The following is a 236,102-nucleotide window of genomic DNA, read 5'->3' as shown; positions in this document are numbered from 1 at the left end:
CTTTATGTTTACAACATTGATTAAATTGATGTTGACCTCAGGAGCGAATTTTTGCTGGTTTGATGTCATTGAACCCTATGTTCTATTGTGACACTGTTGCTGAATTTTCTTGGTTGATCTTACTGTGCCTATCCAATAAGCTTTGTGGTAGTTAATTACCTATTGCCTGACCAGTTTAAAAAATTGTCAATACAATTTGTCCATTTAAATTGTACAACAGGTATTGTGAGAGCTATTATCAAAAGGTGGTCATTTAACTACCTGTAGATTTACCTGGTTTGTTTTTGACAGAGCTAATTTAAATGAATTTAAATGAATGATACATGTAGCTAGCTTGCTTTCCTCATGTTTAATGCCCTGAATGAACTATTCTATTTAGGTATGGGATATTTTACATTAAATACACAATTTGTTCTTTCTAATAAAGATATTTATTGTAAATTTATTCATTTTGCTTACAATCACAAATAAATCATTGCTGGTAAATCCCACTTTCATAATGAAGAATAAAGCATTGAAATTTCTATTCACTAAGCCATTTGTACTTTTTTTGATATATTGAAAATAATTTTTTAACAGTAATTCCAATTGAAGTAGATCCTGAATATTGAATGAAACTTAGCATCACTACTATTCCATTTCAGGAATCTTAATATAACATGACAATATATCCCATTAGAAAACACTACGCCTCACATAATTCATCTTGTAGAATTATTCACAAATAGATGGGCTATCCAAAAAAATCCATTTCACAAACACTTTAATTCCATTTAAGAATCAAAAACTTAAAATACATCCCACATTAAAAACACCATGAAGCAAACATATATCTCCTTTTTTATAAACTAAATTCACTGATTAAAATTTCCATCTCGACTATTTAGAGACACAAAAAGAAATGGCTTAAAATGTCCCATATCTAAATAGAATAGTCTATTCAGGACATTGGTCATGATGCATGAGGAAAGCAAGCTAGCTATCAGTCATTTAAATTTTACCTTTTAGGAATAGTGAAGATTTTTTTACTGGGTAGTTAAATGACCACCTGTTGATGAGCTCTCACAATACCTATCATACAATTTAAATGGACAAATTGTGTTGACAATTTTTTATTCTGGTCAGGCAATAGGTATTTAAATACCTCAAAGGTGATGGGATAATGACAGTAAAATGAAAACATCATCAACACCTGAGGTTCATATCTTAAATTTTCCAGTTTTAATCATGTTGACAGTGTTGTATTTACTATTATGACTAGGTCAGTTTATTTAAGGACTTATGAATTGTCTTAAGCTCATGCTTTTCCCAGCTGTACATGCTTGAATTATGAATTTGTTTATAGAAATATGATAAATATAGCAATAAGAAAAAGTGGATTGTTTTGTTATGTTTATTTCTATGGTAAATGAGGGAGGTAGACATAGGTTAAGGGAAATAAGTCTTAAAAATCATCAGTACGTTTGTGTCTACCATTTTCATTAATATATTTTAAGCTTCTGGGTTACATAGATTATTTCCAATCTGTTTCGGGTAATTGTTTAAAATTCATTGATGAAGCTTGACTTTTTCAAATGCATAACTGATTAAGAGTTATCTCCTCATGAACAAACCTCAGCCCCCTTAAAGAAAAGACTATTAAAAGTATATTGTTATTAACATTTATAGCATAAACCATCCATGTGTTTTTCTATAATAGTATCATTGTTGAAAGAGCATTCAAACAAACTTTTTACATCAAAATTATTGAGCAGGTTATTTGGCTGTATATGAAAAAATAAATAAAGCTGTTATACTTTTAATAGCAATTTCTTCTGCAATCTTTAAATGCAATTCATCATTTGCATGAAAATGAACATATGCTTTTTGGATTATATGCTGTTACAATAAGTTATAAAATGAACTTTCAAATGATGACAGTTGTACCAAGCTAAAACACTTGAATTCTATTAATATTTTTTTTGCAAACTTTAGTCTTTAGCTTTAAATCAGAAGGGAGATAACTCTCAGTTATAAAATCCAAAGGGAGATAACTCTCAACATCTTATTTAATATTATATTTGTACAAACTCTATGATCAGGAGAGAAAAGTTGATGAAAATTTCCAGATGAAATTAATTTATTTTAAGAATTGTAAATATTGTTGAATTGTAAATAAATTCAAACCATTGTTTCATTCATAACCATTCTTCATAATTTATAATCATTCCAGCATTTTATATCTATATAATAATGTTCATTCCTACCAAAATAAACTACCATGCTAAGAAACAATTACATATTACAAAGTTTTAGGTGAGGTGTAGAGGGAATATATTTTCCCTTTGATTGGGGGAAAATGTTTTGCATATAAAAAATGTCAAGAAAGAAATTTTTTATCATCATCACTCGCCCTTATTTTTATCAGGGTGCACTTTGATTAAAAAAGTATATTTTTTTTTGCATAAAATTGTCAAAATTTACATGAAAGTTAACTTTCTGAGTTAAACAATAGATGGGTTAACATCAAGCTTCGTGATAATTTTCAAAATTCTCCTTCATAGCAACTTTGAATGGTGCACCACAGAGCCAAAATATAAATCACCCTATACCTGGAAGAAAAAAAAAGCGTGACCACACAAAGCAGCATTAAAATTTTGACTCCTTAGAATTAAGTTGTGTTTAAAAATGTTGATTTTAAATCAAACACACATATAAGGTTTTCATTGCATAAAAAAAAGATTTGGTATATAAATATTTTTTATGACCTATAAAAATCTCTGGAGTACATATCAGATTTTTTGCATTTTCTAAATGATTTTTTTCATAGGCATCAGGCATTTATGTACATATCTTTTGATGATCAGATGATCAATGTAACTTTCAAATTGTATTTTCACCTTGGAAATATTTAAAAAAAAAGTACAGGTGCAACTTTAACATATGAGGAAAATTTACTTTTTATTTCTCTTGATCTTTTGATAATGTCGTCTTTACCCTCTTATAAAAAGTTATTTGTATAGCTGGCTTGTAATTTTGGTTGTCAGGTTAATCTGTTAATTTGAATTAAAATTATGGTAAAGAAATGAACACATTGCAGGACGAACAAAATTACCTGACTCAAGGTATCAATGTAGATTTCTGTTGATTTACATGTACATGTATTACTAAAACAATAATTGTTTTGTCCATTGAAGTTGTGTCAGCAAAATTACCTGACTCAAGGTATCAATGTAGATTTCTGTTGATTTACATGTACATGTATTACTAAAACAATAATTGTTTTGTCCATTGAAGTTGTGTCAACTTTACACGTTCATGAGTCAGACTTTTTTTACAGAAGCCATGTATACTGTTGTAGTACAATAATTATGAATTACATGGATTATTATGTAATACATGCATTTCCGTTCAAGTGCATTTTGTTTTTTGCATTTTTTACATGTGACAATTTGTCATTTTTGAATTGTATATTTTGACGACATGAGTGATGCATTATATCATAGAACGTTTTAAGATATTTTTCATTATACATACAATTCTTTCAATACAAGAATTGTATTGTTTTGAAATGTCAATATGTACATTTTTTTACCCAGCCCAGCTGACTGATGATGTGACAATATACCCATTGTACAACAGTGTCTCATTTTTGTTCCCATTCTCGGCAAGAATTGTGGTGTACTCAGAATGACGTGTATTTAGATCTCAAATATCTGTGTTTTTTTAAACTATCATATTCTTATTCCAAGTTTGGCTAAGTTTTGACTGTGGCACATTACAATTTTACAATTAGCAAAAAAATGAGACTTGCAGACAGTCAATTTTGTTCATATGTTTTATCTCAGGTCATACTTTCTACTTCACACAGGGAGTGTATTTGATTTTTAAGAGATCTAGATTGAATATATCAAATTGATGTGGTTTGTTTAATTTTTTCAATATCTGTATGGAGCATAAGTATATGCATGCATTTTACAAATGGATAATTGGTACTACTGAAAAGTACATCATATGTGGAATACACATTGAGTTATCTCCCATATCTCAGTATTTTTATTGAAATTTGAATTAAAACTCCAGTAACCTATGATTAATTATGTTGATGCATTAAAAAAACAAAAATCCTATTGTTCCATTCCTTGGAAAGATATATAAACAACATTCTACATCTATAGATATCTTTTATCAAGCAGTGTGTTTTGATTTTTTTTTCTAGTTTGTGTTCAGCATACATTTTCCTTTCAAGATATAAAATGAGTTAAGAAGTATATGCTGGTTGTTAAGCAACTAATTTTAAATCAATCAACTTATTAAAACAGTTTTTAGTTTTTTAAAACATTGAATTGTTGCAGGACTGTAGGGAGCAACTATTTCATTTTTATGCAGTTGGGTGAGAAATTGGTTTTACAAGAACACATTTTTTTTTCACAAAATTTACAAAACTTTTTTATTCTTCTTCTTTATTTTTTTTTTGTTGTTGCTACAAGCACATCCATTTTTTTTTATATATTGATAGATTTGTTTGTGATCATGGAATTGTTTTAAATGTCTGCCTTTCCTTATAATTGCAATCGTTGCTCCCTTTATACAATGTTATTAACTCCCTTGCTGAAATAATTTCTGACTGTTCTGTTGTCAAGACTATTAACCAATGGGACATAATATTGTGCATGTACTTTTTTTTATTGATGATAGTTATAAAGCTGAAGACAAAAATTCAGTTTTTCCTTGCACAATTAATAAAAATATTTTATGTACCCTGAAGTTTTTCTTACATTTATTTGACCAAAAGACATAAAAGAGGGGCAACAGATACCAGAGGAACAGTTAAACTCATAAATCGAAAATAAACTGACACAACATAGAAAACTAAAAACTGAGCAACACAAACCTCACTAAAAACTGGGAATGATCTCAGGTGCTCCAGAAGGGTAAGCAGATCCTGCTCCACAATTCTCATCTGTGTGAAGGTACCAAGTTAACTGTTAGTTACCTTTAGCTCATCAGTATATGATTAAATGTCATACTGTAAATTAATTAATTTTCATGGGTAGTATAAAAAAAAAAGATGTGGTATGATTGCCAATAAGACAACTATCCACAAAAGACCAAAATGACACAGACATTAACATTTATAGGTCACCGTACAGCCTTCAGCAATGAGCAAAGCCCATACCGCATAGTCAGCTATAAGTGGATTGTAAAACTTTTGTATATTTGTTGATACTTTAGTTTTGCCAAAGGTTTGCATATAAGCCAATAGAAATTTTTACCAATAAAATCCACCTTAGATTAATATCAAATAAATAATGAATCCACAATAACAACTGTCTTTAGTGAATTGAACATTTTTTGGGATCGTATAATGGTATGATGTCGTCTGCGTTGTCGTCACACGACACATTTGGTTTCCGGACAATAACTTTAGTTTAAGTGGATGGATCTCTGTAAATTTTTTTACAAAGGTTCAATACCACAAAAGAAAGGTTGGAATCGAATTTAGGGATGATGGTACCAACCATTGAGGAAATAGGGGCCCAAAAGTTGCCAAAAACAAGCATTTTTCTAGTTTCAGGATAATAACTTGTGTATAAGTAATTTGATTGCTCTGCAATCATACCACATGTTAAATACCAAAGGTATAATGGTTGGGATTCATTTTGGGGTTATGGTGCCAACAGTTTAGAAATTAAGGGCCAAAAAGGGGCCAAAACAAGCATTTATGTTATTTCTGGACCATTACTTGTGTGTGAGGGTATGGATCTCTCTTGACATTGTACCACAAGGTTTCATATCACAAAGGGAAGTCTGGGATTGTGTTTGGGGGTAATTGCAAAAGGGGGCCAAAAAAAATGGCCATAAACAAGCATTTTTCTAGTTTCCAGACAATAACTTGTGTTTAAGTGAATGGATCTCTCTGAAATTGTACTACAATGTTCCATACTACTAAAGCTTCAATTGAGTTTAGGGTAATTGCTCCAAGGAGGGATTCAAAAGATTGGGGGATTTTTTTCTGATTTTTTTAAGGGGTTCATATTTTTTTTTCAAAATTTTTCAAATTTTGAAAGTTTCAAGAAGAAAGAAGATACCTTCAATTGCAGTGCGCAATAGATTCGTAAGATCTTTTACCATAAACCTATATTGTGTCAAAAGTTTGATCACAATCCAAATTCAGACAGTATCAAGCTTGAATATTGTGTCCAAATTTGCCCCAACTGTTCAGGGTTCGACCTCTGTGGTTGTATCAGGCTGCGTTTAGCGTAGCAATTTATTTTTTTATAGTTTCTGAAAAATTATTCACACATTTCAGTCATCCTGATGATTTTAATCTTATTATATTGTGGACTATTGTATAGACACCTGAAAAATTCAGGTGTCTATATAATATAAGATTGAAGAATATGAATGTGCCTTTGATGGTATATCACAACAGCCCAAATCACCCTCAGTCGTGTCATTGTGGTACTGATTGATCAGCTGTGTGGAAGGTTATGGGATTAATAGCCGTCCAGAATCAAACCAGACTGTTGATCTAGGACAGATCAGTACAACTTCATACTATATAATAATAACCCTTCTTGAATATGCATCGAACTATATATTTTCTGTGATAGCTTTGAGATCATTGTTTAAATTCATCATTTGTCTGTCACAGTGATATCATGAATAATGCACCAACTTTTTATCTTGCTTGCAAAATTGTTGGGACAGGGAATACAATCCTGCAGGGGTGCCTGTGTAATCTTGTTTTAAGCATTACACTTTGAACAAAAGACAGGATACCTGGATGCATCATACCTTGTATTCAGATGCCTTGTTATGAAATTTCTGTCTGGCATATTGCAATTGTCCTTGAACTCAATTTCATGGTTCTGTTTGGTATAAGGGTACCTTGCTAGGTCTCCATGTCTTTCAGACAGGAATTAACTGAACAGTGATCATTGAGAAGTTACTTGTCTCAGATACTATAATGAGAACTATAGGTCAACATACAGCCTTCAACAATGAACCAAGTCCATACCATAGTCCACTACTTAAAGGCCCCAAATGACAAATGTAAAACGAGAAAACGGTCTAACTTATACAAAATATAAATGAACAAAAAACAAATATGTAACACAGCAACTAACATAAACCACTATATTACTCCTTGTTGGACAGTTTTCACTTCCTCAACCTCATTTCATGGACCAGGGAACAAGGTTAAGTTTTAACTCCATATTTCACATACTATAAGTAATAGGTCTCTTGTATTTGGTCCATGGAATGATTGGAAGGTGAACATGTCCAACTGACAGGTGTCATCTGACCTCGACTTATTTTCATGGTTCATTGGTCAATGTTTTTTTAGTTGTGGTTTGTAAGTCTTTTACAATAAACAACAGGGCTACTATATCTGGTGTATAGAACAATTATAAGGTGAACATGTCAGCCTAGCAGGTTTCATCTGACCTTGACCTCACTTTTATAGTTCGTTGGACATCAAGTTTTTTGTATTTTAGTCCATTTCTCATAATTTATGTTATATTTTATAAATGTAACAACTGTAAGGTTTACATGTCTGATAGGGTTCATATGACCTTGACCTTGACCTCATGTTCAAGTTTTTGTAGTTTTGTCAGTTTATCAGTTACTATAAGCAATGGGTCTATATTTTATGTATGGAATTACTGTAAGGTGTATGTTTGTCTGGCGAGATTCATATGACCTTGAATTCATATTTATGGTTCATTGGTCAATGTTTAAGTTTTGTTATTTGATCTTTTTCTCTGGTACAATTGGGGGGAGAGGAACACTATTTTTGGTGTATGGAATTACTGTAACATGATCATGTACATGTATGTCTGTCTGGCATGGTTCAAATGATTATGACCTCATTTTCTTAGAACATTGATAATGTTAAGTTATTGTGATACTTGTTAAATTCTTCGACTCTTTCAATGATGAATAAAACAGGCAAGCATATATATGCACTCTCAATATTTTGATGGTTTGTTCTTATGTTGTGCTGTAACATCACTGTCCTAGGTAAGAGGAAAGTTGGGCTGCCACAAACATGTTTAACCATACCACATTCTGTGTTTACTTGTCCTAAGATAGGATCATGTAATTCAGTGGTTGTTGTTTGTTTTTGTATATATCTTGAACTTAAATCAGGTCGAAATTTTTTTGGCCTGAATTGATTACATTTTGTCATTTTGAGGACCGTTATAGCTTGCTATGCTATATGTTTTTCAATCATTGTTGAAAGCCGTACAGTGACATGTGGTTGGTAACTTCCAAGTAATTTGATCTCTGGTATACTGGAGGGCAAAACTTGTCGCATTGGCAATAATCATACCACATCTTCTGATTTTAATATATATGATGCAATTTAGAGCTTATGAACAGTAGAATTTTTTGGAAAATAAAATATCAACCTACACAATCTTTTTGTTTTTTATTATTTAATGCATAACTTTCCACACAGGGATATTTCTTGCCTTCTTATGGCAAAGCTGAAAAAAAAATTAGGTAAAAAAAATGATACATGTGTTTCTGCTAAAATAATTTATTTTGCAAACATTTTTTGCTGGTTACTTCTAGGAAATCAGTCAGACTTTAACAAAATGGCATAAAAAGTGTTAAGCAGTAAAAATTAGGATAGGTAGGGTTAGCATAAACAAATATATTATTTTTTTTTTTTGGCATTATGAAGTTAATTCTTGTAAAGTATTTTAGTATATTGAAAACTTGTCTAATGTAAATAACTTATTACAAGGACTTATTAAATCTTGATCCAACCATTTTTTGTTGTGGTGTACAAATCAATATATAACAAAAATGCACATGTACCAGAAAAAATAGCCCTTTGTAAAGGCTTGATTGAAAACAATAATTTACAAAATAATACTTGAAAATAATATGTCTTTTACATGATGAGTTGCTTTTGTTAAGAAATTTGGGTAAAAAAACACTGGAAATTTCACAAAAAATAAACTTCTAACACTTGAACAAAAGCTATTTGTTGTGGGCATGACTTAAACATTTGAAAATTCAAAAAAAATATCAATACATCATTTACGTTGTACTTGAACAAAAGTTATAGCCTAATTTTTTAGCAGGCATGAAAAAACAAAGAAAAAACTTTACAAAATAAGTAAATACAACAAAAATATACAGCATATACTTGACAAAAACCTTTTTGTTGTAGGTATGGCCAAGACAATGAAACTCACAAAAATTTGAGAATTCAACAAAAGTATACTAAACTTGCTCAACATGCTTCTGACCTGTTTAAAAAAACAACAACAACATGTAATAACGTATATATGGGTTCGCCTCACTCTTTCATTTTATATACCAATGGAATTTGTTGAAATGTAAATTAATACGTTTTCAAGTTATATCCCTCAACCTACTATCACAACTCCTAAGATATTTCGATATACATTACAGGAATAATTAAAGATGAATTCATTTAGTTATTGACAATCATACATGTACATGTATATAGACTTTAGTAATCTGTAATCATCATTGTGATTTTTACCTTTGATTCACTAACCTAAAAGTCAATACCTTCTTGTTCTTTGCAAGGGTAATTTTCCAGCTATGTTGTAACTTTTACCTTTCACCTAGTAGCCTCAAAACCCATAAAGGTCTTTGTTGTTTTACCCATGGGCCAGGAATTATCAAAATATGTTTTTTGAAGATATTGTTTTTGAAAAGTTTTGTTTAGAAATGAAAATAATGACATCCTAATTAAATTAGTTCATCATGTTATAAGGAAAGTTCAGTTATGTTGCAATTCAACATTTCAACTAAAGTTTATGGATTTCTTATAAAAAGTTTTTTTTCGCATGTAAGAAGATTTTAAGATAAATCTATTGGAATAATTATTCCTTGGCACATATTCAAATCTACTGACTGTAAATCCCCAATGTCACAAACACATTAACAATCACCAATGTCACAAACACATTAACAATCACAAATGTCACAAACACATTAACAATCACCAATGTCACAAACACATTAACAATCACCAATGTCACAAACACATTAACAATCACCAATGTCACACACATGTTAACAATCACCAATGTCACAAACATGTTTATGATCACCAATGTCACAAACACATTAACAATCACCAATGTCACAAACATATTAACAATCACCAATGTCACAAACACATTAACAATCACCAATGTCACAAACATTAATAATCACCAATGTCACAAACACATCAACAATCACCAATGTCACAAACACATTAACCATTACCAATGTCACAAACACATCAACAATCACCAATGTAGCAAACACATTAACAATCACCAATGTCACAAACACATTAACAATCAGCAATGTCACAAACATGTTAACAATCGCCAATGTCACAAACACATCAACAATCAACAATGTCACAAACACATCAACAATCCAATGTCTCCAACACATTTAAAATCACCAATGTCACAAACATGTCACACATACATTAACCATCACCAATGTCACCTGGTAAGAGAGATTTTTAACTTAGTTACAGTTAACACCTTATGTATCTTCAGTGCCAAATAGCCTGTAATAAATGTGTATTTACACTACATCTACATGTAATGATGTACCTGTTTTTAATATTTGGTCAAAAACAAATGCAGGGTCATGCTAGTTACTAATATTTTTAAAAAGTAAAGTTATACATGTGTATACATATATATATTTCACAAATAAAATGACATTTAAAAGAAAAATTTTATACATATATATTTCACAAATAAAATGACATTTAAAAGGACAATTAAATACATATATATTTCACAAATAAAATGACATTTAAAAGAAAAATTAAATACATATATATTTCACAAATAAAATGACATTTAAAAGAAAAATTATATTCAAATATATTTCACAAATAAAATGAAATGTATGGTTCTCATTTCATACACATGTGTAGTTTGTTACGACAAAATAAGACAGATCAATTGAAGAAAATGGAAGCAGTTTTTCATGTGGTCATTTCAAATTTTTATGAAAATATGGCAAATTAGACAAGGACAACTGATGGAAATGTCATTCCAAATGAGGGTTTGGATGGCTGTTAAATGATTAAAGAATAATGCCCTTAAAAATGAATATTAGAGAAAACAGGGGTAAATTTTTGGAGGATATTTAATAGAGAAAATTTTCTTACAAAACCTTATACTGCTAGATGATTCCTTAGCTGCATAAGTACTGCAACATTTGTCTCAGAAATACGAAAACTAATTTCATGTTTTCTCAGTTATTTTTTCGTGACAATTAACAATGTACATTTTTTCTTTCTTGCATTCTTTTGCCTTTCTTATTCATTTTTAATTTTTAAGTACCATTACTGACATATACGTGTTTTCTTATATCAACTGAAGCTACAGATATGTTTATAATTTTATCAAAACAAAAGAAACTTATTTCTTTATTCCATATGCTCCAAGGAAAAACAAATGTACCAAAAACATATGGTGTATCAAACATATAACCTTCCTTATACATGTAGAAAGAAAATATGTTTAAGTGCTAAACCTTTTCCTTTTTCTAGATTTCTTATGATGTATATACCCGGTAAAGACACTAAAAATAAAAATAATGTAAAAACATTCTGTTTGGAAATACTTTAAAAACAAATATGAAACAAATTCAATGGTAATTGTACTTTTTGCATCCCCATGCACTTTCTACGCCTTTTAACTACGTTTCATTACTACAGCCGAAAATTACTTCTAATTTCACATCTAAAACGCTGAGAGAAAAAAAGACCAATATGCCTTCTTGGTCCACTACCTTGCAAGCGATATGCTAATCTCCATAGGTTAACCATCCCAAGGTCATCATGATTAAGATAATCCTTCAGGATGAAGTTTCTTGTACATGTAGTTTTACCATCAACTTTTATCTCATTTGTCCAATCTGGTATATCAGTCAAAGACAATTTAATATTCCAATCTCTTTTAACTGTACTGGTGTTTCCTTCACTAAACATCCCTTCCCAATAATATGTATATGGTTGGATGATGAATTGTTGGTTCTTGTGTCTCTTATTTCTTAAATCCATCAATTCAAAGTCACTACTGTAATCCTTGTAGCCGCAAAATTCACAAATTGGATTTTCTTTTCCATATGTACATTTATCACACTTTGGGCAGTGCCAAGTTCTCCAAGGTTCACAACTCTTGCACACGTCACAGTGCCATGTACAGCTATCTTGTTCTGGTCCAGATCTACAAAAGGAATAAAATATTTCTTTCCATCCATTTAAATCATCCTTTTCAGCTGATAAAAATTCAGCTACAGTCATATCGTCAAAATCATATTTGTCTGGATACATCAAATTCAGGCTCTCCATTTCATGAGCGTAATCTCCTGCGCGTAATTTTTTGGTCAAATGTTGTTCAAGTTCACGAACATTTATACAAACATGGTTTAGGTAATCCTTAAAACAAACATCATCAAGATCAAGATCATCCAGACCATTGTACACTTTTCCGCTGGGTATCTTTAAGGGAATGACTTTCATCGTCTTCTTTAAATCATCACAGATTTTCTTTGATATTATGTTGTGTTTTTTTAGAACATTTAGTATCTTATTCCTACGTGTAAAATTGACCTCAATGTTTCGGTCTTCTGTCTTCTTTTTAGCATTTGAAAAAGAATAGTCTTTCCCAGTTTGATTGTCACTGACATCCTGCAGGAGCTCAGACATGGTATTTTTCTTAGGATTCATACAAATCTTTTGATCAAGTCTACATGCCTTTATCTGTGCCAAGATGTCCGACATCTCTGAGAAGTCTCCTCCAAAAGCTAATAAATACTCTCTTGAACAATCAGTAAAGGATTGTCCCTCAAATGGCAAAAATGGCTGTCTTTCTGTCCAATTGTTCCTATCCTTGGTACTGACATGAATGAACCTCTGATAAAACTTGACCGAGGGAACCAGTTTTGAAAATATCAAAACCTCATTTGAACTTTGATTGACAACAAACAATTCTTCCAAATTTTCAAGCGGAATATCCATCCTTAGCTGTCTGCAGCATTCATATTTTTCTACTTCTTTGGCAATTGCTTCACAAACTTCTGGCGAGGAAATTTCTTTAAAAATTTCATCTCTTATTTTATCAGGGTACGATGGTTCATAGTCAATCATTAAAAAGGACAATGATTTATCAATAGGATTTACTCTTAGCTGAATCTGACCGCACCACAATGGCAAGATATCTGTTTTACCATCGGACAGCAGATGTAGTATACTGTGAGGAAAACTGTTGTCAAGTATAGTGTTAACAATCTGCTCCTCATTCTGATCACTGAAAGCCTCTTCATCATCAAAATCGTCCATATCGGAATCGTAGTTATCATGATCATTAGTTTCAAAATCTCCATGTTGATCATCGTTATGTTTTCTTATCTTTGATGATTTTTCTTTCTTACTCTCATTACAGAAGTCAGGTTTCAATTCAGTGGTGGTATCTTTTTCGTTTGTGCCAAGTTTTCTTTTCTTTGTTACTTTTATAATTTCTCCACCAGGTACCAGTTTAGTATACAATACAACTGGTGGTTCATCTTTTTCTTTCAGAGGTTCCATTTTAAGTTTTTTTCTTATCTTCTCAAGTAATTTGTTGGCTTGTTGTTTTGAGAATTCAGATGGGAATTCTGACAAATCTATTGAAGGAAATTCCACTGATCCCTCTTGGCACTTTTTATGAAGCTTTTTCATGTTTTGTACAACTCCTTTGAAACTGTTCTCTTTTTCATATGGTCTTGGAAGTGAAAAACAAAATGTGTCAAAGATTGGTCCAAATTCACTGCAGGCATTCATGATTTTCTTAACTAATTCATACTTTTCATAAAGTGATCCAGGCAAAAGTTTATAAATTTCAAGGGGTCCTTTTTTTTTGTCGGAATATACACACCCAAATATTGTGTCTAATTTCATCTGATTAGCAGATTCTTCTTCCTTTTTATCTCTAGATGACAAATCATCCTGCTCCATGCTCTGATCACTACTGTTATTAAAATCTGTTTCAGAATTTTCAGAATCTTGGATACTATCTTCCACTTCAGACGAATCCATAGAGTTTTCTGAACCTTCACTGGCCATGGTATTCAACTCTGAAATATTCAAAGAATTAATTATTGTCTGTTATAACAAGTAACTGGAAGGCAGACTATTGTTCAATTCAATATGGCTACTAGCATGTGCCCATTACAAAAAAGACTGTTCAGGTTTGTGAAAATTACTCATAAAGTTTTACTCTTCATTCAACAATTTAGCGGACAGTCACACTTTGGTTGTGTAGAGTAAGTCTATCATAAAATATTTTTCAAGGAAGTGCAGAAAGTAAAAGTCATTTCCACTGCTGTACCTAGGACCTTCCAGCACATATATATTGATGGCTATGGTCTTTTCAGAATGTATTTTAATATCATGAACTAGGACCAAACATTTTTATTATAATGTATATGAACTCAACTGAACCCAACAACACAGATCAAATGAGTAATAAGGGTATTTAAGCATATACAAACTCATTCAACCTATAAAGAAGTAGGTTATAAACACTTATGACAATATGAGAGGCACACTTGCAGTTCTGCTATGGGGATTTTAAAAAGTTGGCAGGAATATGAATACAGAAAAATAAAATTAACCACAGGATTCTTATACATTGTATAAATTTGTTTCAGATGAGAAACAATATTTCTCTACTCAAAAATATATGTTAAATCTAATTTTGTGATAATGAAATTTAAAGCAATAATTTTGTGGCAAAATGCTGCTGAAACTCCTTGAAACATTGAAACATTTATAAAAAGTTGATAGCAGGGATTGAATTATCTCCCTTTGTACATCCATTTGTATATTCCAAAAATGATGTTAAGACCCTCATGGGTAGTCAAGGTCATTAAAAACTATCTCTTTGAAATAAATGTTTTTTACATGCTCTATATACAATGAAATTATGCTTAAATATCTTAATAACATTTTTATTATTATAGTTTTTTAACATGAAACAATTTCAGAAGGATAACCTTTTGATCAATCTGGATAATGACAAATAAGAACATACAATTAATATCTGAAATTTGTCATTTTGTGGTCAATATACAAGTTTTTTTCTGTGTGTGGTAAAGTGTGGTTCAATCTTTTTTTATAGATTAAAAGTGGGGAATCAATATTTTTCGCACATGGAAATGAGTAGTTTGCATACTTCAAAATACCATATATATGTCAAGAAGAACTGATAATTACAACAGTCAAATAATGAAATTATATTTTTGCCGAATAAATTTTACCACCATTCATATCATGACAATTAAGTAAGACATTACATGACTTAGATGATGTAGGAAGCTGCCATTTTGTGTCATTTTGTACGATATAAAATGCATACATAAAATTAGTTTTCTCATTTGAATTGTTTTAGTGTTATTTCCGGGGCTTTTATAGCTGACTTCCCTGTATGGGCTTTGCTCATTGTTGAAGGACGTGCAGTGACCTAAAGTTGTCAATTTCTGTGTCATTTTGGTCATTAGTGGAGAGTTGTCTTATTGGAAATCATACCACATCTTCTTTTTTATATTGGTGCTGCATAACACTAATAAAACAGTTGTTATTTCATTCACATTTTGTTATAATCAGCTTAATAGTTCGAGCATGTTGGGAGAAATTAATTATAAATTAAAATTTACAGCGATTTGTGAAATTTTTGAAAAAAAATCTAATCATGGCCACGGCAAGCCGCATCATGAAAGAAAATACTGTAGAGCAATAAATTCTCCAATTATTGATAAAATATTCATCTAATCTGCAAACAAACAGTTGAATTTTGATACAAAAGTCTTAACAGATGATTCTGAGGTGACGAACACTACAAATGTGCCGTTTTGTTTTCATTAAAAGATCCTTTTGGGTCTTACTTAGGAACATGTTTTTCTTAAATAGCCCAAAATAGGAAATTAGAAAAGACTATTTTATATTTGCAATATTTCCATGAAATGACATGGTTAACTGTTTTGCATGTTTAAATTTTGGCATATTAATGTTTAATCATTTGTTAATAGAGGGTGGATTACATTTTAAACTTTTGTTTACAGGGGGTGGATCAAATAAAAATAGTGAAATATTATATGCTTGATTTCAAAAATTTATGACCGTAAGAACTAATATAAATGAAACTTGCTTGTTCAGCCATTTTTATTTAATGTCAAAAATACGCATCACTAGAATAGTTGTTAAGAAATACTCTAAGGGGTTACAAGAAGTATATTATACCCATATCGTCTGCCTGTCTGACATCGGATCTTCAAGACATGTGACTATCATGTTTTTTTTTGTCATTTTTATCACAAACCAGCCAGTTAAAGTTATCATGGTTCTTAATATTCATTTAAATTTCAATATTTTATTGACAATTCTTTTTATTCATCCTTGATAAATGAAGATGAAAACAGTCTTAACTTTTAATATTTAACCATAAATTTTGAAAAATGCATTTTATCTAAAAAAATAAATAATGTATTTTGTACAAACTAAGTGCTAATCTGAAATTAATCAAAATCTAACAATTTCATCACATGAAACACCAACCAAAAACTATTGACTTTTAAGTTCTGAAAAGTTTTAAATAAATTTTTTTATGATTCAAGCAATCACCGTACCAGAACCACGACTTAAGAAAATACTAATTTCCAGATTTTAGTCATCACCTAGCCGTGTACTGATTTTTATTTCATATAAAAAATATGACACCGGTTTTTTTTTTACATACAAAAATCACACAAAGCAGGAACATATATATTGACGGGACTTGACACTAACTAATTGTAGTCGATTTTATCGTCGGGTCATAGGTAATAAAGATTCGATACGGAAACAGACATGTGTAAAATACATTTTCGCTATTATCCTGATAATTTCTGATAATATCAATAAAATGTCATTCAAACTAATTTTATAGTGATGCAAGAGTATAAATCTTGTATTATGTCACTTAAAATTGTTAAAGTTGCATTCATTTCATCAAAGAATGATACAGAATGTAAAAAGGATTATATGGATAATAAAAAAATGGCGGCAATTGCCACGATGATTCTCAAATTTCCAAACAATAATAAATCACTTTACATCAAATAAATCGAACTTATTTTGGTAATTTTATATGACAAAATATATTTACTTTATGATAAAACTTGTATTTATTTATGATTAGAGTTATGTGGTTAATTTGTTGAGCAGTTCTGATATTTTTTCAGTCAGACCTACCAAAATCTATAAATCTCAGAAGTCTTGGGGAGTACGAGATTTCATCAATTTTATACCGAAAAGCCTATCAGATTCATCTCCCCTTAGATATACTGTTCCCAGCACAAAGTAATAGAAAACAGTAAAAAATTGCAGTAAGCCTTGACAAAAAAAAAGTAGATACTGTACCTAAAATCAATCTACAGGACATGCTTTTAAATTTGAGTAAACTCCTGAATAAAAAATCAACAGTGAAAACAGTAAGCAGTAAAAATTGTTATTTGTACGAAAACACATCACACAATGATATATATATGTAAATGAAATCACAATCATAGTGTATATCCTCTTTATCTTTTACTTGATTGCCAGATTGGTGTGCTTGAATTGAGACTTGTAACACCGACCATAACATATTAAATGTATTTGAGACGGTAGCTGACTGAGCACAGGCACTCATCTCAGAAAAAAAATCCTATATACATTTTTATAACACAAGGGTCTGTACTCTAAATTTATCTTCGCTCCTACTTTTGTTGAGATTTACGAAATAACAAGTTTTAGGGTGGTTGACAGCCGAGAAATCGACATATAACGGAATTAAGTCACCGCCTGACATTTTTCTATATTGCGAGTTAAGTACCTGTGTTATATAAACAGGCGCATAGCTCCCTATACGCTAACACACAGTTGCATGCACATCGATTCGGAATGCAAAAAAAAAATGGCAAAATCAAAATTTATAAATTGAATGTTAAAGGAAACACCTATGTTGTCACTTTTTGAATAGATGAAATGTCATTAAATAACGGCATATGGTTTCAAAATAAAAGTTTTATTGGAGATGATGGCAAAATCGGACAGTAACTTGTATCTTTTACAAGATATGAATTTGTAATACTCAGTCTAAGACATTTAGTTTTGGAGCACATTTTACAGTGCACGGTTCACACAGGCACTTGTCTCAAAAACAAATCCTATATACCTTAAGGCACTTGTCTCAAAAACAAATCCTATATACCTTAAGGCACTTGTCTCAAAAACAAATCCTATATACCTTAATATAACACAAGGTACTTAACTAATTTTTTGAATAATGACACCCAGTCCCAAATTCCCGCTATTTTTTTTATTTCTCTGTTGTCAAACCTACTTAAACTTAATATGCCGTAAATCTAAATTGATTTATCTACACAATGGTATATGACACGACTATCATTGTTGTCGGGATCATTAGTAGCAGGCCTCAGAAGTCGGTCAACGGGACGTTTTTTGCATTCGTCTCAATTTTTGGCAACACCCAGCCCGCAGTCATTGAATTATTATAAAAAATTATTAAAATAAAAACTGTCAGCTTCCCTCTGACTATGAATTATTACCTTTATTGTAAATTCTTTACAGATTATGTGAAACAAACCCAAATAAGTTTGTTATGAAACACACGTGTACACAACGACACTAATGTAGAGTTATAAATTGACCAAAATTTCCCACAATTATTTTTAGCCAGACGATTGACCAATGAGAAACCTGTATAAAATTACATGCGAACTGGGTGTTGCCAAAAATTGAGACGAATGCAAAAAAACATCCCATTGACCGACTTCTGAGGCCTGCTACTAATGATCCCGACAACAATGATAGTCGTGTCATATACCATTGTGTAGATAAATCAATTTAGATTTACGGCATATAAGTTTAAGTAGGTTTGACAACCATGAAATAAAAAAAATAAAGGGAATTTGGGACTGGGTGTCATAATCAAAAATTTAGTTAAGTAATTGTACCTTGTGTTATATTAAGGTATATAAGAATAATTTTTTTTGAGACAAGTGCCTGTGACGGTTCATCAGTTTGGAATGAAATGAACCAATCGACATTAGATTTATCAGAACCCTTCGATAACATTGAAAATATGCCGAGGCGATGTGGTCCCCAGACTACCAGAGCCAAGCACTCTGCAAACACACCAAAACAGTATTGGAAAGTCTCATTATAATTTTTTGCATTCATAAACCATATGATAAGGGAACTGGAGAGTGGAGTCGCGTCTAGTACCAGTATTAGAAAGTCGCTTCTTTGTGCTGTATCTGCTTCATCGTGTTTTAGGAAATATAACAGACGAACAAATCTCATTATTGTCTGAGACATACGAAACTGACCTGGCATGTAATTTTGACGAATTTAATTGGTCACTCGATGCCGAACATGTAAGCTGGTTTATAACATCTTGCGAGTGCTACCATGGAGAACGATCAGTGTAATTCGTATGTTGAAAACAAAAGTACGATAAAAAATGAACAACGACATGCAGTTACTGCATATTCATCTGTATTTCAGTGTGAATATTGACAAAGTAATAGAGAAGTTTGTTTCTGCCTAGACCCGAAGCGCATATTTTTGACGATTTTGAGTAAATTCGGTATCACAAATGTGTGTTGTTTATGTATTACTCTATTCAGAAAATTTATTAATACTAATAGTTTTACAATCATAATTTTTTATAAGTCCTGACAAGGATAATTTGTATAGTCTCACTATACAAATCCTTGGTTGCTTGCACATTATTTCTTTCTAGCTACGCCCCTGATAAAGGTATATAGGGGGAAATTCTGAGACGAGTGCCTGTGCAGCTGAGGCTGAGAAAAGGACTAGTCTACTGACTTTTTCAACTTTGTTGACAAGAATGGCAATAGTTATGAAGTTCGTGAGCTTGTAGTGTAACACAATTGTTAACCTACTTTATGGTAAAAATCAATCTTCACATTCTTGCGAGAATTCTGAATTAAAGAATTAACGAGGGAAAGTTTCCCGCCATCTGTCATTTAACTCTAAATATAAAACAGTATCGGATATAATCAAGCATAAAATCCGGTTTTTATACATATATTTGATGTAACTCTGAGCTGGGACTTTTAATACTTATATTAAAGTACTACAGCAGTCCAAGCAGTCGGACAGTGTAGTATTCAGGTGATGAAGAAGAGTTGACGCATCCATTTGATAGAAAAAAATGTGGTGTTTCGTTTTGTATGCGTTTGTCAAAGCCATGAAAACTTGGATGATACATGTTTGCCCCATTATCCTAAGTTTATTTTTCCTAGTCTGAAAATCAAATGATTTACATACTCTTGTTGTGTGATTTTTATCAAGACAAGTATGATTGATAATTTATCGCCACTGCAACTCTTGTAGACTTCTTTTCAAAAAAGGAAAAAAAATAAACTGGCTGATAACTATCCTGATCTATCCTCTGAGACTACTATATTCAGTGTTATAATAGTCTCAGATATCCTTAATTATCAGATTGGCAGGAATGGAGACCGTGAAGATTATACATTTTTACCTTAAAGTTGACAAAATCTATGTACGTTTCAATAGTGTATCGTCTGATTGAGAATTTCACATTACAAAAAAACTTAACTTGACTATGTTTTCAAGTAGCCTCACTGAACCATGAAAATGGTGTCAAGGGACATGTGACTGACGGAAACTTGGTAACATGGTGAGGCATTTTTATACAAAGTATGAAGCATCAAGGCCTTCCACCTTCTAAAATATAAAGCTTTTAAGAAGTTAATTAACGCCGCCGCCACACTATCCTTATGTCGAGCCTTTTGCAACAAAAGTTGCAGGTTCGACAAAAACTATATGTACTTTGATATTGGTCTATATCGGGGGAGTCTTCCTTTTCCCTTCTAGGTGAAATTTGACAACTATAGACTACACCACGTTTGGTGAACAGAATGATGTTCGTTAGGTTCAAAATATAGCTTTACGAAACACCCCTCCCCCATAATTTCAGTATGTCGATAGTTCTGCTTACTTAAACTTTGAACTGCTAACTCATTAATGCATTGTCAGACAAATTCCGGTCAAAGTTACAAAAATGGTTCATAAGATAAATGTTTTAAAATTCCAAATTCTATATAACATAAGGGAATGGGGTCGATCCTTGTGGAACTGAAGTGTTTGCAGGAACACAGAGAATAGTGTTTGCAGATGTTTGTCGCTAGCTGCAAAATTATGGCAAAAATGGCAGCCTTTTGCTGCAGGCTTGCGGCAAATTTGCAGAAACATAAATGTTTGCTGTAAGATTGCAAAAAAGTTTAACATGATAAAGAATGTTTGCAGAAACATAAATGTTTGCTGTAAGATTGCAAAAAAGTTTAACATGATAAAGAATGTTTGCCGCAAGATTGCAGACAATTCTATATGTTTGCAAGAACATTGCAAGAATTATACAATATTGACCTGGCATGCCTAGTTGGCACTTCCTGGAAGAAAACAATTTGAAATTTGAAAGTTTAGAAAATGCATTTCACATACTAGTATAAGAGATCAAGGAGGCATTTTGGTTCAGTATAGGATATTCAGTATTTCCTTAAATCTCATAAGTTTACAAGAACTCTTTCAATGACTGTTTGTATACAGGCAGGAATTGACTTTTTAAAAATGTTGCTGTGTAACTTGAAAGAAATAAATTGTTCAACTTACTGCAAGTTTGCCGTAGGTTTGCATCAAACAATTCCCGCAATCTTGCATCAAACAATTGCAGCAAGCTTGCGGCAAATCTAATTTGCATAATGATGTTTGCAGCCAGCTTGCCGCAACCTTCGTTTGCATGGTAATCTTGCGGCAAACATTTGCCGCAGGGCTTATTTTTCGGTAAGGGGTATGATTGTCAATCAGACTAACTATCCACCAGAGTCCAATCATTAGCGTGAATTTAAGCAATTCTATGTAGCATCAAAGACATATATTACTCTGGCCCAGTACAGACTTCCACAATATGCAACACCCCTCAATAGCTGTTGTAACCCTTAACATTTCGACACATCAAAATGTATTGGGCATTAGCAAACTGGGTTTGAGTAAAGATATTGCCACTTATGGCTTTAATTACTGTCCAGAAACACAAAATGTTTTACGTCTATACAACCATGTTATGTAACAAGCAGAGTTCGACTTTTTACAAATCTTGCTGGCAGGGTTCATTTGAACTTAACCCAATTTTGTAGGATCATTGATAATGGATAATGTTAAGTTTATGTGATATTTGTAGTAATACCTTCGTCATGTTCATTTTCAATTTTTCAGTATAAATTCAATAATGATAAGTAAAATAGGCGAGACATTTCAGCCTGTATAGTCTTGACAGCAGAACTGGATGTGAACTAACTAGACATCATTGAGATGGATGACGTGTGGTAAAAAAATGTAGTTGTCTCATGATGTTGTCAACTGAGACCGGAGTTTTTGGCCTTGACCTTGACCTAGGAAAGTATACAATATACATTATGACACATTCTCTGGTGCTGGTTGATATACATGTCAAGTATAAACTTTATGAAATTAAAATGGTTCTCAAGATATAGAGCTTACACGATCTTTACCAAAGGATATATTGTTATCAACTGAAACCAAAGTTTTTGACATTGACCTTTGACCTAGTAAGTTGTACATACATTATGACACATCATCTGGTGTTGGTTAATATACATGTCAAGTATTAAATTTAAAATCATAATGGTACTCAAGATATAGAGCGGACACTATTTTTACCTTAAGACATGGAGTTGTCAACAGAAACCAGTTTTTAACCTTAACCTTTGATCTAGGAAGTTGTGCATATATTTTGATATACTCTCTGGTGTTGCTTAATGTACATGACAACTATAATCTTTGAATGCATAACGGGTCTCAAGATATAGAGCGGATAAGTTCTTTACCAAAGGACGTAGGTTTGTCAACTGAAACCAATTTTGTTTTACCTTGACCTTTGACCTAGGAAGTTGTACATACTGTATGACTATCTGGTGTTGGTTAATATACATGTCAAGTATAAACGTTAAAATCATACTGGTTCATGACTATACGACTTTGGGTTGTCAACAGAAACCAGTTTTGACCTTGAACTTTGACCTTGGAAGTTGTACATACAAATTGACGCACCTTCTGGTGTTGGTTAATGTATATAGCAAGTATAATCTTTGAAATCATAAGGGGTCTCAAGATATACAGTGGACATTATGTTTACCAAAGGACATATAATTGTCAACTGAAACCAATTTTTGACCTTGACCTTACACCTAGGAAGTTGTACAAAGATTATGACATACCATCTAGTGTTGGTTAATATACATGTCAAGTATAGGCTTTGAAATCATAATGGTTCTCAAGATATACAGCGGACTTGATCTTTTACCATAGGACATAGGATTGTTAACTGTAAGTTTTTGACCTTGACCTTTCGTCTTGGAAGTTACACATATATTTTGACACACTATCTGGTGTTGATTAATGTTCATGTCAAGTATTAGCTTTGAAATCATAATGGCTCTCAAGATATAGAGCGAATTCGATCTTTACCATAGCCGATTGGGTTGTCAACTGGAACTAGTTTTTGACCAGGGAAGTTGTACAAACATTTTGACACACCCTCTGGTGTTGGTTAATGTATGTATGAAATCATAACGGTTCTCGAGATATAGAGCAGAGATATAGAGCAGACATGATCGTAACCATAGCCGATTGGGTTGTCAACTGGAACTAGTTTTTGACCAGGGAAGTTGTACAAACATTTTGACACACCCTGGCCTCTGGTGTTGGTTAATGTATGTATGAAATCATAACGGTTCTCGAGATATAGAGCAGACATGATCGTAACCATAGAAGATTAGGTTGTCAACATAAACTAGATTCATCGACCTTGACGATAATGACCTTTGACCTAGAAAGCTGTACAATCATTACAACACACCCTTTGGTGTTGTTTATTATACATGTCAAATAAAAAGTATGAAATTATAACGGTTCATAGGTGATTATGGATTTTAAATAGATTAGATTGTTAGATTTCCTGCTTGAATGGTTTTACATTAGTAATTTTTTAGGCCCTTTATAGCTGGCTGTTTAGTGTGAGACTAGGCTCCATGTTGAAGGCTTTATGTAAACCTATAATAGTTTACTTTTACAAATTGTGACTTGGATGGAGAGTTGTCTCATTGACACTCATCCACATCTTTTTATGTCTGTGTGTTTCAAAGAAGTACATGTACATGGTTGTCTAATCCACACAAAAAGGCTTAAATCGTCTAATCTCTAGACAAAGGATGTGAATTCATATTTATTCACAGAGACTATTAAAGATTTTTCATCATTTCTTGTATTGGTCATAAAGAATTTGCATCAATAGGACATCATATCCTGATTGCACTATTATATTTCCTTGTTCAGTGGACTGTAAAATCTGGGCCAATTCCTGGGCCTAATTTTAAGCAGATTTTAAACTGTTTAAATTATAATGAACATGTGAACTAAATGTCAAGTTTTTTTCACAGCTTCACTGTTCTTTCATGAAAATAAAATCAAATCTTGCATTTAATTTTTATTTCAAACAAAAAAGGACAAAAAAGAAAAGATGTATGTACAATTTGCCTGATAAATGAAAGTGAAGTTTTTTTTATGTAAATAAATTAGCCATGTCAAATGTAAAGCTTAAAATGTTCACAACAGAAATGTATAATAAACATTCCATGTACATACAAGTTATTTGTATATTATCAAGAAATTTTCACCTTAAATCAAAACTTATAACTCATATATATTATCATATTTCAATAACATTGGAAGAAACTAAAACAGGTTTTATTTGTCTTTGGTAAGTAAATCTATTTTTAATGAAATTGTTAACCAATTAAGGTTTCTTCTTGTGCAAACTTTTGAAATATCATTTACAATTGTGGGTTACCCGGTAAGTCCTCTCATTAACAAGGTAGTAAAACCACTTGGCAAATCATTTATCATGCTGGACCATTTGCAGAACACTGTTTGTGTATTCCTTGTACAAATCATTAATTTAAGGGGAAGTAACCCACTATAACTGTATTGAAATTTTGAAAAAATCTTTTTTGCCAAGCTTTATATAAAAAAAAAATAATTACCATTTTACTTAAGCATTAAAATTTTCTTCTTCAACTTTATATATATACTACCTATTTGTCAAAGTTCAATGTCAAAATAATAAACTAAATTTTTCAAGGAAAACACCACATGTACAAACTGTACAATTAGAACCAAATCAAAACGGAAAAACATGTATGATTTAGATAACTGAAGCACTAGCTGTACTTATAACAGAAAGCTACATAATTTCTTGAACATTATTTAGATATTGACTACATTTACAAAAAATTAAGAGTTTTCACTCAGACACTAGCTGTAACCTGATTCTCAATTTTCTAGGAAAATTTCAAACCTAAATCTACATCATCAATAATGCTATTTTTACAAACTAGCACAAACATAAAAATGAACACTCTATTTTTCTCATAACTTTTTGTAGATGATCCACATCATTGCAACAAAACTCCAGCTTGGAAATAAAATAATTTGATGTAAATTCACACTACACAATATTTACAATTTTTAAACCAAATCCTAGCACTAATATTAATTATTCACGAATCAACATGCTCTTACAGTAAAGAATATATATATATATAGAAGTAAGCAAATTGATATACAAAACACTTTTTTGTGGTAGCAAAGAATGATAAATAACAAAAAATCTATAGAACACAAATAAAAAATTTCTAAGAAAATGTAACAAATATCCAATTTCCCAAAAGAATGTACATTTCCAGTAGCTCCTATTCAAATGTTTTCTCTCTATACAGATACATAACATTTATTAATGTAACACAATCAGAGGAATATTTTCTGCAATTTGATATCTAAAATACTCAGTGAAGAAACGACCAATGTGCCTCCTTGGACCACTACCAGACAACCCTATAGCCAATGCCCAAAGGTTAACTATTCCAAGGTCATCCCTGTTTATATAATCTTTTAGCTTGAAGTCTCCTGAACTTTCATCATCAACTTTCACCTCTTTTGTCCAATCCGGGACATCATCTATGGACAACTTTAAATTCCAGTGGTCTTTTATTTTATTACAAGTATACATTCCTTCATATGCTTCTATTTTTTCTGTGTGATATGAATCAGGCTGAAGAATAAATTTTCCAGAACTTTTATAGCCACAATATTCACATATGGAATTTGATATGCCATATGCACATTTGTTGCAGTTGGAACAATGCCAAGATCTCCAATCCTGGCACTGCTTGCATACCTTACAGTGCCATGTGCAGTCGCATTGTTCTGGTTCAGACCTGCAAAAGGAATAAAAAAGAGTCCTATAGCTTTTATCCTCTTTTTCTGCATTAAGGAATTCAGCAACTGTTATATCATCAAAGTTGTATCTTTCTGGATATTTCAACATCAAGCTCTCCATTTCATGGCCATATTCTCCAGCTTCTAATTTTTTTGTCAAGTGCTTCTCCAATTTGCTGACATCTTCACATCCAAAATTGACATAATCCTTCAAACATGGGTCAAGATCTAGCTTGTCAAGAAAGTTGTTTATCTTCTTATTTTGTGGCTTTTTTTGTTTCAAATCCACATTCTGTTTAATTTTTTCACCCTGATCTTCATTGATAATTTTGTACTTAATCAACATGTCCAATATATTGTTCCTGTGCCTTATATTAACATCTATATTTTGATGCTCAGTCTCCTCCTCTCTAGAGTGAGTGTTAATTGCACTGGAATTTTCTGGATCACCATTTTCATTTAATTTTTCTATTAGATCCACCATAGTAATTTTTCCCTTTGGTTCAGTACATATTTTTTGTTCTGGTCTACATGCAATTATCTGTGCCATGATGTCTGACATCTCTGAAACTTCTCCACCAAAAATGAGCATATACTTTCTTGAACAATCGGAAAACGAATGACCTTCAAAAGGTAAAAATGGCTGCCTTTCACTCCAATTATTTCGATCCCTGCAACTGACACTGATATATCTCTGATAAAATTTTGCAGGAGGAGTCAATTTTGAAAATATGAGGAACTCCCTATCATTTGGCTGAACTACAAACAATTCTTCCAAGCTTTTTAGTGGAACATCCATCCTTAACAGTCTGCAACATTCAAACTTCTCAAGTTCCTTAGCAATGTTTCTACGGACAACTGGTGCTGACATTCCATTTAATATCGCTCCTCTTATATCATCTGGATACAATGGTACATAATCATACATCAAAAATGACAATATTTTATTGACAGGATTGACAAGAACCTGTATCTGACCACACCAAGATGGTATAATATCTGTTTTTCCATCCGACAGCAAATAAATTATATTATGTGGGAAGCTATTTGCAAGAATCTTATTTATTTTTTTATCCTCTGTAAGTTCATCAAACTCCTCTTCAGCTCCATAATAATCCCAGTCTGAATCATTGTGCTCCTCCTGGTTTTCGTCTATGCTTTCCTCATTCTGATCATGTTCTGCATCTGGATCATCTGGTGTCTGCTTATCTTGATCCTTAGAACTGGTGGCCTTTTGACTGGCATTATCTTCCTTGGAACTAGTATTATTTTTGGAACTGGTTTCTTTTTTACTAGTTTTTGATGCTTTGGATGTAGCTTTTTCTTTAGAACTGGTGTCCTTTAGATCATCATTTTCAGAATAGGAACCAGCATTTGTTTTAGAACCATTTACCTTCTTTTCTTGATCCTGAGAATTTGCGGCCTTTAGACTGGTATTGTCTTCCTTGCAACTAGTATTATTTTTGGAACTGGTTTCTTTTTTACTTGTATTTGATGCATTGGAGGAAGCTTTTTCTTTAAAACTTGTGTCCTGATCATCATTTTTAGTACCATTGACCCCCTTATCTGGGATTTGTTCAGCCTTCTTTGTTTGTTCACGAAGAGCTTTATCTTGTTTGGGTTGTTCAACTGGTTCTCTTTCAAGTTTCTTCTTTAACTTCTGCAATAATTTTTCCGCCATTTGTTTGGATGACTCCGAAGGAAAATCTAAAGAATTCATACAAGTTGTTGTAACAGACCCATCTTGACACTTCTTTAGAAGCTCTTTCATGCTGTGAACAGCTCTTTTGAAATCGTTCTCCATATTATCTGGCCTTGGCAGGGAAAAACAAAAAGTATCAAAGGTTGGTCCAAACTCACAAGCATTCATGATTTTCTTGATGAATTTAAACTTGTCATAAAGTCCAGGATTAGCAAAAAGGTCTGTGTAAATGTCATTTAAACATGTTTTATCTTTCAATAACCTAGAATAAAGATACCAGAACAATCTGTCCAGTTTAATCTGACTTGTGCGTTCACCTTCCTCAATGTCTTCTTCCTCAGATGAATCATCGTCACTCAAGCTGGGAAAGTCAGACCATGGACTGCTAGAGTCAGAGTCTAGTAACTTATCATTTTTACTACGTTTAGGACTTTTGGAGTCACTTGACCCTTCAGCTGTATCCATAGGTGTTTCAGAACCGGCACTATTGTTTGATCCTGAAAAAGGTAAAAATTCAAGATTTATGAATAAAGAGGAAATTTTAATGTAAAACGGTGTGGAATTATTTTTTTTTCGATTTTGATTCAGTTGTAAACTAGTTATCCTATGTCCAGAAAAAAAAATCTTCTTTATGCATTTATAATTTTTACACATTTGACCATAATTAAACCTTATCATTATTATATTTGTTCCAACTGGAACAGATATTATGGTAATGTTTATAATAAAGGTTCGTAGGAGACCTCTATTCTGGGGTAAATTTACATTGACAATATCAGATCTTATTTTGATATGTAACCTAGTGTAAATCAATTTTTTTTTTTTTTTTGCTGTTGTTCATGTTTTTATATGTGATTATTCATTAGATTTTTTTTTATGAAGGAAGCACTTTGGCTAAATATACCGTAAATGAACCAAAATGTACTTTTTTGGTTTCTACCTTTTTTATCTTTAATTTATTACCTTTTTCTTCTAAGCCTGGATCCATTTTACTTCGGTATATAAGAAGCTTTTCTGGACTGAAAATAGAAAAATATTAGTTTATAATAAGTCTGACCTGAACTTATCAAGTCATCTTTTGGTTTGCTGGTGAAACACAGAAAAACACTCAGGCCTGTAGCCAGGAATTTCCAATTTGGGGTTTTGATGGACTCACAAACTTGACTTTCACAGTCACAATTCGAACAGAACATTGACTTTAACAGTGATTATTTGTTTTCAAGGCGGGGGGTGTCCAAACCCCCTGAACCCACCTGGCTAGGGGTATGACACTTCAAATGACACAAATACAGCCCGAAATCTGTATATAGAGATTGTAAAATAGCAGCTGCTCGAAACAATAGGAAGAATACAAAAAATCTTCATTTTGTAACTTGCAGCTGATATTTTACAATATCATTTTGCAGACAATCTGATAATCAGTACCTAATAAATGTTTCAAAGGAGATTACATTTTTTTTTTATAGTACAACTTTACTCAGGTTGGGAACAAAATAAGGGTTAACCCCTCAAAGTAATGAGCACCCCTTTTAAATATTGTACATTTGAAAAACCACTTCAAAAAGTACAAAAGGGAACATATTTATAATATTTGAAGAAACTTTTCCCAAAGAACTATACGTCTACCTGGTATCATATGGTCAAAACATTTCCAAGAATTTTGTAATATTCATTGACTTGCATCTTCTCCAATATTAAAAGAAAGTGAGAAAAGTTGTTTGAAATTATAAAGAATTTTCCCCTTTTAAGTCAAAAGCAAAGCTAATATAACTAGAGGCTCTCAGGAGCCTGTGTTGCTCACCTAACTCTACTTGAATTTTTGAAAAAAGATAAAAATCATAACAGGTACTTAAATAATGATTGAGACCAAATTTGGTTAAATATTGCATTCTATTCTGTGGTTCTCTAAAAGAAGATTTTCCTATGCTAAACTTTAGTTCCCCCCTGGCGGCCATCTTAGATAATGAATCGGCTGCAAAGTAACAACACTTGGTCAGAACCTCTAAAGGAACATTCATGCTATGTTTGGTTTCATTCCATTGAGTGTTTCTCTAAAAGATGACATTTGTATGTATTTCCCCTAGGGTCTTATGTAAAACTTAGTCATCCATTGGCATGATTGGCGGCCATCTTAGATGTCAGATGGATCGGCTTCAAAGTAACAACACATGGTCAGCACCTCATAAGGAACATTCCTGTTTGGTTTCATTCCATTCAGTTGTTCTCTATAAAAAGACATTTATATGTATATCCCATAGGGTTCTATGTTAAACTAAGTCCCCTGCTGGCAGCCACGGCCATCTTTGATGATGGATCAGCTTTAAAGTAACAACACTTAGCCAGCACCTCATAAGGAACATTCATGCCATGTTTGGTTTCATTCCAATCAGTGGTTCTATAGAAGTTTAAAATGTAAAAAGCTAATGACGACAACAGGGGACGGACGCTAAAAAATACTCACTTGGCCCAATAGGGCCAGGTGAGCCTAAAAAAAGATGTGGTGTGATTGCCAATGAGACAACTCTTCACAAGATAACATATGACACAGAAATTAACAAGTATAGGGCACTATTAGGCCTTCAACAATGAGCAAAGCCCATGTGGCATAGTCAGCTATAAAAGGCCCCGGCCGAAATCACAAATGTGAAACAATTCAAACAAGACACTAACTGTCTTATTTACGTACGCGTACCCGGAATAACATATGAACAAAAAACTTATATGTAACTCATCAACAAACAATAAGTTTTTCTGTTTTATTTTCTACAACAGCAAAGTGACCCCTTGATTGACTGACAGTCCCTCATTTAAGGAGTACCCCTTAGAGGTGCAATTAGAGGAGGACAGGGTTTTTTTAAACAGGGAATCACAGAAGGCAAGCATGACTGGAGTGGGCCGCCACATGTAAAAATTTCTTGATCAGCCACTGTCCCTCACCTGGAGAGGGGGTCCCAACCTGTTAATTGTTTTGTTTAATATCAAATTGTATTTATAACAGACTATTATTTGAACTTGGAATTATTTTTAATTATGGAATTTGCTTGTTTTCTTGTTATTAAAATTTAAAAAAAATTCCATGTTTATTCTGTGCTGTGCACAACACTTTCTATTACAAAGTAAATAGTATATTTTCAATAGAATGTACTGTGCCGCGCACAACACTATCTAACCAAAATACATTTAATGGAAAGTGTTATTAACCGCTCAAAAGATTATAATACCAAATAAACTTAGAATTTACTAAAAATTTTAGACACAAGAAATTATGGAAATTCCATAATTAAAAATAATTCCAAGTTCAAATAATAGCCTGTTTTATCTCCATATAAATTTTTCTACTGTCACAAGTCTGTATATATGCATTTATACATGTACATGTAAGCACTAATTGATGTCCATGTTTGTAATCATAGCGCCTCTCAATTGGTTTAATGAAGAAAAAAAAACATGTATAGAACTGTAACAATTCTATTTGACCAACAAAGACTAAATTTGTCAATTATAGGCAATAAAAGTGATTCACTTGAATTGCTAGAAATTGGCTTAAAAAATAAGGCAGTTTTCTTCTTTGAATTCACTTGTCATTTGGGGCCTTTTAAAGCTGACTATGCATTATGGGCTTTGCTCATTGTTCAAGGTCGTACAGTGACATATATTTGTTAATTTCTGTGTCATTTTGGTCTCTTGTGGATATACAGTTGTCTCATTGGCAATCATACCACATTTTCTTTTTTCTTTTTATAAATACTGAACAGTTAGAAGCACACCAATTGGGGAAATGCATAATTTGGAAAAATTTTAGTTTATATAGGTGAATATTTTTTTTTTCTTTTTATTTTAAAAGTTCTATGTAAACTTTATGTTGTAAACACAATAAATGCAACTAGATTACATGTATATAAATGTTATATACATGTAATCTAGTTGCATTTATTGCGTTTATTATGCATGTTCTTCATAATTTGCTTTTTTTGTTTCAGAATATTTTAAACTTTTATAAATGTTCATGATCCTAATACAAAGTTTTCATTTCTCATCATGAACACTAAATGATTGTGTCTTATCTGTCTTGATTTTATACCTGCCCTCTCTGAGCTGTTCTCTTTCCTAATCACTAATGATATAATTTTCCCGCTATCTGTCAAAATTCATTGCGAATTACAGATCAATATCGGAGAGAGTTGACTAAAATCCGATTTAGATTTCGAACACCTATTTTTAATAATAAAAAAAAATTCACAGAATTATAGCTGTGTTAATAATTATATATTTCAATTTAATTTGCATATAATACCAAAATGACTTACGGAAATGTCTTTGGCTAATTACTAGCTTAACCGTGAAGTCATATAGATGGTAGGTACACTACCCTTCTTTAAGAGTAGACTAGTCCGACATATAACCATGCAATTTATCTGTCTTTAGGACTAGCATACTCTGATTGGAGGTTAGTATAGTTTTTTGATGTAAAAGGTATCTGAAGTTAAGAGGAAGAGAAAAGATTATTTTTTTGGCGTAAAAGCGGTATCAATGATTTCGTTTTAGTGAAGTACGTCACGTCATGATAGACTGAAAAGTGGGGTTGTGGCAAACTTATGAAAACACCTTAACTTGACACCCTTGATAACTCCTATCTATACGTAAATACCATACGGCTGAAAAATATTCCTGCTGTTTTGCTCAGTATATATACATCATAATGGTTTACCGTCACAGTTGCAGATTTGTGATTACCGAAAAGGGGTTCACTGACTGGGATCAGCAGTTACATATAGGCGGATCTGGAGGGGTGCTGGGGCCCGCCCCCCTTTTGTCGTGGAAAAAATATTGGTTGTTTATATAGGGAATTACTGAAGCATGACTGGAGCGTCACCCCTTTTAGGTCAGTTAGAGCCCTCCCCACCCCTTAGGAAAAGTTCTGGATCCGCCACTGGCACATCATATTACGTGAGCAATTGGTTAAACAAGACTACCCATCTTGTTACTAGTAGAACAGGGCTGCTGTTCAGTGGTGTTAAACTATTCAAACGGGAAAACCAACGGTCTAATCTATATAATAAACGTGCAAACAAATGCAGTGAGTTTAAACGTTTCAATAGGTACCAACCTTCACCCTTACCGAAACAATAGTGTAACATCACAACATAGAAAGACGTACTATAAAATAAATTTGAAGGTTATTACATCCTCTTCTTGGACACCGATTCTAAAAATCTTATTAAAATGCAGATCTCTGGTTTCGTAATCCTAATATGATATTATATATACGAGGACTCTAATTAAGAGATGACTGCATTCTAATCAGACTGGACAATGTGATAGTGTTACTAATGTTTGTGAATGCTCAACTCCAGCCTATCACAGGACAGTGATGTAACTAAACAGTACAACATAAGAACAAACTGTAAATATAAGATGGAAAATTACTGAACATACAGCCCGTAACAGAGAAGTGATCGAATTGATGTTTCTTTACCGTCAAAATTAGCTACGTTATCGACAAACTTAATTGAGTAGTGACCGAACTATTGGTACTTTAACGTTAAAAGATTGACAATGCTGACAAACTTTCATGTGTCCATAATCAAGTTTAATACCGATAATATTGAAAATAATTCTAATAATATGAAACAAAATATGTCCATGCAACATATCGATTGGGCGAAAAGTAGTCATTTCTTCAAAGTCAGAACAGAAAAAAAAGATTTATGGAAGGACATCTTGATAGTATTATTTCCTTTACAATTTTACCCAAAACTAAAAGAAATATACTGGTAAACAATTAAAAAGGTGCTTGATAGGAATGAAGTCCTTTATTTTTTCGGACTACAATGTGTACCGTATGTGTGATGGATTTGAATTCAATCAATAACTTTGAAATGTTTTCTCATATGTATACACAAAAGGGAGGACTGGTATTTGTACTTCTGTTAGAATATGTCTTCGTCCGTTTCACATGCCAAACTTTTTCTAGTACAGTTTAAACGGGAAAATTTTGTTGAGAATTTTTTTTAATATGACAAAATAACGAGCAAAACTATTTCTTGCAATGGCACACACAGAGAATAATTTTTTTAGTAAAAATCAGTAAAAAAAAATTCTCCAAAATATACCATGGCCAGGACCTGACAGTTTTTAGCAGTGTACAAATGAAAATCGTCCGGAAAACTGCGCTTGCTGTCATTTTGAGGGATCATGCAACATTTCACCTATTACCCATAAACAACATAGGTTCTCAATTACTAAAAAAAGTTCTAAAAGATAATTTCAAATCAGAGTAAACATATTAACTTCCTTATATCCAGTCGAATTGTCTATATGTTATGCACAAAGCTGGTTCTTTTAAAACGTTTGTATCAGGGAAAACATTTTTCTTTGACTTTTAAAACATGTAGGGGAAACGGATTTCCTAACCATTCACATATAATATTCCGTATTTCTGATTTTTTGTTCGATAACGTAAATTATACGACTTTTTTATGACTTCGTGAACTTGTGCCATTTATTTTTGCTGGTCTTTAGGAAGACAATTTACAATTGTGCAGTGAACGGAGGCACTTATACATAACCTTATAATTCTGTTTGGAAACAAAAATAAATTCCCAATATATAAATATACATGTATGAATATACATGTATTATATGTCATGTACATGATTGGATTTTGTAGATATAACTACCGCACAGAAAAAGTATCATGGATTTCATATTCAAGGTTTTGAATTCTACCCTTGTTGAAAACCTGTGGAGACCTCTACAGTTCCTTAAAACATCAATTATTTTTTTGTAAATTGAGTGCCGTCTCCCTGAACATGCTAACACTTAAGTCATATCTTTTCATTTTCATATTTTTTTCCCCTGTTTGTTTCTGTTGTCTTGATTGTTGAAACGATTAGTGGTATCTAACAATATTTATGAAAACTTTCTGAGAATTATGAATATTTCTTCTCTGTCAGATATGGATCATTACCAATGATAAAATGAAATGCCGTACATCACATCTTATAGAGGTTTAAATTTCAAATATTCGTCAATAACTTAAAATATAGAGCAATTTTTTCTTCAACATTTCAAATGTTAAAGGGTACATTTGTATTTTTTTACTTCGATTTGAAGGAAATTTATTTCAGTTTAACAGATATGATCCAATGGAAATTTTCACATGGAACCTTCGGTAAATAGGAAAATGAAAAGATACGGGATAATTTACAGAGAGACCACTCTCCATCCATGAGAAAAACAGAGGGAATTTAAAAATATAAAGGTCTCCACAAGGCTTTCAACAAGGATGGAATCTCACTGAGCTTCTGAAAAGCTCTAAATCGCCCCAACATGTACATACGTTTGGTCATCAAGAGATTCTGGTTTCTCTTTTTGTGTGTCATAAACATTCAATTCGGATTTGAATTTAATTTACCGAAACATTTCCGTACATTAAATCTTAGGACGGTCAGAACATTTTAAGGACGCAACAGATCGAAGTACAATTTTAAGTAGTACATAGATGTGCAATAATTCAGCTTCCTGTACATGTTCATGAAGTTCTAAATTTTGAATGTTGATTTTTTTACATTACAAAATCTCAAAATGTCCGTTAACAATGAAAATGTTTGACCATGAAAAATCACATATCTAAGAAAAGCAGTCGTTTAATTGATTATAAGAAAGTTTCAGTATATCATGTCAAATTTCTTTAATTTGAGAGTTTCCCTTTAGTTACAAATGTAGCTCCATGTCTGATGGTGAAATAAAAATGAATGTCTCAGAAAGTGGTGAATTAGTTTCCATAAATAACAGATGAATCGGGCCAAGCTTAGTAACTTACAGTAAACAGACTACTGTAACATTGACGCACTCGTCGAACTGTTTAAAAGATTTGTGTTTATGACCAAACATTTATATACAACTTCATTTATAAATTAATCTGGATTTCATAGCGCGTCGTCACAATAATGAAAGTTATAAAAAAAAAATCTATAACCAGCAGATCTATACTTCTATAAAGAAAGTATTCTTGAACAAAAGGGTTTTTATTATAAAATGGTCCTAACTATAGAATAGATAGTTTACCACAGAAATCTTAAACAGAAGTTTCGACAATTTTAAACAGAAGAGATTTGAAAATAAATTTAACTTTAAATAAACACTGAAATAATTTTAATACCTCGAAGGTGTAAAGAATAAACCAACAATCTCAATTTATAAAAGTGTCTTCATTGCACTAACCGACGAGTTCGTGTTTACAGTAGAAACAGTGGATGTGACTCCAATAAATTCATTATTATCGACTCATTAAGAATTGAACGATGCACAGTTAGTGCGTGAATTTTTCTTGCTACCTGATTGGAAGATATTCCGAGACGTGAATAATCAAAATTTATTGATTGGTTAGGACAATCCAAATCTAGTAAATGTCCGTCAATCCCGTAGAGTATCGGATTTGTCCTCTCTATATTAGCAATTAGATTTTGCCTGGTCATTAATCATGCATATTCATAATATTGGTACACAGGTAAATTTTATCTATAAATAGTCGAATCTTCTGGAGTTTCGTAAACAACAACGTTAAACGATATATACTTCTTCATAACGTGTGACCTCACGTGTGTGGTAAAATTTGTTGATTGATCCAAGTGGCTAAATGAATTAATCTACAAAGCGAGAGCACTTTCCATTTTCATCAGCTAAGAGTCGACTATAGCCCTTTTTAAAAGGCTAATGCTCGTCATTGTAGTCATGAATATTTATCGCTTATTCTAAATTGATAAAGATTTTATCGAGGTCGCACCAACTACAGCTAAGATCGCACGACGAAGCCATTGTTTATGACAGAACACACATTCTAGATTATGTATTTTTGTTTCCGTCAGTTCGAAAGTATTTGATCATTTCAACTCCTTTGTATTTCATAATATGTGTCATGAACAAAGACATATGTTCGATTGAATAATGATTTCCTCGTAACAAATGATAGAAATTTCGGAGATCCCGTATTTGATCCTTTACCGTTAAAATGAAAATGCCAATGACAGAGGTTGATTATAAAAAATGTTTTACTGTGTTAAAAAAACTTCGACTTAAACAATGAAAACTTACACGTTGGACATGAAATATTTTGTCGATGAAGAAAATTAAATGTCACTTCTGAAATAAGTTTGTCGATAACGTAACTTATTCTGACGGTAAAGAAACGCGAATTCGATCACTACTCTGTTACGGGCTGTATGCATAATACCGGCAAGTAGCATATTTAGAAACGCCTAGGAAGAAGACAAAATTAACGGGCTTTACTGAATTCATTGGTTAGTCTAGTGGTGTGTTGTTGCAACTCTATTCCATGCGTGTTAATAACACTCAAGAGTGTTTCGAGAACTAGCAAACAATGTTGAACCCTGACACATTATTTGAGTGTCTGAGGAGCATATAATTAGGTGGTGGTCTTTGGTTGTTGTCTGTCACTCTATGGTTTTCGAGATTGGATATGTCTTGTAGGAGCTATACTAGCCTACTATACAGTTTGGGTTTTGTATCATAGTTGAAGGCCATACTGTGTCCTATTATTGAATACATTTACGTCCCTGTGACTAGATGTCTTGTCAAGCAAGCTTTTACATACCGCATCTTCTTATTTCTATGATTTTTTGGTATGTGTAAGATGGTTAGGTACCAGTCGATTTTGTTTTTTGGAGTAACTACTTTCACAAAATTACAGCTCTTGGACCATAGAAAATACAATAAGTAAACTACTTGTTATGTGCCCTTGTTTTATTTTGACTTTTTCTAATGCATTTGTATTCAATAAAGTCCTAACTCAGTGATCGAACTTATCTTTTTAGTTCCGCGGGGCGAATTACATCTTACGAGAGGCAGGTCCGTTTCTGTCAACCCTTCATATATTCAGCTTATACTATTTTGACTGATCATTCAGAAAATAAAACACAAAACAGTGAAAAATATAGAAAATTTAATGTTATACAAAAACGATTTATCAAACTACAGCTGCTGCTTTGTCCATTTCCTGTCGTTTGTGTGTACAAGAAAAAAATCGGAAAAATTCACGAATGTTTGCTGAAAATGTTTTCTTCTTTCCATCAATGGTGTTATCTATTCTAACAATGTTTTCCTCCTTAATATCCATAGTTTGAGAATCTTTCTCCTTTTGATCTATGACCTTTTCGTCTCCTTTTTTTGCTTTTCTATTCTTCATAGCAATTTCTTTAGTCTCTACATCATCAACAGTGTGAGCCTCTTTCTTCTCATAGTCCTTATTATTCCCTGTAACTTTCTTTGCTTTGCTTTTCTTTATATCGTTTTGTTTTTTCTTTCCATCTAAAGATTGGTCCGGTTTCTTCTTTTCATTCTTTACACATTCTTTATCTCTTTTATTTATTTCTGTAAAGGTAAGTGTTACACTCAAATAAGTTTATGAAGTTTTAAAAATAAAATATAAAAATAAAGCAAGTGTTCTTACGTTCAACGAGACACTAAAATACAAAAAAGACACACGTGCAAAAATGTGTTTTTTATTGCATGCAACATACTTTGTTTCAGTATCAACTATTTGACCATGTTTTACTTTTTATGTTAAATTTGCTGTAATTTAAAGAATGTTTTAAACAAACATTTTCACGGCATGAAAAGCGTCAGCGTCCGAGAAGCAAAGTTTTGAATTAGCGACTGGTTTTTATTATTGAATTAAATGAGTTTTTGTTGTTCTTTTTTTAACATTAATTATGTTTAGTGGGTATTAATTAAAAAGAATTAAATGAGTTTTTGTTGTTCTTTTTTTAACATTAATTATGTTTAGTGGGTATTAATTAAAAAGAATTACAACACATATTCAGTTCATAAGAAGCTTTGATGTTCAGTGTTCCAATTGTAAATCTAACCATTGTTTAAGAAACTTTTAAAGGAAATGAATTTATATATTATTAAATTCATAAATTTTGAGTTTGTACGATATTTTATTCATCATTGGCATGTGTTGGTTAAATTAAGAATAAGACAATATTAAGTAGAAAACCCCTACAAGTGTACGTTTTAATAAAATGAATATGTACCTTTCTCCAACATCTTTAAGGCTTTTTTCTCCACCTTTTCCATTTGCTTCCTCCTCTTTTCTTCCTTCTTGTGTTGTACTCTAACTTCCTTGCTGTACCTTGACATAATGTTGTCAACTGCTTTGAAATACAACTGCACGACTTTTTCTTCTTCTTTGGCTATTTTCATTTTTATTTTCTCCTCTTTCTTTGCTTTGCTTTTTTCCCTTTTTATTTCCCTTTCCCTTTGCTTGAAAATAACTCCATTTAAATCAAAATTCTGGACTGTATCCTTAAAAAAAAATTACCCATCGTTTATGTAGTCCTAGATGTCATCCTTTTCCATAATCATTCGGGGAAATTATCAATAATATCATAAAACATTTAAAAATCCCAGGAATTTCCGCACTATTGTACAGTACAACAGACTACAGCAACCAACATCGCCTCGCTACTACGAACCAATTAACACGAAAAAGTAGTCAAAGAAGAACGAACAAACCGGTTCCATTAGTAATATTTGTTAGAGGCATGTTTTATTTGAACTTTATATAAGAAGTCTATATTTTATTGCTTAGTTATTTTCTGCAGGACATAATCAAAAAAATCTAGCAATCAATCAATCAACCAATCAACCCGATCTTAAATTTTACTGCAAAAAGTCCCTTTCACGTTCAGTGGCAAATAGTTTGTACATATTCAGGACAAAGAAAAACAATAAAAAAGATATCGGTCCACTGACCCATTAATATTTCACAGCCGTATATCATGTAAGATTATTGCTGTCGTCAGCATCTTTCCTATTACTATTTACCTTAAAAACATATCTGGCATCTTTCGTCGTTTTCTCTGTTGGTTCTATAAAATGACAAAAATAAATAAACTTAGTAAACTGAAAAATAAAGATGAAACATCAAATGATTCTTATAATATCCAATGACTTCAAATTAATCGACTTTCACAGTTTATGTTATTTCATGATGTTTAATGAACGACCAAACTCTGTTCTACTATTCAACTCATAGTAAATAACACGAAACAAGGAACTTATAGATATAGCTGAAAGGACTTATCATTTTAACTAAAAGCAAAAACCAAACAGAACTCAAGGAATACGACTCAATTATAGAGAAGATTTAATAAGTATTACATACTTTTGTCTAAGATGTAGGAAATAAAATATATTTAAACTAAACCATATAAAATGTTCAATTATCAAAGTTCAATTCAAGAATAAAGAAGTGTCGTCATTACCTGCTGCTGTCATTGATGCCTTCTCCTGTTCTACTTTGTCTAGTGTCTCCCCTAAGTCTTTCAATATATCATCTACACATTGAGTGTCGTCTGGAACTGTCAATTCATTGTCTTCTGTTTCTGTATTTTCTTCTGCAGTTGTGGTCTGATCTTTTAATTTGTCTAAATTGAGAAACAGACCCTGTGTGATAGCATTGAAGGAACCCATTGGTGGACTTCGGCTATTACCTGCTCTTTGGTAGGGTTGCTGTCTCTTTGAAACATTCCCCATTTCTATTCTCAATTTTATATATCACAATGATCTTCAACATTGGGGAGATAACAGGTATAGTGTGCATGACGAGACAACAAACTAACAATGAACAAAAGTATCTGATAAATTTAAGATACCACTTGTATAGACGCGAGACGATGTTGCCCTTGACATATTGTCACTGAAGGCTTAGAACAGAGAACCAGAATGATATTTTATTTTATCTGAGAAATGACCAATTATTATACAATGAACATCATAGTTTACTCATTTTTTTAATCAATAGACATAGATCATGTACAGACAATTTATACCCAAATAGCAAACCCAGTATATTATACAAAACATAAGGTTATAATTTGTCCATAGGTTAAGAAAATACTAGTAGTAGTCAATAAATGTACAAAAGGATCATAAAAGACGATCTTTATTTTGATTTATAATTCAGAAGTGTCCGCGAAGACAGAGGAGGAAGACTATTTGACGAACATACCTAATTCCTTTAACAATGCAGATTCCCTGCCTTCAGCAGCTCTAATGTCAACCTCCACTACTTCCCATTGTTCAAGAGTGAAATCGAATGATGCAACACTGACGATCGCTTCACACAAGACAGCTGCTGTCTGGTGTACCTTTTCTTCTTGGAACTCCATACTTATCCTGTTGATTGTTGAGATAATAGAGAAAATTTAAAATGCATTGTGAAATTCGTTGTTACACCTCCCCTATATCCCCTTTCAAAACTTCAGTCTGATTGGGCAACTATATATTATATTTGATTGTTCTTGATGACTACTTATTATATTGTATGAATGAAAAGAAAAATCTAAGCTTGCTCTTAAACATTCATTTCACCAATGCATTTACTCTAAGTTTGCTTAATTTCAACTTTTCAAATGGCTTCAAACCCTGAAAATGATTCGAGAATAAACGAAATTTAACATATCTAATTTGCCGAATTCTACCCAGCTAAGATAAAGAGAAGTTAATATTGACCCTGCATGCATTTTATCTCAGATTACTGTATCATAGAGCTCCAATTTTATTGTCAAAAGTACTTTTAGAATTAGCTGTCTAGGCAAACTAAATTAATCACGAAATCTATGGAAGTATAGAGGATGATCAGCAAATTTAACATATATTGATATGTCTTAATACTTGATTAGGAGAAAGAACAACGACCTTCTCATTAACGTAACGAACTCAGTTCAAGACAATGGAAAAGAAGACTTTAACTAGTTGGTGATGAAGGGCTTAAATAAAATTTCCCTTAAAGATGATTTTCCTTTTTTGTCTCATTAGCTTTTTGAAATGGAAAACAGAGTTACTTGCTTATAAAGTACATTAAAAAAAACTCACCACAATTCTCTTTTGTTTTCCACTATCTTCTGAAAAGCTGCACGGGATTAATATTTAAAACTCTAAAAACTTATCCTTGTGCAATCTATTGCCGATACTTCGACAATAACGTTGTCAGCGGAGATGCTTGTTTATGACGTCGATGTGAATGGAATTAGCGCAAGCGCAACATTTTCTCGGGTTCTTTCCATGCTGTGGTAAATGCCATCATCAATTTCGTACATTGTATTTTAATCACATCCCGCCTTATACAGTGACGGAGGACTCTGAGTTCGTCCGTACGTATGTGTGTTCGTCCGTTCGTAGTTTTGATGCGATTTTTTTATCCGCTTCCGCGCTTTAGCTGATGAATGAAAATTTATAAGACTTTGAATTGTTTTACATTGTCTTATCGGGGCCTTTTATAGCTGACTATGCGGTATGGGCTTTGCTCATTTTTGAAGGTCGTATGGTTACCTATAGTTGTTAATATTTGTATCATTTTGGTCTTTTGTGGATAGTTGTCTCATTGGCAATAATACCACATCTTCTTTTTTTTTTTTTTTTTATATATTTAACGAGATTTTACTGAAAATATTAACTTCTATCCCCTTATCACATTTACATTATTTTTTTGCAGATTCTCAACTGTGTAATGCTATTGTGCACTTTCTCATTGTTTTGTGTGTATGTGGGGCGGGGGATAGGATATTTTTCTTTGGGTTCCCCTAGTAAGGTACGGACCACACTTTTGCTTTATTTTTAGTTTACCACTATTTTTATCCATAAATCTTCTTAATAAAATTAAGAATGGAAATGGGGAATATGTCAGAGAGACCCGACCAAACAGCAGATATCAGCTGAAGTTTTGGTTATATTTTCCATATTCTGTGTAGTGTTGCGTGGACTGTGGTTAATTGATCTGTGTAGTGTTGTGTGGACTGTGGTAAGTTGATTTGTGTAGTGTTGTTTGGACTGTGGTAAGTTGGTTTGTGTAGTGATATGTGGACTGTGGTAAATTGATCCGTGTAGTGTTGCATGGACTGTGGTAAATTGATCCGTGTAGTGTTGTGTGGACTGTGGTAAGTTGATATGTGTAGTGTTGTATGGACTGTTTTAAGTTGGTCTGTTTAGTATTGTGTGAACTGTGGTAAGTTGATATTTGCAGTATTGTGTGGACTGTGGTAAGCTGATATGTGTAGTTTTGAGTGTTCTGTGGAAAGTTGATATGTGTAGTGTTGCGTCGACTTTGGTAAGTTTATCTGTGAAGTGTTGTATGGACTGTGGTACGTTGATCTGTGTAGTGTTGTGTGGACTGTGGTAAGTTGATTTGTGTAGTGTTGTGTGGACTATGTTGCATTGGTCTGTTTAGTATTGTGTGGACTGTTGTAAGTTGGTCCCCTGATGGTTTAGTTGACTAGTAAGTTGATCTGTGTAGTGTTGTGTTGACTATGTTAAGTTGGTCTTTTTAGTATTGTGTGGACTGTTGTAAGCTGATCTGTGTAGTTTTGTGTGGACTGTTGTAAGTTGTTCTTGTGTATTGTTTAGTTGACTGTGGTAAGTTAATCCGTGTAGTGTTGTGTGGACTGTGGTAAGTTAATCCGTGTAGTGTTGTGTGGACTGTTGTAAGTTGATCTGTTTAGTATTGTGTGGACTGTTGTAAGTTGAACAGTGTAGTGTTGTGGTGTGGACTGTGGTAAGTTAATCCGTGTAGTGTTGTGCGGACTGTTGATCTTTTTAGTATTGTGTGGATCGACAATTTTTTTTTTTCATTTACCTGTGAAGGATATGAAACAGTTTTTTTCAAAAGTGATGATTTTCGAAAAATTGTTAAATATTTTACAGTGGTATCTTTGGTAACTTTGTTTAAACCTGTTTGTTTAATTTTGACCTTCGTTGTTCATAGTGTGTGGTAGTCTTTGGTTGTTGTCTGCCATATAAGTACGGTGTCTGTCACTCTATGGTTTTCGAGATTGGATATGTCTTGTAGGAGCTACTAGCCTACTGGGTTTTGTATCATAGTTGAAGGCCATACTGTGCCCTATTATTGCATACATTTACGTCACTGTGACTAGATGTCTTGTTAGCAAGCTTAAACATACCGCATCTTCTTATTTCTATGATTTTTAGAATGTGTAAGATGGTTAGGTACCAGCCGATTTCGTGTTTTTGAGTAACTACTTTCACAAAATTACAGCTCTTGGACCATAGAAAGTACAATAGGATAGTACTTTTTATGTGCCTTTGTTTTGTTTGGACTTTTTTTATTCATTTGTATTCAATAAAGCCCTGAATCAGTGATCGAACTTATCTTTTTAGTTCCCGGCGAATTACATCTTACGAGAGGCAGGTCCGTTTGTGTAATCCCTAAATACAGCTTATACTATTTTGACTGATCAAGTTCAGAAAAATAATTACAAAAACAGTGAAAAATATAGAAAATTTAATTTTATACAAAAACGATTTATCAAACTACAGCTTTGTTACAAGAAAAGATCTGGAAAAATGCACGAATGTTTGCTGAAAATGTGTTCTTCTTTCCATCAATGGTTGTATCTATTCTAACAATGTTTTTCTCCTTAATATCCATAGTTTGAGAATCTTTCTCCTTTTGATCTATGACCTTTTCTTCTCTTTTTTTTTCCTTTCTATTCTTCATGGCAATTTCTTTAGTCTCTACATCATCAACAGTGTGAGCCTCTTTCTTCTCATAGTCCTTATTATTCCCTGTAACTTTCTTTGCTATGCTTTTCTTTGTATCGTTGTGCTTTTTATTCAAATCTAAAGATTGAGCCGGTTTCTTCTTTTCATTATTGACACATTCTTTCTCTCTTTTCTTTATTTCTGTAAAGGTAAGTGTTACACTCAAATGAGTTTATAAAGTTTTAAAATTAAAGAAATAAAACAACACTAGTGTTCTTACGTTGAACGAGACATTAAAATACAATTAAGACACACGTGCAAAAATGATTTTTTTATTGCATGCAACATATTTTGTTTCAGTATCAACAATTTGACCATGTTTTACTTTTTATGTTTAATTTGCTGTAATTTAAAGAATGTTTTAAACAAACATTTTCACGGCACGAAAAGCGTCAGCGTCCGAGAAGCAAAGTTTTGAATTAGCAACTGGTTTTTATTATTGAATTAAATGAGTTTTTGTTGTTCTTTTTTTAACATTAATTATATTTAGTGGGTTTTAATAATAAAGAATTACAACACATATTCAGTTCATAAGAAGCTTTGATGTTCAGTGTTCCAATTGTAAATCTAACCATTGTTTAAGAAACTTTTAAAGGAAATAATTTATATATTATTTAATTCATAAATTTTGAGTTTGTACGATATTTTATTCATCATTGGCATGTGTTGGTTAAATTAAGAATAAGACAATATTAAGTAGAAAACCCCTACAAGTGTACGTTTTAATAAAATGAATATGTACCTTTCTCCAACATCTTTAAGGCTTTTTTCTCCACCTTTTCCATTTGCTTCCTCCTCTTTTCTTCCTTCTTGTGTTGTACTCTAACTTCCTTGCTGTACCTTGACATAATGTTGTCAACTGCTTTGAAATACAACTGCACGACTTTTTCTTCTTCTTTGGCTATTTTCATTTTTATTTTCTCCTCTTTCTTTGCTTTGCGTTTTTCCCTCTTTATTTCCCTTTTCCTTTGCTTGCTAATAGCTCCATTTAAATCAAAATTCTGGACTGTATCCTATAAAAAACAATAACCCATCGTGTATGTAGTCTTTGATGTCATAATTTTTTCATAATCATTCGAGGAAATTATCAATAATATCATATCTCATAAAACATTAAAAAAAACCCAGGAATTTCCGAACTATTGTACAGTACAACAGACTACAGCAACCAACATCGCCCCGCTACTACGAACCAATAAACACAAAAAAGTAGTCAAAGAAGAACGAACAAACCGGTTCCATTAGTAATATTTGTAAGAGGCATGTTGTATTTGCACTTTATATAAAAAGTCTATATTTTATTGCTTAGTATTTTTCTGCAGGACATTATCAAAAAAATCTAGCAATCAATCAATCCACCAATCAACCATCTTAAATTGTACAGCAAAAAGTCCCATCCACGTTCAGTGGCAAATAGTTCGTACATATTCAGGACAAAGAAAAGCAATAAAAAAGATATCGGTCCACGAACCCATTAATATTTCACAGCCGTATATCATGTTAGATTATTGCTGTCGTCAGCATCTTTCCTATTACTATTTACCTTAAAAACATATCTGGCATCTTTCGTCGTTTTCTCTGTTGGTTCTATAAAATGACAAAAATAAATAAACTTAGTAAACTGAAAAATAAAGATGAAACATCAAATAATTCTTTTAATATCCAATTACTTCAAATTAATCGACTTTCACAGTTTATGTTATTTACTGATGTTTAATGAACGACCAAACTCTGTACTACTATTCAACTCATAGTAAATAACATGAAACAAGGAACTTATAGGTATAGCTGAAAGGACTTATTAATTTAACTAAAAGCAAAAAACAAACAGAACTCAAGGAATACGACTCAATTATGGAGAAGAGTTAGTAAGTATTACGTACTTGTGTCTAAGATGTAGGAAATAAAATATATTCAAACTAAACCAAATAAAATGTTCAATAAGAAAGGTGAATTCAAGAAGCAGTGACGTCATTACCTGCTGCTATCATTAATGTCTTCTGCTGTTCTACTTCGTCTAGTGTCTCCCCTAAGTCTTTCAATATATCATCTACACATTGAGTGTCGTCTGGAACTGTCAATTCATTGTCTTCTGTTTCTATATTTTCTTCTGCAGTTGTGTTCTGATCTTTTAATTTGTCTAAATTGAGAAACAGACCCTGTGTGATAGCATTGAAGGAACCCATTGGTGGACTTCGGCTATTACCTGCTCTTTGGTAGGGTTGCTGTCTCTTTGACACATTCCCCATTTCCCATTTCTATTCTCAATTTTATATATCACAATGATCTTCAACATTGGGGAGATAACGGGTATATTGTACATGATGAGACAACAAACTAACAATGAACAAAAGTATCTGATAAATTTAAGATACCACTTGTATAGACGCGAGACGATGTTGCCCTTGACATATTGTAAGGCTTAGAACAGAGAACCAGAATGATATTTTATTTTATCTGAGAAATGACCAATTATTATACAATGAACATCATAGTTTACTCAGTTTTGAATCAATAGATACTAGTATATAAATTATCTACAGACAATTTAGTTATTTACCAAAATAGCATCTTTAATGATATATTATACAAAACTATACGGTTTCCATTTATTAAGGTTTAGAAAATACTAGTAGTGGTCAATAAATGTACAAAAGGATCATTAGCGACGATCTTTATTTTGATTTATAATACAGAAGTGTCCGCGAAGACAGAGGAGGAAGACTATTTGACGAACATACCTAATTCCTTTAACAATTCAGATTCCCTGCCTTCAGCAGCTCTAATGTCAACTTCCACTACTTCCCATTGTTCAAGGGTGAAATGGAATGATGCAACACTGACGATCGCTTCACACAAGACAGCTGCTGTCTGATGTACCTTTTCTTCTTGGGACTCCATACTTATCCTGTTGATTGATGAGATAATAGAGAAAATTTAAAATGCATTGTGAAATTCGTTGTTACCCCTCCCCTATATCCCCTTTCAAAACTTCAGTCTGATTGGGCAACTATATATTATATTTGATTGTTCTTGATGACTACTTATTATATTGTATGAATGAAAAGAAAAATCTAAGATAGCTCTTAAACATTCATTTCACCAATGCATTTACTCTAAGTTTGCTTAATTTCAACTTTCAAATGGCTTAAAACCCTGCAAATGATTCTAGAATAAACGAAATTTAACATATCTAATTTGTCGAATTCTACCCAGCTAAGAGAAGTTAATATTGACCCTGCATGCATTTTATCTCAGATTACTGTATCATAGAGCTCCAATTTTAAGGTAAAAGGTACTTTTAGAATTAGATGTCTAGGCAAACTGAATTTATCGCAAAATCTATGGAAGTATAGAGGATAATCAGCAAATTTAACATACACTAATATGTCTTAATACTTTATTAGGAGATAGAACAACGACCTTCTCATTAACGTAACGAACTCAGTTCAAGACAATGGAAAAGAAGACTTACGTTAACTGGTAGGCGATGAAGGCCTTAAATAAAATTTCCCTTAAAGATGATTTTCATTTTTTGTCTGATTAGCTTTTTGAAATGGAAAACATAATTACTTGGTTAAAAAACTCACCACACTTCTCTTTTGATTTCCACTATCTTCTGAAAGGCTGCGAGGGATTAATATTTAAAACTCTGAAAACTTATCCTTGTGTAATCTATTGCCGATACTTCGACAATAACGTTGTCAGCGGAGATGTTTGTTTATGACGTCGATGTGAATGGAAGCGCAACATTTTTTTTCGGATTCCTTCCATGCTGTGGTAAATGTCCCAAGTCATCATCAATTTCGTACATTGTGTTTTAGTCATATTCCGCCTTATACAGTGACAGAGAAGTTCGTCCGTTCGTAGTTTTGATGCGATTTTTTATCCGCTTCCGCGCTTTAAAAGAGGGACGAAAGATACCAAAGGGACAGTCAAACTCATAAATCCCAACTAAACTGACAACGCCATGGCTAAAAATGAAAAAGACAAACAGAAAAACAATAGAACACATGACACAACATAGAAAACTAAAGAACAAACAACACGAACCCCACAAAAACTAGGGGTGATCTAAGGTGCTCCGGAAGGGTAAGCAGATCCTACTCCACATGTGGCACCCGTCGTGCTGCTTTAACTGATGAACGAAAATTTATGAGACTTTGACGAGATATTACTGAAAATATTAACTTCTGCGCCTATTATTTTATTTTTATCATTTGACTATATTTTGGGTTTTACTTTTGGAAGAAGTTATGTTTACACACTGTAGTAAACATTTGTTATCCCCTTATCACATTTACATTATTTTTTTGCAGATTCTCATCTGTGTAATGCTATTGTACACTTTCTCATTGTTTTGTGTGTATGTGGGGCGGGGATAGGATATTTTTCTTTGGGTTCCCCTAGTAAGGTATGGCCCACACTTTTGCTTTATTTTTAGTTTACCACTATTTTTATCCATCTTCTTAATAAAATGAAGAATGGAAATGGGGAATATGCCAGAGAGACAACAACCCGACCAAAAAGCAGACATCAGCTGAATGCCACCGATGGGTCGGAGGCGGTCCTCAGCTGGCACCTAAATTAAACCCCTTATTGCAATTTATGATATCTAACTTTCTCGCAATTTCAATCATATCATAAGAATCTTTGTTTTTCTCTGTAGCCAGTGATGGCTTATGCTAGGGGTGGGATGTCATTTTGCTAGCTCGGCTTGCAGTACTGCTTGTTCTTTCACATATATATAGTGTGGCTCCGTGTTAAAGGCCGTACCTTGACAAATACTGGTTTACTTGTCTCATTGGCGCTCATACTGCATCTTCCTATATCTATGTTGTAATTTAATCTGTTTAGTGTTGTGTGGACTTTTGTAAGTTTATCTGTGTAGTCTTGTATGAACCGTTGTAGGTTGATCTTTGTAGTGTTGTGTGGACTTTTGTAAGTTGGGCTGTTTAGTGTTGTGTCGACTTTTGTAAGTTTATCTGTGTAGTTTTGTGTGGACTGTTGTACGTTGATCTTTATAGTCAGTGTTGTGTGGACTGTTGTAATTTGGGCTGTTTAGTGTTGTGTAGAATTTTGTACATTGGTCTGTGTTCTGTTGTGCGTTGGGTTTTCTTTTCGTCATTGTGCTTTACAAATTTAAGTCAACTCAAATTTTTGTGCATTCTTGTTACCGTTTCTGTTTTGTAAACTTTCTTCTATAAACATCAAAATGATATTCAACAGTGGTATATTCAGGGAGGATAGCAGGCAAACACTCTGCATTTTAATATTGCAAGCGGCATGCAGGAAAACCCCAAACTGCCAAACCTTTTTGTACAGATTATCTTAATATTAAAAGGTTGACATTTGGTCTTCAACAACGAACATTTCCATGCAATATAGTAAGTTATACTTGTATTTGAAACATCACAGAATGATAAAACGGATCACATTCTAAGGAGGAGAACAGAGGCCTAATTCATGCTAAAACATTCAATTCACGAATTACAAACATGGCAAACAGAGACTCTCAGAAATATAGGGTCAATTCGTTTCTGATATTGAAAAGGCAATATTGATTGTATACATTTTCTGGTTTCTGCACAAATATCAGATTCTAGCCCTATGTAAACGTTAGTTTCGGCGAGGAAGCGCAGCGAATGAACTAATTAATTTCGCATTGTTTAGAGCGACTGATAATTTACTATATCTATTTTCAGGAACGATATCAAAAGTATGTAGGATCAAAATCTTAATTCATATAGTTTTTTCAATGACCCCCTACCCCCTCTCTTAACTTAATTTTTGAAACATTGATTGACTAATAAGGATATATATAAAATCGATGTCAATTAAACAAAACTTGCAGCAAGTTTGCCCTCCTTCCAACAAAAAAAAAACAAACATAAAAAACAACCCCAAACTATTTGAATTAATTTTTTTTATCCTTCATTGATTTTTTGATGTCGTCCCTAATACACTGAGAAAAACAGATAATCTGTCACTCGCACTTTTTTGGTCTTCTTTCACGTTTCTATTGTGACAGATATTTGACATACATATTGGATAAATTTTCATGTCCAGTTTTTAGTTCAAGTAAACTTCACGTTGGTCAAACTAACTTTCTTTGGTCAAATAACTTTCTGATAGAACAAATATTACTTAAATCTTTGTTTGAAAGTATAGAATGAACAAAAAAGTCATAAACTTCGGACAATGGTTGACATGGTCAACTTACGTCAATAATTTAACTTTGATAAACTATAGGGCACAAACTAGTACCAAAGTCATTAAGTGATTGCTATATAAGTAGAAATTCTGCTTTGAGACGTCAAAGTTTGAATTTTGAAACTTATAGGTAAGTCATGATTTTAAAAGTATTAAGATTTAAAGTAAAATATTTTAAATAAGTTTAACTAAAATAAAGATAATAAATAGTAATCATAAATGAAGTTTATTCAAAATATTTATTGTTTTCTGTTAGGGAAATAATTGAAAATATTTGTTTTACTTTATTGTTGTTTGTAACTGTTTTGTATTATTTTTGTTTTTATTTATTTTATTAAAAAAGTTTGAATTTTGAAACTTATAGGTGTCAGTCGATCCCGGCCTGCCTCTACATCGGCAACAACGCCCGGCCTGCCTTTACAGCGGCAGCAATGCCGTACACCACCGAAGGCATTGTTCCCAGCTAGTTTCCCCCATCATGGAAAGATTCCAAGACCAACCCTCACAGAGTCATTCGTCTGTTGAGAGTTTGGGTCTTTAAAGAACAACTAACTATGCAGACCAACATACTACATAAAACAACAATACGAATTCCATAAATTATTGTTATAATATTTGGTGGAGGCCCGTTAATAAATGTTGGACGCCAAACATCGACACCTATCATAATAGCATGCCAGAAACTAAGACAGTGTTTCGACAATTCGAACCGGAATATTTACAGTTGAACATTATTTTCGTACCGTTCGGACTATTTAATTATATATATTTCCAGTAAATGATTTATTTGTGAATAATTAGAATACACCATTGAACAACGACATCAGCTGAATATCGAAGAACTGTTACATATTATTATAAGAGAAGAACTTTTATCAACATCAGTGACAATAATATTAAATTTATGTTGTTGTGTATTTTCATTGTAAACATATATTTTCATGAAACTGTGAGTACATCAAAAGCTTATTTCTAAAATCTAAATTTTAATTTAAAATTTTCAGCTATGAAACAAAATGTTCATTTTCATTTCACAAATTGTATTGCGTTTCATGTCTTAAAATTTTAAGAACAACTTTTCTAAAAGACTGTCTAAACAAGTTTTAAAATTATGTTTTTCATAAAGTATTGTAAAATTTTATTCATTTAAATCATCCATTGAATAACATTTTCAGAATGATGTTAATTAGAACTGAATGTTTGTATTTCAAACGCATGTCAAGATTAATATTTGCAATCAGTCGTCTTTAAGATTAGGTTCACTTTATTAAGGGTTACATAACGTAAATATCCTTGTTTGTGAGTTACCTATTAGGAACAAGTTAGTAAAATTCTTGTTGCCGTTTACTGTACATTTTGAATAATATAATACCGGTACAGAGTTATAATAATTCAATATATATTCATATATAGGCACGCATAATGCTCAGGCTAACTGAATAGCAGGGACGCCACAATTAATAGATATAATGGGTTACCTCACAAGAAGGAACGCCATACAAAATATACTCATGGGTCACCTCAGGAGCAGGGACGCCACAATCAATTGACAAAATGGGTTACCTCAAGAGTAGGAACGCCATCAAAATGATAAGACAGTAACTTAGAGACTGATAAAAGCAAAATCAAATTCTGTTTAAGATTATTTAAGTTTTTCATAATTCATATATTTTTGCAACATTTTGTTTAAACACTTTGCATATATTTCTAATTACATTTCATCAACTGTAAAAATTAACGTTCATTTGTAAGCATGTGAGTAACAAACTTTCAAGAACAACGATTTAAAATTAATACTTAATAGTATTTCATCATCATAACATCAATTAAGTTATAAAACAAATAAAGATAAAAACACCAATTAAATAGTATGATTAAGGAATCTAAATAATGAAAAAAAAAGAAAGAAAGAAAAAAAAAAGAAAAATATTAGAATTAAGTTCAAGTTTTTTCCCCCGCTTAAAATCAAAAAGTAAATGATGTATGTTTATGCATCCATTGGTTTTTTTCATCACTCAATTGTTTGTCTTCTATATTGTTTTGAGGTTTAAAAATGGATATTGATTATTTACTTACACTAATAATTAAAAGTTATAAATCCATTTTCAAACTAATATAGTAAACATAAAAATACACAATTTCTTTAAAATTTTCTTTATTATTTATTTTATTTTGGAGTCCAAAATTTCTAAGGAGAGTGATGTATTGTGACAGATATTTGACATACATATTGGATAAATTTTCATGTCCAGTTTTTAGTTCAAGTAAACTTCACGTTGGTCAAACTAACTTTCTTTGGTCAAATAACTTTCTGATAGAACAAATATTACTTAAATCTTTGTTTGAAAGTATAGAATGAACAAAAAAGTCATAAACTTCGGACAATGGTTGACATGGTCAACTTACGTCAATAATTTAACTTTGATAAACTATAGGGCACAAACTAGTACCAAAGTCATTAAGTGATTGCTATATAAGTAGAAATTCTGCTTTGAGACGTCAAAGTTTGAATTTTGAAACTTATAGGTAAGTCATGATTTTAAAAGTATTAAGATTTAAAGTAAAATATTTTAAATAAGTTTAACTAAAATAAAGATAATAAATAGTAATCATAAATGAAGTTTATTCAAAATATTTATTGTTTTCTGTTAGGGAAATAATTGAAAATATTTGTTTTACTTTATTGTTGTTTGTAACTGTTTTGTATTATTTTTGTTTTTATTTATTTTATTAAAAAAGTTTGAATTTTGAAACTTATAGGTGTCAGTCGATCCCGGCCTGCCTCTACATCGGCAACAACGCCCGGCCTGCCTTTACAGCGGCAGCAATGCCGTACACCACCGAAGGCATTGTTCCCAGCTAGTTTCCCCCATCATGGAAAGATTCCAAGACCAACCCTCACAGAGTCATTCGTCTGTTGAGAGTTTGGGTCTTTAAAGAACAACTAACTATGCAGACCAACATACTACATAAAACAACAATACGAATTCCAAATATTATTGTTATAATATTTCTGTATAGTTTTATGCTCGGTTAACCTAGTCCAACCTTTATACTTAATGTATCATTTCGGACTATTCCCTAAATCATTTTATCTGCTTTCTCTTCTCTCATTTCTTTATTTTATTGCGACTTGACATGCATTTTGTGTGGATTTTTTTTATATCTTGTCTTTTGCTTTGAATTGGTTCTGTGCCTTCTTTGTAATTTGATTGGAACTGATATTTTTGAACTGCTAGCGATTTGATCAAACTTACGTTTCCTTTTAGAATCATATTCAAAACAGTGTGGTACTGGCCATTGATTGACGACCTCAATTACCCCATTGACTGGGACAGATTAGGTGAACGTTTGTCGGTAACAACCACTGCTCACTATGTACTTGTTAAAGACGCTGAATCTGTGGGGTCACCAAAGGTTCTCAACACCTAAATAAATCAATTCGAAAAACGAATCCGGAATAATACAATGTGTTGATTTATATCAATAATATAAATCAAAACATAAAGGTTATTCCTGAATAATTTTTCGAATTCTTTTATTATTAGAGGCGTTAAGAACCTTTGGTGACCCCACAGTCTAAATTCTATAATAAGTAAGAAGTGAGCAATGGTCGTTACAGACAAACGTTCACCTAATCTGTCCCAGTCAATGGGATAATTCAGATCGTCAATCAATGGCCAGGACCACACTGTTTTGAATATGATTCTATTTGACATATTAAATTTTTCCATTATTTTTCTTACTCCTTCGAACTTTCCTTTCAAATTCCTCTTTTAAAAAGTCTTATATGTGGAGAATGTGTGACAAAAAAGGAACCAGTCGATGTGAACATGGTTCTCATTGGAATGCAGACTGTCTCTTGAAAAAACGCCTATCAAACATAAAAACAATCTTGATACCAGATTCAGAGTAAGAATGTTTTGTCAATCTTTCATTCAAGATTTTGGTTTATCTAAGTTGATTATTTTGTATGAAGCAAGCCCTGATTTATTCGTTTTGATTAATAAACACGAATGTGTCCACAGTACACGGATGCCCCACTCGCCCTATCATTTTCTATGTTTTCTGGACCGTGAAATTGGAATAAATTCTCTAATTTGGCATTACAATTAGAATGATCTTATCTAAGGGAATATGTATACTAAGTTTTAAGTTGATTGGACTTCAACTTCATCAATAACTACCTTGACCAAAAACTTTAACCTGAAGTGTAACAGACGGACGAACGAACAGACGGACGGACGAACGGACGCACAGACCAGAAAACATGATGCCCCTCTACTATCGAAGGTGGGGCATAAAAAGTATTCTAGTAAAGAACAAAGACGTGAAAGAAAGTCGGAGATCGATACCATGGTTTGTTTAAAAGAAGAAATACGTATTTCATTAGCTTTCAGCAACTGCGAGAACTTTTTGATTGGTGTTAAATTTTTTTTAGTTTTTTGTTAGCTTTTCCAACTGATTTTTACAGTTGTTATTATGTTGCACCACTGTCCAAGGATACAAGCGAGTTGAGCTCTCACAAACATGATTAACTGTCAATAACACTACCACTTAACTTCAATTTATAGTTGAAATTCAGATCTATGTAAGTCGAGTGCCCGAAAATATATCATAAAAGGATAACCAAATCAAAGACCTATATTTTAATTGTATTGACATTAATTATGTGTCTTTACCATGGGCTTATAAGTGGGAGTTGTTATACTAGTATGCCAAAATTATTTTCATTTATTGATTTATTATCTGTTGTGTTAATTTTATAGCTAAGCTTAGTTTACAGTACGGATTTTGCTCATAGTTGAAGGCCGCACATAAATATATATCTGTTTACATGCTCGTCCTTTAGTTTTTTGTGATAGTTGTCTTCAATGACTGGCAATCATACCACATCTCATATTTTTGTGTTAGCATGAATTAAATGTGTATGAATAAAAGGCAACATAAACCAATTGTGTGTTTAAGAGGGGACAATAGGGGGTCTGTTAACATGTTAATTACACCTGGATTTTGGTAAAAGCAGTTAATAAGAAATACAAAAATGCTGATAACAGTTAACACAGTGGGTTTAAAACAGTTAACAGTTTAAATTCATCTCAAATAACAGTTAACAACACCTTGAAAAAGGCCAAAACAGGTTAACATAAAAAGGTATATGCCCCCCCCTCCCCCCTCGTTGAAGGAACCCTTGGATTTTTTTTCCTGCAATACAAACTCGAAAGTAATCCAATTCAACAGCGACACGTTGTTTGCTCAAACAGTTGAGTAAAATAAGAAAGAGAAGTAAATTCTGATTTTTATCATATTTTATTGCAATATACATCCTGCTGCCGCTAACATTTTAGGATTTCCTTCAATCTTTTTCTCATACTTTTGTAGTCGACGACCTTGTCTTTTCCCGCCGCCTCTAGCCTCAGAACCCAACAAAAATGCCATAGGATCGATCAATCCAAACTCATCCTGCATGAAATCGTCCATGCTGAAGGAAGCTTTTTCGGTCGAATGATCGAGAGTAACAGACCAATCAGGAACATCTGTCGTACTCAAGTTGATTTTCCAATCAAATTTTGGCGCCATGGATTCATCCACCGAGCCTGGTTTAATTATATATGTATATCCAGCATATCCACAGTGCTGGCATGCTGGTTGTGCTTTAGAACATTTGTCACATTTTGGGCAGTGCCATTCGTTTTCTTGGTTGCATTTGCCACATACTTTACAATGCCACGTGTCGTTGGGAATAATTTCTGAGCTACAGAAAGAATAATAAAAATTCGAATTTGAATTTGAAGCCAGGTATTCTGCTACGCTCATGTTCTGGGAATCAGGATTGGAATCAGGATTGTAATCCAAAAGTTTGGCATCAGCCATTTTCTCTGAAATATTACATCTCCTTGAGAGTTGATGCTCCAGTTCACTAACATCTAAACATTTATAGTTTAAGTAATCAGTGAAACATGGATGGAATTCCGTACCATCAAAACCATTACATTCGGAACCCAGTCTGGAGTTAATTTCTGTTATTGTTATATTTGTTCTTAGTTCTTCACATTTGTCTTTTGAAAGAAGATGATTTGTTTCCAAAACATCAATGATGTTATTTCGACGATCAACAGACAAATTTGTTGATTTTCTGTGTCTGCCGTTAGTTTCTAAATTTCTATATTTCCCCGAGGTATTTACCGAGATATGATAGAGCAAAAACTCGTTTATATCTTTGTTTAAAATTTTAACGCTTGGAAATGCTACAGTTATCTGTGCTGCTATACTTGAAAGTTCAGAGACTACGCCCCCTAGAACCAAAACGTAATCCTGATAACATCCATGCTCAAAAGGGAGAAAATTGTCTCTTGGTTGCCAATCGTTTCTGTCTATGGCGCTGCTATTTACGAGTCTTTGGCAAAATGTAGCTGGACTTTTAACGTTTATAAGTAGCAAAGCTTCGTTTTCGGAACATTTGAAAAATGTAAGACTTTCAAAAGTTCGGAAGTCTACATCCAATCGCAATTGTCTCGAACATTCGAACTTTTCCATTTCATTGACTATATCTTTACACAATTCATCCGTCAAATCAGGTTTCTGACCGAAAACTGGTCGAATATTGTTTGAAAATGAAGGCTTATAATCGAACATTCGGAGCGACATAATATATGTAACTGGATTAGTAGAAACCTGGAATTGTCCACTCCAGGTCGACACAATGTCTTTGATTCCATCGGAAACCATGAATATAATATTATGGGGGAGATCATTGTCAACTTCCTTCTCCAGAATACTACTTGTGCTTTCTTCTGAAGAATGGTGGGAATCACTGTTACTATTTTCTCCTTCTCGACACAAATCCTTATATCTCTTCCTCATATCTTCGACAACTCCTTCTGCGAAATCTATGGATTCTTTACTTGGAAAGTTCATCGAGGTCGACTCGATTAGACCAAACCTACACTGATCGGCCAAACTAAGTAATCCATTGACCGTCATATTGTATCCGTCAATTGCATCCTTTGACCGAGGCAAAGTAAAGCAGAACGAGTCATACAGAGAGTTGCATTTGAACGCTTTCATGATTTTCATTACAAACGCTTGTCTATCGACCTTTGTCTTGATATGAAGAGGAGATATGCCATTACATTGAACAGACTTATCCGAAACTTCATATTCGCTACCACTACCAGAATAAGAGCTATTACAATAATAATCCTCATCGGAATAATTACTGACATCATCTTCGTCATCACTCAATTTATCTTCGTCTTTGCCTTTTGATTGATTCTGTTCTTTAGTTTTGTCACCTTTCACATTCTTAAAAATGTTTGTTTCTTCTTTGTCGTGGTCATCGTGCATTTTTTCTGGAACCTTTGTATCCTGTACCTTTATTGCAGGAGGATTATTTCTTTTTCCTTTTGGTGTTGCTTTTATTTCTTGGTCTAGGGATGAATCACTTTCACACGAATCACTATCACTTGAATCGGTTAGGCGGGTTTGTTTAGTTGGAACTTGTCTGTTTTCCGAGCCGACAGATTTTTTAGATTGTATGCCTTCAGACAAGCCATCCTGAGAGTTCTGTGAGATAGTGCTGTCAGAAAGTTGACTACTTGCAATACTTGTGTTTGATGGCGAAGAATCACATTCAAAAGTTGTGCTTGATGAGAAATTACTTTCAGTGACTGTGCTTTGTGAAGAACAATCACTTACTGCTGATGTGCTACATGAGCTGGCTGAAGAGAAATCATTTTCAGAATTTTGTGGTGTTTTGCAAGGAGAACACGATCTACTGTCGGATTGGTCTGTGTTTTTGCTACTGACTGTGATTGGTGGGGAACGATTATTTTTTGATGATGCGCTACATATGCCCGTTGATGAAATATCGTTTTCAGAATTATTTGGTGTTCTGCAAGGAGAACACAATCTTTTGTTGGATTGTTTTGTGCTTTTGTAAGTTAGTGTGCTTGGTGAAGAACAGTTACTTTCTCCTGATGTGCTAAATGTGCTAGGTGATGAAAGATCATTTTCAGAATTTGCTGGAGTTTTTGGGAATACAAACGGAGCAGTCGACTGTGAAGAATTCTGTTCGAATGCATCTTCAATCAATTTCTTTTTATCCAATGCTTCACTACTCAAAGAATTATTTGTCTTTGTAGATTCTAAACTTGGTGGATTTGAGTTACCCCGACTCGGTGGATTTGTGGCATCACGGCTTGGTGGATTAGAGTTATCCCCTGCATCCGCATCACAAATTTGCCATGATGATGACTCACTTCCATCTTCTGGCCACGTGAACTTGGAAACAGAAGAGTCATCATGAAAAAGCAAGTCCATGCATTGCTTCTTTGCTGGAGTAGAATCCTCTTGCGAAGCACTCGGTTTTGACTTTCTACCCGCAGACATCTATGTGCGTTGACTGAAAACATAAACAAAAATGACCATTATACCATGTCCTGTGCGGTCTGTGTTTGTTTGATGAGTTTCTGCTTTTAATCGATCACCAGCTAATGAGTTGAGTCTTTTTCAACTGATTTTCATAGTTTGTTCTTGTGTTGTGCTAAGGGAAAGTGTTGAACGCTCACAAACATGTTTTACCCCGTCACATTCTCACGTTTTGTGTCTGTCCCAAGTCAGGAAGGAGCCTGTAGTTCAGTGGTTGTCGTTGGTTCGTGTCTGACATATTTGTTTTTCGTAATTTGTTTTGACATTAATTAGGCCGTTAGTTTTCTCAATTAAATTGTTTCATATTTTTCATGCAGGGCCTTTTAAAGCCGACTAAACGGTTTGGGGTTTTCTTATTGTTGGAGGCCGTACGGTTTCCGGACTCTAACTGCTTTCATCCACTTCATTTGAACTTTGGTGGATAGTTCAAATTGTCTCTTTGGTAATCATACCACATCTCCTTAATTTTATAATATGTGTAGGACATAAGGTTGTTTTTATCTTCTGTATATCGGTAGATATATATACAATTAATGAGGTCACTAATTATGCTAATCGCGAGCGAAGTGGTAACATTGGTGTTATTAAAAAATACTTTCTTTTTACTTTAAGGGTCTTATAAAGAGCTATACAAAATTCATCCTTACTCTTACACTAACATTAACCTAAAACAGGAATGTGTCCAAAGTACACGGACGCCCCACCATTTTCTATGTTCAGTGGACCGTGAAATTTGGTGCCAAAACTCTTGGACTTCAACTTCATCAAAAACTTTTACCAAAAAACTTTTAAACTGTAACTGGACAGACGCGGACAGACGGACAAACGAACGAACGCACAGACAGAAAAGTCATAATGTCCCTAGGTGGGGGCAGAAAAATAACCAAAAACCCTTACTGTAAACTGCCTTACAATAGACCCAGAAATGCAGGTAAAACAATGGGAGAATATTTTGAAGGTAATAAAACGATTATCATATTATATAATAGTTGTTATTGGAAGGCAATAACATATTGATTTGAATTGAATATAACTTTTCATTTGAGTTACAAACCTTAATGGGAGGAGGATTTCTCGACATGTCCTGAATCAGCATGAAATCAGGTAAATATTTGGACTTTAGAATAATCTACGCTACTATGAAAAACATTAATTTTCACCTTTATGTCGTTGATGGTTTATTGCAAAATCTACTTGTATTTTGAAGGACAGAAGAAAAAAATCAAGACCATATCAGAAAGTTCACATTTTCACCGCACCCTCCTAAAATTCTTAAATAAAACAAAAACCACATAAAAGATATTTATATATTAAGTCACCCAGTTCCATGACCAAGAAAGTTTTAATTTATTTAGACTTCTAATTAAAAAGTATTATTCAGATGTTATAACATAAATCTTTGTTCTTTTTGATTTAAGCAAATTCTAATTAAAAATATTCTGGAATTAATATTAATAATTTTAATCTTACCTTCCTACATATTTCTTGAAGTTGTCACCACTACCTTTGTGGTCATCGACGTCTCTTGAATGTTTGAATTTCCCGCCAAAATGAATACACGGAAAATGACGTTTCTACCGTTACAGACTCTATAATTATTGACGCCATTCGAAATGAAAGTAGATTTTTTGGGATTAGAAAATTTACATTTGTTTAGGCAATCGAATCTAAACAGTGCCAGCTACACACAGGAAGGAAATGCAAAGTCAATCTGAGCAAATTTATGATTTGTTTGCTATCATAATGAAATCACTTTAATTATTTATGGCCACACAGCTCATCTGCTTACAGACAAACCCACAACATTTGTCATTTGTGATTCGAGTTGCCAGGTGTTATGATTGTTTACAAATATTGAGTTATTTGATCTGTTAGTTATGTTTTAATCTGTTAATAATTCTTCTCACATCTATTGATGATGGCTATAAGAACTAGAGTTGTCAATTTTCTTCTTATATTTTTATTTTTTGTATATTTGTCGATGCAAGATGTTTTGGCTACAGTCGTTTCTGCCATATTGCAAGTTTGACTATACTTTGTAAAGTGGTTCTGATTATGTTAAATGGGTAATATTCCATTATCAAGCTTTAATAGCAATTTATGCATACAATATATCATATGTAAAGAACAAAATAAATTGGCTATGGTGGAAAGACTTTGAGGGGAATTGGTACTATGAATGAACTGGATGTTTGACAGAGATATATAGAATGCATGGTGGTTATGATAGTCAGAGGGGTTTGTTACTATTTGCCGCGTTGACTATCTATTGGAACCCCACAAAAAATCACAAACCTCTGAGCTTTAGTGCTGTATATATTGTTCAGATGTCTGTGCATAATACATTGTTTGTGTTAACCTATCCATGGCTGACTCTCTTGTCTGTATGTGGTGACATACCAGGTGCACATCTATACCTAAAATATTATGTTGAGATCCCCTGTTCATGGGATACACAGAAAAGCGTGTAAATTAGCAATCTCATAAGCATTACAAAACTGAGAGTAGAATAAGATGCAATGTCTTGTTATTCACACTTTGATGCCATTCTACTCATTTCTATATATATGTGTGTTTTCTTTCAAAATTATTAGATGGCTGAGTTGTTGCTGACTGCATTGTCTCCAAAGGTCAGGAGGTTGATAACAGAGGTTGGGGTTCATAATGAATCAAGCCCTGTTAGTTTCTTGTCTTCATCCAAGATTATATGTTGGGATATGTTAAGACAGGTTTTACCAGGTATTTATCAACTACAATGAATAAAGTTTATTGATGTAGGACATAACTTTTTATGGTGCCTATTTTGTGAATATATTTGAATGAAAAAGGTAAAAAAAATTGCAGGGAACATTTATAAATTCATGTTTAACTTTACTGTCAAAAGCATGCAAATAAATTATTTAAAAAAATACTTTTCATTTTTTCTTTATTATACCTTGATAAATTTATTATACCTTGATAAAAGAGGAGAGAAAGATAAGGCATCCTAAAATGTGTTTATGAGTCTGCTCCTCATTACATTCTAAAGTCAAATCTAGTATCTAATTTCCATGTAGGTACATTGTACCTCTCATATGTTTGTATGCCTAATGTGTTTCAGGTGATGACAGTAGAAAATATTTGAAAAAAAAATAAAAAAAATATTGTATTTTCCTACAGATGAATGTTTAGAAGATACAAACAGCGATGATTATTTTGAAAAGTGTATTTTTGGACTTGGCTTTCTTTTTAAAGAATGTGAACATTGTGTTCAAGAAATGACAGTAGATGACCTTTTGCATCATTTCAGTGACCTTATTTCTTGGACATGTCAAGAACAGGTATTGTAATTTGTGATGAAACAAGTCAGAACTATTGTAAGATCTCTAAAAAGGACCAACAATGTTTATATCCTGTTTCTTTTAGTTTAAAAAAATATATATATATAATTGAATCATAGTTGGTTTTCAGCCTTTCCAACCAAAAAAGAAAATGAAATTTATGCTTTTTAACCACTACCAATTTGTTAAGGATTTGTAAAAACTAATTTGTAAAGTTTCCATATACTGAATAAAACATAAAGATAATATTAAAGTCTCAATATTGGAGCAGAATTTATAAACAAAGAAGACATACCATTACATTAAAAGATATTTTTAGAAAATAGATTTGTATGAAATGAACAATAAAAATGTACCAGTTGTAAGCAGCCAAAGAACAGCAAATTCTCACCTTAAATCATCTATATTATGATCCTGCATATGAGGTTGAACATATATTAAACACCATGATACATGAGAATCTCCTTTGAAATATGGATGTACAAACAAAAAAATAAAAGAATTTATTGCTAAATTTCACACATTGCAAATTGTTGCAAATTTATGCAAAATTATTGCTATTCTGCATTTTTACTCTTTTAACTTGTAGGTCATCAAAGAATGTTTCAGGCTACTTAAGACTGACAAGTTAACAGACAATTATTTAGCTCTTCTACTGGTTACTTCTTGTCTAGAAAGAGCACTTGGAGATGTAAGTACAGTTGTCAACCTTAGAGTATTTATAAACCTACTATAGACCAAATTACAGTCAAACGGAAACCTGTTTTAAGAGACCACTTAAGAGAGGCAACAGTAGGTACAGAAGTCAACCTGTTGTAAGACCTCCCTTTGTGTCCAATGTTTATAAAGAGTGCTTGGAGGTTTAAGCACATCAGTCAACCTGTTTAAAGGCCAACCTACCTGCCCCATGTCTATAAAAAGACGTACAGACATGTATAATCAAGTTTTTTTTGTTCATCAGGGAAAAGAATGAAATGTTCGTCATCTAATTGTATGTCACAAAATATAATTTGTCTTATATTCTGGTTTACCTTTCAAATAGTCAACTTGTGATAAGATCACACTGGCTGCCCCATGTCTAGACAGACCACTTAAAGATGTAAGTGCAGTATTCAACATTACAGAAGACAACTTGTTATAAGATCACCCTATAAGTACCATGTCAGCTCCATGTCTGTAAAGAGCATGTAAACTCTGTAATAGGTGCCTTTTGATTTAATTTTACAGCAGATTCCATTGAGTGTGTAGCCAAAGGTAATATCTTTGGTTAGCTTGCTTGTTAGCTGAACCGTGAAGTCTTTATAAGGTAAGGTATACTACCCTCCTTTCAAAGTAGCATAGTCCAACAAACAGATCGATTGGTTTTCTGTCAGACTAGTCTATTTTTAAAGTAGGGTAATTTACCTAACCTAACAATGACTTCACGGTTCAGCTAACAAGCAAGCTAACCAAAGATATTACCTTTGGCTTCACACTCAATGGAATTTGCTGTAATAGGGTTTTCTCCCTTGGTTTCTAGTGCAAGTATAAATAAATACACAAATCATGTAATAAACATTTAATTACAGGTGTATTTGTTAGAGAATACCATTTGTCCTTCTATGTTAAAAGATATTCTATCATCTTCAACACTAAAGAAAATCTTTGGGCCTACTGTTGTAAGTATTGTTTGTTTTGAGTCTCTTTAGGTTAGAATATAAAAATGATATTGAGAGTTTCCCTTCCTGGAAGATTGTATGCCTCAATTTTATTTATTTTGCAAGACAAAAATTTAACTCTTATGTAAATATTAAAAATAAAATATTCTATATTATGACTGCTTTATCATATTCCATCAGGATTAAGAAGGAATAATACAAAATTTACGATGCAGATTTAACTTCATTTAAATATATAAGCTTTATTGTAATTGGCTTTCAACTCTTATTTAGACAATCATTTTTTTTTCTTTAAAAGTAGCCTCAGTGTAAAAAAATTCAAGGAAAGATGTTTTTATAAAAAAAATATTTAAAAAAACAATTGATTGAAAAAAAATGGTTATGGCAATTTTGTGTTACTTTTTTTCAGGTTCAAGTTTTAAGAGCTGTTATTGGTCCACCTATTTCATTGAATCTAAGGAATGTTATTTGGCATGGATTTCCTACAGAACAGGAAATTTCAAAAAGGCAAGTTGTAACAATACTCACATTTTTTTCTTAAATCAGATTTAAATCTTTTTTTCAGTTAGTAAAACTTAAGTTTATATGGGATGGATAGACATTTTTTATTTAACCTCTCCTCGCCACCCCTCCTCTCCCCTCCCCTCCCCTAAACTTTAATTGATTATTTCAAATAAAGGTTTTCACTATCTGCCTTGAATAACCACCACCCATCAAATTTTAATAAAAGTGTATTTCTATGCCCCCATTTAATAAATTCTGGAAAAAGCCCTTTCTCCTAATTCTTCTCAGTAATGTTTCTTCCAAATGAATACTAGAATGAATGTATGATCAAAAAATATTTAACTAGATAATGGATATACCTGTATGATGATTTCAGCAAATGTTTAAATCTTTATGTAAGTTTTTTTTTATAAAAGGTGCAAATTATTTGATAATTTTATAATTAGAAAAGGTCTGATGTGATTACCACCTGCGCAAAATAATCATTTATGTAAACTTGCATTTATATTTTTTCATTAATTTCCTTGTATATTTGCAATTTACATTTACATTTATTTTTACGCCCCACCTACAATAGTAGAGGGGCATTATGTTTTCTGGTCTATGCGTCCTTCCGTCTTTTTGTCCGTTCATTCGTTCGTCCGTCTGTCTGTTCGTCCAACTTCAGGTTAAAGTTTTTGGTCAAGGTAGTTTTTGATGAAGCGGAAGTCCAATAAACTTCAAACTTAGTACACATGTTCCTTATGATATGATCTTTCTTATTTTAAATCCAAATTAAACTTTTGACCCCATTTTCATGGTCCACTGAACATAGAAATTAAAAGTGCTAGTTTCAGGTTAAAGTTTTTGGTCAAGGTAGTTTTTGATGAACCTGAAGTCCAATCAACTTGAAACTTAGTACACATGTTCCTTATACATGTAATATGATCTTTCTTATTTTAAAACCAAATTAGACTTTTGACCCCATTTTCATGGTCCACTGAACATAGAAATTAAAAGTGTAAGTTTCAGGTTAAAGTTTTTGGTCAAGGTAGTTTTCGATGAAGTTAAAGTCCAATCAACTTGAAACTTAATACACATGTTCCCTTTTGGTTGATCTTTTTACTTTTAAGGCCAAATTAGATCTTTTACCTAATTTCACGGTCCATTGAACATGGAAAATGATAATGCGAGTGGGGCATCCATGTATTTTGGACACATTCTTGTTATTCAATTATTTTATTTATCATTTTTGAAATGGAATGTATAAATCCCCTGAATGGGTCAAACCAAAGACTGGAAAAATATTTTTTGCTGCTTATCAACTAATAAACAGTATTTTAGGAGAAAGAGCAAAGACTGCTGGGCTCAGAATCAGAATAATAATTTCAGAGTGTTACATTGTGAAGAAGCACGTTAAAAATCAAGCTTACCTTGACTTTTTAGCAAAAAAGCAGCGTTTCTATTCTTACCACATTAACATATCCTTGTCCTGAATATGCAAGTAATTTTTTTCTGGATATGAAACAGCCATTCATCATCAGTTGCAAGACAACATAAGGACTTTACCACACCTATTTCTTAATTTAAAGAACATGGACTTATTTTTATTTTTTCAGATACACATGTTTTCTGTTAATAGTTTTACCAAGTCTGGATCAGTATTTACAAGGAGATATTCCTCATAGATCACCAATAATATTTCATCAAGACAGTCAGTATGCAGAGATATTGCCAGGTATTCATTTAAACCAAGACAAGATTCATCTAAACCTTTATATTATCCTCCTCCTATGACCTTTGAATTGAGGTTCAAAGTGTAGAAGTATACTGTATGGGAAAAAAAGAAAGGCACATGCCAAGACAACTTCTAGCTGAACATATTTGACCTCTTTATTATGTTTGACTCTGGATGCTTTTAAATTTTCTTACAGCCGGTTTATAGACCACTTTCAAGTTCATCCGTCACCAGGAAAAACTCGTCAATTATGCGCGCCTTAATTACGTCATTTACCAGATAGAGGGGATTGCCTGTATCCCTGCACTTTTAACATTCATCAAGTTTTTAGTAATCGTCATTGTGCAGGATAAACTAGAAATAATGTTTGTTTTTCGTAAGAACCTAATCACAATTCACTAATGACAGCAGTGCTGATTGTCAATTAGAAGAATTTAATTTGCCGAATAATTTGTACAATATAGCATTATAGTTTTCAAACTACTAGCTCAACATAGGAACGGAAATGACGATACCCCGAAACGCACGGATGATGTTCACTAAAACCAGAGTTCTTGACGGAAATGCATCGAACTCGAAAGTTGTCTATTCTTTTTTATTTCATAATTTCTAAGAGCTTGTTTTAACCAAAGTTGATCAGTTAATATTACCACAGATATATAACTTTTGATTTCTTGTTTTATTGAATCAGATATAAATGACATGACGTCAGAAGAGATGAAGATATTAATGCAAACCAGTAGCTTCATACCTAAATACCAACTAACACTTTGGAACCACTGCATAGACTTGTATAACACTGATAAACCAGGCCTGGCTATGGTTTTGCTGTTACCTTTGTTAGAACATGCCCTTAGATGTCAGTTTTCTATTGTAAACAATTGTCCAGGGAGAACCATTACAGCTGAGGTTAGTATCATTGTTAAATATTTCACTCAGTCTGAGTTTTTTTTGTTTTTTTTATTCATTTATGCCAAAATATTTGAATTTTTAATTTCAAAAACAGAACCATGGAGTCTTTGCTATTTCTTACACATCAAAAAGGATTACAATTTACATTTACATGGAATGATCTAATAAGATTTATGTTATGATTAGGGATCTGACAGAACCTGACAATTTTTTATTTTTGTGTAAAATTAAACAAATATGGGAATTTTGCCCATCGGTATCAGCTTTTTAAACCAGATTATAAATTAAAGGAAATTGATATTTATGTATTGTCTTTATCATTAGTAATCTTTTTTTTAAAAACCCTAATCATTGTTTTATTTTATTATTTGTATTTAATAGATGAAATTTACTTTGCTCTTTCAGGCAACAACATTATATACTACTCTTGATGAGGTAGGCTATCAAACTTATTTAAAGGTTTTGTTTTATTTTCAAATTACATGTTTATTGTGTAATCTTCCCTATCTTAATAGATTATACTGATGGATTTATTATTTACTATCAGATGTCAAATACTGCTGTCCTTTCAACATTAGAAAGTACATGATATGTAAAATGGGGAAAAAAACAAAAAAACATTGAGTTATCTCCCATTGCTTAACAGATTCCACATTACTATTTAGTATCAGATGGTCCGAGTACACAGTTATCGTCCCTTGATTTTCGTTGTCCACGAATATAGTCCCTAGTGTGGACAGTGTGTTACTTGCCAATCTGTTTTATACCCCTTTCAAATTTATTTATTTATGTTTTATACCTCAAATATAAGTAAAGTAGTGATTTGGTCCAGCTGAAAAAGTTTAAAAATAAGTATCCTGGAAGCTGTCAAAAGATTTTAAGATCCCCTGAACATAAAATTGTCCATATTTTGAGTTAGAGCTGATGAAGTTTTCTATAGTTTTGATATAATTTGTCCCAAAAGTAGTACATAACACTGTAAAAATATTATTAAGAAAGCGCAGGTTGGATTTTTTTTCATTTCCATTTATTGTCTAAAAGAAATGCACTACGAAAAACTGTGTACTCGGACCAGATGTGAAATGTTGCAGTTGTTTAGAACAATAGAAAAGTGCATTACAGATAGAATTAAAGAATCTCATATTTGGATATTGTTCATCTTACAACAAATGAAAGTACAAATGAATCCATTACCAATTTTCCAAATTAATGTGTGATGAGCAGTTACTAAGATTTTAAAGGCCCAAATGGATATAAGCTGAAGAGCTCAGATTATTTTCTGGTATTTTATCTTAATTTTGTGGTTTGAAAACAGATTAAACTTTTTTACAGGCAATATTACAGCAAATGTTAAACAAGACTTTTTACATTTTTAATGAATAAATGAATGCTGAATGACTTTTATTTTTATTGATAGATTCTTGATCAATATGTCACAGAAAATGTAGAAAATAAGCTGCCATCTGAGATTGGAGAGTCTATTATGGTTAGTTTATCTAATTCTAAATATCAAACACTGAACTGAACACTGCATTTCTGACTTTACTCTGTACAATTTTCTCCATTCAGTATGAACTAGACATGCGGTATGGGATTTGCTCATTGTTGAAGGCCATATGGTGACCTATAGTTGTTAATGTCTGTGTCATTTTGGTCTTTTGTGGATAGTTGTCTCATTGGCAATCATACCACATCTTCTTTTATATATGGTCTAAAAAAAGCTTTATAAACATATGTTCATTTGTAAACCAAATTTGCCTTCTGAACTGCCTAAAAACATTAAAACACTAAGTGTACAAACATTCTACATACTTAAGATCAACCATGGACAGTGCCCATGAGAAAATACTTTGATATGGGCTTCATAAAATTGAGAATGGCAATGGGGAATGTGTCAACAACCCAGCCTAAAAACAGAAAACAGCCAAAGACCACCAATGGGTCAACCAACATAGCAAGAATATCCTGAACCTGGAAGGGTGCTTTAGCTGGCCTCTAAACAAAAAAGTGTACTAGTTCAGGGATAACGGACATCATACTTAACTCTTGAATATATAAATGAACTAAAATCAGACTAACAAAGGCCAAAGGCTCCTAACTTGGGACAGGTGCAAAAATGTGGTAGGGTTAAACATGTTGTGTGAGATCTCAACCATCCCCCTATACCTCAGTGGAAAATAATTTGCATTGCACAATATGATTATAATAATATGAATCTTGAACAGTGATCTAATTTCTCTCCCTAGCAGCTGTGAGAGAGAAGGAGAGAGAGAAAATTGCAATTAAGGTGGTACCTAACACTACAGGGAGATAACTCTGTAATATCAGCTAAACGTTTTAATTACGTTGCCTTGTGAAGGCAATATAAAGCTTCTCAATGATCAAAATTAGTGTTTGTCAAACTGCTATATAACCAGTGTAATTTTTCTGATAAAACGCTTGGTTCAAATTTTTTGAATTTTTTATATTTTTGTTAAAGGGTCAAAGTAAATACTTTGTCAAAATTTTATGAAAATTAAACGAGCCAAATTAATTTTAGAGAAAGTGTTGGGTACCACCTTAAGAATTCTAAATAGAATCTCTTTTTCGCAAAGGCAACATTGAATGAAATTCATAATACCTATAAAACATTGAATTTCAACTGAATTCCACTTCAAATGCTTTTTGTTTTATTATCAGGAAATATTAATGGATTTGCTAACATATCCAAGTGGACCACGTATACGAGATAGACTAAGTCATGGTGAAGCAGATGTTTTTACTTTTCCCAAGTCACTATGTACTGCTGTTGTCATAGTAACAGTACACATAACATCAAAGTACCAGCCTGCAGATGACTGTTGTAAAAAGGTTAATATATGTTTTGTACCAGTACATCATGGAACCATGTGCTATTTTTTGTATTTTGAAAAAATAATTTAATAGTTCATTTGAGTAACTTTGTATGCAACTTTTTAATCTTTGGTGTTTCCTTATTACAAAATTTGTTACCTCGTGCAGTATAAATTACTAGAAAAAATGACGAATGTTTAAATTATTCGATTTTTCTTCAAATGGATAAAAAGTATTTATATTGTTGACAACTATTAAATACCTCTGCAAAATCACATACACAGAATGTAGGATCTATTGATACATGTGATTTTTGCCTTTTATTATTTTAGCCCTGGCTAAAGAGAATTGCATCTTGGGTAAATCAGTATGAGGCCTTGTTTCACCCAGTATCATTAGTAAAATCAAAGGTAGGAAATTTTTATTTTAAAAAACTATTGTAAGTATGTAAGTTTGCTAGTAATTTTTTGTAAAAATACTTATTCTAAACAAAAGAGGGGAAATAAGGTTTTAAGGACTTCTTACAACCAACATACTAAGATATATTTCATATGTTATTGGTAAACAAACTTTAGTAAAGATAAAAAGGATTTTTTTGGTCTGTGAAATTCTGAAGATTATAAAGAGTTTGTCTAAAAAAATCAGGACCTGTTTTTCTATTTCTTTCACATGTCCTCTCGAAAAAAAAACAACACCATATTATACCTTATGTAATATAACACAAAATACCAAATCGCTTTGTTTCCGCAGGGATTAATCTACTGAAACTTGTTATGTCTTAAATTTATATTAAGTTATCTATAAAATGATGTGTAACATTCCTATTTCTGTTGTCAGAATCATTCTTAGCAGGCATTGTTGAGAATGCTATGTTTATCGATCATTGCATAAAAATATTAAACACATTAGGGATGACATCAAAAATTCAAAGAAGGATAAAAAACTTAATTCAAATAGTTTTGGGGTGGGGGAGGATGGGTGATGGGTCAAAAATGGTGCAAAAGCCAAGAGGGGGTAGGTGGTCAGAGAAAAAACTATATCAATTAAGTTTTTTATCCTACATTGAACTTTTGATGTCGTCTTTTAGTTATTGCTGTATTTGAGCTGCTGAGAGATATATAATATTTAATAAATGTAATATGAGGAATCACTACATACAAATAATACTATATATTCATGATATAAGTATATTATCTGTATGCACTTATTTATTTTTTTTAGATCAAGGAAGTAACAAAGATTGCAGGACAATTTAATAAACATATAGAATATACTTACACCTTAGATCAGAGGTAATGATTGAGAGGGGTCTCAATGGGGGGTTCTGATCTCGGATCCCACTTACTGTATTGTCAGATTCCTGTATCCCGCTTACACTATGTACATAAGCAATTCTCAATTTTTTTATCATTTCCCGGATCCCGCAAGACCTCATTTCCCGTTTTCACGACACAATAATTTGACTTTCACGTGTCACGCTTACAAAAAATCAGCAATCCTGCGTCATGCTTAGACCCCAATGAGACCCACTTGAGAGACAGTGTATCAACTCTTATGGTAACAGGGTTGTTTTAAATAAATGGATCAACTAGGCTTTAAAGAATTTTGACAAGCATTCCAAATTTAGTGTGGGCTGTAGAATACAACAAGTTAAAGAAAGACAGAATGCAAAAACACTAATCCGAAATCTTGAGATTGAGATACACCAACCCTACCACAAAAATGTTCCATGAGCTTGCAGTTGTTTTTTAACGAGTCTTTGTGGTTATTTTATGAAAAATATATAGCTACTAACATAAAATTAACATATTACTGACATCTAGAAAATTAATTTATGATTAATTTAAGCCCCACCGACAGAAAAGGAAGTACACCACTAATTCATGGCCCCTTTGCTTTCTATATTAAATTCCTCTATTTCAAGCAGACCCAGCTTTTTCATTTTAAGTTCAAATAAAGTGACATTCATTGCATGTCAAAGCTACACTTTACAGTGCCTTGTACTGAAAAAATCAACATACCTTTAATGGCATATAAGAAAGAACTGATTCCCATAATTTCGGATATACCTACACATGACAAACAGGCAAAATGTACCTTCTTTTTAAAATTTGGTGCAGTTTTTTAAATATCCAAAATTATGAGTCAAAAAGTGTTCTACAATGATCACCAGTCATTCAGCTCTCATTTGATACCAAAAAAAAACATATATATTCTACATGTTTAGAAAGTTACACTCATGCGTAGGGACTATTTTGTGTTAGATATGTATTACTTTCTGGTATGTGCTTTCTAGCCCGGCCCAAATTAGTGATGTTGCACCTATATTGAGGCAATGACAAGGGATTGGCATATTTGCTTAAGTTCCTAGTCAAATTCCAAAGTATTACTAAATTTAGTTGTCAAAAGATAAAAGTTCTTAAAGTCATATGCCCTTTTTTTTTTAAAATATAGTCAATCAAATATAAAAGTTCAAGTCGTATGCCAAAGTTTCATAAAATTTTGTCGATCAAATATAGAAGTTCTTAAAGTCAGATGCTAATTTTTTGTAAAATTTAATTGATGAAATAAAAGTTCTTAAAAGTTCTTTTTGATCAAATCTGAAAGTTCTGTTAGGGAAGATGTATGTTTCATTTAATATTATGAAAATTTTACAGCATGAAAAACATCCAATTTTCATGGATCTGTTATTTGTTTATCTTCGAATTTTGGATGTTAAAGAATAATTTATAAACCTTTTTTTTTAATTCTTAAATAATGAATGATAAAATACATGTTGTGTTTTATCCTGCAAAACTACCATTGGAGGTTTCTTTGTTATGAATTTGATTATGCAGAAGAACAAAAACCGTAATGGCTAATTAGATGATAGATATAAGTCTTTTTTACTGGGTGTTTGATAATTAATCATAATGTGTACACCATTTCATTTCATTGGGGATATGTTAATTTGATATTAAATTTCTATTATTCAATAATGGCTTTATGTTGTATTGCTGGAGAAATACATTTCAAAGATTTAATAGATATGATAAATGTAATACTCCTGCATTCTAAATTTGCATGAACATTTTACACAGTATTAAGTAATGTTAAAAAAAATTGAACTATTAATATACTCATCAGAACAGCTGTTATTAATGCACTAAAGCAATTAATTTTTAGAAAATTAAAAAAAATTACATTCCTCAAGTTTCTATGGCATCAAAGCTTTTGGGATTTAAAGAATTTACTTTTTGTCTTCTTTTTTTATTTCCATTTCAAACCAGGAAATTGTCTCAACATGTGGGAAACAACTTTATATTTGATTAGAATTATGCATGAAAAGTAGCTTGAAATATTAAAACTGTTAGAGTCCCAAGATTATTTTCCAATGCTGAATTGCAAATTTTTTTTTAAAAAGATGGTCGTTATTTTTTTAACCAAAACAATGACACTGTGAAATCTGAAGTTTTGCTGAAAAAGAATATACGCAAATCATTTTTCAGCAGTACATCAGAATTCACAGTTTATTGATGATGCTGTGGTTGATTGATTGATTGATTGGTGTTCAACACCACTTTCAACACTTTTGTACTATTTCATGGCGATCAATAAAAATATTTGGTGGAGGAAACCAGGGTCCCAAAAGAAAACCGCCAACCTTTTCTATATTGTAATTAAAGTGGGTTTTCGAATTCAATAAATCCTTTTTATTATGCACAGGAAAAACAGACCTAGAAACATAAAGTAAATCTAGAAATTAAAAATTAAAATGTTAAATTTGCACGTAGAATAAACTCAAGAAAAACAAATTATTGAGTTATCATGTCTCTTTGCTTAATAAAAAAGCCAACAGCTTTTATGTCTATCAAGCATCTAGTCTTTCCTGGGCCTTTTATAGCAGACCATGTGGTATGGGCTTTGCTCATTGTTGAAGGCTGTACAGTGACCTATAGTTGTTAATTTCTGTGTTATTTGGTCTCTTGTGGAGTGTTGTCTCATTGGCATCATACCACATCCTCTTTTTATATTCTCTGTCTGAATTATGTGTATAGCCCTCTTAATATGATATATATGATTGTTTAAAAAAAATAGTAACACAAAAGATAATAAATGTGCTGAATAAAACTGCTGATATATGCATCGAGCATAGCTGGATTCCAGCTAGTCAGTTATAACCCTGTCATCTGCTTATACAAATCATCTGGACTTTAAAGGAGGAAAATATTTTATCTTATTCCATTTTGTCCTCTTTTTTTTAATGTTAAGTTTAAAAATCTTAATTTTCAATATATTTTACTAGTGTTACCTTTTAAAAAATATGTAAATACATCAAGGGGGCAATTGTAATAGAGGGTGGTGAGGGGTTATTTTCGTTCAACGTGTTTTGCCATTTTTATTTCACGTGCTGCTGTGAAAAAGGTTCATTATTCACCGTGTTTCGTGAAGAAATCGGTAAAAAGATCAACATGCAAGAAATTTTTAATTGTTTGTTCATCATGAAATGGCATTTTATTTCGCGTTCTTCCATGCAGATACCCCCCTTTACGCCCCTCGTAATAGAAAAATGGAATCCCCTGATATCTGTAAATGTAATGTGTCTCCCTTAATGTAGCATTGTACCATTATATCAACATAAACTGACAATTAAACCAATTTTCAGTAATGATTTTATTGTACTTTGGAATGTTTATGCATAATTTTTAAGGCAACACATCAATATTGAAGTAACATTAAAATGTTTGTTTGCAATGTTTATACTGAAATTGGTTTCCTTTTTTTTATTTTGCTTATCATTTATGAGTTTTTTGTTTTATCACTTTTATTTGGAAAAAAATCTGTTTGCTATAAAATGTTCAATTTAAATGATTTATAGCTTGAAATGACATCAAACACTGCAATGAAATATTCAATTATATTGTTTAAAAGCTTTTATTGACTAAAAAAAAACTTATTTTGCCTGATTGTAAATTTTTTGAATTCAGTCAATCATTTTAAAAGTGAGGAAACATTTACTTTCTACTTTGTTTGAAAATCAATTTTCAGTTTGTAAATTATTATGCTTTGTGAGATTTATCCCCAGTAGAAAGTCTGATCCTTAGTTTGAATTTTTGAATTTCATCTGAAAGCGAAAATAATCTTTAGTTTCATCTTAAACCAATAGCATTTATATCCATATTTATTTCTTTGTAGTATTAGATTTTCTTTTGATATTTTCAGAACCCATTGGAATGACAAGGAAATCATTGATTCTAATTTTCAAGAAAATGATTTAATAACAAAAGAAACGACAGCTATAATCAATCTATTATGTAATAAATGGAATATTAGAAAGACAATTCAGGAAGTCTTGAACAGGTAAAAATATATAATTATGTCGCAGAATGGAAAAACTTGAGTGAAATCTCCACATGAGCGTGAAATAAAATTTGTCATATATTATATAGTATTTCCTTTTCCTGTGATCATTTCTATTTATGTTCTTTGATGTCTCTTTGAGTATTTCCGCTGATGAAGGTTGAAATAGTATGGTTAAAATCTCAACATTAATCAAAGTACAGAAGTACTGAACATCAGATGATGGCAAGTTCTGGCAGAAAGTTACAAGAACTTGCTTCAGAAAAAAATCACATCTCTATACCTGAAAGTTACAAAGATATATTTTTTTCTGAGACAAGTTCGTGCGTGAATGATGAATAAATGATATATCTTTGAGTATTTCCGCTGATGAAGGTTGAAAAAGTATGGTTATGATCTCAACATTAAAAATTAAGTGGAACTCTTCTATACATGTGCATGTCCCGTTTAAAATCTGATTGTCTTTAAAAAGATATTTTTAAGACATTTATTTATATTGGAACTTTACAAGTTTTCTAGGCTCTGGATGATTTAGACCTTGTTGTATTGTATATAATATTGAAGAGCTTGTGTTTCCTATAATGACTTCCTTGATATAGTGTTGCTACTTTGATACAAGGATAACATTAAACTAAGGGTTTTTAATGGTAAAGTTTAAGTCATCGCTTAGAAATGTTAAAGATTGTCATCATGAGTTGGTTAACAGTCATAAAATATTTGTGTGACAGATATGTTCCAGTTGATGTTTCTTATCTCAACTGAGACATAACCAAATAAGACTGAACACCATCTATGTACTTACCATCATCATGAGCAATACAAGGGGTTCCAAATGGGAAGCCTGATTCGTTCACTCTTCCAGAGCTTTTGTGTTTCTTATCTCAACTGAGACATAACAAAATGAGACTGAACACCATCTATGTACTTACCATCATCATGAGCAATACAAGGGTTCCAAATGGGAAGCCTGATTCATTCACTTTTTCAGAGCTTTTGTGTTTGTTATCTCAACTGAGACATAACCAAATGAGACCGAACACCATCTATGTACTTACCACCATCATGAGCAATACAAGGGTTCCAAATGGGAAGCCTGATTCATTCACTCTTTCAGAGCTTTTGTGTTTGTTATCTCAACTGAGACATAACCAAATGAGACCGAACACCATCTATGTACTTACCACCATCATGAGCAATACAAGGGTTCCAAATGGGAAGCCTGATTCATTCACTCTTTCAGAGCTTTTGTGTTTGTTATCTCAACTGAGACATAACCAAATGAGACCGAACACCATCTATGTACTTACCATCATCATGAGCAATACAAGGGGTTCCAAATGGGAAGCCTGATTTGTTCACTCTTCCAGAGCTTTTGAAATCATCACTGGCTTTTTGGTAGGGTTTATGTTGCTAATCTTTAGTTTTTTATGAGCCTTTTACAGACTGTTGTTTGTCTTTTTTTTTTTTTTCATTTTTATGGCCCCGCAACGAAGTTGTCGATTCCATATACTTTTAGTCTTTTACCCTTGTCGTCCTACATTCCGAAATTCTGTAATTCCGTAATTCCGTCATTCTGTCATTCCGCAACAAACCATTATACAGAGTTTTTTTCTAAACGCTTTCAGATATTGGGCTGATTTTTGGTATGTGAGTTAACCATGATGAGTTACAATTCAAGTTTAAGTTTCGTTCCCCTCCACTAATTTTTGCTGAAATTACAGACTTTGAACTTTGAGAAATTGTTGAAAATCACAGTTATACAGACTTTTTTTCTAAACGCCTTCAGATATTGGGCTAATATTTGATATGTGAGTTACCCATGATGAGTTACAGATCAAGTATAAGTCTTGTTCCGCTTCGCTCTTTCTTGCTGAAATTACAGGCTTTGGACTTTGATAAATTATTGAAAATAAAAGTTATACGGATTTTTTTTCTATACCCCTCCAGATTTTGAGGTTATTTTTTAAATGTGAGACTACCATCATGTTTGTGTCCACATGTGTTATTGGAATTGCAGATTTTTCAACTTTTTGGGACAGGGCCATTCGTGTCGCTTTGACACATCTAGTTTGACATGACTCAGAACATCACATGTTGAGTATGAAAACTTTTCAGACCAAAATCAAAAATTTGATTTGTATAAATGTCACATTTGTTGTTATTAATGGATTCTCTATTTTTCTATTTCAGAGTATTTTCACCATTTGCTGATTGCAGTGTATTTATTGGTGAAATGTTAAATATAAAAATACAAACTCTTTTCAGATATAAGGTAAGAAAAATTTTGAAATTTTAAGATATGTCAATTTAGATCTTTACATATTCTAAAGACACTTGATTTTTGACCCAGTTGTTGACTTGGTTTTTTTACTTTCTACCAGGTAAATATATGCAATGTATACTGTTAATAGGCCGAAACATATCTAAAGCAATTAAACAAAATTATGACAATGCATTTTCATTGAAAACAAAATGAATGAATATAAGAACAATTTTTTCCATGAAAGTAATATATTTTTGCCATCCCTTACAGTTTGGGGGAAGCCATCTTTTCTGTTTTTATACCCCCGCTTTGAAAAAAAGGGGGGTATACTGTTTTACCTCTGTCTGTCAGTCCATCAGTCCGTCAGTCCGTCAGTCTGTCAGTCAGTCTGTCCGTCCCATGAATATTTTTCGTCACATTTTTCTCAGGAACTACACTACCAGGATTTCTGAAATTTGGTTTCAGGCTTGATATAAGTCAGCTATACTGTGTGATGCTTTTTCAGATTCATCACTCGACAACTTCCTGTTTACCGAACACTTGTATCATTTTTACACCTGATAGCCAAGTTGAAAATTTTTCGTCACATTTTTATCAGGAACTTTTGGAAGGGGGTTTCATCAGTGAGCAGAAGCTCACAGTTTCACTTGTTTGGTTTGTTTTTGTTTGTTTTTGTATTACAGGTTGATGTTTAACCCACTTCTCTCTTTATTCTTGCTGCATGATTTCATAAAAGAGTTGAACCGTTCTAAACTGTTTTGTAAGCTTGAGTCTTTGGTCAACATCATAAGAAGTAAAATTGCATGAAACTGTAGTTTATTGTTAAAAAAATTTACTATATCCTGAATAGACTCATTTTGACAAGATATAGCTACCATGGTTACATATAGTTTCCTCAAAATTTAACTTGTTCTTATACAAATTACATTATCACTTTTTTCACAGATATTGGTACATGTACTTTGATTTTAGCTACAAACTGTTCATTGTTACAGTAGAAAACAGAAAAAAAAAACATTCATTACATTTAAAAACAAAAGTCATTGTTTTGCAAACATTATTCATTTAATTAGCACAAAAAATGAAGCCAAACCTTGAAATTCTTGTATTAGAAAATGATGTTCTTTTCTTCTTACAGGATTCGGGGTCAGGGAATCAAGATGGTGAAATTATAAATTTATTATTGAGAATTGTAACAGAATGTGAAACTGTGATTACTCAAGTGTTTACAGCACTTCAAACACGTCAGGAACAATTAAAAAATAAAACATTACGTTCACGTCAAAGAAACAATCTACAATCGTTGATTAATTGGTAGGTATCTTATTGTCCATAAGCGCTGAGGCATGACAAATTAGTTTCATAATTTGCATTGCAAATTTCAAGAATTAGATATTTATGCTTTCAATTTCAAATGAATTGTTGTACTCCAATGAATTTCTATTGTTTTATTTTTTTTATTTTAGAAATCAATTAAAAGTAGTGGCCTATAAAACCTTAAAAATTTAAAGTGCTGTTAATTCAGAAAGGATCAAAGAGTATTTGAATAGAAATTTTTCAACCTTACGAAATGAAAATATTTGCTATTGAATTAAAAAATCATCAAGAACTTATTTGAATAGAAAAAAACTTTTAATTTTGCTATGGTAATTTGAACATATTCCATTTTTTTCGATTAACTTTAGAATTTTTTTATTCCTGTTTGATGTTTTTTTTCAGAAAGTCTGGTGACTGAGATATTTAAACTAAAAGATCAGATAATAATATTAAGTGCTTCTATTGTAATTTGTTTAATTTAAAAAATAATTGAAATTCCTAATCTGTTGTTGTTATAACATTTCCTTCCAGTTGTTTTATAATTCACCAGAGTGTACATTTGATTGTATGGTTGACCACATGTGACCTGGTTACAATAGAAACAAAGAAATTGGAAGAAAAAAAACATATAAAGTAAGATATATAGTAACAACTAAAACCAGTGATGAAATAACCGTTTTTCTTCTTTCAACTAGTCAATTTTACTTAGAAATATTGTACTACAAAAATGTACTCCATTACAATATTCTTGAGTACTGTAGATTCATTTATTGTTGTGGCCATTTTCATGGTTTGAGGAAAAATTCTAGTTGCTAGGAGTTTTGATTTCGTAAATTGCCAAAATCTGCATACAAACGGCTTGCCATAAAATGGCATACTTGTATTATTTAAGGACTAACCCCAATAATTCAGACCCTCCCCATAATATATCTAACTGTTTGATAGGGCAACAATTTTAAGTAGGCTAAAAACAAAAATTTTGGATTCTGATCACTTCCTTTTGGTTTAGAGAGCCAATCAGCTAGCAGCTCAATTAACTAGAGATAGGTAACTCCTGCGCTAATTTGGATTGATCGATTGTCAATTTTTCGTTGACTATGCATTTAAATGTTAATGAAGCCATCGTAGATCAGTAGAAGATAACAACTAAATTATTCATAATAATATGCTGGGAATTAGCTGATGCACATAAACTATTGTCATAGTATATAAATTATTAAAATGTGCATACCTAGGAGCCTCTAGTTGGGGAAATCCCATTCAAATCAATTTGGATGGAACACAACAGTTTGGACTTGAGTCTTATTTCGCTATTTATTTAAAGAAATTTGAGTTTTAGGTGTTTTCTGATGTTTTCAATGTCATTCATTCTTTTTAGGCTATACAGAAAGTTCTTAGTGTTTCTAACGTGTAATCAGGTATACACTATACACAGGCACGTCGCTGCCTTAAAGTCAACATGCAGTTGCTTGCACATCGGCATGTTGAAAACAAAATTAGGGCAAAAATAGACTACATGATAATGGAACTGGGGTTTGATATCATCAGAAAATTACTTCTTTGCGCAGTATCTGCTTCCTCATGTTGTAGGAAATATAACCAACAAACAAATAGCGATGTTATTTGAGACATTTGAGACTGTCCCGGCATGTAATTTAGACGAATTCAATCAAGAGGATGCTCGATGGCCAATACACAATACACTCATGTATAACACCTCACAATCAGATGCCAACTTCGCTGTGAGAGATACTCTTTACAGCAAGCCCTAAGCTTATTACTACAAAACACAGATCAAGTTTGAATTTTGGTGGCGTCACTTATACCGTTCTAGAGTTATGCCCTTTTACGAATGGAAAAATTGATGACTTAAGTTTGCCTGAACTCAATGTTATGAAAAATATAAACAATGCTGATTACCACAAAACTCATATCAAGTACAAATTAGGGTAGCATCACTTTTACAGTTCTTGAGTTATGTCCATTTATAATGTTATATGCAATTGGGGGCATCCTGTGTCCCATGGACACTTTCCCCAATTATTATTATCATGGATATTACATTATTTCCTGAATTGAAATTATTAATAACTAGAAAGGCTGTAAACAGAGCTTTAAACATTAGACTAAATGTCAAATATATGGGTTAATGTATTACTTAGTGTAGTGGTGTTCAACATCATTAATATTTTAATTGAATAAGAGCTATTACAGATTTATCATTTATATGGATATTAAATTTATGTGTTGGTGTTTCAAATTGTGACGTGCTGTTGTCATGTATATATTTACCGCTGGTACCTAAAGTCATTATAAGTTCATTGAATATTCACAAAACAAATGATATCTCATTGAAATCAATACAAAAAAGTTTTAATTACAATCCTACTGTATTCTTTCTTATGAATTAATTATCATGGCTTAAGTCATTTGGTTCAGCTAAGTCTGACAAACACTAGATAGTAGTGCGGACTACAAAGGGCAAAAATAAATTCCTCTTATGTAATATAAATTACAGAACTGTAACAGTCTCTGATCATTTACAAAAAAGTTTGCATGCAAGTTTTTTTCATGTCCTTTAACATAACTAGAAAAATTTTGATCAATGACAAATTGTAAAATTGATTAATGCAACTTTAATATTCTCTATCAGAAGAAAAATAATCCTTATTGATATATCAAAATAAATGCAAGTTTTTATTTGATATGTGTGATCTTCATCTTGTAGCAATTTTTTGGCTATAACGAATACATGTACATAAAAATTTTAATATTTCCACCATGTAACCATAATATATTTTTTAATTGCAAGCGTAAGTGATGAAATAGGGAAAATAATCTTCCAAACAAAATATTATTGAATGACTAAAAATTTCCAGTTTCAACCTCACTATTAAGCACATATTTTAGAAATAAGAATCCCATTCATTTTTTCTGCCTCTCATGCTCTACCCCTCTTATGATAGTATTGTTTTCAATCGATGTCTCGGTCCTTCCATTTGTCCATTTTAAGTTAAGGCTTGTCACCACAAAGCAACTCAACTTGATCCTTAGTACACATGTAGATTATATGTTATGGTGATCTTTTCATAATAAGTTTCTCACCATGAAGTAATGTGACATTAATTTGATTCTAATTTTACGAATATAAAAGTATTATTAAAGGAGATGTGGTAAGAATGCAAATAAGACAAATGGAATGAATGTAAGCAATTAAAGACAACCCTACAATCTTCCAACAATGGTAAAAAAAAACCATACTGTATCAATGGCTATGAAAGGTACCAACATGAAAAATATAAAATAATTTGGTTGGTTTATTATAACATGAAACCAAGGTTTTTACGCTGAGGTGGGCATAATATCAAATAGCAACACATTCTTGTATTGTTTTTTTTTTTGTTGTTGTTTTTTTTTTGGGGGGTGGGGGTTGGAAGAGGGAGTATTTAAAACATGCTTAGCTTGAATTGATATGAATAAGTTGTAAGTTCAAAGCTCCATTTAAAATTATGATTACTTATGAATTATTAACTATTTCTGATGTCTGTTCAGTCTTGTATGACAATATGATAATAAAGACGTGAAGGACATGACAAATATTTTTCTGTCACACGATGATTAAATTGGAAATTATAATTAGAAAAAGTAATTGGTTAAATCAGCATAAAGGAAACATTTCTTTATCATTGCTAGGAAATATGTTACAGAACATCAATTTTTGTTCTGGAAATCTTTATAGCATTGCTGACAATTATTAAAAAAAAAAATTTGGAAAAATAACTTGGAAAAAAACACATATTTTGGCGTTAATATTGATTCACTTATAGGGTCTTTGCATCGGAACTAAACATATTTATTCAAAAACCAGTTGTTGGCATGACACGGGTTATGTTCTTCTCATATATGTTATGATGGTATGATACTAAACCCCTAAAGGGAAGGATTGTGCCTGATGTTCATATGATGAAATCATGAGCTGGCATGTCAGTTAACTGCTAGTAGTCTGTTGTTATTTATGTATTATTGTCATTTTGTTTATTTTCTTTGGTTACATCTTCTGACATCAGACTCAGACTTTTCTTGAACTGAATTAATGTGCGTATTGTTATGCGTTTACTTTTCTACATTGGCTAGAGGTAAAGGGGGGAGGGTTGAGATCTCACAAAACCCCGCCGCATTTTTGCGCCTGTCCCAAGTCAGGAGCCTCTGGCCTTTGTTAGTCTTGTATTATTTTAATTTTAGTTTCTTGTGTAAATTCTTGGAAATTAGTATGGCGTTCATTATCACTGAACTAGTATATATTTGTTTAGGGGCCAGTTGAAGGACGCCTCCGGGTGCGGGAATTTCTCGCTACATTGAAGACCTGTTGGTGACCTTCTGCTGTTGTGGTTTTTTTTCTATGGTCGGGTTGTTGTCTCTTTGGCACATTCCCCATTTCCATTCTCAATTTTATTTCAATTTTTCTTTTATATTATAAATAATGGTTTGTGTGATTCTAAATCTAATGTTAGGTTGAAAATTGCATTTGTACAGATTCATTTGTACTAATATATATCATGCCCTATGTTCTGACTGGAGTATGGGCCTCAGCAGCTTAGTGGTCTAAGTAGTTTCAACTACTGTTTCACTAGCTTGTCAACACTGAGATTGTGAGTTTGAGTAGGGCACATGACAGGTGGGTTCAAACTTCAAACCCAATCTTAATTGACTCTGGGGTCTCTGACTTCCTCCACCAATGTAAAATGGCCAACAAGAAATATCCAACAGTGCTGATAGTGATGTTAAACACAAATCAATTGATTAATCAATCTGACTGGAGTGGTAACTTATGGTCACCTGGACTTCTCCAGTCAGCTACAATATATAGTACATTTAGTAAATACATTATTTTGTGATATAATAATATACTTTAGAAGCAGAAATTTTCGTGGAGTATTTAATTTCGGTAATTATTTCATAGAAAGAATATATCCACGAAATTAAAACCCCCACGAAAATTTAGCTTCCTTATAATACCACTTACATTTAAAGAAAACACAAAATTAAATCCCCATGAAATCTTATAGAGAGACAAAACTACGAAATTTGAACCACACGAAAATTATTGTTTCTACAGTATATTCAATTTTTTTTCATTTTTTTTCAGATGTTTAAAGATGGTATTACAATTCACAGAAAATTTACGGACATACACAAACTCTGAAAACAACAAATGGATGGAATGTGTTAACTTGTCTATTAAAACCATGGATAAATTAAAACAATTTATAACTTGATATATAAGAGTATTCCTTTTTATGTGTGCTTATATTATTTAGTGGATCATTTGTACAAAAGTTGGTGATGTCTTGAGTCAGTTTCACAGTTTTCATTGCAATTACACTTGTCAAGATGCATTATTTTGAACAGATATTTCAAGATAAGATAATGCATTTCTTTTTATCCTGATTCATTCCATGATAGAATGTAAACCATGAGAAAACAAAATAATGCCTGTTGACTTTCTTTAATGCCATTACAATGCCATTCATTGCCATTTCAATGGCATTAATCCTTTATATTCATACCCTGTGTAATGTTTCCATTTAAATATAAACTACATGTATATGTTAAAGTCATATTATCATTTTCTGTGGTAGATTTTGATTTCTGTGCACTTTGAAATTGAAAGTTTGAAGCAGTTTTTACTTGCAATAGTAACACAATAGAAGTCAATAGTGGAGTTGGAACTGTTTACTGCTAACGCTTCCAGAACACCTGAGTTCACCCCTGGAGTAAAGTGGAGTATGTGTTACTCAATTTGTAGTTTGGTGGACTAGTTTTTGTCATTAATTGATTTTGGTTTTTGATTGCCCATTGATATATTCCCCATTTTTATAAAATTCAGCTTGCTAAATATTGATAAGGAAACAAATTATCCTTGAATGTCTCTTAAATATCATTAATTATGAGTTGCTTCATTGAGTGTAGTATAGTTTAAGGATTCTCAGTTAGAGCATTTGGAATTTTTCCTGTAAAGCTATCCTGATTATCTTGAAAATACCTACTAGTAGTGTTTTCACTGTTTGATATATATATATACACAACAATGATTAAGACACTATAGTTAAATGCCATTTATTCATAAACAAAGTCTCACATTTACACAATTTTACATTTTTCTTGTCTTTAACTAATACTGTTAGAATACAAGCTTCAGTAAGCCCAAAATATAGACCCAATCTCCCTAAAAAAATCATTTAAAAACATATTTTAAGAAAAGTTGATTGTTTTTCTGTATGAGATACTCTGTATTCCTCATAAAGAAAGTCTAATATTTACAATATGCTTTGTTCTTTTTATCTATTTATAATACTAGTACACAAGCCAATATGAACTTATTATTATTAGCCAGACTGCCTAGTAGCTTTATTGGGAAGGACGTAAAACCCTTATCCAAAATAAGTTGTTAATTACCTGAACAATTAAATTTTGGCAAATTGAATTTTCACATTGAAAAATACAAAAGATATGGAATTCATTCAAAGGGAACTAAAATTTTCTTCTTGAAAAACCAATCATACATGATTGAGGAATTGATTAATTTCACAATAATTAATGCCAACAATTGCTGTTTCACTGCTTGAAGATGCACATTTAAAAGTTAAACACCTGCTGTATGTACGTGTACATCTAAAATATATTCTTGTGAACTCAAAGAAGATTCACTTAGTAGTTGCACACCTGCTAAAACGTATATTTTTGTGAGTATAAAAATCTGTGGACAGATAAAACGGTCTAAAAAATATACACAGTTAGAAGCTGTACATCCAAATAAGAATTAATTAGAATCATTTAGAAGTTGAACAAAGTTACATCAAAATCGAACTATCCTACAATGTGTCGCTCTTATTTTTACATATGTTCACCTCTTTGCGCCCAATAAAATCGGAATTTACATTCTTTACATTCATCAAAATCAGACTGTCATAAACTTTGACACACTTAAAAGTTTTACACATGTTCTAAACATTAATCCATGCAGACTGTCCTTCAATTTGATACTGATACTTTAAAGTTGTACACATGTTCCCAACATTCATCAAGATAAGACTTTAAGACTGTCCTACAATTTGACACAATTAGAAGTGGTACACGTGTTCCCAACATTCATTAAGACAACACTATAGAACTGTCCTACAATTTGATATACTTGGAAGTTGTACACATGTTCCCAACATTCATCAAGATCAGACTCATACAATTCAACACAGTTACAAGTTGTACACATGTTTTTTACATTCATCCAAACAGATTGATCTATAATGTCACACTTCAAAGTTGTACATATTGTCTTCAAATTCAACAAAATCGGACTATCCTAAAATTTGACGCACTAAGAAAAATACATGATCTTCAAAATTCATTAAAATCAAACCGTCCTAAAATTTGACACACTAAAAGTTGTACACATGTTCTTGCCATTCATCTAATCAGACTATCCTTAAATTTAACACACTAAAAGTTGAACACATGTTCTTCAAAATCAGGCTTTTCTAAAATTTGACATATGTACAAGTTGCACACATGTTCTTCATATTCATTAAAAGCTGACTATCCTCAAATTTGACACATGTAGAAGTTGCACACGTTCTTCAACATCAGAATGTCCTAAAATGAGTCTTATGGTACACTTTGAAGTTACACACACGTTTTTTATATTCATGAACATCAGACTCTCCTAAAATGAGTCTTTTGACACTATAGAAGTTGTACACATGTTCTTTACAACATCAAATTCAGACTGTTCTTAATTTTGACACACTTTGAAGTTGTACACATGTTCTTTGTATCATCAAAATCAGACTATCCTAAAATTTGACACACATAGAAGTTGTTCACATGTTCTTTACAACATCAAATTCAGACTGTTCTAAATTTTGACACACTTAAAAGTTGTACACCCGTTCTTTATATTCATCAAACTACACCGTCTTAAAATTTGACACACTAAGAAGTTGTACACCCGTTCTTTATATTCATAAAATCACACTGTCCTAAAATTTGACACACTTAGAAGTTGAACACCTGTCTTATTTTTACTTTCGTTTATAGCATCACCTTGTGGTTTACCCCAGGATTTATTTTTAACATTAGTTTTCACACTACTTGCTTTTTGATACATTGTAGTTTTTGTTTTCTTCAATTCAACTTGAAGTCTGTCAATCTCTCCCTGAAAAAAAAGTTAAAAATTATATACGTTTGTCCTCTCGAGTTATTATCATGTCACCTGAGTTTATGCACATATTTATATGTTGCCGTTGCGGTTAGAAGTAGCCCAGAAAGTATGTGTCTAGTCTTGATACTTTTAAAAGATAAATGTAGTTATTTAAGGCATACAATATGTCTATTAATTGTTATCTGATTAATGTCCAGTGGCAAATATTTCCATGCATATTCAGGCAAAATCCCCAGTGGTATCATCAGCTCAGTAGTCGGTGCTCCGGTACTGACATTATTGATAGCAAATTATCACGTTTACAAATTATGAAATTACAAAAAAAATGATGGTCCCTCAGAAAAGTTTACCTTGATGACATTGGCTTTTCCTTTTGTGTATCTTTTGATCATACACTCATTACGTTGCTAAGCTTTTATCTGACTGAGACAAATAAAATTCTCAGGTTTTCTACACTTAATAGTGCTAAAATAGCGTGATATGTGAATAAAATATTTGGCTTATTACATAAGAATGTGTTTGTATCCGATTCAAAATCAGAAACTTTGTAATCCTGCACGGAATGTTCAAAGCAAAGATTAAAATATCTTTCAGCAATTTGATGTAAAATTTTCATGAAATCAAAATGTTTTCCGTGCTTTACTCGTGTGTTTAAAGACCATCTTGATTTTTAAACTTTGCACATAAAAAGAATTACAAAAGCTGTCATCTGCACAATCATATTTGAAAACGCATATTTATACAAATAATCGACTTTTTCTCAGTACCGTTTTGTTTTAATAAGGGGGCGTAATACTACTAATAACCGTGTCAGAAATTAGCCCCGTATCCCTACTAACCTAATATTGAATATACAAGGTCTCCACGCGGACGCTTTTAACCAATCATATTCCTAGAAATGTATAGGAGGTTAGATAATCTTTAATGTTTACCTCTAATGCATCTTTAGTGAACTTTTCTACTTGTTCCGTTCTTTTAACAAACACATTGGTTATATAGCTAATGATGAGAGATACGTAAGCTAAACCAAATAAAATCCAAGCGAAAGTCACAATTCTGTACACGTCACCAGCTCCTTTGTCACTCAGACGGTTCTCCGATATAGCTGAAAAAGTAATAAGTTAAAAGATAAAACTATGCATTACAAACGTCTCTTCGATACATAGTATAGCTGCAAATGTTCAATAAATAGTTTAAAGATAAAGTTATGCAAGACAATAGATTCTTAGATATAGCTGAAAAGGTTCAAAATTTTAAAGATCGAGTTATGCAAGACCATAGATTCTTCGATATATATAGAGTTCTGAACATTTGCAGTTATATAATATAACTGCAAATGTTCAGATTTCAACAGATAAAATTATACAGGACGATAGATTCTTCACTATAGCTAAACATGATCAAAATTTAAAAGATCGAATAATGCAACCCTAAAGATTTTTCAATATGTCTGCGAAATTTTAATTCAAAAAGATGTTTTTGAAAAGTTGGAACTGTGGTAAATCAAAGGTGGCCGACATTGAAGAAAAATTCGTGTTTCATCAGATAATTTCACGCTTTTACTTTATCGAAAGTGCAATTGTTTTAAAGCAGGCTGTAACATCTCAGTATGTATTGATTATGTTTGAATATTATCTTTCTGAAGTCTAGAATTAAAAATTAATGTGTTTGAATAGCTATTTTAGATTAATGTTCAGATTCAATACCAAGATAGATAGATATATGACATAGATAAGTGACATTACGTAATTATTATATGTCCCAACTGTAAACTGATGAAAACAAAACCAACAAACATTAATTCAAAGGAATTTGAAGCTTGATGACTAGTTTTTACGCTTTACCCTTCCTAATCACCGCAGTCTACCCTCAGTTTTATTTGGATTCGTGTTGCTTAATCATTCTAAATCGCAGTTCATCTTTTCGTATAGTATTTTGTCGACGCGTGTGTCTCATATATAAAATTGAGAATGGAAATGGGGAATGTGCCAAAGAGACAACAACCCGACCATAGAAAAAAACAACAGCAGAAGGTCACCAACAGGTCTTCAATGTAGCGAGAAATTCCCGCACCCGCACCACTCAGCTAGTCTTGTTTTCTTTAAGTTATGTTGCTTTTTGTCATTCTTCGACAATTTTTTTTAACCCCTTACCTTGTCTTTCTTAAAAAATTGACTTTGAGTACAGTGCCGCTGGAGCTGAACTACAAATTTCATGTCAAAAGTGCTAATGGAAGACAATTGGGAACAAAACAGAGAAGTAAGTAACCAGGACAAACTCTCTAAAGCCAACAGTAATAAATGTTCAGAAAACAAACAAACTATAGACCAGTGACGAACACTTTAAATAAAACCACACATAGTCTGAAACACACACCATCGTTACTTCATGGGGGGCAGTGTAAAACCCCTACAAGAAAAGTTATGCTGTGTTAAATATTATAAGCTTCTATCGACATCCTCCTGCATCTGCCTTTTTAACAATGGGTCACAAGTGTATCTGCTATCTTAGAAAGACCTTTCATGTTGTGCCTTGTGGATTTGAGACCCATTCTGGCATTTCAATTACTGTTAACTGGTTCACTGTTAATTACTTGATATATCAAATATTATCTGCAAATCATGACTATAGGGACATAGACAACTCTCATAGAATTATACCACAAGGGAAAGCTTCTTTATAATAGTAGAGGTAAAATTTCCCTCAGATCAAACGAAGGTGGATATTATTGCTAAACTAACACTTAGATTGTGTCAGGATGCCAGTTTAGTGTCTGCTTTGGTTGATCCTAGTTTCTGTGTAACAATTTGTTGGAATGTTGTCTACAGCTCCTTGGAGATTTTGCTTATCCGCCTTTTATGTACCCCTATTTTATCGTATGCTTCAGCTCAAACTATTTTAGATATAATTGCTAAATTAACACTTACCGGCAACGTAATCTCCAAAACCAATGGTTGACAAGGTAACAAAACAGTAGTATAATCCATCTAAATAGTGCCACTTCTCTACTTGTTGAAAAATAAAAGCAGGCACAAGGAAAAGCATAGTCAATCCAAGACATACGATTAGAACCATATTTAATACTTTATTTAAAACAGGTTTTCTAGAACACAATTTTAATCTATTCACTTTTGTAGACAATCTTGTTAATAGTTGGCCCATATAACTTAATACTACCATTGTCAGAGGTATCCCAAACAAGGCATATATAACTAATGCTAAACGTCCTTCTTTCGTCCTTGGTGCCATGTTTCCATAACCTGCAAATATATTTTTTTTAATAACGGACATTTCTAAATACCAAAAGTGGCGAAGCATAATTAACAGCAAATAGTTTAAATAAATCAAATTAAAAAAAAAAAATCCATAAGCAAAAGGCATGGAATATCGTTGCATCACACAAGTCTTCTATTTTTAGATCTTTTCTGAATACACCTCCATTGATACGCGTTTAAAAAAAAACCCCACAGTTTCCTTTATTACAGAGAACCTGGTAGGTAAACAGTATATGTCAGTGCAGTCTGCAGAAGATTTAAGATATCATCTTGGGCAGACTTCATGAAATTTTGGTCTAAAACTGCATAATTCTTTACATCATTTTCTGTAATGAACAGATTATCTCCTTGTTTTGATGAATAAAAATAGAAAACATGATATGGCGTTTTAGTAAATAACTGCACGGACTTGAGAGGAAACAAAAAGATCTCCATTGTCTGCTGTGCTTCGTCTCAAAATTCGTGATGAGTCCTTCATATAGGAAACTAACGTTCATGAACGTCTTACTGCAAGTTCAAAACTTCGTCTTGTACTAGTTTGATCGTTTGTTTTTTACTAGAAATGTCGATCACGCTATACATCTACAGTGATGAAGAAGAAAAAACACAAATGGTATTTTTTGGTGACTGAAATGCTACTGACTACAAATCTCACATTATGAGAAATAGCGTTTAAATGTGTCAACTTAAAATTATCTAGTTTTAAAGGGAAATCACAGACATAATAAGATACAAATAAGAATTACCTTTGAAGAATTAAAAATAACTTACCAATTGTAGACACAACTGTTATAACAAACGAAAAAGAGCCAGAAAAGTCCCATTTTGTAGATATCGTTTCATTTCTTAGAGTTCGTAATGCGAAATCCGAATCAAGCGCTATCTTGGACATAAAATTTTCCATTTCTGTTATATCCACACATGTATTATTACCTGAAAAAGTAATGAGATTTATATTTGCATTTTTTTATATACCAAGATTGTGTAATGTAAATAAACTCATCATAAACTCATCATAGATACCAGGACTAAATTTTGTAGATACGCCAGACGCGCGTTTCGTTTACAAAAGACTCATCAGTGACGCTCGAATCCAAAAAAAAAATAGAAGGCCAAATAAAGTACGAAGTTGAAGAGCATAGAGGACCAAAATTCCTAAATTTTTTGCCAAATCCAGCTAAGGTATTTTATGCCTGAGGTAGAAAAGCAATTTTGGAACGGGACTGTCAGTTGGTATTGCTTCATTCGAACTTATAATAAGACGAATTTTCAGTTTTACTTCCTCATATAATACCTACAAGCTATGAACTAATAAAAAAATTGTAAGGGTTCCGCGGAACCCAGTGTCTCGCCTACTTTTGCTGTAAATTGCAGGATCAACAAAAATGAGGGAAAAAATCAATAAAAATATTCCGCTTGATACCATGTTTGGATTATAGGAAGCTTCTGTCCAAGTTTGGTAAAAAATCCTGGATAGTTTATGAATCTAATAAATGTTTTAAAAACTTTAACTGCAGACTGGATTTAATGTTAACTGGAAGAAAAACTAAGTCCATTTATAAGTAAAATACAGATACACAGGTACAAAATATTAACAAAATTTCCTTCAAGATACTAGCTTTTGATCATAAACAAGCTTCTGTCTTAGTTTAGTACAAATAAAAAATAGTATAAGAAAGTTATCAAAATTTTTAAAAATTTAACCACAGAGTGAATGTGTTGTTTTCTGGCAGAAAAAAAATCCATTTAAAGTAAAATATGGAAACCAAGGATAGTTTAAAAAAGTTATTAAAATTTTAAAAACTACAACCACAGAGTGATGTAATGTTTTCCCGCAGAAAAACTAAGTGAATTTATAAGTAAAATACGGAAAAAATGGAATTTTATTTTCACAAAATTTACTTCTGGATACTATCTTATGATCATAAACAAGCTTCTGTCCAAGTTTGGTAGAAATCCAGTATGGTTTAAGAAAGTTATAAAATTTCAAAAACTTTAACCACAGAGTGAATATTTGTGGACGCCGCCGCCGACGACGACGACGGAATGTAGGATCGCTTAAAGTCTCGCTTTTTCGACCGTAAAGTTGAAGGCTCGACAAAAATGAGTATGATGCGACCTAAATTTCATGGTTTAGCAATCGCTGATTCTTTTAAGAATAACTTCTGATTCTTGCAGCTTATAAAGCAGATCACAATAATTTCACGATGATATAACTATCATTGGTTTCTTCACAATACATGTGAGGACATTAACTATCAAACATGTTAGGACTGACAATTGGCCTATATTATTTATGTATGTGTCTGTCCCAAGTCAGGAGCCTGTAATTCAGTGGTTGTCGTTTGTTTATGTGTTACATATTTGTTTTTCATTAATTTTTTTTATATAAATAAGGCCGTTAGTTTTCTCGTTTGAATTGTTTTACATTGTCATATCGCACCGTGGCCTTTTATAGCTGACTATGCGGTATGGGCGTTGCTCGTTGTTGAAGGCCGTATAGTAGAAGGTGACCTATAGTTGTTCATGTCTGTGTCATTTTGGTCTCTTGTGGACAGTTGTCTCATTGGCAATCATACCACATCTTCTTTTTTTCTATATAAAATATTTTAAGCAATAATATTTAGATAATAACTTTTCAAATAATCAGATAACAAACCATCCATGTATGTTGAAAAAGAATACAAAAGTTGTAATTGAGTACAATCAGTTTAAATTGAATGATTTAATAAATCTTCAGCGTCCAGTGGCAAATATTACAAACAAATTTTGAATAACAACATTTTTATGTCGTGTGATTTTGTGTAGGCTGTTTTTTTTTTTGCAAGACCAACAAGGCTAGCTTCTTCTCTTTTTTTTGGCGGTCTATATTCTTCAAGATAATAACATGGTATGCATGGTATACATTCATCCTATCCCCATCACTATTTGTATTTGCCCTAACTTAAACGACATCTCGCACTCGAGGCGAAAGTTACCGCGATATCATTTAGGCAGGTTTTGATGGATTTATTGTCAGCGTGGGTTGTTTCCTTCTAAAAAGAACTTACAACTATTAGCCTAAAAAACGAAGAAGATTTTCCTTCTTGTAGACTAAAAATACAATTTGTAGCTATTGACGACTAGAATGACATTTTATATGTTCAGCAATCCTGGTAAATCCAGTTCCGAAGCACTTTAATGCTATTCCGAAAATATCATTGACATTTATAACCATGTAAAAATGATTAACAGTCTACAAGCAGTACCAGACTCTTTTGTAAATCTCATTTATCTTGCAAATTTTTGTTTCGAGCTGAACATGTAAGAAAAGTTGATTGAGCTGGTATTCGAGTTTACCAATATGATGAGATATCTCTAAACAGATCACAAACACCCGAAGACAGCTGACCCTAACCACAAGTAGACAGATACAAATATTTATAAAACAAAGTTTTTTAACCATGAAAGGTAAAAAAAAACGTGTAATAGTAATATGTGAACAAAATCTTAATTTCTTAAACACTTTCATGTAGCGCTGAATAACATTTTGAAAATATGGAAATGTGCAAAAAAATCTTCTTTTCAAAATCAAATGTTATATATAGACTCTTCCAACGGGTGGGATGATGAGCTTGTATTTACTGGGGAAAGTTTAAAAGATACAGGTAGATTTAGGGGGGAGGTCATACATGATAAATACATCGACTTTTCGCAAGTATCACTACAAACATTAGCTCGCCAGCATCCCTTTTTCTCCGTTTTCAAAATCCTGGACCAGCACTTAAAGGATCAGGGATTTTAAAAATTTGATCACAAACTCACAACAATTTCAGGTAATAGAGTCGATAATCGAAATACATGTATCTTAATATTTGTCATAATCTTTTCTATGTGGGAAGTGGTATTCCAACTAATCCTGAATATTCGTCCGGTTCAAGTATTATTGTCATGGTTTAAAAGTACAAGTGTACTTGACAGATATAAATTAAAAATGAGTAGATTCAGCAAAAAAAATATTAAAAATGAATAGTCGTGCACATGTTTATTTTCACTTGGATTTAAAGGAGTAATCAGGACCATTTGGTGTTTTATTCAATGTCAGTAAGATTTGAAAATATATGTATAGGTTTCTCTTAAATAAAGACGGATACGTAAATATTGATACTAAGTATTATGACTGTATGAAAGAAAGTGTTTTTCATCTTCTATGGTTTCACGTGCAGGTCTTAAATTATTCAATTATTATCGGTATTCATGATTATTAAGAAATTTATAATTGGCATCAGCTCTTCATGACAATAATTGTTTTTAATGAATGGATAAAAGATTAAGTAAAGTATACGTTTCCCTTACCTAAAAACTTATGAATAGCTGTTCTCAAGTCATGCCGTCTATGAATTTCCGGTTGGCCCTCTATTTTTTGAAACACTGCTGCTCCAATACAAAGGTAAGAAACGGCAACAACTAAAAGTAGGGTTATGCGTTTCCAGCCCGGTCCTTCGTCGTCTAAATTTTGCTCATTTCGCTCATTTCGCTCAGTGTCTGGTATAACCATACTTCAAATTTCGCTCGAAAATCGCAGGAAAATAACAAAAACTTTTAATTTTTCATTTCTGTATACTCACATCATAGATAAAGCACTAAGTACCTTTAAGTACAACATTTGTTTTTACTTTCTATAAAAACAAATATCTATCCTCAAATCTTGAGCGTCGTGTTTTTTAATTATTCAAAAAATCCGTTTATTTCAGTTTTGTCGAATCCGTAATAGAATTTATCACGTTCAAATACTACAATTAAAAGAAAAAGTAAATATTTTGTCAACTTCCCTGCTCTAATGTCATTATCGGATGTTTACTCCGGGACATTAGAGATGCTATAATTATTTTATTATCTATCTCATCACAAACATCATTCGAACTGAGGTGCCGAGGTGACAAACCTTTATTTATTATTTTGTTTTCACAAAATCTTTTTATCCGATCAACAAATACGATGTCACAAAGTTGAATTATAATCCATCATCTCAAATAGTCGCATGCCAAAACTATCTTTTCGGGTAGTCCGGAACAACTAGCATTAAAGTTGACTTTCATTGCATCCACCTTTGAAAAGATGATTTGTCGTTTCTGTAATATAACTCCTCTTCTGAAAATTATGCACGTTTACTGCAAATCCATAAGATAAATGAATTATAGAAATAAAGTTCTCCACTTAAAGTAGGCTAGCTTTCTCATGCCGATAGCTAGGTTAATACAACTGAGAGGAAATTCTCTCCGGATAATAAATATTTACTTTCATCAATATTTCATGCCTAAAACAGAAAATTGAACTAAGTGAAAACGGATAGCTGGAATTAATATAGATGACTATTAAAACGACGATTAGATCATTTGCAGTGCGAGCATTGTTTAAAATAACTTCTGCCATTAAAGGATTTTTTTCTTTAATTGTCACATTTGCACATTACTTAAACAATTAAACCCGAAATGAATAACAATTTGTCAGTATAACCAATTCAAAAACGCAGATTTTCGTCATTGATGATATTGGATGAGAACTATTAGGCACGTTGTTTTTCATCTTAAATGAATAAGGATATGTGAAGGCACATCACGTTCCATTGTTGATATTCATCCAAAACCGGATCCAAGTACACCATATTTTACACGAACTACTGTCTACTATGTAGCATTTCTAGTCTTCATTGTTCGTTGCTAGGACCAAAAGAAAAGACCAGCTGTTATAGAGCGATTTGTAAAGAGTTCATTGTCGCTAGATTAGTGTAATACTGAACTTGCTAACATATTTTAGCACTTAGATAAAACAATTAAAATGGGTCGGACATTACTCACGGATGCTGAAAGTACCACTATTATTAATTTAAAACCTATTTGTTTTATTAGTATGCAAATGAGAAACAAAGCTTTGCCAGCAACAGTTAGGAAGCAACATTTTTTTTAAATGTCTTCATTTACATTTTATTAGGCTGTTATAAGTTCAAGTCACAATTACCATTAGGGGAGAGAGGAGTGGTATTGCAAATCGTCTTTTCGTCGCAAAAACAAATGTGAGTTTAAGTAGATGGCATGCGTCAGTAGTTCACGCCAATTAGGCAATAAACTAACATGATAAACTATACAGAGTGCAAACGCTAAAATGTATCTCCTGCTTAGTTGATTTTGACTTGAAAGTATTACTTCAGCTATCATTAAAACTTGCCGGAGATTGACGTTCAAAGCCATGGTTTTATATGTTACGAAACTTAAGATATTAAAATTCACAAAAAAAAAAAATACACGGGGATTTCAGTCCTTCATAAGCATAGGTCAAGATCAATATGTGGCACCATTTAGGTTTACTTGATATGGAATTTCTATACCCGTCTTTAAGTGGAGTAGTACGTATTTGTTTTACCACCGAGAAGTAATTGGTATAGCGGAGTGGGCAATTTACATGTAGCTATAGACGTTTTTTTTTAATTTTGTTTTTAATTTTGTTTTTATTTTTCAATCTTCACTATTGTATATGTTCATGACGTTTTTTATTGTCTACTTTTTACGGGTGTTCAAAAAATTGATTGCTTTGTCGAGCGCAGCTAGATACGACCGCATAGGTCCAACCATAAACAGTTGGGGCAAAAATGGACACAATATTCGCGCTACATATAGGTCTGAATTAGGATTGTAATTAAATATTTGACACATAATAGGTTTCTGACAGAATAACTGTAGTAAAAGAATTGGTTTTATGATTTGAATTTATATTCATTTCTAATGTGGTTATAAAGGGTCTATAAACCTTGTGTTTAAATTTCATAGATTAGTTAATATTCAGTACTGTCATAAATATGGAACAAAATCTAGAATTGGGGCTATGACCATTTGGGAAATAGATATTCCTTAGCCATGAATCAAATTTACATGACAATTGGTTTAGAGTAGAAAATAGTCCAGTTCTCACCTTTTTATCTAGATTACTTTACTTCTTGTGATGCCTACCTAGGTTTGGTTTTTTAGTCAAGTTTTATGTTCAAGTTCTGACAATGGAACACTATTCTACTGAAGCAGAGATAAGACAGAAATTCTAAATTGATGGTGAGCTTAAAGTCATTTGGCAAACCTCACACAGAGCCAGCTTTCTCATGTTTTTGTTCACAAGATAAACGTTAGCATCAAAATGTGTAATCCTTCAGATGCACATTCTCATGAAGATTATCATTTCAATGCGTTGTGCTTTGAAGATATTATCATCCATTTGACCATTTCTACAAAATTGAAATAAAACCAAAATCAGTATAAATTTATCGTATTTAAATAGATAAGACCATTGGTTTTCCTATTTGAATGGTGTTACACTAGTAATTTTTGAGGCCCTTTATAGCTTGCTGTTCAGTGTAGCCAAGGCTCCATGATGAAGGCCGTACCTTGACCTATAATGGTTTACCTTTATAAATTGTTACTTGGATGGAGAGTTGTCTCATTGGCACTCATACCACATCTTCCTATATCTATCTAAAGGGCAATTAGACATATTAAACTTTGAATAATACAACATGTGACTATCAAAAGACAAACACAACTATCATCTGCTATTTTTTATTTTTCTGTATACATATATGACTAATCCTCTATAAATTGCACTTTTAGTAACATGATACCATTACACAATAAATAAACAAATGGAATGTACAAATAATTAAAACGTCAACAAAACTTAACAATTATCCTTTGTTATACATAGATGATTGATGCTAAGATTTAGAATCTATTTTGAATCTACTGACGAGAAATTACACATCATATTCTATGTATGTCTATTGGCAAATAATCTGAGCAATTCATCATCAGATTGTAATGTTACTTGGTATGTATTCTTTGTCTGTTACATTTTTGGATTAAATGCTTGAACACTGACTTTAAATATCAGTATTATTCGTTGGATACCAATTTTGTTGAATTTGTTGGAACAGATGAATCAACAAATTATAAATTTTCCATTGTCTTGTATATGGACTTTGGCAAAACCATAAAATTAAAGATCTATGAAAATGTAAGTCTTCCTCAATCCACGAAAATTGGTACCCATGAAATCAATAGTATTTTTAAAAGTCTTAAGATTCCTCGTCAAAAAAGTAATAATAGTGATAAGGAGAAAGTTTCCAAACTGGAGAAACAAAACTTATATGAAATGCTGTAAATTGACTCTATTTATACCATCAAACTTAAGGACGTTTCTATTTAAAGGGATTGATATTTGTTTAACTGATGTTCATTAATAATTATCAAATAAAACTTGGAGTCTTAAATTTGTCATTATTATCCAATAAAACTTGAGTCCTAAATTTGTCATTTAGAAATTTTTCATAAATATTTATTTTTGGTGATTAGGTTTCACAGAAAATATAAAATTTCTAACAAAATAATCTATTGCTAGCAAGTCTGGTAGGATCTATCATACTGGCTGTCTATTTCTTTTTTGTTTTCAATGCATTTCAGAAACAGGAGATTAATGTGTTATCCATAGTTTATAAATTATAATCCTTCCCTGCCATTTTAATGTAAATAAAATAAAAGTGCATTAGCAACCTCAGGCCCTACTATAAATTACGAATCTAAAATTTAAAGTCCCACTTTTGATCAACTCTGCTCAAATTAAATTTGTGTGCACTTTAATCAGAAGAAAGCTGCATTTGTGTTCCTAAGGGTAATTAAAGTAGACCAGTGCAGGAAAACAAACTGACTTTAATTAGTTTTTATGCGTCTTTATTTTTAGGATAACTGATCTCCTGGGAAACTATTGTTAATAAACTAACAAGATTATTTAAGATCAAAAGAAAATAATATATTATGGGCAGGTTAGCTTGTCTCCTTCATAGATATGTTATATATTATTTCTTTTGACAAAATTATTTTGTACTATGGAATTCATTATTATTCATTGGATACTAACTTAGGTATGGATGAACATGGTACATATTAAAGATTGCAACAAACTGCAATCTTTCTATAGGATTGAAAGTAGAATTTGTTAAAACCATGAAATCAAGTCAGTATCCACAAGAATACATTTTTTCATTGATCTTCAAAAAATTTGTACCCATGAAAATAACATGCACAGTGTATGCCAGTTGTTGTTCTACAGAAATATATATTCACACTGAAACTAAGTTTCAAAAAAGTATATATAACATGCTTTTTATAATATTTTAACAAATGCATAGCAAAAATTAAAGGAGCCTTTCAGGGGCAGTGTTCCCTTATAGAAGAGGAACTGCTATTACTCAAATTAATGCCTTTGTAATAAGAAGATCAAAGCTAAATACAAGCAGCAAAAAAATACATATCAATAAATCAATAGTACACACATCACTTAAAATATAAATGGTGTATAATGAAAAGTAGAACTAGATATGCAATAAACCTGATAATGCAAGCATCCACAACCTTCAAAATTTTCAGATCTGTTTGAGTTCTCATGATTATAAGAGAAAACTAAATGCCACTATTAAGGCTATAACTTCTGAAACATCTGAGTTGAATGGGAAGAATGTTGATTACTGTGAATTCATGGAAAACTGATTATCGGAGATTTCATGGGTATTGGAGAACCGTAAAATTTAATAAATCAACAAAGTACAAATTTTCTATGGTTTGAATGGAGTTTTTGGCAAAAGTAACGAAATCGCATATCCATCGAAAACACAATTTTTCTCAGTCAAAGATAATTGATATCCACGAACATAAATGCATCCACATTAACTTAAAATGTTGAAAATTTGACAAAATTAAATGAATTTGAAGAAATATTTCAAGGTAGCAAGCAGACTACAGGGAAATACATCATTATACTTTAAAGTTTGTTCTTACTTCTAAATGTTGGGTTTCTTGGCAGGGAAGTCCAAAGCATCATTTTTGAAGTTCTTCATTTCAGCTGACTTGGGTCCATACAACCTCCCAAACCCTTGTAGATTTCGAAAAAGAGCAGGCTAATACCACTACAAGGCAGCACTCGCACCCGCAAAGTGGAAAGGGATTAATATAAGTTGCAAAACTTGTTTCCCAATCCACTATAAAGAAATATGTTTAAACTAAAATGACTGATCTTGTAAAATTTCAAATCAGTTTATCAAAATGAATTATTCTAATATCTAGCAAAAGGAAACCCTTTATTTTTTTCAAACTTTCAATCTTACTCCAGCTGAATTCACCTAAATTACAACTTAATGATTTATACCCTTAAAATCTGTACGAGTTCTATCCACACGTAATATTTTCTGGTACTGCCCAAAAATACTTTTGAGATCATTTCCAATGAAGCATGCATATCGAAATAATTATAAAATATGTCTAGCACTTGCATGATTTAGTCTAAATATGCTATCAGAATGTTACCCCCATCTTGCACTGGAAACCAAATAAAACAATTAAGCACAGCAATAAAATTATGACTTTTCATATTCTGAAATTATGAGTTATATCAGGGTATGAAGGAATTTTGATTTAAACATGATAGATATTTGATAAAGTGAATATAATTTGAATATAAATCTTTCAGAACATGATTATTTCTTCTTTAGAATTATATATTTTACAGATGCGAACAATATCAAGGCCATGAATTTCTTTTATATGACACCAAGGTCAGACTTAGCTTCTTTATATCATATCCTAAGTTGACATTTTTGCCAATATCTGTAAAAACAAAAAACAGTACTCTTCTAGTAAAGATTCATCCCTGACCAGATAGAGCAGTATTTTTATTCTATCAAAAGACATGATCCTGCTAACCAGAATTACACAAATAATTTAACAGGTAGTACTGCAGAGTGGCAAATTTTTGCAAGGGTATATTTTTAGTCATTTTAAATTAAAGGTAAAATTGCAAAATCAATTCTCCTTGGGAATATAATCTTTAAGAACAAATAGGAAAATTAACATATTTTCTCAAGAAGTCGTGAAATTTTAATTCTGTGATTAGAAACCATTTTACACTATAAGTACATTTTAAAGACAATAAAATAATGAAGAAATGATTACAGGGAACCGGAGACATTTGAATTTTGTGACACTACAATGACCATGAATAAATTATTACTACAACAGTATATACATCATTAACATTAAAAGCTAAACTAATACTTTCTATACATGTAAAACAAAGTCAAAACAAGGATATCGAGTTTATTGAGCTCACATAATAAAGGAATGACTGTAATATTTTTTCTGTCTATGAATAATTAACTTAAAAAATGTGGTGCACACTGAATAACGTGCGTAGCAGATTATTTAACAGTGTGCACCACATTTTTTATGTTATTTCAAATAGACAGAAAAAAATATTACTGTCATTTCTTATAATTTAATTCTAAATTCCATTTTAAATCGTAGAAAACCATGAAAAAACGTTGACGACGTCACTGTCACATGACTAAATTATGTCTTTGGGCTGATAACAAAATAACGTCAGCCAATCAGAAGACGTGTTACATCCAAAATTAAATTATATAATTTTAAAATCAATTTTCTGAAAACACAAAGGATATACAGAATTGTTTTACCTTAGCCATGAGAAAAATAATACAGTCATTTTTTTTTTAAAAGAAATTGTTGCAGACCACTGAAGGGAGATAACTATTTATTCCAAAATTTTTGTAATTTACAAATTCATTTAAAATTCTTGGTATTCAACATGTTTTTCATACTTTTAATCATTTTCCTTTACTTCATAGGAAAAAAAGTCAAGACATTTTTTTATAGCATAATTTAAAGATCTTAAATCTATGTAAGTCAAAAACATGATCAGAAAATGATTTTGGGGTAATCTGAATTTTGTGTAAAAAATAATCTTCTTAAAAAGTTTGTGTAAAAAAATATAATTCAGAACTATTACTATCACTTTTAGTGAAATAAACAAAGTTGAAGTTTAACTTTCTTACACTCATTTCATAGAAAAAATTCCAACAAAATCTAGCAATTTTAAACAAAACAACAATAACAATCTTGAATTTTTCTGAAGAAATCAGTTCAATAGATTTTATTTTAAAAATATATCCCCAGAAACCTAAATCTCTATACAAGATGATTTAAGTATTTTATCTATGAAAACAGTATTGGTGGTTAATATGTAATAGTTCCTCTGAGATCAACATCTGAGCAAGAATCCAGGAATGCAGCATTTTTAAATGATTAACCATGAATTGAACTTATTTTTCACAAGAATGGATAAATGAAAACATCATAAATTCCTGTTTCAAACAAACTTTATAGCTAACAAAAAATACTTTTTATTTTTTTAATGAGTTTACTATTTAATATGTTTATTTTGTGTAATTAAAAAAAAGAAGCTTGCACACTATTATTGACAAATAATGATGTCCTACATAAGTAATTATTCATATTTTCTGCATGATAAATTAATTACATAACTTTGTTGTATTACAACTTTTAACAGGTGTAAACAACAAATAACAAAATACACAAATGAACACAAAATACATAATATACACCAGGATATTTTAACAATTTGCACCAATATTTCTCTACCAATTCAAATTCTCCCAAGTACGATAATTAATTGTAAGGTTTAAATTCTCCCAAATTACACATATTAAAAACAAAATGATAATAACAAATGGCTGGAATTGAGTTTACGTCAAAAACATAAAACTACACATGTTTGTTAATAATGATATTGAAATTTAAAAACATTTCTCAGAAATATATATATACATATTGGAATCATATCAATACAATTAATTAGTACAACATTTTTTTCACTAATATATATTCTTAAAATAATTTTTTCAGTTACATTTAAGTGCTCATCTGCTATAAAGATACTTTATTGCCCAATAAATATTTTGGTGAAACATGTGTATAAATAGGAAAAGATTTTTTCTCATAAAAATCATGTAATAATATTTAGAAATTATTGCATGTTTATAATGTGCCAAAATTGTGACAGGATTTAAATCGTTTTACAAAAATAAAAACTCATGATTCAAATTCCCCAAAAATGTTTGTATTCACCATTTCCTGAAATTGCAATAATCTTTAATTGTTACATGCATGTCAAAAATTCAACAATCCCAGTAATTAATGCACACAAAAATTTCTGAATCAATAGTTCTTTTAAACAAGAAGCAAATTTATGTGGATAGTGACAAATTTGGGAAGAAAATTCATAATATTGGCAGTAAAACAAACAAGCACTGTTTATCACAATATAGCTTTCTGTTGACACTTCCGTATCACATATCATTCTGTTTTGAGTGGAAACATTAAAACTTTAGCCTTCATGAACGATAAGTTTGGAAGGTGACTTATAACTCGACCAGCTTCATTACTAAGATCTTCCAGTCTCGTTTTCTTAGTCACTTTCAAATTGGCAAGAATATTCTGTAATGGTTGCATTGCTGGTTTCTGTCCATGTATCAAGTCTGCATCAAAAGCTGGAAAAGAAAAAAAAAAATTATTTATTTCTTCATTATCTGTAGCTATAAACGAGATAAAAGATACCAAAAGGAACAATCAAAATTCAATATTTAACAGTTTTAGTTTTGACATAATGTATATAGCTATGAACATTTGACCATTGTTGAAGACTATGATGCCATCTAGATGTACATGTATTTTAGTTATTTATGTCTTTGGGTTGCTGTATTTATGACATATACCTCATATCTTCCGTTATTCCTGCTTCTAGATCACTCATTAATAATGTAGCATATTAGATTTTTTTTTTACAGAACTTTACTAAAAAGTACAAAAATAACTACATTACAGACAAAAACAAACATTACAATTGTTCTTAGAAGACAACATATATGGAAGGCATTTGACAAAACTGAACAGTGAAATTTTCAAGTGATATGGGTCTACTTTCTGTGGAAGAAACATAAAACCAAAAATAAACTTATTTTAAACATTAATACAAAACTGTGGAAAATACACAAATTCAAATAACTGTTCTTTTACATTAATTTTATCTAAAACTGAACAGATAATTAAACAACATTTGATAAGGACACAACATATAATAGTTACCCCAATCCCATTTGTCTAATACAGATGTAAATACAAATTTAATAATATCCTCTTAGTCTTTGGCATATAAATTTCAGTTCAAGAAACTACAATACTGACATTTTTCAAATACTTTTCATATTTTTTGTATTTCTAAACTATTTCATTATCAACAATGATGTAAATTTATGCAAAAAAGCTTGAAAGTGAAAATAAGAACTGATTGATTTTTCCACACTTTAACTTGTGAAAGTATGTGTAAGGCACAGTAGTAGCACCAAGTAGAAGTTGTCACAATAACGGAAATACATAGAAATTAATGCGATTCTTAAAAACAATTTAAGTGAAGTTTCTCCCTCTTTAGAAATCTATTTTCTCAAATATAATATTTTAAGGTATGGTTTCAAATTTTCATAAAATGTCCTTGCCATTTTCTAAATTCCTCTTTAAATTATTGTTGAAGGTTTTAAATATCATGTTAAAGCATGAACATTTTTATATTGTCTGAAACTTGAAACTGCAGAACAATGATTTAATTAGCTCAACAGAACATCTGTAAATTTATGAAAGGCGATATAAAGTTGTCTTGTTTTAAATATCTTACATACAATGGTGAACAGCAACTGCTTATAATTAAAAAAGCACATACCTTTTTTGGCTGTAAGTTCAGAATCGTCTATATTGAGGAAATCCAGATGCTGATGTTTATTGTTTACTGAAAGGAAAAATCAATACATGTCGACATTTAGAAAACACTGTATCCAAAAACAATAATTGTACAACATTTTTGTATTTGTTCACACTTTGAAAACACCTTATAAGTTATTTGCACTAACTTTGAACAACATGAAGGACACCACATGTGGAGCAACATATGATTCCACTTCTGGAGAACCTGATCTTACCCTGGTTTTTGATGGAGTTGATGTTAATCAGTTTTCAGTTTTATAGGTAACGTGTTTTAAACTGTTGTCTACTCTCAAGTTTTTTTTGTATTTATGCCATGATTTTATTGGTTGATACGGTGCTTTTTGTCCGCAATTCGCTTTTTGTCCGCTTTTGCTTTTTGTCCGATAATTTTGCTTTTTGTCCGAAACTTTTGCTTTTTGTCCGTTGCTTTTTGTCCGATTATTTTGCTTTTTGTCCGAAACTTTTGCTTTTTGTCCGTTGCTTTTTGTCCGTTTTGCCTTTTGTCCGATTATTTTGCTTTTTGTCCGAAACTTTTGCTTTTTGTCCGTTGCTTTTTGTCCGTTTTGCTTTTTGTCCGATAATTTTGCTTTATGTCCGATATAAAATGTGTATATTTTTGGCAGGTTTCATTTTGAACTTCAAAATACCATGTACTTTTAGGAGTTAAATACAGACCATACTCACATTATAAATGATTTGTACATGAAATTTCATGTCTTTTACAATATATCGCATTACCTCTAAAATGGCTCGAAGCACTAATATCCTAGACCCGTAGGTGTTGGTCAACAGAGGGCAAGGGGAATACTCTTGTATATCCCTAAGTCTAAAAAAACAACTATTGAAAGCTGGCTAAACTAAGACATACTCCAGGTAGGCCATTATACCAGAAGAAGAGGTAGTCAAACCCTTATAAATGGCTTATAGCACTTTTTTCCTGGATCTACACGAGTTTATCAGCAACGAATTAAAAGGGGCATGAGTTTCGCCGGTATATCACGAGGTAAAAATAAACCTCATTATTGCCAGCTCTTCAAACTAAGAGATTCTCCACGTTGGCCATTATACCAGAGGTATAGGTAGGCAGTGCCTCTTAAATGGTCCATGGGCCATGGCACTTATGTCCTCGACCCGTACGAGTTGGTCAGAAGAGGGTAAGGGGAATACTCTAGTATATCACACAGTCCACCAAAAATAGTGACGGCTGCCCAAACTAAGACATTTTTAGGTGCGCCCTTATACTAGATGTTGGAGTAGTCAATCTCTTAAAAATGGCTCATAGCACTTATGCTATAGACCCGAACGAGTTTGTCAACAATGAGTTAAAAGGGGGATGAATTAGCCCGGTATATAACGAAGTTGAAATAAACTGTTGCCCGCTGGCTAAACTAAGAAATTATCCACGCGGGCCATGATATGAGAGGTAGAGGAAGGGATTGCCTCTATAAAATGACCATGAGCACGTATGAACTAGACCCGTACGAAATAGTCAGCAAAATGTAAGGTTGGTACCCTAGTATATAATAAAGTCGAACTAAACTATTACTGGATGGCTAAGAGATTCTCCTCGTGGGCCATGATACCAGAGGTAGAGGTTGTCATTGCCTCTAAAATGGCCTAAATCACTTATTCCTTAGAGAAGTACGCGGTATTATCAAAGGGTTTAAAAGGGAGTTGGAACCTCTGTTTACAAAGAAGTCGAAATAAATTATTGCCGGCTTGCTTAAGTACGAGATTCTCCAAGTTGGCCATTAATCCTAGGTTAAATGTGTGCATTGCCTTTTAAATGGCTGATAAAACTAACGCCCTAGACCTGTACGAGTTTGTCAGCAAAAGGTTAAAGGGGGGATGCGATGCCTCTTTTTAAAACGAAAATATAAATTAAGCCGACTGGCCTTACTAAGAGATTCTATACGCGGGGTATTATATCAAAGGATGAGGTAGGCATTACCTCTAACATAGCCATAACACGTATGTCCCAGACCCGTGTAGGTTAATCAGCAAAGGGTAAGGGGGGTACCTAAATATATCACAAAGTCGAAATAAACTATTGCTGGCTGGCTAAAGGAAGAGATTCTCCACATGGGCCATGATACCAGAGGTAGAAGTGGCCATAGCCTCAAAAATGGCCACTTATGCCGTAGACCCGTACCAGTGCTTCAGCAAAGTGTTAAAAGGGGGAGGTGGTATCTATGTTTACAACGAAGTCGAAATGAATTATTGCCGGCTGGCCAAACAAAGAAATTCTCAACATAGGCCATTATAACAAAGGTAGTGGTGGACATTGCATCTAAAATGGCCCATACTTCTTATTCCATTGATCTGTACGAGTTTGTCAGCAAAGGGTAAGGAGGGTACCCTGGTATATAACAAAGTCGAAATAAACTATTGCCGGATGGCCAAAAATAAAAGATGATCCACGTTTATCATGATACCAGAGGTAGAGGTGGGCCTTGCCTTTAAAATGGTTTATAGCACTTATGCCAGCAAAAGGAAAGGAGGGTATTCTAGTATATCGCAAAGTCGTTATGAAATATTACCGGCTGTTCAAACTACGAGATTCACCACATGGGCCATGCTACCAGAGGTATAGGTGGTCATTGCCTTTAAAATAGCCTATAGCACTTATATGGCATATACCCGTACGAGTTTGTCAGTAAAGAGCTAAAATGAGGAGGTGGTACCTCTGTTCACATTAAAGTCAAAATAACTGTAGCCGGTAGGCCAAACTCCGGGATTCTCTACGTGGATCGTTATACCAGAGGTAGAGGTTTATTTCGACTTCGTTGTAAACAAAGGTAACACCTTTTATTTTTAACCCCTTGCAGGCAAAATCGTACAGGTCTTTGGAATTAGTGTTATATGCCATTTTAAAGGCAATTACCATATCTATCTCTGGTAAAATGGCCTACGTGGAGAACCTCTTAGTTTGGCCAGCCGTCAATACTTTATTTCGACTTTGTTGTAAACAGAGGTACCATCTCCCCCTTTATTGTCAAACTCGTACGGGTCTAGGGCATAAGTGCTATAAGAAATTTGTATGGCAATGCCCTCCTCTATCTCTGGTAAAATGGCCTACGTGGAGAATCTTTTAGTTTGGCCAGCCGGCAATTATTAAAGTGTATTTCGACTTCGTTGCAAACAGAGGTACCACCTTACCCTTTTAATTCATTGTTGTCAAACTCGTACGGGTCTTGGGCCTGAGTGATCTGTGCCTTTTTTAAGGCAATGCCTACTTCTACCTCTGGCATCATACCCCACGTGGAGAATCTCTTGGCCAGCCGGCAATTGTTTTTTTCGACTTTTTTATATACCAAGGTACTTCCCTAACCCTTTGCTGACTTACTCGCTGGCTTATCCCTTATTGTAAGTAAGTAAGTTCAATAAATATAAGACTATATGCCAGGTCTTTCTGACAACCAATTGCAAACAAATTGGGGTTTATCTAATGAGGCTTTTCCCAGGATGCAATTGCTCGTAGACTGTATACAGTTGACCAAATAATCCACAAATTCCGCAAAAGGATCTTTTAATTATAGGCCATGTCCATTTAGACATTAAGCAACAAAAGCCCAGCATGACCGATGCATTTGTCTTTAACATCTCCGATATTGATTCCGCGTGGCCTTCCAATTGACATGAGTGTCCATTGGTGTTCATTGTTAAACCTTTGGAGCTATATCAGTTTGTGTGGAAATTAAGAGCACGATGACCTTCCCTTGGTGATAACAACATGACCAACAACCATATCGTGTGTTACCAAAAGCCGTCAGCGATAGTCACACCGACAATTTGCTACCTTCGTGGACAAAAGCCTGGCTTTTCGCTGGATCCTAATTAACATCTAGTGTTGTCACTACCATTTGCTGTAGAGATTTAGTTGCACAACATAACAGAAACATTCTTTGTAAATACTCTATGTTGATATTTTGACATTTGGATGGTTCATATACCAATTGTAGCCGAAAAATGATAATGAAACATTTCTGTTTAATATCGATCTATTGTTGGAATTGTAAATTTTCATATTCAATTTTTGTTTGTTTAAAGATGACCATTTTAAATAAAGATTTTAATTTTTTAAAAAGCAAGTGTTAGACTTGTGCTTTTATTGCCACTCAGTTCATATAACCTGTCATTTTAGTCGAGCCTGTAACTTTTGTTGCAGAAAGCTCGACATATGAATAGTGATCCGGCGGCGGCGGCGTAAGTTAACTTCTGAAAAGCTTAATATTTTAGAAGGTGGAAGAATTGGATGCTTCATACTTTGTATATAGATGCCTCATGTTACGAAGTTTCTGTCAGTCACATATCCAATGTCCTTGACCTCATTTTCATGGTTCAGTGATCACTTGAAAAAAAAGTTCAGAATTTTTGTAATGTTGAATTCTCTCTTATTATAAGTAATAGGATAACTATATTTGGTATGTGCGTACCTTGCAAGGTACTCATGCCCGTCAGACAGTTTTCACTTGACCTCGACTTCATTTCGTGGACCAGTGAACAAAGGTTAGAATAAGTTTTGGTGGTCAAGTCCACATCTCAGATACTATAAGCAACAGGGCTAGTATATTCGGTGTATGGAAGGACTGTAAGGTGTACATGTCCAACTGGCAGGTGTCATCTGACCTTGACCTCATTTTCACGGTTCAGTGGTTATAGTTAAATTTTTCTGTCTTGGTCTGTTTTTCTCATACTTTATGCAATGAGTCTACAATATTTGTTGTATGGAATGATTGTAAGGTGTTCATGTCTAGCGGAAAGATATCATCTGACCTTGACCTCATTTTCATGGTTCAGTGGTCAAAGTTCAGTTTTTGAGTTTTGGTCTTTTTATCTAATATTATATGCCAAAGGTCACTATATTTGGTGCATGAAAATATCTTATGATCTATATATAAGTCTCCCAGGTTTTATTTGACCATGACCTCAATTTCACGGTTCATTGCACAGTGTTAAGTTTTTGTGTTTTGGTCTGTTTTTCTTAAACTATAAGTAATAGGTCAAGTATATTTGTTGTATCGAAGAATTGTTAGCTGTTCATGTCTGCCCGGTATGGTTCGTCTGACCTTTACCTCATTTTCATAATTCATTTGGTCTTTGTTTAGCTATCTTGGTTAATGTTAAGTTTATGTGGCAGTTGTAATAAATCTTTATACTTAGGGCTATCAACATAATATTAATGATGAGTAAAGTAGGCGAGACATTTCAGTGTGTGCACTCTTGTTTAAATATGCTTATTTATCCGAGTCCTGGACTGCATTCCAGTGGCTTTCATTCGTTTACTTTTGTGTAAATTTTATACAGATCAATATTTTTTCAAATGTTTTACCAATATTTTAGCTGCATGTAACATCTTGAACACTCAGAACAGCAAAACAAAATTTAGATTTCAGAAATAAATAGCCTTTAGTCATCGACGAATAGCCGATGATTTCAAGAGTTGTTTCCGTTAAAGGATGATTCCTTTTTTTTTGTGCAATACTTGCTCTTTCGGAGGCTCGAGGGTAATTTCAGCAAAAATTTTATCATTTTTGTTTTCATTACAAATTTAATTATTACACTATTAGTTATAACTTTAAGAATTGGCTCAAAAATCAACCCAAAAAATCGAATGATTTTGGCCTCAGATTTATTTTTCAAATGTTTATATCACTGTAAAGGCTCTAAATTGTCTCCCTTTAGTGCAATAATGACATTTTGTTTTGGCGTTAGAATTAAAATGTCTTTTTCAACTCATCGGTGACCTATAGATATTTTTCAAATATGCTTTACGTAAACTAAACAGTTGTAAAATTAAATCGATTTCTGTAATTTAGTTCTTTTTTTATTTCGATATATATATCTCTCTATTTCTCCTATTAGTTCAACTTAAAAAAAGTACCTTAACAAAAATGGTTGCTTCTTTCGAGGGCAGATTGTGAGCTTAAGTGAACGATAACCCCATGTTTTTATTTGATTTTTCTATTTAGTATATGATAAAAGTTCATCTATAGAAAAAGAAGCAAAATCCTACATGTATATTTAAAAAATAATGGATTAATACCCTCCAGTCCCCTTAATGACAAAAAAAATAAATAGAACATTACGTTTAAGTATCACCTACAGTATTTTACAACCTACATTGGTGATACATTATATGTATTTCTGCCGTTGTTTTATATAAGTTATTGTCCTGACTAAACATCTTTATGCGTTTTTGCGTTTTTGCGTTTCAGTTTTTATTGTGAAATTTCTTCAATCAGCCAAGACAAACTTTAAAGTTCGCCTTAACGATGTTTTCGCGAGAAATCCATGTATTATTATCGAATTACTACATTTAATTATTGTCTAGTGCCCTAAAATGAGATTTTCCGAGACGCTGGGTTTGAAATGGGATACCCTATTTAATTTAAACAATATTTGCAATCTTTTCAAAAAGATGCAGATGGGAATTTTCGTTCCTTATGAAAGTGTTCGCAAGGAGTTAAATTATAAACTCCTTATAGGATTATCAAAAAGCAACTATTAAGGACCCCCTTGGAATAAAGATCTTCCAAGACAACGTGTTCGAGAGTTTGAGTTTAATACATGACTTGTTAAAACTTAATGGACGGAGCAGGATTATCTTACTCTTCCAGTTAACCATACATCATCACAGTTGCATTGGTTCTTGTTGCTCAGATTTTAAATTTCAATGATTTCGTCCGAGACCACAATTGTCGTCCCTTGATTTTCGTTATTAGTCCCTAGTGATAACAGTGGGTTACTTGCCAATAATTTTTATACCCCTTCCAAATTTATTTCTCCTTGTTTAATGCCTCACATTGTAAGTAGGGGGGGGGGGGGGGGGGGTGAAATTACACTGTAAAAAAATTTGGGTCCAGAATTTTACAGGAAAGTAGTGATTTGGTCCAGCTGAAAAAGGTTAAAAATTAGCACTTCGGAAGCTGTCAAAAGATTTCAAGACACCCTAAACACAAAATTGTCCATATTTTGAGTTAGACGCGATGAAGTTTTCTATAATTTTGATATAATTTGTCCCAAAATTAGTACAACACACTGTAAAAGTTTCATTGAGAAAGCGCAGGTGGAATTTTTTTAATTTTCATTTATGTTCTAAAAGAAATGCACTACGAATTAATTGTGTTCTCGGACCATTTGTTTTGTGGACTGTTGTGTATCTTGTTGTTTTTCATTCAGTTGCGACTTTGTTGGTTTGTTTCAACCCTTTTTAGTGTGATTATCCTTTGGTACACTTTGCCTCTCTCTTATATATGATATCGCAATAATTATATATATGTAAGCGTTCATATACATTTATATGGATACAATATTGAATTAAAATAGACATAATAATTAGATGAGTGAAAAAAAGAAAATGAAGTAATAATTGTACGTGTGAGGAGTTGGCATTCTTATAAAAAAGAAGATGTGGTATTATTGCAAATGAGACAACTATCCACAAAAGACCAAAATGACACAGACATTAACAGCATTAGGTCACCGTACGGCCTTCAACAATGAGGAAAGCCCGTACAGCATAGTCAGCTATAAAAGGCCCCGATAAGACAATGTAAAACAATTCAAACGAGAAAACTAACGGCCTTATTTATGTCAAAACAATAAATGAAAAAACAAATATGTAACACATAAACAATTCGCATATAAGTGCAAATGGTGACTATATATTATTAGCGGGAAGAAGAAACTGTGCGTTTAAGCAATAACATGTCGTAAATGTGTGCACTTCCACATGTAGCAAACGCCGACACCATTTAACATAATGATAAAACTATTCAAACGAGAAAACCATTGATTTACAAAACACTATACGACAAACAAATACACATTATTTATGTATGTGCCTGGACCAAGTCAGGAGCCTGTATATTCAGTGGTTGTCGTTTGTTTATGTGTTACATATTTGTTTTTTCATTTATTTTTTTGACATAAATAAGGCCGTTAGTTTTCTCGTTTGAATTGTTTTACATTGTCTTATCGGGGCCTTTTATAGCTGACTATGCTGTACGGGCTTTCCTCATTGTTGAAGGCCGTACGACGACCTAATGCTGTTAATGTCTGTGTCATTTTGGTCTTTTGTGGATAGTTGTCTCATTTGCAATAATACCACATCTTCTTTTTTATAAGAATGCCAACTCCTCACACGTACAATTATTACTTCATTTTCTTTTTTTCACTCATCTAATTATTATATCTATTTTAATTCAATATTGTATCCATATAAATGTATATGAACGCTTACATATATATAATTATTGCGATATCATATATAAGAGAGAGGCAAAGTGTACCAAAGGATAATCACACTAAAAAGGGTTGAAACAAACCAACAAAGTCGCAACTGAATGAAAAACAACAAGATACACAACAGTCCACAAAACAAATGGTCCGAGAACACAATTAATTCGTAGTGCATTTCTTTTAGAACATAAATGAAAATTAAAAAAATTCCACCTGCGCTTTCTCAATGAAACTTTTACAGTGTGTTGTACTAATTTTGGGACAAATTATATCAAAATTATAGAAAACTTCATCGCGTCTAACTCAAAATATGGACAATTTTGTGTTTAAGGTGTCTTGAAATCTTTTGACAGCTTCCAAAGTGCTAATTTTTAACCTTTTTCAGCTGGACCAAATCACTACTTTCCTGTAAAATTCTGGACCCAAATTTTTTTACAGTGTAATTTCACCCCCCCCCCCCCCCCCTACTTACACTGTGAGGCATTAAACAAGGAGAAATAAATTTGGAAGGGGTATAAAAATTATTGGCAAGTAACCCACTGTTATCACTAGGGACTAATAACGAAAATCAAGGGACGACAATTGTGGTCTCGGACGAAATCATTGAAATTTAAAATCTGAGCAACAAGAACCAATGCAACTGTGATGATGTATGGTTAACTGGAAGAGTAAGATAATCCTGCTCCGTCCATTAAGTTTTAAAAAGTCATGTATTAAACTCAAACTCTCGAACACGTTGTCTTGGAAGATCTTTATTCCAAGGGGGTCCTTAATAGTTGCTTTTTGATAATCCTATAAGGAGTTTATAATTTAACTCCTTGCGAACACTTTCATAAGGAACGAAAATTCCCATCTGCATCTTTTTGAAAAGATTGCAAATATTGTTTAAATTAAATAGGGTATCCCATTTCAAACCCAGCGTCTCGGAAAATCTCATTTTAGGGCACTAGACAATGATTAAATGTAGTAATTCGATAATAATACATGGATTTCTCGCGAAAACATCGTTTAGGCGAACTTTAAAGTTTAAAGGTGATACTTGAACGTAATGTTCTATTTATTTTTTTTTTGTCGTTAAGGGAACTGGAGGGTATTAATCCATTATTTTTTAAATATACATGTAGGATTTTGCTTGTTTTTCTATAGATGAACTTTTATCATATACTAAATAGAAAAATCAAATAAAAACATGGGGTTATCGTTCACTTAAGCTCACAATCTGCCCTCGAAAGAAGCAACCATTTTTGTCAAGGTACTTTTTTTTAAGTTGAACTAATAGGAGAAATAGAGAGATATATGTATCGAAATAAAAAAAGAACTAAATTACAGAAATCGATTTAATTTTACAACTGTTTAGTTTACGTAAAGCATATTTGAAAAATATCTATAGGTCACCGATGAGTTGAAAAAGACATTTTAATTCTAACGCCAAAACAAAATGTCATTATTGCACTAAAGGGAGACAATTTGGAGCTTTTACAGTGATATAAACATTTGAAAAATAAATCTGAGGCCAAAATCATTCGATTTTTTGGGTTGATTTTTGAGCCAATTCATAAAGTTATAACTAATAGTGTAATAAATAAAATTTGTAATGAAAACAAAAATGATAAAAATTTTGCTGAAATTACCCTCGAGCCTCCGAAAGAGCAAGTATTGCACAAAAAAAAGGAATCATCCTTTAACGAAAACAACTCTTGAAATCATCGGCTATTCGTCGATGACTAAAGGCTATTTATTTCTGAAATCTAAATTTTGTTTTGCTGTTCTGAGTGTTCAAGATGTTACATGCAGCTAAAATATTGGTAAAACCTTTGAAAAAATACTGATCTGTATAAAATTTACACAAAAGTAAACGAATGAAAGTCACTGGAATGCAGTCCAGGACTCGGATAAATAAGCACATTTAAACAAGAGTGCACACACTGAAATGTCTCGCCTACTTTACTCATCATTAATATTATGTTGATAGCCCTAAGTATAAAGATTTATTACAACTGCCACATAAACTTAACATTAACCAAGATAGCTAAACAAAGACCAAATGAATTATGAAAATGAGGTAAAGGTCAGACGAACCATACCAGGCAGACATGAACAGCTAACAATTCTTCGATACAACAAATATACTTGACCTATTACTTATAGTTTAAGAAAAACAGACCAAAACACAAAAACTTAACACTGTGCAATGAACCGTGAAATTGAGGTCATGGTCAAATAAAACCTGGGAGACTTATATATAGATCATAAGATATTTTCATGCACCAACTATAGTGACCTTTGGCATATAATATTAGATAAAAAGACCAAAACTCAAAAACTGAACTTTGACCACTGAACCATGAAAATGAGGTCAAGGTCAGATGATATCTTCCCGCTAGACATGTACACCTTACAATCATTCCATACAACAAATATTGTAGACTCATTGCATAAAGTATGAGAAAAACAGACCAAGACAGAAAAATTTAACTATAACCACTGAACCGTGAAAATGAGGTCAAGGTCAGATGACACCTACCAGTTGGACATGTACACCTTACAGTCCTTCCATACACCGAATATACTAGCCCTGTTGCTTATAGTATCTGAGATGTGGACTTGACCACCAAAACTTATTCTAACCTTTGTTCACTGATCCACGAAATGAAGTCGAGGTCAAGTGAAAACTGTCTGACGGGCATGAGTACCTTGCAAGGTACGCACATACCAAATATAGTTATCCTATTACTTATAATAAGAGAGAATTCAACATTACAAAAATTCTGAACTTTTTTTTCAAGTGATCACTGAACCATGAAAATGAGGTCAAGGACATTGGACATGTGACTGACAGAAACTTCGTAACATGCGGCATATATATACAGAGTATGAAGCATCCAATTCTTCCACCTTCTAAAATAATAAGCTTTTCAGAAGTTAACTTACGCCGCCGCCGCCGCCGGATCACTATTCATATGTCGAGCTTTCTGCAACAAAAGTTACAGGCTCGACTAAAATGACAGGTTATATGAACTGAGTGGCAATAAAAGCACAAGTCTAACACTTGCTTTTTAAAAAATTAAAATCTTTATTTAAAATGGTCATCTTTAACCAAACAAAAATTGAATATGAAAATTTACAATTCCAACAATAGATCGATATTAAACAGAAATGTTTCATTATCATTTTTCGGCTACAATTGGTATATGAACCATCCAAATGTCAAAATATCAACATAGAGTATTTACAAAGAATGTTTCTGTTATGTTGTGCAACTAAATCTCTACAGCAAATGGTAGTGACAACACTAGATGTTAATTAGGATCCAGCGAAAAGCCAGGCTTTTGTCCACGAAGGTAGCAAATTGTCGGTGTGACTATCGCTGACGGCTTTTGGTAACACACGATATGGTTGTTGGTCATGTTGTTATCACCAAGGGAAGGTCATCGTGCTCTTAATTTCCACACAAACTGATATAGCTCCAAAGGTTTAACAATGAACACCAATGGACACTCATGTCAATTGGAAGGCCACGCGGAATCAATATCGGAGATGTTAAAGACAAATGCATCGGTCATGCCGGGCTTTTGTTGCTTAATGTCTAAATGGACATGGCCTATAATTAAAAGATCCTTTTGCGGAATTTGTGGATTATTTGGTCAACTGTATACAGTCTACGAGCAATTGCATCCTGGGAAAAGCCTCATTAGATAAACCCCAATTTGTTTGTAATTGGTTGTCAGAAAGACCTGGCATATAGTCTTATATTTATTGAACTTACTTACTTACAATAAGGGATAAGCCAGCGAGTAAGTCAGCAAAGGGTTAGGGAAGTACCTTGGTATATAAAAAAGTCGAAATAAACAATTGCCGGCTGGCCAAGAGATTCTCCACGTTGGGTATGATGCCAGAGGTAGAAGTAGGCATTACCTTAAAAAAAGGCACAGATCACTCAGGCCCAAGACCCGTACGAGTTTGACAACAATGAATTAAAAGGGTAAGGTGGTACCTCTGTTTGCAACGAAGTCGAAATACACTTTAATAATTGCCGGCTGGCCAAACTAAAAGATTCTCCACGTAGGCCATTTTACCAGAGATAGAGGAGGGCATTGCCATACAAATTTCTTATAGCACTTATGCCCTAGACCCGTACGAGTTTGACAATAATGAATCAAAAGGGGGAGATGGTACCGCTGTTTACAACAAAGTCGAAATAAAGTATTGCCGGCTGGCCAAACTAAGAAGTTCTCCACGTAGGCCATTTTACCAGAGATAGATATGGTAATTGCCTTTAAAATGGCATATAACACTAATTCCAAAGACCTGTACGATTTTGCCTGCAAGGGGTTAAAAATAAAAGGTGTTACCTTTGTTTACAACGAAGTCGAAATAAACCTCTACCTCTGGTATAATGATCCACGTAGAGAATCCCGGAGTTTGGCCTACCGGCTACAGTTATTTTGACTTTAATGTGAACAGAGGTACCACCTCCTCATTTTAGCTCTTTACTGACAAACTCGTACGGGTATATGCCATATAAGTGCTATAGGCTATTTTAAAGGCAATGACCACCTATACCTCTGGTAGCATGGCCCATGTGGTGAATCTCGTAGTTTGAACAGCCGGCAATATTTCATAACGACTTTGCGATATACTAGAATACCCTCCTTTCCTTTTGCTGGCATAAGTGCTATAAACCATTTTAAAGGCAAGGCCCACCTCTACCTCTGGTATCATGATAAACGTGGATCATCTTTTATTTTTGGCCATCCGGCAATAGTTTATTTCGACTTTGTTATATACCAGGGTACCCTCCTTACCCTTTGCTGACAAACTCGTACAGATCAATGGAATAAGAAGTATGGGCCATTTTAGATGCAATGTCCACCACTACCTTTGTTATAATGGCCTATGTTGAGAATTTCTTTGTTTGGCCAGCCGGCAATAATTCATTTCGACTTCGTTGTAAACATAGATACCACCGCCCCCTTTTAACACTTTGCTGAAGCACTGGTACGGGTCTACGGCATAAGTGGCCATTTTTGAGGCTATGGCCACTTCTACCTCTGGTATTATGGCCCATGTGGAGAATCTCTTCGTTTAGCCAGCCAGCAATAGTTTATTTCGACTTTGTGATATACTTAGGTACCCCCCCTTACCCTTTGCTGATTAACTTACACGGGTCTGGGACATACGTGTTATGGCTATGTTAGAGGTAATGCCTACCTCATCCTCTGATATAATACCCCGCGTATAGAATCTCTTAGTTAGGCCAGTCGTCTTAATTTATATTTTCGTTGTAAAAAGAGGCATCGCATCCCCCCTTTAACCTTTTGCTGACAAACTCGTACAGGTCTAGGGCGTTAGTTTTATCAGCCATTTAAAAGGCAATGCACACATTTAACCTAGGATTAATGGCCAACTTGGAGAATCTCGTACTTAAGCAAGCCGGCAATAATTTATTTCGACTTCTTTGTAAACAGAGGTTCCAACTCCCTTTTAAACCCTTTGATGATACCGCGTACTTCTCTAGGGAATAAGTGATTTAGGCCATTTTAGAGGTAATGACAACCTCTACCTCTGGTATCATGGCCCACGCGGAGAATCTCTTAGCCATCCAGCAATATGTTAGTTCGACTTTATTATATACTAGGGTACCAACCTTACACTTTGCTGACTAACTCGTACGGGTCTAGGTCATACGTGCTGATGGTCATTTTATAGAGGCAATCCCTTCCTCTACCTCTCATATTATGGCCCGCGTGGATAATTTCTTAGTTTAGCCAGCGGGCAACAGTTTATTTCAACTTCGTTATATACCGGGCTAATTCATCCCCCTTTTAACTCATTGTTGACAAACTCGTTCGGGTCTATAGCATAAGTGCTATGAGCCATTTTTAAGAGAATGACTACTCCAACATCTAGTATAAGGGCGCACCTAAAAATTTCTTAGTTTGGGCAGCCGTCACTATTTTTGGTGGACTGTGTGATATACTAGAGTATTCCCCTTACCCTCTTCTGACCAACTCGTACGGGTCGAGGACATAAGTGCCATGGCCCATGGACCATTTAAGAGGCACTGCCTACCTATACCTCTGGTATAATGGCCAACGTGGAGAATCTCAAAGTTTGAAGAGCTGGCAATAATGAGGTTTATTTTTACTTCGTGATATACCGGCGAAACTCATGCCCCTTTTAATTCGTTGCTGATAAACTCGTGTAGATCCAGGACATAAGTGCTATAAGCCATTTATAAGAGTTTGACTACCTCTTCTTCTGGTATAATGGCCTACCTGGAGTATGTCTTAGTTTAGCCAGCTTTCAATAGTTGTTTTTTAGACTTAGGGATATACAAGAGTATTCCCCTTGCCCTCTGTTGACCAACACCTACGGGTCTAGGATATTAGTGCTTCGAGCCATTTTAGAGGTAATGCGATAAAAAACACATGAAATTTCATGTACAAATCATTTATAATGTGAGTATGGTCTGTATTTAACTCCTAAAAGGACATGGTATTTTGAAGTTTAAAATGAAACCTGCCATAAATATACACATTTCATATCGGACATGAAGCAAAATTATCGGACAAAAAGCAACGGACAAAAAGCAAAAGTTTCGGACAAAAAAGCAAAATAATCGGACAAAAGGCAAAACGGACAAAAAGCAACGGACAAAAAGCAAAAGTTTCGGACAAAAAGCAAAATAATCGGACAAAAGGCAAAACGGACAAAAAGCAACGGACAAAAAGCAAAAGTTTCGGACAAAAAGCAAAATTATCGGACAAAAAGCAAAAGCGGACAAAAAGCGAATTGCGGACAAAAAGCACCGTATCAATTGGTCTCTTTGTGACTTCCATGTTTTAATTATCAACCTCTTTTTTTCAAGGTTTGAAGTTTCACAGAATATTCAATTTTGCCTTTGTAAATTAACATAAGCATTAAAAGTACATTTTCCTTTTATACAATAAAATTTGTGCATCATAATCTCTTTGTCCAAATTTGCTAGTAGAAAAATCTTCCTTTCACCTGTGAATTCTCAAGTTACACAACACATGTGCATTCTGTCATTAACAAGTTGTGCATTTATCCTCATAAGTAACCATGACTTTCGTTGTGTGAATGACAAGTCAATAAGTATGATATCCAATCGAAACAAAATAAATTGAGAAGTGTAAGATGAAATTTGACTTTAATCATGTGACCTCTATGTCTTACCTTCTAGAGGATTCGTTAAACCACTAGATGTCCAATCAAACTGAACTGGTGGCAAATCCTGCAAATTTAAAGAAATAATAAATGTTTTGTTTTTTTTCTATGGTCGGGTTGTTGTCTCTTTGGCATATTCCCCATTTCCATTCTCAATTTTATTTTGTTATAAAATATTTGTATGACATTTTATTACTTAGAAATCATTATTTGTATACAATATTGAAAGTAAACAAATTTTTTCCTATATAGCCATATGATGTTTTTCATGCTAAAATATAAATCATAAATACTGTTTGTCTCATAATTATTGATTGAAACTGCAAGTTATTTTTGTATTTAATGAAAAAATATCATTCAATATGCACACGAAATAACTCCAGTAGAATTTTAAAGTTCTTATGTGTTATATATGAAAGAACAAGAATTTTGAATAGTTCAATACTTTTGACCTAAGACATATCCAAAGCACCCTCAAAGCTGCTATAATTGAGTAAAGTACAAAAAGGTTAAGAAAAAAAAACCACCACTCAGCTCCTGAGAAGAGACAGGATTTCCATAAATTGTTAACTTTGAGGGTTTATTGTCATTTTTTTAATCTTTGAACAAGTTCATATTTGTCACTTTTATTTGAGGAGGAAACACATGCTTAGGGTAATAAGCACATAACTGACAAACTCCTTATCACAATACTGAAATACAGGATGCATATGGTCATATTTGTTAACAAACAACTCAAGCAAGAAGGTGACACAATGAAGTGAATTGTACAGTTACTTGTTATATTTCCTTTGAGGAAATTCAACAATTTTTGTACAACAATAATTGTTCTTTTGGTCTCATTAATGACAAGAGGACTGAATATTAACAAATTTATTTTGATCTACTTGATAATTGGAAGCATCCTGGGCTACCTAGAACACTAAGCAGCAAAGGTCTCTAAAAATGTAAAACTATTTTTTTTTAATCCAAGTACCATCTTATGTTTATTTTTTTATAACACTGGCTTTGTTTTGTTGCTGTAACACCTATATATACCCTACATCTTTTTGGCACTACTCATGGCAAGCAAGTTCAACTCTGGTCTCAACAGATTAGGGTTGTTAGTTATCCTGACAAAGGTCACGGTTCTCTATAGCTTATATATATTTCCTCTTCTATTCAAAATGGCCTCATGAATTGATATTCTGTGGATTCATTTATTTTTCGTGGATAGCTGAACACTTGCATATTCGTGGAAATTTGATTTTGTGGTTTTGCCATTGTCTGTAAACAAAATCTATTGAAAAAAGGTTATTTGTTGAACTTTTGAATTCATGGTTCACCTGTACCCATAAAACCATCGAAAATTAGTATCCAACGAATAATAATGAATCCACAGTAACAAAGGATACTGAAATATCATGCATGACCTTAACCTCTACTTGGTCTTTTTATTTTATTTCATTAATTTGAGATGAGTACACTAACCTTAATCTCCACTTCTTTATTTGTGTCCACAAGAGGAACCTCTGGTATTAATGTTGGTGCTCCTTTTGTAGGCTCTAGTAAAGTCATATTGGAAGCATATATTGGTACTGTGGGCTTCTTTTGACCAAATAACTATCAAAGAAAATCTTATATCAGAGGTGTTGACAAATTCAATATCCAAATCAAAGCTAACCATCTTAAACTTTAAATAAGTTATGTATAAAATCTTTACTTCTAAGGAGTTCTAAATAAGGTCTTAATTAGGCCCTAAATCTTTACAATTAAGATTTGTAGTTTCAATTAACAGGTTTTAATATCTTGATTTTCAAAGAATTTAAGAATAGAGCCCCGAATAAGATCCTATAGTGTTGAAACTTAGGTATATAATATATAATATACTGTCAGATAGTTCTACGTTCTAATGAAGACCAATTCAATTCCTGTCAAAATTCTCAAACACAAAGAAAAACAGAAAATATTGCCAGCATTTTGTCATGAGAAATAACATTGAAAAAATATCTGCACAGAAATTGGGTATTGTGGAACCATAATTCTCATCATAAAGGGCAGATCCACCATGAAGAGTTGTCTGAATTTTGACAAAATACATAGAACAACTAAAGAACATTTCAGTATCAAATTCCAAATAAAGACAAAACTGTAGAATTTTGCAGTTAGGACATGCAAATAAAAAGTGACAAATTTTTGTCCCTCAATTTCATCATCAGGTATATCCTGGAACACTGCTTTTTTTACCAACTGTTACACAGACTTTACAGCATAAACCATATATTTATCAACACATTTTCTTTCAACTCTATTATAACTTATGTAAAAGAAACACAACAATTGTCAAATATTGAACTCCAAAGCTGAAATTCAGGTTAATCTGATTTGGGGAAAAGACTGTTCATCCTGGTAATTTTGAATTAAATACTTAGCAATTTTCAAATAGCTCTGGATAAAATTCAAATGTTGAATTCAAAAAATTGTGTTAGCACATGCATTGTTTATGCTGTAATGATTCATGAACATTTTCACTCAGTGAAAACATTCAGAAAGGACAACCAATTCAATCTTTAAATCCATGAAGATGATATTATTTTATAGAAATAAAGAGCAATGGAGAATCTCGACTGAGATTAAAAAATAAAAGAATAAAACTGGTTTTGATAATTTCTTTAATATTAAAGACAAATGCCATTTCAAAAATATAACAACAAAATTAATAAATGCTGTAAATTCAGATTTTTTGTGATTTTTAATTATCATAAAAAAATCGACAGGATAAATATCACATTTTAGAATAAGAATTCCCCATTAAATCTTGTAGCAATATATTAAATTTTTTCCCCATTTATCAACAATTAACAAATGCACCAAATAACATCTGAATTTACAGTTCCTGATTAAATTATTAAGTATTAATTGTTCATATTGAACCATTTTTATTTTTGCTCCAAGTATAAAATCATCTTCATGCATTCAATCAAAAAATATTGTACCACCCTATCTTTTCATCATATAATACAAATCAGATCCGTACAATAAAGGTTTAAGTACATATTAAGTATATTTCATACAGTGAAATTCTTGAATAAATCATTCAAAGTTTTTGAAAGTTGCTACTTTTTTTAACTAAATAAAACAAAATAAGCTACATAACTTCATCAATGAATGAGAATTGTATCACAGAATGCGTTCTCATGCTCACACACTATCAGTAGATTTACGATAGTGTTCTAATGCGCATAATATTATTAGATTTTCTATTGTGTTCTTATGCTTACACTAATAGTGTTCTCCCCAGAAATTTTGTATAGCATAGTGACTATCAGTTGAATCTTTTCTGATGTGTTCTAATGCTCACACTTTCCATAGATTTGCTATTGTGTTCTGAATCACATTATCAGTAGATTTTCTGGAGAGTTCAAGTGCTCACACTATCACTAGCTTTTCTATTATGTTCAAATGCTCACACTCTCATAGATATTCTATGGTGTTCTAATGCTCACATCATCAGTATATTTTCTAATCTGTTCAAATGCTCCCCTTTCAGCATATTTCTGTATTTTTTTCCCTCCTTTTGCTCACAGTTACTAGATTTTCTGATATGTTTTTTCTACTTCTACTTTTATTACATTTCTAATGTTTCTTCTACTCACACTTTTCTGATATGTTCCTACTACTGACACTTTTCTGATATGTTCCTACTACTTGACACTTTTCTGATATGTTTGAACTATTCACACTGTTGCTAAATTTTATCATATGTTCCTGCTACTCACACTTTCCTGATATGTTCTTACTTCAGACTTTTCTGATATGTTCCTACTACTTACACTTTCCTGATATGTTCCTACTTCTCCAACTTTTTGATATGTTCCTACTAATCACACTGATATTAGATTTTATAAAAGATCAGAATACTAACACTACTAAAACAATTTTATGTTGATTTTCATAAGTATTTGAATGCTCACACTTATCAGAAGATTTTCTGTTGTGTTATGCTCAAATTCTATGTCAAATTTTACTAGCTTAAATAAACTCAATTGCAAACTCAAATAGGAGACAGACATGACTATATAAACTATCTAACTTAAAATCAGGTATCAATTTCAACTATTTCACACTGACTAGATATTAAGTATGAGAACACAAATATAGATGAAAATCATGATTGTTAAAAACTTAAGTGTTTAGACATAAATTCTCATGATGTTGACAATATTAACATCATAAATAGATTGAGACTCGAATGGTTGAGCAAAGTTTTTCTCAAATAATGGAAAATAGCCTATAATGAAAATTTAAGTACAAAATGTATATGGAAATATGGGAAAATATTTCTACAATTCCATCATGTCCATAATGGGAGATGCATAGCTTTAATAGGTGTGGAACTTACTGTGAAGTTAAAAGATTCAGGTTTAATACTTAAGCTCAAGAAGATTATACTGTGTTTTGAAAAATTTGCTGAAAAACTACTTAAAAGTTCCTAAATTTGAAAAATATGGAAAAAATCTTCAAATAATTCCATGATAGCAACTACCTAACATCAATGAAAGTTTGTTATCTGTCTTTGAAATATCATGGATCTGGTGAAAAACTGTAGAAAAATTGATTTGGCATTAAAATCCAAATTTGGGAAATTCATTTGTGAAAAGGGGTAATATGCAATTTTGTATAGTAGCGGTAGTGAGTTCAATCTTTAATCAAGTGAGATCAAAATAAATGAATCGGATATATGATTTTGTTAAATTTCCCTTTTTCTTTTAATCGAATAATGATAATTCGTCAAAAGCAATTAGACTTTTATCTGGTTTGAAAGAATCATATTAATAATAAACAAGAATGTGTCCATAGTACACGGATGCCCCACTCGCACTATCAATTTCGATGTTCAGTGGATCGTGAAATTGGGGTCAAAACTTTAATTTGGAATCAAAATTAGAAAAATCATATCATAGGGAACATGTGTACTAAGTTTCAAGTTGATGTAACTTTAACTTCATCAAAAACTACCTTGACCAAAAACTTTAACCTGAACGTCGCACTATCATTTTCTATGTTCAGTGGACCATGGCATTAAAATTAGAAAGATCATATCATGGGGAACATGTGTACTAAGTTTCAAGTTGATTGGACTTCAACTTCTTCAAAAACTACCTTAACCAAAAACTTTAACCTGAAGCGAACGGACGGACGCACAGACGAACGGAGGCACAGACCAGAAAACATAATGCCCCTCTACTATCGTAGGTGGGGCATAAAAAAATGGTGGCCATGGTTGAGGTCTATAAATCTAATTTGGTACTATTTCCATTATTACTAATCCTGAATTCAGCTCATCATAACAAAATGACACAATTTAAAATTTATATGAATTCTTTTGTCCGTTTTATTTTTCAATTAATAGGGGAGGGGTGTGTTTGATTGGCAGTCGTCAATATAATTCAGAGATCTATTTTCTCTTATACTTTGTAGGATTTGTTAAAGTAATAGAACAAAATTTTTAGATGTCGAATTATTCTTGTCTAGTAAAAATCAAATGAAAATGAGAACTCTATTTGAAGGTGCATAGGGCTTTCTCAATACAAATGTTATAAATTACAAATGAATCACAAAATGTGAAAGTAAAGTTTTTTTCATGATTTGGTGAACTTCACCTACAGGTAAATTCTTTTCATTTATGACTATCTTGTTGGTTTGGTAAGGCAAAATTGTAAATGTAATGTTCATAACCAGATGATTGTGACCTTGTCATCAATAGGTTTTCAGATAAGAAAGTAATCTAGTTCATCAGGTACATTGCAATAGCGTATAATTATAAATACTGGCCTTCAGTGCCAACTGGGGCATAACAATAAATCTTTGATTATAATACATCTAAACAGATCTATAACAAAACAAAGAAATTCCATGCATCAAAATAGTTGTCTCATTTTATCTAAAAGAGTAAATTACTAAGTCAAAAGTACATAAACATATTTTCTAAAGAAAAGTTGTTTTATAGTTTGGATATAATAGGAATTTTTAACAAATTCAAAGGAACAAATATACACTTTTATAACAGATGAAAGGGGAATTCTAGTAAAAATAACTGATAGCTACAACAAAAATTTTCTTTTTTTAATCTAGTTTGCGATTTAGATAAAATAATTTCTGATATAGTTAAATATTAAGTTGACTACTAACGTTTGTTTTTCTACAAGATTTCATTTACTTATTCAATCTTGTTAATACTAGATAATATGAGACATCTTATTTTTATAAATAGAATAAATAAATGATCAAGATGCAGACTAATCTATAAATAAACTAAAATTTGCGACACTTGAGCTATAAATAAACTAAAATTTGTGACAATTAATAAATCTAATTTGTGACATTCAATAAAACTATGTATAATATCAAATTAATAAATTATATAACTTCAAACCATAACACCAAGTTTAATAGCCAGGTACCCTAATGTCCACATTTTTATTTACAAAATAGTAAAATAAATAGTTAAATGCACCAAATAATACATATCTACAAAAATATAATATATGAAGCTGTTTGAAAATGGTTTTTAAACAAAACTGGTTGAGTAAGAATTAGTAAATACGTTAAAAACGATGCAAAAGTAAAAACTAAATGATAATAAATATGCTGTTTTGAGCAAAAATGTATAGAACGTTGCAAAAGTTTTATCCAAATGCTAATAAATATGCTACTTAGAGCAAAAATGTATAAAACGTTGCAAAAGTATTATTCAAATGCTAATAAATATGCTGCTTTGAGCAAAAATTTAATAAAGAATGACATATGAAAGCACATTGGCAAAATAATTGAATTAATCACATTACTTTGATCTAGATGGGTTTTTTCAACATAAGTTAATATAAAATGTGAACGACACAAAAAAAAAGCACAAAAGGTGACTAGATAAAACCTAATTAAAATCTGACTCATCGTTAAAATTAAATTTTAATAACTTTCATTGACAGCACAAAACATTCTTCTGAATCAGATTTTAATTAGAAAATTAATAATTATACTTGTATAAAACAAAGCATCTAAAATTGCTTGGGTTTCCTTACTATATTCTTAGTATCAATCTTTAGCGAGACATAAAGATTTTTGTTACAAGAACATTGTGGCCATTTCAGCTGCCCAGAGTTATCCATCTTCTGAATTTTCATCCATAACTGGTTACTATTGTCTCTGTAAAAAAAAAACAATATATATAAAGTGCCTAGAAAATCAACCTAACTATGTTAGAGTAGATCTGATTTGTTACTTCCTCCCAGAGCGGGGCTGGAACCTGTACTTTTTATTTCTAACTGCTACGACAACACCGCCTTGCATTACACAGACACCTTATCCTCTCCTCTAACTATAGCTTTTGTATAATATATATATACAAACTCACAACTGCTTTCACAGTTGGAGGGGGGAGGAAGATCTGATAACAAAACTTCAAGCTTACACTTTCTGTTCTCCATAAACTTACTATTTTTATATGATGAGGATTTTAACGACCTCGACTTCCCACAAGGGTCTTAGTACTCTTACACAATCAGTATAATTTTTATATCATACCAGAATATCTTTATGCAAATCAGAGATTAGAAATAATTTTTAAAGAAGACTCTTGAGATTGGAGGGCTGTTCACTTAGATGTATTGTATAAGTAAAATCATCTTCAACTACTTCCTACTGTATTACTCAAGTACAAGTCAATCCACTTATAAGCCAATTACATAACAATGTGTGTCTTTTATATAGCTTTAGTCTTTAGAATGGAAGGATCTTGCATTGACCTTCATATTACATTTTGTACGAGTTTGAAGAGTTTTAGTAATTTTTTATGTGTATTTAGTGTAAATAAAAGTAGACAGCACACAAAAGGTGTCATTATAGAGGAAAGGGTTAATATAATCACTATGTGATCTAAGCATGTACTTACTCTACAACTACATCTAAATCAGTGGCGCCCTCAGATATAACTGCAGTGGTCTCGAAACATCCAGACAACAAGCTGCCAACATTTTTCTACAAAATACATAAATTTATTAATGGTCAGATCAAAACTTTCACAGTTGCAACATGAACATGAACCTGAATGACAGTTATCCTGTATATTTCCAGTATCAAAGGTTGTGTGGGTTTAATTGCAATTTTCAGGAAGCTATACATTTTTAGTACATGTACATGATACATGTGATATACATCAACCCTTATCATAATCATGGTATAAAAATCAGAAAATTTTCATTATCAGACTGAGATGATGCCAATGAGACCTGAATATGAACCATGCTTAGCACAAACCAATAATATTGTCTTGGGGTCTAACTCAATTCCCATAATGATATAATTTTACCATAATAATATTTGATCATAATCTTTATCATTGAATGTACATTAACATAATAATTAATGGTTTTAATTATTTGAAAAAAAAAACATGCATCTTTATTTGAACAACATGAACAAAGCTTTACATGTTTTCTGTAATTAACCTACAGGGAGAATGAGATATTTCTTAAACTTACACAACATATATATATCACATGTATTTGTACATGAAACATCTTGTCATGTTTACTTTGTCCCATTAATGGGCTTAAGATTATTTTTTTTCACTGGGGATAAATATTTATGTTTTACAAAATGTTACACAGCATTTACAATGTACAAACAACTTTTTTTTATTGATTTTATGTTTGACATGAAAGAGATAACTACTGATATTTTCATGTTTTTCTGAAAAGAAATTTTCACAATATTAAAATTCCCACATTTTTAATATATGTGTATGGTGTAAGACTACTGCACTTGATCATGTTTCTGGACTAGACATACTGTTTCTTTGGTTCTCATAGAAAATTTCCAAATACAATCTACTGATTTATTTTCAATGTTTTGAAACAAAAAACTTGAGTCGATTGACGGAAAGGGAAATTCCAATTCACTTAACAATTGCATTCATGTACACTTTCACATAACACTGTACATTTGTACATGTAAAAATGTAGATGATTTTTAAAAAGCCATTTAAATGATCATGCTAATCTATGAAAAATTAGGGTACTGTATATTTCTTCTACTACAAAATTTAAGTGTGGTAGCAGTATAATGTTATTTTTGTAGTCTGCTTCATGTACTAAAATTGTGGCAAACATCTTTAGCAAAGTTTAATACCTAGATTTGGAAGCTGGCATGATTCAATAGGTGTTTTAGAGGTTTCTGATATGAAATATAACTTAATTGTAGAAAAGGTGATTTTTTTATTGGACACTGATCATGAACACACTCATCAATCATTTTAATTTAAATTTGTCATTCTATAGCAGCAACCTGATTTATTAAAAGTATTTTTTTCAGTGAAATGCAGGTGTCAAATTCACAAGACTTGTAGGGTTATAAATCAAAATGTTATATATCACTCTTAATCACCAGCAATCACCATCTGTGACCGTGATGCACTGAGCATTTGTAATGGTGATTTTTATCATTTTTAGCATAATCTTACATGTAGTCCACATGTACAGCTTTGATAGCCAAAATACAAGAAAAACAGATATTTGAGTAGCTCACACCAAGTTTTAGTGGTCATTGGCAAGTTTGACCCAGCTAATTTTAAACCCTGTAAAGTGTGTCTTGTACATGTACATGTACTTGGTATCAAAATAAAACCATTTTCTTCACTCACCTGTGTAGAGGATCTGGATTCAACAGGTGTGTTCGAAGATTCTGGTGTAGTTGTTTGTTGGAATGTTGCCCAGTCAGATTTGTCATTAGCTTGGAATGAAGATGCTTGCTCCTGTGATCCTGTGGCACTGAAGTCAGTGAACTCATCACCTTTTGTGGCTGAGCTAAAGTCTGCAAACTCATCATCACTGTCAAACTTGTCTTCTGAATTGTTGAACTTTCCAAATTCTGAATCATCATTTTCTATCACTGCAGAACTAAAGTCTGCAAATTCATCATCTTTTGAAGCTGAATTGAAGTCAGCAAATTCATCGTCTTTTGCAGCTGAGCTAAAATCAGCAAATTCATTGTCTTTTGCAGCTGAGCTAAAGTCAGCACATTCATTGTCTTCATTTAAATCTCTTTCTGAGTTTGTTTGTTCAACTTCTTGCTGTTCATTTTCATTTTGTGTTGATGAAAAGTTTGCAAAATTATCTTTTTCAACATTGGCTGTTGTGGAATTTGAAATTTCAACTTGTTCAATTTTGTCAATAGGTTTTAAACCTGAGTTATTGGAACATTCTTCTGCATCTACAGAGCCTGTACTTTGATCTTCAGAGTTCGTAGATTCGTTTTTAACACATGAAGATAAATTTTTGACACCATCATTGTCTGTTCCTACTGGAGCAGAACTAAAATTGGCAAAGTCATCTTCATCTGAAATATTTTTATCTGAATCATTTTTAATCATTTCATTCACTTTTACCTCCATTTGAACAGAATCAATATTTGTTGCAGATACCTCTTTACTTTCATCTGTTTCTACTGGAGCAAAACTAAAATCGGCAAATTTATCTTCATCTGAAATATTTTTATCTGAATCATCTTTTATAATTTCATCCACTTTTTCTCCTGATTGAACAGAACCAAAATTTATTGCAGATACTTCTTTACTTTCTTCGGCAGAAGATGAACTGACATTTTCAATATCTTTGTCACTGTCTCCTTTTGTATCACGGAATTCAGCAAATTCTACTTCATCTTCAAATTCTCGGTCTTTAATGTCGGTGTCTTGATTTTTGTCATTGTTTGTACATGAAATAACTTTTTCATTGTTTTCAGAATCGTTAACCTGAACTGAATTTTCCAATTCTACTTTCACACTTTGCACTAAATTTTCAGAAGAATGATTTTCGCTGCATTCTGCCATACTAAAATCGGCAAACTCTTCATCAGAATTTTCCAAATCATCACAAGTTGTAACTTTTTCATCCTCTAAAATCTCATTTATCTTTTCAGTCTCCCCAGGGGAATTGGTATTAATGTTATCATTTTCAGCAACATTTTCATTTTCTTCGCCTCCACAAACTTCAAACTTATCAAGACAGTTTTCATCCGAAGAATGCACAGAATTTTCAATATTATCTGTCTGATTTTCAACATCATTTTGGTTCACAATTTCCTGACTAGCTGCATACTCAATACTGCATTGTTTTTCTTCATGACTAGAACATAGTTCATCACTAGAAATTGCACCGTCATTGTCCAGCGAACTACACGAATTAGAGAGTACATTCTCTTCATTAATTTCATCTGTTTCTAATTGACAACTACCTATAGATTCTTCAACAACAGTGTCCTTTTTATTTTCATTTTCGGTATCCACATCACAAACCTTTTCAACTTTCTCCGATTCAACATTTTGAGAAACTTGTATCGTCGAAGAAATTTCACCATCATCATTTTGACCAATGTGATTGGAATTTTTCTCGGAATTTGTTTTTAAGACATTGTTTTGTATTGTTGTTTCTTCAGATGGAATGTCTTCTGGTGTGTTTTGGAATGTCTCTTGGTCAGTAGAAATTTCTGAATTATCGCTTTTTGTGTCTTCGGATATAGGAACTGGAGACACGTCAAACAACCCTGAATCTCCTGTTGAATTTCCACTGATTGTGTCTGAAGTTTTACTTTCTGTTAAGTCTGTGTGTTGGTCATTAGACACATCATTTGATATGTTATCATAAGGCAAGGATTTATCTAAATTAAGTGATAATGGACTGGATTTTGTTTTGCAATTTTCAATTTTGTCTGCATTTGTGAAATTATGAGGTATTTTATTTGTAATGTTTGCGTTGACTTCATCTAATGTCGTGGACTTATCCTCATTAATTGAGTTGTTCCATGTATTAGTATTATCAGTACTGACAGAGTTGTTCCAGGTACTAGGAGTCTGATCTGCTCCCATAAACCCTCCAAAATCATCATCATCTCCCCAATCATCAAAACCCCCTGTATCCTCCAAAGGGGGTGGGGAAGATGAAACAATTGGTATTACGTTTGACATGTTTGTTCCATCAATCTTCACAGCTTTAAGTCCTAAAAAATAATGGACATATATATAAATATTTCTCTAATTCTTTGTCAATTTATCCCTTTCTGCACCCATTGTATAAAAAAAAATCAATGTGTGGTTCATTTGATTTCAGTACTTCATTGGTTAAAATCCAATTATGACATCAAATTTTCTTGCTTTCCTCTGAATTTCCTATTGTGACGGCATGAAAAAAGGCGACCATGCCTGATGACGTCACATAGAAAGAACACATCTTTTAGCAGATCATTCGAAAAGAAGGAATAAGTTTGCCTGCATAATGTTAGAAAATCATTAGAGAAACCGATTCCACCACCAAATCTTGTGTAATACGATATTTTAATCCACTCTAGACAGTTAAATTTTTAATATTTAAAACGCTCAGGCAAGCCTCGCGTTTCAAATTTGAAAATTTAACTGTCTCAAGTGGATAAATATCGTATTACACTCGATACACAGTCTGCACGGTTAGCCACTAGTCTGATGCCCCAGACTAGTAAAATTTGGTTAGGACTAGTTAGTTTTTGCAAAACTTTGTTTGGCCCAATAACAAAAATGTCAGATTATTGGTCTTCAGACTAGTAGTTGAAAAAGTTTTTGGTGCAGACTGGATACAGTCGTAGAATCTATATATATGTGTATATTTATTATATATATAACATTATAAAATTTGTATAATATACAGAATGATATTTTACAGATAAGTTTTATTGTGAAGAGTTTTGCAAACAAGCTTAAGTTGAAACATTGACCATGATTGTCACGTTAATATTAAAACTAGCCATGATTTATTTACCAAAACATAGATACATATATTAAAGTAGTTCATGTGGTTTAAAGTGAATAAGTTAGAGGCCTCCAAATATTTAATGAACATTGGTGCCATGACAGTAAATATCATGATACAACCCATCCACAGAAAATTGTTTGGGTTTAATACATGTACAAATGTATATGTACTGTAAATTTAGAAACTATTGTGTGCATTTATTATTTATTATTGCAATTTTTTGTAAGGGAGTGGATTAATATATAGTCATCTGTTTGTTTAATGATTTTAAGACAACTGAAAATAAATCTCAATCTTTGGTTTTTTTTTTCAATTTGAGCACTACTGTCATGAGGGGGTCTCGCTTTTTTTGGGCGGGGGGTTCTGATCCTTGATCCCACTTACTGTTTTGTCAGTTTCCCGAATCCCGATTACACTATCTACGTAAGCAATTCTCATTTTTTGTAATTTCCCATTTATACGACACAATAATTTGAATTTCACGCTAATAAAAAATCCGCATATCTTCGTTATGCTAAGACCCAAATAGCAATGAGACCCACTCAAGACTCTACATTTATGTGATGCCATTAGTCTCCTTTGTCCGACATCACCATGATCACAATGGGTATTAATGAACAGAAGCAAGAAAATTTGATGTCAATTTGTCATGCTCGATTTTGACAGATGAACACCTAAGATCAAATACACGACACATGGATTATAAAAAAATAATCAAATGGAAAAGGAAATTAAAATTAGGTTTAAAAGCATATTAAATTGGGAAATACCCATTCAATAAGGATCTTCTCCAACCCAGGCAAATATATAATTTCCTCGGCATTGTAGGAAATTGTCGATAGGAGCACCTATTACTACTGAGGAAAAGGTTGTTATATTGTATGTTTCGTGTCCCATATTTCAAAGATAAGGTATTTTTGTATGCAAAAGATATTTCCGACACACCTGTGGCATGACATATTTACGTTTTTAGTCTATAAAAAATCAGGTCTTTGGACATTTCATGACACACACTTACAGAAAACTGATGTCAGTGCTTATATCAGATAGTATCTGTCCCAATTTCTGACCCAAAAACACTAAAACAGCTTGAAACAGTTGTGGTTTGTCATCAAAAAAGATATTCTGACACTTTTTATTCCCCCACAATCCATTTATTTGCTTACTTCCGGCAAAACAGAACATCTTATTTCCACAAATAAAGTAAAAAAGGTAATAGACTACAACGCACTCGAAAACAATACTAAACTATCACAATGCAACGAGACAACTATCGTCCACCATAATAATTCATTGAATAACATAAACACGGGGGTAGTTATATAGAGCGGTTTTGAACATTGCAAAACATTACAGATTTAGACATAATGTTGACTGCCAGATAGAATCACAAGAAATATGAGAAAAATCTTCCGATCATCTCCGCATGTACACGAAGAGTCATGTAACAGCACAATAAGGAAAGGATCCTTCTTAGCAAATACTCATTAGGGATTGAATTGCTACCAAATGGCATCTGTCAGTAGTCTTGAATCCTTCAAGGGGGAAAAAAACCCAGAAAATACCCAGATGATTTTTTATTGGTATTATATAGAAGTTAATGATTTGGAGTAAGTTTCGTGGAGCATTTTGAAGACTCAGGAAATATAACGTTGGTTGTACACTTTTGTAATTTGGGTATCCAGTTGAGTGAAGGAATTTCTTCTTTTTTAAGTGTTTTGGGAGTAATATTGAGTTTCTAAGCAAATGTTTTAACACCTTATTGAAATGACCTTAACTGAAACGGTTTAAAGATAATGTCTGATATTTTTCTGAGAAGCTCCTGTATAAAAAGTAAAATCACAAAAATACTGAACTCCGAGGAAAATTCAAAACGGAAAGTCCCTAGTCAAATGGCAAAATCAAAGGATAGAACACACCAAACGAATAGACAACAACTGTCATATTCCTGTCTGACACAAGACGAATGAATAAAAGAACATTCCTACAAGAAGAGTAGCACAGCTTGCTCAGTGGCGGATCCAGGGGGGGGGGGGGGGGGGGGGGGGTTCCGGGGGTGCGCACCCCCCTTTATTTTTGCCGATCAATGCATTTGTATCGGGACATATGTTTTGCACCCCCCCCCCCCCCCCTTTGCCCTGGGTGCCCTGGGTTAGCACCCCCCCCTTTCGAAAATTCCTGCATCCGCCCCTGTTGCTTCCATATAATATATGGAATGCAGATAGTCTAAAATAAGAATCCAATAAATAAAAATGATACATATAGACAAGGATTTGTATAGTACTATACTTACTATACAAATCCTTGATATAGATATAGATAAATGTATGATTTTTAAAATGTAAAAACTGCAATAGTTTTTAGTCAAGTTGAGAGGTTTTGCTACTGCTTCACAATTTCATACGTGAGGAAATGGCTGTAACGAGTCAGTTGTTTTCCACTCGTTTGGTGTGTTTTAGCTTTTGATTTTTCCATTTGATTTTTCCTTAGAGTTCAGTATTTTGACTATTTGACTTTTTTAGATTATTACTACGCTGAAAGAAAGTCATATTTCTTTTACTGATTATTGAATATCGCTTCGTTTCCAATGCTTAACATTTGAACATACAGAAAAGCCCAGTTGAACTAATATAGTTGCTTGGATACATAGATATAGTGGGAAATATATTGATTTTTCTTCTCAAATTTAATACAAGCGCTATTATAGTAACACAAATGAGGAAACAAAGAGGGAAACAAGACAAAAAGACCGGAAAAAATTCCTACAAAACCCTCGTCAAGGAGAGAAAACGCTCGTCATCTCGCCCCGTTCAAGGTTAACATCCAAATTGCTGCTTGCAAAGCAACACTGCCACACCAGCACTTAAAAAATGAAAGATTCATGAAAAATAAGTTCATGAGTAAAATGAAACTTCCTGCTATCAGCTCACCACTAAATGGTAGACTCAGCAACCCAAAGACCACAACACAAAGATCTTATCGGATGCAAACTGTATATTTTATCAACAGAAAGTAAAACTAATCAAGGTGCATTCTATGAAAGAAAGTGTGAAACTTATACAAACGCATGTAATGTTGTCATTTAAGTGTTATATTCAACATTGCCATAAAAGCTCGAGGTTTGGCTAGCCACACAACCAGGTTCAACTCACATTTTTGTTTGAATGTCCTGTACCAAGTCAGGCAAATGGCAGTTGTTATCTTCTAGTTCGTTTCTGTGTCTGTTGCCTTGTCGTTTGGTTTTTTTTATCACTTCAGTGTTCTGTTGTTTCGTTGTTTTTCTTTTATGGTCGATGGGTTTCCCTCGGTTTTGGTTTGTAACCCAGATTTTTTCTCTCTCAATCGATATATGACTTTCGAACTGCGGTAAGCTACTATTGCCTTTATATACAGTTCAAAGTTGTTTAATTTTGAGTTGCAAGTCAAAACATCTCTAAATAGACTTAATTGCGTATCTGTGGTATCAACGTATATTTTAAGCACAATGAGAAACAGGGGGGACACATAGTCATCAAATATACAATGGGAGGACGTTATCTTAATGGCGGAATGTAAAGTTCGTGAGAAGATAGTGTATGAAGTTCGTTCCATACGAACCGAGAAACGAGAGGAACAACATAAGTTACCATTTCACACAAGGAGAGGGACTGCAAGTGTATGCATTTACATTGGAATCTTTTAGTGTCATCATCTGATTAACACATCCCCTAGACTAGATAGCTTCATAGAAGTTGTCATTGCTGATAAAAAAGTTCATATTTAAAAAATATCTACTTGTATCTTGTATTGCATTTGACAAAGAGCAAATTAAACCTATTTATGAGGACTCTTTTGTAATTTGGGGTCCAGTATAATTGAGATAATATAGTTCTTCAGAGATTAAAAACACAGATGGACATATGATTGCTTATGGATTGTTGACTTGTAGAGAAGTGAATATTGGGTTTCAAAGGGAATTATCTAAAATTCCGTGATCAAGCGGTTATTTCATACGAGCAGAATTCTAATATCTTATAAATGATAAAGAGAAAACTTTTCCTCGATATTGCTAATATTCCTTTTTTTATCCTATTTTTTAAAAATTTTTAGAAATTCAAATGTGAAGTCACTTTGTGCGTCGATCTCTTCGGCTAACTCGGCTGTGACTTTTTTTTTTGTGCTGGTTTAAGTTGTTTTGGTCGATTCGTTTTTATAGATTTACTGTTTCAAAAGTATGAATTATTCTAAATACTAATGATGCTCTTATCTCAGGCAGAAAACCTTAGCCGTATTAGGCACAACTGTTCGGAACTTTTGGTCCTCAATGCTCTTCGATTTTGTACTTGTTTTGGCTTTCGAACTTTTTTCATCTGAGAGTCACTGATTGGTCTTGTGTTGACGAAACGCGGGTCTGGCGTATTAAATTATAAACCGGGCACCTTTTGCTAGCTATTATCTGTGTGTTTCTCTGTCTTATATGTTCTCCCATTTATTTGTATTGTAGTCCTGTCATGTAATGTTGTCATTTTAATGTTATATTTAACATTGCCATACAAGCGGGAGGTTTTGTTAGCCACAAAAACCAGGTTCAACACACTATTTTTTTCTTAAAATGTCCTGTTCCAAGTCAGGAAAATGGCCATTGTTATATTATAGTTCGTTTCTGTGTGTGTTACATTTTAGTGTTGTGTTTCTGTTGTGTCGTAGTTCTCCTCTGATATTTGATGTGTTTCCCTCAGTTTTAGATTGTAACCCGGATTTGTTTTTTTCTCAATCGATTTATGAATTTCAAACAGCGGTATACTACTGTTGCCTTTATGTACATTAAGGACAACTCCAAACTACAATGTATGCCACATGTGATGATTTCAACATTCTAATTATAAACTTTCCTTTTCTCAGCAGTAAAATACCAGACTTGAAATTTTATTATTGCCCCAGAAGCGCGTTTCGTCTACAAAAGACTCACCAATGACGGTCGAATAAAAAAAATGTTAAGGATGAAATAAAGTACGAAGTTGAGGATCTAAAATTCCTAACACAAATTGCCAAATACAGCTAAGGTAATCTATTCCTGAGGTCGAAAAAGTTTTTTTAACAGTTAATTTATAATTATGACCATATCAATTATAATCCATGTCAAGACAGAAGTGCTGACTACTTGGCTGGTGATACCCTCAGGGAATAAAAACTCCACCAGCACTGGCATCGACTAAGTTGTTGAAAATAAACTCATCATAGATACCAGGATTGAAATTTTCGTCTACAAAAGACTCTTCAGAAAAAAGGTTAAAGGCCAAATAAAGTAAGAAGTTGAAGAGCATTGCGGTCCAAAAATTAGGATTTTTTCCCAAGTACAGCTAAGGTAATCTATACCTGAAGTAGAAAAGCCTTAGTATTCCAAATATTCAAAGTTTCGTATAAATAATGACCATAAAAAGTTTCTTCTCACTATAGTCTTAGATACCACTAAAACTTGGACTGTAATTTTACCGATTGTAAAATCTTCTTGGTTGTGATTGAATGAGTGATAAATCACATGACGGGTGATGCATGCATGACAGGAGACGATTACCTTGTCGACACACACAATCTCATTCCTTCAGGAGTTAATGCGATTCCCTGTGGGTGTTTGCTGCCTTGATTTTTCTCTTAATTCTTATCCTAGGATAGATTACCTTAGTCGTATTTAGCACAATTTTTTGGAATTTTGGGTCCTCAATGATCTTCAACTTTGTACTTGTTTGGCTTTACAACTATCTTGATCTGAACGGCACTGATGAGCCTTATTTGAACATCGATGAGCTCCTGTCGCATTTATTCATATGCATCAAGCATCAAAATAATAACTTTGCTGTTTAAATCTGAGGTAAAATAAAACAGACAGGGAAATTTAGGTATCGGTTGAGATATGTGAGATAAGACAGAGGCAGTGATTCGTTAAAAAGGGGAAGTTGTCAACTGATAAACTGAAATCGTCCAGGTCATCACATATCTAAGTTTGAAGTAGTTAGTACTTCATCTGTGTCAATTTCAAAAGATCCAGAGATGAAAAAGCCCTTCTGTATTATCATTAATTTCAAGTTCACTGGGCTATTTGAGATATAAGCACTCTCAAGTTTTAAAAGAGAAAATACTTGTAGATAGATTTTGAATTATTTGCCAGTTGGTCTTGATGTTCACAGCGTTCTATTCAAACCCATGCAAATCTTATTTGACTCTTCATCTTAATTAAAACAATATCTCTATATTCAATTTTACAGGGATGTAGATTTTCTTGCTTTCTCTTAGAAGATTTTACCTTTCTGGTATTAGCTTGTTTCAACCTTTTTGTTATGTTGAACACTTCTATATTTAGCGCTGCATTAGTCTTTTTTTACGCTTTTGTGTGAATTTGTGTCTGTGGTGGCCAACAACATTGAACAATTGTGGTTTATAGGTGACCATCAGTTATAAATTAAAGGGTGCATTATCTATCCCAAAGTCGAATTTTCTGATCAGATGCCAGGAATTAAAATTTGTATTTATGTCACAGACGCGCGTTTCGTCTACAAAAGACTCATCAGTGACATTCGATTGAGGACAAAAAATTCCTTATCATTTTGCAAAATACAACTAAGGAAATCTATTCCTGAGGTAGAAAAGTTGGTCACTGTTTAAAATATCAATGCAGTTGATATATTGCATCTTAAGAGACCAGTATATGTAATACAATTCTTACTTTTTCAAACGTTATGGGATAAACTGCTAAGTTAATATCCATACCACTTGCAAGTATTAAGCAGATGGCAATCCTTCATTTACTTTAAATACATACCCAAAGAGTCAAATACAAACCGTTAAACATGTATTCGGTTGTTTTTTTGCTCTTTGGTTGGGTTGTTGTCTCTTTGACATATTAACCATTTCCATTCACAATATTATTTAGCACTGGCTCAATAACAGTAAACAATTGTATCAACAATGTAGACGAAACGTGCGTCTGGTGTACTAAATTATAATCCTGGTACCTTTGATAACTATCAACAGAAAGGAATCGCTGAGAAGTGAAATTTAAGAAACATCAACACTGATAACTACAAGACGGATTTCTACAATTATCTACCAATTCCAAAGATTCTGACAACAGTAATAAAGTAAATGGTTTGGTTATCTTTATGAGATCTGATATAAACAGAGCCTTTTTCAGGCAGAGGATATCTGGTATGTTCTTCTAACCTCGTATTTCTAAAAAAAAAAAACAGTTGGTCAAAATGTAGCTATATTTTTGGTGGGGTTAATGTTGCTTAGTCTTTATTTCCCCATGTTATGTATGTTCTACAGGTTGTCTGTTTGTCTTTTTCCTTTTTTAAGCAATGGCGTTGTCAGTTTATTTTCGATTTAGAAGTTTAAATGTCCCTCTGGTATCTTTTGCCCCTCTTTTACAAGATAATTCTCACATTTGCAAAGTCCTTGTCAACTATTGCACAGTTCTTATACTTAAATCTATGATATTAGTAATAGAGCTAGGCATTGAAACAGGCTTCGCTATCTACTGGATTAACTTCCATATAGACCAATGTATTCTGATCACTGAAACTCCTGTTCTGAAGTTGTTATTAAGTTCTCTTCATTTGTAGATGTAGCAGTTCATTTTCAAGTTTTGCATAGAAGCAGACATGAAGCATGGAAATTGGAAATGCTACTCTGTATCATTCTCATGTTCAGGAAGGTTATAATATCAAATGACAGCTTGTAAACACTATCTTTACAGCCATAATCATTAAACTATTAATGTTTTCTTGCAGTTAACTACTTGCATTAAATTGAAAGTAAAATAAAAAAATAAAACAAGAATGTGTCCAAAGTACACGGATGCCCCACTTGCACTATCCTTTTCCATGTTCCATGGACTGTAAAAATTGGGTAATAATCTAATTTGGCATTAAAATTAGAAAGATTATATTATAGGGAACATATGTAATAAGTTTCAAGTTGATTGGACTTCAATTTCATCAAAAACTACCTTGACCAAAAACTTTAACCTGAAACTCCCACTTTCATTTTCTATGTATAGTGAACCGTGAAATTGTGGTCAAAAGTCTTATTTGGCATTAAAATAATAAAGATCATATCATAAGCAACACGTGTACTAAGTTTCAAGTTGATTGGAATTCAGCTTCATCAAAAACTTCCTTGACCAAAAACTTTAACCTGAAACTCCCCCTTTCATTTTCTATGTTCAGTGGACAGTGAAATTGGGGTCAAAAGTCTAATTTGACTTTAAAATTAGAAAGATCATATCATAAGCAACAAGTGTACTAAGTTTCAAGTTGATTGGACTTCAGCTTCATCAAAAACTACCTTGACCAAAAACTTTAAACTGAAACTTCCCCTTTCATTTTCTATGTTCAGTGGACCGTGAAATTGGGGTCAAAAGTCTAATTTGGCATTAGAATTAGAAAGATCATATCATAAGCAACAAGTGTACTAAGTTTCAAGTTGATTGGACTTCAGCTTCATCAAAAACTACCTTGACCAAAAACTTTAACCTGAACGGACGGACGGACGACCGGAGGCACAGACCAGAAAACATAATGCCCCTCTACTATCGTAGGTGGGGCATAAAAAACAATTTTATGTTACATTGGTTATGATAACAATCCTGTTGGTATTCCCTCTTTCATGTCACTACCCAAATCCAAACCATTGCTTAATTTTAAACTCACCTAGCCCAAAGGGCCAAGTGAGCTTTTCTAATCACTTTGCATCCGTCATCCGTCGTCGTTAACTATTACAAAAATCTTCTCTGAAACTACTTGGCCAAATTAAACCAAACTTGGCCACAATCATCATTGGGGTATCTAGTTTAAAAAATGTGTGGCGTGACCTGGCCAATCAACCAAGATGGCCGCCATGTAAAATGTAGATTTTGGCTTATAACTCTGAAACCAAAGCATTTAGAGCAAATTTTCAAATGAATTGGACAACCGGATGTTGGGTTGCTGCCCCTGAATTGGTAATTTTAAGGAAATTTTGCTGTTTTTGGTTATTACCTTGAATATTATTATAGATAGAGATAAACTGTAAACAGCAATAATGTTCAGCAAAGTAAGATCTACTAATAAGTCAACATGACAAAAATGGTCAGTTGAACCCCGAAGGAGTTATTGGCCTTGAGAGTAATTTTTTACCAATTTTTCGTAAATTTTTGTTATCTTTTACAAAAATCTTCTCCTCTGAAACTGCTAGGCCAAACTTAACCAAACTTAGCCACAATCATTATTAGGGTATCTAGTTTAAAAATGTGTCCGGTGACCCGGCCAACCAACCAACCAAGACGGCCACCATGGATATAAATAGAACATCTGGGTAAAATGTAGATTTTGGCTTATAACTTTGAAACCAAAGCATTTAGAGCAAATCTGACAAGGTGTTAAATTGTTTATCTATCAAGACAATATTTATCTGCCCTGAAACTTCAGATGAATTTGACAACTGGTTGCTGTGTTGCTACCCCCCATTGGTAATTTTAAGGAAATTTTGTTGTTTTTGGTTATTATCTTGAATACTATTATAGATAGAGATAAACTGTAAACTGCAATAATGTTCAGCAAAGTAAGATCTACAAATAGGTCAACATGACCAAAATGGTCAGTTGACCTCTTAAGGACTTATTGCCCTTTATAGTCTAATTTTTAACAATTTTCATTAGTTTTTACAAAATATTTTCCTCTGGAACAAAAGGGCCAAGTTCATTATAGATAGACAAAATTTTAAGTAGCAAGAATGTTCAGTAAAGCAATATCTCCAAACACACAATTTTGTCATGAATCAATCTGATGATCTGTTTTCTTTGTTTGATATGCATATAGACCAAGGTGAGCAACACAGGCTCTTAAGAGCCTCTAGTTTCTGTGCATTAGTAGCATAACAGGTTCTATTAGAAGATCATGAACTTATTACCTTTCAAGACAACTGAGTCACACTCCTTTTTCTGCTGGGGTTTCAAGTATATCAATCTTAATATATACCAATCTTAAGTTTCTGTCATTCCTGGATTTGATAATCTTTCTGTTATTTTTAGGTTGTGTCTTGAGGTTTTCAGTCTTTCCTGTGATTTGCTTTTTCTCTTTTTAAACATCTCCCATCAGTTTTAATGTATAGAAAAAAAATTGAATAATAAATAGTCTCTAAATATAACCCCCTTGTTCCTGTACATCTCCAAAAGTAGTGGTAGCCTAGGGGAATTATGTTTTCCAGACCGTATGTCCCTCAGTCAGTTTATACATGAGGGGGGATAGGACCTTTATCGGGACTCCGGGATTGGGTGTTTTTAAGCTCGGGATTTAGGGATTGACCCTTTCAGGATCCGGGAATGGTTTTTTTCGGATTTCGGGACATCAGGATTTACTTTATTTAAATTTGAGACCTCGGGAATTCGTTTTTTAATTCCAGGATTTCGGGATCAGGACCCCTCCTATCCCCCCTCATACATACCATCACAAGTTAAACTTAAAGTTTAGATATAAGGTAGCTTACAAATGATATTATGATCAAATCAATTTGAAACTAGCCCTTATTTTCATTATGATGGAATTTTTTGTTCCTAAATATGCCAAATAAGGGTTTGCACTCAGATTTTGGGGTTCACAGATATTGATTATATAAATAGTATCTTTGATGATTTTTTTCTCTCTGAAAATCAAAATGTGATGGTGCAATTTTGGCATGGTGTCCAATGGAGTATGAACACATGTTCCATTTATGCATATATTTTTTGGTATAAAAGAGCGGGAATTTCAATAGCAAACGATCTTCACAGTAACCTAAGATCACTCCCAGTTTTTGGTTGTTTAGTTCTTAGTATTCTATGTTGTGTTGTGTGTACTGTTGTGTGTTGTGTTGTGTGTACTGTTGTGTGTACTGTTGTGTGTACTGTTGTTTTTCTGTTGGTCTTTTTTTTACTTTTTTAGCAATGACATAGTCAGTTTATTTTTGACTTATGGGTTTAAATGTCACTTTGGTATCTATTAGCTCTCAGAACTATTTCTTTTTTTTCAATTTTACTTTCATCATGGATTGGGGGCTACTCTAATGTTGTCCATTGTTCACACTTAATGGAAAGGAGTATTTTATAATGAGTAACTTAAGGAGGTAGACCTTGGTTCAGGGAGATAACTCTTTAAATCATCAGTACAATTGTGTCAACCATTTTCAAAAATATATTCTAAGCTTCTAGGTTACATAGATTATTTTCAATCTTTTTCAGGTAAATGCTTAAAATACATTGATGAACTTGACTTTTACAAACGCTTAACTGATTTATTGAGTTATCTACCTGAACCAAGGTCTACCCCTTAAATACAATAAATAACTCAATAAAAATAAGATATTCTACTTTTTATCATCATCATCATCTTCATAAATAATTTGTATCAAAGACATAAAATTTGTTCATTTGCTTAGTGATGTGTATTGGTTGGTTAAATGGCACCATATTAATTTCTGCATTTATATTGAAGTACACACAACAATATATAACAACCATTATCAACATTCTTAACAAGATTTGTAATAATAAAATTTTGTAAGTTCGTATTAGAAACATTACATGATTAGGTTAGGTATATTGCTAACATTTAAGATATTGTCTTCCTATCTGTAATTCTTACAATTCACAAACAAGCCTTGGTTTATTGATATTTTGAAAGTATGAGACTTAACTACAACATCAGTATATTGGATTTCACAATAGCCAACTGAATATACAATCATAAGCTTAGCTTTACAGATATTTGCTTATAAAGTTCATTTATCTGAAATCATTTTTCTTTAAAGTAAGCTTGTATGAAAAACGTACTTTAGTAGTTTTTATAGTTGTCTACGGAAACAGATTAAAAAAAACCATCATACAGACTTTCAAACATTAATCACTTTTCTCTTATCAAACTTTTCTTTAAATTACTCTCCAAAGTTTCATAAGATTCATTTGTAAAAGGAATAAAAATTTAAATAATGAAATAAAATTCGTATTGGCACTGCCTTAACCATTTAATAGTAAAAAAATACAACATACAATAGAGAAATCATATCACAGAAGTTTTGGATCATCCATCAAATATAAGTTACTTCCCTTTTATTGGATTCCTCTTTTTCAAAAAGAATACAACATAATTCCTATGAACGAAATTTTAATGTTTATGATGTTCAATTTCAAATTTTTGTACACCAATTTTACAATGATGCATTTTTCTTTGAATTGTTGTAACCTTTTTAGTTGAAATCTATCAATTTTATTGATAAAAAAGAGGAAGTGCGAAAAAAAACCTCAAACTCAATTCTCAAGTTTATAACATAGAAAAGGCAGATTCTACATTAGCAATTCACCATTTTGGAATCTAATGCATCATGGGTAATATTTTCAAAAACATACACCAAAAACATTGTGATTGGATCTAAACATTGGAAATTCAACCAATGGTGTGAAAATATTTTCATCTTGGGTAAATATAATGAAATGACCCATAGTCCTTTAGATTCTAAAATAACAAATTATATTGGTACACTTTTAAAAAAGAAAACCTTGCTTTTAATGGATGATCCTCATAAAAATAATATCATTCATCATTATCACAAACAATCTTTTGAACACTCTTAACAACAGATAAAAGGTTTTCTATAGAAAAAACTTGGTTTTTAAAGTTTTAATGTATTATAATTATTTTGAATGGACAAATAATTATGTTATCTTTCAACAGTGATTTTTCCTAGGTTCCTAATATACTGTTTTGATAATAATTTTTGGGTTGGTATACCTTGTAGCACTATTTTATTTTTCCTTAAAAAAAGACAACCTCTTTATTCTTCAAAGATAAGTTTAGAAATCAAGAAAACTTTTTCCACCAATATGAAATAAACAGAGTATCCCTGGTATTTGAAATCAATTTCCTGCTTCTTAAGAAATATTACAGCATAATCCATCTTTTTATCCAATATTATTTAAAAACATTGTGGAATAAAACCTCAAACCATTAAAACATGGCCGATAGATTCCATTTAGATTGACTGCTTGTGACCTTTAAAAGGAATCCATTCATAACCTTTGACCTTGAAATGTTACCTCTGACAACACAGAGCATACGACAACACTTTTAATAAGTCTGGGACTTCAGCAGATATATTTGGCAGCATTAAAAGCACTGTTGGAATTCTACAAAAATTTCTAATATCACAAAGCGCTTGTAAATATAATTAACAAAAATCAGAAGAATTCCTCTGCACCACCGAGTTCTTCACAATCAGATTCTACAGATTCATCATCATGTCTTAATTTCCAGGTGTCTTCTTTATTTGCAATAGGTTGGAATCCTGCTAATTCACCCCTTATTCTTTCTATTTCCTGTAAATATTCTTGTTTTTCTCTCCCTGACATTGCAGAATCGGATGGACTCACTTCCCCCGGGAATAAAACTCTATTTAAACCTGAAATCAGAAAAAAATATAATTGTTCTTACTTGATTTTCATGTATCCCTTTAAATACTGCAGATGAAAGGTAAATTTCAAATGTTAATCTCACATTTAAGGATTATATTGCACAAATGCTACCTATATTTTTTTTACATTCACAATATAATGACAGATCTCAAATGTCAGCTGTCTTTACTGCAATACACAATGGCTCTTTTGATACTGTATAATATAGGAGCATAATTCTAGGGTAACAGTATACTACCACTTTTTTAATGTGGGAGTATAAAAATGGTCTTAGGTTTGATATCTTTCATTGATATGGTTGATTTTCTCAATCCTTATTTGAAATCTTACATCGTAAATGGTGTTCAATTTTCCGTAAATTACTAAGAATTCCTGCCAGTTCTTGATTTGCTGATTTCCAAGCTGGCATTTCACTGTTCATGGATTGATCTATGATGTCATCTATCGGTGAAGGAGAATTAACCAATAATCTATCTTCATCTCTGCAACAAAAAACACAAATCATTAAAATTTTCGTCAATATGTGTATAAAAAAAACTCTAGTTTCATTTATTGTTATTAATTTGTTGTCCCGATTGATGTATACATTGTTTCATCTATCATCTTTTATTCATATTTATCACTGAGTCACATATGGTATATAAATGCATAATACATTATCCATATTTGCAATATATGGTGATGGGTGTTAATAGTTATCTCCCTTTGGTCAAGAGCAATTTTGTTAATGATTATCTCCCTTCAATCAAGATCAATCTTTTATAACTGCAGTGATGCATTTATCTTATATGTGCCTACATGTGTGTGTCAGACTTTTTTCACATTAATTAATATACCATATCCCTTCTTTTCCATTTACAACTAAACAACTTCAATGTGTTCTTCAAGCATAACATTTAACTTCACTAGTTGGCTATAGGTGAACCATGATTATTTTAGCTATTGTAATTGAAGAGAAACAACAGGTTTCCAGTCAACCTATTATTACATTCCCATGATTTGGTTACTTAGTTAATAGTATTGTTACTCTTTCAGTATGTTGTAGACCAACATAATTTTAATTTCATGGTCTACCTAGCAAACAAGGAAACTCATTATTTATATATGCGCCTGTCCTAAGTCAGGAGCCTCAGTGGTTGTCGTTTGTTTATGTGTTACATATTTGTTTTTCGTTCATTTTTTACATAAATAAGGCCGTTAGTTTTCTCGTTTGAATTGTTTTACATTGTCTTATTATAGCTGACTATGCGGTATTGGCTTTGCTCATTGTTGAAGGCCGTACAGTGACCTATAGTTGTTAATGTCTGTGTCATTTTGGTCTTTTGTGGATAGTTGTCTCATTGGCAATCATACCACATCTTCTTTTTTATAAACTCTATTTCTATAATGTTTTCCAGTTTGTTTTTTTTTTCGTTTGAATTGTTTTACATTTTGTCTTGGATAGACCTTTCATAGATTATTATACACAATGTGTTTTGCTCTTTGTTGATGGCCGTTCGGTGACCTTTCGTTGCTTGCATCAATGTCATTTGGCCTCTGGTGGGTATTTGTCTCATTTGCACTCATACCACATCTTTTTTTTTTCCTATATCTCAACTGTGACTTCATTATTTTCAAGTACACTTGTTGTAAAGAATCTTTATTAAAAAATAGCAAGGTTTCTTTAAGAAATGATACTTTTCCATAAGTATCCATTGTACAGCAGCTGAGATGATATTTGTGTCTACTAACCTCAATCTATGGACTACATGATTGGTCTTTGACTTGAGTTTATGTGACAGCTGGTATATAGAGGATACTAAAATGTTGTCATATGACTGAAATAGATAAACATAACAAATGAATAATATGTCAACAGATACAATAGCTGTCGGTCAATTTAAATGACAAAAAATGTACATACATGGTATTTATAGTGCACATTTGATAGTGCATGCAACTTTGCATTATTTTTTCCTAATCTACTGTGCCTTATATTAACTATGTGCATTTCTAAAACATGATTACAAAACTTTATACATTTTAAAACTGTTAGCTGCATAATAGATTGAAATGAAGTAAATAATAACCTACAAATCTGATCATTTAATAATTGATAATTATTTTTAGGAATAGGACACATTTTTTACATTCCATTCATTAGGGTAGCTGTCTCACTGATAGATGTATACCTCCCATCTGCTATTTCTCATATGATTAAATGCATTCTCTCAACACCCATACATCTTTCACATTTTTATTTTGTAACATGGATGAAACTAAAGTCCTAAGACACCACAAAATGTAGATAACATGAATAATATAACTGGTAGACTAATTTGCTGTCCTTTCGATTGTATCATACCAACCTTTGGCAGTAAGGGATAGATAGAGGAAGTGTTTTCATAGTTTTTTCTGTTGTTGTCTCAAATACATCATGTTATACCCCGAATCATCTTTTAAATGTGTTTTACAACTGAATCTTTATTCCCTCCCAATGAAAAGTAGAAGCATTTAGCCTATTTTTTCGGTGAAAGTACATTGATAACCAAAATAGAAAGAAATGCTGTAACAATGCCAATGACCTATATCATTAACGAAAACAGTACTTGAACACCTAAAAGGTCAACCTTCGTTACAAAGAAGGCAATGACCTCATTATAATTAAAAAAGATTTTGTAAACAAAGTTATGCATGCGTTCAATATACACCATTCATTCTTATTAATGTTATGTAAATATTATAATCGTCACATATTACTATCAGGTACAAATATAAGTCATGTAAGTATTATTACATGTATATAACTTCAAGGTATAAATTTGTTAGATTTATCAGATAATTTGCCAGAATTTTAATATTAACATAGGTCAATACATTAAAGCATGCAGGCCTCCTTTCACCTTCTCTGGATATAGTATATATTTATTATATAATAAGATAATAAAGACATACATCTTGCCCCAGGCTTCTTGTTTTATATATAATAATTGGCAATCATCAATGATCTTTGATGTAAAAATGATATATGGAAATAGGAAGGTTTACACATTATGTTTAAGTTTTAGATAGAAATTTTGAGTCTTCAACTAAGATTCCTTAAAATAAAATAAGAATATTTTAGATTTCCTTTTGGCTTTTTTTTTTACATACCATGTACCATGCAATAAAAGCAGTTAGCCTTTCATTTTTCTTATATCTCCCGATTAGAAAAAAAATGCTTTAAAATGTAGTTATGTTCTCCTGATTAATTGAAAATGTAACAAAATCTGATTGCTACAAAAAACAAAACAGTAACAGACAAAACATTTAGCATTTAGACAAATCATAGCTGAAGTTCTTCCCACCTTATCCATATTTTCTTGTAAATATTCAAATGTAGTTGAATATCAATAAAGGCTAATTAAAAAAAAGAATACCAGAGTTCTCGAAAAGTGGTGGTCCATTTTTGACCACCAAAATTTTGCAAAGGACTGACACAATTTGGCTATATTGCAATAGAAATAATATTGAGAACTAGGAAACCAGGAAAAAAGATTCTTGAGAATTCTGGAATACTGGATGAAATGTTAACACAGACCCTTCAATGTCAATTTTGATTTCAGTGACCATCTATTTTAAACAGCTTATATTGAAACCCAAAATAAATCTGGTTAATGCAAGAAAATATTGTAAGGTTGTAGAATTCTGTTTAACCATGTCATTTAAATATATTATGCATAAAAATTTAGTGCTAAGATCTGTTACAGAGAATTTTCCGTTAAGTCAAAAAATGTTAACCGCTTTTCTTAGCTCATCAATTAGAAAAGAACATGGCTTTATTTCCTTTAAAAATAAAATTGTAACAGATTTTTTAGTCAGCTTATAAAAGATTACTTCTTTACAAAGTTAATTATATGTTAATTAAGATACATGACATGGTTATTTTTAGCAATGAAACATTATTCATGTAGCCATCAGCAATTATATAGCCGAGCATGCAGTTACTCCCACCACAATGATATCAGCGACACGGAAGCAACAAACCTGTGATAACACGTTATTATGATATTGTCTGATGATATCGGAAAACTCTGTCGTATCTCCCGTGACAGAATGGCGTTTGTTGTAAAGAGAACGAGGTCGTGGTAAAGGAGAAGCAAGTTTAGGAGGTGGCGGAGTGAATGCTGACAAATGTGGTTTACTACCAAGTAAACACCGACTTAAATCCTAAAAATAAGAATTCAGTGGTGCAGAAAATAATACAATGAAACATATATGCATGAAAAAGAAATCTGCAACAAAAATATACACCTATAGCTAGAGCACAAAATTAATACCAAAATAACAATAAACTAAACTGAAAAAAAATGAAAAGTGAAGTGCAAGAAAGCTACCATACATTGTGGACCTTGTACTTGTACTTGAATTTTTGTTAAGACCATATTACATAAGAATTCTTCATTGAACCTTGATCAAGCTTATTTCAGTAAATAGCCCCCTTTTTTACATTCTTGCCATGTACTGTATGTGAAAACAATCATGATTGTTCTGATCAGAATTCTTCATTGAAAGAAAGCTGTAAAAATCTAAACTAAACTAAAAATTTAACATTTAAATTTAAACCCCATGTTTTTCATATCAATACTTATGTTCCAAAATATTAGAAAAAACAGCACAGCTTCAAGAGCTACAAGTCTGCAGCTACCAGTTAACCATGTCAACAGATTGCGTTAGCCTTTTCAGAATAATAAAAAACTTGAAATTTGTTTTCCATTGACTAATTTATCAACCCCAAAAACTAAAAGGACCAAATTATTTAAATAATTTAAAACTTTTTATAAAACTTGAGAAAAACAAAACAAAACTTGGAACCTAATTTCATCTAAAATTTCATGCAATCTTCACTGTATGTTTCCTATTTGTCATGCATTATAAGAATCACAATATGCACAAGAATGTTATATATCATGCATACCTCAGAACATGATGCATCCTGGGACTAAAAAATTATAAGATAAATTATGTAACTTATTATTCTACTTGTCTGGTCTCAATAGACTGAGTCATTGACTAAAGTTCTAATATGTCTGGTATCAATTGTGTTTCAGCTAAACAGATCTGATTTTTGACACCAATAAATTTTCAATTTGCCAAATATTTATCAAATTATAGCCACAATTATTGTAATTACTTATAATGGCTTATAAATTATCTTCCTTGCTTAACTTCCAACATAAACTTCACTGTGGCGTCAAACATATAATATGTGAAACATGAATTTTAACCAATTACCTGTTTCAGTTTTGTATATTTTACTGGTATGATTTTATTTTCATGTGCAAGAATGGAAGCAAAAAAGACAAATGAGATTCTTTCATCACACAGTACATAAAAAACATACTAACGATTATCAAATAAAAAATACTAACCTGACCCGATTTTGCTACGAGACTTAACTCATCATCTTCTGACGAGGTTTTATAGAGGTGACTAGACTGAGATCTTCCTGAATAAGGAATAAATCCTCTATGAGAGGAGGCTATACTACTGTCATCAAACGTGTCAGTTCCTTCCACACTAGAAAGAGAGTCATTTTTGTCTTTACGATTTCGTCCAAGTTCGGAAGAGTTTGTGAAGGATGATGACCGAGTCATCCTTTTCAAAGAAGTTAATGAAGATGATGTATTAGTACTTGTTTTTTCCTTAGATTTAGTTTTAGCTTCAGCAACTGCTCTACGAGGATCATATTCCTTTCTTCGTTTCCATGCTGCTTCTTCGGCAGACCTTGTTGCACTCGCACTTTGTGTTTGAGATTGACTTTTATTCCCTACTCCAGAAACACTTAATCCATATGACTGAGTTGTTTTTAATCTATTTTTGAATGATTTTAAATCTGATTTCCTAACATCTGAAGAAGAATTGTCTAAAGTACTAAGGGATTTATTTAGTTTCAAACTATGTCTACCAGTTTCTGTCCGTGCTAAATTTGAAGTACGAGCATTGTCTTCACCCTTACGTTGAATTTGAGCACCTAAACTAGCATCACTATGATCAGATACTTTCCCAGAACGTCCCTTTGAAACACCAGTTACAGTCAGATCTGTCCTTGACGATGATCCATGCCAGCTTTGACGAGACCCCACAGATTTTGAAAAGCTTAGTGAAGAGTTACTTGATACACCTGTAGGAGTCCTTGAGCCTAAGCCCCTCATACTAGTAGGGGTTTTAGAAGTCCTGGAAGAAGTTGTTGTAGGGGTTCTTGCATTTCTAGATGGTGGTTTTGATACACTTGTAAATGAGCTGTCAGAAATATCAGAACCTGGAGTAGTTGGCACATCACCGTCTGCTCTCTGACGGCGTAATTGGAATGCGCGATTTGGCCTGGTCATAGAAATAGTTCCTTTACCTTTGGAACCTTTCCTATTTATCTCTGTATTGTTTTCCTCAAAGGTAGAAAGATCCAATGATAAATCGGCAGTAGAAGTGTCACTTTCACTTAAAACATCCGAAACAGCAGATTGATCTCCAGTGCTCATAGTCCGTTTTAAATTACTCTCCTTGAACTTTTGAAGTCTTTGGGCAGAACTAGTTGAGTACACTCTTGTAAGTGGTTTCTTATTAGGGGTAGTTTTTGTTTTAGTACTTTTTGCCAAGTTTTCCCTTGGACTTCCATAATCAGACGGCTTGTCAAATTCTTCGTCACCATTTATATAAGCTACCATGCTTTCAGAATCATGATAATCCCCATTCATGTGACTTTTGCCATTTGTTAGACTTTTGCCATTCATGTAAGAAAAATCATGTCCATTTTGTAAGGATTTAGAGGAAGGTTTCATGGATTTCTTATTTCCTACGGCAGCTACAACATCTGCCGTGTCCTGCAATAAAATATCTGTATCAATACTAGCCCCTGATGACCTTGAACTTTGCGGAGTTTTTTCAATATCAGATTCTATCCTTGTAAAGTTACTTTCCGAATCTGTCTCAAATTTTGTTTTAGATACTGTTTCTGTATCTGTGTCATCATATCTATTTACAACTTTGTCAGAAATTGTCACTTTCATTTTCGACTCATTTGGAGTTGACGGACATCGTGGACTATTTGTACATTCACTTAATTTAGAGCTACGTTCACTCATCCTGGAGCTAGTTTCACTTCCTGATGGACTTCCTTTATCATTTGGAAGTCTTGGTAATTTTCTGCCAGTTCCTGGCCTCTTTTTAGATCCAGATGGTGGTTTTCTGGTGCCTTGCATTTCATCTGAAATTAAATAAGTTTAAATAGAAACATTAGGAGGTAGAAAAAATGTTTTGCCTATAAATTTTGTTTTGTCTGACATCTATGCCATTGACTTAATGAAACATCTGCTTGCACAAGTGCACAGTGTTAAAAAGTACATTAATGTATTCATGTATTGACTCAATCTTTCATAGAATACATTCATAGACTTTGGAACTATGATTTTTTTTATACAGACAATTACATGACATATACATGAATATTTATTAGATGTTACAACAAGCAACATTCTTTCAAGATAATTTTATTTTTTGGGGTGTGTTTGAGTTTTTTTTAAATATCTACACACATTTAAATAGGTATTGAAAATAACCAGTTTGTTTTATAGGAAAATTTGTAGACCTGTTTGATAAGTTATACATGCAATGTCAATTGTACATGTCAATTGTATAATGCAACCTGAACTGTTTCTTTTTCTAACAAGTCAAAACATTATATTATTTTCTGTTTTTGAATTTATATCCTTTAACTTAAATTGTTATTACTTAAAAACTTTAATATCATCTAATGATCAAACCAAACACTGTGCCAGGTTTCAAAATCTCCTTAAAATATGCAAGTCAGCATAATATAACTATAAATTTACCTAATTATTTATTTAAACCTTTTAAGATTTTTTAAGTATAATTATCTTTAAATATAGCTTGTCAAATACATGACAGGTTCTTGTTACTGTTGGGCATATTACCCATTTCTGTGAAGCAACAACAAAACCTCTCTGTATCAACCATTGTACACAGGAATGTTTGATGTTTATTAAGACAAATGTAAGATATGTTATAAAGATATTATATTTGTGTTGTGCTAAAAAAAATCTTTCTGAACTGTAGATGGAAGGGTTATATAAATTTTGTACCAGATTTCAGCCAAATTTTCTGTTATGATATGTTTTGAGGTATTTTTGTTTGTTATTTAATAATCAGGATAATTTGATAAAGAAATGTGACTTTTGGTAAAATTATTATAATAAGACAATATAAACTACCCACACTTTTTTTTAGGCCAAAGTTAGATAAATTCTTGTAGTTCAATTTTCCTGTTACAGCAACTTATAGATTTTTTTCAGACAGACAAGCAATTAAGGGGCTGATCCAGCCATACATATATATCCCCATTCAAAAGCATTGATCGTAAAAAAAGGGGGGATTCCAACCATATGTCATCATTTTAAAAGCATTGTTCTTCAATAACAAGGTGTGGGGGGGGGGGGGGGCGATTTTTAATCCCTGGAACCCCACCCACTGGATCTGCTATGACTTAAACAACTAATTTGCAAAAAAGATACTTTATTTAGTGCCAATATAAAATAATTCTTTGTTCATGAGTTTGAATTAAAATTTGAGGAGATCTAATACAGTATGCTTATTTAAGATTTCCAGAAAACCAGAGGTTAGTTTAAGAAATAGTTGTCTTCTAAACGGTTGTGTTTGCAAGTCTCAAAACATTAGTTGGAAATTGGCATGTAGGAAGGTGATAGATGTACAATTCAGGATATGTACCTGTTTTCTACGAAATTAAACTTTAGGGAAATAAAGCTGTGAAAGTTGAAAATTTTGGTTGAATAGATGGTCTGACACTGTCAACCCATTTTTCATGTCAACCCCTTAAGTGTACAACCTTGCACACTGTGTTTAACAAATATGAACACATAAACAGAGATATGGGGTAAATGTTAATGATATGACCTACAACCAACAAACAAGAAATGTAAAGAAAACATTTATGGCAATATTATGTACTATCAAGTAACATATTTACAATTTTTATCTTTATATCAAGAATAAATTAAAACTTAAATAGAAGGTGAAAGATTAAAAAACATGTTTAACAATGGTTGTCTATTTCATAACCTGAGAAACAGAATTTTAAATGAAAATGAAGACACCACTGAATACATGAATATGGGTTATCTTGTAAAACAATCAGTGCTCTTCAACTTCCTACTATGTTTGGCCTTTTTTTTTATTTGAGCGTCACTGATGAGTCTTTGTAGACGAAAAGCATGTCTGGCGTATATATCTGAAATTTTAATCCTGGTATCAATGATGAGTTTATTTTCCTCAAAACTTTGATTAAAATATTTTGGTAAATGGAAAATAGGATAGTTTTTGAGAAGTAAAAAGTTTAAAGAAATACCTATGTTCTACATTATTTAGTCACATGATGGAAAATTTATAAACCTGACATTAAAATATTTCTTTAAGGTTTAGCTATGTTTTCATTTGATATATGGTCTATAGATGAACCACTGCAGGACATTATGTCTTATGTACTTTTGATTGTAAATGCTGAATCATTAACAAGAGAAGACAATTGGCCCCTACTTTGTGAATCGAATTCTTTCAAATGTGTGGGTTTTTTTTTATAATTTCTGGTGCCCCTTACTACTAAATGTGTTTTTACATATATAAGATTTTGGATTTTAGTCAATGAGACAAAGTTACACAAGACATAAAACCAAAAGATATCCTGACTGTGTTTTTATGATGGATTTGTAGCTTATCCTTCGAAATTAAGACTAAGGTATGTAATCTAGCTTTTCAGCTAAACTGTTTTGACAACAATCATTAAAATAACTACAACTGTTTTTGTTTTTCTTAAGAATTTTCATGTATAATTATATGAATAATTATGATCACTGTTTGTTTGTATTTTAGATTTGTATTTGATTCTTTTTAAAAAGATTTTCATTAGATCTTACCAGGATTAGATCGTGGACTAGCCAAATCATTTGATGGTGACTTCGATTTACTGGTCAATGCTTCCAACTGAGACATCCACTTTGAATGCTCCCGGGATTTCATGTCATCCTGAAAAACAAGTAAAAAATGTTATCATCAGTACTCACTTATAGGAAAAATATTATCTTCTTTGGTCCATATATTTATTAAAATTCTTATACCTGTATTGATATACTGTGGATTCATTATTATTTGTTGGATACCAATTTTCATTGTTTTTGTGGTTACAGGTGACTCGCAAATTCAATGTTCAACGAATTACAAATTTCACAATACTTTATCTGCAAAAATTACGGTAACTAAACCACGAAATAAAATATCTACGAAAAATGCAAGTGTTTTTCAATCCATTAAAATTGGTACTCATGAGAATAAAGGAATCCTTAATAGACATAGAAACTATATACTTTGATTCAGCATCTTGAAAGATTTTTACCAAATCCTGAGAAACTTCTCACCTACCATGTCTCTTAATAAGTCTTAGAAAAATTTAAATCCATACACCAGTAGAAAAATGTACCTTTTCATTGAACAAACTAAAAAAACAGCTGTATGACAACTAATAATAAATGTCAACAGAATATCCCATGTTGTTGATATTAGCTTTGGATACCTGTGAAAAGGATCTATCACACAACAGAATTATTGGTATTTCACAAAAATTTAAAACCGTTAACAATGAAACTTATGGATTTATAATGCTTGACTTAATTCTCCCTACATCAATTTCAAATAGAACACTTGAAATTGTAAAGTGTATTTACAATGTGGATTTGTCATAGTCTATAAAAAATATCAAATAAATATGTCACACTACTTAACAATACAAAAATATGCGAGAGTTTTTGTGGACATGACATTTTTTCATATAAAAATCATAACTTTGATAACATCATCTTTTTCATTAACTTATTGCATGTACAGTATACGTATTTAGCAAAATAAAAAGTTCATTTATTAGTTTACCTTTGGTCAGAATTCACAAATATTCAACAATGAATAAATCCAAATAGTATTAATGCTGAAAAACATCTACTTGAACCACTCAAAACTGTTTTATACACTCCTAATTACTAAATGATTCAGTTTTATATAATCCTACTAATTCAAGGAAGTAAAAATAATGTCCTTATGTTTAAAATAATCATCAATTTTGGACGGTGAGTAGCATCTCCAACTAAAATTTACCACACTTAGAACTTGAGCTATTTCCAGTAGTGTAAGGTTCAATATAATGTCATATCTCTTCAAACTTGTCTACATAACATTAAATTTTCCTTTCGTTAAACTGAGTTACATGAATTAGATCAAACTTGACGAAATTAAAGCGTAAATGGACATGATTTTATCGTCCATATAATATTATCCCTCTAATGGTATTTTCCTTGCCACTTAATCTTGCCTCAGAACAAGTTTTAATTCATCACATGTCATTCAACCTTTCTATCCCAGCTGATACTAATTATAAAGATGTATATTACATGGTACAAAAGGTCTTACCATGTGATACATATGAAATATATTCCCTCGTACATTCTAATGTAGAAATGTTGATTTCGAATCATAACACAGCTGATAGGAATTCATTACAAAGTACAAGAAGAAAGAAACATATCAGGTTTATTCCTACGTCTCTACTGAGGTTTATACATCACAGGTTATCAAAGTGACAATGCTTTGGCTCTATTATTTATTGACAAATTGCTGGTGTTTATATCAAGCCTAATCAAAGAATGAGTCAGTAACAACCAAATTCCTCATTCCTGAGACTGATCAAAATAAATGATGATCCTTGAAAGTTGAAACAGATATTCTTTTTCTCAAACCTCACTAAACTGGGGTCACAAGAAGTTTAAATTGACCAACAGCTACACCAACCAGAACAACCATCTGAATATCTTATTTTATATGCAGTTTTCAGTTCCCTTCGTTCATGATCACTTTACAGACAGCTTCAACGATTACAACCATAACCATGCACATGTTAACCCATTTTCTCCTAACAGTAGTTCAATTCTTTTAATGTTTTTAAGGTTACTATAGATAAAGGGTGTTAAAAGTAAAACTTATCTTGTAAAAAGTAAGGTTGATTTCAAATGAAGTCATTTGAATCAAGCTTTGCAACAACTTTAGTAGATCAAACACCCAACAGCAATTAAAATAAGAAATAAAAACTTGAAAATCAGGAAAGAAACTAAATTTTGTAAGGTCAGTCAATACATTGATAGGTTAAGCCGTATTGATTTCGTTACTTTAAATCCCTAACAATTTCTCTTTAATCATAACATTTTTTTTAAAAAGCTCTTGATCCAATAAATACAGAATTTACAATTCACAAAATAATTGGTTAGCACATGACTGATTTATGCCATAATAAACCCAAAGAAAAATACAATCATTAATTCATCATTCAAGGCACTAGGAAAAAGAAATTATTCATAGAGATGTTATGCAACAGCTATTTTATTTTCTTCCACCTATCACCTTTTTTCAACTGAAGTAAAACATGAGTCACATAATCTAAACAAGACCTATCATTTTAACATCCTGGAAATTTTTTAATGAGCCATTCACTTTCTATCTATTAATAATTGTTGCTTGTTTATGATCATGTTTTGGCTAAACTCCCAAGGTAGTATCATTAATAGGTGAAAAATATGTAATCCGACAATTAATGAGTACCAAAACAAATGTATGTTTTTGAATCAAAAGAAGAAATAAAAAGCTTAACATATTTCTAGATTTATAAAAGTACATCCTATATATACTATATACTAAGATGTGGTATGCATGCTCAGTATGAATGTCAATGAGACAACTCTCCAACAGAGACCAAATGACATAGAGGTTTTAACAACCAGGTCTTTATACCACCTTCAACAATGAGCAAATCCCATACAGCATTACATAGAATAATATTCAACCTTTTTCAAATCAAAGTATATCAGGAACTACCAACTATCGATACACTGAGTGACACCTTGAGGTGTGACCCTGAAACCACATCATGTTTTAGAATCCTATTTAAAAGAATTTTTACAAATCTTCATAGGGGGTTTGTATATGATTTGTTGTTAAAAAATCCATTTTTCAAGTGGCAGTGCTCTGCTCATATCCAAATTTTAAATTGTGATAGAACTAAGCAAACTTTTCTAGTTTTCAAGATGCATACATAATGTACCTCTTAAAATTGAACGGATCAACTTGTATTATTGGGTTGCTGTCACAAGGATGTTTACTTCATTTAATCAACAGTCACACATTAACAAAATGAACATTGCTATATAACATTCATATTAAGGACCTTAACCAAACTGTTAAGTGTGTCAAGTAATTTTTAATTTTCCTTCAAAACATAGCTTAAAAGGTATTAATCACAATATAAACTTCTTTTTTCAACTCTTTTTAATTTGTGGTTTATTATTTTTAAAGACTTTATGTCTCCGTGACTGTAAGCAATAACCCAAGGCAAAAAAATATTATATTTCTATAGTGTGTAATACAAGTGTACATTTCAATTTAAATACACCATTGAAATTATAGGCCGAGAACAGATCAATACATGCACCAACCACTATCCATAATTAAAAAACATCAATATTGCAACAAAACTCACCTGAAAATTTCTACCTCCACGGAAAAAAGATTCCAGCACTATATTATTATCCATAGTTAAGCACAAAATAATATTCCCTCTCTCAAGAACTGTACATGTTAAAGGTTTACAGTATGTTTGGTATGTCAATATGGGTTTAAAAGATCACTACTCGTAGTCACGACATGTATAAACTGTTGTCTGTCAAAACTAATCACTCAACCATGATATTAATTAGCGAAATTTACCTGTCAGGTAGATCATATAATTATACATCTATTTATCTAATAATAAAAAACACATCCAGGTGTGCCAAAAATGTGGAAAATACAAATAAATCTGTGTTATTTATTTTACCAGTTTGTTTTTAGCTAGATTAGGATCTTTAGTGGTTGAAAAATGTAAAACGATCAAAGTTTTATGTCCAGGTATTTAATGTTCCCTGCATACCCAATGTACAGGTAAACAATTGATTAATACCTTGATAAATATTAATTATAATCTCATCTGTCAAATTCAAATAAAAAGGTGATTACTTAATTTATGGTAATATTTCATTTGATGGGTTTAGAACTTTTGAAGAGCTTAAAGAAAACAGTTATAGATTTATTAGATTAATCTTTTGAACCAAATATTGAATAATTACATTAGTACATGTAAGAAAGCATATTCAGCATAAACTAACAAATTAAAATTCAACTTTTACCAATAGTACTACATTTATTATTTAGGTTATGTGTGACCTACATTGTTTAACATGAACAGGTATTAATCAATGAGACAGCAATCCAATAACAGAAAGAAATTAGAAAAGACTAAGTCCATATCAATGTTCGGATTATATCATTGGAAAGATATGACACTTACCCAAATACTTATACAAAAATACTCTTAGCAAGAATATGTGTCCACCAGCCATATTCTGCGAATTGTGAGATCTAGGTCAAAACCTTAATTTGGCAACAGTTCACTCCATGATGCAGATGTGTACAAAGTTCCAAGTTGATGCAACCACAAGCATCTTTATCCAAAACTTTAAGGGGGGGTCTCATTGTAAGCTAATATGGTATAAAGGACTGACATATGGACATACACACAGACAGGAAAACATAATGACTATCACAGGTTAGGCAATGGTATTTGTATAGAAATCAATTCGGTTATCTGTGTTTTCTTCTTAACATACAAAGAAAGGTTAAAGTATACTGAAATGTTTACTACTTAAATGCATTTTAAAACAGATTAAACTTAAAACAGATTATATTTTGGGCCAAGGGGACTACAGTTATAGACTAATCTGAAGTTGTTTTTTACGAATGAGTTACAGTTGTTGACCGTAGGTCAGTTGACATAAATGACATAGGAAATTGGACAAAGGAGTAGGTCCGGTAAGGACCGATTTTGGCCCAAAATCTCAGTTTCATCTGACGAAAGATTTTGACCACTTTTTAATTACTTTAGCATCTATTTCATATGATTCAATGAATTTATGTGAAAGATTTTAACTTATTTAGTCATTTAAAACCATCCGATTCAAGCTCAAATATGAACAATCTACCAAATATGCGAAAAAATGTCACTTTTCAAATGGTTTTTGTCAAAAACGAAAGTGGCCGCATCCGTGTTCATCATCAATCTTTATATATGTTATGTATTATCATCAAATACAACTTCCATTTCAATATTTTGGATGAACACGAATGCGGCCACTTTCGTTTTACACGGAAACTGTCTAAAATTTAACTAAAATGCTGGAATTGTGAAGATTTCAGTAATTTATCACGACTTTATGGTGCTAGTACCCAATATATATGCATTATTTTGTCAAAAACAGCCCATGTTTGTGTAGCAGAAGCATTCTTCTATCCAATAAATAACTAAAAGTTTACATTTTAACAATTTTATAAAACTGCTATATTTTGGGGCCAAAAAGGGGTCTTACGGAACCTACTCCTTTTAAAGTCTTCTATCATATACCTTTCCTAAAATTCCAAAACAAACCTATTTTTGAATCATTAAGTAAGAAAAAAACACCAATGTGAACAAAACTTAAGATATGACACCAGAAAACATTAATACCTACATGTCTTCAGGTCCCTGTGATGACTGTAAAATCATCTAAAGTCACAATATTATAGAGGTCAAAGTAAATGTTAAAGTCACAATATTTTACCGGTCAAAGTATATAAAGATTAATGTCACAATATTTTTAAGTTACGACTGATCACAATAATTTACAGGTCAAGGTTTAAAGACTATAAAATAAAAAAATTTGCAGGTCAAGGTAAAGACTAAAGCAGCAATATTTTACAGGTCAAAGTATAGACTAATCAAGTCAAAATATTTTATAGGTCAAGGTGTAATGACTATAAAATCAATTTTTTTACAGGTCAAAGTAAAGACTAAGTCACAATATTTTATAGGTCAAGGTGTAATGACTATAAATCATATTTTTTACAGGTCAAGGTAAAGATTAAATTCACAAGATTTTACAGGTCAAGGTGTAATGACTATAAAGTCAAATTTTTTACAGGGTCATTTAAGGGTCAAGGTTAATGACTAAAGTCACAATATTTTTCAGGTCAAAGTAAAGACTAAAAAGTCACAATATTTTATAGGTCAAAATAAAAACTATATTATTACAATATTTTACAGGTCAGACTCAAAGTTAAGACTAAAGTCACAATAGGTTAAAGGTTATCAATAGAAAGTCTATTTCCCTGTCTGCAGACCTAATATTACAACAATTACCTAGTAATGACAGAGTGATAATAATGAATTAACACTTAAGAGATGACTAATGTCCCCCTGTCATGTAGGTATGTTTTATAGCAATCAATCATTAGTTTGTAGGTCATCCATCATACATATATACATGTATGTAAAAACAAAATTCTGACACCAAATACACATAATAAGTAAATTCCAAATCTGTCCCAGGAAAAATATACAGATTTTGTGTTTACACGTTGTTTTGTCTGCATCTGAAGTTTTTGCAGGCAAACATCTGGCATGAAATATTCAATTCGGTAACATCTGTCATTTATGTTTTTCTATAATTCCACATGCATGCACCGTTACTCATAATATTTTATAACAAATAAGTAATCCATATATAATTTTTTTTTCTAAATTAAATTTTCAACATTGAAGAAAACGCCTCTAAAACGTCAATAGAACTGTGGCTTAACTTTGAATCAAATCAATATCTTTAAATTACAATTCAAATCAATTTCATTTCTGAAAGGGTTATGTAATACTCAATTTCTGAATATTTTCGTTATCAAAATTAAAATTTTACCTTATAAACCGTTGCTGATGCCTTTCCTAACATTGTATTATACTCCCCGAGGAATAATGTTGTTATTCACAGGTGACCTATCTTTACATTAAAAGTTGTTGGTACTCTACTTCCTATAACAAAGTTATTCAAGTGTTTTTCTCATCAAACTCGTTCACAAAAGCATCGAGATAAAATTACAATTGCAAGATATTAACCACTGTATCAAATCCACATGGTGTGCTACTTCTTTGTTATGGAAATACCAAGGTAGATTATAAAATATATATCTAAAACATATCCACGGTAAATCTGGTAAATCGAGTGAGCTGAAGTATAACTAATATGTCTGACTGTCTCTAAATATCTCAACAGTTCCCACACTTAATTCACATTGTGTCCTTGTGTCTCTTACACAAAAGAAATAAAGGAAGTTTCAAACAAATTGAAAATCCAAAGTCTTTAATCTCAAAATAATCTTGCTTAGTACATGAATAACGATTTAAAAACAATTAAATTTCACAACCAAGAGTTATCTTTCTTACTTCATAAATAAAATATAATAAATTCCAATGTATCTTGATACATTAAATACAATTGTTTACCTATTTAATCTTCATTTATTAAAAAGAGAAAGTTTGCCAATAATTCGATACAAACTTGTCAAACCTGACAGAAAAATATGGTGATAATAAAAAATACCAAATATTCCTACAACAGCTGATATTGATCCTATGTAACTCAGGAATGTATATACTATATAGACCAGATATATCTGGTAATGACCAATTTAGTACTACAACTTCCTTCCTCTGAATTAAGCTGCACAGACTCTCTGTCCTCAAAAATATACATTATAAAAATGTACAATTAGTAAAGAAGAGACAGTGTACAAGGTTAGTTCAAACACTTGACACAAATCAAGTTCAAAGGAATGGAACAGCCCTTCATAATAAGTCACAACGAGGCCAAAAATATTGTTTGCTGCTAGCTTAACATTCAGTGGCAAATACTTCAATCATATTCAGAATGGTTTATAGAATAAAATAGCTTTTTGATTATGTTACATGATTTCAATCCCAAACAGATTTCTAGAGATCTGACCTGTAATGTTATTTACTAGCATACTACCGGTATGTTAAAAACATAGTAATTCATGCATTTTGGGAAGCAAAATTGTGCATGACAAGAAGAAACCACACTAGTTTACATCAGCAGAAAGAAACAGTAAAATTTTAGTTAATGGCTCCTGACTGCAAAAATCAAAGGTTTAAATCCCCAGTAAATATCTACCCATAAACATCAGCTTAAGCTGAATACACATCTTTTATATCACCCATATTGTTATAAACTCTTGTGTAGAATTTTATAGACTATAACTATATACCTGTAAGTTGTACCATAATTGTCAGATATTTAAATATAAAAGATGACAAAAGAACAGGACTTCACTTTAATGGCTACATAATAACAGTCCAGAGGGGGAATTGAATGTGATAACAGGATATGATACGTGTTAAGATGGTATGATAATGTCATCAGGTTCCTCGGTTTCAACACAGAAGTCTGCAACAGTAACATCTGTCATGTGCAAAGAAATGTTATTTCAGTGACTAAGCTCATGAGCAAATCAAAAACAAAAGTTACAATAATATGATCCCCCTTTACAACTGAAATTATGCATGTGTCAACCCATTACTTGAAAAAAGCTCAATTTTATTATAAATGTACATTGAATTTTATCCAGTAATGGGCTATAAAAATATAAGGATGTATATCTAAAAAGAAAATTGCCTGGGTGAAAATTGGATAAATATATGGGTAAAACCTTATGAATGCCAACCATTTCATAAAAAAACACAGTGCTTTTATTACCTAACAACTACTTAAACAGCTCTTGATTCTATTCAAATTGAACTGAACACCTAACAAGAAAATAGGTTAACACATGTAGATTTTCAATTGACGTTATATGATTTTCAAACCTGTATTTAAGTAAATATTCACAGTCTCATCCTTTTGATCTTTGGTAGATATTTGTCTTATTATATATAATATGTTTAGTACATGGTATATATATTGTATAAGACTATTCAAACATACTTGACCTAAACTTTTAATGAACTAGCAAATTGTAGTTATAACAACCTAAATCACAGGTCAAGTAGAGTTTGCTTTATTCATCTTTCACAGTAGGCACACAGTCAACCCTGGTATCCACTCACAAGCTTATTCTTTTATTAAAAGTATTGAACATAAATTCTTATATTAATTCATTTTTATGGATTGCTCTTCTACATCTTAAAAAATAAAACAACAGAAACAATATGTTTCTAATCCAAAAGGGATGCAAGGTGAAACAGCAACACCTTTCCCACTATGGACAGGTTGGAAAAGCAAAGTCTACATGATCTGTGACATATTTATATATAAATGCTGTATATGGAGGGATAATGTTTGTAGCCAGGGCTAGTACTTGAGATTACTGAATACAATTTAAATATAGGTATATACAATCAGATTGGTAGTACAATCAAAACTTATGATTACCCCTGAATGATTTACAAAAACTACAGTATAGGAGTCTGAAAGATGGCAGTTTATTAAAGGTGTCAATAGGCTTCAACTAAAAACACTAGAATTTTCCTTCTGCAAAGCAGGATGCAGGATTTTATCGCTGTGTTGAATGCTCATTGGTGACCTTTCGCCTGTTTTCTGCTCTTTGGTCGGGTTGTTGTCTCTTTGACACATTCCCCATTTCCATTCTCAATTTTAAGATGAACCTTAAGTTTTCAACAGCTCTGAATTCATATCCTTCAGGGATCAAGATGAAAAAAAACACAACCAGATGTGCAGTAGCTGTAGATGACTTCTTGAGACAGCAACCAAACACACCCTCAGACATTAAGAGGTCAACATATAGAAAAGTGTCTTTACCAAATGTCAAGTTTTTTTCCCAATCCAAATTCAAATTCAAGGTAAAAAGATTGTAAACATTTTAAACACCTATCTAAAAACTACACATTAAGTTGTTTAGTCTACACACTTTCTATTGAAGAAAAAGTAATTTCGTTATTTGGTTTCACACAAGGAACTACTTATGGAGGTACAAATCTACGAGTTTAATAAATCTAACTTGACAAATAAGTTAGAATTTTATCAAGTTTTATTGATAGTATTGATCAACGTTGTTCAATGAGAACGGTGATACTACAGATTTAAAGGTCTTTAAACATAGGGTTGCTAAGTACCTTTACTTAACCTGACGTTACAGATATTGATAGACTTCTAGGCCAAATATCACATTTTTTTCTCTCACTTATAAGTATAAGTTGACAATAAGGTGTATTTGAAAAGTAAATGTATGCTTGCTTGCTTGCTGCAGTAGGTGTCAGTTTTAATGGTCAGGTAAATACTGCTGGTCTTGTGTCACTTTTAACAAATGCCATTTTTTGCCTAATGACAGTGACTAAGGTTTAATTGTTTCCAGTCAGTGGAATATACCTTCTACTATACTGTGTCCAATAATCTCTTACAAGTTCTAAAACAGGACTTTATTTTGCCTACTTTCTTACCATTGCCAATATATCTCTTTTCATACATTGCAAAAATTCTTTGTCAGTAATAAGCTAACTAAACATCTTTATCAAATCATTATCAAATCAACAAATCATTTGAGTAATTACATGTACATAGTGTACGACACTTTACCCATACCTATATATATATATATATGTATCAGATTCTGATGATTTGTAAACATTAGTCTGACCTTATGTAACCTTTGATTAGCATAATTATTAATCATTATCAAATATATAAAAAGTAAATCTTCACCACAATAAAATGAACTAAAAATCCTTGAAAGCCCTTTCCAAAAATCATATTTGGATGTAAAATCCTGTCCAAACTAAACAAAAGATAAGGGATATTGAAATTTCTAAAAATAACAGAATAAGAAAGGAAAGAATTCTAAAGAAAAACATAAAATACTGGTACCTTCCATGATGTTGGCCTCTTTGCTCGCCTACGAATTCTGATCTTAAATATCAAAAGCTTATTTTTAAGGAACTAATTATATCCAATGGAAGATGTGATAAAGTTACTAAAAATACACATTGAGTCCTATCAAGTTACGGGAGAGATTGTCTGAAATAACATTTTGATCTAGAATAATGACATACTTCTCTCTACTTAATGCATAAGGATATCTTTATGCTAAACTTAAATTGCCAGCTTCATGTAAAGTCCTTGTTGGATTTAAATAAAGACTTAAATGAACTTTTAGAAATGCAGTGCAAAATTTGCCCTCATTTGTTTGTGAAGGATATTACAAACCTGTGACCTTTGAAAAGGTAATTTGTTGTAGAAGTGTGATAGTGCAAATGTGTTTACTTTGTGCAGTTATTTAAAGATTAAGCCACACAAAATTGAATTCTAGATATTCGTTCTTGTATAGAGAAAGGAGGATTTAATCCATCTTTTGTAGATTTTCTCTTTAACTGAAAATTTTATGAAATATTCAAAATTGTAAAATCAAATTTGAAAATAGAGAAAAATATCCTTGTATAGAGCAGGTGAGATGAGAAAAATGGAGTGTGAACTAAATCCATTGTCAAATTATACTAACCCCATCTTCAACGATTTTGAGTTCTGTCAAAATATCACTGCCAACTTCAACATCAAGGCTTTCAGCCACTGGTCCACGTGTCCTAACCTTCTCTAACTCATCAATCTGGTCTTCAATATCTTCTAATTTAACATCACCATTTTCTACAGTATCCTGATTTTTTATACCAGATTCATTACTGGTCTGAGACAGATAATTATCCATAATACCGAATGCTTTGTCAATATCTTCCCGAGCTTTTTCCTCCTCTTCCTTGGGTTTAGCGTCAGCCTCAATAGTATATGTCCCTGATTCACTAACATTGTCTTCCTCAGGTTTTTTAGGGGCTTCAACAGGGATAATTTTAGCAGGAACAGGCTCCTCTTTTTCTGTCGGTATCTTTTTAAGAAGGGGCTGACGTGTGATTTTTTTAGGAGTACTGGTATCCTTAGCATTGTCTTTACCAAATTCATACAGTTTAGCTTCTCTATACAGAGCATGCTCGGTGAATCTATCACTTTTAGGTGATTTTAATGGCGATTTAGTTGTACAAGAAGAAAACATTTTATCTATTAAATATGAAGCACTTTCATTCACCTCAGGTTCAAGTTTAACTTCACTTTCTTTGGTTTTTAATGATTTTCCCCTTGTTAATCCTCCCGACGAAAGCTTTCTTTTCTGATTATTCAGCTCTAAAAAAAGTAAATATCAAAGAATGAAGTTATAATACATGTAGTAAGGCCCCATGATATAATGCATGGCTGAACAATCTAATAAAAAAAGATATCAAATATGATTTTCATAATATACTAAAACTTGACCTAGTTGCCACATTGTGGAACTGTGTTTAATATATTTGTAAGAACACAATGCATCTTTAAATGTTGAGTTATAGCAAAATTTAAGAATATCAAACTAACTTATTCATTTTGTAAATATCTTTGTGTCTTTAAATAAGAAGAAAATTAATGGTTTTATTTTCTACATTTTTCACACCACCAATATTTCTTGTTGTGATATCAGAAAAGTCTTTTGTGAAAATTTGCATTAATAGCATAAATTTTTCATTTTAATGAACACACAATATCGGTTAAAGAATCTAGTCTTGATGGTACATTTTTTTTATAGTCTCAGTAAAATTTGTTCACAACATTTCTAAATTGAGAACAATGACAAGCTTCATAAATGAAATACATTACTACCTATTGTTGAAGACCATGGATTGAACTCTTGACATCTTTTTGGTTGTGTTGTTATGTAAGGTTGCTGTCTCATTAATATAAATCCCACATCTTCATTTATTATCATAAATAAATAGTAAAGTGACAAACAAATAAGAGTTTGATATCTTTTAAAAGAAAACAAAAATAACTAATAAACAGGAACAAAAATATCACCTTTTATAGTATGACTAGTTTTAGATTCCTCCCTATAATCACTAGCACCACTGGAATTCCGTCGCATAGGTTTTTTGGACTTTTCTGAGGACTCCCACAATTCATCTATCTTTTTCTGTCTAGCAGGTGATGATCCTCGTGATGAGCTCTTCCTTGTTGGTGAAGATCCTCTGGATGAACTTTTCTGTGAATAAAATTAGATTTTCTCAATCAAAGGGAAATAACTGAATGTAATTTTTTTAACATTATTTTGAATTGGAGTTTATTTTAAGATTATCCAGGTTAGTTACATCTGTTTGTATATAACTTTGTTGGATGGTGTTTTATATTAAATTTTTATAAACTTTCATACATTTTATAAAGGTGCAGTAATAAAAAGTGTCTTGGTAAAACCAAATAAATGACAACTCCAATCACAGAGAGAGTACTACTAGTATACCTTGTCATTTTTGCAAATATTCATGGTATGTGTTCATTCTCAGAATATTTGTTGGAGACTAGCAATATCTGTTTTTTTTGGAAATAATCATATAAGACCAGTCTCATGACAGTGATGGATAAAACAGATTATATGTTTCATGGATAAAAATATATCATTGATTCTTATAACAACTGACTGTACCTTACCACTTAGCCATCACAACCCTTATGTAAAATAAATGATATGGAAATGTATAAATATGTTTCTCTTATTTCATGCCATTTTCACATTCTCAATCTGTGTGAGAAAAGTATTTGTCATCTCATTCAATTATGACTTCAAATTTTCTAGATTTATTCTAATTTCCTATTGTGTTTTCCTGAAAAAAAGTCAACCGTGTCTGATGATTTCACATATAAAGAACACACTTTTGTGAAAATCTTCAAAAAGGAAGGATAAACTTCATCTAAAATTCATTAGAGAAACAAATTCCACCGCTACATCTCATGTTTTACCATTTTTTCTACATTCTCAACAGTTCAATTCTAAATATCTAAAAAGTTTAACAAGCCTCACAATCTAAATTTAAAATGTTACTGTCTCAAGTGGAGACTTCAACACTTGATTCAGTGGTGGAATCTATATTTCTTGATTTTTTTAAAGCTACATAGATCTGATTAAATATATACCTCTTCTTTAAAAGAGTCCTCTGATGATTTAGAAGCTCTCTTATCAGTTCGACCTCTGAAACTTCTTCGTACTTTGGATGGCATGAAATCTTCTAGTTTACCACTGATATTCATTTTAGGCGATTCTTCGTCAAATTCAACGGTAAAGGCCATACTAATGCTGCCATCTGCAGGTTTGGGAGCACAAGTTGAGACGGAATTTCTTTCGGGAGACTCAGGTGTGTCCATTTCACTGGTTTTTTGAGATATTAAACTGTCTTTTGACAAAATTGATGCTTTGCTATTGTCAATTTCACTAGGAGGACTACTTTCACTTATTCCTACATTGTTCTGAAGACTTAAATTGGATGGTTTTTCTGAATTGGAATCTGGAAATAAACAAAAGATAAAATGAATTACTTCATAAATTGTTATCAAATATATTGTGCTACAACAAGTCAAAATAAATTTCATTGCATAGTATTCATATTTTTTAAATATACTTTATGTTTCTAAATGAAAGTTTTTTTTTATCAGACAACAAGATGTGAAACAGTCTGTGGAAACTTGTTTTACAAAGTTAGATAAACCAGTAATTATACTAGATGTTTTTTGCTTTAGTGTAATTCAGCCTTGAAAAGTTGCTCTCTGTCATATACATTCAACCAGCATTCAATTTCTGGGAGAATATAATCCATATGTTATAACTGAAAACCAGAAAACATGGTTAACCTTCAATCATACAGACAAAACCTTGTTTACTTGTAATTGGCTGTTTGAAAATGACTGATTTAACTTGTCTCCCTATTTTCCCCAATAATCAGAAAAGACTTAATCAATAAGCAAAATTACTTTATCTGCTATATAATGGTCTACATCTTTTTTAGAAACATATCAACCTTATTCTTTCACAAAAATATGAATAGAAAAGGAGATAATCAGTTGTTCAAATAGACCACTTTCGAGTTATGTCCTTCACCAGAAAACTTCGTCAATTTTGTGCCCCTTTGTGATGTCATTTAGAATCCCTGCTCTATTAAAGTTCATCAAGTGTCTTTGTGACCCTCATTATGCAGGATAAACAAGAAATAATATTTGTTCAGTGAGAACTCAATCACAATTCTCTAATGACAGCAGTGCTCAATATCAAGTTTAAAAATTTAATTTGTTGAATCATAAGTGCAATTTAGGAAATTATATTTTTTTAACCACTGGCTCAACATAGATATGGGAGTGAGGATGCCTCTAGATGCATGAATGATGTTCAGTAAAATCAAAGTTTTTGACAGAAATGCAACAAACTTGAAAGTTGATATTGTTTTTTATCTTCACTATTTTAAAAAAGTCATATGATACTTCAAAAAAAAAAAAAAAAAATGAATATGTTTTGAATGCTTGAATGGCTACGTTTTACTATGGACTTTCTCGAAAAAGAAAATCCTCTATCTCATCAAAATTTTCATAATGTACCTATATTGAATTACTGTCTACTACTCTTCCTACAATTTACTAATATCTTTCCTCAAACAGGGACCCTAACTATGAGATCCTCATTACAACTTTGGTCACTGCACAGCAAAAGTGTGATGAAATATCTCAACCTGATACTGGATGAGGGGGGATAGGACCTTTATCGGGACTCCGGGATCGGGTGTTTTTAAGCTCGGGATTTCGGGATTGACCCTTTCGGGACCTCAGGATTTCGTGTTTTTTAGCCCGGGATTTCGGGATATCGTGTTTTTAAGCCCAGGATTTCGGGATCAGGACCCCTCCTAACCCCCTCCTGGATGGACAAAAATACAGACTAATGGACAAGCTAACTAACAGATGCATGAGCAAGAAGGAAAACATATAGCTTCCCTACATGCAGAATTGCTCATTTGGATAGTATTTTTATGGTTTGTTGTTTTGTCTTTTTCAACACTTTTGTTTAGGCCACAATGTTGTCTGTGTTTCTATGAGTAATGTCTTTTATTGCCTTTTTTTTGCTCAGATTTTAATACTTACTCCTGTCATAAGTCTCCTCCTCTCCCCACCAGTCTGGCTGTCCATACAGAGGAGTACACTTCTTAACAGTCTCTAATTCTGTAAAAGACAAAAAATATTATTGTAATACAGTTCTGGCAGTACATAAAGAGCATTACACTTCTATTCAGTCTCTTGTTCTGTAAAAGACAAACATATTATTGAACCACAGTTCTGGCGGTACATTACAGAGAAATACACTTCTTAACAGTCTCTAATTCTGTAAAAGATAAAAATTATATTGAACCACAGTTCTTGCAGTACATACAGAGCATTACACTTCTTTTTAGTCTCAGAAACAAAAAATAATTGGTGTACTACAAGCTTTGTAGTAATTCATACATAGAAACTTTCTACTAACAGGCCATCAATCAATCAATCAAAGTTAGGGAACCATACAAGAATTAGACTTCTTTAGTCACTTATTCAGTACAAAACAAAACAATGTGTAAGTAATTAGTATGCTCAGTCAAGAATTCAACAAAGAGTACATCTGTACTTATAAAAGTCAAAATAAATTCATAATCAATTATTACATGTAATCAATCAGTTTGACTTTGTGATGAATGCGCTAATCCCAATAGATATCTGTATTTCTTAAAACAATGAAAGTAACATCAAACATGTATATATAATATATGTATAAAACTCTGAAACACTTTCCTGTATAATTTCCCCATAAAATATATTGAAATGTTTGTTTACAGGAAACTAAAGAGTACTCAACGGTCATAAACAGGAATTTTCACATTTTTATGTGAACTATGAACTTTGGCAAATGAATTCAGTTACTTGTCATATTTGAGAAAATATTATGAATTGCAAATACACAACAAGATATATACTTGTCCAAAACAGGTTTTTCTTACCCAATTTCATATTCAGACCAGTATCTGAAAGTCATTTCCATATATCTGTTTTGAAATTGAAATAATATCTGCCAGTGTTTATTTTTAAATCCTAAACAACCGTGTTTATTTTGAAATAATAGAGTATAAATGAATCCTATTATTCAAGTTTAAACTTCTAAAATTATCCCATATTATATATAATCTAACAGTTAGTAAGACTTGCTCCAATAACTTTCAACAGAAGTGAAAGGCTGTGAATAATTTTGAACAATAAACTTTGATCTTCATTTCGTCTTGTGTTGTTGTAATCAACACTTCAAAGCAATGAAATATATATCAAAAATACTAATTTAGTATATTCAAACAATTAATTAAGTGCTTGAAAACTACTTACAAAATATCATATTTCATTTATAACATATTAAGTTATTCAGTATATTTATAAGGTGAAAAATTTAATTAACTTATTGAAAATTACATAAATATATACAAGCTTTTTTAATTTACTTATGGAGAAAAGGAGATTTAGACAATATGGCAAAGTTACAGCAACCTAACAATAGAAACAAAAGATATTTAAAAGGTCAACTTACATTATTTTACAAAATGTTAAGCTTTAAATATCCTCAAGTTAAAAAATGTTATGAATAAATTATCAGAAACTTTATAAGAACTAACATTAAAACTAAATTCCAGAAGAGACATAAAAATATAAAATATGATATGACAAATGAAAACTGTCGATAAGGTTCACACCTTTATGACATGACAATGCAGGGGGTTAAGATTGTTGTATTTAGATCTCAAAAACACATTGTGAATGTATTACTTCACTGATTTTCATGAAATATATACTATCTCCAAGAGAAGTTAGTTGAATCTTATGATAATTTCATAATTTTTTTTTACATCTTGGTTTTTGAGACATGTTCTCTTATTTTCTTCAAACCTGGAAATTCCATTTTAGAATTTAAATATTCAAATATTTAATCGAACAAAAATTAAGACACCATGCACCACTTGCAATATTTATATGTGTTTTAATCAGTCTCTTGTAACTCTTTTTAGAGTGGCTTATGTATACGCTGTTGATTATATATTTATATGTTTTAGATGTATGTACATAAGTTGAGTATTTGTCTTGTCTTGTCTTGCAATATCACATATTCATGTTTGATGAGCAGCAACAACTGGGTCAAAGAGGTAATTTGGATTTTATTCTAAAAGTTTTTTGTTTACATCATTTGAACTCTGGCGGGTACTTGTCTAAAAAAGCAGTCATACAACATCTCCTTATTTTTTTTATCAAGTAAGTTTCAAGTTGATGTGACCCCATAGTACATTAAACTGAACTTTACCTAGAAAACAGACTTTTAGACACAGATCAGAAAAAAAGCCCTTTTACTATTGTAGGTAGAGCCAAAGTGGCCAGATTGTTAGTTGAGCTTCTGTATCACTAGCATGTCAAAGCTGAGGTTGTGCATTCAACCCAAATCTTAATTGATTAGGAATGCCAGTTTTTCTACCATAGGTCAATGCTTCTCTCTGGCCATCTAGCTTCCTCCATAAAGAATACTGACCACAACAACATAGCGCATAGTGCTGGTAGTTGTGTTAAGCACCTATCAATCATTCAATCGACTATTGAAGGCAGGGCATAAAAATATCAGTTGTTGAACTCAATTTCTATCAACATCTGATTAAACTGTATTGAATCTGAAGGGAAACCACCTAAAAGAAGATTTTTCACAACAACAACTCTTACTTTAATGCCTATTGATTCTTCAATAAATCAAATTGTACTGATCGGTTGCTAGGAAAACTGAGCTACACATGTATGGTTTAGGTTGTAGCAAAAATATATTTATGCAGGCTTGTTTCTTTTGATTTGGTTCGGTTCAATAGTACTTATCCGTTTCTAGTATTTTCTTTTCCTTTCTTTACTATTTTTGTGGAAATAGATTGGAGATTCAGACTTTAACACTGCATATTCAAGAGTGCATGTCTTTACTCTTTAAGGTGAATCATCATTCATAATTTTCTCCCCAAACCTGTTTATTTACATACACTATTGATTTTTAAGATCACCTTTGAATGATAAAACTAAATATGAATAATATAGGCAATACCATTAGAATTTTGATATTATTGCTGTAACTGTGATTTACTTTCATGTATTATTTCCCCAATGTATTTATTGATTTTTACCGGAAATTGTATTTTACAACAATTTACAAAACTGTGCATGTTTACATTAAATATGTTGACAGTGTCTATTCAATGTAATCCCTTTTGAATGATGACATTCGTCTTACCGAATATTTAGAAAATTATTCTCCAATTCAACCATTATCCAGGACACAAAGTTATCTTCCCGTATGTTTACCATGCCCTTGTCAATAACACTTTTTCCCACAAATGACATTTCCGATACATTATCTAAAACCACCATAACTTACCCTAATGAGTTAAATAATGGGCCATAATAATGCCTAATAGTAGTCCATTTTCTGTCAATAATTGCCCTCCTTATCACACATAATCCATTGTTATATATTTCTGTCCTTGATCACAAATTATAGCAAATGTACAAGTAGTAGGCTTACAATCAAGGTTGAGACCGTATGGACGACCGCCAACTTGTCATAGGAAATACACAATAAGTATAAATAATAAGTCTAGGGCGAAATCTATTATAGATAGCGATTCTATTTAAATATCAATAATTCTTGTCAGATTTTAAAGTTCAAATGGCTTTTTATTGTTTATGCATGATCGGTCAGTTGTCTAGGTTTTAAGAAGGTTACAAATCAAACTTTATATTCCAATAATCTTAAACGTATATTTCTCATCTTTCATATATATACAAATCAATTACAAAACTTAATGTGATTCATTGATAAAACTTATTGAAATTTTCTTCAAACGTAAAATATGAATGAAGTTTTAAGTATATGTAAGTTTTATGATTGATGGAAACATAATAGACCCACAATTAACAAATCACATCAAATATAATTATTAAACATAAAATATAGTATTTAATTTCTTTTACTAACATGTTATGAATGATGTGATATTGTCGTAGGTTATTTGACCGTTCTATAGAGTGGTTACATTACACATTAGCAGGAGGCCCCCTTTTGTCAAGTGTTCAAGGAGCAATGATTAATAGACAAGAGCGATCCTGATCCTAAATTAAGTAGGTAACTAAAATATTTATCAATAGGCAGTTAATATATTATCAGGTGACTACTCAAATATCACATTCAATGTGTGTTCATTTCAGAATGAACGGTACCAATAATGGGACGTGATCGATTACGAAATTCAAACCTTTGACCCTGAAATTTTATCCTTTTAGATTAAGTACATATATAGTTGCCAGGTAGGTCTTCTGATTGACTATGAAGATGTTTGTTTACATGTATGGTAAATACAAACAATCAAAATTACATCACGAAGTTCAATAAGACTTTTAAAGTCTGAAAATGTTACCAACTTTCTAGAATTATATGATTAAGTAGTTCTTTAGAGGGATATTTATTGAGAAAGTATTGCTTAAGTATCCAAATATTGAACAAAACCTCAAGATAAGTACATGTCATCATAAAAAGGTAGCAACAGTCGATTACATAATTTCCATCCCCTTAGTTATAATATACAAAACTGCCATCAAATTTTATCCTCAGAAAACATACTCTAGAATCACATTAATGCATGAAATACATTTTGTGGAAATCGCTAAGACTTTTTTCGCATGAAAAAATTATTACTATACTATGCATTAACATAAATTGAAGGTTGTTTATCTCATCTATGAAGAAAATGTTCTAATGAAACATTTTTAATCACTAATCAATATACCCTCAAAGACATCTTCCTAAGAATACAATAGTAAATGATGCAACAACCTACCCCAAAAGACGAAATTTCCCTTAAAATCCAAGTAATCAACAAAATGTCCTATGGCATCAACATAAGAAGACAATCTATAGTTGGCAGTATCATTACAGCACAGCGTTTTATTATATACCATTTATTTCCTATTGATGGGCTATATTGATTCTTCCTTAACATACTACAGAGGATTATATCCACCAACATCCATATAACTTGACCAAATTTGTCATTTCTTCAATAAAAATTTTACGAGGATATAAAAAATTATGACAGATAAAAATGGCTTATGTACACCATCTGTGTTATTGGGACTTTACTTATCATCAAAGAAATATCTACAGTAGGTCAAGGTCAAACCTGTTCCTAAGGTTGGAATGGGAGGTTTGAATATACCCCTTTAAATAACAATCACTTTTTAAAAGGAATATTTAAGAGTACTTTTAGAGAACAGTCTTGGAGTTAATCTTGTGATCTTAGATAACAGTTCCTCTCTGCAATGAAAATAAGACACAACAAAATACTTTTTTCAATGAATCAATATTATTAAAGTAAAATATGAAACCATAATTATAAAAAACAATCTGATCAATAAATTTTCCTTACACCATAAGAATTGTAAAGAACACTTATGGTAAGTAAGGGACACAACTCTAAACCCTATCTAAGGTAAATTATAGGTTTTTTCCACTGTATGTAAAAATTGCCAAAAAAAATATTATACAGTACTTTTGTGATTTTAAAATAAAAATCTTGACATACATGTGTATCTAGATATATATTTTGAGGCCTTCAGAATACAAAATGCTGGTTTGAAAAATATAAAACTTCATCTTTTCATAAGGGGAGGTAAACAACGGTAAACTAAATTTAAATTGACCAATTTTGGTACAAAAAAGTAGATGTGGTATGATTGCCAGTAAGTCAACTATACCCCAGAGTTCAAATGACAAAGAACTAAGGAAACATAGCTTAAGAGTATCTAAAGACACTTTATAAATATGAAATGAGACATAAATTTTGGATGTAACAGCTTTTTAAATTTTAGTTTCTTGTGTATTTTTCGGAGTTTAGTATGATGTCCATTTTCACTGAACTAGACACAACTAGTATATATTTTTGTTTAAGAGCCAGCTGAAGCACGCCTCTAGGTTTGGAGGTTTCTCGCTGTATTAAAGACCTATTGGTGACCTTTTGCTGTTGTCTGTTCTGTGGTCGGGTTGTTGTCTCTTTGACACATTCCCCATTTCCATTCTCAATTTTATTAAAGATTGTATTTGTGTATTGAAATTCAATTTCCATACTCACAAAATCTGCAAAATTGCAGTCAAGGTCTTCTCCTTGATCTTATTCACTTTTCATCCAGAGATATATATACACATGTCTAGATATTGCTTAGTTTTAAGAAAATGCCTTGTAATGCATTCAAAATATTACAAAATGCATGTTGTGCAAACATTCTATTTGGCATACATGCAAATTACAGAGAGATAAAATTGGCAAAACGATGATTTTTAGGAATGTAAAGTGATATAAAATTGGATGTACCATTTCTTAAACTGATAAAAGCTTAAATCTGTCAAAGTACAAAAAATTAAATGATAATGTTCTGTAATAAATGACATAGTTCTATAGAAATAAATTTTAATATCTGTCTACATATTATTTGACAAAAGACATCTGAAATCAAACCCCATTTTCGTTGTGGTTTGGGTTGCTCAGTGTTTATTTTTCTTTGAAGAGTTTTGAAGACTGATTATTCATGTTGTTTGTCTTTTCATAGTTTTTAGTTTTTGCCAAATATTTATTGCCCCTTTGGTAATGTCTGCCTCTTTTTTCTACTGCGCTATCTATACCATTTATTTGTAAGTAGGATACATCAATCATGCAGAAACCCAAAGACATAAATAACCAAAAGACACACAGGCATTTAGACTGACTCGTAATGTATTTTCCTGCAAGTTGTCAATTATACAATGTTTTTATTAAGAGATATCTGCAAAATTTAGATAGTATAACTAGAGCTGATCTAAGATATGTTTCTCTATTCAACCTCCATTCATAGGCTTGTAAATTTGGCTAGTAAAATAGCACTATTATTTTCTTAACAAATAACTGAAGAAAGCAGTTAAAATATTCATTTCATAAGAATAAATGTTGAGATTTATTTCATCAAGATTTTTTTGTATAAAAATGGCTGATTTTTTTCACCCATTAAAATATGCTGACTTTAGTTAATCATAGTAGAAAGTTCTTGTCTAAGAAGTTCATAACTAAGGCATAGACTGAGAAATAATTAAATGGTAAGAGGATGAGCTAGAAAAACACATCTGGCATAGAAAGATTATTTTCAATATATTGTATACAGAACAAAGATTTTGCTATATAAGTCTTTGGTTAAAGCTCATATTCAGTGACCTATAAAAATCTATACTGTAACTTGTGTAGTAAAATTGTTCTTTTTCTGGTCCCCTTTCATTCAGTTTTGATAGGTTTAGCTTTTATATGTCTTGTTCCCCTTTTATAGTTAAATCTTAACAATGTAAAAATATTATTAATAACATGTGGCAAAATCAACAAAGGGAGATGATTAAGCATATGAACAAATGTTTTTTTTATGGATATAAAACAGACAAAAGAATAGGTTATCAGCTTTTCTACACATTGATATCATTAAGGTGGTACCTAACACTACAGGGAGATAACTCTGTAAAATCAGCAGAACGTTTTAATGACATTGTGTTCTTAAGGGAATATTAAGCTTCTCAATGATCAAAATAAGTGTTTGTCAAACTGCTATATAACCAGTGTAATTTTTCTGATTAAACGGTTGGTTCAATTTTTTTGATTTTTTTTTATATTTTTGTCAAAGGGTCAAAGTAAATACTTTGTCAAAATTTTAAGAAAATTAAACGAGCCAAATTAATTTTAGTTCAGGTGTTAGGTACCTCCTTAAATATCAGCAGTGAGCTGCAATGTAAACCTTTTAGAAAAGAGAGGGCAGCAAAAGATCTAAAAGGAATCTCATTGGGTCAAGCTGTTGATATTCTAAGTTATCTCTACACAGACAGTAATATATTCTGTTTATCATACTATTTCTAGCCTTTGCCACCATCCTTAAAGACTTTTAAGCTAATAACTTCTCCTGAGACATTGCCACTGATGATTTCCCCTCACATCCAAATGCTATGAAGCTTGAGATACAAGATTATAGAGCAACTGAGCAGGGTGATATATATAATGAGAAGGGCAATAATAATCAATATCTAACCTGGAGGAAGATTTTCTGGTATGCTGCCTTCACCCCTTAATATTCTGTGACCAGTTTCAGAATCATCAAAACTACTATTATCAGGGAAGAATGTGGCAATGTTTTGAGTATTTCTGACCCTCTTTCGAGGCCATGTATTGGAATCTTTTGTTTTGTCTCTGTGATGACTTGTGTGAATGTGGACCTCATCCTCAGCTTCTTCTTCCTCTAGATAAACATCTTTTCTTTCTCCTCCACATGTGTGGCATAATTTCTGTTCTGCTATACAGCCCTGAAAGAAAAAAATTAAATGAAACAATTGAATTCAATATTGTCAATAACGACTGTGACACATTTACAATGTCCAACTAAATATTTTGGTACTTAGTTTATGAAAAAACAAGATGCATGCAAATTTGCCAGTCAGCAAATATTGCATTTGCCAGTTGCCAAAATGACCTTTGGTAAACCATTCTTAAACATTGGTTAAATTTTTTAATGTGTAATATAAGAGTGGAAATTTTTGAGTGTTTAAATTGTATTCAAACTACTGTAAAACTGTATTCTACTTCTTATAAATTTAAGAAAATGTTTCGCATGGCAGAAGGAAATAGATTATAAGGAAAATTAAGCAACCATCACCATAGCCTATGACAATGCACAAGAGGTTGCAAGTTACCTTGAAAGATGAGAATTAGATATTACAGTCTGTAATATTTCAATTGAATTCTACATTTTGAGAACATCACATACGAATCACAAGTCATCAAATTAAAGTGCAAGTAATTAAATCTTCTTTCTAGACATTTGGCTCTGAATGTTTTGTATGATTTTTCCTCATGCTGATTTTTTAGTTTTTCATAATTAAAAAGTCATCAGTCATTTGATCAACTGATGTATTTTGATCAGTTCCCAGACAAATATTCAAGCTTATATCATTTCTATTTTTTCATTATCATATGATTGGTAAACCACATAAGCACTTTTTGTTTTTTTGGAATGCAAAATACTGGGGTGCAATAAAAAAGATTGTAAATTGTGTAATATACCTACCATAATAGGTTGTATAGGAATATATACTCCTTCAAAAGCAGGCTTGTAATAAAAGGAATCATAATTAGAAAAGCAAGCTTACAAAACATGCTTTTAAAATAAGAAATGAAAATTGCATTACACCAGCAGATTTGGAAGGGTAGGCATAACATTTCACACAATAGCAGCATGCTTGTAACATATAGAATGTATAATGGCACATAAGGAGGTTTGTAATATGAATAATTTCACATATGCAGACTTGTTATGTACTGATTTTTTTTATATATATATCAAAGCATGTAAACAGACATATATAAAAAAAAAAAGAATAAATGTAATGCAATAAGCAGCTTTGTTATATACTATGATTGAATACTGCAATATATGATTGATTGATTGTTGGTGTTTAACACCACTTTCAGCAGTCTATGCTATAACATGGTGGCCAGTTTGTATTTGTGTAAGAAGTTGGAAATACCAGAGAAAACCAACAACCTTCATCAGGAAAAGTAGCAGTTCTAGTCAATCAAGATCAGAATCAAACACACCTGTGGGTTTAAAATTCACAACCCAGGCAGGCTAGTGATTCTATAGATGAACTACTAAGACCACTCAACCACTGAGGCCATATTGTAAGGTTTGTAATATAAGAAAGGAATAGTGACCTTTCATACAAACTTTCTCCTATACATACATTATCAATTATTTCTTTTCAGGGGCTAAAAATTGTGTACCTATTTAACACCTTAGTACTTTTCTAACACTATTTTTAATATTTCTCTGTTTTAAAATGGTACTTTAGTTAATAAAAGAACATAATGATTGTGTTGACAGTTCTCCCTCTTGAAACAGTATCAAATACTTGTATGAAAGACAAATTACATTATAAGCATCTTGAAAATTCTTCTTTATACATTACATGTATCCCTCTTAATAGAATGTACACCATCAGTGGTGGATCTAGAAGGGGGTCAGACTGCCCTAAGAGGGTGTCTGCTCCTGTCAGGCTTCAGTCATTCCCTATATAATCAACAAAAATTTTTCTTCACAAGGGGTGCCTGACCTCCCCATTCAAGGGCCCCTGGATCTGCCTATGCCCTTTCAAAAGTACATTTCACCTACTTTTTGTGATAAAGATATTCATTATCTAATTGTTATAGTAAGTAATAAGAAAGCTTGCCAAGTTTACATATTTAAAATCTCAAGAATTTTAAATTTAATATTCTTAAAATTTTTAAGCTCAGAAGGCAATTATTCTACATTGATAAATCCTAAAATGATCTACAAATAAAACTGTTTGTTGATACAATGGTTGTCTTTAATAAGTTCAATACATAGGTATTAGTTTAACAGATAAGCAATATCCTTTAAAAGTTGTTTGACAATGGTTTAGTTTGCCTATATAACGTCCACCTTGAACTTTCTAATGTAAATTTATTCATCTATACAAGAATGTAAAGTTGTCAAATAATCAACTCAATCTAGTAAATGTATACTAGTTAAATAAATTCATAGATGGTTACAGATTAAATTTTCCCCTTTTGTACATAATTTTGAAACTTTGTCCCATCTGACAGCCATCCATAAAAAACTGTTGGTACAAGTACTTTATGCTAGACATTACAACTAATTACTATTAAAGCAAAATTATACACTAAAAGACTGTGAATTATTTTTTTAATCCATATGTCCACAAATGAAAATTTCTTACTACATGTATGTAATAATGGGGCATATTTCATTTTTATCTACCAGGGGGTTGAGTTGTAGACCCTGAACTTTCTTCTAATTGAAATTAGTATTTATGATGAAGTTAACTTAAAGGCCTAGAGTATACAAATATATAGGGGTAGATGTTCATGAGATAAATAATAAAAACAAATAACTGAAGCTTGAGGTCAGACAAGTCTGACACCATCAAGTCAAGGTCATGTAATATAATTCATACTGACCACCTACATATTTGTAATGACCAGCAATTAATTACAGAAAAAAATCTTACAAGAAAATTCCTTTTAAGTCATGAAAATTTCAGTTTAATTTGAGAACAATTTTAGACACGTGAAAATTTTGTTGCAAGAGCTACTTTGATGTTGAGCAAGGTTTAGTGTTTACTGTATTTTTTTTCTTCTTGTTTGACAGATTAATCATTTAAACTTCTGCGCTTTAAATCTTCTTCTCCTATCTTCAATCTTTTAAAACTTTTAAAACTTTTTAAGGGGATGGTCAAAGCATCTTTTGAATAATATTTTCTTTACAAAATTTCTAAACCATAATTTTAACCCCCAATATTATCAAGGTCATGTGTACTTAGTAATGTCATCTTCTCACAGTATTTGTTTTTCTATGTGTCCCGATTATAAAGAATACTATAAACTGATAAAATATTGACAAAGCTCTATTCATCCCAAAAAGATTTTAGATAATTCACAATAGAATAGAATGAAGAATCTGTTTAAAGTACAAACAGCACCTCTTTCATCCACGTCATTCTTACTCTCATTCAGAACTATAGTTCGGCCTCAGAAAAATTTACACCTGAATACCTTTAATCAAAAGGCAGGTAAATAATCCTTGATCAATAATACATCAGACAGGTAAAACCTATGTCTACATTACTATGTGGTTACATACCCGTAGCCGGGGGGGTTCGAGGGGTTCGGACGAACCCCCCCTTGAAAACTAATAAGCACTGTTAAAGTCGATGTTCTGTTCGAATTGTGACTGTTAAAGTCGAGTTTGTGAGTCAAACGAACCCCCCTTTGGAAAATCCTGGCTACGGGCCTGGGTTATATACTTCTATAAATTAAACATGTGGTTGATTATTCTGTGTTCTACTTATACCAGTCAGAGACAAACCAGTATTCCCTAACTCAAAAGTTGTTGAAATCTGTTTTCATCATAATTTTATACATATATTAATTAGATTCTATTTTGTCCTGTATATGTATTCATCACAAGCATCAAATGCCAGAAATTAGCAATATATGAAGGAAGTTCACCCAATTTTTTATGGGATTTGCGTTGCTCAGTTTTCTATGTTGTGTTTTCTGTACTGTTGTTTGTCTTTGGGTTAAAGAAAATCTGTTAATATCTGTAAAAGTGAATGTTGGGCCAAATATCTAGGATACAGCAATCCCCCCCCCCCCAAAAAAAAAAGAGACTGGCCAAAAATCCTGCCAAAAAAACCAACCCCAAAAAACAAAAAACTGACAAGATCAAGCATATGAACATGTGACAGGCTGAACATATCCTCCCCTTCCCCTTACCCTATAATTATTTTGATCTGTCAATAAAAAAATGGTACTACAGGGGAAAAGACAGTGTGAGTCAATACAGAAAAAGCTTCATATTAAAAAGAATAATACTGTATAAAATTGCATCAAAGAATGCTCCCAGTTAATGAAAGCGAGCTGAAAGTACTTAATCCTCTCTCAAAGAATACTTAATCTTCTCTTAGTTATAAAGGTATTTCACAAGAAGTTATATAATATCTTTATACTTTAACCTCTTGCCAAATATATCTTACGATTCTAATGTAATCGTTCTTGCAATGTTGCATGCCTATTAAACTTCCTCGTTCAGATGTCAATATAAATAACTATATTTCATACAAATTGTCTTGATAAGATCAAAAGATAAGATAGGGCGAATCTTCTTTATGTTTGATCTATGTCATTCTGTTATTAGTTCCGATATTCTTCTGAGAGAAAGAGAATTTACACCTGTTTTTGTAAATCAGCCCATACCTCCCTAGTATTACTCATTTCAACATGTAATTCTGATCTGTCGTCAACAATTACTCAAATATTTCCCAACTTTGAGTTTAGTTAGGTATGACTGCTGCTGATAATAATGAAGAAGATCCCCAAGGATTGATAACTTGATTGATTGATTGACAGATTTTTTAATGTCATGAGACAATTACAAAATATTTCATCAATTAATAATTGATCGTTCAATGTACCAGATCTCTTGCTGTTTCAACAGCACCACAATATTATGAAGTCAACAGATACAGAATTTTTGTACTAGTTGTACAAGCTCTTAACCACAAATTTTAGATAAATCAGGAACCCATCAACTGATACTGTGGTTCATTTATTTTCCTGGGTAAAAATTTTCGTGGTTAGAGGAAAACTTGCATATGTGTGGATATTCAATTTGGTGGTTTTGGCAAAGTCTGTGTTGAATATTTAAATTTGTGGTTCCCTTGTACCTATGAAATCCATGAAAATTGGTACCTAACGATATTAACGAATACACAGTAACAGTAATTCATGAAAACTGGGATCCACAAATAGAAGTAATATTACAGTGATATATACTCTACACAAAAGAACAAAAAAGTCATTCTTGGGCAGATCAAGAATTTCAGTTATGGAGAAGGGGAAACGCTCTTGAATATCTTTGTCCTCATTAGTTTCAAAATGTATTAAGTGAGGAACAGGGTTCTGGATAGCTGCAACAACACAATATATCTACGCCTGGTACCTTATAAAATTTAAACATTCTATAGTAACCCAGTTATGTAGCTATCTTATATAAAACTTACATTTGTATTTCCTAATACATGTATAGTGAAACTTGTATTACGTAAGAATAGGAAACAAGTAAATTATCTAAAACCCAGGTGTTTAATACCAATAGCTGAAGGGTAAAATTTAACAATGGGTTCAATATACAAAATTTACATTTGATTAAACCAGTAAGTTAATTTAAAAACAAGTTTAATGAGGTATGTAGTTAAGCCCTGGCTGAAATGTCATGTAAAATTTGGTCATGACCTTCACCCTCAGTTACAAAGATAAATTACCTCACATTCGGCTAAGGATGCTAATTCTCTTGTCGCCCAGGCCGGCATTGTAGGTGGGGGAGGAATGTTGATGTCATCGTCCAAATTTATCGCTGATTTCTCTTCGATCTGTTCCATGTAGTAAACCATAGAATGTAGATTAGTGTTAAGGAGAAAAATATCCATTTTTTTACCGAAATTTATACGAAACACATGGATACAAACTAAATATGAAGAATTAGTCACTTTTATTTCTTTCTAAGTTTTACAACAATCAGTTTGATAACTTTAACTTGGTAACATCTGTTTTTTATGACAAATGAAATGACATCATAGCTGGGAATTTAATTTTTCCAGCTGACATCATTTATCGTGGTCATTATAATATTGTAAGCTGCAAATTATTTTCAATTTAGTGACATAAAACAAATGTAAAATGACAATAGATACAGGAAAAACGCCTCAAATACTTGCTTCATTACTTCTTAGGTCAAAGTAGTATCATAATGACCTGCAAGGATGTCAGGAAGAAAAAAAATATCTCTGAGAGACTAAGGTGATCTAATCACGGTTCATTTGAAAAACATCAATATTTGTATCTTGAATCTTATTCAGAAGTTAAGAACTCAGATTTTTCGCTAAATACATCATTAGAGCAGCATATGATCATATCGTATTAAAATTCAAATTAACTATTATGCTGTCACTTAGGCTTAATGAGGTCCTAATCACAATATAAAGAGGTATAGGAAATACTTAAACAGTGTTTTCTGAATCCACAGAAGAAGATACTTAGTGTCATAAATTTTTTTCTTTCTGACTTGTCCTGAATATGCATGAAATATTTGCCACTGAACGTTAAGAAACCAACAATCAATCAATCAATCAACTTTTCTGTTTGAATGTTTTACATGTTGAATGTACATATTAGAATAATGTAATGTAAATTTTTCAATATCTATCTTTCAGCTAAACAAATCATGAACTAGTAAGCATCTATTTCTGATACATGTGTAAGCTAGCAAATTTATCCTCAAACTTTTTATAGGGAATCTCCCTTGTCTAACTACTCCAATATCTTGTTTTATCAATATAAATCCATCTATCTGGGAATCAATTTCTAAATTCTCAGAATATTTTTAATTTCTCTATCCATTTACAATAAATAAATGATCTCTATGAAAATCTCTTGTCCTATATTTACCATGATTTAGCCTTAAGTCCCAACTGTTTTAAGCAAAGTTTGCTATTCACCTGTATACTTCAATATAAAATCCCATGATTCATTGTTTTCTAATGTCATGGAAACGATGACATATGTTTTATAAAAAAGGATATCAGTTCCAAGTCTGACAGAGTCCATATGTTTTAAGGTGACATATTCTTGGTCTTGAATCCTTATGTTATTCACATAGGTCTACAAAAAATAAACATGTTATTTTGAAAAACATAAACATTTTAATAAATTGCATATTCATTTAAATTTGACAATGAGAAACTTGTTTATGGTTGTACGTTAGTGGTTCATTTAAAATCTTACATCGAGTAAACCAGATGCTCCGCAGGGCGTAGCTTTATACGACCGCAGAGGTTGAACCCTGAACGGTTAGGGCAAGTATGGACACAACATTCAAGCTGGATTCAGCTCTAAATTTGGATTGTGATTAAATAGTTGACACAGCATAGGTTTCTGACACAGAATGAATGTGTTCTAATGAACTTAAAATTTTTGTTTCTCTTAGAGCAATTCACTATGCTGTTGAATATTAATCCTCTCAAAAAAATGTTTGAAGAAATTTTCTTTTTTATTTATGAAATTTCAAATGAGAAAAATTGAACCCAATTTTTTTAATCACATCCCCCTTTCCCTTATTCCAAAACTAATCTCAATTAAAATTTCTAATGGAGTTTGCAACAATAACTACTCATTTAAATACATCATAAAATATTAAGATGTAAAAAAACTGCTTGTTATCACTGAATGGTAAAGATTATTTTAATTTATCAGTTGGGAGTAAAAAGTGAATATACATTGTATATTGTATATAACAAAGATTTAAGTTGATTCTGGACAAAGAAAGATAACTCCAATTAAAAAAAAATCTTGCTATTGCACAATATTTTGCAATTAGATATTTCTTGCTTACTATTCTGGACAAAGAAAGATAACTCTAATTAAAAAAAAAATTTGATATTTCACAATATTGTGCAATTAGATATTTCTTGCCATTGCGCAATACTGTGCAATTGAAAAGACTTGCTATTACACAATACTTAATATAATAATTTTAGATCCTGATTTGGACCAACTTGAAAACTGGGCCCATAATAAAAAATCTAAGTACATTTTTGGATTCAGCATATCAAAGAACTTCAAGATTTCAAATTTTGTTAAAATCAGACTAAGTTTAATTTTGGACCCTTTGGACTTTAGTGTAGACCAATTTGAAAACAGGACCAAAAATGAAGAATCTACATACACAGTTAGATTTGGAATATCAAAGAACCCCATTTATTCAATTTTTGATGAAATCAAACAAAGTTTAATTTTGGACCCCGATTTGGACCAACTTGAAAACTGGGCCAATAATCAAGAATCTAAGTACATTTTTAGATTCAGCATATCAAAGAACCTAACTGATTCATTTTTTGTCAAAATCAAACTAAGTTTAATTTTGGACCCTTTGGACCTTAATGTAGACCAATTTGAAAACGGGACCAAAAGTTAAGAATCTACATACACAGTCATGACAGTTAGATTCAGCATATCAAAGAACCCCAATTATTCAATTTTGATGAAATCAAACAAAAGTTTAATTTTGGACCCTTTGGGCCCCTTATTATGTTGGGACCAAAACTCCCAAAATCAAACCCAACCTTTCTTTTATGGTCATAAACCTTGTGTTTAAATTTCATAGATTTCTATTTACTTATACTAACGTTATGGTGCGAAAACCAAGAAAAATGCTTATTTGGGTCCCTTTTTGGCCCCTAATTCCTAAACTGTTGGGACCTAAACTCCCAAAATCAATACCAACCTTCCTTTTGTAGTCATTAACATTGTGTTTAAATTTCATTGATTTCTATTTACTTAAACTAATGTTATTGTGCGAAAACCAAGAATAATGCTTATTTGGGCCCTTTTTTGGCCCCTAATTCCTAAACTGTTGAGACCAAAACTCCCAAAATCAATCCCAACCGTTCTTTTGTGGTCATAAACCTTGTGTCAAAATTTCATAGATTTCTATTAACTTAAACTAAAGTTATAGTGCGAAAACCAAGAAAATGCTTATTTGGGCCCTTTTTGGCCCCTAATTCCTAAAATGTTGGGACCAAAACTCCCAAAATCAATACCAACCTTCCTTTTGTGGTCATAAACCTTGTGTTAAAATTTCATAGATTTCCATTCACTTTTACTAAAGTTAGAGTGCGAAAACTAAAAGTATTCGGACGCAGGACGACGACGACGACGACGACGACGACGACGACGACGACGCAGACGCCAACGTGATAGCAATATACGACGAAAATTTTTTCAAAATTTGCGGTCGTATAAAAACTGCAAAAAAATCTACTTGAGGTGAAAATTTTGGCTCATTATTTCATATCTTCATGGTTCATTAAAAATCTTTACACATGAAACTGCAAAAAACTTATTTTATGTAAAAACCTATTGAGTTTCATTCTTCCAACAAATTTATAACTGTTTTGAATTGTACACCTTAATATTTAATGTATTGAAAAAAAATGAAATTTGAAAAAACATAAATCTATATGCTTTCTGTTAGATACATAAAACACTTTGTTGCCATAAATATTTATACATTAAGATTTACAATAAACATTGAAATTTTCAAGGATATGTACATAAAATGTCATGCTTTAGTGGCTTGTGTATTTAAAGTGCCGCTGTCTGAAATCAGGTTTTTCCATTTTGCTTATTCATCTCTGAAAGCAGTTCCTCTGTGTGTTAAAAACAAACTTATATATATGATAAAGTCTGAAAGTTGCAGCCTGTTATAAATGTCTTTACCATAATTATCAAAATAGAATGTAGAATTTATTCTGGATTGAAAAGTTTCACACTCCCCATCAGTAAAAGATCAACACCCCCTCAAACTATGTATACAACTGATTTCATGTGCTGGTTGGTAGGTTGATGAAATAGAATTTAGTGTTATGGACAGGTCTCTTTTCAAATTGTTCACATTTTGTCAAGACTACGGACAATTAGCTATAGGTTTGATTAATATGGTACAGACTATCTATTGTTGAAATGATAAAAACTTATGAATTTGAGAAGTAAACCCGAAAGTTTTACAGTGTATAAACAAAATACATTTATATTTCTTGACAATCTCTAATGCTAGAAAATACAAATTAAACATTCATATGTCAAACTAAGACTTCTCTATCATCACTATTTAAACAAAAAATATTTACTTGACAAAAATCTTACCCCGTTAACTGTACTAAGATCCTTAATTTTAAACCTGTTCAGGTAATGGTCGAACGTTATCACAGCATGTCTTTTGTCCACGGATTGTGACTGAAAAGAAAAATGTCACAATTACTAGTCTACAATTTTAATCCACCCATTCATCGTGACATCAGGTACTAAAATATACACTATATCCATCCCTGGCAGACACAAGACGAGATATATACAGAAAATAAAAATATGCTTTTCGTTATACATAAATACGGCTCCTTAATATACCTGAAAGCTTCGATAAATTAATAGTCAATCTTATAAATCTAACACAATTTCTTCGAATATCACACATCAAAGTATGGCATTGATCATGTTACTAGCTACGTCTACCTCATCCAACCACTGCACTGCAATTATTTACGTTGTGATTATAAATGTGATTAAACATGTATTCTCTCTATTATATAGATCACCTGTAGTGAGAGTTAAATGTTTGAAGAATAATCAGATAAAATTCAACAGCTCTACCAAAGTCTGATGAAGGAATTTCATGTTTACTGTTTCATACCTAATCAACCACCTTTAGTTTTCAAGTAAAGAAGTATGTGTTGAAAGAATGTCACTTCCTCACTCGTGGCAAGTTCAAGAACAAGGGCAACAACTCTTGAATGGGGTCCTAGTCGTAGGTGGCCAGATGAAGAGCACTTTACTGATTCAACTCATTTATCTATTTTCTAGTCAATATAATCTGTCCATCCAACTTCCATACCAGTTGATACATTATTAACTTGTTCTTGTCATGAATTTTAAATACTGGCTGCTGGACATTTAACATCCGAAAGTCAATAATGTGTACCATTCTATTTCTTGTCATGCATTTTAAATACTGGCTGCTGGACATTTAACATCCAAAAGCAATAATATGTACCATTCTATCTTATCCATTACTTGATATATGTCTTAATATCATTGTATTATTAATGTAATTCAATGTATTTATATAAATGTAAAATTTCAGACTTAAAATAAGTAAAAGAAACCTGAAAAAGTTTGAAGTTTCCATATTTACTTAATATTACACATTGGAAGGTGCTATACTGAGTATGCCAATGTAATATAATGTTGAAGTGATGTTAGTTACAAGTAAAGTTTTATAATGATCACAGTGACCTATATATGTAAGCCTTGTATAATATTTACAGTGAAGAATACAAAAATCGCTGATAATGCAACTTTATATACAATTTAACAAATGTAACAGAGTCAGACAGACTGATTTAGTCAGCTCACTTTGTATTTTTATTTGGAATACCAAAAGATCACAATCTTTACAGCATTACATTAATAATAATTGTGTCAACAAATTTCTTGCAATTTGTGAAATCTATCTTAATTCTATACAGATCTATGGTAGTCTTCTAAAGTTTTGTAAAATAAAATCTTAATAAATTTACCAAAATCACCATTTGCAAGTTTTTTTTTTTTTAATTTAGACATGTAAAACTAACATTGAAACTAGTTTTCAAACTTTTCATCAAAACTTATTTTGACTTCAAGGTCTAATTAAGTTGGTTATGTGTAAAATTTTCAATATGCAATACTTGCTTAATGATATCTTCATTAGACCTCTGCTTAAATGATGCCCCCCCCCCCCCCCCCCCCCCCCTTATCTTTAAATATCTTTAAGGAATTAGGAAAGTGATGAAATTCTTGGCACTTGTTTCTCTTCATTTTCAAAAAGTAAAAATGTTTTGACAAAGACTGTATTGTATATTCTTCAAGATGCAGTTATTAAAAAAAAGTGAAAACTGAATCAGACTAAAAAAAACAAATTCTTATCTCCTCAAGATAAAGTTCAAGAAGGTACTGCCAAATTTCACAAAAAAAAAAATCATGCCAGAAAGAAAATGGAATAACTATGTCATGCAATAACAATAAGATAGTAAACAAGTAATAAACATGTAGTATATTATAAGATAGTTGTTAGGTCAGAAGTCAGTGCTCGACTGATAATTAATATTGTATACAAGTGTACGTGTGAACCACCTTACTGCAGCATAGGAATTTTCTCTCTGTATTTTAGGCAAATTCACAAGTTTAAGTAGTTTTGATCTAAATCCAAAAATTCTCCCTGCAACAACAAAACATTATGTAATATGAACATGTTTATTAGTGGTAGAGTTCCGTGAGGACAAAATTTATACATATGTTTTGTAGCAAGGGGTTTAGCTAAGCTTAGACACATTTCAGATTTCCACAGATGATTATGAAATGGATATGATACTAAATGAAGAGACATATAGTTCCCTTTCTAGAAATTAATGTGAAAGCTGAAAAACATTGATAAATACTAATTCTAAAGAGGCACAATCATTTCCAAGTTTTATATATGGAGTGTTTTCGAAGTCCCACTGACTGAGCAAATCCTAAAAGATTTGATATCCAAGGAATTTCAAATTAATGCCAGTAGTTGTTTCTTATGACACACTATTCCTTCCTCCATGATTGTTTATGTTATATCAAGGTTAAAACTTAAAATGAAGAATTAAGAAATAATCAATTTTGAGAACTTTATAAAATCATGTCATTGAAGTCAGCCATATATAATATCTTTAAAAAAATATATTTTCTTGATACATCAATTTTTTAAATCCTGAAAAAACTTAAACTCCAACCTCAAAACAAACATTTAAAGTGAACTAATGACAATTGATGGTTTCCTTTTCAATTTTTTGTAAACTTTTTTTAGAACTTTAATGTATTTTTAAAATATAACTGTCAGAACAGACAGAATTGAACCAAAAAACAAGAATCTTTAACACCTGTAGTTAACTTGGCAGTTTATCTTACTGTCAAGACTGTCATAGAAATGATGTTTGTAGGTTTCCAAAGATAAAAGTATGAAGTTAATTTCTAAGGATAAGAGGTGAAAGACGTGTTGAATTTTAGAGAAAATGAAGTAAATTCTATTGTAATATCAATATTGATTTATTATACAAGATGCTGACAAAGTGTAATTCATCTTCATCTGAAGATTTTAGTTAGTAATATTTTTCTTAAAGTTCAGCATTAATTTATTTTTTTGATAATTTACTTGTCTTTCAAGTTCACTACTATTAAAACTTAATTTGCAACTACCAATAGTTTTTGATTGACACTGGCAATATACCAAGCCATTCCAAATGTCTGTCAGTAAATAAAAATAACACTTTATTAATTTAGAGTCTGGAGCCCTTCTCAGGATATCATTTTCATTCGAAACATCCAAACCCAAATATGTTTTAAAAAGTCAATGATGCAAACATACTTGAATAATTTAATTTTGAATGTAACACGTCTTCTGATTGGCTGACGTTATTTTGTTATCAGACCATAGACATAATTTAGTCATGTGACAGTGACGTCATCAACGTTTGTTCAAGGTTTTCTACGGTTTAAAATGGAATTTAGAATTAAATTATAAGAAATGACTGCACTATTTTTTCTGTCTATTCGAAATAACATAAAAAATGTGGTGCACACTGTTAAATAACCCACTACGCCCGTTATTCAGTGTGCACCAAATTTTTTATGTTATTTCTTCATAGACAGAAAAAATATTACAGTCATTCCTTAAATAATTAAACAGATTGAAAGGAACTTCCAATGATTGAAATAATATCCTAATCATGATAACCAACAATTAAGGTGGAAGATGGAACTATAGCTTCATAATTTCTAATGTTATAAAGCATGATGTAGTTTTAAACTGGGACCTATATCCATACTTCATTCTTAATAAAGTCATATGACTGTAACAGTTTTATCTATACAGTTAAAAATTCAGCTAAAGAGCTCCCTAAAAGGAACAGTATTTCCTAAATCTATTTCAAGCAGTGGACATTTTAAAAAGTCTTCATTATTAACTGAAATTCACAGTATCAGAGTTCCATTTGTGTTTTTACTTCAAGTTCTTACCGATTCACATCTGATTTCTAAACAGATCATCACATAAAAGATAAAAAGGGACAAATGAATTCCAAGTATCCTACTGAAAGAACCACTTTTCATACTGCAAGTGCTAATTTTTTTAGTACCTTGTAATCTAATTATGTACTTGCAATCCATTAAGGACTTGTGAATATTGTACAAAAAATGAAAGTGCTAAGAAGACAAGAATGGGGGTAATACTCAGAGCCAGACAAACTAATGGGGAGACAGACAAGTAAAAAACTTGACGACCTTAAAAGAGAGAAGGTTAATCCAGTTAAATGGCAAATCAAATAAGATTAGCAGTATGATTGATTGTTGTTTGATTAACCTCCAGTGGCAAATATCTCATGCATATTCATCTACCTTTGGTATAACCAGGCTTGTCAAATTAAATGGAAAAGAAAATGACCGATCAAATAATATAATGATTGATTGTCATAGGCTAAGCCTCCCGTGGCAAATATCTCACGCATGTACATGTACTTATAGCATGTATAGTATTAGACGATATGACAGAAATTATCCAATAATAGAAGTTTTTCAAAGTAATCCAATAAAAGAAGTTTTTCAAAGTTAATGAAAAATAAAATGATCAATAAAATTGACCAGGTGTATGATTGTTGTTTGGTTAACCTCCAGTGGCAAATATCTCATGCATGTATTCATATTGTAGTACTAGACAGTATGACCCTAAAAAAATTCTCTATCTCAAAACAAATGGGGTATAATTGATATAGTTAATTTATTTATGACAAAAAATCCATACATGCACCAACAAACCCCAAGGCAAAAGAAAAGAGCTTTTATTACTGTTCTATATTTGCATATAAAGTTCATATACTAAAATCAAATGTTAATACTCTGAACAGTTCCTCAAGGTATCTTCTATTTAATCACGCTGACACCATTAACTACTTGGCACAAAGAGACCATAATGGAAATTTAAAGCTGGCTTAAATGGAATACATTTATTTTAACCTATCCTTTGTATGTTTTATGCTTATTTAATTTGAATAATAAAAAACTTTCCTCGATAAATAAATTGACAATAATTTAAATGGTCTTAAAGATAAATATATACATATACATAACGTGAAAACCATGTATGTTTATCCAACAAGTTTGACTTAGGAAATAAATTCTTTCAATACATGGTCTTATGCAAACAGTAGTAATGGGTGGGGTAGACGGTTACAGAATCATAATGCACGTTTCTATACATGTACTTCAAAGATATGAATGGAACACTCTTGAAAATGTGTGAAAAAAGAAGTATCTGTAAATAGTAATTCATTCGTTTTAATTGTTCTGTCAAAACTTTGTGGGCTACTAGTCTTGAAACATGGCTTCATACAGTCTTTTCTTAACAGGATGGGTTTGGGTTCATGTAGAACTCCAAGAAGTTTTATTCAGAATATTTGGCTTGAACAAATAGCTCTCCCAAAGCACCTGATATCATTCAACTTTTTCATGAATGCTCGTACTGTCAATGTTACTGCAATTATAATACATAGAGTAGACAATAATGATAAATTTTGAGACAACACATTTAGCTTTTTTAAGAGCAGTTTTGAGACTTGTAGAAAACATTTTATTTGTGAATTATAAAGGAAATATGGGGATCACAGTGTTGCATATACCATATAATCAGCAAACCTACAAACCAACAACACAAGAAACCAAAAGACATCTCACTGGTGCTTAAGAATCTTTGGTAATAGACAGAGGTCTATACAACATTTCAAGCCCTAAATCATTCAATGTCTAGACAGAAAGTTTATAAATCAAGCAGAGAATATCAAAGAGCTTCATTCAACACTGAATTCCCCAAAGAAGAAAAACTAATGAGGCTCCTAACTCGCAAATGATCAGAAACATCATAACATTTACAATAAATCATCATATCAGATACCCCATTTCCACCCTCATATATATATATAATATGGACTTGTACCAAAGTCTATTTTTCCTGTTTAATTTTAACCATTTAACTTACTAAACAACCACAAATTTATTTAAGTTTCCAATCTCCCGACTTTAAAAGTACCTTGCAATCTAAATAAAATAGGAATTTTGATCCCATAACTGATACGATCTCTATCCATTTATGAATGGAATAATTTATTTGATACAAGTTACTACTTGAAAATGATTTGTGTCCAAATGAATTCTGATATCAGAACACAAAAAAATATATACCTTACTCAAATAACTGTATTTAGTTTGTACAAATATATCCATTGTATATCTCTTAAAATTTCAAGACATATCATAAAGATCATTTTCCCACATTTATATTGAAAAATCTTTTTGAAAAGACAAAATCTATGTCAAACATATACTAAGCTCATTCATTCTAAGATAAAGTTAACACAAAGTAACTTAATATTTTTTCACAGTAGGATATTACTTATGTCATTAAACTTTACATCTAATTTAAATTTTTCTACCATAAATATACGTAGGTATAACAGTTTTTCAATGATAAAAAATGTCAAATAACATAACAATAATGTCACTTGACCTCAAGCAATAAGAATATCATTTCTACTTCCACATGTTACAGAGGTAAATGCAAAAATAAACATGTTTTATTTAAAACCAATATCTCAGGTCTCTGACTATATGATTAAATCCTGGAACTATAGAAGAAGAAAATCAATATAATGAATTCCTTAGCATACTTACATTTAATTTTTGACTTTTTTATTCCTTCCAACAGATATTTAGCTTATTTATCCTCCCGATATTTTTTTTAACAATATTAACGGTTTAAATAGCACATGTGGTCGAACAGGTTTCCATCACAAACATAACATTACATTCACAAAAACAGTCAGGTCATATGATCATTTAAAGGGGAATAACTCTAATTTAACTTCACTTTAACTGAAAGAAAGTGTAAATATTGGCAATCATTTAGAGGCATGATATAAGATTATAAATGAACATTCCATCAATGTGTTAATCCTTATGACAAACCATATTGCTTATAAAATTTCTGAAATTTATTGTCAGTTTATTGAGACATAAAGTTTTAATTCCTAAACACTGAAACTTATTCGAACCAAATTCAGTATTATCATCTGAAGTTAGATCTATGAAATTTGTGTGTTGATTTGATTTTTAGTTTGTTTTTTTTAGACTAGAAATGTACAAGTATTTTAAAATACAGTGTAACTTGCCTAATCCAACACACTGGGGGACCAGAAAATAAAGTCAGATGAAGAAGGGTGTCTAAATACTCAGGGTTTTTTTCTGCAACAATAGGTATATTTTGGGACTATAAAAATGTGTCTGTTAAAGCAGGATGTTTTTGTTTTTGTTTTTGAGAATAGTGTTCGAAATATTTGTTGGATGAACTGAGTGAAGAAGGAATGAAATGACATATTGATTGCAAAATAGCCCCACAAGAGGGAGAAAATATGCTGGGGTGGATGTCAGAAAGGTAGGATAAGGTAACCAGAATAAAGATACCACCAATCCACGACACCATAATGTGATTTCAATATCTAGCAATGAAACCATCGTGAAATCACCAGTGGCAAGAACTAATATATTTATGGTCTTTAGTGTAAGTTATGTATTTATTCATTGTTATTCATTTTTTATTGTTTTTTCTTATTGCAATCCCCATCTGTATTATTATATTGTATAGAATGTACTACTCAATCTTACCTGGACAACTATATCACACTCCTCCCTTCCCATAAACAGCATGGTCTTGGGTAGGAGGTACCTCTGACCACATTCATCCACCAGACCCCAGTCATCTGTACTTGTTTCTGGGTCCTGTAAAAACACAAAAGGTAAATCTAGGAACTAAAAGTAGAAGCTTGAATACTATCAAATAAAACAACCAGGTATGTTATAGTGTCCACACTTATTGTATCAAAACTTTGAATGTTTGTTTTAAGATATTTTTAAATAAATTTAATTTAAATAAAATGGTACAAACAAAAACATTCAACAAGATACTTGTCATAGATTGTATATAAGCTTAAGATATTTGGCTCTGAATTTTGCCAAGGTGACTTACATGTAGTCTAAGCTAAATACCCATCTTTCTAAATATTCACATGAAAATTTTCAAGGATTACTTATAAATTTAATTATACATCAGACTCCCGTTTGAGATTTGTCAAGGTGACTGGGTCTAAGCGAATTACCAATCTTTCAAAATATTCACACTTAAACTTTCGGAGGATTACTTATAAATTTAATTATATATCTGACTCCCATTTGAGATGGATTGTCCTCCCTCTTCAGGAGTAACCTATATTTATATACCTATATGTTGACAGCTTAACCACATATCAAGTAAACTTAACAATATTTTTAACACCATACAAATCCAATTATGCATAATTTGATGGCATGAAAATGTTTGGTTTCATTATGATCATATATAAATGTACAGGATAAGCCTGCTTTTGGTGGTATGCTTAAATATTATCATTAATAACTGAGGCATGTGATGTACTTGGATATTTACATGAAAACCTTTTAAAAAGAGATTGCACCAGAGACTAGACACAAGTATTTCCTGTCTAGAATTTTAATTTTTAATTTTCCATCTTACTGTATTCCCGAATTTATAAGACTGTCGTGACCTTACAAGGTCATGAATGAAAAGAAATCATCAGAAACTGACAAACACTATCTATTTTTGTGTCATCCTTCAATGAACACCTTTGATCTACAGGCCTCTAATATTATGTCATAGTAATTTACCTACCAGTAATAATATTTATATTTGGAAGATTTCAAGGATACCCTTATCTTGTCATCAAATAATTGCTCCTCCCAAACATAAAAATTAATACACAGTTATGAATAATAAACATGCAAATTTCATATCTGTCTGAAACTTACAAATTTTGGCTGTGAGGTTAATTGGAGCATTTATTTCAATCTGGGTATATGTCAAAGAGACAGCAACCTATTTCAAATGACGCAAACAAAATTATTCTCTTTTTTTTTCAATATCCAATTAGTTTTAATTGAATATTTGAAAATATGTTTTAATAGGATAAGTTACTGACAAAGCGATAAATTGATGTTTTCAAGACATAAATAATTAAGCGATACAGAGTTATTCCAACAATATATTTTCATCGACCATTGGTTAAAATGACAATCCTGAACTCTACTCTACCGTAGCTATATTAGTCTTAGAACCTAATAGAATATTGATTGGAAACTGGAATTTTCAGCATCATAACTATTTATTGCCAGGGAGTGGTTATAATTTTATGCATTGCTGCATTTCTAGAATGGAACTATCCTAACTGTGTACCATAGTAGGGTACTAAATGATATTATCATTGATAATAAGTACCATGAATCATTCATTTTACTCTTCACAAGTTCATATTAGTATGCCTGTGACCACAGGCACTTGTCTCAGAATTTTTTTTTCATATATACCTTAAGTGCCTGTGCCTGTGACTGGTATTTATGTAACAATTCACTTCCCTTCTTTAGCAGAATGGAATCAATAAGTTGTTTTAATGCAAGTAAATTGAGAGTTCTTAAAAAAATATCAATTAAAAATTATGTATTGATTTTTTAAGATACACTTGTTACATTTGCTATCTAAAAGCTTTAAGTGACATCTAAAATGGTTCAGTACATTATCTAGTTTTTCTGATTTGACTGTAAAAGGCACAGCTGCCACAGCAAATACCAGGACAATTAAGCTTGTTAGATAGAATTCAAATCAAACTTTGGGAAGGTTTAGTCCTTAAACGTAGTACTCAGCCCGCCACATGTTGGTGTGTTGGTAGCTGTGTTTTGCTATACTTTAGTGTGTCTTATAAGAATTTGTGGTTGATGACAAATGTTTGGTAGTCTGTTAAATTTATTGACACCTTGTTTGGATTCTAGACTTTTTAAAGCTTTATGTAAGGTTAAGACAATGGGCCATTCTTGAAACAATATTTTGTTGACTTGTTGCATTTACTTTCAGGGTTGCTGTCTAAATATACTTTATACCCATCTAATCATTTTTGCTTAACCTTGGGTCATCAGTTTAGAGTATGTCGTTTTTACTGAATTAAAATATTTTGTAACTGATCCAGGATATAGTGTTACAATGTATAATGCATGTGTTGTAAATTTCACTGAAAACTAAAACTGTTTTTAAATATATGCCACTATTAGCTGAGTCAGCATAAAACTAAAAATATTTCTGTGGAAATTGTTAGTTTTTTAAGAAAATTCCAGTAGGCTTAAATGAAAATAAATAAATGGGGAATGTGTCCATGGGACACAGATGATCCCCCCTTTTTGCATATCATACAAAGTTATAAAGGTACATAACTAAAGAACGGTAAAAGTGAAGCTACCCAAATTAGTACTTGATCTAAGTTTTGTGGTAATAAGTAATATGTATAAGTTTCATAACATTTGGTTGAGGCAAACATAATTTTGAAGAATGGAAATCATTTTTGGACGTATGTACATTATGGTGGGGGCATAAAAATAATTTAAGGTCCCTCAATCAGTTTGAGCAGATCTTTTATATCAGTATTACAAAAATTAGATTTGCCATTCTATAAATGTTAAATGCAATGCAATCAAATGTGCCACTGCAGCCACATTATTTGATAAACAAACAGGATCTGAAGTGCCACTGCTGCCACCATGTTTTATAAACCAACAGGAACTGAAGTGCCACAGCAGCCATCATGTTTTTTATAAACCAACAGGAACTAGGGTGCCACTGCTTACACCATGTTTCATAAACCAACAGGAACTCAAGTGCCACTGCTGACACCATGTTTCATAAACCAACAGGAACTGAAGTGCCACTGCTGACACCATGTTTTATAAACCAACAGGAACTAAAGTGCCACTGCATCCCACATGTTTGATGAACCAACAGGAACTAAAGTGCCACTGCATCCCATATGTTTGATAAAATTTCACCATCAGGAACTAAAGTGCCACCATGTTTAATAAACCAACAGGAACTGAAGTGCCACTGCTGCCACCATGTTTGATAAACCAACCAACAGGAATTAAAGTGCCACAGCAGCCAACATGTTTATAATCCAACAGGAACTGAAGTGACATTTTAGCCACCATGTTTTATAAACCAGATAATACAAGCAATCTTTAAGTTTCTATTCCAGACAAGACTTCCCCCATCCCCTTGTCAATATGTTGTGATTTTAGCAAGTAGTCCTTTGTTCTAGTTTAAATTTGTGTTGTATGGCATGTCAATATGGACTAACCTTACACTATTTCTAACAAAGATGAAATTTACGTAAAAAAAATCAAAAAAATCAAGACAACTGATTTTATTTTCAATACTCTTATAACATGAAACATGTGACGTGCTTCTGACAACTTGCACATGTTTCTTCAAATCAATAAAATAAATCAAAAAACAGAAAGAAATTTTTATCCTCACCTCTGAAGAAAATTCTGAATCTCCACCAAAATAAATCCTGGTCAACAGTTTGAATTGTAAATGACCATGTATGGCAAAAATATTGGAATGGCTATTTGTATGTTTAAAATTCATTGTTTTTCATCATTATTTTTTCCAAATATGACAAACTGTCCTATAAATCATGTCAATCATGGTATATTTAGTATATAATAAAAGTCTTTTTCAGTATCTTTCCAAACTGACTACATATTTGTTGACAAGATGATCTATATCGATATTATCCTGAGAATTCATTGAGGGATGTATCGCTGAACGGACAGGTAGAAACTGCCATATACCTGAAGCCAATAACTAACTAGAGATTACCTGTACAGCTGTTTGTTAGATGTAAACAGCTTGCACCAATGACTCAGTATTGATGTAAATGTTGTCGTTTTTTTACCTTTATTTTTAATTATGTAACGAATTTTAATAAAGGTACAATTGTTAAAACACCAATCCTCACGTTCCCCTAACAGCTTAATATTACAAATGTACTCAAGAACTTCTTTTTCGCATCTCCCGTGGCAATTTATAGACCGGTCCCCTAGATCTGTTAATGATTTATAACAAACTGCTGATTTAATAAAAACAATAGTCCCTTGGCACATTATCACAGAAAAGTGGACCAAACTGTATCAATACACACAATCTGAATAATCCATTTAACTCTAGAACAAACTGCCCCTCCTATTAATAGTAATTCCTATAAACCTGCTACATCTTATTTATTTAACTTCACATTTTCTCACAGAAATATTCAAAAGCTATGAATTATAGCCAATGGCCTTTATATATTTTTGTGAAAAAAATGTTTTAAAAGCTATTTCAATTCTAGAACTTGATAGCTAATTACAGTTATTGTAACATTGTAATATATTTCTCTGGTACAGTTTTTAGCCCTTTATTCAACAGTGGGACCTCTTTGTCTTGTGAAATTTTACAAGGTTGTCTATTACCATATGAATTACTTTAACAAATCATTTATTTTGCAAATCTCTTTTATAGATTTTTTAAAAGTGTTTTTAAAATCTAATTTTTTAAATTGACTTTTCTTTATCCAATGATTATCAACATTATTATATTAGATGTTGGCTGGTAGCATACATTTACATGTATCAAAACCTTTTAAGATCTTATGCAATTTAAAATTTTGATCTTCAAGACTTGCAAAAGACTGCAGCATTATGTTTCTATTATGAAATATGCATAACATTCCATAAGCTTTTTCAGTTGAATACATAATGATGTTAACCTACAGCAATACTAGAAAGTATTAGACAAAAAAAATCCGCCAGGACTTAGCAAGTATTTTTCTTTAATTTCAATTACTGTAAATTCAGTAATTATTGTGTGCATTTATTATTGCTTTTTTTTTCATTTTGGACTAAAATGTGATTTTAATTTTTGCAATATGGAGTAATATCCTGTTTAATTCATATAAAAAATTTCACAATGTGAGTTTAAACTATTGTGATTATAACCCTTTCGTGTTTTTTCGCATTATGAAAAAACATCACAGTAATATCTGAATTTACAGTACTTTAAACCCTTACTGCAGATCATTCATGTAATTTCTCACTGCATGTAACAACAGTTATCACATACAAATGTAAAAATATTTGTAATCAGTTTCTACCAGATGTTCAAATTGTGTAATAAAAGCATGTCACATCACTTTCAATAAATATTACTGCCAGATCTCTGCATATATACCACCAAAAAAATGACTTCAAGGGACATAACTCTAATCTAAATGAATTATACCAATATAATCATTCATAAAAAACTTTTTTCCCAGGTGTCTTTTGGTTTCAAGTACCAAATGGGGGTAATAACCACACATTTGCAATCTTGCAAACCACATCAAATCTAAACCATCTAAAATTGTGTGCACATTGTCATTTTTAATAACATAAATCTTCAGTAGGTACATGATGTACATGTATTAACATACATGTACTTAAGGTCATAAGAGAAGTTATTGAAATTTGTTTTAAAGGCATACCTTTTCCTCACTGATGAGTTCTGTAGATAAATCTGAAGACAAATAATTCCCTGATTTGTACTTGAATCCATATTTTTTCTGAAGTTTGGAAATGAGCATATGAGCTTTAGATAATGCTTTATCCATATTATAAATCCCACACATTTCTTCACATTAATTCAGATTAATGTACATTAGTTAGGTGTTAATGGATTAGATCCACTGAATAAACTATCAGATGTCTTTATAATTTGTACAGAAGCTTTACACTAACACCGAAACTTGATAAGTCAAATGAATATATATATAGGTATATACATTAGAGGACACTGATTATCATATCACATATACAAGACGAAATTCTAAACGAAAATTGTCTGTATATTCATATATATACAAAAGTCCTTGATTTTGCAAATAGTTTTTGAAATTTGATTATTTTTAATCTACGAAGAAAGAATAACTGCCAAATTGCCAATTAATTAAATTCACATAAACAATAGAAAAGAAACTTCTCACAGGTGGCTGTTTAAAAAATGCACGATTTATATTCCATGAAATAATCCTTTTGGTTTTTTTCTTCAAATCCAGTATATTAAATCCTGCTGCTGCATACATGTAAGATAATCAACTTCACTGTCCAAAACTAACAGTAGGATAATAGTAATCTGATGAACACCTTAATTAATCAAAACACTGTTGTTATTGTCATGGTCCGAGGGCGGGCTCTTCACCCCGTGGCAAAATCACTGATAGTATTATCATTCAACTTGTATAAAATTTCCCTTTGTAATACTCTACCAGATTTAAGGTAAGTAGTATACAATCCTTTACGATTGGCACCGATTTTAAATTTATGGAATTTCAATTAAAGAGATAAAGGTCATCATTTAAATTTGTATTATGATAATGAGTTTGAAATGAAACGTGCAATCACTTTCCGTCATCTAACAACTCTTAGATACAACAAAAAAGTAAACGCAAGCATACGTAAAATTAAATTATATCATAATTCGTTTTTCATTTCTATTCTTGTCTGGACACAAACAGACTTTCTGACATGAAGTATTTGAACAAAATAATTAAGTAAATATAAGGTCATTATTTAATTAAAAATGAAGTGGGGGCCACTTCTATATATTTTTCCTGAAGAATAATAACTTCCAGTAAACATACATTTACTCAAAATTACAGACCATAGAATGATATATTAAAACTTTTGTGCTAATCAAAATATTAGCACAATGAGCTGAATTACATAAAAATTGTAAAAAAAGTGCCCCTCCCTTAAACTGACAAGTATACATGTACACTTTTTCCTTCAGTATTTGCCTAAGGTGAGTGTGCTTTCTTTTTTGCTCTCAATTAATTTGCAGATTTATTTCCTCAAATTGTCTGCAAATAGGTAATTATTCAAAATTTTATAATTGTTAATAATAAAAAAAAATAGTAGAAAATTGTTTCAAATTCACAACAATTTCTAATTTGTAATGCTAATAGACTGCATCATGGGTCCATAACAAGAGTAATGTTACATATTAGAAAAAGACATTCCAAATAACAATTTTTTTAAAGATTTTCCAAAAAAGACTCCAATCAGTTTGATTATCTCCTTTGACATCCTGGTATTCCTGCTACTTAATTAATAATGCCATTGAGAGGGTTTTCAGTAGCCATGTCATTTGTAGGAATTCTCACAAAGTTAAAATTTATTCTATTCAAAGATTCCCTAAAAATTCCATTTACAACTTACAATCTAGTTGAGCTGTTACATTTGACAAATGTAACAGCTCAACTAGGATTTGTAAAAAGTCTTACTATATACAATATAAGTTATCATATAATTTGATTCATCTAAAAAAAACCTTAAAAACAACTTTTTGAAACAGTCATATTCGATTACATTTTTCATCCAACATCTCTGTCTGTTCCCTTGAAAGGGTTTGTAATGAAGACATGACACTTAGAAAGGTTGTAATACGATTATACCTGTTAAGTTTATTTATGGATATACTATATATGCCCTGGGTCATGATATACCGTGCATGTCATGCAGTTTTTATGTACTTTCATTTGATTTAAGAACAGATTAGCAAAGAAATGCAATTTAATACTGAATAATAATAATCTTTATTGTCATATAGACAAATTAAACATGTTTGTGACAAATATAAAGTATTAGTAACTTTTGCATATTTTTTCAACTTTCTGCTTTGACACAGGTGCTTATAAAAAAAACCATGGAAGGTTTCTATACCTCTGTGGCTCTTAGAACAATGTAACTTTTAACTGTAAAAAAAAGTCAAGATTTTCAATAAAAAAAACATTTTTTTTTGGTTCTAATTTTATGTAGATTTTTTGGAGCAATAATGAAATTTATATTTTACAGCTTTATAAAATCATCCATATAAGCCTTAGTCAATTTGTATTTTGTTGAACACGTTCAAAACATAAGCAATATCATTATCAAAAAATTCCACAAAATTTGTTTCCCATAAATAATAATACATCCATTTTTATATATACATGTATACTTTCTTAACCACTACTGCTTGAACTATTCACCCCAATTACCTAATAAGTTATAAAAAAAAAAAATATAAGTATACAACTTAATTTTCATTTGTAAAAATGTCAGATTCACAAATCTTCAAAATATTAAAGTAACAGCTTGCACTTATGTAGTAAAGGTATTCTAAATATGTGCTGACATCACTTGATAACAAAATATCATGTTGATGAAAAGTATAGGAGTCAGTTTTATTTCATTAAAGTGGATGAATATTTATAACTGAAAGATTTGTATTAGTAAAAATTTGTACTCCAGTTTTTGCAAACATCACAGAAAGTTTGCATTTCAGAAAAAAACAAGAATGTGTCCAAAGTACACAGATGCCCCACTCGCATTATCATTTTCCATGTTCAATGGACCATGAAATTGGGTAAAAAATCTAATTTGGCCTTAAAAGTAAATTGATCAACCAAAAGGGAACATGTGTACTAAGTTTCAAGTTGATTGGACTTTAACTTCATTGAAAACTACCTTGACCAAAAACTTTAACCTGAAACTCACACTTTTAATTTCTATGTTCAGTGGACCATGAAAATGGGGTCAAAAGATTAATTTTGTTTTAAAATAAGAAAGATCATATCATAAGGAACATGTGTACTAAGTTTCAAGTTGATTGGACTTTAGCTTCTTCAAAAACTACCTTGACCAAAAACTTTAACCTGAAATGGGACGGACGGACGAACAGACGGACGGACAGACCGAAGGATGCACGGACAGAAGGACGCATAGACCAGAAAACATAATGCCCCTCTACTATCGTAGGTGGGACATAACAATACTTTTCAGTGATTGTTAAACACACATTGAGCCAAGATAACCAGCTAATTAAACTTTGGACAATACTTTTATTGGTAAGGAATAATGGAGTCAAGAATAGGCCTTGATAATTCTGATTTTGTAACTACTGGTTATACATGAGAACTGAAAAATCTCACTTTCAAGATAATTCACTCTTTAATCCTAGTTGGAGGTCAAATTTTTAACTGTAGATTCATGTACTAGTTTATGATACAAAAATCGCATGGAATACTATAAAACCAACCAGTTCACTATAGGAACAGTTTTTATTGCTGTTGTCAATCTTAACAATAGGCTTGAAATTGAGTATTTATATGGATTAAGCATGAATTCTAATTTAAATTGCATAAATTTTTGCGGTATATTTTATGTTTTACCTAAATGACAGTTTGGAAGTTCAGACATCAAACCAAATACAAGAAATACAAATCTTGCAATGCATATTATCAGTGAAACCAATTGAAATCATAAAAACATTTTTTTTTAAATTAAACTGCCTGATTACATAAATGTATAAACTGAAGTAATGACAATGAAAGCATGACATAAAATCATTACAAACCAATGAAAAACAAAAGAAAAGGGGAACAGATCTTTCGTTGCTGTTCTTCAACTTAGTCACAGATGCCTTAAACATGTATAAAAAGCTAAATCTAAGCTCTGACCAAATAACATGTACTTAATAAGTTCCAGATCTATGATTACACTGTCAACTCAACACAATAAATACAGGTGTAACTTTAAAATATCATGACTCAATTCCATAATCATATAAGCTGGAGGACCTATGGTGTTGGGGGAGAGACATCATTAATTTCAATGTCAACATGTACAGTACATGATGTAATTGTATACCCTTCACTTCAATGTTAATCTTAACACCCCAACTTTGATGACAAAAGATACGTAATTGCTCAGTATCCAATTGAAATCATAAAAACATTTTTTTTAAATTGAACTGCCTGTATCATACATGTATACATTTTGTACATGTATACATGTATTTGAACTACATTATTTTTTTTTCATACCAGGGTTCTTACTTAGAATTTTGGAAGGCGAGTCCAACAGTTAGAAGAAGAAATTTTTATTGCTGTATAATTTATTATTTCAGTCTTAAGGTGGTACGGGAGTCTAAAATAAAAATGATAGAATTTGTTCATATTTTGCCAAAACGTAGTATCTATTGATAAATAAATGTTCAAAAATATAATAAAAACGATAGGTCACCGCGCATTTTCTCAAGCTACAGACCGTGACAAAATGACACATTTTGTATGGATTATACAGGAAAAAACACCATTTTGTGATTAGAAACTAAACAAAATGATAGAATTGTTAAATACTTAAGGAAAAGATGGCTTTCAGACAATGTTTTGAGAATATCAAAAGAAAAGATATGGTCACCGTACGTTATTTCCGGTTAAAATACAAAATAGGAAAATTTCATGTAGAATCCTTCAGAAAATGCACTGTTTTAGAGTTACCTCCCCTTTAAATGCCAATTTAAAAAAAAAATTAAAAACAACCAAAAATTATCAACATTTGCAAAAATATTAATATTTATAAGTTATAATCTTATAAATTGGTTCTTTTAAATGAAAATTTACATTAAATATCTGCTTTCCTGCATCAAATTTTGCTAGCTTGATAGAAAATATGGACCTTTGATTCTCTGTTTTTTACAATCCAAGATGGAGGAAGACACCAATACCATTAAGAGATAAAAGAACAAGGACCCATGAACTGACCTTAGTGAGAAACCTACATACAATATTGTTCTGGAAACAGGACTTATTATTTTTTTTTACATATAATAATAATATAGGTATTCAACGCATTAATTCCGCCTTTTCAACACCAACAAAAAGTCTGGCCTTTTGACACAGAAATACTCAACCATTCATTAATCTTTATATTTGTCAAGATTATCAGATTTTAAACAAGTATACTATCAACAGTTTGTTCCTTTTCTTATCGGCAATTACCGTTCCTCTTCACTGAACATTTAGATCTTCCAATACAAAACACACAATGCATATAGACAAAAGAGATTATTACCATGATGTAATCATATCTACGTTTAATATATGAGGTTGTTGATATTCACATGAAAAGAATATTTCATCTAAATCATATCTAAAATTCGCCAGCATTGATATAGGTAATTTCAGATGTCAGTCCCCAAGGAAATGTTTTTTTTACATTATATTACAAAACCATATGACCAGGAATAAATACATATGTATGATGAATAAAATTATGTAGTGCATTATGACATAGTTTCAATAAACATAGTTTTTCAATTAATAAGATTTAGTATACTTTAATTTCTTTGATAATTTGACATGTAATTATAAAATGACAGCCATCATACATGTTGTGAACATATAGGAACATATGTTCATTCCACGATAGAAATTCTATTGCTTGGACACCCATAATGATAGTCATACCAAAGCAGTGTATTCTCTATCATTGCAATTGTATATATTTAAGCACCAAAATACCAAAATCTTTTGACACTGACTTATCAGAAAACACTAAAGGGACTAAAATGTAACTTTAAAAAGTAACAATATAAAAATAAAGAGAGCAGGTTTGATTGCCAATTAGACAACTATCTGCAACATTTCAAGTGACATGAATGTAAGCGTTATAGGTACTGCACTATACTAGTTACTGTTTGGCCTTCTAAGCTTATTTGATGCACTATTCATGTTCACAAAGTTATTCCCTTTTTTAATAATATTCAAAAAGTGGGAGACATACATTGTAACGTGTAGTCAGGTTTTTTTTAGTCAATGGGCTTTTAGTTATAGTACTACTGTATAATTACTGAAAAATAATCACTACCATAAGTAACAAACACGTCTGCAAATTCCCTTCTACAAGATTACCTATAATACATGTATGTTTCTGTTTTTGTGAAAGAGATTAGATTCTTCCATGTGTGACTTACACAATGACTTAGTTCATGAAAAGTTTCATGAATGATTTGGAATAAAAATCAAACACACAAAATATTATCCATCAACAAAAATCTGTTTGACCTGCAATATTCAAAGGTCCGATATTTATTATATAGAATTTAATTCAAACCCTTAAGATATACATGTACTATAATGCATAAAATTGTGCATTATAGAAAATTTATTTGATTTTTCATATCAGTTTGAATTATTTATCCCTACAGGATAATTTTGTTCCTCTTTCACTTACAAAGAAAATTCATTCATTTACTGATTTAAAGATAAAATATTATGTAATATCACAGAACATAAAAGTACACAATACAGTCAAATGACAGTGTACATAAGTTAATTCCATTAAAATCACTTTTGTGGTGGTTTCTCACAGTAAATGCAGGTGATTTAGGGTTATTTATTCTGAAATATTTATCTATGTGTATTCAAAAGACATTAAGGTCGTAATTCAGAGTGTTGTCACCTCCACTCACATTTAAATTTCAATGCAATTCATAATCATCACCACCAGTAAGAGTTTACCTTGAGTGAACTCTTTAGTTTATTTCAAATACTCAGACAAATTGTGAATGATGTCCAAATTAGAAATAAGATTTCGTCCTTTATCATGGTAATATTTTTTTCTGACATCATCAATGGATTAAATTTAAACTTTGATTTTTATCAAAGTAATGTTGTAGAAGAACTCTGTAAAATGAAAACAGTGTCTAAAAATACATAAAAGTTTTCTTCCACTTTTTTTTTTAACATTTTGAAAAAGACAAATCTTTGCATTGCCATTGGGAAGCACATACTAGTTTCCATTAATCTTTTGAATCCATTGCCCCTTTTTCTCTCAAGATAACCAATAACCAAAAGACTGCCTCATGTAGGTTTTCAAAATCCTTGTTATATAACACAGTTGTTTGGGATTGAGAACTGAGATACTTCTACACTTCTGATGTGATCCAGTATGACAGAAATGACATGCTTTTATTTGTAAGCAATGTACAATCACAGAACATCAAGTACATTTACAAAGAAATTTTCTAGTCATTGTCTTTTCCCAGTAGACAGCCAATAACCTTACAACTTTGTCAGAGGAAGCTGGATATTTTCCAATGTTATGTAAGAAATTTTTGTTTTATATTTGCAGTTGTATTTATAGTACCATACATGAAGCTGAGTTTCCAGTATCTTTTATTTTATTTCAGGGATCCTTACAAACCTTAATGAGTCCTGACCAAATGTTGACCTTGTATTCAATGTGTTAATTGTAATAGTTTCATTTGATACTCACAAAAATCTACTAAGTTATGTTCTCAATATTGGGCAAAATTATTTTTTTACTAAGGGTAATACATGTAGCTTACTGGACTGAAACAGTCAAAACACTACAGTTACATGTATTCTGTAAACCTATACTTGTCCAAAAGAATAATGGTTTCACAAGGTACAGGTACAATTACAAATGTATTGTTTCTCAAGATTATCTCTACTAGCCTTAGACTAGTCATGCTAGTAGTAGTCTTAAACACAATATTTGATCCAATATTATGCACATACATGTAATAAAATGACTTTATATTTCTCAAGACATTAAATGTATTATGTACAAATGAACCAAGGAAGGATGAATCTCTGTAATGGAACAAATGCAAAAATTCTGTCACATACATGACTTTTGACTAAGTAAGGGGTTGGACTTGGTTTTACAGTGCCCATATGTGTAAACCTAACTAGAGGCTCTAAAGAGCCTGTGTCGCTCACCTTGGTCTATGTGAATATTAAAGGAAGCAGACGGATTCATGACAAAATTGTGTTTTGGTGATGGTGATGTGTTTGTAGATCTTACTTTACTGAACATTCTTGCTGCTTAAAATTATCTCTACCTATAATGAACTTGGCCCATTAGTTTCAGTGGAAAATGTTAGTAAAAATTTACAAATTTTATGAAAATTGTTAAAAATTGACTATAAAGAACAATAACTCCTAAGGGGGTCAATTGACCATTTCGGTCATGTTGACTTATTTGTAAATCTTACTTTGCTGAACATTATTGTTGTTTCAGTTTATCTCTATCAATAATAATATTCAAGATAATGACCAAAAACAGCAAAATTTCCTTAAAACTAACAATTCAGGGTCAGCAACCCAACAACGGGTTGTCCGATTCATCTAAAAATTTCAGAGCAGATAAATGTTGACCTGATAAACAATTTTACCCCAAGACAGATTTGCTCTAAATGCTTTGGTTTCAGAGTTATAAGCCAAAATCTACATTTCACCCCTATGTTCTATTTTTAGCCATGGCGGCCATCTTGGTTGGTTGGCCGAGTCACGCCACACATTTTTTAAACTAGATACCCCAAAGATGATTGTGGCCAAGTTTGGATTAATTTAGCCATGTAGTTTCAGAGGAGAAGATTTTTGTAATAGATTACGAAGATTTACGAAAAATGGTTAAAAATTGACTATAAAGGGCAATAACTCCTATAGGGGTCAACTGACCATTTCGGTCATGTTGACTTATTTGTAATTCTTACTTTGCTGAACATTATTGCTGTTTACAGTTTATCTTTATCTATAATAATATTCAAGATAATAACCAAAAACAGCAAAATTTCCTTAAAATTACATATTCAGGGGCAGCAACCCAACAACGGGTTGTCTGATTCATCTGAAAATTTCAGGGCAGATAGATCTTGACCTGATAAACAATTTTACCTGTCAGATTTGCTCTAAATGCTTTGGTTTTTGAGTTATAAGCCAAAAACTGCATTTTACCCCTATGTTCTATTTTTAGCCATGGCGGCCATCTTGGTTGGTTGGCGGGGTCACGCCACACAATTTTTAAACTCGATACCCCAATGATGATTGTGGCCAAGTTTGGTTAAATTTGGCCCAGCAGTTTCAGAGGAGAAGATTTTTGTAAAAGTTAACGACGGACGACGACGGACGCAAAGTGATGGGAAAAGCTATTTATAGACCAATCTGCACCTACGTGTGCATGGAGGGGCAGATCCAGCCATTTGAAAATGAGGGTAGGGGGTGTCCAACTACATGTCACTATTCAAATGCATTGAACATCCAGACCCCCATGATCCGCCACTGGCATGCTGTATGCCTAGGCTAAAGCTGTCCTAGTTAATAATTTCACAGGACTAAGGAGTTCAAAATAATAACCAATGTATCATGTTCATAAAATTACCTTGAAGATGTTATTTTCTATACATGTGTAAGTATAGATCTATACAGTAAACCATAAGCAATCATCTTCTTTTTAAAGACTCTTACTTTGTTGAAATTTTTTTTTCAGTGGCGGACAGTGCATGTTTACATACAGTGTTTTCCAAGCCAAAGCTCCTTTTTCAGCTAGTTGGATAATTCAGCACAAACAAATTGCAGTATTAATAGGTATATGAATATTTAATGTGTACAATTGTACATAATATGATACATGTATATAGATTATGTTATGTATTAATTAGTGTTTATTCTGTGTAATATTCTTACCATTAGTTTGTGATTACATTTTTTTACCAGTAGACATTGTTGGGTAGCTATCCCTTTGATAATTACACAAATTACACAACATGTTTACATATTCATTTGTTTACATTGTAATTGATATTTTGATAAGAACTACAATGAAGCAAAGAGGTAAACAAAACCGATATAATTTCAAGCTGCAGAAATTTTTCTTGATAGGAGAGTCAAAACTGACTCAAATGTATGTAATATTCAATGCTAATAGAACAATTTCATACATAATTGTTTTGTCATTACCGAATTGACAAAAAATTGACTGCAGACCAAATGACTCATTTAAAATTATAGCAGACGAAGTTGAACTTCAGCAACATTGTTGATGTTTTTACTGTCAATACTAATTTCTTACCGATGTCATTATATTTCACTTTGCTGAGGAAAATATTCCTGCTACATATTTTCAAGAAATGATAACTGCATTGCTCACTATGCAGAAAATATGACAGTGACTTATCATTTCTTCACGCTTCAATAGATCATTGAATACACAGGAAATGCATTTATGTATTGCCAATTGTAACGGGGTCGTTGATTGGATGATTTATTTCAGGCCGACAACTTCCGGTAAAAAGAAAACAAACGAAAAACCACTCATGTCATATTTGTGAAAATGTATGCATATACAGATGAAGATGCTGTAGAAAATTACCACAGATCAGTGAGAGGTGCAAATTCAATAGTTTTGTATGCCCAAGGCTTTAAAATATCGTTTATTTAGTAAATGTAGGCCCCCTCTGCCAGACTACTGAGTACTGTATCGTTTATCTTCTCTTGGAAACAAAAAATTAGAACCCTCAATAATAACATTACTGTGTTGTCCTTATTTTGGGAGCATTTCATTATTATAGTACTGTTTATAATTGCACAGCTTCATGCAGAAAGTAACAAAAATTAGCAAATTTATAACTTTTAAAAAAAAATCTGACATGTATGAACATGTTTCATTAGGAAACTACACTCTTACATTTTTTGTAGCAAAGCTATGCATAGAAGAAAATCTTGCATTTCATATAAAAATTTAGTCTACACAAAATTGATCCTGCTGCTTTCAATTTCTTATTATACAGAATATTGCAAGCAACCAATTTATGAACCCATTTTTTACGGTCAATAATGACAATAAATTTCATCTTGGATTAATTTATTTCTTAATTAATATAACAAATATGTAACATAACAAAAAATATGGTATACAAAAATTTGACAAACTATGTTAAACAGTATTTATAAATAAATTATAAAATTTGGAAAAATTCTTCCAGCTTGTACAAATTTATGTGCCAGAAAGTATGTATTTGTTGATGGTTTTCTGTAACTGAAGAAGAAGAAAAAGAATTTTAAAAACATATATCAAAGATTTCATGATATTATATTAATAATTTGACAACATACTCATAGATATATTTTGCTGCTGAACTCAACAAAATGTAGCACTGTAATTAATTTATTAAAGACTATTCTGAAACATTCATTTTAATAACAACAAAATAATATAAAATTTAAAGAAGGGTTTATTTATAAATGTTTTATATTTATATTATACAGTAGAATCGAAAAGTATATACTCTATTCATAAATAAAGGACCCACAAGGGGCAACATGAAAATATACCATTACGCATATTAAACAACTAAAAAATAACAATACTGAGGGAAAAAATACTTGATTGATAGCATTTAATGACACTTACAAAAAAAAAGAGAAATACTTCTCTTATGGTTGGGGCCTGTTATCTAACACCCACGTGAATAGATATTTTTCGTATCACACCGTATGGAGTGTGATATGAAAAAGTGATATCAAAATTACGTTAATTTGATTGGCTTATCTTGTAAATTTCCAATATTTTCATTGGCCGTTGATCAGGTCATTATTCACCGGAAAAGGTCATGCCGGGACTACTTTTTTTCTTGACAACTGATTGTTTACTTCCGGTTTTCGCAATTTTCGTCTGCATTATCTAATATAAATCTTATCATGGACAAAGAAATAAAGAAAGGAACCCGTGCACTCGTTATGAAACCTATAAAAATATAAAAAAAGATATATCTGACTGGGAGTCAATGGAACAGTATTCTGTTCACACAAGAACATACAACACAATAAAATAAAACCATATTAGTTCAAAAAGTATACAGATCAGTACACGTTGCAACGAAAAACGGCTGTAGCAACACAACTCGCAACAAATAGGTCACGCACATACAACTTTTTGCCATAAGAGAAATAGGTTTAACAACTTGTGAGAATTAGATATCGCTTGATATCAACTCTCGTTATTTAATTTCAATAATAATAAACTCGCCATAGGCTCGTTTATTATTATTGAAATTAAATTACTCGAGTTGATATCAATCGATATCTAATGCTCACTCGTTATGAAACCTATAAATATTATTAAACTATAAATTAAAAGATGTGGTATGAGTGCTAATGAAACAACTCTCCATCAAAGTCACTTTGCCAACCATTATTGGCCAAAGTACGTCATTCATAACTTAACAGGGAGCCTTGGCTCACATGGTACATGTCTTGTATATAGCAAGTCTTATGACTTTATGAATTTGTTATAATTTAATTTAAAAAAAAAAAATCTACTCCTTTAAAACATTTCTAACATACTATGTATATCCTGAATCAAAGGCAGAAAATTGTAATATTCCCCATTTGTTGTCCCTTATTCTGATTTATGCTAAAAATGAAGTAAGGGATCCAGAAATTTTTGTCTTAATATTCATGAGATTAGAGAAAATAAATCGTTGCAAATATTTCCCAGTTTAATGTATCAGTTAAGACAATGATGTATCTGGAAAAGTTATTTTGAAATAGCTTTTAGTAGTTAGTCACACATATAATAAAGTATGTAAATTATTTGTCTTTGGTTTTAGACAGAGCAAATGTAAGTCTGCATGAACTAGAGGATATTTTACAAGGAACTTCACATCATACAACACTGCAATCTCAAGCTAAGCACCAGCTAGAGTCTGTGTTACATCCTCGTACTTTAAAATGGTATGAAGAAAATAATCGCCCCACAAAGTATAAAGATGCAGCTAGTCAACTCAACCAAATCTTGGGTCATGAACCACAGGTAAGTTAGTTCAAGTTCAAAAACATAAACTAGACTGTTTAACTTTACGTTAAACTACTGTAGGAAGCCAAGTTATATGGTCACAAAAAAAAATATTGAAGCATTAATTTATAATTATACTTCATGTATACCGGTAATAGTTCTACATGTACATGTAACTGTTAAACTTTTATTTTGAATAAAGATTAAAATCTAGTTTAATTGCACCAAAAAAAAATATAAGACTTTAAACTTTTCAAACCAAGACTAAAAAGGTACTGGTAGTTTATTTGATATAGACTATTAAAGATCTACCACCCATGAATATATAAAGTTGACCAGTACCTGTATGACTTGAATTTCAAATCTAACATTTTTAATTTATGTGACTGTTAAGATCTCCACATCTTCTTTTATTCATACACCTTTTTATATATTTATACACGTAAAGTTTGATAACATTCTCTAATTTGTAGAGGTTGCCATCATCAGGGAGTCCAGGTCAGAGGGCAGGGTTGCCATCATCAGAGGAGTTGGCAGTTATTGTACAGACACAGACAGACTATATGTATCAACTAGAATCAGAAAATAGATACTGCAAGGTGAAGTTATAATGTTTACTAATTAAGGGGGCCTCCTGAAGCACGCCTCCGGGTGCAGGATTTTCTAACTGTAATAAAGACCCATTCGTGGCCTTTGGATGTTTTCTACTCTTTGGTCAGGTTGTTGTCTCTTTGACACATTCCCAATTTCTATTCTCAATTTCAACAAATAATGATACTAAATGCCACGTACAAACTATGAATCAAATTGAAAAGCCTTTAGGTAGCAATAAACAGTTAGGAAAAAATATTAAAATTTGCCCTTATAAATTTTACCATCCCCTTTTCATTTCTTTCTTGCAATTTCAACCTTACTGTTTGTGTGGGCATATGTATGTAATCAGAATCTTCCATAGATTATATATCCAGTATTTAAAATGGTAAAATATAATTTCTTTTGGGTGTATCCATGGCAACAATATGCATTTCTTTGTTATAAAATATTGCAAAAAGGGGGGGAAAAGTCTTAAAATGTCACATATTTCCCCAAAATTTGGCTAAAAGTAGAATTTCAATCGCTTGAAGTAATACCTTTTCTGAAACTGTGTACATATATCATTCAGCAAATCCAATGAAAATCATATGTCTTTAACTGATTTTTTTGTAAAATTGCGTCAAAAACTTTTTGTAGAGAAAAAGTATTTGTAAACATTACATTAATTTCTGGACGGATGGCCGATCTAGCCATGAAAATACGGATTGTCAAACAGAAAACAGCCCATAAAACATGTAAAAAATAATCTTGATGCTCTTATAAACCATCTTTGAAGGCTAAATTAGCACTCAGCTGTCTAAAACTGAATTTTATTACACAATAACTTTCCTATTTGAAAAATCCACCGGGGCCAAAATGCGAAACTAAACTCCTAACTGTGTATTGCTACCTTTAATACTGAAAATCAGAAATTAAGAAACATTCACAAAATTTCTGTGGTGTTTTAAAAGCAAAACCTTAAAAACGAAACGGAAAAATTGTCCTGGCATACCTAAATAAAAAATGCAAAATTTTAACGGAATGTAATTGTTGTCCTGTCTATCTGAGGTTGCATCAGTGACCAGATATTTATGAGAGAACTAGCTAATGAATTCAATTTTCAGAAGTAAAAAAAAATGTTTTTGTGAAAATCAATATTAAACTCAATGACACAAAAGAAACTTAGAAAAAGTCTTGTTGAGTTTATACTGATAAATATATAACTTGTAAATGTTGAGATTGTACTAAAATGTTAATATTGTTTTCTTTTAGGATGAGCTGTTTGCAATGAGAGCCAGATTAAGTGAACTCATTGAAGAAAATAAACGTCTTCATGAAGAACTGAAGTCAAGTGTCTTACAAGAAATCATGGGAGACGATAAAGAAATACACAAGGTATTGCACAAAATAGAGGAAATAAAGTCTGATCAGTTTGACATAGGTGTCAATGGTATTTTATTATAAATAACCAGTTACATTAATGTTCTTTCAACACATTTTTATGGGTTACATTGTCATTGTTCAAGATTATTTCATATTACTGTCGTGTCAGTTTTCAATGATCAGATGTTATGTTATCTACCTCTAGCAAAGAATCTACTCAGTTGATTCAAGGCAATATTTTGAATTTGAAGAAAGGTATGAGTTTATTGTTCTTGATGGAGGCATCTCTGTAGACTTTGAGATGATAAACAGCATCATGTTCCTTTGACTACATGTCATAAATTAGTACATTGCAGCTCTTCTTTTCTGTTTCAAATGAATTTGTATTCTAAATAAATTTTGTACTTTTTTAAAGAAATTGTTTATACTTTTAAAGCTTACCCTTGACCTAGATTGGTTTAAAGTAAAAACTTGAAATCAATGAATATATTAACAAATAACAAGTAAAAAATATCAAACCCACTGAAACAAAACAATTATTCCAAAAATGAGGTCAAATTCAGGGCTGAGTTTGAAAGTATGAATAAAAGAGATAGAGGTATAGGTACACTTGACTCTTGAGACAGAATTCAATTGCACAAAAAATAAACCAAAAAACAGTAAAAAAAAAATCTGTGTTTTAACTAATTTGAATATTAACTTTCTTTTAATTTTATAGTTGGATGATTTATTCATGGAAGAAACTGGAGGAAGAATCTTTCAGAAGAGAGAATTAAAAAACATACAAGTTGAGATGGTAAGATATGATAAAAAAAATCTATCAGTTGTGTACTTTCTGTTGTTTATCATTCTTTGCAGATATACAAATTAATAATTCAGACATAAGAAAATTGGAAAGTGTTATTTCGGACACATTTATAGAACACCACATGTACATTAAATAAATTAAGTCCTAACTGTTAAGGGGAGATAATCAAACTGATAACTTTAATGTGTGGGTATACTCTCTTATGCTTAATGCCAACAAAACTGCAGCACAGATATTGAAGAAACATTACAAAGTTTGAGAACTCAACTGGTGCTAAAAGGAACATAATTTCAGTTCAACATGCATAAGGGGAGATACTCAAATTTGTGGGTCTTCTTTTATGCATTCAATCACAGTTAAAAAACTAAAATTATGAAAATGATTTTAGTTAAAAAAAAAAAAAAATACTGATATCCAATGTATATTTGTGTTCCTTTTAACCTGTATTAGCAAAGATCCATAATTTTACAAATAAGGGAACCTTTTATTGAAGTTCCATTAACCAAAGAGAAAGAAAATGATTGAAATATTTCTGTTCATGTGTTACTCTATTCAAAAGGTTTTTATGTTGTAGGAAAGATTGAATTCTCTACATGCAGCTAAATGTAACAGATTGGAAGCACAGTTAGAACATTCAAGGTAGGTTTCTTTAAAATATATTTCATTATCTCCCCTTATACATGTTAAATTTTAACCAATCATAAATATGAAAAAAGCTATCTAGTCTAAACAGCAATGGATTATGAGTACGAGAAAACTAACGGCCTTATTTATATAAAAAAATTAACGAAAAACAAATATGAAACACAATAAACAAACGACAACCACTAAATTACAGGCTCTAAGATGACCTTAGCTGTATTTGGCAAAACTTTTAGGAATTTTGGTCCTCAATGCTCTTCAACTTCGTACTTTATGTGGCCTTTTTAACTTTTTTGGATTCAAGCGTCACTGATGAGTCTTTTGTAGACGAAACGTGCATCTGGCGTATATACTAAATTTAGTCCTGGTATCTATGATGAGTTTATTTGTAACTGAAATGTTTTTGTTCCATGATATCTTTTTTTCTCTCTTATAGATCAGAAATACAAAAATATGAACAGATGATAGAAGATTATAAATCACAACTCCGTGTTCATGACTCCATTCCAACAAGAGATAATGGATTCCTGCCCTATGCTGATGGTCACAACTCTTTCCATGTACATACTATAAACTCATTAACAAGGTATTTATTTAATTTAAATTATTAAAAAAATATATGAAAAATCACATTAACAAAAAAGACAACCAACACCAACAAATTTTCTTCAACCTTTATTCTGTCAGAAACAAATACTGTAATATTTCTTCCAGATGAAATAACATTACAGAATATTTTTCCCTTTCTGAACTTATATATTTAAAAAAATATTGAGAACAAAGATAGGTTTGACATTCCCCTGGTATTTGTTTTTGATTGAAATTAACCAATCAATTAGAAAAAAATAGGGTGAAGACACATATGAAATAGCAATAAACACAAAATGTACTTCCCAAGAACAGCATAGGAAAAGACTTTTTATTGCTGATTTTAATCTTTAAATTTTTTGCAATGATAAGTCAGAAAATCAAATCAAATGTTTTGAAGGCCTGTAGATAGATATTATACAAGCATATTTTGTTTAAATAAGGCAAACAGATTAAATCTTTTATGTATGCTTTAAGTTTTAATATATTTTTGTGGTGCCATGTTAAATATAGAGATAAAAAAAAATTAGTAAAACATAAAATAAATGAACACAAAAAAATTAGAGTAATATATTTATTATCATATAACATAATTAATTTCAGTTTGCAGACAACTTTACTTACCAAACTCTTTTCATAGTGGCGTTTTCAAAATTAAGTATCAACATTGAATGAATCTTGTTACAGTGAATCATGGCATTTTTATTATTTCTTTGAAACAACCAAGTTATTTCATGTGTTTATTGTTAATATTTAACAGGGAAAGAGATGAATTAATGGATCAGGTTACCAGTTTAAAGACTCGGGTACATGAAATGAACCATAGAGAGGATGAAGCTTATGGACAAATGAAGAAAGGCATAGAACTGGTAGAACAAGCTCAACTTGAACAGACACAGGTAATGTCTGCATTACTGTTAGTGTAGATACTTATAAAATAACTGGTCAAAGAATTGAAATATACATTTGTAGAAAAATATTTCACAAGTGACCTAAACGACACGTTAATGCACTATTTTATACAGTGCATGATTTAATTATCTGTGTTGCTTGGTCAATATGTGTATTTTTCAATGTTTGAATTTTTGGATTAGTTATTTTTTAATTACATTGACCATGAACTCTTTTTATGGGAATAAAGTAGAAAATGCATGAAACTATATCTTCTATGCATTTTCAGTTTACCACGGTATATTGATTCAAGGCCCTGACAACAGCAATTCACCTTTTCAGAATCTAAAGGACTAAAGTAATCTCATTGTTCGTACATTAAAATGAAAATAATGTTACGTCATTGGATGGATTTCCATTGTTTAAAACGTTTTGAACCAATCACAACATCATACCTGTCAACTGACCCGTATTCTGCGGGTGTGACCCGAGATTTTCATAATTCTGAGGGATCACCCGGAACACCCGCCAGGTCATTGAAATAACCCAGGAATTCCGAAAATGACCTGATTTCACCCGTATTTCTTAGCCTTGAGATTGATTTCATAAGTAATATTCCTTTGAAATACCAGCAAATTCGTAATTCTTCCATGAACAGGAAGTTCATCTAGCTATGTAAACTGTCAAATTAAGTGACCCATTAAGTGCATGGCTTCACTTGACAGTTTTGGTGTCAAACACACTGTTAATTAACACCAATTACCTTAGCTTTAAGTCGTAAATAAATTGCACCATTGCCAATGGCATTGGTTTACAAACTGAACTAGAGTTACTTCCCCTTATTTGTCACCATTCAAAATTATTCCTTATATTTACGTTTTATGGGTGAAAAAGATTAAATCATAAAAATATAAAATTCAAATACACATTGAAAAATAACTTTTCATTATTTTTATACCTTTATACATTTTTTTTAAAAAGTTGAAAATTATTTTTTACATTTATACTTCCTTTAACTGTATTACTATATTTTATCATAGTCTAATTTCCTTGTTGAAATTATTGAAAGAAGTATAGTATGGTTAAAGGCTACATAGTCAATAGTCTCAAACATTTAAGAATTACATTAAATTCTAGTGTTTGATGATTGCAGTATTTTTCCTCAAAAAGTAAAGCACATAAGACTGAGCTACACAAATTTATAAAAATCTTTAAAAGTGCAATGAAATAATATTTAATAAGATTTAAAATGACTTAACAAAGTGAACATGCATTGATGTTTTGGTATATTTGATATACATTATAAGAAAATGTACCATAAATACTGAAATTCAGCTCGAAAAAGTTCGTATGCGTTATGACCTGAGATTTGATTCTTCAATGCAGGTCATGACCTGCATTTTCATCGTCACAGGTTGACAGGTATGAAACATTTTGGTGTACGCTTTTGAAAATATTACCCAGAATGCATTAGATTCTAAAACGGTGTATTGTTGAATGAGGTCAGAGGATTAAAACATCTGTTTTATTATACTTAATGAATGGTTTTTATCTATTTTGATTTGTTTTATAAATATTTTGATTTGAGCGTTACTGATGAGTCTTATGTAGACGAAACGCGCGTCTGGCGTACTAAATTATAATCCTGGTACCTTTGATAACTATTAACACCACTGGGTCGATGTCACTGCTGGTGGACGTTTCGTCCCCGAGGGTATCACCAGCCCAGTAGTCAATACTTCGGTGTTGACATGAATATCAATAATGTGGTCATTTTTATAAATTTCCTGTTTACAAAACTTAGAATTTTTCGAAAAACTAAGGATTTTCTTGTCCCAGGCATAGATTACCTAAGCCGTATTTGGCACAACTTTTTGGAATTTTGGATCCTCAATGCTCTTCAACTTTGTACTTGTTTGGTTTTATAAATATTTTGATTTGAGCGTCACTGATGAGTCTTATGTAGACGAAACGCGCGTCTGGCGTACTAAATTATAATCCTGGTACCTTTGATAACTATTGAATTTATTGAACCATAAAACTAATTTTTGACTCTTCACATTGAATAATCCGCGAAGCGGATTATGTAAAATGTGAAGAGTCAAAAATTAGTTTTATGGTTCAATAAAGTTAAAATAAATTATTGCCATTCATTATGAATAAATTTCTATCAAAAATAAGGCCCAAACAACTTTTTGTATTATCTATATTAACAATAACAACGTACACACATGTTGGCGTATGAATACACAACGTCAGAGTGGGTGTGTCGCCATCAAAATTATCAACATTGAAAATAAAACTAATAATTTTAACCAATCAGAAGACAATAAAAACACCAAATTTATTTAATAGGAAATCATTGTATTTCACTGCAACCAATGTGATAATGTTTGTTGATAAAGCTATTCAGGTTTCCTGATATTTTATTTTATATAATATATAGCTTCGTTGTCTTCAATGAAAATGACAAAATGCAAGAAAAATAGCGAGTGTGTATGATTTACTGTACAAGAAATATTGATATGCTATTTCATTTTATATTCAGGCATTAGTACAGAAAGAACAATTAGCGGAAGAATTAAACAATATGAAGGAGAGATTTGACAGAAGCATTCTTGATACTCAGGCTCGACTCCATGAGGAAAGAGAATCTGTCCGTAGAGAAAATAAACTTCTTGTTGACGAACTGAATGCTAAGGTATTGATGATTTTTTTAATTTATTGAAAATAACAAGTTGTTATTGGTATTGATTTTAATATCTAGGATAGAAAAAAATAGAGTATTTAAGAAAAGAGAATGTAAAAGTAATAATAAGTTGTGTTTTCAATTTTTAGATGTAAACTGATATCCTTTCATATGAATTAAATTTGAAATGGGCAAAATAATGATTTAAATAAATTATTTAAAATCTGAAAATTACCGTGAAAATTTTGAATAAAGCTATAATGAAATTAAAAGCAGAAGTACAGCATAATTCATTGAAATTCACCTGAAACAATGATAATTTCTCCCTAACCCAAGTCTCTAAAACGATTTTTACAGCTTTTATCTTTAGCCTCTTAAAAAAATTGTTAAAGAAAAACAAAATGGCATTAAAGGAACTAGTGATGTTTGGTTCGGTTTATTTTTTTGTTCTTTAGCTCAGAGAGACCTTGGAAAAGAATGCAGCATGGTCTGCAGAGTTAGAGAAGCTGTCTCGAGACAAAGTGGCTCTGATTGGAGAACTAGATGAAACAAAGTTACAACTTAAAAGATTTGACAAAGAATCATCTATTGTAAGTTATTTATATACTAAAAATACAGATTCAGGAACACAAATCAAGAAAACCGATGTTGCTATACAAATCAAGAAAACCTAGATGTTGCTATACAAATCATATACAGTGCATAGAAAAAGTTGAAATAATAAGTAACGGCTTCTTGATGAAAGATTTTCATTGCTTATTTTAAATAAAAATTGGGAATCAATTTAAATAAAGATGTTTCAGCTTTGTTTTAATTCATAAAATGAATACACTCGATTTACTTAGGAAAGATATTTTAGTATAAACAATAGAAGCTTGAACATTGATGTCATCTTTAATTGCTGGAACAAAAACTCAAAAGTACACATGATACATGATATTTTGTCTCCTATATGTCTCTTAAAAGAGCAATAACATTGACTAAGTGAAATTCAATTCAAGTAGAATAAGTAAAGGAATTTCTCCAGTGACTCTTTTAAGAGTATTTACACACAGAAAAGATGTACAAGTATGAACTATTTGTATTTCTTTAAATTTAAAGGCCCATGACACATTCAGACAAGAATCAACTCATGCTAGTATCCAAAAGAGTCATGCTGTACTAGAACTAAGCAAAACAAAGAAGGCATTTGAAGAACATGCGGTAGAGACAAAACAGGTAGGTGACAATACATTTATAATAAAACAAAGGCTAGTGGTCAAGTGTCTTCTGAACTTGTTATAAAACTAGTAATTCAAACAGAGTTCATTTAAAAAAAAGTCTTATAGTCTAAATTTGAGGTTATTTTAGGAAGATTTAACAAAATTTTCCTAATTATGCAATTGTGTTGTTGACTCTTTTAGTTTTATTATTGGTGACTTATGAGTTTATATATGTTCTTTAAGGAAAAGAGCAGAATGTCAATGGAAATTGAAGATTTAAGGAGAAGATTGAAAAAAGCAGAGAGAGATTTAGTAAATAGTAAAGAAGAATGTATTCATCTCACATCAAATACACAGGCATTAGAAAGAGAGGTAAATAGATTACACAGATAACAAGGAATTACACATGTATTTGAATCTGAAAAAAAATTAAATCTGGAAAATTGATAAGAAATGATGATGAAAACTTACCCAACAAAAAGGATTATCCATGTGTGACCCATGCATGCATGCACTGTGAAAATTCAGGTAACACGAAAATTCTGGTTACATTTCATGATAATTCAGAAAAAAAATCAAATGTATGATGAAAAGTAACCTAAAAATTATAAAAAAAACAAGAAAAGGATTTTAAAATATTCGTCACCTAAAATGGAATCTCAGAAACTTAAGGTATGTCATTCAAACTTGAGGTTTTGCTAGAAGTTAAACCTGCATTTTAAATAATGTTTTGATCTATATAATACAGGTGTTTTGAGTTATCAATAGAAATAAAGGTTGCCTTATTAAAAGAATGAAAGAAAAATAGATAATTATAATTATATCTAAAGAAATGTTGTGTATATGTCAGAAAAATTTATTCCACAATACTGTTAATTTTATTCTTGCATAATTAGAAATTATACTTTCAAAAACCTTATTTCTATTACATGAATAAATTACTCTGATATCTATTTTTAGCTGCATCTGGCTAAATTAGCACGAGACAGTATAGAAAGGGGACGAAATGAAGATATGAAAGCTGTGTCTATCCGTGCCAAACAGAGAGAAGAACAATTGGGCAGTTTTATTGAAGATGTTGAAGAGAAAAATGGTATGTTTCTCTATTGATCTGACAAGGATGAAGATTCTTCTTTTTTGAAAATGTGATTTTAAAAAGATTAATGCCTGTCAGTATTTGAACCCCTTTAATCTAGACTGATTTAAGCATAGTTTACATTTACATTAAAACCAATCAACACTATTAAATCATCTAGAGGTAAACAAAGGATTTGCAACAATGAAAAAGTGTTAGCTCTTAGTACCCAAAGTCTATACAAGCTATGAAAAAAATTTAAAAGAGACTACAAAAGCTCTGCTTTTACTTTTATCTTGAAAATATCATATACACTAAAAACTTTACGAAAGTTTTTTAAAGTAGTACACTAAAACAAGTACTACCAAGATAGCACTCTCTGGTATCAATACTGTATTTAACAGCAAAACATTAACACTTGCAATTTATTACACAATTTATTACACACAAATATGTCCCTGAGGGTATCACCAGCCCAGTAGTCAACACTCCGGTGTTGACATGAATATCAATAATGTGGTCATTTTTCTAAATTTCCTGTTTTCAAAACTTTGTATTTTTCGAAACACTAAGGATTTTCTTATCCCAGGCATAGATTACCTTAGCCGTATTTGGCACAACTTTTTGGAATTTTGGATCCTCGACCACGTCTGGCGTACTAAATTATAATCCTGGTACCTTTGATAACTGTTACAACAATACATTAATCTTACAGTTCTTAATTATACATACACTGTAATACTATATATATTTTTTTCTAGAACGTAAGTTTAAGAATCTTTTATAAGTGAAGGTGCTATCTTCAGTCAAATTCAATATACAGAGAATTACATTGCCAAGGATGTACAAGCCACAGTGTACTTGTATAAATGTATATACCATGTACGAGAATATGTCAGACCCCTTCTAGGATTTGCATATTTGGAAAAGTCAGATATGTCTATCCAAGAGTATTTGATATTGACAGTTTTCATGTATATCATGTATAAACAACAAACACACCTATTTACCAAATTATTTAATATTTGCGAACAAAGCAGGCTAAATTACATATGAAGGAATAATAAGCTCACATAAACTTTTCTTCTCTCTATAAATTAAACACAAGATAAATAAGGTAATTAAAATACACACCAGAGTTTAGATTTAAATTAAGATTAAATTTAGGGGGAATAAAAACCTCACAATATTCTATAATATGAATATATAATAAAGGTTAATTCCTAAATAATAATAAATTTAAAACATATATTAGATATGTTTTTATATAAGGTAAAATGGCGCAATACCCGCAAGTGTAGTCGTCATTAAACTCTATTTAGTAGTATCATTGAAAGTAAATGACGTGTAGCTATTTTTCTTTTAATTGTAGCCAGAACAACACATGACATGGATGTAATGTTAAAGAAACAAAATCGTCTGATTGGAAAGTTGAGGGAGGAATGTAAACGGCAGACAGCTCAAGTAGAAAAACTAGTCAAGAAAAATAGGTTTGTTTGTTATAATTTGATTAAAGAAAAAGAAGATTTGACAATGAGAAAACTAGTCACCAATAAAGGACACAGAGGTAAACAACTAAAGGTCACAGAACAGCCTTCAGCAGCAAGAAAATTCCGTAGTGTATACTAAGCTATAAAATGCTTATCATGACAAAATGTGAACAACATATAATGTAAAATCCATACCCTACTGTAAGCTATAATTGGTCCTTGGATAAAAATGTGAAACAATCCAAGGAAGAAAATATTTTTTTAAAAGCTAAAAAGAATATTTATTGCATAGCAATATAATATTTCCCACAGAAAATAACCAAAAGTTAGCATGCAATAAATTCTAATATTGCACTAGTGCAATAAATCTTCAAAATTCATGATGTCACCAACGACAAAATCTTAATTTAAACCAATTTTTACTTTCAAATATTATATTGCTATACAATAAAAGGGTTTTTGCATGAATATTGGGGAATATTGTCCCTCGTAGAACATATATTGCACTAGCAACCTCGTGCAATATAAAATTCTACTCGGGACAATATTCCCCAATATTCATGCAATAACCCTATAGTATTGCATTTTTCTAAAGATTTGTACATTTCTAAGAGGCTAGAGGTAGTATTGTCAACATTATTTTCACATAACTCTTTGTAGAATCAAGCATTTAAAAACAATTATAACCTGCATTTAACACATAGAAAAAAGTTCATATACAATTTTTCAAACTGGTTTCAAGGCATTTATTTTATTATGTATTTTCTTTGCAGGAGTGAGTGTGGTAATTTAAGAACTCAAAATGATGAGTTACGACATCGATTAGAAAGAGCTGTAACACATATGACCACTTTAGAAGAGCAGAGTGAACAACATGACAGAGTACACAAGAAAATGACAGAGAGGTTAAAAATGTTGGATGACCATGGTCAAAATCAGTCACAACAGGTATGTTTGCTGCTAGATGTCAGGTTTTTCTTTTTCAAAATATGATGATTTACCAAATTCTCTTATTTCTAATCTAAGAAAATTACAACAAAAGAGTTACAATTTATATAAGTTACAAGTAGATGTAGTGTTTTTTGGACAAAACAATTGCTTATTCAAATTTCAGGAAATTTGAATTGTCTCCCCTGCTTTATCCAAAAAGAGCTATACAGCAATGTTTGAATAAAGAAAAGTTATAAAAAAAATCTTTGGAATTCTATATAAAGTATAACCTTGTAGAACCAAAAAATATGGATGTAGCCATGTGTATATATTCATTGTCAGTTTCATGGCATTCGTAATCATTCCATTAAGGGGAGATAACTAAAACAAAATAAATATTTTCAGATATCATCTTTTTCTTAGAGATTGTTGGCTGATCTTTTTTCATGTAGCCAGAAAAACATAAATTTTCTGATGCAATTTTTAGACTTAAAGAGTAATCTCCCCTTGCCATTTGTAGCATTTATTTTGTTTGTTCAAGGATTAAATATATATACTTCAGATTCTCAATAAATTACTCCCCATTGTTGCTTATAGCTTACATTTTATATGTACACAAAGTGTCTCATAGTTTGACAAGAACTGAAAATAGATTTTCAATAACTTTTATCAATGTGTAATGTAATTGATGCAACCTTTAACATTATTTTGATCTCAATGTCATGTCTTTCTTTTTACATTTTTCTATAGCACTCAGTTGGTATAAGTTAGCATTTGTTTAGGATTTACATTTTGTTATAAAGTTTATGTTTTTAAATTGTTTGAGCAATTTTTAGTTACAAGATTCTTTCATATGTTAAAATTCTTGTTACTCATTATTTTAACTTGACTTATTACTGTATATCTTTTCAATACAACTTTCTCCTCAAAACCTACAAGAAACAAATGGGATTGGATTTGTCATACCATTATGTAAAACAATATGACTGGGGTCTCATTCGGGGGTTCTGATCCCGGATCCCGCTTACTGTTTTGTCAGATTCCCGTATCCCATTTATACTATGTACCTAAGCAAGTCTCATTTTTTTGTAATTTCCCGTGTCCTGCTAGACCTTAATTCCCGTTTCACGTCACAATAATTTGACTTTCCCGTGTCACGCTTACGAAAAATCGGCAATTCCGCGTCACGTTTAGACCCCAATGAGACCCACTATGACATCATATGTATACTCCCATTGTCAAACAAAACCACTAGACATATTTATACTTTTCGCTTCTCAATGGTATAATTGTTGACAAAAAGAAATTTTGAAAACGAAATGTGACTTGTTTGTTTATTATTTGAAAAATTACATACCAAAAGATTCAGGAATTCAAAATGGTGGCTATCTTTAGTTATGACTGGTTTAACGTAGAATCTAACCCTGTAAAATATTTATCAACATCCAATGAAAACTATAATTTTAAACGAATTGCATTGGAATTTCTAATCTCTTATCATTGTTTATCAATTAATTTTTTTTTTTTGCAGATTTTAGAGCTTATAGCGTGTCAAAGTCGTCTGATGAAAGACAGACAGTTACTTGTTAGAGAAGTGGAATTTTTACGCAAGGAAATCGCCAAATCAAATGAAGAAGATCTTAACAAATTTTTATCATCGAACAAACCTTTAGTAGATGAAATAATATCAACGGTAAATTCAGAGGAAAAGGAGGCTTATTTCTCAGGTCCAAAGGAACGTGTACATTTCGATGAATCTGTAAAAACATGACATCCTTAGGGGACAACAAACAATCGTTTGACAGAAAATGGCTTATGATAAAGTGCATTTAGGCTTTGAAGGGAAGTGATTCTGCCTTAAAAAGATTTCATAGTTCTAGCAGGTTCAGCTCAAGCAGAAAATTTTTAGTATATTTTGTAATTTTGAATACTAAATGCAACTTTTCATGTATGAATGGTTAGTATAGAATTAGAAATCAAAAGATGGTTACTACCTATAAATGTTTTCATCATAAAGTAGAAGTTAAACTTTATTGTATTTTTATATATAATAAATTTTCCGTTTTATAAAAAAAAACACCTTAAATTTATGATTTTGCAACACTAAAAAGACTATTTTGATAGATTGAAAAGTATTATTCAATTAATTTAAATTGTATTATTGTGAAAACCAGTTATGATATTGAAAAATCAGGTTAAACCACAGTTCGTCCAAAGTACTGTTAGGTTGAAGGTTAAAGTGGATCTTAGACATAAATATTCTGTGATATTTTACTGATATTTTTACAATGTGCTATTTACTTGTATATTAATATAAATAAAAAATATGTGATATATCTTGTGTAGTTGCTTTCTGGAAATTCTCATCTTTTTTGGTGGATTGCAAAAACATGTTATAATCTTGTGATTTCAGGTATTGTTGGTCTTGAGTTCCAACAAGGGTACTGACCTTGTGAATTATAGAGAATATTACCAATACATTTATATCAGCTTAAAGATATTGTCTTGTAAACATGGCTAGGCACATGTAACCTTACTACAAAAACTACAGACACAAAATTATATAACCCTTACTTCAGAAAAAACAAGCTCTATCAAACATATAATAAAGCATCTGGAAAACTGCAAAATTCTTATTGCTGAATATCTTCGGGTCAACTTACATTTCAAGAAATTCCAATATACTGTATCAAAACCTACAATCAACATCAAAGACATACTGAGATCAAGACAAAGCATAAGCAGAGCAAATACATATTGTCAACGAAAAGATACAATATTAAAACCAGTCAGTAAAAATACACACTCTCAAGATTTCTCAGTCGTCTTAAAATCCAGATCATAACACCATACCTGTTCACATAGAGACACTTTGTAATACTTTAATTACACCCTTTATAGAGACAGTATTCACCCTAGTCAACACCTAGTCCAAATCTGGTTTCGAGAAATTGCAAAACTAATGAAATTGATCACCGGGAATGGATATAAAACTCAGGAATAATTTGGAAAGTACTTTGTTAAATAGTTGCTGCTGCAGTCGGCATGGAATACAAGCTAATTTGCAGATCAGCTAATTATTTAACAGCAAATCACAAGTGCTTACTTCAATCAATATTGGTCCTAAATAATTTAGATTATCTACTCAACAACATCAAGAGTTGCAAATATGGTATAGTTTATAGTAAATGACCAGTATGCATGGGAGGCCAAGCTAGCTGATCTTTCTAAACAACACCAAAATCCTGAATAATATCAGGCACATTTCAAGCATGGAAATAAACATCACGTCATCATCAACCGATATGGTAGACTTGCATTACCAAGCCAAACCAGCCATGAATCTCCAGAACTCACCGATACTTCCATTTAGTCAAAGAAATACAACGTCCTTTCCATACAGGGAATAGTAATATACAAAACCGAAGTCATAACACAATACACGAACAGATACCAACTTCTAACAACAACAGCAGAAGAAAGATATGGTATGAGTGCCAATGAGATAACTCTCGATCCAAATCATTATTGTAAAAATAAACCATTATATGTCTAAGTACGGTCTTCAACACGGAGCATTGGCTCACACCAAACAGCAAGCTATAAAGGGCTCCACAAATGACTAGTGTAAAACCATCCAAACGGATAAACCAACGGTCTAATCTATATCTAAACGAGAAACAAGAAACACTTTCAAACCACAACAACACGCGAGTAAAACATCTTCAAGAACAGAAAAAGTCACAAAAAGAAAAACCTACCAATAAACCACCTCAGCCAGACTTCCCAATGGTTATTGGCACCCACATAGCGGCTAATATACAAAACCAGCACCCCACAACTACCATCAACAGTGATGAACAACAAGATGGGCAAACCTATGAGGGAAACAAAATTAAACACTCCACTGAACAACAATTTTTAGCCGTAGGCAGAACCCCGACAGTTGTCTGGCCACTCAAAATGCCAACATCACAACATAAACTCTAAACATCTAGAATATAAAGGGCAAATATATTTATCTTCACGCTATCTAAAAATCATTAGATATACACTCTATCTAATTAGATCACTAGAATAGGATATTATTAAGAATAATGACTTTACATCGTACTTCAATTCTGTTGATGATGATGATGATCCCATAATAGATCATAGAGAGACCCCATAACAGATCATAGAGCAAATAGAGGGTACGGGGTAACAGCATTATTGTGGAATAAAGATATGAAGATCAATAAATATAATGCATAATGGCAACAATCGTATCCAAGTGATCTCGATCATTAGAAAGTCAACTGAAAACATGCCTTGTTAATGTCTATATGCCATCCCTTCAAGTAGTTGGAAATCTTGATTCTAAAGACACATACAATGGATCAGTTCTCAGTAATGATAGGAGATCAGAAAAGTACAAAGATTATTATCAGACAATTATTTGCGGGGACATGAATGATCCACTACACAGAGATAACAGAAGATGCGACCAAAAATTAAAGAATTCATGATCCACTCATCCGGAGCCAACAGAAAGACTACATAATTTCCCCTAAAATGAGGCTTATATATAAAATTCCCAAAAAGTCCTGCGAACACCTCGGACCATACTCTAGTGAAGGCTAATTTACCCATGGAGTTTTAATAAAACCAAATCTCAACTAGTCAAAATCTACACTAGATCAAACTGAGGAAAATGCCGTACAAACACATACACATCAACGTGAAAACAAGTGCTGGAAGGCACAAGTCGAAAAAAGATTCTAGCGTTGAGGAACGTATCAAATTTCTTGAAAATTCAATACACAAGGCAGGAAAAAAATCCATACTGAAATAGATAAACTTAAAACTTTTAATGACTGTAGGCATAGATATTTGAAACAGAAAAAAATAGCCAAGCATCTAGAGAACCAAAGAATGTTCATACATTATGGAACACTAAGAACACCAAAGTTTGATGAATATGTCTTTGACTTGGAAACATTTAATACTATCAAAATTAAAAACAAAATCATACTGGAACTAGACCTTCCAAAATAAAGAAATAACAAAAGCTACATAAAAAAAAAATTGAGTCTGCTATTCGGAAATTAAATCATGAAAAGGTTCTGATGAGAACGGCATCGTAAATGAATACTACACACATGCCATTGATGTAATCACAGATGAAATAACTGACAATATAAACATTTTTTTTTAAGAATTAGACGTATCATAAAAGGAAAGGCTTCTTCAAGCGGAGAACCGGTTAATTGAAATATGCTTACAAATTCTCAGATTGAAAATGCAATAGAAAAGAAAATTCTTCAATGGGAACTAGAAATTGGAAAGGAATTCACAGAATCATTTATAAACAGAGTAGAAAAATTCTTAAATTAATATAGTTTGCCAAATCCAAAAGATGTTATAGAATCATCAAAATACAAGTGGTAAAATATGCTGCAAAAGCCATAGATACTGGTTAAGTATTTGGAAAGAGGAATGCTTAAAAAATACAACAATTCAATACTTGTCAATCTAAGAAAACCATACTGAAAACCCATACAATATATTGAAATCTGTCAGAAACAATCAGAATGACATTCAAAAAGAAAATGTCAAAAGTAGTATAATAAGCGGAATCTACATGCTTCAATCATCAAAAGCAAAATTTAGTAAAAATCAAACATCTGGAATATGTGAGCTCTGCTGCAAAGCGGAAAAGGTTGTTGCGGACTATTTGCTTTAACGTGAGTCTGTAGAGAGTCGTAAATAAAAACAGATGAACAATCTTCTATCGTTAACCGTGTTGAAAGGGAGAGGTGGAAAAGATAATTATGAACAAGGTGATGTGCGTCAAATTATAATGGACTGTTCAAAGTTATCAACAACTACCTTATCCCATGTAAAACAGATGACCTGAAAGAAATAGAAACACATTCTCCAAGTTCCTGTCACCAAATGCATACGAAAAAAACAAAATTACAAAAATACGGATCATGATCTCCGAGGAAAGTTCAAAACTGAAAATCCATAATCACAGTGATCATCAGAGGCTGCATTGAAACTGCTGAAACATCCAAATATTTCTTCAAGACCATTAACAA

At 31.8% G+C, this 236,102-nt stretch overlaps 10 protein-coding genes across 40 annotated transcripts; 2 read left to right on the top strand and 8 right to left on the bottom strand.

Annotated features, from left to right (window-relative positions):
- Positions 1-11,576: 11,576 nt before the first annotated feature.
- On the bottom strand, positions 11,577-20,087 carry LOC139516092 (uncharacterized). Its single transcript, XM_071305941.1, has 2 exons — positions 19,990-20,087; positions 11,577-14,115 (listed from the first exon to the last, which is right to left on the bottom strand). Exon 2 carries the CDS (start codon positions 14,102-14,104, stop codon positions 11,711-11,713), a length of 2,394 nt encoding a protein of 797 aa, XP_071162042.1. The 5' UTR covers positions 14,105-14,115; positions 19,990-20,087; the 3' UTR covers positions 11,577-11,710.
- A 5,826-nt stretch (positions 20,088-25,913) lies between these two features.
- LOC139516091 (uncharacterized) lies at positions 25,914-32,319 on the bottom strand. Its single transcript, XM_071305940.1, has 3 exons — positions 32,212-32,319; positions 29,094-29,149; positions 25,914-28,627 (listed from the first exon to the last, which is right to left on the bottom strand). The coding sequence occupies exons 2-3, from the start codon at positions 29,116-29,118 to the stop codon at positions 25,944-25,946; spliced, it is 2,709 nt and encodes a 902-aa protein (XP_071162041.1). The 5' UTR covers positions 29,119-29,149; positions 32,212-32,319; the 3' UTR covers positions 25,914-25,943.
- A 5,761-nt stretch (positions 32,320-38,080) lies between these two features.
- On the bottom strand, positions 38,081-42,264 carry LOC139516088 (DNA ligase 1-like). The gene is made up of 6 exons (XM_071305938.1): positions 42,036-42,264; positions 41,170-41,336; positions 40,424-40,585; positions 39,984-40,027; positions 39,191-39,461; positions 38,081-38,522 (listed from the first exon to the last, which is right to left on the bottom strand). The coding sequence occupies exons 2-6, from the start codon at positions 41,327-41,329 to the stop codon at positions 38,119-38,121; spliced, it is 1,041 nt and encodes a 346-aa protein (XP_071162039.1). The 5' UTR covers positions 41,330-41,336; positions 42,036-42,264; the 3' UTR covers positions 38,081-38,118.
- A 2,178-nt stretch (positions 42,265-44,442) lies between these two features.
- LOC139516090 (uncharacterized protein PF3D7_1120000-like) lies at positions 44,443-48,431 on the bottom strand. The gene is made up of 6 exons (XM_071305939.1): positions 48,308-48,431; positions 47,459-47,625; positions 46,696-46,857; positions 46,261-46,304; positions 45,460-45,730; positions 44,443-44,858 (listed from the first exon to the last, which is right to left on the bottom strand). The coding sequence occupies exons 2-6, from the start codon at positions 47,616-47,618 to the stop codon at positions 44,482-44,484; spliced, it is 1,014 nt and encodes a 337-aa protein (XP_071162040.1). The 5' UTR covers positions 47,619-47,625; positions 48,308-48,431; the 3' UTR covers positions 44,443-44,481.
- Positions 48,432-56,221: 7,790 nt separating this feature from the next.
- On the bottom strand, positions 56,222-60,896 carry LOC139516085 (serine-rich adhesin for platelets-like). Its single transcript, XM_071305934.1, has 2 exons — positions 60,831-60,896; positions 56,222-59,334 (listed from the first exon to the last, which is right to left on the bottom strand). Exon 2 carries the CDS (start codon positions 59,319-59,321, stop codon positions 56,241-56,243), a length of 3,081 nt encoding a protein of 1,026 aa, XP_071162035.1. The 5' UTR covers positions 59,322-59,334; positions 60,831-60,896; the 3' UTR covers positions 56,222-56,240.
- Positions 60,897-60,962: 66 nt separating this feature from the next.
- Positions 60,963-85,593, top strand: LOC139516086 (endoplasmic reticulum membrane-associated RNA degradation protein-like). 2 transcript variants are annotated; one of them, XM_071305936.1, is made up of 18 exons: positions 60,963-61,065; positions 61,955-62,099; positions 62,520-62,680; positions 63,270-63,371; positions 64,249-64,338; positions 64,748-64,845; positions 66,441-66,559; positions 67,251-67,468; positions 67,877-67,906; positions 68,889-68,957; positions 70,151-70,321; positions 70,636-70,713; positions 71,525-71,595; positions 75,506-75,643; positions 77,834-77,915; positions 79,045-79,220; positions 79,755-79,856; positions 84,370-85,593. In XM_071305936.1, the coding sequence occupies exons 2-18, from the start codon at positions 61,955-61,957 to the stop codon at positions 84,497-84,499; spliced, it is 1,980 nt and encodes a 659-aa protein (XP_071162037.1). In that variant the 5' UTR covers positions 60,963-61,065; the 3' UTR covers positions 84,500-85,593. The 2 variants fall into 2 exon arrangements, with proteins under 2 accessions (XP_071162037.1, XP_071162036.1); XM_071305935.1 differs by having other exon boundaries at positions 61,045-61,192.
- Positions 85,333-95,955, bottom strand: LOC139516087 (potassium channel, subfamily K, member 16-like). The gene is made up of 5 exons (XM_071305937.1): positions 95,052-95,955; positions 91,488-91,649; positions 90,369-90,701; positions 88,374-88,546; positions 85,333-87,435 (listed from the first exon to the last, which is right to left on the bottom strand). The coding sequence occupies exons 1-5, from the start codon at positions 95,251-95,253 to the stop codon at positions 87,250-87,252; spliced, it is 1,056 nt and encodes a 351-aa protein (XP_071162038.1). The 5' UTR covers positions 95,254-95,955; the 3' UTR covers positions 85,333-87,249.
- Positions 95,956-102,732: 6,777 nt separating this feature from the next.
- Positions 102,733-134,846, bottom strand: LOC139516081 (protein starmaker-like). 2 transcript variants are annotated; one of them, XM_071305899.1, is made up of 9 exons: positions 134,687-134,846; positions 130,530-132,883; positions 128,781-128,866; positions 127,912-128,035; positions 122,321-122,452; positions 120,860-120,917; positions 105,375-105,440; positions 104,747-104,761; positions 103,821-104,151 (listed from the first exon to the last, which is right to left on the bottom strand). In XM_071305899.1, the coding sequence occupies exons 2-9, from the start codon at positions 132,849-132,851 to the stop codon at positions 103,958-103,960; spliced, it is 2,997 nt and encodes a 998-aa protein (XP_071162000.1). In that variant the 5' UTR covers positions 132,852-132,883; positions 134,687-134,846; the 3' UTR covers positions 103,821-103,957. The 2 variants fall into 2 exon arrangements, with proteins under 2 accessions (XP_071162001.1, XP_071162000.1); XM_071305900.1 differs by lacking the exon at positions 104,747-104,761 and having other exon boundaries at positions 102,733-104,151.
- Positions 134,847-145,014: 10,168 nt separating this feature from the next.
- Positions 145,015-215,187, bottom strand: LOC139516082 (centrosomal protein of 170 kDa protein B-like). Of its 29 annotated transcripts, none has more exons than XM_071305910.1 (19): positions 215,025-215,159; positions 199,038-199,151; positions 191,412-191,501; positions 188,291-188,369; positions 186,974-187,107; positions 182,176-182,217; positions 181,144-181,414; positions 173,104-173,181; positions 171,118-171,485; positions 170,008-170,191; positions 168,632-169,302; positions 168,001-168,042; positions 157,087-157,195; positions 152,515-154,346; positions 152,061-152,084; positions 151,130-151,312; positions 148,856-148,941; positions 147,455-147,606; positions 145,015-147,111 (listed from the first exon to the last, which is right to left on the bottom strand). In XM_071305910.1, exons 1-19 carry the CDS (start codon positions 215,031-215,033, stop codon positions 146,891-146,893), a joined length of 4,689 nt encoding a protein of 1,562 aa, XP_071162011.1. In that variant the 5' UTR covers positions 215,034-215,159; the 3' UTR covers positions 145,015-146,890. The 29 variants fall into 29 exon arrangements, with proteins under 29 accessions (XP_071162011.1, XP_071162002.1, XP_071162005.1 ...); XM_071305901.1 differs by lacking the exon at positions 215,025-215,159 and adding an exon at positions 204,809-204,949; XM_071305904.1 differs by lacking the exon at positions 215,025-215,159 and adding an exon at positions 202,780-203,167.
- Positions 215,188-215,217: 30 nt separating this feature from the next.
- Positions 215,218-232,358, top strand: LOC139516084 (serologically defined colon cancer antigen 8 homolog). Its single transcript, XM_071305933.1, has 16 exons — positions 215,218-215,340; positions 217,564-217,766; positions 218,222-218,347; positions 219,594-219,716; positions 220,423-220,500; positions 221,087-221,151; positions 221,591-221,740; positions 222,503-222,641; positions 225,182-225,334; positions 225,778-225,912; positions 226,424-226,540; positions 226,768-226,896; positions 227,485-227,617; positions 228,972-229,089; positions 229,863-230,037; positions 231,551-232,358. The coding sequence occupies exons 1-16, from the start codon at positions 215,286-215,288 to the stop codon at positions 231,788-231,790; spliced, it is 2,139 nt and encodes a 712-aa protein (XP_071162034.1). The 5' UTR covers positions 215,218-215,285; the 3' UTR covers positions 231,791-232,358.
- The last annotated feature ends 3,744 nt before the right edge of the window (positions 232,359-236,102 follow it).

The sequence above is a fragment of the Mytilus edulis genome, chromosome 3, assembly GCF_963676685.1.
Source record: "Mytilus edulis chromosome 3, xbMytEdul2.2, whole genome shotgun sequence".
In the NCBI taxonomy this organism is placed as follows: domain Eukaryota; kingdom Metazoa; phylum Mollusca; class Bivalvia; order Mytilida; family Mytilidae; genus Mytilus; species Mytilus edulis.
The sequence above is the reverse complement of the archived record's forward strand: the minus strand, read 5'-3'. Positions and strand labels throughout refer to the sequence as shown.

What these genes read in the sequence shown, in the direction of transcription:
- LOC139516082 (XM_071305901.1), bottom strand. Translation starts at nt 204,934, where the DNA reads ATGGATAAAGCATTATCTAAAGCTCATATGCTCATTTCCAAACTTCAG. An exon ending in CATCCTTAGCCGAATGTGAG is followed by an intron (nt 182,218 to 186,973) that starts GTAATTTATCTT and finishes TTTTATTACAAG; the next exon opens with CCTGCTTTTGAAGGAGTATA. An exon ending in TTCCTATACAACCTATTATG is followed by an intron (nt 181,415 to 182,175) that starts GTAGGTATATTA and finishes TTTTTCTTTCAG; the next exon opens with GGCTGTATAGCAGAACAGAA.
- LOC139516088 (XM_071305938.1), bottom strand. Translation starts at nt 41,329, where the DNA reads ATGGAGTTCCAAGAAGAAAAGGTACACCAGACAGCAGCTGTCTTGTGT. An exon ending in ATGCCAGATATGTTTTTAAG is followed by an intron (nt 39,462 to 39,983) that starts GTAAATAGTAAT and finishes TTTTTTTTTAAG; the next exon opens with GATACAGTCCAGAATTTTGA. An exon ending in CTTAAAGATGTTGGAGAAAG is followed by an intron (nt 38,523 to 39,190) that starts GTACATATTCAT and finishes TTACCTTTACAG; the next exon opens with AAATAAATAAAAGAGATAAA.
- LOC139516084 (XM_071305933.1), top strand. Translation starts at nt 215,286, where the DNA reads ATGTATGCATATACAGATGAAGATGCTGTAGAAAATTACCACAGATCA. An exon ending in AAAACATACAAGTTGAGATG is followed by an intron (nt 220,501 to 221,086) that starts GTAAGATATGAT and finishes TTTATGTTGTAG; the next exon opens with GAAAGATTGAATTCTCTACA. An exon ending in ACTATAAACTCATTAACAAG is followed by an intron (nt 221,741 to 222,502) that starts GTATTTATTTAA and finishes AATATTTAACAG; the next exon opens with GGAAAGAGATGAATTAATGG.
- LOC139516090 (XM_071305939.1), bottom strand. Translation starts at nt 47,618, where the DNA reads ATGGAGTCCCAAGAAGAAAAGGTACATCAGACAGCAGCTGTCTTGTGT. An exon ending in GACATTAATGATAGCAGCAG is followed by an intron (nt 46,305 to 46,695) that starts GTAATGACGTCA and finishes GTCATTTTATAG; the next exon opens with AACCAACAGAGAAAACGACG. An exon ending in CTTAAAGATGTTGGAGAAAG is followed by an intron (nt 44,859 to 45,459) that starts GTACATATTCAT and finishes TTACCTTTACAG; the next exon opens with AAATAAAGAAAAGAGAGAAA.
- LOC139516092 (XM_071305941.1), bottom strand. Translation starts at nt 14,104, where the DNA reads ATGGCCAGTGAAGGTTCAGAAAACTCTATGGATTCGTCTGAAGTGGAA.
- LOC139516085 (XM_071305934.1), bottom strand. Translation starts at nt 59,321, where the DNA reads ATGTCTGCGGGTAGAAAGTCAAAACCGAGTGCTTCGCAAGAGGATTCT.
- LOC139516086 (XM_071305936.1), top strand. Translation starts at nt 61,955, where the DNA reads ATGGCTGAGTTGTTGCTGACTGCATTGTCTCCAAAGGTCAGGAGGTTG. An exon ending in GAACAGGAAATTTCAAAAAG is followed by an intron (nt 64,846 to 66,440) that starts GCAAGTTGTAAC and finishes TTATTTTTTCAG; the next exon opens with ATACACATGTTTTCTGTTAA. An exon ending in CAGATGACTGTTGTAAAAAG is followed by an intron (nt 70,322 to 70,635) that starts GTTAATATATGT and finishes TTATTATTTTAG; the next exon opens with CCCTGGCTAAAGAGAATTGC.
- LOC139516081 (XM_071305899.1), bottom strand. Translation starts at nt 132,851, where the DNA reads ATGTCAAACGTAATACCAATTGTTTCATCTTCCCCACCCCCTTTGGAG. An exon ending in AATCCAGATCCTCTACACAG is followed by an intron (nt 128,867 to 130,529) that starts GTGAGTGAAGAA and finishes TGTATTTTGTAG; the next exon opens with AAAAATGTTGGCAGCTTGTT. An exon ending in AGATTGATACTAAGAATATA is followed by an intron (nt 122,453 to 127,911) that starts GTAAGGAAACCC and finishes TTTCTTTGATAG; the next exon opens with TTATTTGGTCAAAAGAAGCC.
- LOC139516087 (XM_071305937.1), bottom strand. Translation starts at nt 95,253, where the DNA reads ATGGTTATACCAGACACTGAGCGAAATGAGCGAAATGAGCAAAATTTA. An exon ending in AACAGTTGTGTCTACAATTG is followed by an intron (nt 90,702 to 91,487) that starts GTAAGTTATTTT and finishes ATATATTTGCAG; the next exon opens with GTTATGGAAACATGGCACCA. An exon ending in TTTTGGAGATTACGTTGCCG is followed by an intron (nt 88,547 to 90,368) that starts GTAAGTGTTAAT and finishes TTACTTTTTCAG; the next exon opens with CTATATCGGAGAACCGTCTG.
- LOC139516091 (XM_071305940.1), bottom strand. Translation starts at nt 29,118, where the DNA reads ATGGATCCAGGCTTAGAAGAAAAAG. An exon ending in TCCAGGCTTAGAAGAAAAAG is followed by an intron (nt 28,628 to 29,093) that starts GTAATAAATTAA and finishes TACCTTTTTCAG; the next exon opens with GATCAAACAATAGTGCCGGT.